We start from the raw sequence: 229,531 nt of genomic DNA, 5'->3' as shown, positions 1-229,531 counted from the left end.
GAGACATGACTTGGAATTAATTTTATCACAGATATAACAACAGCATCAACAACAACAACAAGAGCCCAGGCTAGTCCTCCAAAACTCATTTAAAGAGACAGTACCTTATCTGACGACATTGTAATAATTAGCATGGGGTAGGGAAGAAACATTGATTTGGAAGTCAGAAAGCCTGGTGTTTGTTTTAGTCTGCTGCTACCTTGATGAATTCACATCACTTGACTACATAGGTCTTTGTTCATCATTTATGAAGTGAGATTTTAATGTTAGGTAATACTCCAAGTTCCTGAAACTCTGTAGGTGCATGTATACAGCAAAGGGTGGGAATCCCTCATTCTGAAAAAGTAGAGAGGCGACTCACTGGATCCTCCACTTAATTAACAAGATTTTTTTTTTCTTCCAGTGCTATAGGGCTCAAACCCAGGACCTTGTACATGCTAGGCCGGTGCTCTACCGCTGAGCCACACTCTCAGCCCAAGAATCATTTTTATTATAGCTGCCGTTCCTTACCTTTAATTGTTATTATAATCAGTAAAGAAGCTGAACAAGAGACCGTGAAGTATGAGCCACACAAAGAAACTATGGTCTTACTTGCTCTTCAGTCCAAGAACCAAATGTTTTCTTTTATTTTTTTTGGTGTGTGTGGTACCAGGAATGGAACCCAGTGGCATTTTACCTCCAAGCTACACTCCCAGCCCTATTTTTTATTCTTTATTTGGAAACAGGGTCTCACTGAGTTGCAAAGGGCTTCACTAAGTAGCTGTGGCTGTCCGTGGACTGCAGTCCTCCTGTCTCAGCCTCCTGAATGCTGGGATTACAAGTGTGCGCCACTGTGCCTGGCGAACCAAATGTTAGTGATGACTTTCTAAAGAACTCTGAACAATTAAAGTTCTTCACGTCTAGAACATTTCAGCTAGAATAGAAAAGGTGCCAAAAGAAAGTGGCAAAAACAATGGCCTCCCTACCATACCTCCCTGATGTAAATAAGATTGCGAGGCAATCAAAACAAAGTAGAGACAATAGAATTTCAAAGACAACATAGCTGCTTTTGGAAATTAGAAGATATGCAGTCATAGATATACTAAGATTTTTTATAACATGCATATCCAGAATGAGAATAAAAATTGAAATTATCATGAGAGAGGCAAAGATTTTTTTTTTTTTTTTTGGTACTGGGGGTTGAACTCAGGGGCATCCTACCTCTGAGCTACATACACCCCCAGCCCGATTTTTTTCAGTAATGGAATTGGAACCCAGGGGCATAGAATGCCCTGAGACACCCCAGCCTTATTTTTAATTCTTTATTTTGAAACAGGGTCTCACTGAGTTGCAAAGTGCCTAACTAGCTGAGGCTGGCTGCGAACCACTATCCTCCTGTCTCAGCCTCCCAAATGCTGGGATTACAAATGTGGGCCACCATGCCCAGCTTTGATTTTTTTATACTTTATTTTGAAACAGGGTCTCACGAAGTTGCAGAGGGCCTCACTAAATAGCTGAGGCTGGTTGCGAATCTGTAATCCTTCTGTCTCAGTCTCCCAAATGCTGGGATTACAAATGTGCGCCTTCATGCCTGGCTGAGGATCTTTTTTTAACTGGCATTACTCCCCCCATTTTGCTGTCAGGGAGTTATTAATCTAGATGAAAAATCTGGTGAAATAAAATATATCTGTTTTTTACCTCCTTCTCAGTAGTTTGGCAAAGGAACCCCAATTTTGATGGTGCCCTGAGCCCTGTTTTGAAACCTTAAGGTCATCAGGTTCCAAGGATGTTTGAAACTATACATTATTATTATTATTATTATTATTATTATTATTATTATTAGTGGTGGTACTGGGGTTCCTGGAAGCCCTTCTACCTCTGGGCTACACTCCCAGACCTATATTTACATTTTTATTTGGAAACAGGGTCTCTTAAGCCAGCCCAGCTGGCTTCAAACCTGCGCGATCCTCCTGTCTCTGCCTCCCAAGTGTGGGGATTACAAGCGTGTGCCACCACGCCCGGTAGAAACCATACTTTAATCAGGTCCTCTATCTCATCTTTTTTCTTTCTGTTGTCAGACTTTTATCACATGATGCCACTTCCTGGCATAATTTCCCTACTGCCTACCAGAGTTCCTGGCACCGAGTAGGTCCTCAGTAATGAGTTGTTGAATAAATGGGTTTACATGCCCGACCTCCACTGAATTTTTCCCAATACTCTACTGAAATGGGGTTCCCCCTTTTCCTGGTGCCCATTCCTCTTATCTGTGGAACATTTGCATAGTTGGTTGGTCACATTTTGTGAACTTCTCTTTTGTAGACTATCATGCCTGTTCTTTGTTGCATATAATGTATCCTGGCTTCAAGTCACCTCCTTCAGGATGAATACATTATACTTTTTGTGTCCTCTCCACCTCCAAGCACTTTCCAGCGCAGTGTTTTCCACAGATCTGTGGAGGTTGGTGATGGATGTTGAAGAAACTGTGCGTCCATCTTAATGTAGCATTTACACTGCTTGTTCTCCAATTGCCCGTCATCATTTCATTCAGAAGGAGTGATGATTCATTCACAGAGCATTAACTGAACTTCCACTAGGAGCAAGTCACCGGGCTAGGTGCTTCGGAAGATAATACAAAGATGAATAAGATGCCTCCTTTGATTTCTATAGCAATTACTGCCGTACGATTCATCCTGCAATTAATCTTGTACTGCCTTGTGGTGTCTCTTACATTCTATAGAGCATTCTTTATGCCCTGCCGTGCCATTTGACTTTTCACTTGCTAATGTCTTCACTCATTTATTTAGCTGATATTTGTTGAATATATAGGATATGGCTCACATTGTCCTAGAAGCTGGGAGAAATAACGAAATTAGCTAGGCATGGTAGCACATACCTGTAATCCCAGTTACTCGGGAGGCTGAGGCAGAAGGACCACAAGTTTGAGGGGAGCCTGGGCAATTTAGCAAGACACTGTCTCAAAGTAAAATTGAAAAAAGATCTGATGGTATAGCACAATGACAGAGCCCTTGCCTAGCGCGTGTGAGGCTCTGGGTTCAATCCCCAGTACAGAAAAAGAGAGAAAGAAAGGCTCTGCTATCAAAAAAGGTAAGATGCTAGACGTGGTGGCGCACATTTGTAATCCCAGTGCTTGGGAGGCTGAGACAGGAGGATTGCAGGTTCATGGCCAGCCTCAGCTACTTAGTAAGGCCTTGTTCCAAAATAAAGAATAAAAAATAGGGTTGGGGGTATCTCGGAGGTAGAATGCCTCTGGGTTTCATCCCCAGTACTGGGGGAAAAAAAAGGGCCTGGGGATGTAGCTTGGAGGTGGGCTGTTCCTGGGTTCAAGTACAGTACAAAAACCAAAACAACAACAACAAAACAAACCCAAAGTGAATTAAGGAGCCTCACTACGTAGCTGAGGCTGGCCGCGAACCTGGGATCCTCCTGCCTTAGCTTCCCATGTACTGGGATTACAAGTGTGCAGTGTACCACCATGCCCAACTCCCTGCCAGACTTCTGCATCCCCTCCACAACTGAGACCCTGTTTCAAAATAAAGAATAAAAAATTGCGCTGAGGTACAGCTCAAAGGTAGAATGCTTCTAGGTTTCATCCCCAGTACCGGGGGTGGGGGGGGGGGAGTGAGACTATAGGAGTAAACTGGAATTTCTGAATTCTGATGTAACATCCCAAATGATATTGAAATTCCAAAGACGGAGTGTTCAACTTCCCAAGGGTATCATCCAAGGTCTCACTGCAGAGGTAGTAATTTGACTAAGCCTGGAAAGATAGTATAAGTTGATGATATGAAGCAGGGCATTATAAATAAAGGAAATACCCAGAATAAAGGCACAGAGGTATAGAAGACACGGTGTATTTAGGAAATATATGTGAAGGCAGAGCAAAGAGATTGGTGGGAGTACAGTTATGAGACAAATTGGGATCTGACTGTGCAGGTACATGTTAACAGGCTAATTTGGTCTTTATTCTTCAGCAAGGAATCCCTCCTTATATATGGAGCATATTCTCACTGTAGAAAAACATCCATTTACAGGCATCTAAAAAGTAAAAAGTTAACCACTGGTAATGGTTTGAGTCATAATCTTTCAGATCGTTTCCTGTAGGTAAGCTAACACATTGCCTTTTAAAATGGAATCACACTTTTTTCATTTTATAAGTACCCATTGGATATTAGTCCATGCCCCACATGCATATCTAGTCCACTTTTCAAAATCGCTGTATAGCTGGTAGTCCATTGGCAGTAAAAAAAAAAAAAAAAAAAAAAAGCCTGATTATGGAGTCAGCCTGCATGATTCTTTGAGCAAGCTACTTACCCTGTGTTTCCGTTACATACATCCTCTAATGTGAACATAGGGATGGTACCCATTGCAAAGGGTTGTTGTTTTTTTTAATGAGGATCAAATCAGTTTCTGTATGTAAAGAGTTAAAAATAGTGCCTGGCTAATGAACACCTTAGTAATGATTCCATGATTTTTTTACTCAGTAGTCAAGGAGTGTTTTAAGCCTGAGAGTAATTTTTTTTTTTTTTTTTTTGTACTGGGATGGAACCCAGGGGCTTTCTACTTCCGGGCTACACTCCCAGACCTATTCTATATTTTATTTGGAAGCAGGGTCTCACTAAGTTGCTGAGAGCCTAAGTAGCTGAGGCTGGCTTCGAACCTGTGCGATCCTCCTGTCTCAGCCTCCCAAGGGCGGGGATTACACGCGTGCGCCACCACGCCCGGTGTAATCTGAACTTCTTTTTAGAATGATGATTCTGGCATCTTTGGAGAATGATAGAGGGAAAAAAAATGGTGGCAGGGTTCTTGTTGGGAGACTGCTGTATTGTGATGTGGAAGATTGGCTGTTAGTGGCAGAAGGAAGAGCAAAATAAACTCTTGGGACTTGTGTGCGCGCGCGCATACATGTACTGGGGACTGCACCTAGGGGTGCTCTACTAACTTCATCCCCAGTCCTTTTTATTTTGAGACAGGGCCTAAGTTGCTGAGGCTGGTCTTGAACTGGCAATCCTTCTGTTAGCCTCCGACATATTGGGTCAAATAAGCACCACCACGCCTGGCTTCTTGGGACATTTCTAAGAAGCCAGATACTAGAATTGTAGACCACTGATGGTCGAGAGGAAGAGACCTCAGAGGCCTGTATAGAAAGATGGTGGTGCCACATTCCGGATGTTCATTTGACAGGTATTTATTGAGCCCCTACTATGGGCTCAATAAACTCGGCCAAGAGACCTCTGCTCCGAGGAGCTTGCGTTCCCAGAGACACTTAGGACAGAGAAGGGGAGGCCGACCAATAATAAGAGCAGACAATAAATGAGCAAGAAGTTCAACCTAGCTCCCATTTCATTGAACGTAGGGGGCGTCTAACAAAATATGAAATGACAGCCGGGCGTGGGCGTGGTGGCGCGCTTGGGAGGCTGAGACAGGGGATCGCGCAGGTTCGAAGCCAGCCTCAGCCACTTTGTGAGGCTCTCAGCCACTTAGTGAGGCCCTGTTTCCAAATAAAATATAAAATAGGTCTGGGAGTATAGCCCGGAGGTAGAAAGCCCCTGGGTTCCACCCCCAGCACCACACACAAAAAAGGAACGACTTTAAAACGCGCATCCGACTCCGAACAAGGAGCCACGGATTCTTTGGGGGCAGTTGGCGATGGGCTCGGATCCGGCCGGCGCTGGCGAGGCTGCAGCGCGGAGGCCGCGGGTGGGCAGCGAGGCCGGGCTGAGCCCTGCGGCGGGCCGGGGGCGGCGGGGGAGGGGGCGGCGGGGCGGGCGGGGCGGGCGGCCCTGCGCGGCGGCGGCGGCGGCGGCGGCGGCGGTTGCGGCCGCGTCGCGAGCACTTCCGGCGCGCGCGGGGTGGCGGGATGACGTGGCTGAGTCAGAGGAAGCGGCTCGGAGGCCGGGGGGCGGAGGCGGCTCGGAGCGGGCGACGGCGGCGGCGGCGGCTGGGCCCGGGCCCCTGCGTGTGTCCGCGCCCGGTGGATGCGAGTCGGCCGCGGCGGCGGCGGCGGAGTCGGCGGGCCGGCGCGGGGCCGGTGGGAGCGCGGAGGATGAGGCCGCTGCCGGGCGTCCCCGGCGTGGCGGCGGCCGCCGCGCTGTGGCTGCTGCTGCTGCTGCCGCCCCGGGCCCGGGCGGACGAGCACGAGCACACGGTGAGGCCCGCCGCGGCCCAGGCCCTTCCGGCCGCTCGGCGGCGGCCTCGGCGGCGCCGGCCCCGGGCCCGGCCGAGCTGGAGGCGCGGGCCGCCTTCCTGCGGGAGCGGGGAGCGGGCCGCGGGGCGCGGGCGTGCGGGGCGCGGGGCCGGCAGGGGACTGTCCACCGCGGGCTCCACGCCGCTGCAGAAGATGGATGCATCGCCGTGAGCCGTCGGGAGCTAACCAGGAAATAGCCACCACGTTAGGGTCCTCGCTAGCCTCCCTTCGCGGCCCTTCCTGCTACCCTAACCGGATTAAAGACCCGGGGTGGGGACGGCTTTAATAAACTCGGGGAGAGCGGTTTCGGCGCCCACAGGCTCGCAGCCTGCACTCTCTCTCTCCCTCTCGGTCTCCTAACTTTCTCCTCTCCGCCAAGTCCCCCGTGGAGGCCCCGTCCTGGTGGTCTCCAACTTGGGCAGCGTCTGTCCGCACAGAGTCTTGAGTTTTCTAGTCTGCAGGCCAGGCCCCGGAACAATCTCTTTTGCATTTGATCTAAAGTTGATTGGTGGTTTATTTAATTGCATTTTTACATCAAGGCGTGGATGTTAACGACTCTTTGGAGTGGCTTGCACTTAGGGCTGTAACTCCCTGGTGTTGGGAGTGGTAGACGTGAGCTAGGTAGGAGAGTCGTAAACGGGGAAGGTTGCTTGACGGGTCATTGTGTGTGTGTGTGTGTGTGTGTGTGTGTGTGTGTGTGTGTGTGTGTGTGTGTGTGTGTGTGTGTTAATATACTTTTACCATGAATGATACGATTTTATCGACAAACTCATGTATTTGGGAGAGGGTTCGATCATCGATGGTACTTGAGGAAGTGAAGCAGCTCTTACCTATTAATGGGTCTGAGTTTAGTTGCTATTTACAATTACCACAACGTTTTTCTAGCCTCTGGGCTAGCTGGGCTCTTATTTTAGCCAATGAAAACTCTAAACTTGGCTGTTTTACCTTCAGTCATAGCCAGAGTTGTCTGGCCTGTGAACCAGAGTAGTTCAGGCGCCTGCCTGAGGCTATACTCAGTAGGGGTGGGTACAGGTGGAATGAGACCCTTGGCATTCTAAGTTAATAGTGACATGTTTTTGTGGCATACTTGTGACTTTTCATCTTAAGATAATTTTGTTTGGAGGTTAAAAGGTTAAATTAAAATCTTTTCCTTTATTATTACTGTTACTTTTTCTTGTCAGGTAACTTGTCTCAAATGTAAGAACTTTATTTAAGGATCCATACAGATTGGAGTCATTGATTACTTTCTAATTTCCAGTAGGCATCCTTTTGGTTACTGGTATTGTTACTAATTTATTTCCTTTTTAAAAGAATATTTAAGAACAGTTACCATATAAAATTGGGAACTCTTAACTATAGTTCCACAAATTAAACAAACTTGAGCGTAGTATTCTACTTTTGAATATTTGAGAAAAGTATTCTATTTTTTACCTTGCGTTTTATATTCTATTTTTTTACCTTGCATTTTATACTCCCATAAATAGGGAAAACTATTAATTAAAATTTAATAAATTAAGCTGGACATGGTGGCACATACCAGTAATCCTAGTACTTGGGAGTCTGAGACAGGAAGATTGCAGGTTGGAGGGCCAGCCTCAGCCACCTAGTGAGACCTTGTTTCAAAATAAAAATTAAAAAGAGTTGGGGGTGTAGCTCAGAGATAGAATGCCTCTGGGTTCAATCCCCAGTACCACTACCACCAAAACAAACACAAAAATTAGAGGAGTATGAAGAACTTGGAATAATCTATAAATTAAAATGGAATTTTATTTCTAGAACTATTTTAAATTTTTGTGCCAGGGTTTGAATATAAAATATTTGATAAAAGTCTCTTGTTCACTGCTGTAAAAGGGAATATGGTAAATATAAAGTGGATGCTGGACTAAAATTTAGAATCTTTGTCCCTTCCCTTGCATGTTTACATTATACTGTTGATTACTAAGCACTATTATATATGGAAGAAAGGTATATAGGAAGGATAGCATTAAGATACAAGTATCAAATTCAAATAAGTACCAAATCATATTTTTGCTATATATTTAGCCAAAATATTTACTTTTTCTAAGTTTCTTGACACTAGATGAATACTTTAGCCAGATAACAGTACTGGAAAGGCTATGGTCTGTCCTCTACCAAGAAGGCAGATGTTACTAGTAAAGAAAGAATGATACTGAAGGAGGAGGAGACAAATTGCTAAGGGAAAGTTGGTGAGTGCATGTTTAATAAATATTTGTGAAATTCAGTAGAACAGTAAAACACTTGGTAGTTTTACTGAGCAGTTTTTTATATTGATAGTATTTTTAAAAATTTATTTTTGTGGCACTGGGGATGAAACCCAGGGGCCTGCTATCTCCAGGCTATACTTTCAGACCTATTGTTTTTATATTTTGTTTGGAAACAGGGTCTCACTAAATTGTTGAAAGCCTTACTAAGTAGCTGAGGCTGGCTTCCAACCTGTGCAATCTTCCTGTCTCAGCCTCCCAAGTACTGAGATTACAAGCATGAGCTACAACCCCCAGCTGCTGCTGCTGCTGCTGCTGCTGCTGCTGCTGCTGCTGCTGCTGCTCCTCCTCCTCCTCCTCCTCCTTCTTTTTTTTTTTTTTTTGTGGTACTGGAGGTGGAACCCAGGGGCATTCTACCCCCGAGCTATACCCCGGCTCTTTTTTTATTCTTTATTTTGAAACAGGGTCTCACTGAGTTGCAAAGGGCCTCACTAAGTAGTAGCTGAGGCTGTCCTCAAACCACGATCCTCCTATCAAAGCCTCCCAAATGCTGAGATTACAAAGCGTGTGCCACCATGCCCAGCCTCCTCCTTCAATTTTATTGTACCTACTGAATTAGCGTTCATCTGGCCCTCTGACCCATATAGTATTTTTTAATGTGCTTATTTATCCAAAATTCTTGTAGTATTCTCAGAAGAATGATGAGAAGGAAATGAGCTGTAAACTTTTAGAGTACATACACATCTAGAATATAAAAAGATATGTTCCTTTTAAGTCTTGAAAGTGGAATTGGGGCCGGGGGTGTAGCTCAGTGAAGAGCACTTAGCATGCATGAAGGCCTGAGTTCAATCTTCACCACAAAAATAAAAGTTGAATCATATGTGGATTACAGGATATACTGTTTGAAATTAAAATTAGGCTGGACATGTTGGCACACGCTTGTAATCCCAATTTGTAATCCCAACATTCACTTGTAATCCCAGCATTTAGGAGGCGGAGACCAGAGAATTGCTGTTCAAGGACAGCCTCAGCTACTTAGGCCCTTAGCAACTCAGTGAGACCCTGTTTCAAAAAATAAAGAGCAAGTTGGGCGTGGTGGCGCACACTTGTAATCCCAGCATTTGGGAGGCTGAGACTGGAGGATCGCGGATCGCGGACAGCCTCGGCTACTTAGGCCCTCTACAATTTAGTGAGACCCTGTTTCAAAATAAAGAATAAGAAACAGGGCAGGAGGTGTAGCTCAGAGGTTGATTGCCCCTGGGTTCCATCCCCAGACCCACAAAAAATATTAAAAAAACAAAAAAAGAATAAGCCGGGTGTGGTAGGTGCAGTAGGTATAGCTCAGAGGTCAAATGCTCCTGGGTTTTATCTCTGGTACTTCAAAATTAAAAAAAAAATTAAATAACTTTCTTAAAATGCTGTTTTTCTTTTTTTTCTCTTTCTTTCTTTCTTTCTTTCTTTCTTTCTTTCTTTCTTTCTTTCTTTCTTTTTTTTTTTGCAGTACTAGGTATTGAACCCAGAGGCATTCTACCTCCAAGCTACACCTGCAGTTCTCTTTTTTATTCTTGATTTTGAAACAGGGTCTCACTAAGTTGTGGAAAGCCTCATTAAGTAGCTGAGGCTAGCCACGAACCTGCTATCCACATATCTCAGCCTCCCAAGTACTGGGATTAGAGCTGTGTGCCACCATGCCCAGCTCGGTAAATGATTTAAATGTAATAAAAAGGCCTCTTTAGGGCATCTGAAAGGTAGGTGTGTAGTAAGTGATTTATCCTTAATTTGGCCAAAGCATATATAGTTAAATGACTATGTTTTCTAAGATTCCAAAATCAAGAATCAGTTTTAGAACTGGATAGACTTAAAATGATTCTACCCAAAATTCACTTCCCCAGTGGCCTATAGAGCCCTGTTCTGTGGTCCTTTTTCTACTTGTTTTGTACATAAAATTTCCATAGTGTCAATATGTAAAGATGTCAGCACTAAAAAGCTAGTAATCGAGGACAGAGAACTCTTAGAGCATTTTATGGTTTGCACTGTAGCCTTGGATTTTTTACGGGTTCTATTCACTAAACATGACCACAAAGTCACCCCTACCCCCAAGTCTGTTACATATTCCAAGCACTGTATTGTGCATAATTGGTACTATTTAACCATTGTGGTGATTTAAGTAATTAGAGAGCTACAAAGATGTGCAGTGTGGGAAACATGAAGCACTGTTGCTTAATGCACAGTGAATAAACGCAGACCTTGTTCATTTAGGGTGCATGGCTTTGGGTATGCCTGTATGGTTTAGGGTCCCTCCCCAGGCCCAAGTCCCATTCCTTTGAGGTCCACTGTACTTCTAGTAATCCTGGGACTTATGATGTTGGAAGGACCCCGTCTGTGCCTAGGATAACTTACTTGGTTTCTGCTATAATCAGTTTGTATTTGAACCGAGTGATTTGCAAAGTGTTTTGTTTGCTTTACTTTAGCAAATAACTTTTCACCTTTGTCTCTGTTGGGTATAGGGGAACTCTTGAAACTTATTTGAAGAGTTTTAAAGGGAATAAGCTATTTACTATAAATGAGCATGTGAGTGCTCTAATACAAATGGAGCTTTTAGGAAATGCCATAAAGCGTTGTCCTATTTTCAGCTGTACTCAGACTAAAAGTTTATTTAGGTACAAAGTTATTTTGAGAGAGAACACATATCTCAAGAGACTGTTAGAAATGTATGTCTGATTTATTTATTAAAATTTTGATGTTTTAAATAATGAGGAGTTTGAAATTTGACTTCTAAAACATTTTCAGAACTGGATTTTGATTTCTCTGATACTATCGTACTTTAAACCAAATGTGCTCCATTCACATGAAAATGAAGCAGAACATTTGGGTGCTTATTCTAGCTCTTTGCCTCTCGCTGGTCAGTGAAAATCCTTCTTTATTTAGATTTTGCAAAGACTAAGTCAGCAATAGTATCTCCTAAAATTTCCTCTTGATAAAAATGAATTCATGACTTCTGTCAAGGAGAAAACCTTTAGTATCCCACCCTCTCCCCATATATAAACAAAACATTTAAATAAGCAGCCAGACAGTGGTGACTTCTTGAGAAAAGGTTATTTCTTTCAAGATTAGAATGCAAGTAACCTCTTAAGGTTTTTTTCCTTTAGGGCAGTTAAAAGCTCATATGGAAAAGTTGGTCAGTATTCAGTACAGTCTTGGATTTGCAAAGTTGCTTTATCTTCATACTTGCTTTGTTTAGTTTTTGCTCTGTGGTTAATGAGACTGACAAGGAGTTAGCAAAAGTATAGTGAGCTCAGTATTAATTACATATATATTATTATTTTTGTGTGTGTGCAGGTCTGAGGATGGAACCCAGGGGTATTTGACCTCCAAACTACACCCCCGCCCTAGTTTTTATTATTTACTTTGAAACAGGGTCTCATCAAGTTGCGGAGGCTATCCACAAACTGTGATCCTCAGGTCTTAGCCTCCTGAATACTGGGATTACATGTGTGCACCACTACACCTGGCTAGGTATATATTATTGGATGGATTATTTAACATTTTCTGTTTAGTTCCTAAAATGAGGTAAATAATAAGACGTATGTTTTAGAAGTTGGTTGTTTGTTTTTCCGCTACTGGCGATGGAACCCAGGAGCATTCTACCTCTGAGCTTCACCCCCAGCCCTATTTTTTATTCTCTCTTTTGAAACAGGGTCTCACTGAGTTGCAAAGGGCCTCACTAAGTAGCTGAGGCTGGCTGCGAATGATTCACCTGTCTCAGCCTCCCAAATGCTGGAATTACAAGGGTATGCCATCACACCCAGCCTAGTTTTAGAGTTTTGAGAAGATTAAATGTTCATGTAAAGACTTTAGAACTGCCCAGCTCCTGGGATATACTTGCTAAGGATTAGTCAATGAGATATTTTTGCAGTCTATGTGAGAATTGGTGTGTTAGGAGTTGGTCAGTTAAGGCTAGACATGAGAATTTGAGAAAGGAAGATTTGAACACTTTTGAAGGGCAACTGGAATTTGACTAAGTGGAGAGAAAGACATTATAAATTTGGGGAAATGACAAGCTAACTGAAGCATGAAAGGAAAACATTTTGGCTGGAGTAGACAGTTGGGGGTTGAGTGGAACAGTACCATTCTTCTGAGTGCTGGACAGTGGATAGGTGAGAATGCAGGTAGCTAGTCAATTGGCCACTGAATGGAAGGCGTTACTGTCATGCTCAGCGGTCCTTGATCCATTTCTGTGCTTCCTTGACACCCTCACCCCCACCCACCCTTTCTCCTGGTTACACTTTGCAGCTAAGTTATAAATCCCTATCATTCTCCGTGTCATTGGCCAGTTGAAAGTTTTTCTAGGGAAAGTATTTAAAAGATTGGATTTCTTGGAATGAAAGGAAATTAGACCAGCCAGTCAGCAGGGGTTCCTAGGAAGTAGACTGATAGAAGGAAGAGCTCTCTCCCAGAAAACCAGAGCTCTCTTCCCCCTGGGTAGGGATGTTGTCTTCAACTTTAGGGAAAGATTTTTTTTCCCAAAAAAGTAGTGTGAAGTCTTCAGTTAGGCATTTTGTAATTTTAAGATACATGTTTTCTCTTTTGAGAAAGAACTCTTGACCTTGACTTGGGAGACCCTATTTTTAGGGACAAAGCCTATGATGAAAAGTAAACATTTAAGTTCACTAGATTTGACCACAGTCTGCATAAAAAGGAGCAGTATAAAAGAAAAGAAGCATTTTTTTTTTGCATTAATAGTCACCTTAAACACTGGGTGTAGATTTCTAATCATTTCAGTCCTCTTCCCAAAAAGACTCTTAAAAAGTACAAAATGGTATAAATTTTAGGATAGTACTTGTAAAGTGCCAGCACAACTCTACTGACCTTGTAAGGTTTCATGAGTATTTAAAATGAGTAACTTCCTGCAAAAAGAAAAAAAAGAAAAAAAATGAGCAACTTCAGAATGTGTGGTTTAATATACTGCAACCTGTAAATTACTTTAGTCCTATGTTTCAGTTTGTATAACAAATGAAATCCTTATTTTAATTAATGCCCTATTTTATGTTCAAGTTTTGTTTTGTATTTATTTTTGTGGTGAGCTGTACCCTCAGCTCTATTTTCTTAATTTTGAAACAGCATCTCACTAAGTTGCAGAGGGCCTCACTAAGTAACTGAGGCTGGCCACAAACCTGTGATCCTCCTGTCTCAGCCTCCCGAGTACTAGGATTGCAAGCATGCACCACCATGCCTGGCTAATTTTTTGGTTTATTTTGAAAGGACTCAGTACATTGAGATTTATAGAAAAAGTGTCTGCATTTTCTCTTTCTTTCTTTCTTTCTTTCTTTAATTTTCTTTCTTTCTTTCTTTCTTTCTTTCTTTCTTTCTTTCTTTCTTTCTTTCTTTCTTCTTTCATGGTGCTGGGGGTGGAACCCAGGGGCTTTCTACCTCTGGGCTATACTCCCAGACCTATTTTATATTTTATTTGGAAACAGGGTCTCACTAAATTGCTGAGAGCCTCACTAAGTAGCTGAGGCTGGCTTCAAACCTGTGTGATCCTCCAGTCTTAGCCTCCCAAGCGGGGATTACAAGTGTGTGCCACCATGCCCAGCTTTGCACTTATTTTCTAAGTTATATAACATTTCTGCAGACTCTTAGTAGGATTAATGACAAGGTTCTTAATGGTGCTCTCAGTATTCTAATCTCAAATTCTGTTACCAGTCCTTTCTTTTCTAAATGATTACAAATGCTGTCAATGTGTGTATCAGTGCCTCTACTGCATACTCTTAAGTTGTCAGTGAGTTTACATTTCAGCATTTCTTCAGTGTTTTCTCATCTTATGTATTAAGTTCTTGTATACTTTGTATTATGTGGAGAACTGTTTTGACTTGGTGAACAGATTTTATTTCTAATACCAACTCTGGTCAATTGTAGTGGTTAGTTTAGAACACTGTTTTAAGAATTCTGAGGCTGTGTGTATCTATCAGAAAGGAGTACTTTGATCAGCACTATGTGACCATGAGCACTGGATGGAAGAGTGGTGACTTAAGCACACACATACACACACACACACACACACACACATACACACACACACACACACACACACACACACATATACCCACGCGCGCGTGCGCACACAAAATAAAAAGAATAGTTAAGAATAAGGATGTATAGATGCATTAACATTCAGACCTTTGATTCATTACTTTATACATAAAGATTGTCTGCAGTTATTTTTCCAAACTCTCTTGAAAGAGTTTATAACTTTCTATTTTGCTATTCATTTTGACCCTTCTCTGCCAAGGCAGAGTTAATCATTCCTTTATTGTTGCTACAATAGCCCTTTATTACCTTAATTATAACACTTATTTTTCCATTGATAATCGTTCACTTGTCTGGTTCTTCTGTGGATTGTGAACTTCTTAAAGAAAAGGAGAGTATTTTATTTATTTTTCCATCCTTAATACCTAAAACTATACTTGGTACATGTTTCATGTATTTGAAAAGTGAAATAGTTTATTTCTGTGATGACCTGCTAAGGTGGATGGTGATGTGAACTAAAAGGGAGATGCTTTGAGTAAACATAGACAAGTTAACAGTTTTTGGTTGTCTGGAATGTACAGATCTTAGTGTTTGTGTGTCTGTGTCTGAGAGAATAGGTGTACTGTTGGAAAAGCAAAAGTTGAGGAGGGTGGACTTGAGAGGAATAAGTTTAGTTTGGGAATTATTAGATTTTGATTGAAAATGTTTATTTTTGGATTAGTTTTAGATAGAGGATTGGAGATTTCATAGTGGGCAAGTTAAGTAAGATAGCTTCCTCTCTTACATGTTCCTTGGCAGCCTTCTGTATTATTGCTTGTTCAGTGTCCATCTTTACATTTAGACTGTACTAGGGCAAGGAACACATCTTGTCCAAAGCAGAATCCTATTATACAGTTGTTGGCATATGCTAGACACTCACTAAATATTCAGTGGATTAGTTTCTGTACTGTTAGTTTAGTTAAATCTTACAGTGCCTTCTGTTAATATTGCTAATTTATTTATTTCTTTTGCAGTATTGGGGAATTGAACCCAGGGGCATTCTACCTCCAAGCTACACCACCAACCCTATTTTTATTCTTTATTTTGAAACAGGGTCTCACTAAGTTGCAGAGGGCCTAACTAAGTAGTTGAGGCTGGATTCAAACCTGTGATTCTTTGTAATCCCTGCGCTTGGGAGGCTGACACAGGAGGATTGCACGGGTTCGAAGCCAGCCTCAGCTCCTTAGTGAGGCCTCAGCAACTTAGTGAGACCCTGTTTCCAAATAAAATATTAAAAAGGTCTGGGAGTATAGCCTGGAGGTAGAAAGCCTCTGGGTTCCACCCCCAGTACCACAAAAAAAAAAAAAAAGAAAGAAAGAAAGAAAGAAAGAAAGAAAGAAAGAAATCAAAACGGTGATTCTCCTGTTTCAGCCTCCCAAGTACTTGGATTACAAGTATGTGCCACCATGCCTGGTGCTAATTATCATTAGTAGTTTAAAAATTATCCAGGTAGCCGGGAGTGGTGGTACAGGCTTGTAATCCCAGCATTTGGGAGGCTGAGGCAGGAGAATCAGGTTCCTGGACAGCCTCAGTTACTTAGTGAGGCCTTTTGCAACTCACTGAGACCTGGTTTCAAAATAAAGAATAAAAAATAGGGCAGGGGGTATAGCTCAGAGGTAGAATGCCCCTGGGTTCCATCCCCAGTACTGGGGGGAAAAAAAAAATTCAGGTAACCGGTTTCTATAGAATCACTAGAATTTTAAACTTTTAAAGGTCTTAAAAGTATTTGGCAGATCCCATAGTTAGACCCTGGAAAAGGTGCATTGAGCTCCCCCAAGTCGTTGGACTGCCTGCAGTCAATATTTAACTATATATTTATATGTTCACTGATGAGTAGAGCCATAATTATTCAAAGAAATATGCATAAAATGAATGCCTTTCACACTGATAACAGATGGAATGTTGGCCTGAATGGACTTGTAGGGATTTCACAGTATGGCTTTTCTTCCTCTTTGTAGTCATTTCTCTCCTCTCTATAGTACTTTAACAAGTGGTTACATAAAAGTCTAGAAGGGAGAGGTGGTTTTTATTTATTCTTGCTGGCAACATTCATTCTTTTGGGGGGGATGAAGGAGTACCTAGTGATTAACATGAGGTTCTGTATAAGCTGTTGATTTTATGTCCTCCTTCCTTGTCCTTGTTAGCCTGGTGAATTCTGTTGGTTCTAGGCTTACCATTATTTAATAGTATAAATACCATTTATAAGCATAATCTTATGAGCTATTAGACTTTGTTTAAACACTATTTTCTATAAAATATAGTTTGGAAAGGTTGCTCCTGGATCCACAATCTGGATATAACATTAAATAGACAAAGTTTGATTTTTAAGGTGGACATTGTCAGATTTAATTAAGGCTCAAGTATTTTATTTTGTAACTTGCCAAACACAGACAATACACTATTGTTCAGAACAGATAGCAACATTCACTAATTTGAATTAGATTCAATATGTATATTCTTATTTGCTTTTCTTGTTTCAGTATCAAGATAAAGAGGAAGTTGTCTTATGGATGAATACTGTTGGGCCCTACCATAATCGCCAAGAAACATATAAGTACTTCTCACTTCCATTCTGTGTGGGTTCAAAAAAAAGTATCAGTCATTATCATGAAACTCTAGGAGAAGCACTTCAAGGAGTTGAGTTGGAATTTAGTGGTCTGGATATTAAATTTAAAGGTAAGTAAACCTTAATAGTCCTTGTACTATGAGTTAGACTATATATAGACCAGAGTTTCTTTACACTGGGACTATTAACATTTCCAGAATATATATATGTGTGTGTGTGTGTGTGTGTGTGTGTGTGTGTGTGTGTGTGTGTGTAGCTCTCATGTACATTGTAGAATGTGTAGCAGATTCAATTGTTGATATAAATTATGTTTCCCTGACATTTTTATTTCCGAAACATGTTTCCTAGTAAGCCCTCTAGTGATTAGATGTATTTAGGCAGGGGCGGTTTTCATAGATCACAATTTCTGGAGGTGTGAAACACATGGAGTACGTGGTTGCTTTAAAAAATTGGTATAAATCCTCAAATTCAGATTGTACCATTACTCAGCATGTATTTATCGGTGTTATGTAAGTAAAAAACTTGTTCAACTTGGGGGGAAAAGGTATTGATTAGTTTTTTATTATGCAGTTACCTGTTATCAAGTCATCCTCTGACTGTGTTTATACTTTTGTTTTTCTCTGTGAAGTTTGTCAGAGTGTATTTCCTGCACAGGCCCTTTTAGCACCATGGGCTAAAGCTCGAGTAATTGAATTTTTGCAGGATCTTTGGTTAGGTGTCTTTATAAATAGAGCATGGATTTTGTAATCAGGAGCTTTGAATTGTAATCCCATTTCTCATGTTATATTGATTTTAACAGTTGTTTACTCCAGTTTTTACTTCATTGTTTCCATGTGTAAAATGACTAGTAACTGTCTTCTCATCGTTTTAGTACTTCCAAGGATAAGAAATGAGGTGTTAATTTTGATTTGCTAAATTTTGGAATTGTTTTTTGTTATTGTTATGAAAAATAAGTATATATGCCTACAATCTTTTTTTCCCCTCCATAATATTCCTTGGGACTGAATTAAAAGTTATGTTGCAAATTGAAACCACAGTGGCATGACATATAACTTTATGAATTAGTGTAAACATTCCCTAAGGCTTGTGTTCAATTTAATCAGATAATTTACATATTTAATAAAAATAAGGAGGAAACAAACTAGAACTTGTGATTTTTGAAAGCCTCTATACTATATTTATTTACCTCTTTTCTCCTTTTTCATATCTTGTGGACATATCTAGTTTATTAAAGAGGATCCAGCAAGAGAGAATAGGAAAAACCTGGAGTTCCATCTTGCTTCTGTGATTTCATCAATTTTTTAAAAAATATCACTTACATTTTCTAAAGAAGAGTACAGTTCAGTAAGCTTAACCTTTCCTCTTTTATTAGTTCCTTGAGGCTGAAATGGAGAGATTATTTAAATAGAGGAACATGGTCTTCATGGGCTAGAAAAATACCATTTACTTTCTTTTCAAATGAAACTAAGTACCTTTAGATTGAAAGAAGAGCTAGCCAGGCGTTACTCCCTGAGAGTTGGCCATTCCTTGGGGTTTATTAACTGCACCTTCAGCTTCGATATGCTGCTAAAAAGCTGCTAGATTAAGTGGTCCAAATGAAATAGTAAATGCTGATTACATTTCTCTTTTTTCTTACCGTAAGCTTTTGTGTGCTCTGTGCAAAGATAAAGTTGATTATGCTTTGAAAAGTGTTTCTGGTTGTTACTTATAGTATCATAAAATTTTAAACGTAGAATGTTCCTTGGAGATTGTACTGTCCAATTCCCCTTCACGGAGGCCCAGAGAAGGAGAGATTTGCCTGTGGTATATCATATGTATTAAAGTAATAGAAACTAGAATACCCTGTCTCTGTGAACTATTACTAATTTTTCATCCTGTAAGTATTTGACTTTTGAAGATTCTTGTGAAGGCATATTCAAATACAATAAAACTTTGGAAATACTGTGAAAGTACACATGCATACCTACACACACTCATACTTGTATGTATGCATGCATACATGTGCATACACATACCTCTTTTTTTTAAACCTACCCAATAGATTCTGTTAGGCTAAATAGATTGGTATGATTTTGTAAAAATTGGTATGATTTAGAGACTATTTTAAGGAACTAATGATAGTCTAGGGCTAAAGTAGGATGCTTCTCACTTATGTACAGCTTTTTTTCATATGGTAGCACTAGACAAAAATGCTAATTGGGACTATTTAGAAAAATACATTACATATACAAATGCAGGCTTAAATTAAGCATCTTTGAGCCAGGCCTTAATTTATTGCCCTCTAATTTCAGAAGGTGTCTTTTTGAGCCTTTGCTTTATAGAGTGGAAAGATGTGTGTTTTAGGTCACAGAGACTTGGTGCATCACAGCTCTGCTCCTGCCTACCTGTGTGGTTGTAGGCAAATTATTTAACCTTTTTAAATTTTACAATCCTCATTGGAGATGTGTGAGAAATAATATCTACTTGATAGAATTAGTGTCGTGTTTAAATGAGATAATGTATTTATCAAAGTTTCTGCCACATAGTTTACATTTAAGAAATGGTAACTGCTCTAAATACTAATAGCACATACTTGAATTTTTATTAGCAATTATAAAATGTTAGTTTATTCATTATGGAATTGGATTTATTCCTAAGTTGCTGCTCAAGCCTGTTGGCTCTGCCAGGGTAGGGACATATGGATAGTGTGTTCTTGTTCACCACTATACCCATAGCTATTAAGAGATAGTAGGCTTTTTTTTAGACCAGTACTGGAGATTGAACCCAGGGGCTCTCTGTCATTGAGCTGCATTCCATGCTCATCTTATTTTTTTTATTTTTATTTTTTAATTTTGACACAGGGTCTATTTTAGGTTGCTCAGGCTGGTTTGTATCTTGCAATCTTCCTGCCCCAGCCCCTTGAGTAGCTGGGAGTATAGGCAAGCTCCACCATGCCTAAGCTCTTAATAAATTATCTAAAACCTGAATGGTTTGTGCCTACTTGTTCTCATGATAATTGGTTTATTTTGACTATTAAATGATCTGTAATTCTTAACCAGGGGGTTTCATTTCCTACTTCTAACCCTCTCTTTGAGAATCCCGTAGTACAATAAAGGATGTGAACAGTTGAAATTCAGTGATTCTAGAAGGTTTCTTCCTTTGTATTTTATTGAATTTCCCTTGAATTTTCTCCTTTTTGAATATCCCAGCTTTGTAGAGGGATGGAATTATTTTACAAGAATTTCTTATATAGACTGAACTAGTGGTTGAGAGTACTGTAGATAAGCAGAAATGCTAAGGGTTGCTTAGATCTTTATATACTTCTAGTTCAGTGATTGTCTTGGCTGTTCTGATCTTCACTGTGCAGTATTTCCATTTAGGTATGTACTTGGGTCTATAGGCCTGATGGCCAAATTTGCCGGGGGGGGGGGGTGTTAGGGGTTTGGCAAGCACTTTTATTCATTAGGAAGATTTTTACCTGGAGTCATTTCCCATTCTGTTTTCAGTTCCTAGTTTCCACTGTTTTCTACTTTTCCAGTTTCTGGAGTCTGGGGATAGCATGGATTCCCTATGTGTTCAGCCCTAGGTCTGTCTCCTACCTTTCAAGATCTGTGATGCCTCCAAGTCTTGAGCTTTTCACCACTGACTTCTCTACTTTTTCTACTGTTGTGCTTATGTTTGTTTATATTAATTTACTGTCATTTTAATGGATTTCAGGCAGAGAAGAAACATACCCGTGGTTAAATCTGCCTTAATTGGATTTTTGTTCTATTGGCTCCAACCAAAGTGTTTTAGCCAAATAATTTGAATCTGAAATTTATTTATTTATTTAGTTTTTGCTACTGGAGATTGAACCCAGGAACATTCTACATCTGAGCTACACCATTACTCCTTTTAGTTTAGAATTTATTTTGAGGGTCTTGCTAAGTTGCTGAGGCTGGTCTTGAACTTGTGATTCTCCTGTCTCAGTTTCCCAAGTACTGAGATTTCAGGTGTGCCACTCACTGCACCAGGCTTCAGTTCTTTATATTGGTGATTCTTTAACATCTTGTGCTAACTACAGACTTGTTAAATATGGTCTTTTTATAAGTCCTTATTTGTGTTGTTGATAACATTGTTCTCTAGATTTACATTGCCCCATATAAATATATTTTTTTCAGATTTTTTTTATCTCAACTCATTGTTATTTTTTTTTTATTATTGGTGCACTTTATTCATACATCATAGTGGGATACAAACTTTTGTAGACATACATGCACACATCTCCCAGTCAGCCCCCACCCGATCCCCACCCCATTCTCTCCCCATCCCTCCTTCCCATGGTTTGCTTAGTGGTTGACATCTAGTATTATAGCAATTTATCCAAAGTTAAAAATGATAATTTCACATAACAGTTTCATTTGTCTGATACCAAGCTTTTGATGACTTAAAGATAACATTTCAATATTTCTTTTTGCTTTCTTTCTTACCAGAGAATATTTTTTTTCTATTTTTTTTTTTTTAGGTGAAACTATCATATATTTATATATTTATTTTTCAGAAAAAAAATCTATCCTAATATGGAATATGGACTCTAGATACCCAGAACGATCTTGAAAAAGAACAAAGCTAGAAGATATATATTTTTCTGATTTCAAACCATATAAAGCTACAATAATTGAAACAGTGTAGTACTGTTCTAAAGGCAGATATATAAACCATTGGAGTTAAATACAAGCCTAGAGCTAAATTCTTCCCTATATTGTCAAGTTATTTTTGACAAGGTTTCCACGAACATTTGGTGGTGGAAATAATAATCTTTTAACTAAATATTGTTGAAAAATAATACTTACATGGAAAAGAATAAAATTGGACCCTTACCTAATTCCATATATAAATATTAACTCAAAATAGATAAAAGACCTAAATATAAATCTTAAGACTCTAAACTTTTAGAAGAAAATCTGGGTCATAGAACCTCACAACATTGAAATTGGCAGTGATTTCTTGGATATGATTTCAATGGCACAGGCAACAGAAGAGAATACACACTCCCTAAAAAATAAAAAAATATTGTATATCCAAAGACAATGTAAACAGAGTTAAAAGTTACTAATAGAATTGGATAAAATATATCCAAATGCTATATCTGAAGGTATATTAATATTCCAACTAGACATCCTAAAAATTAACAACAATAAAGGCAAACAATACAATTTAGAGATAGGTAAAAGACTAACATAAATAATGAATCTCCACAGATAACTAATCTTAGTTGTCTGTTGGATGGAAAATCTTGTTTCTCTGGTTCTGGTGTGTGTTACCTATTTCTTCTTTGTAGTTAATCTCTGAGTATTTTCTCTAGCACTGGTTTTGAAGACATAAATTCCTTCAGTTTCTGTTGGTCATGGAAGCTTCTTATTTCTCCATCTAATTTGATAGAAAGTTTTGCTGGATAGGAAATTTTTGGCTGGAAGTTGTTTTCTTTCAGAGTTTGGAATATGTTACTCCAAGCCCTTCTGGCTCTCATGACTTGGTTTGGGAAGTCTGGAGTGATTCTAATTGGTTTGCCTCTGAATGTCACTTGGCCCTTTGCTTTTGTTGCCTTTAAGATTCTCTGCTTGGCTTCCACATTGGTCATTTTGACAATTATGTGGCGTGGGGATTCTTTTCTCCGATCCTGTCTAAAGGGAGTTCTATAAGTCTCCTGTACCTGTGTATCAACCTCTTGCTCTATGTTTGGAAAATTTTCTGCTATTATTTCCTTGAAGAGATTGTTGATCCCTTTGGTTTCACTTTCTTTTCCCTCCTCTATTCCAATGATTCTTAGGTTAGCTCTCTTAAAATGGACCCATATTTCTTCAATGTCAGATTCTTGCTGTCGGATATTTTTTTCTAGATTAGAAACTATGCGTTCATTTTTGGAATGATCATCTTCTAAGAGCGAGATTCTGTTCTCCATGTGGTCTAATCGGTTGTTCATGCTTTGAATTGAGTCCTTTACTTCATTAATTGCATCCTTTATCTCTTTTTGGCTCTCTCTGAATTCTTTTCGAGGCACCTCTATTATTTCTACAGTTATTTTCCTGATTTGATCTTCTAGAAATCTCTGATTTTCTGTTTTATCGGGTTCTGATGTTGTGGGGTTGTGGGCATTCATTGCTCCAGTGTTATTCCTCTTTCCCATGATTTCGGAAGTTTGTGCCTTCTCTGGGTTCTTCCCTTGGGTCACTATGACTTCGCTTAAGGTGCTCTGGATCTCGAGTCTGTAGTATCTCTCACCCCACTACTCCTTTACTGGGTTGTATCACAGAGTCGCCGACCCAGGGAGTCGATAGAGGCTGCTTTAGACTGTGGGGGGTGCCAGGTTGCACGTTCTCCTATGGTGTGATATCTCTGCCACCGCCCCTCCCCCACTGGGTCAAGTCCCAGGGAGTACAGTACTGGGATTTCTCCTCTGTGGTCCGCAATTTGACTCACTGTTCTTGAGTACGCAGATGTAGCTGTACTGGACTCGGTGAATTTGTTGCTGCTGCCGCCGGTGGCAATATGGCGCCGCTGCCATGCCCTCGGCCGTGAGGCTGGCGTATTTTTCTTCTCTGGTTTTGAGTTCCACTCTGAGTCCCTGCAGCGTGTGCTGAGCTCAGCCACTGGGAGCTTTAGATGCTCCTTGCGCAGAAAGATCCCACCTGGCTGTTCTGCAGCGGCTCACCTCGGCTTGCTGTAGCCGTCCGGTGAATTAGCCGCTGCCGCCGGCAGTAAGGCGCTGCTGCCGCGTCCTCGGGCGTGAGGCCGGTGTATATCCTCTGTGGCTCTGAGCTCTGTTCTCAGTCCGTGTTCTCTCTGGAGCCTGGTGATTTTTTTGTTTCTCTGGTGCTGGTGTTTTCTGGCTATGAAAGGCGCTGATTTTGTGGTAATGGAGATTGGTTGTTAGCGGGGCTCTTAAGCCCCGCTTTTCTCGGTCGCCATCTTCCCGGAAGTCTTTTTTCAGATTTTTAATAAAGATGTAGTTTTAGTTATATAACTTAGGATTACAAAAAATATAAAGAAGAAAGTAAAAATCACCTGGATATAATTATCATTACTATTTTGGTAGATTTTCTTCAGCGTTTCTGTCCTTTCCATTTATCCATATTGTCTTAAAATATATAAATGAGTTTATGTTGCATATATATAATTTCTTAAAAGTTTATTTAACAAAACCTTATATAGTGCTTATTGTATACCAGACAATGTTCTAAGTACTTCTAACTCACTTATGTATATATTTTTTTCTTGTGGAACTGAGGATTGAACCCAGGGGTGTTATACCTCTGAGCTATACCCCAAGTCCTATTTTTTTAAATTTTGAAACAAAGTCTTGTTAAATTGCTGAGGTTGGCTGAGAAGTAGTGATCCTCTCATCTCAGCCTCCCAATTACTGAGATTATAGGCATGCACCACTATGCTTAGCTACTTCTAACTCATTTAATAAGCTTAAATATAATTAGTTTTTATGCTGCTCTTTTCTCTAACATTTTATGAGTTTAACCATACGTTGCTAAATACTCTTAGATGTGGCTTCTTAGTATTCTATAACTTAGATGCTATAATTTTCCCTCATTCCCTCGGTAGGAGATACTTCATTTGATCCCTTCCTCCTCCTTTTATGCCTGACTGACTGACAGACTGCCTGTCTTCCTTCCTTCCTTCCTTTTTTTATTCTTTCTTTTTTCATATATATATATATATATATATATATATATATATATATATATGTAGGTGCATTATAGTCATACATCGTAATGGACTAAAATCTTGTAGAGATTTACATGTACACATCACCCGATTAGCCCTTATCAAATCCCTAACCTGTTCCCTCCCCCTCCCTCCTTCCCATGTTTGATTTAGTGATTGACTTTGATATGTTTGTATAAGTACATCATGTACTTTAAAGAGTTTCTGTCTCTTCCCCCTATCCCCTCAGATAGTCACCTTAATTGCAGATACTTGTACCATTGGTTTGGTAGTTTGTTTTTCATTCTTTTAGGTAGATACCCATAAGTGGTATTGCTGGATCTTATGGTAAGTTTGTTTTCATTATTCTGAGGATCTTCCATACTGTTTTACAAAGTGGTTGCATTAATTTGCAATCCCACCAATAATGTGTTAGAGTTTCTACTTCTCCACTTCCGATCAATTATGGATTATCTCTTCCTTGGAAGTACTTCTTTTATTTTCCACACTGATTCCCATTTGCTGAAATCCTGGCCACCAGAAGGTGAGTGACTTTGACGAGATGATCCACTTACACTCAATTTTTTAATAGAGGTCACTTGGATCTGAGAATCTGCTGAGAGACGGGGTGAAGTCAGTGGCAGCTTCAAGTGCTTTCTGACTGTACGATTGCAGGGACCCTTTGCTGTGCAGCAGGCCCTGGCACCGGCCTCGCTGCTCGGCAGGCCTTAGTCCTGGCCTCGCAGACCCTGGGCCTCACCCTGGGCCTCGCAGACCCTGGCCTTGACCTTTCTGCTCGGCAGGCTCCATTCCTGGCCTCGCTGGCCCCGATCCCGGCCTCGCTGTGTGGCAGTCCCCGTCTTTGTGGACAGGGCATCTACAGAGGTTCCCATTTTTTCTTTCCTTTTTGTTTTAGTAGGAGAAAACAGTATGCGGCTTTTACAAAAGCTGGGAGCCCAAATATCTAGCAGCATTGAATTTTGTCTCCTCTCCAAAGGCAGAGGTCCACAGCTTCACCATGGAGAGCAGGATCTGCTGCTCCAAGTGCACCATGGCCCCCAGCGTGGCGGCCATTAGTGCCAAGGCCTCCCAGGACAAGTGGCGCAGTGGGCCCAGCCTGGCCATGTAGGGCTCCCTCCAAAATACCCCAAGCATTTTTCTTACATAGTATGTTGTCCAGAATTCCTGAGCATGTGGGGCAGGAGCAGTTTACTTTCAGGGAGATTTCTTCAAAAGTTCAAGGTAGATTGGATTAGATCTGTCTGCCTCTCCCAAATACTGGCTGCCGCCGCCATCTTGATCCATCTCCCCTTATTTTCTTTTTTTCTTTTTCTTTTTTGCTTTTAAAATAACATAACACTTGGCTGTCCTTCCACATAAATATTTTAATGTATCTTTGAATGTTTTATTAGGATATATCCTTAGAAGTTGAATTACTAAATCAAAGGCTATAAATACAAATTTATAAAACAAATACTGTAAACATTTTTTTGGTGTGGTACAGATAATTAAACCCAAGGACATTCTATCTCTGACCTGCACCATCAGCTCTTTTTATTTTCTATTTTCTTTTAGAAACTGGGTCTCACTAATTGTGGATGGCCTCACTAAGTAGCTGAGGCTGGCTTTGAACCTGTGATCCTCCTGTTTCAGCCTCCCACATACTGAGATTACAAGCATGTGCCACTATCTCTGGCTTTCTGTAAACATTTTTAATGTAGTTCTTGATATATGTTACCAAATAGCTAGCTAAAAAATCTGCACAGTTTATGTCACCAGTCAGGTTGGTCAGTTAATATATATATATATATATATATATATATATATATATATATATTTTTTTTTTTTGGTGGTACTGGGGTTCCTGGAAGCCCTTCTACCTCCGGGCTACGCTCTCAGACCTATTTTTTAATACTTTTTTATTTGGAAACAGGCTCTCTTAAGGCAGTGCAGCTGGCTTCGAACCTATGTGATCCACCTGTCTCCGCCTCCCAAGCATAGGGATTACAAGGGTGCACCACCACGCCCGGCGTTAATCAGTAATCTTTATACATTTTTTAAATTAACTGTGAACATACCAGTTTTTCCAGTCAATATTTTCCTTTAATTCATTTGGCAGTTATGGAATGCCTTATTTTATTCTAGTACTTTGGTAAGCTATGGTTATAGAGAGTTTAACCAGGAACTCTGGTGTGAGGGATCCATGATCTCGGGATCCATGATCTCTCTGTAATTGTATATGTAATTTTGTGTGGATATGCATTTTGGTGGGGGCAAGGGCGATATCACATTCATGAAATTCTCAAAGGAGTATACTGTCTATGAAGAATAATTGGTACTTTGAGGGTTTATTTTTTTTGGGGGGGTGGTGGTGCTGGGGGTGGAATTCAGAGGCTTTCTACCTCTGAGCTATGCTCCCAGACCAATTTTATATTTTATTTGGAAACAGGGTCTAAGTTGCTGAGAGCCTCACTAAGTAGCCGAGGCTGGCTTCAAACCTGTGCCTGCCATACTCCTGTCTCAACCTCTCAAGCGCGGGGATTACAAGTGTGCACCACCACACCTGGCTTGGTACTTTGAGTTTTTAAAATAACTTTTGAAGGAGCTAGTGCAGACATTTTCTCTGTCGCACAGTGGAGGGAACTGAGGTTCACGGAGGTTCAATGACTTGCTTTTATTCACATAGCTTGTAAACAGTGGATTTCAGACTAAAACTTATTTTTGCCCATTTCTCTATAAATGTGGCTAGAGTGTTTTTGTGAGATATTTCACCATGTGCTGCTATAGTTAAGGTTGAGTACTTTTGATTTTCCAGTTCAGCATTGCTACCAAAAGAAAAAGTAAAGCATGATGGCATGACGTCTCACAGGGCTCATAAGTAATTATCACATTCTTTTCTCAAGGCTTTCACTGCCTTTATACAGTTACTAGTCTGTAGTATTTTGGGGAATTGACAGATGTATTGGAGCTTAGTTTCCAGACTCTGCTTAACCTTGCCTTCTGTTTGAAAAATCAATGTTAACATTTGCCACTTTGCAATATATTTTTCTTCTTTATCTCCATAAGAATTCTTTATATTGGCAAAATTTGAATGGTATCTTCTTCAAAATGAAGGTTTTATGGTGGTGCACACTTGTAATCCCAGCATTTGGGAAGCTGAAACAGGAGGATCACAGTTCATGGACAGTCTCAGCTACTTAGTGAGGCCCTTTGCAACTCAGTGAGATCCTATTTCAAAATAAAAATAAAAGATAGGCTGGAGGTGTTGCTCAGAGATAGAATGCCCCTGGGTTCCATCCCCAGTACCACCACCACAACAAAAAAGTACAAGCTATTATGATTTGAAAGCAGTGATTCATGGTGATTTCCCCACCCCCCCCCCCAGGTTTTTCAGTTATGTAGAATGCTGAATAATGGTTTGGCATGTTCATACATGTTGCATTTGTTGTTTTCAAAGCAGCTTTGAAGACACATTTCTTGGGAGAAATGCTATTTCAGTTGGGCATCAAGGCTCTTCAGTTATTTGTTATGTGTATGCCTATATACCTGGTAGAGGAATTTCATTTAAATATGACCATTCAAGCTATGTATGGTGGCGCATGCCTAAAATCCCAGCACTTGGGAGGCTAAGACAGGAGGATTGCTAGTTCACATCCAGCCTTAGCAACATACTGAGACCCTGTTCACAAATAAAAAATATAAAATAGGGCTGGAGGTGTAGCTCAGAGATAGAATGCTCCTGAGTTTAATCTGTAGTACTATTGAAAAACAAATAAAACCATGTCATCCAATTCCTTTTTTTTCTTTCTGTGATACTTGGGGTAGAACCCAGAGGTGTTCTACCTCTGAACTACACCTCCAGCCCTATTTTTATTCTTTATTTTGAAACAGGGTCTCACTAAGTTGCAGAATGTCTCACCTAAATAGTTGAGGCTGGCTGTGAACCTGCAATCCTCCTGTTTCAGCCTCCCAAGTGCTGGGATTACAAGCGCATGCACCAAGACTCCTGGCTCAGTTCCTTTTTTATAGGTGCTGTGATAAGTTTTCTCTTTTACCATATTTAATTTCTAGATTTTTCATCAGTGAAAGATACTTTTTTTTTCTATAGATCTGGGGATTGAACCTATTGGCATTTCACCACTAAGCTACAGGCAGCTCTGTTTTTTTTTTTTTTTTAATTCTGTATTTTGAAACAGGGTCTCACTAGGTTTTGGAGGGTCTCATTTAGGTAGCTGGGGCTGGCTGTGAACCTGGGATCCTCCTGTCTCAGCCTCCCAAGTTCTGGAATTATAAGCTTGCACCACCATGACAGACTTGAAAGATACTCTTGAAGATCTCTTTGCCAATCCTTCTGAGAGACTCTGCTAAAATATTTTGTTTATATTGATGTTTCCTTCTACACACACACACAAACACACACTCACACACTCACACACAGCATTTATACACAGGTCCATAGTATGTGCATACTCTCATATACTTAGTGTTTTCCTTTCCAGATAATTGGAAACCAATGCTCTGAAAATGTGTTAAGCTGGGCATGGTGGTGCACACTTGTGATCCCAGTCCTTGTTAGGCCGAGGCAGGAGGATCATAGGTGCATGGCCAGCCTCAGCTACTTAATGAGGCCTTCTACAACTTAGTGAGATCCTGCTTTCAAAATAAAGAATAAAATATAGGGCTGGGGGTGTCGCTTGGAGATAGAATGGCCCTGGATCAATCCCTAGTACTGCAAGAAAAAACAAAAAACAGTGTTAGCTGGGTGTGGTGGTGCATGCTTCTAATCCCTGCGCTTGGGAGGCTGAGACAGGAGGATTGTGGTGCAGGTTCAAAGCCAGCCTCGCTGGCTTAAAAGACCCTGTTTCGAAATGAATAAAAAATATAAAATTGGTCTGGGAGTGTAGCCCGGAGGTAGAAGGGCTTCCAGGAACCCCAGTACCACCAAAAAGGGGGGGGGGGACTATAGCTCAATGCTAAATTGCCCATGGGTCCAATTTCTAGTACCAAAATCAAAACAAAAAAACCCTCAAAACAGGATTATCTCAGAGATCTTATTGCTTGGCATTTTTCTCTTTGTTTAGGATCTTTTTTCTTAGGGAGAAAGGTACTGGAAATTGAACCTAGGGGCCCTCTACATTGATCTATGTCTCTACTTCTTTCTTACTTACTTACTTACTTACTTGCTTAATTTATTTTTGGTGCCCAAGGGCTTTCTACCTCCGGGCTATACTCCCAGATCTATTTTTCTTTCTTTTTTTTTCTTTTTTTTTTTTTTTGGTGGTACTGGGGTTCCTGGAAACCCTTCTACCTCCAGGCTACACTCCCAGACCTATTTTATATTTTATTTGGAAACAGGGTCTCATAAGCCAGAGAGGCTGGCTTTGAACCTGCGCGATCCTCCTGTCTCCGCCTCCCAAGCACGGGGATTACAAGCGTGCGCCACCACGCCCGGCGCCCAGATCTATTTTATATTTTATTTGGAAGCAGTGTCTCACTATGTTGCTGAGAGCCTGGCTTGGAACCTGTGTGATCCTCCTGTCTCAGCCTCTCAAGTACTGGGATTACAAGTGTGCGCTACCTTGCCCAGCTTGTTCTTACCTTTTGAGACAGGCTTATTATGTTGCCTGGACTGGCCTTGAACTTTGGATCCTTGTGTCTCAGCCTCCCAATTAGCTTGATTTAGGATTATATACTTAAGCTTTCATGTATATAAAAAATCAAAACTTTCTATGGGTCGTAAGCTTTATTGTTTTTTAAATTAGTTTTTTTCATTTAAAGTTTCTTTTTAAAGTGTTCTTATATAATTTTCTTCATAGAGGTATTTTTCACTTAGGCAGTCTTTGAAGTTGATTAAAATTCTTCCATTTTAAGAAATTATTAAAATATACTAAAAATAAAGGATAGTATACTAAACTCTGATGTATTTATCACCCAGATACAAGTATTATGAGTAGAAATTTTAACTCCAGGAAATACTGGGCTTTTTTTTTTTGTGTGTGTGTGTGTGTGTGCTACATTTCCTGCAACTCTTGCAAACTAGGGGCTAATTTGTAGTTTTTATTTTATGCAGATGATGTAATGCCAGCCACTTATTGTGAAATTGACTTAGATAAAGAAAAGAGAGATGCCTTTGTATATGCTATAAAAAATCACTACTGGTACCAGATGTATATAGATGACTTACCAATATGGGGTAAGTATTATATGTTTATTTAAGATTTGTGAATATTTACATAATTGAGATTTATGCAATGATTCTGTTAAAGTGATTTTATACTGGATCATGGAGTAGATGTGTTTTCACTATTTCCACAGAATGATTTTTTTTTTTTATCAATTCTATGGCTGTTACATGAAGGAGTTTTGATATTGCCAAACCTTATAAAGTCCCTCAAATAAAACTTTTATAAAGTACAAAAGAAATTAAAAGGTGCTTGGAACAATCTAAAATATTCTTCTGTTCTATTTTTCTCGTAATTTATTTTAACTTGTTCTTATACGTACAGTTAAGGGGACTACATAGGGCTTTAAAGTTTAACTCTGCCTTTCTCTCATGTTGTATTTAAATAGTATGGTTTGGGGGCATGATAGTTTTTTGTTTTGTTTTTGAGGTACTGGGGATGTAACCCAGGGACATTCTACCTCTGAGCTACACCCTCAACCCTAGTTTTTAGTCTTTTTATTTTTAAACAGGGTCTCATACTTGAGTTGCAAAGGGCCTCACTAAGTAGCTGAGGCTGTCCACGAACTGCAATCCTCCGGTCTCGGCCTCCCAAATGTTGGGATTTCAAGCATGTGCCACCATGCCTGGCACATGATAGTTTCTTGAATGTCTTGTTTTAATAATTCTGTTATTTTCTAAAACTTTGAATATTAAAAATTTTTTAAATGTCTTTTTCATATTCATACTGATGGAGAAGAGCTATGGCATAGTTAATATAAACTTATCTGTAAGCTCAAAGTCATTTGTATTGGACTTGATTAAATTATTTAAAATGCAGAGCATAGCCAGCTATTGTCAACATGTTTGATTACATTTTTCTTAGTGATTTTTCTTTCTCCTCTTCTTCTCTTAAATATTAAGACATCTGCTTTTAAATATTATTAATATTTCTTCTAATTCTTAAAATTGTTAGTGGACTATTAGGCTCTTGAGCAGCAAACTGAATTACTGAACATATCAGATTTAATATTGTGCTAATATGAAATTTATAAGAAAGTCTCAAGAGATAATTTTATGTCTCATCATTATGCTGCATGTTAATTAGGTATGTATAGTAAAAATTTCATATCAAGGATTATAATTAGTGTTATAGTAACACATTTCTGTGATCAGCTTTGAGAAAAGCAGTAATATGTGCTGAAATTCACTGATGATTTCTGAGCCTGTGGTTCAGGAGAACCTAGAACCTATTAGACTAGATTTTACTCATTTCTGGTGAGAGAGTAGGTTCTTCCCTTATTCTTTTCCATCAGTTATGGATTTCTTGTCTGCACACTTAGGTTTAAAATTTATTTTCTTCTAGTTATTGTTGTGGACCGCTAGCAACAGTGATAACTGTGCTTTTTTGTGTAAATCTTTTTAATCTCTAGGATTCAGAGTTTGCCATGTTTGGGGATATACTTTTGTATATCCTGGAGTGTCTGAATTCTTACCAGAAAAAAAAATTCCAGTCTGACTTTTCTTGGGGTAAAGGTTTCAGAATCTTTTAAAAGCCTCTTAGAGAAAAGCTATTTGGTATTATTGTATCTTTTTCCCTAACATCGTCATATTCAGAGTAGATAGGTAAATAAATCTTAATGAAATTATTACAATTTTATTGTCTGTCTACAACCTCAAACAAAACAAACTATACTCCTTGAATTTTTGTTAACTTTTGTTAATAAGTAAATAATCATCTATAAGAAATGATCATTTTTTTCTCTAATACTCCAGTGGAATGCATTGACAATAGGGAGAAGGCCAAAGGAAAGTAACTTATAATAAGGAATAAATAGACAAATAGCTGACAGTGTGAGGGTATAAGAGATGAGTCCCCAGTTGCCACCTATTTCTCACTTGTTTGATCTTCCCTTTCTAATATCCCAAATTATGATCAAAGTGATGATTTTAAATGAATGCCTCATTACCATGTATCTTCAACACTCTTAATTTTGATGAACTTCCAGGGACACATTCAATACTTGAGGCACAAATAAGAGGTATTTTAAGATTTAGTACTTTTTTTACATGCACATACCCACATTCGTGTAATCTTTCTAGGGATGGATAGATTATAGGTTATTAGAGAAAGCACTGGATTGAGCCTCCTAATCTTGCTTTTAATTTTAGTTTGATAACAAGTAGCTAGGTAACCTTGATAGATCATGGCATTTATCACTTACATGTGATACTCCCTAACATCTCATATTTTCAGGGAAAATAGTAATGACATCACATGAACTTTGAGTATCAAATTAGTGATCAGTGAGGCTGAGCTAGTAATTTTTTTGCCATGGTATGACCATAATGTATGGATACCAAGTACAAATCCATCCTGAACTTATGCCTTGTTCTAACCATGAGGAATAATAATAATAGTGGGTTTTCATTTAAAAATTTTAAGAGTTTTTACCTTCTGAGGTGTTTTATTTTGTAGGTATTGTTGGTGAAGCAGATGAAAATGGAGAAGATTACTATCTTTGGACCTACAAAAAACTTGAAATAGGATTTAATGGAAATCGAATCGTTGATGTTAATCTAACTAGTGAAGGAAAGGTGAAACTGGTTCCAAATACTAAAATACAGATGTCATATTCAGTAAGTATTAAAATAACAATATGTAGGAAGGAGTGTGATTGTATTTTTGAGCATTAGTAAATGAAAATGTAGCTTGAAATTTGTTTCATCAAAGTATTATTAAAATTCTACTTCCTCAGTGTATCTAAATAAGACTTCTAAAGCCAGGGAGAAGATGTGCTTAAATTCTATTATTAGATACCAGTACCATTTGCTCTAACAAGGTTTACCATTATAACTAGGCAGAGGGCTAACCCAGCTATGTGTTTTCGTGGTTACATTTTTGGATTGCAGTACTTCAAATTGGTTTTCTTTCCATTTTACGGTTGCAGATAGTGTTGATACTGTTTTGAAAACTTTTGGATAGGTATAATTTACCTTTAGTTATTGGAAAGATATACTTCTGCAGAATAAGAGCCTGTCTGCCATTTAGCAACTGCTAAGGTAATTCTTTTCTGTTAGACTTAAAAATGGTAAAAAGAAGGGAGAAATCCAATATATAGGTAGCCTCTTTGTCAGTTATTTTCTTGGTAATAGGAATGAATGCATTGTTTGTAACAACTTTTGAAAGTTTTTCAAGCTTTTTACCTATGTACTCACTACTGGGAAATAGTATTTACATAACAAAAACATAATTTGATAGTTGCAATAAAAAGGATTGCAATCTAAAATAAAGAGGTATAAATTCTTATTAACTTAAGTACTTGTTAAATGAGCTTGCATTCTGTTCTTAACACATTTATCAGGTCAGAGTATGTGAGTTGATAGTAGTAAGTCATGTTCAAAAACTGAAATGATTTCTCGAGAGAAAATTTTAAGTTTTGTTAATACACAGAGAATAAAGTTGAATAGTTTTGTCATAACTACTTCAACTTATCAGACTGTCAGTAACTCTACCGTGTCTCTAATGAATTTCAAATCTAAGTGTGTAAATATTTCCAAATTCTTATCAAAGTGTTGTCATCAGATTATTTATTATTAGCCATGATTTTCAAATGAAAAACAATCTTTTTCAGGTAAAATGGAAAAAGTCAGATGTAAAATTTGAAGATCGATTTGACAAATATCTTGATCCATCCTTTTTTCAACATAGGGTAGGTAAATAGTTTGTGTATTTCAAGATATTGAAAATGTGCACAAATCATTTTCATGAACAGTGAGCAAATGCCACAAGTAGGGCACTGTGAGAAGAGGTGTGTATTTCAAGATTTAGCTAATGGTGATTTCAGTCATGAGCTAGGAGTCATAAGGATGATAGGGAGTTGTAGAGGAACAGTTAAAAACTCCCTTCTTGCTGGGCACAGTGGAATATCCCTGTAAGTTGGAAGACTGAGGCAAAAGGGTTGTAGGTTCAAGATCAGCCTTGGTAACTTAGCAAGAACTTGTCTCAATAAAATAAAAGGGCCTGGGGTGTACCTCAGTGGTAGAGATGTAGCTCGGTGGTAGGGTGCTCAACTAGCATGTGTGAGGCTCTGGGTGGGTTTGTTTGTTTGTTTGTTTGTTTGTTTGTTTTGAGGCTCTGGGGATGGAACCCAGGGGCATTTGACCTCTGAGCCACATACCCTGCCCTATTTTTATTCTTTATTTTGAAACAGTGTCTCACTGAGTTACAGAGGGCCTCACTAAGTAGCTGAGTCTGTCGGAGAACCACAATCCTCCGGTTTCAGCCTCTCGAATGCTGGGATTACAAGCGTGCGCCACTATGCCCAGCGGAGGCTCTGGGTTTAGTTGTATCATTCACAAGCATACGCGCCCTTTCTTCGTGCTGTGATTTAAACCAGTTTAGAGATACATAAAGAATACAGTATATGGGAAGCTGCAATACCACTTATTACTAATGAGGCTAATATTTGAGAGTGTGGCTTATATCCATGATCAAGTAGACTTCTTAATACTGAATTAGACAGACTTAGCACCCTCAATGCTGGATTATTAGAGGCTTCTCTACATGGGCACCTGTCCTTGTAGAACTTATGATGTGGAGGAATGGAACAGATGGTATGCATTATTTGGAAAGGAATGAATAAGAGAATGTAGCAAGGACTGGGCATTTTTGCTAGTAGAAATCCTTCCACAGAGAAAGAAACATTAATAATAGGAAGAAATGCCTCCATCTTCCTTATCCCCACCACTGAATATAAGCTAGATCTCAGGGTCAGTGAAGGTGCAAACAGACAATTCAGGAGAAAGGAAGGGGAATTAGTGCAACGTTTTCCTGGGCGGGAGAGATGGGTCTGCTGTGAGCGTAGGATTTGCCTCTTGTTGACAAAAGCACAGGCACAGGAACTGGAGCTGAACCACCCCATGGGCTGCCGGTCACCATGGCCTTGGTCAGATGACTCGGTTCGTCAGCGTCTGCCTCCTTCACAGTGGAGCAAGGATCATAATGGCTTGCAAGGTGCTGGGCAGTTCACTTGGAATGTTCTCAGTGTAGTGTTTGGACAGTAGGTGCTCAGTGTGTTGCTGGTGGTGCAGTTTAGTTCCCTGTTCATCTCCAGTTGTGTTCAACATTTGTGACAAAAGGGTGGGAACTGCTTTAGGATTAGTGACACTAGGTGGTGCTGGAGTGCAGTAGTTAGTAGGGTCCGTAACCCCTTTGTCATTCTTTATTATTTTTAAGAAGTATTTTTTCTAGTATAAAAACCTCAGAATCAAGCCACATTTTATAATTTTTGTTATAAATGTCACATTATAAGTAGTGGTTTAAAGTATATATCTTAAATAAACATAGCTATTAATCTTAAATTTTAGCATTTTTTTAAACTTAAATTTATTTTAACTGATAAAGACATAAAAATCATATATATTTTCAGGGTTCCATATGACATTTCAATACATGTATACATGTTAAACATTGTACAATGTTTAAATCAGGTTAAACATTTCTCATTATCATTTCTTTATGGTGAGAACATTCAAAATCTCTTTTTCTAGCTTTTTGAAATGTGCATTACATTATTGTTGTCTGTAACAATAGTGCCATCCTACTCTACAGTAGCATATCAGAACTTCTTATACATACCTTTCTTTCTGGAATTTAGTACCCAGGTATTGATCAAGCACTCCCTGTCCCTTCTTCCTCCAACCTTTCCACCTTCTGATAACCACTCCCTACTCAACTTCTATGAGATTAACCTTTATATATTCCATGTATGAGTAAGATCACGTGGTACTTGTATTTCTGTGCCCAGCTTATTTCATTTAATATAATGATCTCCAATTTTATTCATGTTTGAAACTTTAGCATTTTAGGTATATCTTTCTTAATAATAAATGTGACTATTTAGAAATTCTTTTCTTTTTTTTTTTTTGGGGGGGGGGTGGTACTGGGGATGGAACCCAAGGGCATTGTACCTCTGAGCTACACCCCAGCCCTATTTTTTTATTTTTTATTTTGAAACAGGGTTGCAAAGGGCCTCACTAAGTAGTAGCTGAGGCTGTCCTCGAACTGAGATTCTTCTGTCTCAGCCTCCCAAATACTGGGATTACATGCGTGTATCACCACACCCAGCATAGAAATTATTTTCTCTTTAAAAATTTGATAAACTGACTCAAAGAAGATATGAGTCATATCTTGAAGATATAAGTTCCTCTTGACCTTTTCTTGGTTATTAATTTCTGATAAGTGGGAATGAAATCAAATTTTCATAAAAGCCTGTCTATAGAATACTTTATAAATCTCAAGTTGTACTTTTAGTACAGACTTATATGTTGTTTCTTTTATTATGTCAGTGAGTACTCAATAAACAAATTGTTGGATGAAGGAAGGAATGATCTTATAAAAGAGGCAATTGGCTGCCGCTTGCTGTTCAGGAAGAGCCATAGAATGTGTCCTCTCCCTGAAACTTCAGCGTGGGTAATATCAGGATTTCCCTCTCCTTGGTGCACATCCTCAGCATGTTAGCCCAAGTTCACATCTGTCTAATTGTGTAAGACAGTACATCTTAATGTTCAGTGTGCTATGGCTTTACCTGTAGAAGTATAGAACAGAAGGATTCCTATGAATATGTAGATAGATGGCAGGTTTTATTTTTTAAATTTTATTATTTTTTATTTATTTAGTTATTTTTTCTGGTGGTACTGGGATCGAACCCAGGGGCTTTCTAACTCCGGGATACACTCCCAGACCTATTTTATATTTTATTTGGAAACAGGGTCTCACTAAGTTGTTGAGAGCCTCACTAAGTAGCTGAGGCTGGCTTCGAATCTGCCTGATCCTCCTGTCTCAGCCTCCCAAGTACTGGGATTACAAGCATGCGCCACCATGCCTGACAGATGGCAGGTTATATGAGGAGAGGTTATAGCTTGAGTTGGAATTAAAGACTAGGTAGAATTTACAAAGGAGAATAGAAGTAGATCCCATGTGAGAAGAAATTGTTAGGATTAAAAATGAGGAAGTGAGTATGTGCCCTATGGGTGATTGAACAAGGATAGGCCTATTGGAGTGCAGGGTGTAATAGAAAGGTTAACTAGAGAAGAGGAGTATACAGGGAATGTAGACTATTAGCAAAAAGTTTAGGTTTGATATGGGAGGATAGGGGATAGCACTTTAGATTTTAGAACAAAGGAATGATATATGAATATGGTGTTTCAGGAAGATTTGCTTCTTAAAATTTTACAGGACAGATTGAAAAGAAAAAGAGAGACAAAGAAACTAAAACCAAAAACACACCACCACCAATAAAATAAAGCTTAAAATGAATCCCTATAGCTGGGCGTGGCGCACGCTTGTAATCCCAGCAATTGTGAGGCTGAGACAGGAGAATCGCTGTTCTCAGACAGCCTCAGCTACTTAATGAGGCCCTTTGCAACTCAGTGAGATCCGGTTTTAAAATAAAGAATAAAAAATAGAACTGAGGCTGTATCTCGGAGGTAGAATGCCCCTGGGTTTCATCCCCAGTACCACAAAAGAAAAAAGAAAAAGATTATCTATAAAGGATTAGGGAGAAGACTGAGCAAGAGATAATTCTAAAATTTTAAAACCATATTGTAGTATCATTAGTAGATGTTGGAGAATTAGAAGCAGTGATTAAATGTGAAGGATAATTATGAGTTTAGGGCAGTCTGAATCAGAAATTCAAGTGGAAATCATGGTAGTTAGCAAAATTCTGAAACATAACTAAGAATGAGGGCTAGAAACTTAGGCTTAGGGAGGGTGGAGGATGTCACCACCATCACTGGAATGCTAGTTAAAAGATTCTGAAAGCCCAAGAAGTCATAGACTACCATGACTGGAGCATTTGGAAAAGTTCACAATAGGTGGGAGGAGCAGCAAGAAGATGAAAGAGGGGATGTGGGATGGGAGATTGTCAGGGAAGGCCAGGCTGGCAGGGAGATCAAGGAGAGGGGCAGAAAATTGACTGCTGAGTCTGTTTAGAAGTTCATGGCAAGCTTTGAGAGAGATGGTGAGGGCAGGGGGTGGGAGTTGAGGCAGCATTGTAGTTTTGAGGAAATGAGGGAAGAAATAGGACCTGCAGTCTCATTTGAAAAGTGTTGACATTGAAAGGGAGGTGAGAAGTAGAGCAGAAGGATGAGAGGACAAAGGTCAAGCAAACACTTTAAAGTGATAATAGTAAGAACACTGACTTTTGTTCAGTGTTTATGATGTGCTAGGCATTCTATATGCTTTACAGCTATTGTCTTGTTGAAACCTATGGCAAACCCAAGGGGGGTACATACCATTATGATCACGCCCTTTGTAGATTGCTGATGCTAAAGAAAGTTGGGTACAAAAAATAGAAAGGGGAAAAGCCCTCAGAGTGAATGAGATCTAGAGCCTAGTGCAAGATTAACTTCAGAGTGGAAATAGCTACTAGCGGATTGATGGGAGGAGGAAAAGGCCAGGAGGATAAATACAGAAATGTCATGTTATGCCCAGGTGGTAGAAGACAGGAGAAAGGGTGGTATTCGGGACCTTGAAGAGAGAAGAGAAATTTTGGAACTATTCTTAAGGACCTTTTGAGAATTAAATATACATGAAGGAGTAAGTGGGCAATACCATGGACCTGGTTCAAAAGTCAGAGGTACCAAATTCCGAGATATATAGAGATACAGTACTGCATTATGATTATGGACCAGAATCTGAATATAATCTTGTGCCTATTGTGTGGATAAAATCAGAGCCAAAAGCCAAGGGGTCGTTCAGTGTTCTGTGTACCGTGGTGACTAATGTAGAATAATGAAGAGGAAAGGATGGGAGGATGAGCCAACTGGAAGAGGGTAAAGCACGTGGTTCAGGAAGGCGGCCTCAGTCCAAGTGTGAAGGTTTGGTTTTGATGTTTTTTTTTTTTTTTTTAAACAGAGTCTTGCTAAGTTGCTGAGGCTGGCTTAGAACCTGGGATCCTCCTCTCAATCTCCCAAGTACTGGGATTACAGTTGTTCACCATCATGCCCAGCTTGGTCTTGGTGTTTTAAGGAGGTCTTTAGTGTTTTGCTAGACAGTACTAACATTTATTATCTACTGTTCTATGCCAGATATTATACTATATTTTTATATGTTATTAAACCTTACAAATCACTTGAAAGATAAGTATTATTTTCTCCACTTTTAGATGAGAAAACTGAGGCTACAGAGCTAGAAATTGGCAGACACTGGGTTAAAACCCAAGCCCGTTTGACTCCAAAGCCCATATTCTTTCCATGTAACGCTGAATAGCATATGTTGTATGGCCAGTTGTACTTCATTGGTGATTTGTGAAAATCTGTATATATGATAGCATGCTTTCAAAGTATGGAAGCTTACTTTTAAGAAAGCCAGTCTCTTGGCATAATGAGTACTCAGTGTGTTTGGATTTTTATGTAGAAGATTTTAAGACATTTTAATTTCCATTAACATTTACTTGTCATCAAGAAACCTTTGGCCGGGCATGGTGGCGCAGGCTTGTGATCCCCACTCTCGGGAGGCGGAGACAGGAGGATCACGCAGGTTCGAAGCCAGCCACGCTGGCTTAAGAGACCCTGTTTCCAAATAAAAACATATGGAATGGGTCTGGGAGTGTAGCCCGGAGGTAGAAGGATTTCATCCCCCGTGCCACCAAAAAAGGTTCCATCCCCAGTATCACCAGGGAAAAAAAAGAAAGAAAGAAAGAAAACTTTGAATTTTGTGACTGATGTTTGATGTTTATCACACTTTATTTTGTTATTTTAGATTCATTGGTTTTCAATTTTCAACTCCTTCATGATGGTGATCTTCTTGGTGGGCTTAGTTTCCATGATTTTAATGAGAACCTTAAGAAAAGATTATGCCCGGTACAGTAAAGAAGAAGAAATGGATGACATGGTAAGCAAACATTCTACATCATATTTATAAACACAGTTCATCTCAGTGTTATTTGAATTTTGGAATGGTCACATTTTCTTACCTGAAGTCATGAGACCAAATAAGTTCTCAAAATTTAGAGTTTTTAGGTTTTAGAAAGGTAAGAAAAAAGTGGGGTCCAGGACCCTGCCCAGTAATCAAATATATTGATGTTTTTTCAGCATATAAATGTCTAAGTAAGGGAAGTAAGCAATATAAAGAAATCTCTTATTCAAGCCAAGTTTTGCTACCAAATGACACATCAGATTTAAGAAAAAAAACTTAGTTTTCAGAGCTTTTGATTTCAGAATTGTAGTTAGGAGGTTGTAGACCTGTATGATTATCTTTGTAATACTGTTAAATATTACATAAAATTCAGGAACTAGATGGAAAAATTACAGTTAGTTTAGTCCATTTTCAGATTTGTTTTCCAAATTATTTTATTAAGTTGTAGAATTAAAAATGTGTTCCAAGCCGGGCGTGGTGGCGCATGCTTGTAATCCCCGCACTTGGAAGGCTGAGCCAGGAGGATCGCATGGGTTCAAAGCCAGCCTCAGCTACTTAGTGAGGCTTTCAGCAACTTAGTGAGACCCTGTTTCCAAATAAAATATTAAAAAAAAAAAAAGGTCTGGGAGTATAGCCTGGAGGTAGAAAGCCTCTGGGTTCCACCCCCAGTACCACCAAAAAAAAAATGTATTCCGTAGAACATTAATGGCTATTCTACTAAGTATACTTTATTATTATTAAACAAGTTTGGGAAACAGTTAAAAATATTTAATTTTAATATGCTGAAGTACATTGTGAAGTATTAGGTTAGATAAAATATTTGGTCTTTTTCAAAACGTGTCTAACCAGGATCTTTCTCCCAAAACAGATTACCTAAAGACACTGCTATTCCTTAAGAAATATTGTTTTAGAACTGTTTAAGAAACACTTGCGTACTCAAGATTGAAAAATAAAATTGAATCCATTTTAAAGTCAGTCTATAGACGATTAAATAAAAACATCCATATCTGATATTTTCTTTTTGAATCTTCTTAGATTCTAGGCCATAAAGTACTTGTCTGCATTTTTAGGCAAGTACAAGTTTTGACACCCATTCTCTTTTCTTTCATTCTGCACATGGACCCTGGCCATCTATGAACCACAGTCACAAGCATTGTCTGAAAGTAATGTTAAGAGAGTCAGGATCCGTTCTTCCAATTTGACCATTCCTTTTTGCTCCCAAATATTTTCTTCTTCCCTTCAGATTCTCTGAGCACAATCAGAAGTTACTGTTCAGAACCTCAGTAATTTGTCATATATATTATTAAGGCAGTGAGTTAAATTTGAAATGTCTTTTCTCATGTTTGTTAAGTAGCTATAAATTTCGAGGGAGGGGAGTTAATTATATTTTTAACCTATCTACTGTGCTGTAATTTTATTCTGAATTGTTTTCTTTTGTCTGTACATATATACGTAAATAGGACAGAGACCTAGGAGATGAATATGGATGGAAGCAGGTGCATGGAGATGTCTTTAGACCATCAAGTCACCCATTAATATTTTCCTCTCTCATTGGTTCTGGATGTCAGATATTTGCTGTGTCTCTCATTGTTATTATTGTTGCGATGATAGAAGATTTATATACAGAGTAAGTGCTTATACTTTATTACTTTTTTGTTGTTTGAACAGTTTAACCACTGGAACCTTTTAAGGCAGTCATAATTATTTACTTATTTTCGGTTATCTTAGAATTTACATGCTATAAATGTCATTACTGCAAATAATGAACACTAATTCTAAGTTCTATTTTTCTGTAGATGTTGAAACTTGCTAAAAGCATTACTGAAATTTTTGGGTAGTTGCAAAGGCTATATCCCATTAGAGAGACGAGCAGAGATTACTTTCAATCCAGAGCTGTTTAACAAAGTAATTGGGCATTTTTTTTTTCCTTTTGGAAAGTTGAGGATTCAGTTAGATCTTTAGAAAGTATCAGTATTTCACAGTTACTAACTCCTTACTTCATCTTTGCTTCTAAAACTGTAAGATACTCTACAGAATAAAAAAAGTATTGTAAATAGTAGTTACAAGAGTGATGGAAAAAGTCACAGGAGGTTGGTTTGTATAGTACTGGCCTAACTTCATTGCTATTGGATTGATGTTAATTATGCTCACACAGTTTTGTGAAAGAGTACCCTTTCCTAGAGTCCTAGTGTTTTCTTTGCTAATATGCTTTTCAAAATGGTCATGTTACAATTTGGCAACTCATTTTAATGTAGAAGCTCTTCTACTTTACTTTTTAGAAATAAGAAACTGCTTTCTAATAGTTGATACTAGCTGGCAAATCATACATTTTTTTGCTGTCATTAATGTAAATGCTTTTTCCATGTTGTGTTCATTTGAAGCAAATATAACTAATTACTTAGTACCAACATGGTTATTATGATATAGAAGGGGCTAATATTGAGCACATTTTATGCTTTCTGCACATTAGCTCTAACCTAAACAGTAACCCTACATAGAGCATATTATTATTTCCATTTAACAGACAAGGAAAGTAAGGCTCAGAGAGGTTACACAATTTGAGGTCATAAAGGGTATTAATTACTAAAGGGTATTAATAAACTGGGATTTGAATTTAGGCAGTCTTACTCCAGAATTTTTTTCATAATTTACTATGCTTATGGAAATGAAAAAAGTGATAACAATATAAAACAGTGAGAAAATTAAAAATTTCTATATAACATTGAGGTGACTCACTCCAGAGAAGAAATAATTTTAAAGGATAAAGAGCTGCCCAATGTAACACATGAAAATTACTTTGTCTTGTGATTGCCATAATAGTCAAAGAGGAAAAGGTATTTTGAAGGGGTGGGTAGAGGATCAGTGTCACTGTTGATGCCTGTTAACGTATAAACTCTGGAGAAAGTCTAGTGTTTGAAAAGGTCCAGGTGAGAGCATGGTAGTGCTGCTGCTCTGAAACTTCTGGTGGAGAACAATAGGGCAGCAGCTCATGTAATCGAAGCAGCTCCATAGAGGTTCCTCCCCTCATGGCCCTGAAGGAAGCCTCAGCAGATTTTCAGTGTAGACAAAAATGGTTTATTTGGGATGCTGGATTGAAATATCTATAGAATATTTATGAGCAAAGAGGTGAAGGATATTTCTGATTTCAAAACAGTGACAGATACTTAAATTTTCATTTAGTGGAAATATCTCTGGGAGCTGCAAACTTCTTAAATACCTGGTAGTCATTTTGGACTTCCAGTCACATGGGCAGTGCTTTTTAGAGCCCTTTCTGCTGATATTAGGAACTTCTGACTATTATTAGGCTTGGCTAATCTTACACTAAAGCAGCCTTTCTGTTTTTAGCAGTTAGCCTTAACACACATTAATAACAGAATGGGTTAAACTTGTTAGTGATACTTTGAAAAGAATGAATTAATACTTGAATGTTTAGCGGGGTTCCTAGACAAATAAATTTGGCTTTCTGAATGGATTAACCTTGAGACCCATGGTTTTTTAAGGTTGAGAATGATAAATCTTTATGTTATGCTTGTGGTCATCTTTGTATTGATGAGAATATGTCAGTACACAGCAGTGTTTTCACTTTTATGCATCCACTTTAATAAAGTGAGCATAGAGGTGTTTGAACAGAAAAATGCTTCATATTGCAAGTCAGGGGATTGCGACACATAGGTTACACAATAAGTACATTTCTATATTATAGCAAATGATACTCTCATTTATTATTTTAATATTTCTCATTGCAACTTGCCATTTAAGAAATATTTTTTTCCAGCTTTGTTCAGTAGAAAGTTTGGTCTGAATGGGAGGGGTGGTTTGGATTGTTAATCTGAGTTAATGCTGACTTGTGGACCTATGGATTCTTACAAAATCATCTTCAGCAGCATAAAAGAGGAAACTAGATGGAGAAAATCCAATGCTATACCATTTAAAATAATAACAATATAAGTTGTCTTAATGCCATTTTATTTCTGTTAGCAGGCAGTTGAATCAAGTTAGGAATATTCTAGTCAGTTTTTTAAACAGATGAATTTCCTGCTCCATATGATGGAATTGGTTTACACAGTGGCAAAACAGTTCTAGTGCCATTTTCTAATATTTTTGCCAAGGAAATGTAAAATATTTGTTGAGAATATATTATGAAATTTAAACTGCAGGTTAGAAAGTATTAGGAACAGCCTGGTGTTGTTTAAGTGAAGTTTTAACTAGAAATTCATTCACTAGAGAACATTCTGAGGTCTTTTTCAGTTTAGAATGTGATTTTTTATGTTTCTCTTAAGTTTATCCTTGAAATTAAATTAGTGCTAATGGGATAGATTATGTGATTTTTTTAAAATTGTTTGGTTGTAATTTATTGTACATGTATTTTCACCTTTATAGGAGAGGATCGATGCTGAGTACAGCCATATTTGTCTATGCTGCTACATCTCCAGTGAATGGTTATTTTGGAGGAAGTCTGTATGCTAGACAAGGAGGTAACATAATGAGTTATTACTGTGTTTTTTAAATTATAGATGCTAATATCTTACTATGAGGTATTAGAATTTAAAATGAGTAGTATAGCTATTATAAAATCCTTTGTTATCCCATTTCACATACCTGCTCTAAACCTGTTGCATGTTCTACTTTGTTTTTATGGAATACTTGCATTTTATTTCCTAAAATTATGAATAATCAATAGGTTATCTGCATTGTGAAATTAGCTCAGAGGAACACGTAGGAGAATGCATTAAAGATATTGGAATTAGGTTACTTTGAGGTACCAGCTCCCTGCATGTGCTCCATATGAGGACTTCACATAGAATATAGCTGTACAGAGCAACACAAAGGCAGTTTAATGGTTTCTGGACAGTGGAAGAAGACTAAGAGAACTATTTGCTTCCATCACCTCTTAAATATTTATCAGAGGACCCTTTACAAAGATCCTGTTACTTTGCATCACCGTCCCTTGCTGAGAACATTTCATCTTCATACAGTCTTGCTCCTTTACCACTGTGGCCTGGAGGTGCTGGGATAATACCTACATGGTACGAGGTCCTGCTCCATGATGTTTTTCTGTTTTGTTTTTCATGTAATAGCATTCAAGGGTCTTTGAGTCCCTTTGTTTTCCTTGTATTGGTGTGGGGCCAGAAAAGTGCTGAAAATAGTAGATTTGCATATTTAGTTTATGAGCGAAGGTATTGAAAGACCTTAAAAATATGTTTCCAAATTAGGCTTTTTTTTTTTTTTTGTGTGTGTGTGTGTGTGTGTGTGTGTGTGTGTGTGTGGCATTGAATTGAACCCAGGGCATTCTATCTCTGATCTATACCCCCAGCCAGATTTTATTTCTTATTTGGAAACCCTATATTGTGGAGGGCCTCACTAAGTTGCTGAGTCTGGTTTTGAACCTATGATCCTCCTGAATCAGCTTCCCAAGTACTGAGATTACAAGTGTGCACCACCACACCTTATAGACTTTTTACTTTTTTGTTTTTGTTTTTTGTTGTTGTTGTTTTGTACTGGGGCTCCTGGAAACCCTTCTACCTCCGGGTTACACTTCCAGACCTATTTTATACTTGTAAATTTGGAAACAGGGTCTCTTAAGCCAGCGTGGCTGGCTTCGAACCTGCGCGATCCTCCTGTCTCTGCCTCCCAAGTGCAGGGATTACAAGCGTGCGCCACCACGCCCGCCTCTTAGAGACTTTTTAATGTGGTGTTCATAACCTGGCCTAAACAATGGCAGCATTAGGAGATTCTTCCTTTCTATAGTAGACTAGAGAAACTCACAATTTTTTCTTTTAATGGTGCATTGTAGTCTCCCATCATAATGCAGTTCATACTGGTAGTGACAAACATGCACACAGCACTTGGTGGGTTTCCCTCAACTTCTCCCCATTCTCTACCTTCCCCATACAAGATACAGAGATTGGCATTGGCGAGAAACTCACAGTGCATAGGATCATTTGAAATTCCTTCTGGACATCCTGGATTTATCATCACTTTTTTTTAATAGATCCTGCTAGACCACCTTCAGTATAGGTAGTTCTTTGGATTGCCTGTGGAACTATCATTATGGATTCCTCATTATTTTAGTTAGGTATTCAGTCTCTAAATTCTACTTCTAGATATTTGAGAAACAAGTACAGTCATATAGGACTACATGCTAAGGCAGTAAGGATACCTAAGGTAACTTCTATTTTGAATTTAACCTTAAAACTATTAGACTAAAAAGATTTACAGTTATGACTCCCCAAAATATATCCATAGCAAAAACAAATTTACTTAAAGCAGCTCATTTATTTCATAGTTGCACATAAATTTGCTTTTAGTCCGATTGCAAGTTGGGAGTACCCAGCCACATTTTCCTCTACTACATTTTTTTCTTGAGAGCTGACAAGAGTTCAAGCTGAAGTTCAGGATTATCAGATTATACAAAATATAATCTGAAGGTTATGTTTTGATTGCTATTTCTCTGAGGAGATCTGATTGTGCCTTGATACTTCGTCTAAACAATCCCTAAGAACCAGGCTAATGGAGAGGTCAGTGCAAGAATCAAGAATTTCTAACTGATTTGAACTGCAGCGGGACTCAAGGTCCTCATATTGTCCTCAGTGCACCTAATTATGCTCTAGACCCGGCATGAAGCCAGGGGTAGCCTAGAACTCCACTGGAGTCTCCCAGCAGTGGGGGAGTAGGAAGCCAACCCAGGTGACTGGGTGACTGACTGTGGGTAGTGGAATGTGCTTGGGATTCTTTTGACCATTAGAAGGAAAGGGAGAAATAGAGTTGGATAAGGAGCTTTGTTGATACATGTCTGAGTCTGAGATGATAATGAAAAGTACAGGAAAGGAAAATGCGAGGAAGGAGTTAGAATTAAATAAAAGAAATACTTAGCTTTAATTAGTCACCACCCTTTTTGTGCAGTTGTTCAAATGCTAGATATTAGTTGGAAAAGAGGGGTTCCTGAAACTTACCTGATAAGCAGGAGAAAATTCAGAATTAAGGAGTTTTTCCGGAGGAATGTCTTGGGGTAGTAATTCTGAGAGTCGGATATTTAAAAGGAACTTCATATAGTGGAAAACAAAAGTTAGGGTGTTACTTGTTTTTCCTGTAGCATTTCCTATTGGGACCCCTATTGCTGTGGTTGTGGGGCTAGATTTAACATTGGGCTGACCCAGTGTTAAATCTATATATTCTGTTCCTAGGTTGTAAGAAGGTGTTTCCCATTGGCAGTGTAGTTGCTTATACACTGCTATATTAGAATAATAAGCTCCTGTGTTTTCCTGACTGATAGGAACATGATGTGATTTTTTTTTTTTTTTATGGTACTGGGTTCCTGGAAGCCCTTCTACCTCCGGGCTACACCCCCAGACCTATTTTATATTTTTTAAATTTGGAAACAGGGTCTCTTAAGCCAGCGAGGCTGGCTCCGAACCAGCACGATCCTCCTGTCTCCTCCTCCCAAGCGCAGGGATTACAAGCATGCGCCAACACGCATGGCTCCTGACATGAAATTTTTACTATCTGATTAAATATTTCTTCCCCTGATTATTTGAATAATAGATACTTTAGGGATTTTGGCAATATATAGGATTACAAAGAAATAGTGAAACTTTTGTAGTTCTGGTTGTTGAGAGCAAGCTATGAAATACTTCTATTATATTTTCCTTTTTAAACATAGGAATGAAGCTGGGCGTGGTGGTCCACGCTTGTAATCCCAGCATTTAGGAGGCTGAGACTGGAGAATCATGGTTCAAGGAAAGCCGCAGCTATTTAGTGAGGCCCTCTGCAACTTAGTGAGACCCTGTTTCAAAATAAAGAATAAAAAATAGGGCAGGGGGTGTAGCTTGGAAATCAAATGCCTCTGGGTTCCATCCCCAGACCCGCAAAAAAAACCAAAAAACTAAACAGGAATGCATCTAAATACATTTTTATATATGATTGTAGAACTAAAAGTAAATCTAGAGACCATCTAACTGAGGGGTTTTAAAAAAGTTTTCTTTTAAAGCAGTGTAAACCACCTTTTCAAATAGAAGCTTACATGAAACTCCAATGTGTAAAACTATTGGAAGTGGAATTGTTCTGATTAAAGCAGGGCTAGGGGACTTGGGAAAGCAGTTGTGGTTGCACAAGCCTGTAATCCCAGTACTTCTGAGGCCGAAACAATAGATCACAGGATTGAGGTCAGCCTCAGTAACTTAGTGAGACTGTTTCAAAATTTAAAAAAGTCAGCCGGGTGTGGTGGCACAAGTTTGTAATCCCGGCATTCTGGAGGTTGAGACCAGAGGATCATGGTTCATGGACAGCCTCAGCTACTTAGGCCCCTCAGCAGCATAGTGAGACCCTGTTTCAAAATTAAAAATAAAAAATAGGGCAGGGAGTGTGTCTGGGTTCCATCCCCAGACCCGCAAAAAAAAAAAAAAAAAAGAAAGAAAGAAAGAAAAGAAATTAACAAACACGACGGGCATGGTGGCACACACTTGTAATCCCAGCGCTTGGGAGGCTGAGACAGGAGGATTGTGCAGGTTCAAATCCAGCCTCAGCTACATAGTGAAGCTCTCAGCAACTTAGTGAGACCCAGTTTCCAAATAAAATATAAAATAGGTTTGGGAGTATAGCCTAGATTTAGAAAGCCCCTGGTTCCATCTCCAGTACCATCCAAAAAAAAAAAAAAAAAAAAAAAAAGGCTGGGGGTATAACTCAGGGTTAGAATTCCCTTGAGTTCAACCCCTAGTACCATCCCTCCCCCAAACAAACAAACTCAAGGTAATAGTTTGAAAACCCCTATGTAGGCTAACTAATAGCCCAGAGAGATGTTGAACAGGGTTTTATGGGTTTTGGTGTTTATTTTTTGTTTGGGTATTCAGGATTGAACCTAGGGGCTCTCTACATTTGAGCTACTTTGCCAGCCCTTTTTATTTGAGACAAGATCTCACCAACTGGCTCAGGCTAGCCTCAAATTTGCAATCCTGCCTCAGCCTTCCAAGCACCTAGAATGGCCAGCATGAGCCATTGTGCCTGGCAAATCAAGATATTTTATACCCACTTTCAATGCTGTATTTCTATTACATGTACTTGAAGAGCTGGATTGGTCTTTATTAGTTTAAAAAAGACCAGTTAGTTTGTATTAGTTACTGTTTTGGAACTAAAATTTAGGATGCTAGATTTCATGATCTTTGTATGAAATTTTTAAATAATTTAGTTCTGGATAATTACATTTTAAACACTAAGACACATTTGTCTGTTCACTTCTTTTTTTTTTTTTTTTTTTTTTTTTGGTGATACTGGGGGTGGAACCCAGAGGCTTTCTACCTCTGGGCTATACTCCCAGACCTATTTTTTTTTAAATATATATTTTATTTGGAAATGGTCTCACTAAGTTGCCAAGAGCCTCACTAAGTAGCTGAGGCTGGCTTCGAACCTGTGCGATGCTCCTGTCTCAGCCTCCCAAGCGCTGTGATTACAAGTGTGTGCCACCACGCCCGGCTTTGTCTGTTCACTTTTAATTTTTGTAGTTTTATTCTTTCAGGAAGAAGATGGATAAAACAGATGTTTATTGGGGCATTCCTTATCCCAGCTATGGTGTGTGGCACTGCCTTCTTCATCAATTTTATAGCTATTTATTACCATGCTTCAAGAGCCATTCCTTTTGGAACAATGGTAAGTAGCCTGAATTTTATTTTTAAACTGTTAATAGCTAGGTATAGTGGTATATGCCTATAGTCCCGGTAGTTGAGAGGCTGTGATGGGGGAATGCAGTGGTAGGAAGTAAAGCTTCTTCCTAACACATTTTTATTAACATGCTAATTTTAGAGCCTCATTAAAAGTTTATATCATTAGTTTGTATTGCTGAAGATAGTAAAATTGTTTTATATATCTTAGGTATAATAGCAGACTTTTAAATGTTTGGGATAATCGAAATATGTTACTACTACAGTACAGATATACATACACACATGCAAATTTTATGCATCTGTGTATAAGACTGAATAACTACAACTAATCATACTTAGGATTTCTCTGTTATATGAGAGTTATTAGATGATTTCATAGCAGTCCCAGATGACTTTGCTTTACAGTCTGGATTTTTCTGAGACATATTGAATACATTATTACTAAAGTTTTAGTACTTTTTAGTTAGGAGTTGTATTTTAAAAACTTGCTTCAAAATTGAAAATTTTTCCAACCAAAGTTACTTCCATAGTTGTTTTAAGCTATCAGAAAAGTATGTATAAGGAGGAAAATTGCTTCTTAAAGATTATCTCCTGAATAAAATAGTTTCATAGTGCTTTAAAAATTTGGAGTCTGATTGTGTTATAATTTTTCTCAGAAGTTTAAAGTTGATATTGGCAAAGATTATATACTTACACACATTTTTAATTTTTAAAATATTTTGCGGTACTGGAGATTGAGCCCAGGGACATTCTACCTCTGAACTACACCCCCAGCCCTGTTTTTTATTCTTTATTTTGAAACAGGTCTCATTAAGTTGCAGAGGGCCTCAGTAAGTAGCTGAGGCTGGTTGAGAACCTGCGATTATCCTATCTCAGCCTCCCAGGTACTGGGATTACAGGTGTGAACCACCATGCCCATCTTAAAAGATTATATTTTAATGTTGCTTTGTCTCACTAAAAATGGTAAATTTAACCACTTGGTACATGGAGGGATTTTTTTTCTTTATATGTTTGTTTGTTTGTTTGTTTGTTTGGTGTGTGGGACTGGGTGTGGAACCCAGGGACATTTGACTCTGAGCTATACTCCCTGCCCTATTTTTTATTCTTTATTTTGAAACCAGGTCTCACTGAGTTGCAAAGTGCCTCACTAAGTAGCTGAAGCTGTCCTTGAACCACGATCCTCCAGTCTCAGCCTCCCAAATGCTGGGATTACAAGCATGTGCCATCACGCCCAGCTTTTATTTTATTTTTGAATGAAATAGATTTTGGGTTTTAAATGCTTGTTTATTTTTGTCTTTATTATTATTTTTTGTTTTGTGGTACTGGGGATTGTACCCAGGGGCATTCTACCTCAGAGCTACACCCTAAATTCTATTTTATTTTTTTTATCCTCCTATCTCAGCCTCCCAAGTACTGGGATTACAGTAGCACATCACCATTTTCAGCTTAAATGTTAATAATCAGTTTAATTTTCTTTTATATAATTTAATGACTACTGATTATTAGAATGTAAATATTAAGCTCTATACTGAGTCACAGCAGGTTTATGAAATTGGTCTTTCATGAATAAAAGACTATTGGCACCTAGCAGGTTCCTATAATATCGTGTTCTTAATTTGCATTCTAATGAAGGAATGCTGGGTGAAGGGCATTCTCCTGCCTCAAGTTCTAGTCAAGTGTGTGGTCTAAACATCATCTCCCCGCCCCGTGCAGGAGCATCAAGATTTGTTTAAAACATGAAATTTAAGAATCTGAGGGGAACATTTAACTTAACAGTTCATTAAATGTTTTAACTACTTAAGGTAGTATTTCTAGTTGTTTGAGTTGTTCATATTGTGAAAGAAAGGTTTATATATGCCTATAAACTCACTTGGAGATATAAAAGTTTTTCATGTCTAGGAGTTTATCCCAAGCCACTTCATCTGTCCTACTTTAAAGCCAGTCTCTAGTGTTCACCTGACACCACTTCTCAAGCTCTCGAGATGGGTCTTGTCACTGAAGGCACCATGTGTCTGAGAAGCCAGATGCCCTACTAACTGAATACCATAGCTTGAAAATCTTGTTAACCTTGCTAAGCTACTGAGGCTGGCCTCAGACCTGCCATCCTCAAGTCTGCAGAGCCTCCTGTTTCTTTGATATCTTGGACACTGAAATCTTTCTCTGGGTGATCTTTGCTCAGTAATTCTCTGTCACCTTAGTGACTTCCAGACTTCTCTGCCTTGCCCTCTAGAGGCACCAGAATAACAAGAATTTTTGTCCACTTGGAATCTGGAGTCTGTCAAAATAACACTATTGTTGCCCAGACTAGTCCAAACTGAGATTCAAAGTGGATGAAGTTTTCTTCAGACCCTGACTTTGATGTTCACATGTATTTGATTACACTAAATTCACAACAGATTAAACTTGATGAACAGTTTGGTGGTACATGGAGTTTTGTTTTGAGTAGTACTGGGCATGGAACCCAGGGGCATTCTCCCTCTGAGCTACACCCCAGACCTATTTTTATTCTTTTTTATTTATTTATCTTTTTTTTGGTAGCACTGGGGATGGAACCCTTCTACCTCTGGGCTACAAGAAACAGATCTCTTAAACCAGCAAGGCTGGCTTTAACCTGAGCCATCCTCCTGTCTCTGGCTCCCAAGTGCAGGGATTACAAGCATGTGTCACCACGCCCGGCCTTTATTCTTTATTTTTGAACAGGGTCTCTCTGGGTTACAAAGGGCCTCACTAAGTAGCTGAGGCTGTCCACGAACAGCGATCCGCCTGTCTCAGCCTCACAAATGCTAGAATTACAAGTGTGCACCACCACGCCTGGCCAACAGTAGTCAGTCTTAAAAGACTGTTAAAGATAAATTTTAGTAGAAGTTCATGGTAATATTTTTATTTTTGTAATTTTTAATATGCTTTTATTGGCACGTTATAGTCACATCACTTTGTAAATCTTATTGACAATGACATACATGCACACACCTCATGGTGATATTCTAAACTGGTGTCAAATATCCCAGATTTAGGACATAGCATCTAGAGTCAAGAGAATATTATGAAGTGCAAGAAAGTCTTTAAATCGTATTTGGGGTCAGACAATCCCCAAATGCTTAAACCTTTTTCTGAAATTCTGGTAGAAGTACTACAGAGAATGGGAAAGAGTGCTTGAAGTTAGACTGACTCTGGGATTGTTTGATTTTACAGATTTGTCCAGTGATGATCTTTAGGTGTGATACCCAGAGATTTTGGTCCTATGAGTTACCAGGGATTGAGGAAGGATTAAGGATTTTAGACATGAAGTGTTTTGTAAGCTGTTAAGTCTTAGGTCCTGAATTTGATGTTTTTGTAGGCTTCTAAAGGATAAAGAACCATGTTACAGGGGCAGAAACTCAGAGGCAAGGTAGCATGGAAACATTACTTTTCTACTCTAGATAATTGCTCAGCTCAGCATGCACACATAAATTCTTGACTTACTTACTTCATGGGTTTTTTTCTCAATAAGTGGGATTGTACAGAGGTAGCAGAGGTTATGGGTGAGCCAACTTTTATTTGTCATCCTGAGACATGTTTTAGTTTGGGATTGGGATCTTGTTCAGAATTGGATGTATGTCATAGGCTTTATTTTTATTTATTTTTATTTTATTTTTTATTTTTTGTGGTACTGGGAGTGGAACTCAGAGGCTTTCTACCTCCAGGCTACACTCCCAGACCTATTTTCTATTTTATTTGAAAACAGGGTTTCCATACTGAGTTTCTGAGGTTGGCTTCAAACCTGTGTGATCCTCCTGTCTCAGCCTCCCAAGTGCGGGGATTACCAGCGTGTGCCACCACGCCCTGCTGTCATGGGCTTTAGAAATCAGATTTCACAAGTATTTAGGGTAAGGCTCTCTCATGATCCAAGTCTTGAGCCAAACTGGGAAAATTTGAGAATTTGAGATTCTCAAAAATGAAATTCATATTGAGTTTGGTGGCACATGACTATAATCCCAGTACTTGAGAGGCCAAAATAAAAGGATCACAGGTTCCAGGACTATACATGGTAGCTTAGTCAGATCCTGTTTCAAAATAAAAAATTAAAAGGGCTGGGGGTATAGCTCAGAGGTATAACACCCCTGAGTTCAATCCCCAGTACAAAAAAAAAAAGTGAAATTTATGATAATCAGAAATTACCATTCTGAGGAAAAATTTGAGACCTAGATTAATGGGTAAGTACTATTTTATGGTAAAGACTACAAAGTATTATCTCTCAGAGCTGGTCAGAAGAGTACAAAATATCCAATCATAGAAGAATAATAAGGACTTATCAAAATGGTGTTAGAAAAACTCCATACCTAAACCTCAACTGTTGACAAATACTAAGATAAACAATTTTGTTAAAATGTTTTTCACATCAGCCAGGTGTGGTGGTGCACGCTTGTAATTCCCGTGCTTGGGAGGTGGAGACAGGAGGATCACGCAGGTTCAAAGCCAGCCTCTCTGGCTTAAGAGACCCTGTTTCCAAATAAAAATATAAAATAGGTCTGAGAGTGTAGCCTGGAGGTAGAAGGGTTCCATCCCCAGTACCACCAAAAAGAAAGAAAGAAAGAAAAAAAATTGTATATATGTATAATGAAATAATTTATTAGTTAGACAATTGGGGTATTACCCATACTGTATCACATACTATCCTTTAATAGAGTGTAATAGATATTCTAGACTGACTTATTCAAATTATTATTAGTAGCTTGGGTAAAGATAATGATGAGCTGCTGATTAAGTTGAAAAAGGACCTGAGAGCAGAAGCTTGCTCCTGTGGATGCTGCAGATAGCATCTGAAAAGCCTAAGCGACCTGAAATGATTATCCAGATCTAAAAAGAGAAACAACAAAACAAGAAACCTCAAGGTCTTTACATAGCAATTGACTCAAAACCATGTTTTCTTTTTTTGTGGTGCCAGTGGTGGTGAAAATGGGATTTTGTTTATTAGCTTTCTTTTTGTTAATGTTTGCATTTCTTTTTTTTATCAAAAGAAATTCAAGTTTTGTTCTGAAAGCAGGGAGCAGCCCTGAAGAATGTTTTTAAGATATGTACACAAATACATTTGTGAAACCATCTCAGTGAAGAAAAAGTATAGTCATCATATGCAGAAGTTTCTGCCCACATTTTTGTAATTCATCCCTTATTTTCCCTATCTTTTCCCTCTCTTTCTTTCTCTACCCACCTATTGTTTCTTGTAGTGGCTTAGTTTTCATTACTTAGAATTTTATGTAAGTCAAGTCAGACATTTGTATTTTGTTTGTTTTTTCACTTATAAAAGTTATTTTCAGATTCCTTGATGTTATTGCATGTGTTAGTACTGTCTTCCTTAGTGTTCCATTGTATGGATATACACAATTTTTTATCCATTTCTCTAGCAATGTACATTTAGTGTTTCTAGCTTTTCATGATTACAGATCAAGTTGCTATGAGTATTCATGTAAAAGCCTTTGTGCAGACATATGTTTTTGTTCCCCTTGGATAAGTAACTAGGAATAGAATGGTTGTGTTAAGTTTTTGAGAAATTGTTAAACTTGTCCAGAGTGCTTTTGCCATCTTACATACCCTCTAACATTGTCTGAGAGTTCAGTTGTTTCAAGTCAGTGCTAACACTTGGTATGGTCAATGGTCAATCATTTTTTGTTTTGTTTTGTTTTGTTTTTAGCCATTTTAGTAAGTATGTATGGTATCTCCTGTTTTTCATTTCCCTAATGACTGATCAGTCATGTTGAAGACCTTTTTGTTTATTTCCTGTCTATAGATCTTCTCTACTGAATGTTAAGATAATTTGTTCTTTAATAGGTTGTTTATTAAGTAGAAAGATTATTATATCTTTATATATTGTAGAAACAAGTCATTTGACTTATGTAGTTTTAGCTCTTTAAATTTAGGCCTACAATCTATTCTTGGTTCATTTAGTATATGGTAGAAGGTCAAGGGATTTGTGTTTTAATATTACATATGGCTATTGAATTGTCCAAGCAACATTTATTAAAAAGGCTATCTTTGCCGGGCATGGTGGCACACGTTTGTAATCCCCGCACTTGGGAGGTGGAGACAGGAGGATCGTGCTGGTTCGGAGCCAGCCTTACTGGCTTAAGAGACCCTGTTTCCACATAAAAAGTAAAAAAAAATAGGTCTGGGAGTGTAGCCCATGTGAGTGTATCCCGGAGGTAGAAGGGCTTCCAGGAGCCCCAGTACCACCAAAAAAAAAAAAAAAAAAAAAAGGCTGTCCTTTTTCTATTGAGTTGCCTTAGCACACTTGTTGACAACCAGTTGACCCTACAAATAGATTTATTTCTGAAATTGCTATTGTGTTTTATTAATCAGATTGTCTTATTTTTATGCCAATATCACACTTCATTACTGTAGCTTTCTAAATCTTGAAATCAGCTGTTTTCTTTTTCAAAGTTATTTTGGCTTTTGGTTTTTTATTTTTTATTTTTTTGTGTGTGGCACTGGGGATTGAACTCAGGGCATTTTGCCTCGGAGCTACACCTCCAGCCCTATTTTTATGTTTTATTTTGAAGCGAGGTCTTGCTAAGTTCTAGAGGACCTCACTAAAGTTGCTGAGGCTGGCCACGAAACCGTGATACTCCTATTTCAGCCTCCCAAGTACTGGGATTACATGTGTGTCACCACACCCAGATAAAGTTTGCAATCAGCTTGCCAATTTCTACCAAAAGCCTGCTGGGATTATAACTGTAATTGCATTGAGTCTATAGCTTATTTTGGGAAGAACTGACATCTTAATATATTGAGTCTTTTATTCATGAATATGGTATATGTGTCAGCTTATTTAGGTATCTTTAATTTTTCTCAAAAGCATCTTATACTGTGAGAGTATTCAGGTTTTGCACATCTTTTGCTGAATTTATCTTAAAAAATTTTTATATTTTTATGTTCTTTGTAAATGGTATTTTTAAATTTTCAAATTTTGATCATTTATTGCAGGAATATAGAAAATTTGGGTTTTGGATATTGGCTTTTCATCCTGTAACCTCGATAAATTCACTTACTAGTTTCCGTTGCTTTTATTGTAGATTTTTATATAGATTACCAAAATGTGAAGAGAGATATATTTACCTCTTTGCTCTGGTCAGCAAGCCTTTTCTTCCTCCCTGCCTCTCTTCTTTCCTTCCTCCCTGTTGCACTGGCTAAACCTTCAGCACAGTGTTGAATACTAGCAGTGAGAGCAGATATCATGGGAAGCATGCATTTGGGCGCCTTTAAGTAAAATATAGCTGCAGTTTTTTTTCTAGATGGCTTTCATTAAGTTCTATTTGTAGTTTGCTAAAAGTTTTTATTGGGAATAGATGTTGAATTTTGCAACAGCCTTTTCCGCGTCTTTTGAGATGTGGTGAATAGCATTGATTGATTTTCTAATCCTAAAACAGTTTTGCATTACTTTGATAAAGTTTAGTTTGTCATGAGTTGTTACCCATTTTATATATTTTTAGATTCCATTTGCTCAAATCCATTGTTTTGCATCTATATTTATGATATATTGGTCTGCAGTTTGCTTATAATGTCTTTTTTCTGTTAAAGCTAGATTTTGGGGGATACTAGTGATTGAGCCCAGGGGTGTTTTTATTTTATTATTTATTACTTTATTTGCAGGTCTGGGGATGGAACCCAGGGGCATTCGACCTCCAAGCTACACCCCCTGCCCTATTTTTTATACTTTATTTTGAAACGGGATCTCACAGAGTTGCAGAGGGCCTAAGTAGCTGAGGCTGTCTGCGAATCGCGATCCTCGGGGTTTCATCCTCCCTAATGCTGGGATTACAAGCGTGCGTCACCATGCCCGGCTCAGGGGTGTTTTTATTTTTGAAACAAAGGTCTCGTTAGGTTGCTGAGACTCACTATTGTTGAGGCTAGCCTCAAATTTGAGATCCTCCTATCTCAACCTTCTAAATACTGGGATTATAGGTGTGTGCCCCCGTGCCTAGCTCAGGCTAGCTTTATAGCATAGTTTTCACTTCAAATCTGTTTTTTCCACTAGTGTTCTAAAATAGCCCAAGAAACAGAATGATTAACATGTTGAAAATCTCTTAATAAAGTAGATAGATTTCTTAGATGTGTTCTTATTCAAGCCAGTATACTCTGACTGATGGATCCAGTGGTTGGAATGCTTGAATTGAGGATGGATGATCTTTACATAGACATGGAATCAGAAAACATAGGAGTTAGAAAAACTATGGTAGAAATCATCTATTTCAAGCAGGTGCTGACGACAGACTGGTATAAAGGCTGACAAGAGGGAAATATTTCCTGAGTATCATCTTTCTCATAAACAGTGACTGTGTCTCTACTTTACTGTTCCCAAATAGTTCTTAGGCTTTCTTTTCCCTTTCTAATCCACTTACACTACAAATTTTCTTAAAGGCAACTGGAAGCAAAAATAAAATAAGTAGTAGCCAATTCATGGTTTCTGACTGTTGTTGAGAAGAGCTGACTAATGGTGGCTCTTGGGGTATTAAGTACTGGTAGGCAGTACTTGTTTCTAACTTGGAAGCCTCCCATGTGGAGTCTGTGTTACCTCCGGGCCCTGCCTGTTTTCACTTTGCTAGGTCAGGGCACTAGGAGAGACCTGTATTGGTCTGAGTTACAGGGTTTTCACCAGTGTATTAGACTGATGGTGTCTGAACTCTTAGCTGCTAAATTTCATTTTAAAATAAAATCTTAATGTGGAAATTCAATATAGTAAATAGATAAAACCATTATTCTATTTTTGTAAATATACTTTGCAAATTCAGTGTTTTAATGCTCTTAAGTTTAAAGAGAATAATAAAGTTGTGATAAATACAGCCCTAATAACAAGGGTTATGAATAACAGGTCAGTTGTAGCTTCTTAAGAAACCAGTTTATTTGACCAAATGACAGTAACTTCACAAATCAGCTTGCCTTGCAATCTCAGGGTATTCTTCAAATAAGCTCATCCAGAATTGGAACATAAAGGACTGAATTTGTTTCACAGTTTAACCGCTATAGTTCATAAAAAAAAAACTACTTGCATTTTTTAAATTGTATATAAAAAGTCAGATGTAGTCCTGGGGATTTTTACCTAGGAGTGCTGTGTCACTAAACTACATCCCCAGTCCTTTTCATTTTTAATTTTTTTTTTGTTTTTTTTGTGGTGCTGGGGATTGAACTCAAGGGCATTCTATATCTGAGCTATACCCCCAGTCTGATTTTTTATTCTTTATTTTGAAACAGGGTCTCACTAAGTTGCAGAGGGCCTCACTAAGTAGCTGAGGCTGTCTGCGAACCCGGATCCTCCTGTCTCAACCTCCTGAATGCTGGGATTACAAGCATGTGCCACCACGCCCAGCTCTTTTTATTTTTTTATTTTACTTTATTTATTTTTTTTGCAGTGTTAGGGATGGAACCCAGGGACTTTCTACCTCCGGGCTACACTGCCAGAACTATTTTTATATTTTATTTGGAAACAGGGTCTCACTAGGTTGCTGAGAGCCTCACTAAGTAGCTGAGGTTGGTTTCGAACCTGTGTGATTCTCCTGTCTCAGCCTCCCAGGCGCTGGGATTACAAGCGTGCGCTATTATACCTTGCTGGCTTTTTATTTTTAATTTTGAGACAGGGTTTGTTCAGGTTGGCTTTGAACTTGCAGTCCTCTGCTTCGGCCTCCTGAGGGTTACAAGTGTGTACTGCCTTGCCTGAATAGTTGATAATGTCTTGAGACTTTATAGGTTACTTATTGATTCTTGTCATTTGCACACAAGGCTGGATGTGCCCTCGCTCACCTGCCTCTCAATTATTTGTGACACACATGCTGTAATAGTGCTTTTGCTTAGACTACTTCTAGGGGCAAATATGTGCTGGTGTGAATTATAATGGAGAGGGGAGGTAAAACAGAAGACCTGTATAACATTATAAACTTTTAACTAATGATATTTACCAGAAGTTCAATATATACACAGAGGTAGGAAGAGAAACTATTCTGAGATTTGCATGAAAACAAGTCAGTCTAGATATGGTATCTGTCGTATTAAAAGTTTGATGTAGAACTCATGGGAGCCTCACTAAGTAGCTGAGGCTGGCTTCGAACCTGTGCGATCCTCCTGTCTCAGCCTCCCAAGTATTGGGATTACAAGCGTGCACCACCACGCCAGGCTTTATTTTTTGTGGTACTAGTGATGGAACCCCTGGGCATTGTACTTCTGAGCTATACCCCTTAGCCCAATTTTTTAGTCTTTTAATTTTTTGAAACAGGGTCTTAATGAGTTGCCAAGTGCCTTGCTAAGTAGCTGAGGCTGCCCATGAACCGCAGTCCTCTAGTCTCAGCCTCCCAAATGTGTGTGCCACCACACCCAGCCTCTGAAAATTTATTTTTACGCAATTTCTTCTTGACACTTAGAAATTTCACAAAGTTATAACACTAGCTACAGTGAAGCAGTGAAGCTTTGATAATTTATGTCTTATACTTACCATCACTAAAACTTGTTGTAGCCTTTTTTTTGTGGTTTTTTTTTTTGTGGTACTGGGGGTAGAACCTAGGGACTTTCCACCTCTGGGCTATACTCCCAGACCTATTTTACACTTTATTTGGAAACAGGTTCTCACTAAGTTGCTGAGAGCCTCTCTAAGTAGCTGAGGCTGGCTTTGAACCTGTGTGATCCTCCTGTCTCAGCCTCCCAAGCTCAGGGATTACAAGCATGTGCCACCATGCCCAGCCTTCAGGGATCTTTTTAAAAATTGATGCATTATAAATTACACAGAATTGCAGGTTTCATTGTGGCTTATTGGAACATGCATATGTATGACATAACTTGATCCATTTCACTGCCTAATACTTCCCTTTACTGTCTCCTTCTTCCTCCCTGTACCCATTATTCTACTCTTATTGCTCTAAAAAAACTATTTTCTTTTTCCCTTCCTCCTTCCCTCCCTCCTTCCTTTGTTCCTTCCTGTCTTTCTTTCTCTCTTTTGCAGTACTGGGGATGGAACCCAGGTGCATTCTATCTCCAAGCTACACCCCAGCCCTATTTTTTATTGTTTATTTTGAAGCAGGGTCTCACTGAGTTGCAAAGGGCCTCACTAAATAGCTATGGTTGTCCTCGAACCATGGTCCTCCTGTCTCAGTCTCCCAAATGCTGGGTGTACAAGTGTGCGCCACCACGCCTGGCTAAAAAACCCATTTTCAAATCAAATGTTTATAGAATTCCTGTTTGAAAACTATTCCCTGTTCGTGCTCTGTGTGTGTGCATGGTACTGGAGGTTGAAACCAAGGGCATTCTACCTCTGAGCCATGTCCCTGACCCTTAAAAAAAAAATGATTTTGAGCCTGGTGTGGTGGTACACGCTTGTAATCCCTGCGCTTGGGAGTCAGAGACAGGAAGATTGTGCAGGTTCAAAGCCAGCCTCCGCTGGCTTAAGAGATCCTGTTTCCAAATAAAAAAATATAAAATAGGTCTGGGAGTGTAGCCCGGAGGTAGAAGGCCCCTGTGTTCCATCCCCGGTATCACCAAAAAAAAAAAAAAAAAAAAAATTATTTTGAAATTACTGAAACTGGCCTCAAATCTGCCATTCTGTCTCAGACACTAAGTACTGGGATTATAGGCATGCACTACTTTGCCTGGCTTAAAAACTATTCTTGTAGACTATGTGACTTCCCATAGGAATGTTTCAGTTTTTATTAATTTTTATTTGAAATAAGAGTTTTAATAAATTAAGGGGAAAATATATGTCTTTATTACAATGTGATAAAGTTTATGAGTCTTGTAGTAATTAAAAGTAATTCAGTTCTACTTTTTAAGGCAATCAAAAGCAAGGATTGATAGAGAATTTATCCCCTTATGTATGGGACATATAACTCACAATATATTTTATTTGTTTATTTATTGTGTGTGTGTGTGTGTGTGTGTGTGTGTGCGTGCGTGCGTGCGTGCGTGCGTGCGTGTGTTTTACTGGGGATTGAACTAAGAGATGTTCTACCTCTGAGCTACACCCTCAGCCCAATTTTTTATTTTGAAACAAATTCTCACTAAGTTGCTGAGTCTGATCTTGACCCTGCGATCCTCCTCACTCTGTCTTCTAAGTAATAGGACTACAAGTGTGTGACACCATGCCTGGTTTTCATAATATATTTTAAATAGCTTAAATATACCTGCTTATTTTTCACATGTTGTATATGAATGTATATTGATATTATTTGTAGGACTAAACTGAGACATTTTGTAAATTTTATCTTTAAAATGGAATTATAGCCAGGCGTGGTAGTGCATGCTTGTAATCCCAGCATTCGGGAGGCTCAGACAGGAGGATCGCAGTTCGCAGACAGCCTCAGCTAGTTAATGAGGTCCTCTGTAACTTATACCCTGTTAAAGAATAAAAAAGATAGGGCAGGGGGTGTAGCTCGGAGGTTGAATGCCCCTGGATTTCATCCCCAAACCCACCAAAAAAAAAAAAAAAAGGAATTAGATATCTCTTAACTCACATAAAAATTTATTTACAGTTTATCTAAAAGGAAATGATAATACCCTTTGGCTTGTTTACATTCCTTCACTTCTTTCCTCCTATCTTCTCTCCTCCTTCTGTCTTCCCTCTCCCCACACAGCCACACAGTATGTGATGAAGGGATAAGACTTTTTACTATTGTCGCTTCAGAAGAGAATTTCTCTTGTAATAGCTGGACTTTCTACCCCAAATCTATTCGTTTCTCTCAGTTTCTTCATTTTTATTCAGTTTTTCTTTCACTTTTATTTTCTACTTATTAGAATTCTAAAATATGTAATTGAAAGAGATTTTAGAAATAATTCAATTTTACTCCATTTTATAGAAGTTGATAGTGAAGTGGCTTTAACTAGATACTTGCCAGAAAAGAGTTTATGTATCCTTTGTACTCAAGATTTTATAAAAACCACAAAATAATATTTTTTAATTGTCTACTTCAGTTCATATCTCAGTATTGCCTTCTCCATAATTTTGGGCTTTGAACTACTCATGGGCAGAAAAACATTTGTATTATTTTAGGAATGACAGATACATACATACATACATACATACATACATACATACATACATACTCACTCCTGTTGGGATTCCAGCATAGTATGGAATAGCAAGAACATGGACGTTGAAGCTGGCAGATCTAGGTTGAAATTGTAGTCTGCCTACTTACTAGCTGTGTGAACATGGGCCTCTTGTTTCTTCATCTGCAAATTAGGGAAATTAAATACATACAGCTCCTTGTGCATATTAGGAGCTTGATAAAGCATAGCCAGATAAGTTGGTTATAATGGTGAAAGATTAAGGATAGATATGTTAGAAGCAGACAGCTGACAGGAGGAGAAAAAAGACTATATTAAAGACAGTATGGAAGAATAGGAAAACTGGGGAGCTCAAGGGAGTAAGAAACAGCTTATACTTGGTTCAATTCTAAATTTTGTATTTTTTTCTCTAGTGTTTATCTTGTACACTTTTAGTCCATATTGAATTGCAACATTTTCTTTTGTGATCAAATTGTGAATCAAATTTATAAGTGTCTCTTTTATTTGTTCTTATTAGTGTTATTGTTCTCTGAGTAATCACATTTTTATTTAATTTGCAGGTGGCCGTTTGTTGCATCTGTTTTTTTGTTATTCTTCCTCTAAATCTTGTTGGTACCATACTTGGCCGAAATCTGTCAGGCCAGCCCAACTTCCCTTGTCGTGTCAATGCTGTGCCTCGTCCTATACCGGAGAAAAAATGGTAAAGAGAAGCTAAATCTTATGTGATCGTTTCTTACAGTGTATAAGTTCTTAGGGCTGTTGTGTATATATATATATAACTTTATAATTGGTATGTATTTATGAAAGTGCCTGTCTTAAGTTTGACCTTAAGAATTTGCTCACTTTAATTATTCAGCAATCTATATTGTTAGGAGTAGTGAGAAGTTATATCCTTATTTCACGTTTGGAATATTAATACCATTCACAGATAAGTCATAGGCTAGTCTACAGAGGTTGGTGGGAATGAAAGCTGGATGGTTTTATTAAGTCTGCAGCTCAAATTTGACCTGCTGCCTTTTTTGTAAGTAGGTTTTACTGGAACACAGCTATGCCCAGTTGGTCACATATTGTCTGTGGCTCCTTTTACCTTACAGCATCAGAACTGACAGCAGTAGTTAGATGAGATCATATCACCTTCCAAACCTCAAATACTTACTATCTGAACCTATACAGGAAAAGTCTGCCAATGTCTGGCTTATGAATTTTTTTCTTTTCCAGATATTTTATCATTCTAAACAATACTGACACTATTATAGCCCAACTGAGAGATGAATTAGGATTGACACTAGGTAGTTTTCTGACTTCTTTCTCTTCACTCTGGCATTGTATAGAATCTCTCAAGTACATGTTTGTCACATTTTATGCACAGAATATGTTCTTGAGGACTTCTCATGATTCAAGATTAGTCATGACAAAAGATGGCGAGTAATTTGTTTAACAGCTGAACAGGTGTTTCTCTGGCAATAGTAAAAATATAGTTTACCTTTTATTTGAGCATTAGCTTTGAAATTATGATTCCTGATGTATTCTTAATTTGAGGTGGTTTGCATTTGAGGTGGTTTGCATTTTTCAGATTTTGAGCATAAAATAGCATTTTTACGGGGGGTACTAGCGGTTGAACCCAGAGGCATTCTACCTCCGGGCTACACTCCCAGACCTATTTTTTATATTTTATTTGGAAACAGGGTCTCCTCACTAAGTTGCTGAGAGCCTCACTAAATAGCTCAGGCTGGCTTTGAACCAGCGCCATCCTCCTATCTCAGCCTACTTAGCACGGGGATTAAAAGTGTACGCCACCACGCCCTGCTTAGCATTAACATTTTTATATTTCTAATTTTTATAATGCAAATTTGAATAAAATATGAACTTAGTATATTTATTTTGCCTTTTAAGATTAATACATTGAGAAAAGCCAGGTATGGTAGCACAGGCTTATAATTCCAGTACTTGGGAGGCTGAGACAGCAGGCTCCCAGGTTTGCAGCCAGTCAGCAAATTCAAAGGCCTTCTACAACTTAGTGAGACCCTGTTTCAAAATAAAATAGGGTTAGGGGTAGAATGCCTCTGGATTCAATCCCCAGTACTGCAAAAAGAAAAATTAATACATTGAATATTTTGCTAATTTATGCTAGCCTGCTTTTATTTTCCTAGTTTTTTAGGTACTGGGGATGAAACCCATGGGCATTGTACCTCTGAGTGACACCCCCAGCCCTACTTTTTAGTCTTTTTTAATTTTTTTGAAACAGAATTTCACTGAGTTACAAGGGGTCTGGCTAAGTAACAGAGGTTGTTCACGAACCACAATCCTCCAGTCTCAGGCTCCTGAATGCTGGGATTACAAGCGTATGCCACCACATCCAGCTACCTAGTTCTTAACAGTAGACAAAAATAGAACTATCTTATTGTACATTTATTATATCTCCTAAGAATAGGTAAACAGATTTGTCATTTTCTAAGAATAGCTTAGTGTGTATAGTATAGTCATACATAATTACAATAAAGGACATATATATTAAAAAGCTCTTGTTCTTAGATATTTTACCATTTTGTGGATATAACTTACATTTTGGTACTTATACAAATAAGGGGAAATTATTCTTGTCTTTTCTAGGTATGAAAACATAGATATGTATAGAAATGGAGGGTAAATAAAACAGCTCTTTAGCTAAGAGGAGAGGGATCTCTCCTAGACTTAGGACTTGTTCATGATCTTTTCTTTCCTTGGGTTTGTTCTTATAAGAGACTTTAGCTAGAATAATTTATTAGTGCATTTTAATTATGCATAATAATGGGTTTTATTGTGCCATATTCATAAGTGCAAATAACATAACTTCTCTTTGCCTCTCCCCTTCCCTTTCTCCTTTCCATCTTCTTCCTCTCCTCTTATAGTTAGCTAGAATGTTTGAGTCTTCACTCAACTATTTTTTCTAAATTAATATTAGACTATTAGGGCTCATTAATGTCTTAATTCATCTTTTTACCAGAAGGATAAGGTTAAAAGAAAAGCATTGTCTGAAACCAGCAAAACTCCTCTAGGGCCCTAGGGCTGGTCAGGAGTGAACAACAGGTGGCCTTCCTTATAAGAGGCGTGTCATCTAGGTGGAGGAACATGCAACCCAAATCTCCTGGCTTTCACTGACTGTGTGTATTGGCTTTTTTATAAAATGAGGAGACAAAACTAGGTTGATTTTTAAAAATTTTTTCTAGCTCTCAGTTTCTTAAATTTTTTTTTCTCAGTTTTTTAGTTTATCCTGGTGGCATTAGCTTAGCGACTTTTCTGTGCTAGATGCTATCTAGGCACTGGGAGTACCTGGATGAACAGCATCTCCCACTTAAAGTCTGATGTGCTATTAGACAGTGACTGTAGTGTGGCAAGTGCTGCAGGGGAGCTGGTTGAAGAGGCATGGAAGCATGGGTGGAGGAGCCACCTCTTCCTGGAAGCCTCAGGAGAGGTAAGGGAGAGCACGAGCCCAGCTTGCAGGAGGAGAAGTCGGAGGTGAAGGGCCTTCCAGGCGGAATGTCACTGATTGCAGTCAGTGAATATTAACTGAGTGATGACTGGAGTCTGAATTTTGTTTTTTAGTCATTGTTTGGCCTCATTACATATCAGAACTCCAAATACCTAAATTGCATTTTGGGTGGGAAAGAAATTGCAGAGTCAGAGAGAGAGGAGGTAAATAGATGATAAGGCCATAGGTTAAGAAACTTTATTTCAAGCTGGGCGTGGTGGCGCACGCTTGTAATCCCAGCTCTTGGGAGGCTGAGACAGGAGGATCGCACAGGTTCGAAGCCAGCCTCAGCTACTTAGTGAGGCTCTCAACAACTTAGTGAGACCCTGTTTCCAAACAAATTATAAAATAGGTCTGGGAGTATATCCCGGAGGTAGAAAAGCCCCTGGGTTCCATCCCCAGTACCACCAAAAAAAAAAAAAGAAAAACTTTATTTCTAGTGGAGGTCCGAAGACTCTCTTCTTCCTTTTGGCTTTCTGTAAGTAAATCCTGTAGAGTTTTAGAAATTATTGAGAGGTGGTAAAATAGAAGTAAACGTTTTGTCTTTTATGAGGTCTGCCAGTGACAAAACTGTGTTCTTCAAATACTTAAGGCATTAATGCTGGAAAGAGTGTGATAGTATGATGGCTAATTTGAAGTCTCATGTATGTATTGTTCCTCTTTGAATATTAGGATGATTTTTTAAATATTAAGCATCACCTTTCCATTATCAGGATTTATAATATGGAAATCATATTAGAAGTTGACTATTAATTTTAATATTTTCCAGGTTTATGGAGCCTGCAGTTATTGTTTGCCTGGGTGGAATTTTACCTTTTGGCTCAATCTTTATTGAAATGTAAGTTTTGGCAAAGTATTCATGTATTGAGGATTTAATTATAATAAGAGAATTAGGAGTTAGGGTAGGTATAGAATCATCAGATGAGGTGACATCTGTATTAGCTTTGTATCCCTACTTGAATTTCCTGAGGCAGCTATTTTGGAGGTTCTGAGATCAAGATTGGCTGCGGGGTGGGGGGCGGGCACTGGCTTAGCCTCCAGTAAGGGGATGTGTGTGTGTGTGTGTGTGTGTGTGTGTGTGTGTGTGTAAATAAGAGCTTACATTGCCAAACAGGAAGTCAGAGAGAGAGACTGGTACACCACGATATTTTCCAAGCATACCTCAATCACATAATGGTCTCCCACTAGGCCCCACTTCCCAAGGATTCTACCACCTTCCCACAATATCTCCTGGGGACCAAGACTTTTACTAACAGTGGGATCCTTAGGGGACACTCAGACCACACCCAAACCAGTAGTTAACAGAATTAGTCAGTTAATTCCACTGCTTCCAGAAAGGGATCTACATGGGTTGTCTAAAGGTGGTTACCCTGTTTGCAAATATTCAAGGTAAGTATATACATACTGTATTATATTTTAGACCTCTCTCTTTTTTTGGTGGGGGGCAGGTCTGGGGAATGGAACCCAGGGGAATTCGACCTCCAAGCTACACCCCCTGCCCTATTTTTTGTGTTCTTTATTTTGAAACAGGGTCTCACTAAGTTGCAGAGGGCCTCACTAAGTAGCTGAGGCTGTCCACAAACTGTGATCCTCTGGTCTCAGCCTCCGAATGCTGGGATTACAAGCGTGCGCCACCACGCCCAGCTTTAGACCTCTCTTAACTAACAGGAAATCTAAGAAATCAAAGCATATATGCTAGACAATGGTAGACAGCTTCTGATTACATACATAATATAAAGAATTATGGGTTTATTAAAAATATTTCTTGGGCCAGGCGTGGTGACGCACACTTGTAATCCCCGTACTTGGGAGGCAGAGACAGGAGGATCACGCAGGTTTGGAGCCAGCCTTGCTGGCTTAAAAGACCCTGTTTCCAAATTTAAAAAGTATAAAAATAGGTCTGGGAATGTAGCCCGGAGGTAGAAGGACTTCCAGGAACCCCAGTACCACCAAAAAAAATATATATATATATATTATTTCTTGGGATCCAAGGAACTAGGTACGCCATTACCTACTGGTCAATCTAGACCCTGAGATCTTTTCTTTTCTTTTCTTTTCTTTTCTTTTCTTTTCTTTTCTTTTCTTTTCTTTTCTTTTTATTTTTTTTTTTTTTTGGTACTGGGGTTCCTGGAAGCCCTTCTACCTCTAAGCCATACTCCCAGACCTATTTTATATTTTTATTGGAAACAGGAACTCTTAAGCCAGCACGGCTGGCTTCGAACCTGCACGATCCTTCTGTCTCTGCCTTCCAAGTGCGGGGATTACAAGCGTGAGCCACCACGCCCCGGCTAGACCTTGAGATCTTTTGATGCAGTCTTTTCTAGGTTCTTTGGCCTATAGGGAAGTGTATATGTGTTTGGGGTGAAAGGTATGTCATGTACTTTATATCTACATCCTTCATCACCACTGCAAAATATGTCTTTCTTTTCTCTGCCTGTGGTAGATAGGCATCCTCTATTTGTCTTAGGCAAGGTAGTTTTTTTGTATGGAACTTTCTCTAATACTGCACTTATATGCCCCTGGCTCCTGCTCACTAAATTCCAATCCTTACAACAACTCTAAATACCCTTAAATGTTTCTAGAATCCCTTCTCCCGACTCTCTCCAGTACAGTAGAAGCATTATAACAGGTATGATTGGGGTAAAGTAGCTGGTTTGTGTAAGAGAAATGTAAAAAAATATACATACCATTTCATTAAAAATAACTAAACATCCATCCTTCATTGAGGTTTTTTAGTAGTACAGAGCTAAGATCCTGCTTTGATATGTATCTGTTTTCATGCCTTTTAAAAATAGAACAAGAAGCTAGGCATAGTAATTCCAGTACTTAGGAAGCTGAGACAGAAGGATCACAGGTTTGAGATCCTCAGCAACCTAACAAGACCCTGTTTCAAAACAAAAAATAAAAAGGGTCCAGGGTGTAGCTCAGAAATAGAACGCCCCTGGGTTCAATCTTTAGTATCATCTGTTCCCCCCACTGGCAAAAAAAAAAAAAAATGAGCAAGAACACAAAGATGTTTCTGAAGCAAAATACAGAATCCTAGATTTGTTTATTTCCTCTAGACCTACATGGCTGTCTCACCCACATTTAATTTTATCACCTTTTTTTAGCAACTTACCTTATTGATCTTTCCAAAGCATTCAACGGACTTTTTATAGCAATCACACATTCTTTTTCTCTCATGTTTATTGGTTCATGTTGTATTAGTCAGCTTTCCATTGCTGTGACACATGCCTGAGAGGAATCCACTTATCAGGAGGCTGAATTGGCTGATTCCAGAGGTTTCAGCCCACAGCCTCTTGGTCCCCCTGCCCGCTGAGGCGGCACACCGTGGGGGAGCACGAGGCAGAGGGAACCTCAGAGCAGCCAGCGAGGAAAGAGAAAGGGAGATGGGGGCTCCTCCCGCCGGCCTGGCTTGTTTCCGGGCCCCACCTCCTAAGTGTTGTGTCACCACCCTACCCAGGAGCACCACAGGCTGGACACAAGTCTTTAACACATGGCTTTTGGGGGACTTTTAAAATCCAGTCATGACATTGTTTAATTACACTAACAAGTATAGCTAAATGGAAACAGTTGTCACCTATTGGCTGCCAGGATCCTGGAAGCATCAGGTTGATACCTCACAGGGAGATTGTCCCTCTAATTTGTAGTTCAGTCGGCCCAGTTCAGGAATGTCTGTACTTGCAGTCTGCTGTTGCCTTGTGCCCTCACCAGGACTTGATCGCTGACTATTTTTCCTCCTACTTCTGTCCCCAGTACTTAACGGTCACATCTCGTTTTGCATTCCCAGAAACTCTGTTCCATTAGATAGCTTCTCTGCTCTTTAAAGTCTCCCCTGATTTGGACACCTCCAGCCCATTCTCCCCCTAGTAGCCAGGTGACTTTCTTAACTTGTCAGTCTATGCATGCCACTTTCTTTGCTAAGTGTTTTTCATCTTTATTGAGATGAGGTCCCAGCTCCCTGTCATGGCCTTCACAATACAGGAATTGGTTCTGTGCATTCTCGTAGCTTTTGCCTGGTCGTCTAAAGTCCTAGCTGTACTGATTTCTGAGTTTTTCAAAACACAATGAATCAGTGAATTCTGTAATTTATAGATCCCTGAATGAGTCTCCTGGCTTCCTGGACTCCCCACACAGTTTACAAGCTTCTTCTTTCCTGCTCAGCCCAAACTTGGAGATGCCCTTCTCTGTACAGTGGGATACTGCATATCACAGTGGCATCGTTGCTCTGTCACTGGTGTTTCCCCAGTATCCAGTCATCTTCAAGGTGAAAATGACTGCCTTTCTACTCCTATTCTTACCACTTTCCAATGAATGACAACACACAAAGAGAAAAGAACAAGATTAAAAGGGGTGAAAAAACAGCCTAAAAGGCCCTGTTCTGATTTAATGATGACCCAAGTCATTTGACTTCCAAGCTACACCCCCTGCCCTATTTTTATTCTTTATCTTGAAACAGGGTCTCACTAAGTTGCAGATGGCCTCACTGAGTAGCTGAGGCTGTCCACGAACCGGGATCCTCCGGTCTCAGCCTCCTGAATGCTGGGATTACAAGCGTGACCACCATACCTGGTTTATAGTCTTTTTCTTAATGAAAAATCTTAATGCCATTTCCTTCGCTGTCCTCTGAAGACAGTGTGAATATTCTTTGGACTTTTTTTTTCTAATTACTCAATCAAACTTATTTTTCTATGTAATAGGATGTGTTATAAAATATAAACCACAATGTTTAGTTAGGATATTTATAATTGAAAGAATAAAGGACATACTTTATTTTACAAATAAAGATTTTTAGTTGTTTTCATGTGCTCTTTTTAACATTTTACTCCTTTAAGCTACAAACTTATTCAGTCTGCTCAGAGTCCAGTGTCCTACTGATGAATCTTATAAAATTATAGGAATTAATTTTGAGAAAAATTTCAAGGATTTACTAGATAAGAAAAGTCAAGGAAAAGTGATCCAAGTTACTTGAAAGAAAAATACTGAAATTTAAGTGACATAAAGGTAAGAACTGAGAAGTGAGTGCAGAGTAAGCTTCCAGAATGAAGACTGATGGCCTGTGTCTACCTTGAACTCGTAGGTATTTCATCTTCACGTCATTCTGGGCATATAAGATCTATTACGTCTATGGCTTCATGATGCTGGTGCTGGTCATCCTGTGCATTGTGACCGTTTGTGTGACCATTGTGTGCACATACTTCCTGTTAAATGCAGAGGATTATAGGTGGTAAGTACTTATTTGTGGGTGGAACCTCATGACCACAGTATTTTACAATAAGTCTATCAAGCTGAGGAAAAGATCTAGATAGAAAATGTGCTACTTTAGAATAGTATAAGGCTTTTCTTTCTTAGTTGAGAAATGATAAAGATTTTAGAGGAAAAATGATAGTATCAGTAAGATTTTTTTGTTGTGCTGCTGTTGGAAATATTTTTGCAAAGTTCTTGATGTGGAAAGGGTTTTATGAGGAAGTATCTTTACATTTTAAACACAAAAAGACTTAAAAAGCGAAATGGTTTATTTAAGGTCACTTAGAACAGGGAATATAACAAAATTCAGGATTATTTCTAAGGTTTAGGCTCTCTTGTTTTGAAATATTTAAGCACCATGTGTAAGTATTTGTTTTTAAATATACAGAACTTTTTTTGGGGGGGCAGACCCCCCCAAAAAAATAGGATGGAACCCAGGGGCATTCAACCTCTGAGCTATACCCCCTGCCCTATTTATTATTCTTTATTTTGAAACAGGGTCTCACTAAGTTGCAGAGGGCCTCACTAAGTAGCTGAGGTTGTCCATGAACCATGATCCTCCGGTCTTAGCCTCCTAAATGCTGGGATTACAAGCATGTACCACCATACCCGAACTTTAAATGATTTTTTTTGGGGGGTGGTACTGGGGATGGAACTCTTCTCCAGGCTACACTCTCAAGACCTATTTTATATTTTTATTTGGAAACAGGGTGTCCTAAGCCAGTGAGGCTGGCTTTGAACCTGCGCCATTCTCCTGTCTCCGCCTCCCAAGTGCGGGGATTACAAGGGTGTGCCACTACACCCGGCTAAATGATATTTTTATAGTAATCTTTAATCCTTCTTTTATTTATTTAAAAGAATAATCTTTTTGTCTTCTTTCAGGCAATGGACAAGTTTTCTCTCTGCTGCATCAACTGCAATCTATGTTTACATGTATTCCTTTTACTACTATTTTTTCAAAACAAAGTAAGTAGAGATTTTTTTAATTTAGAACATTAAAATTATCCTTTAAAAACTAAAATTTAAGACTGTGTCAAAAGTAAAAATGAATATATTATCTACAGTTACTTTGTTTTATTACAGGATGTATGGCTTATTTCAAACATCATTTTACTTTGGATATATGGCAGTATTTAGCACAGCCTTGGGGATAATGTGTGGTAAGTTCTAAAATTCTTGGAACATTGTGAGTAAATGTTTGAGTGTCTCAGAATTAAAAAAAAAATAGTAATTAGGAACTAAGAAATTTTATTCTGTTTCTTTGTCAGGAATACCAAAATTGATTGAGGGGCCTGCTCTCAGTTCTTTTGACTCTTCCTTCAGATCTAATTTGTCACCTTACTAATTGTTTGTATAGGAATTTTAATAATTCTGTATAGCACAGGATTAATTTCATACCACAATTCGTTTCATATTCTTATTGAGAACTGGCATTTTTTTAAAAGCTTGGATTCTTTGGAACATTATGATGTAGACAGGTTAAGGTGGTTTCCAAATGATTTCTGTTTGGAAGTTTCTGGGACTGTTGATAGAAGGGAGCCTCCAGTGTGTAGAAGGCAGTGGAGTTTACTGGCTTCAGGTGCATACGTGGCTGTCTGCAGCCTGGGCTTTGGTTCGGATTGTGCCTCATGTATACACTATGCCTCGTTCCAGTCCCCTCAGCTTTCCAAACCTCTGAAATGAGGAATACTACTTAATGGGTTTATCACAGTCTTTACAGAAGGAAGAAGTATTAGTCACTGCATGATGGAGTCCTAACATGTAAAGTAACGTGTGAATACATGTAAACATAAGTACTTAGGAAGTAAAGAACATTCAGAAGGAACATGAAAATGGAAAGGGCATAAACTTAGAACCAAAAGACCTGCCTTTACTCCCCATGCTGCCACCCACTGTTTTTGTGGCCGTGGGAGTTGCATTAACCTAGGTCATAACTCAGGTCTGTAAAATGGTCACACCTCTCAGAGTGATTGAGAGGAATAGCGTCCTGTGGGGAAAACCAGATGTGTAGTGCCTGGACTGCTAGTAGGTGACAAGAGGGAGCCACTCACACATGTGAGGACAGGGAAGAGCTGAGACTTCGGGCATCAGTCAGCTCTGGATATGAATCCTGTTACCCCACTTAACAGCCATGTCACTTAATGTTGTTTTCAGCTTTCCTCATTGACAAAGTAAGAATAACATCTGCCTCCCAGGGTTGTCAGAGGCTTCAGTGATTGAGTGTGGGTGAGCCTCGGATCCATGAGAGGTTCTCAGTGAGTGCTGCTGCTGCTGCTGCTGCTGCTGCTGCTGCTGCTGCTGCTGCTGCTGCTGGTACTGATGAGGCCCAGAGCCCCTCAGGCTTCCTTGTGCAGTGGGAGCCTGTCTGTTTCTGCATGGTCTCTGGGCTTCATGCCTTGTGTTACCCCATTAGAGCAATTTCATGACACCAAGTCCAGGCAAAGTTACCTTAAGGAAAACTCATACAAGTAACTCACTTTTTATCTGGGTCACTGCTTTAGTCCATAAATGAGACTGACATTTTAGTTACATCATAGGATTGATGTTAGGCTTAAAGACTATGGAAACAAATCCAGATATCTGGAGAATGGATCATTCAAACCTCTTTCTTTTTTCTGTAATTTGCCAAGGTTTTCTTTTGCTTTTTTCTTTTTTGGGGGGTATTAAACAGAATTGAACCCAAGGGTGCTTTACCATTGAGCTACATTCCATCTCCTTTTTAGATTTTTTGAGGCAGGGTCTTGCTAAGTTGTCCAGGCTGGCCTTGAACTTTATATCTTTCTGCCTCAGCCTCGAGTTGCTGGGTTGTTGAGATTAACCGATATGTGCCGCCATGCCTCCCCCTCTTTTTTTTCTTTTCTGTTTCTATAGCTCTACCTTTAGCTATAAACAGTGGAATCAGGAAGGTACAATAATCCTGCTAAAAGCTGGCTCCTGGTATGACATTTGTGCATGTTTAGGGAGTACCAAGATTGTTTTATTCAAAACTTTGTCTAAAGAGTGTGTTCAATTCAGAGGTGAACATGTGTACAGAAATCAATTCTTCAAGATATGAGGGAAGATGTTTCTCTATTACAGTCACATATTTCGTCTATAGCACTGTGATAGCCATTTTCTGTGATAATTAAAACTTTGAGGGAGGGATGAATAGAGACTGAAGGATAAAACCAGGCTGTGTCATGTGGAAGCATCTTCATATCCTCAGGTAATCAGGTTGTTTTTAAAATGTTATTGACCATATTTCCTTCAGAATATTTCTCATTGGGCTCTATCTGAAGGCTTTCTTGATGATTGCCAGCATTCAATGAAGTATAGAATTCTGTGATTATGCAGAGTGTAAATTTTTCTGGACTTTGTTTTTTCTATATGTGATCTTAGGAAGAACTAGAGAAGTAGTATCTTGACATTTGCAAAGAAAATGGACTGTAGCTACATTCTTTGAGTGCTTTTTCTATTGTAATTTCATCGTGCTGCCTGGAAATCTTGGCACATTTATAGTTTCCTGCTGTTCTCACAGTATCCCAGCATTTATTTTTTAAAGGGTTTATATGCCTTCAGCATGAACCTACTTGGTGTATATGTGGGGTACTGTCCAGACTAGAACCAGCTCTTGTTGATTGTGTCTAATATTTAAAAAAGAAGTGATTAGCCGGGCGTAGTGGCGCACACTTGTAATCCCAGTGCTTGGGAGGCTGAGAGGGGAGATCACACAGGTTCGTTCAAAACCAGCCTTAGCTACTGAGTGAGGCTCTCAGCAACTTAGTGAGACCCTGTTTCCAAATAAAGTATAAAATAGGTCTGGGAGTATAGCCCAGAGGTGGGAAAGCCCCTGGGTTCCACCCTCAGTACCATGAATGAATGAATGAATGGATGGATGGATGGATGAATGAATGAATGATTGATTGTGTTAGGTGGGAAATATTTTGGTTGTTATAATCTATACAGTATGAGCATATTGCACTTTTTTTGCTTTAAAGAAATTAAGAGTACATCTTAATTATTCCTAAAATACTTGATTTTCTATTTTTATTTGGAAACAGGATCTCTTAAGCCAGCAAAGCTGGCTTCGAACCTGCGCATCCTCCTGTCTCCGCCTCCCAAGCGCGGGGATTACAAGCATGCGCCACCACACGGCGATTACAAGTGTGCGCTACCACGCCCGGTGATACTTGGTTTTCTAAAGAGCATATTGATTATCCTCTTTTTATAAAGTCATACTTTTATAAATTTGTTCTTTAGGTACTCGTAAGATTAGAAATAATGATTCTTTAGGTTGATACTGATTTGATTTTAAGCATATCTCTGCTCAAAGGGGAACAGTGTTTTATGTCTAGAAAAATTGCATTTGTGTTATATTTTGCCAATTAAGTTTTTAATGGTTGTTAAAATTTTATAGATATTTTTGGTTCTAGGAATCCAGGTTTAGTTGGGCCTGGTGGTGCATGCCTGTAATCCCAGTACTTGAGAGGTTGAGACAGCAGGAGGATTTGAAGACAGCCTCAGAAACATAGCAATACTCTCAGCAACCTGGCAAGACCCTGTTTCAAAACAAAAAATAAAAAGGGCTTGGGGTATAGTGTGGAGGTAGAATCCCTGGGTTCAGTCCTAAGTATCCTCTTCCCCAAAACTGGTTTATTTTTATAAGAATGAATAATTTTTTCTTCTACCTTGTAAAGAATTACAACTATTTTAAGTGAATTACCTATATCTTTATTTTTTTCTTGTGGTACTGGGGTGGAAACCAGTGGCTTCTCTACCTCCGGGCTATACACCTAGACTTATTAATAATAATAATAATAATAATAATAATATTATTATTATTATTATTATTATTATTTATTTTTTGGTGGTACTGGGGTTCCTGGAAGCCCTTCTACCTCCGGGCTATACTCCCAGACCTATTATTACATTTTTATTTGGAAACAGGATCTCCTAAGACAACGCGCGAGCTGGCTTTGAACATTCGCGATCCTCCTGTCTCTGCCTCCCAAGCACGGGGATTATAAGCGTGCGCCACCACGCCTGGCTTATTTTTTTGTTTGTTTGTTTTTTTGGTGGTACTGGGGTTCCTGGAAGCCCTTCTACCTCTGGGCTACACTCCCAGACCTATTTTTACTTTTTTTTTTAATTTGGAAACAGGGTCTCCTAAGCCAGCGGCGCGCGGCTGGCTTCGAACCTGCTCAATCCTCCTGTCTCTGCCTCCCAAACGCAGGGATTACAAGCGTGCGACACCACACCCGGCCAGACCTATTTTTTTAATACTTTTTTTTTTATATGACTATGATTTTTTTTTAATTGGTGCACTGTATTCATACATCATAGTGGGATACAAACTTTTGTAGACATACATGCACACATCTCCCAGTCAGTCCCAACCCGATCCCCACCCCATTCCCTCCCCAACCCTCCCTCCCATGCTTGGCTTAGTGGTTGACATCTAGTATTATAGCAATTTATCCAAAATTAAAAATGATAATCTCACATAACAGTTTCATTTGTCTGATACCAAGCTTTTGATGACTTAAAGATAACATTTTAATATTTCTTTTTACTTTCTTTCTTACCAAAGAATATTTTTTTTCTATTTTTTTTAGGTGAAACTATCATATATTTATATATTTATTTTTCAGAAAAAAAATCTATCCTAATATAGAATATGGACTCTAGATACCCACAAGGATCTTGAAAAAGAACAAAGCTAGAAGATATATATTTTGATTTCAAACCATATAAAGCTACAATAATTGAAACAGTGTAGTACTGTTCTAAAGGCAGATATATAAACCAAGCCTAGAGCTAAACACAAGTAAAATACAAGCCTAGAGCTAAACTCTTCCCGATATTGTCAAGTTATTTTTGACAAGGTTTCCACGAACATTTGGTGGTGGAAATAATAATCTTTTAACTAAATATTGTTGAAAAATAATAATTACATGGAAAAGAATAAAATTGGACCCATACCTAATTCCATATACAAATATTAACTCAAAATAGATAAAAGACCTAAATATAAATCTTAAGACTAGAAACTTTTAGAAGAAAATCTGGGTCATAAAACCTCACAACATTGAAATTGGCAGTGATTTCTTGGATATGATTTCAATGGCACAGGCAACAGAAGAGTATACAAACTCCCTAAAAAATAAAAAAAAATATTGTATATCCAAAGACAATGTAAACAGAGTTAAAAGTTACTAATAGAATGGGATAAAATATTTCCAAATGCTATATCTGAAGGTATATTAATATTCCAACTAGACATCCTAAAAATTAACAACAGTAAAGGCAAACAATACAATTTAGAGATAGGTAAAAGACTAACATAAATAATGAATCTCCACAGATAAACAATCTTAGTTGTCTGTTGGAAGGAAAATCTTGTTTCTCTGGTTCTGGTGTGTGTTACCTATTTCTTCTTTGTAGTTAATCTCTTTGAGTATTTTCTCTAGCGCTGGTTTTGAAGACATAAATTCCTTCAGTTTCTGTTTGTCGTGGAAGCTTCTTATTTCCCCATCTAATTTGATAGAAAGTTTTGCTGGGTAGGAAATTTTTGGCTGAAAGTTATTTTCTTTCAGAGTTTGGAATATGTTACTCCAAGCCCTTCTGGCTCTCATGACTTGGTTTGGGAAGTCTGGAGTGATTCTAATTGGCTTGCCTCTGAATGTCACTTGGCCCTTTGTTTTTGTTGCCTTTAAGATTCTCTGCTTGGCTTCCACATTGGTCATTTTGACAATTATGTGGCGTGGGGATCCTCTTCTCCGATCCTGTCTAAAGGGAGTTCTATAAGTTTCCTGGACCTGTGTATCAACCTCTTGCTCTATGTTTGGAAAATTTTCTGCTATTACTTCCTTGAAGAGATTGTTGATCCCTTTGGTTTCACTTTCTTTTCCCTCCTCTCTTCCAATTATTCTTAGGTTAGCTCTCTTAAAATGGGCCTATATTTCTTCAATATCAGATTCCTGCTGTTGGATTTTTTTTTTTAGATTAGAAACTATGCGTTCATTTTTTGAATGATTATCTTCTAAGAGCGAGATTCTGTTCTCCATGTGGTCTAATCGGATGTTTGTGCTTTGAATTGAGTCCTTTACTTCATTAATTGCATCCTTTATCTCTTTTTGGCTCTCTCTGAGTTCTTTTCGAAGCACCTCTATTATTTCTACAGTTATTTTCCTGATTTGATCTTCTAGAAATCTCTGATTTTCTGTTTTATCGGGTTCTGATGTTGTGGGGTTGTGGGCATTCATTGCTCCAGTGTTATTCCTCTTTCCCATGATTTCGGAAGTTTGTGCCTTCTCTGGGTTCTTCCCTTGGGTCACTATGACTTCACTTAAGGTGTTCTGGATCTTGAGTCAGTAGTATCTCAGACCCCACTACTCCTTTACTGGGTTGTATCACAGAGTCTCCGACCCAGAGAGTCGATAGAGGCTGCTTTAGACTGTGGGGGGTGCCAGGTTGCACGTTCTCCTATGTTGTGATATCTCTGCCACCGCCACTCCCCCACTGGGTCAAGTCCCAGGGAGTACAGTACTGGGATTTCTCCTCTGTGGCCCGCAATTTGACTCACTGTTCTTGAGTACGCAGATGTAGCTGTACTGGACTCGGTGGATTCGCTGCTGCTGCTGCCGGTGGCAATATGGCGCTGTTGCTACGCCCTTGGCCGTGAGGCTGGCGTATTTCTTCTTGGTTTTGAGTTCCACTCTGAATCCCTGCAGCGTGTGCTGAGCTCAGCCACTGGGAGCTTTAGATTTTACCTGCGGCGAGAAATCCCGCCTGACTGTTCCGCAGCGGCTCACCTCGGCTTGCTGTAGCCGTCCGGTGAATTCGCCGCTGACGCCGGCAGTAAAGCGCTGCTGCCGCGTCCTCGGGCGTGAAGCCGGTGTATCTCCTCTGTGGCTCTGAGCTCTGTTCTCAGTCCGCTTTCTCTCTGGAGCCTGGTGATTTTTTTTGTTTCTCTGGTGATGGTGTTTTCTGGCTAAGAAAGGCGCTGATTTTGTGGTAATGGAGATTGGTTGTTAGCGGGGCTCTTAAGCCCCGCTTTTCTCGGTCGCCGTCTTCCCGGAAGTCCCCTTTTTAATACTTTTTGGAAACAGGGTCTCACTAAGTTGCAGAGAGTCTCACTAAGTAGCTGAGGCTGGCTTCGAACCTGTGTGATCCTCCTGTCTCAGCCTCCCAAGCGCTGAGATTACAAGTGTGCGCCACCATGCCCGGCTCATGAATTACCTATATCTTAAAACTTAATGTCATTTCATATTATAAAAGAAATGCCATTGCAAAAATAATTTAAAAAAGGTTTACTTTGTCATTTTGGTAGAGACTTTTTATATTTTAATATTTAATTATGGGAAATTTTCAAATATATACAAGAAGAGGGCAATGGTGTATGTGTGGGGTAGTGTGTGGGTGTGTGTTTATGTATGTGTGTGTTGAGACCCTATATATCCAACACACAATATCAGTAATTATTGACTTATGGCCAGTCCTGTTTTATTTATGCTCCTGTTTTACCCCCCTTTTTTATTCTGACCTTAATCTCAGATTTTGTCATTTGAACTGCAAGTATTTCAGTATATATCCTTTCTAAAAGACAAATGTAATTCCTTAATAGGTTAAAATATTCAATGAGTATTCAGACTTACTCTACCTGTCCCTACTTCTTTTAATACTGTTTGTTTGCATAAAAATCCAGTTAAGGCCTATTTATTGCTTGGTTAAATTGTCTCTTAAGGCTTTTCTAATCTGGAGATGTTCTTTTTTCCTTTCTCTTGCTATTTATTTTTAAAACAAAACAAAAAAATTGTATTGAGTTTTTCACACTCTAGTTGTACCTCTAATTATATCCCCAAGGCGTCATTGAATGTTTCCACATATGCTTCCCCCCACCCCGTGCTTCCTGTAAATGAATAGAGCTGCAGCCTTCGTCATACTCAGTGCTCGTCTAATAATACTTATCAGTGGTTTGTAAACTTTCATCAGGAGGCACATATTGTCTGGTTCTTTCTCCTTGTGAGATTAGCAGCCACTGACCATTATTGCCTAGTTGAAATAGTTCATTAGTGGTTATATGTTTTAATTTTATTATTCCTTTTGTATTTATTAACTGGGATATTTCTATAAGGAGTACTTTCCTTTCATCAGCCCATTGATAACTTTGAGGTACCGTTCACTTAGGAAAAGGAGGCTACATGGTTTGTTTCTTTCCTTTCATTCACCAGTTAGATGAATAAAAGTTGATTCAAAAGTGACCAGTAGCCAGGTGTGGTGGCACATGCTTGTAATCCCTGCACTTGGGAGGCGGAGACAGGATGATCACGCGGGTTCGAAGCCAGCCGTACTGGCTTAAGAGACCCTGTTTCTAAATAATAATATAAAAATAGGTCTGGGAGTGTAGCCTGGAGGTAGAAGGGCTTCCAGGAACCCCAGTACCACCAAAAAAAAAAAAAAAAGTGACCAGTAATGCAGGTGTGTGTGTGTGTGTGTGTGTGTGTGTGTGTGTGTGTGTGTGTGTGTGTACACACATGCGCATGCACACCGTAAACTCATGGAAGATTTAGAAATAGTGGGCTAAGTGTTAAATTCCTAAAACCAAAGGAGAATTTTGTCTGACAGTTCAGTGACCAATGATCTTATTCTAGATAGCCCCGGGTATTTGTAGTGAGGAACTATCCTGTCCACTCTTCACTCATGCACCAAATACTTACTGAGTACCTTTTCATGTGCCAGGTACTCTTTTTAGACAGAGGAATAAACAATTCATTAGTGACAGACACATATTGCTGCTTTCTGGAGTTTTGAGCCTTGATTGAGGCTCATAATTCAAAAGTAACATCACAGAGCTCCTAATGTACTTACCTATCCATTCCCTCAAATACATCATCCTTTCTACCAGACACACAACTTTTAATAACTTAAACACATAAAAGATGTCAGAAAGTGCCTCTTCTCTAGCTGCAGTAGCCATTGGGCCCTGGTCCTCTCTCTGAGAGTGCCCCTCATCACTTCTTACTGACTTGCCTGTAAGGTTTTAGGAACGTGTTTTGATATTGCTCAAATGACTTAGAAAATAATATACTTAAATAAGGTATGTTTTTTCATTTAACAAATTTTTTTCATTATAAAGCTTTTGTGTGTGTGGTGGTACTGGGGTTCCTGGAAGCCCTTCTACTTCCGGGCTACACTCCCAGACCTTTTTTTTTAAAAAAAAAAATATATTTTTATTTGGAAACAGGGTCTCTTAGGCCAGCGCCGCTGGCTTCGAGAAACCTGTGCGATCCTCCTGTCTCCGCCTCCCAAGCACAAGCGTGCGCCACCATGCCTATCTCAAACTATTCTTTTTTTAAAGACTGTTTTGTTTTCCTTTTTTTTTTTTTTTTCTTTTTTTCTGCAGTACTGGGGATTTAACCTAGGGGCATCCTACTTCTGAGCTATACCTCTATCCCTATTTTTTTTTTTACTCTTTATTTTGAAACAGGGTCTCACTAAGTTGTGGAAGGCCTCACTAAATAGCTGAGGCTGTCTGTGAACCTGGGATCCTCCTGTCTTAACCTCCCAAGTACTAGAATTACAAGCATGTGCCACCATGTCCTGCTAAGAGACTGCATTTTAATTTCATAGTTACTGATTGTATAAGTTATAATTACTCTTTGATCTGAAGCAGATACTATAGTAGATTGCAAAGCAAATGATACAACTTAATAAGTTAAAAGGAATGAATGCTAACAGAATGACATTATTTTGGAGGGAAAAAACACAACTTTCCAGAACAGACAGCATTTTGTGTTTGTAAATGATGGATACTGAGCTACATGTATTTCAAAACATCATATTTTATTTTTACAGGAGCAATTGGTTACATGGGAACAAGTGCCTTTGTCCGAAAAATCTATACTAATGTGAAAATTGACTAGAGACCCAAGAAAACTTGAACCTTCGGATCAGTTTCTCTTTCATAGGGTGGAACTTGCACAGGAAAAAAAAAAAAAAAGGAAGGAAGAAAAAAGAAGAAGAAAGAAAAAAAGCGCAAGAAGAGATTTGGGCTTAACTCTGGGTACTTTGTGGGTCTCTTTTTCATGGATGGCTTAAAGTAACATCTATTTCCATTGATCCTAGGTTCTTACTGACTGCTTTCTCCAACTGTTCACAGCAAATGCTTGGATTTTATGCAGTAGGCGTTACTACAGTACATGGCTAATCTTCCCAAAAACTAGCTCATTAAAGATGAAATAGACCAGCTCTCTTCAGTGAAGAGGACAAATAGTTTATTTAAAGCATTTGTTCCAATAAAATAAATAGAGAGAAACTTGGATGATAAAATTATACGGATAGAAATCTTCCTGGCACTTAGTGTTTCTACATTACTGAAAAATGATGTTCCAGAAAGATGACTTTTTTTCTCTTATTTTTACTGCCATCGTTGATCTATTGTGGGACATTTTTATATATTAAATCTAGGTTCTTTTTTTTACCTGTTTTAGGTGTTTTCTTTTTTTCCAAGTCAGCTGCATCCTTTTTTTTCTTTAAAGAGAATTTAAAAGATATTAAATTCTGCATGTAATATATCTGTCATCTTAGTTGGACCAGCTTCCCATGTATTTATCTTAAAATTACCCAGTTACATCTTAATTCCATCCAAAGAAGGTACAGTCTGAAGATAGGGGTGTACTCTACAATGCAACTTACTGTACAGTTAGAAAGCAAAGTGTTAAATGGAGAAGATATTTGTTTTTATTAAACATTTTGAGATTTAGATAAACTACATTTTAACTGAATGTGATTATCTTTTTCCCCCCAAATTACTTTTACATCTTTTTTGGGGTTTGAATGAAGGCTTTACATAAGAAATTATTAAAAACAAGGGGGTGGGTAATAAATGTATATAACATTAAATAATGTAATGTAGGTGTAGATTCCCAGATGCATTTGGATGTACAGATTGACTACGGAGTACTTTTTTCTGATGATGATTGGTGTAGAAATGTGTGGATTTGGGTGGCTTTTTACATCTTGCCTACCATTGCATGAAACATTGGGGTTTCTTCAAAATGTGTGTGTCATACTTCTTTGGGGAGGTTTTTTTTTTGTTTTTTGTTTTTTTTTCCTGTTTCTTTTCTGAGACTCCTATAGGAGCTAAATTTGTAATTTAGAAACATTTACTTTTGTTAATCCTGTCTGGGACACTTAAGTAACATCTAAAGTATTACTGCTTTAGAATGTTCAAATAAAATTTCCTGACCAAATTGTTTTGTGGAAATACATGTGTTTGCAATTTGACGATATCTATTCAAAAGGCATTATTACTGAGTGCTGGTTATTTTTTAATATGTTATAAAATATGCCTTTCAGATAGAGGACCCACACTTTAGAGTCCCCACTTTCCTACATCTAGATTATACCATACAATCCTGAAGTGAATGACAAACCCTTTGAATGAAATTGTGGCACAAAATCTGTTCATTTTGTTGTACTTTGTAAAGTGGGATGGGATATAAATGGTTGGCTTACTATTGGGTGAACAGATAAAGGTTACAGTTTTCTAAGAGAAGTGGATTTAGTTTTGAATACATTTTTCTGGAACTATCTATAATGTGGAGTTTTCCTAGAACCATTGAATTTCTAAGTTTGCTATGCAAATGACCACCTAAAATAATACTGTATATTGGTATTTTTAGAGAGACTCAAATCAGCTGCATTAAACTTAAATGTGACACTCATGCCATTAATAATTACATTAGATATTTTCATTACAAACTTTGTATAAAGCGATGGACTCCATATCCTGTATTGTGGCATATTAGGCCTATACTAGTAAAGTTTGATTTCTTACCACTTAAGTGTGGTTGATGTGAACAAACAGAAGTGTGATCAGAAGCTGTAGGTAGATCTTTCCCAAGCCAGAATGTGAGAGGAAGTATGTTCCACTGGCTTCTCTACTTCCTCTTTCTTCTTACCTGCCTTTATGATCTTATAAGAAACAAAAAGTCAATATTTAACTGCTTTTATCCTGGAACTTTTTAACATAAGAGTGTAAATTGGAGAGAAAACTATTTGTCTTAACCAAATGCATTTTATCATAATTTGAATCTTGCAAGTAAGATTTGGGGTCTTTTTGTTTTAGAATTTTTGTTTAAGAATGTGGTTTAGCTGCTTTCTGATGCACTGCCTCTTTCTAGTAAGTTGAGCTGTATTTAAAGCTCTTTGGAATCTGAAAAATAATTTTCTGATTTTCATATACATTAAGAACATTAAAACTAATATAAATCACCTTGAAAATAATTTAGAAAAGGATTTGTATTGGTCTTTGGTTTCACAGAAGGGATAAATAAATATCTTGAAGATGTAGTTCACAATGGTTAAGTTCCCTGGCTCTGGGTTGTAAAAGAGAATATTATTTAAGTTAATTGAAGAGTAAGGTTTTTCTATTCCATATCTTTCAATTGCCAACATTATTTGCTCAACCATCAACTGACTTTGAATGCTATAAAAAATTAAGGATAAACTTTGTGTATCTTTAGCATGCTTCTCTTGAAATTAATGACATAAGTGGTCGACATGGTTATACATATATCCTAGTCCAAAAGTAGGATAAAGTAGAACTGTGATGGCTGGAGGGATGGTCGAGCATTCTTTAGCAAATCATGTTGAGCTACTAGATTATACTGGGCTTACCCATAAATCAAACCCCATAGTCTTAGAATTCATTATATTGTGGTGATCTCAACCTAGTGGATGGTATGCTTGGGTGTTTTCCACTGAGAGTGGTTAGACCTCTTTATAAAGGTGGTTTGCTGCAAATTCCAAAGCCACTTTATTTAGGGTTTATCCACAAATTGTATTCATTTTGATAAAGCTTTTGTTTTTTAAATGTTTACTAACCACCATATGCCAAATGTCTCACAAATAAATGTTATTTTAAAACTTTCTGAGTTTTTACAAATGTTAAAAAGTGAATAATCGTATTTACAATGTAATTTGTTCAGGAAAAGCTATTTGCCGAAGGGCTTTTGTATACGAACCCTAGGTGGGAAAGGCATACTTGTAAAAACCTATACACTGCAGCTCCATCTGGGCTTTATGTTTAGATTTCCGTGTGTCATTGTGCTTCATTCTCTTGACTCACTTGAACATACAACAAGTAGGAGTAGTGATATATGTTTTATATCTTCAGTAAAGTTCTGTAGTTAGGAAGCTATGTTTTAGCAATTAAGATGTTAAAGAAGTAGGGATTTAGGAAGATTGTTTTGAAGTGAATACAGAAAGAGGCTAGAATTACAGATAGGGTAGATCAGAAAGTTAACATATACGTGTAGAAATTTTGGAAGACTTAAATTCTGTATGAGGAATAACTAGTTTCCTATGGCATTTCCCAAAAGGTACATGATTTGATATTCTTATTGGAGCTATAGGTAGAAATACACAAAAACAAAAATAATACCAAGATCTTATTTCACTGTTAGGGAATGGCAGCCGAGAAACTATTGTGAAAGCCACTTATAATGAAGTATTGATGAACTAGGCGTGTAATAGTTGACCAAACATAGTGTGTGTTTATGCCAGTTCATCAATTTAGGTCATTTGAAAGTTATGAACATTACTAAGTAAGAACTTAAGGCAAGGAAGAAAAAAATAAGGAATTTGAAGGACAAGAAAGCATTCTTGGAAAAGCAGTCCCACTTGGGCTTTTCATCTGTATTAAACGTGAGCCTATAAATCCCCACAGAGCACGGACAATCTACAGAATTGGAAAGAAACAGTCAACTGCCCGATGATCACTTCCATTTTGTATGCACCCTTGGTTTGTGTAGGCCATATTCCAACTGGCTTTTTAGTAATAGAAATCCAGTATATAATGTATCAAGTACAACTGAGGTTCTAATCTAGTCTGTTAATTTATCTGAAGTTGGATTTTTAAAAAGTAATAAAAAGTTAAATGTACTTACCTTGGATGCTTTATTTCATTCCTTTTTGAAACAGGTGAACAAAGTGTAAGGGAGATCTGACTTACTGGCATGGGTGTGAAAAGATTACTAGTAGCTTTCTACAGCTAAAAAAGCAATTGTCCAGGGCCAGATTGTATGTAGGTAATTTTGGCACTGAGGGCCATACAGCATCTGTTGTAGCACAAATCAGCCATGGTAGAGTATATAAACTAGTGAATATGGCCATGTTCTAATGAAAGATTCAAAATGTAGGATGTAATTCACCACACACACATGCACCCAGTTTATATTTTGGAGAAAAATATAATGTACAGAAAAGGTGAAAAAATGGTACAGTAAGGTTTGTCCTTTTTTTTTTTTTTGCGGGTTTGGGGATGGAACCCAGGGGCATTTGACCTCCGAGCTACACCTCCTGCCCTACTTTTTATTCTTTATTTTGAAACCGGGTCTCACTGAGTTGCAGGGGGCCTCACTAAGTAGCTGAGGCTGTCCGTGAACCGCGATCCTCTGGGTCTCGGCCTCCCGAATGCTGGGATTACAAGCGTGCGCTACCACGCCCAGCTAGGTTTGTCCTTTTTAAATGATCTTTTATTACCATTCACTTTACTTTAGATACAAGCTTTGAATCCTATATTTGACCCCTCCTCACACGTACACAAACACCTATCCTGTCTCTTTATTGACGTATTACCACTGTCTCCTTACAGTGGTGATGTATTACCGCTGTCTACTACTTATCTATGGGGGGGATGCTGGGGATTGAACCCAAGGGCATTCTACCTCTGAGCCACACCCCCAGCCCTGTTTTTTATTCTTTATTTTGAAACAGAGTCTCACTGAATTACAAATGACCTCACTAAGTGGCTGAGGCTGGCCACAAACCTTGATCCGCCTATCTCAGCCTCCCAGATGCTGGGATTATAAGAGTGCGCCACCATGTCCGGCTTCTTACTACTTTTTTAAAGTAGTTTCACGTGTACCTTCTCAACCATCCTGTGAAGCTGGTAAAAATAGATGAATTAAGGCAGCTGAAGGAGCTCTTGATATTAGTCCAAAAGTTATAAAGAATGGGATCGTGTTGACTTGGTTGCTGTAACTAAAATGGAGGGATCACCTCTTCAGCCGGGGAGCAGATGGTGCTTGTAAAGTCACACTGAATATCAGTGCTCTATACAAATGAAGGGGGTTATTGTGCTACAGTGAAATTTGTGATTTCTTCAGGGCTATTTGTACTTTTTTTTCCATCTCCATTTTTAACTATTTTTGTGTTTCCTTTGTGTGTATAGGGTGGGGGTGGAGGGTACTTGGATTGAACAATGCAGGGTCATTCTACCTCTAGGCAATACCCACACTTTAGAAATAGGGTCTCGCTAAGCTACAGTGTGCTGGCCTTGAACCTGCGATCCCATCTCTAGTCTCAGAAGTACTGGGATTACTTACTGGTGTGTGCCACAGTGCCGTTGTGTGTGTGTGATACTGGAGGTGGAATCCAGAGGCTTTTTACCTCCCAAGCTATACTCCAGACCTATTTTGGTGGTACTGGGGTTCCTGGAAGCCCTTCTACCTCTGGGATATACTCCCACAGGCCACACTCCCAGGCCTATTTTTTTTACCTTTTTATGTGGAAACAGGGTCTCTTAAGCCAGAAAGGCTGGCTCCGAACCAGCGTGATCCTCCTGTCTCTGCCTCCCAAGCGCGGGGATTACAAGCATGTGCCACCACGCCCGGCCCCAGACCTATTTTTTATATTTTTATTTGGAAACAGGGTCTCTTAAACCAGGGCAGCTGGCTTCAAACTGCGTGATCCTCCTATCTCCGCCTCCCAAGCATGGGGATTACAAGCGTGCGCCATCACGCCCGGCTCCAGACCTATTTTATATGGAAACATGTCTCACTAGGTTGCTGAGAGCCTCACTAAGTAGCTAAGCTGGCTTCGAACCTGCACGATCCTCCTGTCTCAACCTCCCAAGCATGGGGATTACAAGCGTGTGCCACCATGCCTGGCATAGTGCTTGGCTTTTAAAAACTGATTCTTAAGATTCTAATCAACCTTTTGGTTCTTTTCTCGTAATTTTACTACCTGCCTCAGTCAACACCTGAGCTGGGCAATTCTTAACTAAGAAGAAGGTTTGTTAGTACACAATTGGATTGGTTCTGATCTCTTCAGTGGATACATTTTGTCTGGTTGGAAAACTAAAGGTTAAAAAAGAGCCTGTTATGTAGTCATCTTTTCCATTTCAGAGAATTATTAAACTGCATTTAAAATTTAACATTAGAAAAAGAGGGAATAGGCCTACATGTAGAAATTTCAATGAGTCTACAAACCATTTAAAGAATTTTGTATAATTCTTTTATTTTTATTTATTTTTATTATTTATTATTGGTGGTGGTGGTGGTGGTGGTGTTTGGTACTGGGGAATGAACCCAGAGGTATTCTGCTTTGGAGCTATACCCCCAGCCCTATTTTATTTTATTCTTTTATTTTGAAACAGTCTCACTAAGTTGCTGAGGCTGGCTATTAGTATAATTCATTGTAACTGGTCAGTTTTACAGTTACTCATGGTGCATTTTGAGCCATTAAGATTACAGGACTTAATCATGAGGGCCAGTGAAGGGAAGAGAGAACTATAGAGAGTAGTGTTCTGGGGTGAAGTTGGTCCCAGAGGTCTGCCACAGTTAGAGGCCAGGGTAGGGCAGATGTGCTGGGGAGGGAAGTGTCCTTGGTGTGGTTGCTGGTGTGAGGATGCAGGATCTATGGCTGTTGGTATCCCAGGCAGACATGGTGGTAGGAAACAGCAAGGCCTGGTGGGATGTCCGTGGGTGTTTACTCCAGCGAGAGTGGAGCATAGGTGGTGGTGGCCAGAGCGAGTGCTGGAGAGATGAAAGGAAGGCCTGGTATGCCCTCTTGGAGAGTCAGGAGAAAGGCTTTAGATCTGTGGAGGGTTTTAAGCAGCTGCTGAAAAGTGTACCAATATTAAATATTTTAATTATCTTCTCCAAAGAAAGCCAAGTACCTTCTCACTGGTCAGCTTTGTAAAGTAAGGGATGAGCCAGTAGAGAAGAGTCCCCTTTATTCTGGAGGTTCTCCCTGAGTGGGAGGAGACTCTGATGATGTGTAGTGGTGTGGATAGGGAAAAGGAGGAGGTGGCCTAGGTGGGAGGGTTAGGATCGCTCAGTAGACTTGAAGGGGTCTGAGCCAGCTGCAAAGAATCTAAGGGTATAAATGGAACAAACTGGACAGGGCACCTCTAGCCAAGGAAAGAAAATCCAAGAATAATTAGGAATGTAAAGTGGAACTAAGTCGAGTAGCTTCAGATCATAGAAGCTTTTATTCTAAATTTCCCAGTTTTTTCATGGATTTAAAAGATATATTTTAAAGATTATTTGAACCTACATTAGTGTTTACTATAAAAGTGGTAAGTGAAATCAGGAGCTACAGAACTGCTGAGAAAAATATTGACCATCTCTGCTCATGTATTCCTGTTTAACCTAATAATCCAAATATTTTGTTGCTATTTGTTGGTTGGTGGGCAGAATAGCATCCCAGCCTTTCTGATATAAAACTGTAAGCTTGTTCACCCAGGAGCACGAGTCTGCCACATTTGGACAAAGGATTTTGATGAAAAGACCTGGCAGCTACTTACCAGGTGGGGTTTAGAGGCAATAAAAGCTCACTGCCTCAACGCATGCACACGAGGTGGCCTCTAATGTCTATTTTTCAGAGGAACTCCCTGTTAATGAGGAGGCCAGTTGGCTGTTTGCCGAGTGCCATCTGGAGAACTGCAAGTGTCACAGAAGTTTGTTAGGCTTTTTAGATGTTGGCTTTGTGGACTTGTCTTACTGACAGGTGGTGACCTTCACGGGGGTGAACGCAGAGCACTATGGCGTTGGGTTTGACTCCTTCCCACATTCAGGCAGAAATGCCATTCGACCTCCTCCTATCCCTATTGCCTGTTGAGTGGCCACTTGGCCTTCCCTGCCATTTGGTGGTGTCCCCCTTCCAGCTGACCAGTTCCCAAGCAGATCTTGTCCAACCTGTCTCTAGCTTACATGTGCCCATGTGAAGAAAACTCAGATACACGAGAGGCAACTGCACATCTCTGTTACGAGCAAGGACCACGTGTCTTGTTTCTCCCTTCCAGCGGTTAACTTAACCTTTCCCAGTCCGAAGGAATGGTTATCCTATTTTAATAGATGAGATGGGTGACCATAAGAAATTCAGAGGCCAGTGTCAAGCCCAGCTCTGGGTCTCCTGTTAACTATTTTGTCACACGTGGCTGTAAAACCATGTGAAACCCTAAAAGTTCAATCCATTTTTCTACTGGAAAAGAAAATTCTGCTGGGTGTGATGCAAAAAATCTGCACACACGCACATTGATGTTCATGATTAGGGCAATTTTGCTTGTGTAAAAAGATCTTTGAATGAATTTCAAATAGCTTTGATTATTCTCCTAAATTATCTGGGCATATGTTTTTCACTGGCAAAAAAAAAAAAAAACACCCTAAGATTTCAGGAATTGGTCATTTTTATTCCATCAAGTTAATGGTGAGGACTTATTCAATAAAACATGCCTATAATTTAACATAAAAAGCTCGTCCAGCTACTCATTTGTCTATCTTTTTGCCCAAGGGAAGCATCTTAGACTGCTTGACTAAAGGTTAGGGGCACATAGAGGGGAACGCTGTCATCTTAAAATGTTCTTCATTGATGCCACCAGCCACTACATTATTTGGGTGGGTGCCGCATCCAGAACCATTCATAGTTAAGAGGAGATGTGGGAAGAAGTCAGAAAATCCTTAATTTTTTCCCCCTGCCCTGAGAGAGATTCGAGAGACATTCTCTGTAGAGAAGCGGTCTGCCCAAAGCTGACAGTCTGCGCAAGTTGACAGGGATGCGGACCACCTGGTCCTGATTCTGCCTCCATCCACGTGTGTGCATCCTGGAGTTGTAAAGTGAGTTTCGAGAATAAAACGAGGTGGGAAGCCCAGGCTCGGGCTTCAGGAGCAGGGGAGGCCGAAGCCCGAGGCGGCGCCTGTCCAGATGCGCCTTCAGCCGGGTGGTCGCTCGCTCGGCGGCCCGGCCTCGCCCTGGGCATCTCACCTCTCTCGCTTCCTCCGAAGTTGCGAGGTGCCGGGAGGAGGAGGGGCCTCGCCGCGGGCGCCCGGCTGATTGGCTGTCCGGGGCCCTGGGCGAGGGCCGCGCGGTCCAGCCCTGGTGGAGAGGGAGGAGCGGCCACTGCTCCCACCGCCGCCGCCGCCGCCGCAGCCCGGGCCGCCGGGCACTCGCTGGAGGGCGGCGGGGTGCACGCTCGGGCTCCGCGCAGCCATGCCCCGCAGCCGCGCGTAGCCGCCCAGCCCGGCCCCCGACCCCCGACCCTCGCCCACCCGAGACACCATGCCCGGGGCGACTGCGCTCGGGGCCCCGGTGCCGCTGCTGCCGCCGCCGCTGCTGCTGCTGCTGCTGTGGCCGCTGCCCCGCGGCGCCCGGGGGCTCGGGGAGCCGGACGTCGCCCCCCACTCTTCGGCTCCGGAGGGCGCGGAGCAGCAGCTGGAGCTTTACCACGACCCGTGCAAAGCCGGTAGGTGCCGCCGCCTCCGGGCAAGTCCGGCAGAAGTTTGCCTTTGAAATGCAAATGAGTGGTGGGCGAGCCGGAGCTGCGGTCCAAGGGGCGGGTCTCCCTCCCCTCCGCGGAGGTGCCCGCGGCTCCCCGGGGAAACAATCCCACCGAGGCACGGCTGACACGCCACCCGGAGCCCGGGGCGCCCGGGTCCCGGCGCGGAGCGTTCCCAGGGTGAGGCGGGGCGGGGACCCGGGGCTCCTGTCAGCCCCGTGGTCAGCCCGGTGGTCAGCACAGTGATCAGCCCGGTGGTCAGCACAGTGGTCAGCCCCGTGGCCAGCCCGGTGGTCAGCTTGGTGGTTAGCCCGCTGGTCAGCACAGTGGTCAGCTCGATGATCAGCCAGGTGTTAAGCACAGTGGCCAGCCCCATGGTCATACCCGTGGTCAGCACGGTGGTCAGCACGGCCGCCGCCGGGCGCGCTGGACCGGAGCGGAGGAGCCGGGCTGGGCGCGGCGCTCCCGGGCTCTGATGGAGTGGCTGGCTCCGATTTCACCGCATTTGTAAGTTTCGCTCAAAGTTTCCCAAGATCTTTTGGGAAGAAAGATTTTAATAAGAAAGACAGAAACGCTTCACAGCAGGCAGAAGGAAAGGGTCGCCCAGGCTGAACGCGCAGGACTCTAGCTGCGGCACACTCCCCTGTCCTCCTCTGCGTCGTCTGGGCCCTGGGGTCGCCCTCCGCGGATGGAGATGGAAGACGGCAGGTGTTCTAATCCGGTCAGGAAAGGGAGACGCACACGGAGACACGCCCAGCTACCAACCCGCCGAGGGCCCCAGTGGAGGGGCTTCCGAGGGGGATCCCTGCGGCGTCAGCCCCAAAGGGACCACGCTCGGGTTCCAGAGAGCTGACCGAGACTTCCCTGCTGGAGCAGAGGGGTGCACTCCTCTCCTGGAGATCTGGACACCAAGGACAGCCGCTCCTGGCTTAGGCCCGGACGGTGGGTGGGGTTTACCTCTGAGCCTGGTCCGGCCTGTGTCTTAGCGGCCAGCAGAGGTGAGCAGAGAGAGGCAGAGCGCGGCCCCCACTCTTAGAGGGGCAGGGTGCTTCTTCCAGGCGCGGTGGCCCGCCAGGTCTGTGCCCCCGTGCCTTGGGGACCGCCACCAGCCTAGGTTTCCTCATCTCCACATTGGGGAGTAAATAGAAGGGCTCAGATGATTTATGCGAACATTCTCTGCCAGAAGAATAAGGATGATGATATTGTAGGTATTTTTAATGTTAGTGTAGTGCCTGAGGTGTAGGCTGGGTCAAAACTGGAGGATGTCAGAAAGAAGTTCCCTAGAGGCTGGAGGACCCAGAGAATTTGTGAGACCCGAGAATCCAATGAAGATTGAAAATCAAACCTGGCATGAGGAGCCTGGTTTTACCACAGGGATGATTCCTGCAAAATGTCCACCTATTGCCATTTCTCTTAGGGCTTTTGAGTTGGAAAGGTGGTAGAAGAGTTGGCTCCTGGGTCATTCAAGAGGATATCAGAGGGTAGCACTCCCCAATGGAGGTTTCCCTGGTGGCCTGGCCCTGGGCAGGGAGGCTGGGAGGAGGGGATGGGAGTGGCCTGGCCACTGGCTGCACCTGTCAGGTCCTGAGCTCTGTCAATAGGAGTTGGTGTCTCTGAGAGGCAGCTGGTGTGGAGAAGAAATCAGTCTGCTCAGGAATGGACTGAGCACCTTCCAGTATATTGGGTGTTGAACTGGGTACTGCACATCCCGGAGTAAAAGAGACCCAGGTCTGGGTCTGCGAGAGCTTCCCAGCCTGGCCTCGACCTTGCAGGATAGCCCCAAGGCAGGCTTGCCTGGTGGAGCCTCCTTTTTTTCCTGTAGTTTTGGAAAGGATCCTGGATAATCAGAGGCTTGCATGCCCCATGACTCTTTGCAGACAAGACAGGGCAGGACGGCAGGGATAAAATGTAGAGGGTCCTGGAGTATGGTTCAGCCAGCTTTGCATCCTCCACAGCTATCCTTGGATCCATTGGCCTCTCCAGGGCTGTGCTGATGCTAAGAGTGGCCAGAAGAGGGCAATGGCAAGGGGGACGGGGCGGGGGGGGGGGGCATTTCTGTCTGTTATGGACCTAGGGAACAGCCATCTGGAAGCCGACAGAGGGACTGAAGGCTAGGGAAGGGACATGCTGGAGAAACTTCACTTCTTGGGTGCATATTTACAGTGAACCTTTAGGGGAAGCCCTATCCTATCCTATCCCTGTCCCCTTCTTTAGCCAGAAGCTCTCCTCCTAGGACCTGTCTTGGAGCTTTCTACCTGTCTCTTCTCCAGTGTGGGTCTCCATTCTGCTCTGGATCACGAGTGCAATCCTCATCTCTGGGTAGCAGTGTTATTTTGGCCAAGTCTCCTAGTCTCTGGGCCTCAGTTCCCTCGCTGTAGAATGCAGATGTTAAATTTGTTAGGAAGAAAAGCCAACAGGTCTGGAAGGCTCTTCTCTTGGTCCACGCCAGGCATCTTGCCTCAGCCCACTTCACAGCTAACAGGCGCTTGTGCTCGAGCCCCTGGCTCCTTCCCAGCCGATGTGCTATGGTGTTGGGGCCTTTGGGTCCAGCCCAGCTTTTCAGAAGCTGAGCTTTACCATCTACAACATTCCCATTTACCATTTCATCACCTTTCAACTTTATTTTCACCATTTGTAATGTTGCCATATGCTCTGTCATTACAAGCTTCATGATCTTGAGCCAGACTTGGTATTTTCCTGTTTTGTTATGTCCTCATTTGTTAGTGGAGATGATTCCTGATAGACTGAGGTGCTTACAACAGGGCCTAACATATCCTCAGGTCCTTTAAAACACATTGTCTAGACACTTATTTAAAGAATACCTTCATGCTGACCTTTTATGCTCCTAAGCTATGAATTTTAAATTTGCAAATTGACAATCTACTTGATGTCATAAAGGGGGATGATTTTTAAGTCATAAGATTGTAGAGTGGGGGTGAACCTGTGGAGCCCTTCTGGCGTGGACTGACAAGGGATATTAAGCTTTGAGGGTACATTCTCTTGTCTTCTGGTCTAGAGTTTGCTATTTTGTTTTTTTTTTTTTTTTCCTTTGATACCATCAGTACAGCTGTGAACTGTACAATAAACCACGGGTCATCCTCCCTACCCCCATGTCTTCGAAAGCAAAGTTTGGGAGGCCTTCTCCTGCTTCCTCTCCTCATCCAGAGTTCTTTGGCTGGATTCTAACCACAAAGTCTGCTTGCTTCTCTGTGGCTCTAAGCAAGTCATTTCACCTTTCTGTGCCTCAGTCTCTCTCTAGCTGCAAAATGAAGTTAGGACCCAAAATGCCTGCCTTGTGGGGTTGATATGAGGCTAGCTCTACTTGGATTCCTCGGAAACCAGGCCTTAAGTAGGACTTAGTGTATAGACAAGTGTGTTTGGAAGGTGATCCCAAGAAGCGAGGGTGAAAGAGCAGGGAGAGGCAGGGAAGAGAGTGGAGTTGAGGTAGCTGCTTCAAGTGAGAGGATTCTAACCCACCGAGACCTTTGAGAAGCTTTCGGAATGCTTCCCATAATTCTCTGCCCAAAGGATAAGAGGCCGCAGCATTATCCAACGGCTCCCACTCTTTTGCTCCAGTTTCTCTTCCTCAATCAGCAGTGTAGAACCACCACCGTGTCATTACACCTGCGATTCTGTGGATTAGGGACTTGGAAAAGGCACAGTGGTGGCGCTTGTGGTTGTCTCACCGTGTTTGAGCCTCAGCCGGGAAGACTCGCAGGCTGGGGTGACTCACCAACCTGGGGCTGGATCTCCTGGAGGCCTATTCACTCTAGTGGCTGGCAGTTGAGGCCGACTGCTGCCTGGGCCCTCTATTGGACTGTTGGAAAGAGCACCTGCACATGGCCTCTCCGGGAGGGCTAGTTGGGCTTCCTCACAGCATGGCAGCTCAATGCCGAGTGGGTCCAAGAGAACCAGGTGCAAGAAGACACTGTGCCTTTGATGGGCTTGCTTCAGGGTCACAAGTTGTCACTTCTACCAAGGTCAAGGGGAGGGAACATAGACCCACGTCCAATGGGAGTGACCTCAAAATCACCTTGTTAGAAGAAAATGTGAGTCTGGGACTGGTGGCACACATCTGCAATCCCAGTTCTTGGGAGGCTGACACTGGAGGATCATAGGTTTGAGGCCAGCCTCGGCAACCTAGAAAGACCATGTTTCAAAATAGGAAATAAGCCGGGCGTGGCGGTGCACACTTGTAATCCCTGCGCTTGGGAGGTGGAGACAGGAGGATCATGCAGGTTTGAAGCCAGCCTTGCTGGCTTAAGAGACCCTGGATTCCCTGGAGGCCTATTCACTCTAGTGGCTGGCAGTTGAGGCCAACTGCTGCCTGGGCAAGTTTCCAAGTAAAAAATATAAAATAGGTCTGGGAGTGTAGCCCAGAGGTAGAAGGGTTCCATCTCCAGTACCACCAAAATAAATAAATAAATAAATAGCCGGGCGTGGTGGTGCACGCATGTAATCCCCATGCTTGGGAGACGGAGACGGGAGAATCACGCAGGTTCGAAGCCAGCCGCACTGGCTTAGGAGACCCCGTTTCCAAAAATTAAAAAAAAAAATAGGTCTGGGAGTGTAGCCCAGATGTAGAAGGGCTTCCAGGAACTCCAGTACTACCAATAAATAAATAAATAAATAAATAAATAAATAAATAAATAAATAAAACAAAATAGGAAATAAAAAGGGCTGAAGATCTGAGATAGAATTCCCCTGGGCTCATCAGGGAGATGCAAATCAAAACTACACTGAGATTCTATCTAACCCCAATCAGAGTGGCAAGCATAAAGAACTCAAATAACAACAAATGCTGGCAAGGATGTGGGGAAAGGAACTCTTTTACACTGTTGGTGGGAGTGCAAACTAGTTGAGCTGCTATGGAGATCAGTGTGGAGATTCCTTAGAAAACTGGGAATGGATCCACCATATGATCTGGCTATACCACTCCTGCGTATCTTTCCAAAGGGGTTGAAAACAGAGAACTACAATAACATATGCATACCTATGTTCATAGCAGAACAATTCATAATAGCCAAAATATGGAACCAACTAGGTCTCCATCCACAGATGAATGGATTGCAAAATTATGGGAAATACACACAATGGAATTCTACTCAGCTATAAAAAAAGAACAAAATCATGTCATTTGCAAGAAGATGGAAAGACCTGGATAACATTATGTTAAGTGAGATCAGCCAAGCACAGAAAGAAAAGGGACTTATGTTTTCTCTAATATGCTCAAACTAGGGAGTATTAGTGATACCAGAGGGACTCCAGATAATGGAGGGGAAACCTCATCAAAGCTAGAATGGAAGGAGAGGAGAGGAAGAAGGCTGAGGTTTATTAATGAAGGAGTTACATCCGAATTGTATACAAATATAAATATAGCATGGTTAACCTGAATACTGATTGTTGGGAGTGGAGGAAGGGGAAGGGGGAGAGGGTACCAAGCATAGTCTGAATATATGCCATTTTCAATATGTTCCACATAAAAATAATAAAAAAAAGAATCCCCCTGGGCTCAATCCCTGGTTACTACCCCCCCAAAAAAAAGAAAGAACGTGGAATGGGAGTTTTGCAGCCAGTTTTGACAAATATGACTGGAAGTATCCCCAGAGTGTTAACCTCCTGGACATTGGGGGGCTCCACAAATTCAGAAAATGTTCCAAGGCAGAAAAGTGAGACACAGAGCACAGGCATGAAAGTGTCAGGGCTGAGCCGAGGGTATGTGACTCAGGTCACCAAAACCGGCTCCTTAAGGCTCAGATGATGGCAAAGCGCTTTCAAGCCTTTGAGGTTTATTCAATCCAATGGAACCAGTGGATAGCTATAAATAGACAAACACCAGGGCTTCCCTCACAGCTGGGAGTCCTGGGTTTGGATAAATTGGTGGCACCTGATGGTTTATGGCTCAGGAGCTGGTGGTGAGGGTTGGGGCCTGGGGATTGGTTCTTTCTCCGTGAGGAAGGCTGGGTTCCCTGCTGCCCTTCCACACCTGACTTCTGCCTGGAATGCGGGGCTCCACCCCACCTTTTCATTCTCCCAGGACGCCCTACTGCTCAGTTGTTTTGTTTTGTTTTTTCCACTCAGAGTGCTCTCCTCCAGCCACCCCCACACTACTGCTGTGAGGCTAGTTTCTTTCTTTGCTTTTCTTTTTGTGGTACTGGGGATGGAACCCAGGAGCATTCTACCTCCGAGCTACACTCCCAGACCTATTTTATACTTCATTTGAAAAACAGGGTCTCACTAAGTTGCTGAGAGCCTCACTCAGTAGCTGAGGCTGGCTTCGAACCTGTGCGATCCTCCTGGCTCAGCCTCCCAAGCGCTGGGATTACAAGCATAATCCCAGAAATCAGTTTTTGTAGTTGTTGTTGTTGTTGTGCCCAGAACCTAGAGCAGCATCCAGAATTCTGCAGGTGCTTGCCATTGTCCCCCGAATGCAGGAGGGATGCTTTCTGCCCTGTGTGAACTGGCTCCGTGGCTGAAGGAGCTCCACACTGTCAGCCTGTACCATGAAGCTGCCCTGGTCAGGGAGCCGCAGACCTCGTAAGGGCACCCAGCGTGCAGCTGGGGACGCGGCAGTCTCCTCTAGCCATTCCAGGTGAGGAGGCTCACCTGGTGCCTCCTGCAAGCTTATCTCCCTGGTATCCCACGAGCTCCTAAGAGATCCCACGGCCATGTCTGGTAAAGGTGACTGGCATTTTAACATCTCTGTTTTCATCCCCAGTGTCCCGAGGTCTTTGCTGATGGTCAAGTGCTGATCGGATAGAATCAAAATATTGTAGGGCCATATTGGGAATAAATGACTGCCTTTCCCCATCCCCAGCAGGAGCAGCACCTTTGTCTCTAGTCGCTCACTCCCTGCGGTGCACTGGGAAAGACTTGAGCTGGTTAAGGGCTCAGTCTCCTCGACACCTGCCTGACCTGGACTCAGACTCTGCCCCTTGAGCCAGGTGTGGCTGTGGCCCCTGTATTCCCAACTGCTCATGAGGCTGAGGCGGGAGGATCACTTAAGCCCATGAGTTGGAGACCAGCTTCGCTAATTAACAAGACCCCACCTCAAACACAAGGGCACAAACATCACTCCCCACAAGACCTGCCCCTTTGCGAGGTTGTGTGACCTTGAGTAAGTGACTTAAGCTCCATAGGCCTCAGTCTCCTCGTTTGAAAAGAACTACTAAAACCCATTGATCAGAGTTGCTCCAAGGCTGAAATCATTCCGTGTGTGTTGGTCACTTCCGAGCACTGTGTCTAGCATCAGGCAAGCCTCCGTGATTGTGTTTACGTCATCAAAGCACAGGATAGGTGGGTGCTCACAAGTGCTTCTTGAGCTCAGCTGTTGAAATGCTTTAGAGGAATTTGAATTTTTGTAATAAGTAATTGATTTCCTATAGTGTAATCAGAGTTATGGGTTCTTAATATTAGTCCTGATCATTGTTGTTAAACAGGATCACAAAAGTAAGTAAAGGGTGAATTTCATGGTTATGTAAGTTAGATCTCAGTCAAGATGCTTTATTTTTATTAATTAATTAATTATTTTATGTTTTTAGTGGTACTGGGGTCCCTGGAAGCCCTTCTACCTCCGGCTACACTCCCATGGGCTACACTCCCAGACCTATTTTTATACTTTTTTATGTGGAAACAGGGTCTCTTAAACCAGTGCGGTTGGCTTCGAACCTGCGCAATCCTCCTGTCTCTGCCTCCCAAGTGCGGGGATTACAAGCGTGCGCACCATGCCTGGCCAGTCAAGATGCTTTAAAGAAATAAAAGTAAATAAAGATAAATGGGAGCTGAACTGAGGGAGGGAACTTGCTGCCTTGGCTCCTGAAGAACACCGAGTTGAGTAGGCAGCGTCCAGCTGAGGAGTCGCCTTGGCCGGCCGTGCCGTGCGGCATGTGTGGCCCTCACATATCAAATGGAATCCAGGGCTCATGCCAGGTGGGCTGTTCCTAGGGAAGGGGAGGCCGGGCCGGGGAACACGGGCCCCTGGGGTGGGGCTGCTGCAATCACAGAATGATGACCGGTGCCACCCCGTTGACTCCAACACTAGCATGCGGCAGCTTTGACGGTTGCTAGTTTGCATATGGGGAAACTGAGCTTCGGGCCTGGACTTTCTGCCTGACATCCATGCTCCTTTGACTTTTGACACTGTCTGTGTGGATGAGCCCATGTTCGGCACTCAGATAAGTCTCCAAGTCTTACATCCATGGAACCCATCTGTCCTTCCTCCTGCCCCGAAGTGCAGCGAGTGGCACGGCTCGCCCCTTCCTGGGGTGGGCTGTGTGTTAGCAGAGTCCTTTCCTCCTCTGTCTGGCACAGCGAGCCAGGGGTGGGGGGTGCTAATGTTACTGCAGAGCCACCCACAACAGCCCCCGATCTGCGGGTCCTGGCACATGCCAGGGTGCACTGGTGCTGAGGGTCCGTGTGCCCGTTGAACAGCAGCACCGGTGCCTCCCACCCAGCAGGAGTCGCGGCCAGATGGAACCGGACTGTAGACAGGTGAGCAGGCCTTCACGCCGCAGCACCTCGATGGTCGGTTCTGGGCCTCCAGCCGACCACTCCTTCTCGGGGCCATGCTAGTGTGGGTCTTTGGCTCTTCCCCAGCCCACAAAGAACAGGACTTTGCTGTGGCTTCACTGTGGCTTCGTACCTACACTTTGGCGTCAAATTTAGGTTTTCTCTCTGGACTCTGTTACTGACTAGCTGTGAGACCCGGAGCAAGTCCTCAGCCTTTAACACTTCAGTTTCTTCAATCTGCGTTGTGTAGCAGGCTGCTGCTGTGTGAAGGGCACTCGGCATTGCACCTAGCAGGTAGAAAGGAGTGCTCAACAAATATGCTAGGTGTTCTAGCACAGATTCACTGCTGGAATCACACGGCCCCTGAAGAACCTGTCATGGCCCCAAAAATGCTTGGACAAATTGGGTTCCGTGAGTGGCACTGTTTTCCATTCACGTGAGACAGAGGATGAAGCAGGCAGGCTCTTTAAGCAAGTGGCCCTGGTTAAAGGCCTGACTCTAACTATCCACTAACTGTCACGGGAACCAGAACAGACCCGCTTAGGCTTGCCGGGGCTCCGTTTCCTCATCTATAAAATGGGGTCACTGCATTGGGTTACCATGAAAATTAAATGAGTTTCTATAGACACTGCATGTAGAATAATACCTGGAATGTGGTAGACATTATTTTTGTTATTATCATCCCATAGAACTCCAAAAAGATTTGCAAATGGCAAGAAACCCAGTATCTGAACAACCACAGCCAGATGATGTTTTAAAGTTACCCCAGAGCCACCCACAACAGCCCCACCTCTGTGGCGTTGTCCTGCGGGGCCCTGTTTTTTAAGGATGCCGACACAATAGCTCCTCTATGTCTGGGGACTTAAAGGCTGAAAGCTGCCATGAATCTTGAGGGCCTCCCGGAGGAGGAGGCTGAGGGTCTCTGCACCACCTTGGAAACCAGCCCCTGGCTGTTTGGTGGAGCTGGGCCTAGCAGCACCTCCCAGCCACTCCCAAAGCTGTGCTCCTTCCTTTGGCTTCCAGGATTCAAAGACCCAAAGCAGCAGCAGGATGTGGGCCCACCCCACATTTAATGGAGGTGCACATTCTCCCAGGAGACTGTGTCAAGCAATCTGTCTCGCACCTGCTAGGCACGCCTTCTACCACCGAGCTACAGCCCCAGCCCTTGTCAAGCCGTCTGAATAGAGGCTGTAACTTCACGGGACCCCAAACCTTTGCCTCTCAGCCCTGTTTTTAAGGAGGAAGAGCAATGATATTAACTCTCCATGGCAGCTTTGCTTTCAAATCTGGGCCCTCCCTGATGGTTTGCAAAACTCCTTGCTTTCCCTCTGCTGGTCTCACACAGACCAGGTTATGGGGTGCTCATGGGATAGGGCCCAGCCCCGTGTGATCTCATGGGCACTACAGGTCATAGTCTGGGGGCTTGCACAGGGGAGAGCCTGTGCTGGGACCTACCTAGGACACTGGACTTCCAAGAGATGGAACAGGCACCATGAATCTCGGCGCTCCCTCCAGCTCTCGCCAGCGGGTAAGCTCCCCCTTTCTGTCTAGCCTGAAGGTCACATTTGGGTATTTGTTCCCCAGAGGACCAGAGCCTACCACTTCTCCCCAGCTTTTTCTTCATCCTCAGCTAAGAATTGAACAAGGACGAGAGAATTCTGGCCTTCAGCTCTCCTCAATCCCAGCTACTGGGAAGAACAAACGAGCAACCCAAGGTGCTGATTCCTTTCCAGAAAGCCCCGGGGCAGGGCACGGGTGTCAGGGCAGCAGAGGGCAATGAGGCCAGCTACTCTTCTCCCCAGAAGGAGAGCGCTGAGACAGGAGCTGAGATGGACGGTCAAGTTCCCCGGGAGGCTCAGGGCCCGAAGAGCAGAAGCAGCAAACATCCTGTTGGAGCCTCTTTGGCAGCCTGTGCCTTGAAGTTCATCTCTGCCCTTACTATCTGTGTGGCTTCGGCCAAGTTTCTTAACCTCTCTGAGCCTCAGGTTTCCTCATTTGGAAAATGGAAATGATATCAAAATCCATCAAATTGGCTTGTTTGGAGGTTAAATGTGGAACAAACACGAGGAACTTAGCAAACTGTCGTTAGCTTCTCTTTGCTATTATTAGTATTCCTATGATGGCTTCCTGCTTACGAACTTCAAGTGACAATCTCAGTGGCCTGTGTGTACTTATCTCTCCCTCTCAGGGCTGCAAAGAGTTCCCTTGGGACCCGCAGTATGTGGTATGTGACAATGTTTCGTTCCACCTCTAGCTCGCTCTCTCCTGTGAAGCGGGGAGAGGAGGACAGATAAACCAAATGGATATAAGCAGGTTTCTCACGGTCCCCCTCAGCCTGCTCATAATCCAGTTCTGCCTGGATGCAAACATAGCAACGGGGAACAGAGCTTTCTTTGCTGATTGGTTACAGCCCTATCTGTGATCACGCCACCCTCCAACCATTTCTGCCAGTTACCAATAAATATTCTCAAGCTGGCCTGCATGAGCACTTGAGTGCTGATGTTCAGCCCCGAGTCTTAGCCTGCTCCGCCAGCGGGGCCACTTATCTCCCGCTTCATCCTGCGATTTGCACCGAGCCTCCTCCCCTTCCTCCCACCTGGGTCACTGGCCGGGAGTCACTATGAGGCCCCAAGCTACCTGCCTCTTAAGTGGAATGATATCCCTAAAATGGGATAGCATTCCCATTTTCCATGTCCACGGGCCGTTGCCCTCCCTGCTTTCCCATCCTGTCCTCCTTGGCTCTCAAAGTGCTGGGCCCCCTTGCCACAGACGCCAGGCTGGTGCCAGAGTCTACCCAGGTGTTTAAACTAAAACACTGGTTGCCAGCCTGGCCACCCGATCCCCCTGCCCCTGTCCTGCAGCCCAACTCGAGGCCTGCTAGTTCTACTTCCAAAATTGAGCCCGTCCACCTCTGTCCATCCTCTGCCAGTGTTTGGTCTAAGCCCCCAGCAGCTCACACACACACGGGCTTCTGTGCTGGGGCCTGGACTGCTCTCCCTGACTCTGCTCTTGCCTCCTGAAACAACTCCATGTTGCAGGCAGAAGGCTCTTTCTGAACTCACATCTGGGCATGTTTGCCAAATAGACCTTCTTAGGACTCTGCGTGAATGAGTTCTGATACTCTCAGGTGGGAGCCTTGGGCAGGCCCTGTGTGCTCAGGACTGGACTCAGCCTCCCTCTCTCTCTCCCCACCACAGTCTCCAGAACGTTCTTCCTCCTACCAGGAATGGTCTCCAGACTGTCCAAGTTCTCACCTCTGCCTCCCCCTCCAGGACTCAGCTTGACTGTCACTTCCCCATGCTGTCTACCAGCCTCTCCTCTCTTCCGTGGCTTGTTGCTTTTGTTTTTCTGCTTAGCCATAGCCATCATTCAAGGGAGGCTTCCTGGTGAAGTAAGCCCTGAACTTGACCTGAAGGGGTGGGTGAAACCTGGAGCAGCTGGAATGCAGGGGAAGGCATTTCAGGTAGAATAAACGGTGTGAGTCTGGGTGAGGCGATGCTCTTAGGATGAGCTTGGAACCAGGGGTTTACTCTGGTTTACTTTGTAGAATGATAGTAAGATTGGATACGTTTGGAGTAATGACTCCAAACTGTTATGCTGAAACATCTTCCTATGGAAGTAGAGAGGTATTGTTGGTTTTCATCCGAGGACTGTTTTAATGAAGACATACGATGCTTAAAATGTAGACTCAGGAAGCAGAAGAATGGGGCCACCAAGATGTCAGGCCCCGAGAGCTGAAAGACTGGCCTTGGGAACAGAAAGGGAGAGAAAATGGAAAGAGATTGGGCTGTGTGTGTGGAAAGGGGTCCTGAGCTGTGCTGTGCCTCAAGGTCATGCTTGAAATATGAATGAAGTCATCCAGATATGTTGGGCAAGTACTGGGGTCTCCTCGAGGTGGACAGGAAAGGGAGATTAATGTTTTAGTGTAAAAAGTTTTTCTGAATTACATGGTCAATACACAACCATTGGAGAACATTTCGAAAACACATACGGCAAGGACCAGAAATGTCCAGTAATCTCATTTTGTTGTATCTCCTTCCAGATTTTTTCTATGCATATTCACAGCAGGTTGTGTTTTTCCCCCCTGAAAACACTGCGCATAACTGCGTCAAGGTGCCTTCAACTTCACTCCCACTCGAGAGCTTTTCTATGCCGAGTCTGCTTATGTAAAAGATGTACTCGCACAGCACTAGTTTAAATTGTTTTCTACATGGCTGCACAGATACACCATCAGATACTAAACCAGTCCCATCTTTTTAGATATACAGATTTTTTTCCCAATCATCTTTTTTTTTTTTTTGCTTTTATAAATAGTGATGCTGGAGTCATTCTTGTAGCTAGATTTTTATGTGCATCTTCAATTATTTCTCTAGGATAAATTCCTAGACGTAAAATCGCTGGAAATATAGCTGCTTTCAGGGCTCCTGATTCTTATTTTCAAAATTAGTCTTTGAGCTCGGGGAATCAGTCAGGGCAGAGCGCTTGCCTAGTGTATGCAAAGCCCTGGGTTCCATCCCCAGTGCTGCAAAAACAAATCATGATTTCCTTTTGAAAATTTTTTATTCTTTTAATTCTCATTAGGGTTATACTTTGTATTCTAATTTTTTAAATGCTGTGTTGATATCAAATGATTTTGAATATTTTAAAATGTATTTAGACCATTTATATTTTTTTGTTATGTATGTATCTGTTCATGGGCCTTTTCCTCTGTTCAAGTCCATTTTTCTAGTTAGAGGTTTATTTTTAACATTGAGTGGGAACTTTTAAATACTAAGAACTCAAGCTTTTATCTGTCACATTTGCCACTGAAATGTTTTGGAGAGAAGATTTTAAAAGAGCAGGGTGCTTACTCTCACGGTATCATTGACCTTTTCCCAGGGAAATCACTGTGTGGCCGTATCAGTGAAGATTAGGCTAAGTCACTAGTCAGAGAGCAAAGTTCATTGGCTGTGTTCATCAGAGTCGAGTTAGGAGAGAAGAACCACACCAGTGATTTGAACAGTAATTCGAAACTTCAACATAAATAATTGTGAACTAATCCAGGTGTGGTGGTACACACCTATAATCCCCGTACTTGAGAGGCTGAGATAGGAGAATTACATGTTTGAGGACAGTGTCAGCAACTTAGCAAGACCCTGTTTCAAAAAAGGGTTAGAGGCACAGGGATATAACTCTGAGATAGAATGCCCATGGGTTAAATTCCCAGACCCCCCTCAAAGAAATAGATTATCAAAAAGGGGTTGACTAGTAAAGAAGATGAAAACAACTCAGGAAAACAAGAATTGCAATTGTAAGGAACACTGCAGGAGAGGAGGAGGCCACCCAACCCCACCCCTCCAGACTAAGAGTCTAACTTTATTGGAGAGAGTGTGGCTGCGGCCCTCTGGAGAGCTGATAAGGGGTCACCTCTTATCTACAGGTGGACACTCTAAGACGGTCAGTAGGTGCCTGAAACCAGAACATGATTTTCCCTTTCTGCCCTACAGCATCATTACACAGTCCCAGAGTTAATCTGCTCTTCCAAGCTATTAATTCTCTGTTTTTGCATCCCTACTCTTGTGCTTTGCGGCCATTGTTACCAAGGTAAGGATTACTTGAACATCAGCGCTGTGATATTGTGATGTCCTGTCTGATAATGGAGACGGCCACTTACTAAATTTCTAATGGGGGGGGCAGCATATACAGCCTGGATATGTGGGACAAAACGATGAGTCGCATACAAAGTAGGACGGTGAAGGATGGCACAAGATTTCTTTAGGCTATGCAGAACAACGGCACACAGTTTAAAACTCACGAATTATCTCTTTCTGGAATATTCCATGTAACATTTTCAGACCCCAGTTGACTGTGGGTCACTAAAGCAAGAGGAAGTGAAACCACTTATGGGGGGTGGTCATGCAGAAAAGGCTTGCCAGCAGGGAATTGCCCAGTGAAGACTGGTAAAACTCAAAAGGACAAGGCCAGTGGTTCACCTGACCACTGCCAGCAGCCATTGCTGTAGGAGTAAGATAGAGGAGACCACGGAACCAGGAGGAGAAGGCCCTTCTTGCGGTCTGCCGCAGTGCCCTCTACTGAGAACGTCTAACGTCGAGTCAGGCGTTGAAGGGGAGAGGTTTGCAGGGTTCCAACTCCAGTAACATGGAGGATGTCAAAGACAGGATATCCATAGCTGGGGCTGGGGTGTAAACAAGATGGAAGCCTGTATCTTTCTAACATTAAACTCTGGAGGACTGCGGTCCAGGGCCAGTGCGGCAGCTCCATCCTGTAGTCCTCCAGGATCTGAGGCCCTCCCCCGCCGCTCACTCTCCCTGGTTCGAGGCCCTGGTCTTCAAGAGTCAAGATGGAGTCCAGAGCTCAAACCGCCTCAAGCATGGTCTGGATGTGGGAGGCGTGGGAAGCAAAGGGGACAAAGAACGGGAGAAAAGAGGATTTCCTGGGCACTTCTACTGGTCACTTCTGTTTCATCATCTCTTAGTCACGTGGCTCTAGGTGGCCATGTTGGAGTCTGGGAGGGCCGGCTGCTGGAGGGCCTGGAACTGAAAACAGAGGTTCTATTAGGGTGAAAATGGAAATTAGGGTACCGGTGGGCAGCAAGCCATCTCTGCCACCATGGGCCACACTCGCTACACCTGTAGGCAGAGAATTCGGTCAAGAGGAGAATAGGCCACTTCCATTACTAAGAGCAGCTGATTAAACAATGGTCGGTCTTTGAGTCAAAACTGATAGAACATTAGAGCTGGAAGGAACCCTTGGCATTATTTATTCTAAGTTTTTCATGTTTTCTATGAGAACTCTGAGGGCCTGGTGGCCAGTACCTTGTCCAAGGTCACATGGATTGCTGTGAGCCCGGCTGCAGGTAGACTCCAGGCCTCCTCAGCTCTCCACGTAGTATATCTTATCAGATCTCCACTTATCTTTCCACCCTCTGCACTACTTAGGGTCTCTCGGCCCTCATCTTTCGGAATGAGTCATGCGTAATTGCACTCGTAATTTATGACTCCACTAAAAATCATTCCACAGTGGAGATATTAGGGTTTATGAGATGTGCCTTGTCTTGGAATCTGTTGCAGAGTATGAAAATTAGAATCCAAGGAGAATTCGGCTTTTAGGACCTCAGCTATGTCCTCCTCTCCGTTACTGAGTGGGGCCCACGTGAGCGTCTGCGCTGTGGGAATGCAGCGGAACGCGAGAGCAGAGTCACATTTTGCTGGAATTGAGCAGCAGCAGAGAGCATCGTTTTAGGCTGAAGTTGTCATCCCCGTTCCCACCTTCCCATTTAGCTACAGAAATAATGGGAGGATTTTCATCGAATAGCTGTATCTATAAGTCTGGGCCCCAGCAGGAAACAGAATTTACCCCACATGTTTCAGATGAAGGGACATTACTGAACAGACAGTTGGAGAGGCGGAGCTGAGGCGAGACACGCAGAGACTCGCCAGCTGCCCCTGTGGCAAAGGGCAGGGGAGAAAGCACTGCTACTGCAGCTGGAAGCAGGTAGGGAGGGGAGTGGCAGAGGGAGGCACCGCGGCCTGCCCCGCAGCACCAGAGCAGGGAAGGGTGCCCAGACCTCCCTCTCCTCTTCCCCTGTCCTGCCAGGGTCTTCTCCTGCTTGGAAGCAACCAGAAGGCAGAGTAGGTGGGAGAACTCGACAATGAAGTTTACAGGCTTCCTGGGCACAAAGCAGAGCAGAAAGGGTGGATAAGATGAATATAAAGAATAACCATAATCATAGCGCAGGTGTTGCTGCGGTTATTCATATAGTGACCGGAAAAGGTTTAGTATCTTCGCAACAATTTTCAAACAGCAGATGCGTGGCACGCACGATGCTGTCTCCCCACCCATGTGCCAGTGGTCAGTTGATAACTGCTAATTGATCATGGGCCCAAGAAGTCACCTCACAGTGCTCACAGAACTCCACGGATGGAGAGGGTCTGGATGTACAATAAAACCTATTTAGACCTACACAATTATTTATTTATTTATTTATTTATTTATTTATTATTCTTGTGGTACTGGAGATGGAACCCAGGGGCATTCTACCTCCGAGTTACACCCCCAACCCTATTTTTTTTTTTTTTTTTTTTTTTTTTTGCTGGTACTGGGGATGGAACCCAGGGACATTCTATCTCCGAGCTACCCTCCCAGCACTATTTTTTATTCTTTATTTTGAAACAGGGTCTCACTGAGCTGCAAAGGGCCTCACTAAGTAGGTGAGGCTGTCCATGAACTGCAATCCTTCTGTCTCGGTCTCCCAAATTCTGGGATTACAAGTGTGGAATCGGGGTCTCACTGAGTTGCAAAGGGCCTCACTAAGTAGCTGAGGCTCTCCGTGAACCTTGATCCTCCTGTCTCAGCCACCCAAATGCTGGGGTTGCAAGTGTGCGCCACCACGCCCGGCTGGACGTAAATATTTAAGCAGCTTTGCAGATATGGCTTGCCTGCCTATGCCAAGGTGGTACATACTTTATGTTGTCTTGTGTTATAGGTTCTTCTTGGAAAGCCAACCAAGAAGATATATTCTTGGCTCTGGAATATATTGGCATGGCTAGACTGACAGATGAAGATGCAAGGGAGGGGCATATCTGCCTTGAACAAGGTGGCCACCAGCCCAGGCACCAGCCAGCTCCCCTTGGCTCATCTGTAGCATAGGATGGGCCAACCATGGCAGAAAGCAGGGCAACCAGCTCTCAGTGCTGCTGTGTGGAGGCAGCTGGGTACGGCGCTCTCCTAGGTCCTGATCGACCTCTAACGCTTATGGACTCTGGTCCAGCGTTATTTCTGATGTGCATACTCAGACCCGAGTTCAAGCTTAAGTGCTTTTGAATAGCTAACCCTTGGCTGGAACAAAGAGGTAATGGGCTATGGACATCGCCTGGATGATGCACGATGCAGATGATGAATAGGTCTCAGCACCATCAGTTTGTGCTTGTCTTCTCGGGCACTGTGTTGAGATGGATTCAGAGGCTGGGTCCAGGTTCAGTGAATAGCAGGCCCGTGATCAGTTGGGATATTTGTCCTGGGTGAGAGTGGACGAGAGAAGGCACGCATGTTAGTCTCATATCACCCGTCCCTGGCCTGGGAAAGAGCGCACAGTTGAGCCCGAGCAGATGTGGCTTCTAGAGGTGATAGTTTCAAGCAAGTCATGTGAGCCTCCTGGGCTCCACTTTCCCCATATGGAAAACAAGGACATTGTTTAGATAACTTTTAAATTTTCACCTTCATTGGCATGCCTTGATTCAAACTAGTCTTTTTTTGTGTGTGTCTTCAATATAAATCTCACAATGAATCTGTTTGATCCAATTAAAATATTTACGACTTCCCACTCCTCTCTGCCATATGCCGGGGTAACTAAGCCATCCGTCCCCTCAGGAAGGCCATTTCCCCAGGAGCAGCTGGGGACCCTGGAGACAGGAGGCTTCCCATATTAAACAGATCCTACCCTTTAATCTCAACCCAAAGATCCAGGAGGCGCGATTCACAATCCCCGCTTCCTCTCCTCTGTCCTCTGGAGCCCAAACTCTCCCCTCCTGCTCTGCTATCGCCTCTGAATGCAGAGTCCTGAAATTTAGGGTCATGGTTTCAAAGTTCATGGTCCTGAGAATAAACAAAAAAACTATTGTGGTTGCATAGAGCTGCGGACCCCATTAACACTATCCCATGAATATTTATAGCAAGGAACTACAAAAGAACATAGAGGCCATATTGTATTTCCTAGAACTTCCCTTCCATGGGGTCCTTTCTCCGTGAGTCACTTTAATGTAAGCTTTGCTTATTTAGTTGCACACTTTAAGCCGATTAACTTTTTGCTAAAAAAAACCCTCCCTGTTTGTTTGTACATACACTCCCTTGACAAAGATTCACAGAAAACTGCTTTAAACCTGTTAAATCCCCCTGCTGGAAACTTGAAGCGAACTAAATGCATCCCTGGGTAGGGTTTCCCTGTACTTCTTTCTCCCCGCCTCTGGCCTCTCCGCCTGTTTCCTGAGAGGAATTCCAATGGGACGCATGCACCGTATCTAGTCTCTCTGATAACCTAGGCGTAGCTCCAGGTGACCATCTGATGGAGGGTCAGCGAGATCCCCCCTCGCTTCCTGAGTGGCTTGCCATTGGGATGGACAAGCAGGCCCCGGGCAGATGCCTGATGCTTCTTTAAAAGAAATCACTGAAAGAATGAAAACCAAAGTACCAAACCAATGCATGAGCAATCATGTTCATAGCTGCACAGTTCACCATTGCCAAACTGTGCAACCAGCCAAGATGTCCTTCAACCAATGAGTGGATTTCAAAACTATGGGATATGTCCACAATGGAATTTTGCCCAGCCATAAGGGAGAACAAAACTATGGCATTTACAGTGAAATGTCACAAAAAAATAAGAAATCAGATGCTTTTCTTAATGTGTAAAATATTAGGAAGAAACAGGTAACAGGAGGAACTCTAGATGAAGAAGGGACCCTACTGAGGAGCAATGAAGGTGACATATCTGAGGGGACGGAAGGGGGGAAGAGGGAAACTCTTTAAAGCACATGATGTACTTAAACATACCAAAGTCAGTCAGGAAGCCAAGCATGGGTAGGTGGGAGGGGAGGGAAGGGGTTAGAGATTGGGTAGGGACTGATTGGGTGATGTGTGCATGTATATGTATATCCACAAGTTTTTTTTTTAATCTCATTTAAATGTATGACAACAATGCACTGATAAAAATTTATTTAAAAAAAAGAAGTCAGTGAGATAAAATTTTGGACTTTGAGGATTGCAGAGACCATGGACCCCAATGGCATCTAAACTTCAGGGTACACTAGAGTCTCCATAGGAGTAAAGCGATGCATAAATTAAAATGCATATCTCTGCTCCCTGTCCCCAGAGATTCTGATTCCATAACTCTGGATTGGCCTGCAGATCTGCGGACTGACTCTCCCTAGGTGCTTTTAATTTTATTTTGTTTATTATTATTTTTTTAGTACTAGGGATTGAACCCAAGGGTGTTCTGCTTCTGAGCTAGACATCTGGCCCTTTTAATTATTTTGAAACAGGGTCTCACTTAGTTGCTGAGGCTGGCTTCAAACCTGAGATCCTCCTGTCTCAGCCTCCCAAGTACTGAGATTACAGGCATGTATTAGTCTCTGCACCCCAAGACTCTTGGAAGCGCTAGCGGAGTGGGGTACGAAGGACCTTCTCGCATCTGCAATTTGTGTCATCTAAGCACCTGCTAGGCCACCCAGTCTCTGCCAGGTCAGTAGCTGGTCTGCATGTACCCAGAGCCCGGCTCCCTGACACTTCTAATGCAGGTGACTCCAGAAACATGGAGCTGGTTCCACTGTCTCATTGTACTGGTGAAGATAGCTCACACACAGCTTCCGGTGTAGACCAGGCCTATTCCACAATGTAGACCATCCTGAGGTGCAGCCTCCTGTAGAATATTTGTGTAGGACCCTAAATAGAGGGCGAGCTGAAAGAGACACTGGCCCATAGTGCAGCCCTGAGTTGTAAGTATAGAGATGAAAATGAGGAATGGCTGGTTGGCACAAGGACAGGAAGGGAGGCACCTGCTGGAGGCCATGCTGTGGGTGAGGCCAGGGCCCAGGTGGTTTTGGAGTGAGCCCAGGGGTAGGGTGGGACATGTAGTCAGGATGCATTAGAAAGACCAGGGGCTGCCCCGGGCCTGCTGCTCCTAGGAGCAAGGAGCCTGGGTCTTGGGGAGGGCATGATTGGTGATGACAGAATTGAAGACCCTTTTGACTGGCCACCCCACACCCTGCTATGCAGGCCCCATCAGGGACCTGGCTGCATCAACACTGCCGAATCCCTGCACCCAAGACTCTGGAATCTCTACTGGGGGAGGGTGTAAGGGACCCTTCAGGCCTCTCCTCTGTGCTCTGTTCCAGCTAAGCACCTGCTGGGCTGGCCAGGTGCTGCCAGTAGCTCATCAGCAACCCCACCTTGCACCCCAGCCCTAGAGATAGAGCCTCTTGGGGCAGTGAACAGAGCTCCGGGTTTGGAGTCAACAGGTCTGAGTTCCAGCCCTGCCCTGTCTCACGGGTTGGCTGCGTGGGCTGGTTGCTCGCTTCTCCCACACAGTCTGCAGAGGGCTCTTGCCTGGCCTTCCCTAGGACCCCTGCAAGGAGCATTCATTCGTTCACTCATTCACTTATGAAAATGTTCTGAGGGCAAGTGCTGGGCCCCGTGCTGGGTACTGCGATCCAGGGAGACGGGGGCGAGGCAGAGTAGGGGTGGGAGGATGTGTGCCTGGGAGGGACTGAAAACTGTGGAGTGCCATACCAAAGTGAGGGAGGCCTCGTGATGATGCGAACAGCCCTGGACTTTGTTCCCTGCTCCCGAGCCTCCCTCCGCGGCCCTGCCCAGCTCAGTCCCTTCAGCCTCACATCCTGCCTAGCCCTCTCCCTCTTCAGCAGTCCACGTGGCTGGGACCCCTCTCTGGCTGGCCCTCCTCACTGGGTCCCTTCAGCTGCTGCCCCGCAGAGCCTGGCCGTTCCTCACCTCAGGGCCTTCGTTCTGTCCCCCGGGCCGGCCTGTACTTTCCTCCTGCTAGCTCCCTGCCGAGCTTCTGCACACTTGCCATCCTCCTGCTCTAGGATCCCCTCAGCGAGGCCTTCGCTGGTTCCAGCCTCCAGGTTGGGCCCGTCACTCTTCCTCATCAGGGAGATGTCATATGCAGGGTGACTGTGGTTAAGAGTTGGAATTGGAGCCGGGCGTGGTGGCACACACTTGTAATCCCCGTGCTTGGGAGGTGGAGACAGGAGGATCGCACAGGTTCGTAGTCAGCCTCACTGGCTCAAGCGACCCTGTTTCCAAATAAATAAAAAATAAATAAATAGGTCTGGGAGGGTAGCCCAGAGGTAGAAGGGCTTCCAGGAACCCCAGTACCACCACCAAAAAAAAAAAAAAAGAGAGAGTTGGAATTGGGGTATATCACTCAGGGATCTTTCCAAAGGAAATGAAGAATACTACAGGGATATCTACGTATTCAGGCTTATGGCCACACAATTCACAATAGCCAGACTATAGATCCAATCTACAAATGAATGGGTTGCACAATTACCGTCTATGCACATAGTGGAATTTTATTCATTCATAAAGAAGAACAAAATTCTGTCATTTGCAGGAAAACAGATGGACGGAACCAGAGAATATTATGCTGAGTGAGATTAGCCAGTCATAGAAAGTGAAGGGTCGTGTGTTTTCACTCATACGTAGAAGCTGGAGAGAAACTGGGAAACCAAGACAAATAAGGGGAGGTTCTTGCAGAACAGTGGAAGGAGTGGGGGGAAGTGGAGAGGTGAGAGGGGGACCGCGATGGTGGAGACAGTTCAAATAATCTTATGATCTATGAAGTTATCAATACCATTGTTGTTATTGTGTATGGGGAGGGGAGGGAGAACGTACAAGTGGTTGTGCCTGTATGTTTCTATCGCTCTGAACCTTACTATGATGTGTACCTGAGGGAGGGAGGGAGGGAGGGAGGGAGGGAGGGAGGGAGAGAGAGAGAGAGAGAGAGAGAGAAAGAGAGAAAGAAAAAAAGAGAAAGAGAGAAAGAAAAAAAGAGAGAAAGAGAGAAAGAAAGAGAAAGTGGCTGGGAGCAAGCTGCCTAAGCTTGCGGAACCTACCCAAACAGCGGGACCGGAGGTGTGCTGTGCAGGCTTGCCACGGCAAAGCTTGGAAGAGGGGAAGAGCCTGCCAGTGGCTAGTGCTTAAGAAGGGTGGCATCCTGCTCTCAGCAACTCAGTGTGATTCTGTTTCCAAATAAAATATAAACTAGGTCTGGGAGTGTAGCCCAGAGGTAGAAAGCCCCTGGGTTCCATTCCTCGTAACACACACACACACACACACACACACACACACACACACACACACACAAAGGGTGGTGTCCCTCTGGTCTTGCTTGCTTCTGAGAGAAGATCCAAATGCTGGATTTGAAGAAACAGCCCTGTTTAACGACCAAGGGGGATGTGGAGGAGGGCAAGAGCTCCCTGTCCCTGGATGCGCCCAAGAAGAGGCTACTCAGATGTCTCAGGGTTGGTAGGACATGATGGGTCCCTGGGCCCCTTCTTTTCCTAGGAGTCTTTAATTCCTGGAGGGCTGCTGAACAGTGTCCCAAATGTGTTTCTTAGGACAGAAAACTCTGAAAAGAGATTTCAGGGGCAGCCCAAGGCGGAGTGCGCCCCACAGAGGTTTGCGTCTCTTATCCCGTGTTCAGCCTGGGTCACGTTGCCTTCTATCTGTGTCCCAGCCTGATGGAGCAGCCTGCTTCTGTTTCCGGGTCATTGTTGGTCCCAGGGCTTTGGGAAAAGACAAACCATGCTCTGGGTCTTAAAGGTGCTGCTTGGGAGAATGCGCATCACTTCTTATCAACCAGAAGAAAATGTTCCCACGGTGCAGCCTGCCATCAGAGATGGGGAAGGATAACTGATCCCCAGGGAAGGAGCAAAACTTGTAAACAACTGTCGCTGTGGCTCTGGGCCTGTGGTGAGCCGGCACATCTTGGTGGGAGTACATGCAAAGCAAAACTGCTCACCTCAGCACCAGAGAAAGAAGACGGAGCCAGGGTCTCACAGTTCCCCTCAAAGGCAGCCCTCCCAGTGACCCAAGGACCTCCCACAGGACCCACCTTTTAAAGACTCCCCCACCTCCCTGGGAGAGATGTAGTGCCACCCTGGGAACAGGCCTCTAACACACGGGCTGACACATCCATCCTGAGGAGCCTGCCTGTGCCTTCTGGATCTGTACTCACAGTCCCAAGTGCTAGAGTTTGCCCTGTCTAGAACACTGCGTGTCTTCTGGGACGGGAACCGAGGACACGGTGAATCATGCGCTAGCTCCTGAGCTTCCTCTTACACCCCATTAGTCACGGCAGGTTGTGTGGCCAATCGTGACATCAATGAGGCAGGGAAATATAATCTCCCCCCAGGGAAGGGCCGCAGATACTGTGCACAGTAGTACAGCTGATGAGGTTATGTGTTTTCTTTTACATCCTGGAGAACCGAAGAAATAGAAACGGCTGGCTTTGCGTGGCGGTTTTGCCCTCAGATGCCTAGAGTTAGGACAAGACAGGAGACTTCCAGATTACTTTATGGGCCGAGGATGTGGAGTGTCATGGTGGTTGGCTCCCAGCCCCATGGCTTTGATGCACATGCTTATCACCTGTCACTCCTTTCTCTGCCAGCCTGTCACTTGAGGCTCAGGAAGATATTTGATTGGAGGGTGTCTTTTCTGGGGCATTGGTGAATCCATTCGCTTGCCTTCAGTTGACCTGCTTTTATGTTTTCTTCCTAGCTGTCTTCTGGGGAGACATTGCCTTGGATGAAGATGACCTGAAGTTATTTCACATTGACAAGGCCCAAGACTGGACCAAGCCGTCAGTGGAGGAAATGGGCCATGGCACTGGTGTGTACTGGTGTCCCTTCTCCTGCCCAAATGGGAGGGATGAGGGAGTCCACAGGGAGAGATGGGGACCACTGAGTCTCTGGTATTCGGCCTATAGGTCTGGAGACCACCTGCCTGTGGACAACCAGGTGGTGTGGAAACTGGGTCTCCAAGTTAGCTGACCCTTTTAAGAAAATCTCCACTTGCCTCTGTATCCAAGGGTTTAGGTGGAGCCCAGTGTTGGTTCTTAGGACTCTGGCCTGGGTTCCTGCTAGGCCACAGACTGGAGAGAATTCCTGGCTGGGCTGGTTTGGGGTGTGTCTAATGATCATGTTAATAATGACTAGCCAGGGGGAGGTGTTCACCCTGGGTATTATGTACCTGTTTGGCTGACAACCCAGGTGAAAGTTGCCTGGACATGACCCCAGCCGCCTGCACACCTTGGCTACTCTCCCCACCCCTCTTCCCATTTGGGCGAATGGCAATGAGGCTGGTCTGAGTTTGCCTCACATCCCCGCCCTGGGGCTCACCGGCCCCAGCGTGTGGAGCTGAGTATGGGAGCTGATGCCCTGAGGGGTAGAGGGGAGCTTGTTATTTGGTATCTGAGCGTCACAGGTACCTACTACCTGTGTTCTTCCTATTTCCCCCGCCCTTCCTCATGAAGCTTTTTGGTGCACCTGCCACAGGCCGAGAGCAGAGCTGTTGAAGGAAAGAAAACAACCAGATCCTTGCCTTTGAGAGGCTTTAGCACCAGGAGTCTGGTTTAGATCTGGCCCAGCTCTCTAACAGCACCAAGGATCCATTTTCCTGTCTGTTAAGTGGGGATGAAACCCACCCTCACTCCACAGAGGGACAGGGGGCTGACTCTGAGGTCAAAGGCTAGCCCAGTGCCTGGCACAGAAGACCTCAGGAACGGCAGGTGTGTCTCCCTAAGACACTCCCATGCCGGTGTGGAATGGGCCAGGAAGAGTGGGGAGAGGGAGGAGAGAGGGGAGACACCTGCCCGGTGCCCCATGGGCGGGCACCCTGGTCGTATATCATGAAGGATAAGTAAAAGTCCTGAGTGGGAGAAAGGACAGTGTGGGTGGTGGAGAAGCTGGGTGCGAGGGCAGGGAACACAAGAAGGGCTTACTATTTGGGGAGCATAGGTAAAGTGTGGGTTGCTGGAGGGTGGGCCATGGTGGGGGATGAGTCTGGAGGGGCCGGCCTGGGCAGCCGGTGAAGGCCTTGCCTGCTGAGCCAATGAGCTTGGGCTTTCCCAGGGGACTGCGGGGGTCCGGGGCAAGGCTTCTGAGTAGGAGCGTGGCCTGCTCTGCCTGGTCTTGGGGTGCCTTGGTGGAGTCCCCTGAAATGCTTTTCATAGCCCACCAGCAGCTCTGAGGGTGCTGAGCTCCTGGCTGGACACTTGGGCTGCCTGCGTGAGCAGGACCCTCCAGTGTGTGTGGTCTGGGTCTGTCTTCTTGCACTCAGCTTTAGGACTAGAAGTCCACCCCCATTGCTGTGTGAAGGAGTGATTTGTCACCTTTCATTCTTGTGCAGTATTCTACTGTGTGAACAGACCCTAGGTTACTCATTCTTGTGTAGACAAATCTTTGGGCAGTTTATGGTCTTCAGCTAAGATAAATGCAGCTGCTATTAGCTGTATTTGTGGTGCACACCTGTAATCCCATTACTTGGGAGGCTGAAACAGGAGGATCACAAGTTTGAGACCAGTATGCAGTAACTTAGTGAGACCTTGCTTCAAAATAAAAAAATAAAAGCCGGGCATGGTGGTGCACACACTTGGAATCCCAGTACTTGGGAGGCTGAGACAGGAGGATCGCATAGGTTCAAAGCCAATCTTAGCTACTTAGTGAGACCCTATTTCCAAACAAAATATAAAATAGGCCTGGGAGTGTAGGTCAGAGGTAGAAAGCCCCTGGGTTCCACCCCCAGTACCACAACATAAATAAAATAAAATAAAATATAAAAAGGGCTGGGGGTGTAGCTCAGTGGTGGAATACTCTGAGATCAATCCCTAGTACCCCTCGCCCTGAAAAGCTGCTACTGACATTCTAGTATGTATCTCTTGGTGACTGGGAGAATCTTTAATTTTCACTGGACATGTATGTGCCCAGGTGTGGAATAGCAGGGTCCCAGGGTAAACAGGAATGTACCATTAGTGGAGACTGTCAAGCCATTTTCCAAACTGGTTGTACCAATTTACACTCCAGGTGGACACATATTTAGAAAGCAGGGGTGATGCTCACTCAGGACCCCACAAGGCCTTTGGTCCCTCCCGACTTGGGCCACCTCTCACCTCTGGGCCTGCACAGCCGTCAGTTGACTCACCATTGTGAATGCCCAGGGCCACCCTGGTCATCTCTCCTGCCGCCACCCTGGGGGACCCACTGCAGCACCATTTGGGGTTGGCAGACATGAGAGACACCAGTGACCAGCCACTGTCCAGCTGGATTCCAGCTGCTGCAGAGACCCCTGCAGGGGAGCTGGCCTGAGTACGCTATGGTGAAGTCTGAAGATACACGTGGATTTGAGCTCCTGTCTCTTTATTCTCTTTTCCCCTGGAAAAGGCCAATAGAGGGCAGAGGTATTTCACATTTGGCTTTGACTCCCCTGGTATGCCAGCGCCTTGAACCTAGAAGGTAGGGGCCAGAATTGGCAGAGAAGAGAAGGCAAGGGGCGGACAGAGACCGCAAGCTTGGAGGCTTTTCCCAGAGCCCAAGAGGAGACCAGGAGCTCTGAGTGTCCCAAGGACGCTTAGAGCCACAGGCTCTAGGGAATTTAGCACTGCCTGTGCCGAATTCCTGAGTGGGGACCTCAGTTTCTTCATCTGTCAAATGGGAATAGGAACAATCCTTACCTCAGAGTGATGTCATGAAGACAGAAGGCAAGGATATGTGTAAATGCGGGGCACATAATAAGTTCCCAACAAATTGCAATCCATGTCAATAACTATCAGCTTGGCCTTCTCATTATTATTAACATTTTCAGAGAGAAGATTGACCTGGGAGGGTTTAGGATGAAAGTAGAGAGTGGGGGAGATTTGCCACTTGGGGAAGGAATTTGGGGGCTGGGACACAAAGCCTTTAAAACATATACCTGGTATTTCCTCCTCCTAGAATTTGATGTTTTTAATTTTTTTTTCAGTGTGTTTTATGGCAAGGTGATTTTTATCCTGATTGCTTTTCTCAGAGGGCCAGTAGTACTTTGCATCTGGAAGAGTTATTTTATTTTCAGAATGGGAATATTTTTATGTTTTTTTTCTGATTAAACTAATGCTGCTTGTAAAAAAAAAATCAATAGCTCATAAATGTATAAAGTGGAAAGGGAAAATGTCCTGTTATTCCAGCTCTGGGGATCTCTGTCATTATCTGTTTGCTGTATTTCTTCTAGTATTAATGTGTTTTGGCCACGTGTGCAAAAAATATATATGTACATATATTTTTATACACACACATACATAAAGGATATTTTGTTGGCCGTTTTCTCATTGGGCTGTTTTGCTTAGCACTACATCATGTACATCTTTTCATGTGGTGCACTGTGGTCTCTTCTTACCTGAAGGGCAGTAGTGGTCCATGTGCAATAGTGCCACACTTAATTTCACTGAGCCCTTACCTGTGGACGTGGAAGATGTTTCCCTTTTTAAAATTTTTCTGTCATTGTTTTTTCTATTAGAAAATGCTTCTGGGGAGAACTTTGTGCATCAATCTTTAAACAATTGCTTAATTTTTTAAAATAGGAACCATACCACCAGGCATGCCACCTATAACTCCACTACTTGAGAGCCTGAGACAGGAGGATCCCAGGTTTGAGGCCATCCTGAGAAACTTAGGGAGACCCTGTTTAAAAACAAAAAATAAAAAACTAAAAAGGGCTGGGGATGTAGCTTGGAGTAGAATGTCTCTGGGTTCAAACCCCAGTACCAAAATAACTAAGTAAGTAAATAAGTAAATAAATAAATGAAAGCACACATTTTCCTGCCCTTCCTATATTCAAATGTGTGAAAGGTATCTTCTTAGGCACAGGTTACCTTGCTTCCAAGCAATGGCAAGCGCCTTCCTTTCTTTGTCTGGAGGCTGGGTAAGGAAGCTCAGGGTTGAGGGCCGAAGGCCCTGCACAGGGATACGGGGAAAGGACCCAGAAACCCGCAGAGCACAGAGGCCTCTGTTCCTGGATAATCCTGTGAACCTGGAGTACCTGTGGGGTGACTTGGTATGAGTTGCCCTAGAGGTAGTCCGGCCACCCTAGTTTCCTAGAGGTGCTCAACACTGCAAGTTCATTCAGGACTTGTGCCCAGGCCCCCAGCTCCTAGGCTGCTGTGTCCACCCGTACCAGCCCATCTGCCATTTTGTGGGCTTGAAGAAACAGAACAACCTGGGAAGGAGGCCAGAATCGTGGTGAGCAAAGACCTAGTGCCTGGCCTGGGTCAGGAGGGGCAGCCGCTCGGGCCCTGCGCTGGCCACTGTGGGCCAAGGCCACTGCGGGCCCGGGGCTCCCAGCAGCGAGCCCCGTTGCTGCTCACGTGGAGGGCGTGGGCTCTGCATGATTTAGTTTTTGTTCAAATCCTTGCCTTTCTTTCCCCCTCCAGTTTTGGATTATTTTCCTGGCAACTTTCTAACAATTGCAGTGAGTGGAATAGTGTCTTCCCCCAAATTTATGTCTACTTGGAGCCTCAAAATGTGACCTTACTTGGAAATAGTGTGTTTTTCGATCTGATTAGTTAAGGATCATTAGATGAAATCATTCTGGGCTTAGGGTAGGCCCTTAACCCTGTGACCAGTGTCCTTATAAGAAGAGGAGCGCACGGGAGGTGCAGAAAGGAGGGCTATGTAATGATGCAGACAGAGATGGGAGGAATGCAGCCACAAGCCAAGACATCAAGGACAGCCAGTGAGGCTAGTAAACAACAAAGAGGGATTCTTCCCCAGCACAGCCAGAGGGAGCGGGTCCCACCAGCACCTCCGTGTCAGAGTCTTCACCTCTAGCATTGGGAGAGAATAGCTCTGTCTGTGCCCCTCAGTTTGTGGTAACTTGTACGGCAGTCCTAGGGACTGAGGCAGCTATGCTCCTGGCAGCCCTTCAGTAACTCTCTGTGCTTATCAGAAGCATCTCTAGCCTGACTCCGGAGGTCCTGTCCGCTCTGTCCACACCCCTCGTATCTAGGCTCCCACCCCTCTCCTGGCCTCCTGGCCAAACTCAATGGCATCGTGTCCACACAGGCCGAGTGTCCTGCCTCCCAGGAACACCCTCTGCTCCTCATTCTACAGGCAAAGCAACGAAGGCCCAGTGAAAGCTGAGGACGCATCGCGGGCCTGCAACTGGGCACATTTGCGGCACTCCCACTAGGCATAGCTGCCCACCAAGAGAGACTGCCTGGCTGGCAGCACTGTTCAAAGAGGCCCTTGTTTGTGCTTGGTTTAGAGAGGACTCCCCCCTCCCATTTTGAGATAGGCCCATTCCGCAGCTGGGGGAGCTGCTGATGGATGTGGGGCAGCATTTTGGATGTGTGTGGGGCAGGGAGGCAAGAGCGTATCCTTCAGGGAGAGAAAGTTCTCCTGTGTGCGTTTTATTTGCAGTGAGAAGAATGGGAGCTCTGGGCAGGCATGGGCCAAGCTGCTCTGTGAATGGGGCCCTTGAATTAACATTGCAGAGTTTCCTAAAGCTGCTAATCGGATTAGCTGTGTAGTGAAGGAAGTACTTAGCGGGAGGCGCACACAGACATGCACACACTCTCTCACTCTCTTGCAGCCTCTTCACTGTGACAGGGGCAGAACCTGGCGGCCCCGTTCCTAAGTCCTTAGACACTTCTCCTCTGAGCCACACAAGATGCGAAGAAGCCTGCGCGGTTTCTGCCTTAAAGACCCAAGGAAGCCAGCGTTGAGCCTGCCCATCTCTGCAACCGTACCTAGACAGGAAACTCGCCTTGCGTTGTCTGTGTCCGGATAGTAGGATCTGATTTCTCGGTCTCTGTAATGAGGACTCTGAAAAGGGAAAGGGTTTTAATTACTTGTTGGCTCCGATGGAAGCCGACGCTTCCCACTCCGTTTATTCTGAACCACTGGGCCATATCCATCTCTATTTAAGAAGCCAACCTTGTTCTAAATCCTTGCTTCCTAGACCCCTGGCATCTGTGTGGAGCATCTGAATAGCCCCAACCATTTGGCAACTGGGATCAAAATAATAAGTGAGCAGGAGACAGTGGAAGAGGCAGCTCTGGGTAGCTTGCGGCTCGGCTCCTCTCTGGGCATCGTTTCTGAAATCATGCCATCTCTTCCCTCTCAGCCTCGTTGGCTACTGTGCTGGTTCCCGCTGCCCACTCCGATCGTGACTTTGAGTGGCACAGGGACCCCGGTGGGTCTCAGTGTTTCCATCTCCCATTCCCATTTCTTTCACCGCAATTTGAGCTCGAAATTAGAGCTCAAGTGATTCAGGGTTCAGAAAAGAAGGGAACCAAGGCTTTTCGGCATCATAAGCCTCTCCGTAGGCATCAAAGGCTAAAGTATACCCATGAGATAGCGAGATGTCCCAAGCCAGAGAACTCCATCCAGAGAGACCCAGCATGCCCCTGTTTCTAATATGTTTTTGGTTTTGAGGCTCTTGGGAGAACTTGAACAGGGTTGTGTTGAGCAGCTCCATGACAGGCTGTGGTTTCTCAGCTTCTAGGCCCATGGAGACGCTCCTCGAGCCTCGTAGACAGAGCTTCACCATTATACTGACTTTCTTTGTTGGGTTGGGAAGGCTGCTTACCAACAAGTGTCCTGGTGAGAATGGCAGTAGGAGGCTCCCTGTGATGCTCTGCGGAAGAAATCATGTTCTGAGTATCTGCACGAATGCCAGGTTGACTTCTTGCAGGAGAGGTTCATTGCATTCACATCTGTCTTTTCAGCTGAGTGTGGTAGCACACAGTAATCCCAGCACCTGGGAGGCTGAGACAGGAGGCTCCCAGGCTTGAGGCCAGCCTCAACTTAGACTCTTAGCAACTTAGTGAGATCCTGTTTCAAAATTAAAAATAAGCTAGGCATATGATTGCACATACCTATAGTCTCAGTACTTGGGAGGCTGAGACAGGAGGATCACAGGTTCAAGGCCAGCCTCAGCAACTTAATGAGGGGCTCAGCAACTTAGACCATGTTTCAAAATAAAATAGGGCTGTGGGTCTAGCTCAGAGGTAGAATGCCATTGGGTGCAAACCTCAGTACCAAAACCAAAACCCCAAACAAACAAAACACCCTGTCTTTTCTCACATGGTACACCCCCAAGTGGCATCCTGGAGAAACCCAGTTGCTTCTGCTGCTGGGGCCTATGGCTTGGGAAGCTGGAGAGGGACACGAGGCTGTCAAGGAGCTCTCCTCCTCCCCAGCCTGATCTACTGTCTCCCCAAGAGCCATGTGAGGAGGAGGCCCATAGAAAAAGGCCTTGGTAACCTCTTTTCTCTAATGGCAGTGCACTTGACATTTTGAGGTTCATAGACTTCTTCAAGAATTGGATGAACACTAGGAGAACTTCTCAGAGAAAACGGCACATGCATACCCACCCACAGTTTTGCTTGCAATTTCAAGAGGTTTAACATCTCCGTGGTTATGAAAGTCTGATCTGTGGCCTCCCTTTTCTGTGTGTCTGCACATGTTGGAGATGCTCACGTGGGCATCTGGGACCTTGGAGAGGCAGTGTGCAGAGATGTGGGTGTTGGAGCCAGGCAGGCCTGGGTTTGTGTCTCTGGCTTTCTACTGGTTAGCTGTGGGACTCAAGCTAACTCGTCCCTTATTTATAAGCTGGGATACAGACACCAGCCTGAAGGAGGGATGTAATAAGTATGGTAGACAGAGCATTATTTCAGGGTCTGGCACCAAGAGCCATGGCACCCGGAATGCTTGCTCCCTTCCTGGTTTCCTTGTCTTCTCTCTGGTCCTCTGGTGTGTCCCAGACCCCGTGCTCCCCAAATGCTTGGGCCCTTTAGCCCTCCTCACTGCAGCACCATGCCAGGACCTTCGGGCAATGCTGGAGCTGGGTCTGCAGCAACATGCTCTGGCCAGATCCTTGGATTTGATCCCAACCAGCGCATGGGAAATTTCTGCAGCACTCCTCCAGTTAGGATTCCTTCATCATCCTGAGTCAAACGAGGGTCACAAAGTTGTCCAAAGAAAGATCTGAAAATCAATTTGATGCCGGTTACTTTCTTAATGATTATAACTACTATTTTTGTGTGCTAATTATGGATTAAATAGCTTATATACGTGATACCATTTGACTTTAACACGGTAGCTTGTTGCAGTAGGTACTGTTAGTACTTGTAACTGTGAGAGCCAGTGTCCAGAGGGGTAACTGTTTGTGATAACACAAATGGTTTTTGGCAGAGTGAAGATTAGAACTTTTATCTCTCCGATGTCAAGCCTTTATATTCTATTGCTCCTGGAAGCAGCCGCTGGCCTCGTCACTAACTTTGCCTCTTGAGCTGCTGAAGGCTTGGCCTCCCCATCACCACCCTCAGAGGCGATGGTAAATGACAAGCATGATCCTCGGGCATGGATGTGACGCCCGCGTCCCATCTCGGTTATTCCCACTTGCATTCAGTGGGCTGACTTTCTCCATCAGCCAGACTTTGGACAGCAACGAGCTGTCTTTGTTTGGTCTTGGCCCTCCTTCTTGAGTTCCCGCATGAGCCTGAGCACATAAATGGGTCCAGACAAACCCTAGTGAACTGTAGATCCCATGTGCTGTTGGGGATCAAATCCAAGGATCTGACCAGGGTCCCAGGTCTGCATGATGGCCTCTCCTCTCTTGCTCCCCCAAGAGGCTGTTAGAAGTAGGACTGTTAGCTCCAATGTGTGATGCCTTAAAACCCCAGCTGGGAGTGAGTACCAGCAACAGAAGAGACTCTCAGACTTACCGTGACTAAGGTGGATGGACCAGTAACAGTGTACAGGGAGGGCCTGAAAGGGCTGTCCCTTAGCCACGAGGCCAGTAGCTTCTTACTGGGTCCTTCCTACAGATTCCCAGATGGAAAACATGGTCCTGAGGACCTCTCTGAGTCAGGGAGGATATACTGGGGTTTCTGTTACTCCTCCAGGGCTCCTATCAGCCTTTCTCTTCCCAGACATGCAGGCCACCCAGCTGACCACCCACGGGCACCCTCCCTACCCATGAGACTTCTCCTGTGCTCCCATGGTGGAGAACTTGGTCTTCAGTGTTGTCCCAGTTTGTTCTCTACCCTTCTCCTGCCTCGCTGACGCCAACTTTATTAGAGTCACTTTTCCCCCTCTTCCCTTCCTTCATGTAACACATGCTGACTGGGCATCTCTTCTGGGCTCAGCACCAAGGGCACAGCTGTACCCCCTCCCCTCCTGCCACTAAAGAGATGTAATCATGAGAATAATTCTTGATGTGCTTTGAGAACACTGGAAGAATGGGGCAGATTAGAGAGGTGGGACTTGCAATCAAAACCCCCTATGATGTGGTGTGGCCACTGGCCTCCTAAGAGCAGGCAGGACCCCTACCTGGAGAGAAGGTTCCAGATGATTGCTGTCATCCAGGCAGAGGGTTGGTGTTGGAGTTCAGACTGGAAGTCCAAAGGCTCAGGCAAATAGTATTTAGTAGGCTTCTCCCAGCATGGAGCTGGGAGCTCCAAAGAAGAGGGCAGGGGTCCTTGATTGTTACGGAAGTGGAGTCTAGGGAGGTCTCAAGGTAGAGAGCTGACCTTGGAGAAAAGGATGGAAATAGAGTCAGAAATAAAGCAGAAGCAGAAACAAATCGGGGATGGGGATGTAGCTCCGTGGTCAAGTGCTTGCTTAGCATGTGCAAGGCCCTGAGTTTGTTCCCCAGTACCACACCCCAAAAATGTGCACAAATCAAAACCCGGGCCAGGTCAGAGTCAGACCAACAGCAAGGGTGATGTGCTGCCAAATCCCTCAAGCGGGGAGTCTCAACTTCTTAAATCCTGCAGCCCAAGGACAGGGCTGGCCCCAGAGCCAAGGCCCGGGCTCAGCTGGCAGAAGACAGCAGTCAGAGACACTGGTCCAGGAACCTGCAAGGCCTGGCAGCTCCTCCACTCGTGAAGTCAATTTACTAAGATGACTGGGGATGATGAAGGCATCTGATGAAGTGCACATCTGCTCTGTGGGGGGAGGATGGAAGGATGCAACATAAGGATGCTATCATCTCGTCCTCTTGGGCCTTCTTTGGGGCTGGCTTACGTCTTGAATCGAAGCCAGAGCTCACTGAGAGCTTCAAGTGCTGGGGAAAGTAAATTCACCTTTGAGCTGATCTTTATTATGACCACATTGATTAGGATTTGAAGGATTGAGAGTCTACCTGGAGCTGCAGGAGGGGGAGGGGGACACGCAGAGCCAGGCTGCGGATGCTCTTGAGTATGTGTCCAGGGAACCACTGGGAGCCAGAATAGAAATTGGGAGATTAGCTTGATAAGTGGGGCAGACGGAGATGGAAGGTTAGTCCCTGACATTCTAGCCAAGGGTCTTTCAGTTGAGAGATATAGAATCCCACTCAAGACAGCTCAAGTGAAAGGTTTATTGTAAGACTGTATTCTCAGGGCCATCTAAGAGGCATAAGGCAGAGTATGGCTGGCCTCTTGGGGACTGGACTAAGAATTGGAAAGAAAGGAACAAGCTGATTTCTCAGAGGCCACAACATGTCCCTCGGCTTTGGCTTTGTTCTCTTCTTGCACTTGCCTCCATGCCTGAATCTGCATCATGATCCCCCGCCTGAAGTGTCGCTCATTGGATGCCTGTGGTACCTCATCAGGCAGGGGTACTGCAGGGAAGTCAAAGTAAGGGCGGGAGTGATAAAGTGAGCCCAGCAGAAGGCCTGCCCGTGGAGACCTGGGGAGGTTGGAGGTGGAAATGAAATGATAATAGAAGCAGGTGGGGGCCCAGGTCTGTGGCTCAGAAGAACGGTTTGGGGAGGGGATATCAAGAGACACCTGCGGTGGCCCAGCTTCCATTGGGGCTAAGCTGGGTATTGGGGCTAATCCTGGTAATCCCACCCTCACTTAGCTATATATAATGTCATTTTTTTTTTCTTTTGTGGTACTGTGAATTGAACCTAGGAGCGTTCTAACTCTGAGCTATACCCACAGCCCTATTTTATCTTTATTTTGAAACAGGGTCTCACTAGGTTGATGAGAATCTTACTACTTGCAGAGGCTTTCCTCGAACCTGTGACCCTCCAGTCTGGCTATCATATCATTTTTATTAGAAAATACTTTATGAATTCTCATCAGCCATCTGTATATATGATTTTGGGAACACAGCCTCTAGAGAGCTGGGGACTGTGTCTATCGGAAGAGAAGCCAAGCTTTGCCTCTAGGCTTTGACCAACAGAAAGATCACACCTCACCTTCTCAAGCATAATTCTTCTAAATCTGATTCTACTCACACTCCCCTTTGGAAATTGAACCCAGTCCTCACACATGCTAGGCAAGCACACTTCCTGAGCTACATCTATTTCCCTAGCCCTCATTTGTTCTTTCTTTAACTGTGTTTCATTGTATTGATTAAATGGGATTTTATGTCTTTATTCAGGGTAGGGGGTACCGAGGTCAGGGCGTTCTACCTCTGACCTGTACCCCCAGCCCTATTTTCTATTTTGAAACAGGGTCTTGCTAAGTTGCTGAGGCTGGCTTGGAACCTGTCATCCTTTTGTCTTAGCCAACAAGTATGAGGATTATAGCCGTGTGCTGCCACCAAGCCTGGCTTCCTGTTCTTTCTTTTCTTTTCTTTATTTTGAAACAGGGTCTCACTGAGTTGCAGAGGACCTCTCTAAGTAGCTGAGGCTGTCCGCAAACCATGATCCTACGGTCTCAGCCTCCCAAATGCTGGGATTACAAGTGTGTGCCACTACACCCAGCTCAGTTTCTTGTTCTTAATTTAAATAGTAATTGATATATAAAGCAGAATAAAATGTAATGAAACTCTATTAAAGGCTTTTTATTTATGTAACCTTTCAATAAATGTCTCTAATATCAGAGACCTAGATATGAGAAGTATTTCTCGCTGGGCATGATGGTACACGCTTGTAATCCCAGTAATTGAGAGGCTGAAATAGGAGGATTGTAGGTTCAAAGCCAGCCTTGGCAATTCAGCGAGGCTCTCAGCAATCTAGTGAGACCCTCTCTCCAAATAAGAAATATAAGTTGGGCTGGGAGTATAACTTAGAGGTAGAATGCCTCTGGGTTCAGTTCCCAGTACCAAAATAAATAAGTAAGTAAGTAAATAAATAAATAAATTAATTAATTAATTAATTTAAAAAATAGTGTTTCTCACCTTGATTTCAAAGAGTACTCTAGCAAGTCCCTTTCTGGGAAAATAAAAGATCTTTTTGTTCAATAACTAATCATCTCCTAAATTTTTAAACTTATCCTTTTTAGTTTATCTGAGGCCAGTCACTCTTGTTCTTGGATATCTTATCCTCTCTTTGATCAGGTGCACTTTGGTACTGCTGGAAGCTGACCTTGTTTGCATACACGCTGACTGCTTAAGAGTTTCCTTACTGACCGTGATAGTGAGCTAAATTGGTTTTGGACAAAATCAGTGCCCCAACCCTAGTGTCACCCACAATAGGGCTGACTTTGGGGACAGCACTTCACCTTGAGGACCTCAGCTTCCTTATCTATAAGGTGGAGGTGTAGCCAGGCGTGGTGGCACACACTTGTCATCCCAGCATTTGGGAGGCAGAGACGGGAGGATGATGGTTAGAGGACAGCCTCAGCTACTACTTAGTGAGGCTCTTCACGACTCAGTGAAACCCTGTTTCAAATATATAAAGGACTAAAAAAATAGGGCTGGGGGTGTAGCTCAGAGGTAGAATGCCCCTAGGTTCCATCCCCAGTACTGCAATAAATAAATAAATAAACAAATAAATAAAATAAAATGGAGATTTGGACCTTCGCTTCTCGTGGACTAGGAATGAAGCTCATTCTCCAGCTCACCGAGAGTGAGCAGGACTGGATGCTAGTGTCTGCCGCACATACTACTGACTGCAGAACCATGACCACCTTGATTTTCCTTCCTTCTCTGGCTCTGTGGTACTGCAGGGCAGCACATAACCTGGGCCCTTCCAGAGACTCTGCAGTGGGCTCCCAGGGCTGTGGGCAGAAATGTGGCCATGGCCTCCCTCTGTCCCTTCTTAGAACACAACAACACCAGTGAGCTGGAGAGAGGAGGTTAAGCAAGGCCAGGCTGCCTCCTGCTGCAGATCCACGGGAGGGGAGAGAAAATGAGGACCCGTTGACAAGTCGGCTGGACGGGAGAAGCTGAGACGCAGCCGGAGGGGTGGCAGGTGGCTTTGCTGGTGTGAGCTTTGGGTGAGGCTCCCTATCTTGCTTGGGCTGATGTGTGAAATGGCCTGGACACAGCCATGTTTTCCTGGGGGCTGTTTTCTGGGTCGTCATTTCTGCGGTTTCCCTAGAGATCTGGAGAGAGAAGGTGATGATGTTGGTGATTTGCCGGTGGAATCTCACTTTGTGTTTGGTCATCTTGTTTCCCGTTAGTTCCCTTTAATGACCCTAGCTTGCCCACAGACGCTGAGGACAGAGCCCCAGATGGCCGTGGTGCTGGCTGAGCCTATGGACTTGTAGAGCTCTTGATGCTTCTGGCTGTCTGCTTCCCAGGTTCTCCAACACTTTTTCCTGCCTGCGTCTTGGTTGCTAAGGACCCTCTCCTGTCTCTGACATTAGCATTGCCCATAGGCATGACTCTTCCATCCATCCTCTAGCCCAGAGGTCCTAGCAGTCATTCCACCAGCCAAATCTGGTCTGCAGATGTGTTTTGTTTGTTTTGTAGTGCTTACATTTTTTGAATTTACTGCCAACATTTAAAAATCAGACTTCTCATAAAACCCCAGAATTCTGGCTTCTCTTGAAAAGTTGGAAGAGCTGGCCACGCTGGTCCAGCGATCCCACATGGCAACAATCAACGGGGTTGCATAATGAGGGGCTGGACCCTGCAGGGGCAGGTGCTCTAAGGGTTGCCATGGTCCCCACCACTCCCTAGTCATCGTTCACACACAGCCTCTTTCACGCTGGAGTGTTACCTGCCTGGCCCCCAACTTCAGGCATTTGAGTTTGCACACTGGGCCAGTGGGAAAACGGTACCACTTTGGGTTCTAATTCAAGTTCCACAACAGTGGTCAAGCTCATTTCTTTCTTCTCCATCAAGGGAGGAAGGTCCTAGAACTTCAACTATTACCTAGAAGGCTGGGAGAAGGTCTTATTTTTTTTCCCCTGGGGTTTCTATTCTTCTTTTCATCAAACATTTTGTCTTTAGTATCTGCTCATCGTACAGCCTTCCGTGCCCTGGGATCCTAGTGGCAGGATGGAGGACACGGAAGAGGTGGACAGAGGGCACATGTGGTGCTTTGCGTGGGAGGGTTTATGGCTCTACATTTTTGGCATCTATTGGCATCTTCCTGCCTTAAGGAATCTGTGGATGGAACCACGAATAGGTATTCACCTCTCTGAAACCAAGGGGTTATCTCATTCTGGTACCTGCCATCACCTGAAAGCATAGTTAGGACATACAGGTGAAGTCCCTGGTCTTCAGTTCTCCTTGACCCAGCTTCCTTCTGTCCCAGCGCAGATAAGGGCAGGGTGGGGCTCCCTGCCGCTCTCCTCCAGGAACCGGAGGGAGGGGTCCCGTAGGTCTCTTTCTTTGATCTTTTCCTTTGATTTCCTGAGCCTTTGCTACTCTTTCTGTGACCCCGTAAATGGGGCTTGCCCTCTGAGACATCTGTGCATCTTTATTGGTCATTTGGTCATCTCTACAGAGACCATGGGATGAAATCCCTCTGAGATTTTTGAGGACAAATGGGTGCTTCTCCTGAAGGACTTCTGATTGGTGTGAAACCTTAGCCCCTGAGTGTGGGCTTCTGCTCCTCAGACCCCTGGTTTATACTGATTTTGTTTTGGCACATATTTATTTGCATTTCTGTGTACATTCAAGCATTTTCTGGTTTTTGTACCAAGTGTTGAACCCAGGGATGTTCTACCTCTGAACTAGACCCCCAGTCCTGTTTTATTCTGTATGTGTATATGTGTGTGTGTGTATGTGTGTGTGTGTGTGTGTGTGTGTGTGTGTGTTTTAGTATTTGGGATTGAGCTCAGGGTTGTTCTTTCTCTGAGCTACACTCCTAGCCCTACTTTATTTTTTATTTTTGAAACAGGGTCTTGCTAAATTGCTAAGAGTCTCACTAAGTTGCTGAAGCTGTAATCCTCCTGTTTCAGCATTCTGAGTACTGGGATAACAAGCATGAGCCACTATGCCTGGCTCAAGCATTCTCTTTACTATAAGCTGGGTATGGTGATGCATGCTTATAATCCCAGTACTTGGGAGGCTGAGACAGGAGGATCGCAGGCTCAAAGCCAGCCTCTGCTACTTAGGTCCTCTGCAATTTAGTGAGACCCTGTTTCAAAATAAAGAATAAAAAATCGGGTTGAGGGTGTAGCTTGGAGGTAGAATGCCCCTGGGTTCAATCCACAGTACCAAACAGAAACAAAACAACAAACAAACAAACAAACAAAAAACTGTACTATGAGTATGTCTTCCCTTGAAAGAATCTGCATACCCATTTGCAAGTAGGTGGTACATACACTGTTGATGTATCAGCAGCTCAGCTGAGCACTGGGCAGGCCCGGGGGACCCACCATCCCTGTTTCAGTTGTTAAATACAACCTACCCACCCTGCTTCCCAGCCATGCCTGCCAGTGCTCAGCGAGCAGCAAGTCTCTGCCTGCACCTGTGGTTCCTCGCCAGGCCAACATGCAGGGTGTGGGGAGCCTGAGCGGCACCCACCCACGGGTTGAATCTTCCCACACTCTATAGTTTCTATAGGTCTCTGTCCAGCAGGCTCCCAGCTCCTGCCACCCAGCCCTGGGCTCCTCCGGTCCCTTGAGAGGGCTCCTGAATTCTCTTCCTTTCTTTGAGGCTTTTTCTTTCTTTGATTTCCTACCTGGCTCTATTTCCTGATAGGTACCCCCTAGTTCAGGTCCACGGGGCCCAGCTCTGCTGGCCTGGCTGGCTCCACTTCTTAGAGGGTGACTGTTTTCTATCCAGTTAGTTTTAGCTCGTGTGGTTAAACGGGCAAGCTCACGAGGCCTGGAGACAGGGACCGGTGGCTATTCTCTATACGCAGATTAGGGGCCTGAGGGAGCTGGTGCCCTGGCAAGCATGGACCACAGCCACTGAGATCACACACAGCGTCCAGCCCAGGGAGCTGGCAAAGGCATCTTGCATTTGGACGGTGCTCAAAGCCTCTTCGCTTCCATGAATGAGTGCTGGGTAGTTTAACCTCACCGTAGGTCTGTGGACCACCAAATGCGGTCCTCCTGACCTTTTACAGTTAGGCGTCTCGGGACCCAGGGAGGCGACGGCTCACCTCGGATCCTTAGTCCATTGTGTGCTGGTGCATCTCGAGCTTCTGATGCTTTCAACTGTGCCCTGAGGATAGGACATGTTGGCCACTTTCCCCAAGGGCTCCACATACTACTTTGGAAATTGGTGTTTGACCTTGAGAGCCAGTTCATTCAATTCCCTCCTTCGATGCAGTGGACACTGCAGGCCGATCATCAGATGGTGCGCTCACCAGAGTCCAGCAGAGTGGACTAGAGGAGCCTCGGGGTGCTGGGGACCTCTAACGTGGGTACCTCTTCTCCCCATCTTCTTCAGTTGTAAATTTCTCAGTTGTGAATTCTCCTCACTAAAATTCCCTGTAGTGCTAAGATCAGTGAGCAGCACACTTCTGTGGTTATTCATGGGCACGGGCAACATGGCGAAAAATTTGAGTCGCCCAGTTGGCGTGTACCCCACTGAGGCTGAGCACTCTGCATTCCTGTTTGAGCTCCTGCCCTGTGAACAAGTATCCATCTTGTGGGATACTTAGGGCCATGTTTTTAGCCTTAATGTGCTGTTTGTTGGTGATTTTGAAGTTTAAAACAGTCTTCAAATAGAGTGTTGAAGCACTGACTCGTGTTCCTAAACGTAAGAGGGCTGTGATGTGCGCTGTGGAGAAAACCCATGTGTTAAATAAGTCCCATTCGGGTGTGAGTTATCTGGCTGTTTGGTGTGAATTCAATGTGAATTAATCAATAATAGATATTAAAGAAGGTGTCTTTAAACAGAAATACACATAAAGCAAGGTTATGTATTGACCACTGATGGAAATGTTGTGAAGGCTCACACAATATCATGTGTTGGGCTCTATGCAGGAGCTCACACTCTTTGTAAACTCTATTGTCTGCCGCCTCCCCAGGAGCAATGGTTCAGTACTCGCTAATTCAATGCGCACAGAAACTTTCTAGAACTAGACTACTGCACGAAATGAGAATTGACCATCTCTCTTCCAAAAGACAAAAGCACCTAACAGAATGTTCTGCACTGTCTTGGGCTCCCCCGCCCTCGGGCAGGGCAGATGTTTTTCGGCCCCTGGCATCGTCTCAGCCTCCCAGTACTAGGATTCCAAGGGTGTACCACCACGCCTGGCTAGAAATTTCTTGGTGTCTTTCATGTTCATTCTTTCTGAATGACTTTCAGAATCACTTTCTACAAAATCAAATAGGAGCTGGGCGTGGTGGCCCACGCTTGTAATCCCCACGCTTGGAGGGCGGAGACAGTAGGATTGCGCAGGTTCGAAGCTAGCCGTGCTGGCTTAAGAGACCCTGTTTCCAAATTAAAAAAAAAAAGTATAGCCCAGAGGTAGTAGGGTTTCCAGAAGCCCCAGTACCACCAAAACAAACAAACAAACAAACAAACAAAAAAAAACAGGATTCCAGCAAAATTCCCTTAGAATTTGGGCCATGATGGTGTCAAGCCCACAACTTCATTTGGAGCAGCCAGCACACAGGAAGCCCCTGTCCATCTGTCCTGGAACGTGGACTGTCTGTCCTTATTACCACTTTTAGAAATTGTAATAAAAATATATAGTGCTTCACTTGCCACTGTATGCATTTCCCGCTCAGTTTAGCCCAAGTTGCTTGTGTTGACTACTCTGTGTGGCCCTCTTACACTTCCTTTCACTTGATCCATTTCAGTGTGTAGAATGGGCAAGTGGGGGCCCCGGGCCAGTGTCTGAGGGTCGACCAAGGCGCTCGCTCCATCTCCCCTCTCTCATCCAGCCGGGCACCCAACCTGGCCTTGTTACCTATCACCTAGCAGCTCTCCGAGGTCTCTGTCCTCTCGCCCTTGACCCTGCTGCCCTTAAGAACATCCCTGCTTCTAGCCTGGAGAGCAGGATCAGGGTCCCATCGGCCTCCCTCCTCCTGTCCCCTCCCCACCAGCAGCCATGTATTTGCTCACCTCCGGTCATCGGCCACCGTCCCAGGGCTGGGGATACGTCAGTGAAGAGAAAGGAGCTTGCCTTTGAGAGGGGATGGGAGAGGCAGCTGTAAACACACAAACAAATAAATGAGATCACTGCTGACCATGCTTAGTGAGCCCCAGAGGGAATAAATGGGGACTGAGAACATTCTTCCAGAATCTTTTCCCTAGGCTTCCAGTTTGTGGTCCAATTTGGCCTGCAGTGTCTCAGGGAAAAATTTAATGGGTGTCCTATGTACTCCGATCCCTGCTACTCCCTTCCTGCTCCCCCACCAGCTGTGAATACTATGAGGCTACCCACCCCAACCACTCCCTGCTCAGAATCATCCCTCTCAGAAGCTTCTAGAAGTCTGCCTCCCCAGGAGGGCCTCTGAGGACCAAAAGCTTCTCTGCAGAGGTTCACAGAACCCAAAATAACCCAGCCCCTGGCTGTTCAGGTGACGCAGGGTGGCGCTTCCCTTTGTCTGCCACCCTTCTGCACTTTGCTCCTTCTCAGAGCCAGTGAGATGTGTCCCCACACCTGCTTAGGTGTTGGCCATGGGTGGGACAGAGGCAAGCTGTCATTCTGCTGGACAATTCAGGCCAACCCTTGGCTTAGGGAGGCTGGGGTGTGGGAGGAGGTTGGGGTGTGGAGGCTCTATTTGGAGGACACAGGAAAGGCCGGTCCAGTCAAAGGGTGGCTAGAGCTTGGGCAGCAGTGCCCTCAGCAAGATCCAAGAGGTGGGGAGGCCTCCTAAGGGGACCTGAAGAATAACCAGTGAGGCCATGGGCCCCCACAGCGTGCCAGACTTTGTATTAGGTTGTGCTGTTCACAACCTATAAAGTTAGATCCTATTTATATTCATTGTATGGATAATATTCATTGTATGGATAATATTCGTTGTATGGATAATATCCATTCATTGTATGGATAATATTCATTATCTTGCCAAAGATCACTAGGGTGAAAACGATTGTGCTACCAAATGGGGCAAGTTGTTTCCCTTCTAGGTCCTATTCTGCCCGATTCCTTGCCATCGCCATTGGTCCAAACCTCTCTTGTCCTTCAGTGCCACCTCCGGGAAGCCCTCCTGGACCTCCGTATTGGGAGTGAGGTGCCTTCAACAGGTGGCTCTTGCAAAGTTCTACAGTGTCTTCCCACGTGGCCCAGGACATCGTGGAATAGACCTAATTCAAAGTACATGGTGAACCGTGGCCAGAGCTGGGCGCCAGGGATGGCTCTGGAGAAACACAGGGGTTCTGACCTCAACTAGAAGTGAAGGGAGCCGGGTGTGGGGGTGCACTCCTCTAACCCTAGTACTTGGGAGGCTGAGTAAGTAGGATCACAGGTTTGCGGTCAGCCTCAGCAACTGAGTGAGAACCTGTTTAAAAATAAAATATAAAACAAAGTAAAATTAAAGAGGCTGGGCATGTAGCTCAGAGGTAGACTGCCCCTGGGTTCAATTCCCTGTACGAAAATAAAAGAAGTGAAGGAAACCTTCCTTTGTGTTGGGAGCTGACCAAGGACATCTGGCTGACCCCTGGTTTGTGGGCTGAGAGCTCTGGCTGTTGATGTCTATGTCTGGGGTGGTCCCTGGCATGTATGGGGGTCCCTGGAGAGGTGGAGAGTGGCTCAGTTTCCTTGGAGGCTCTGCCTTCTTTGAGCTCCCCTCTTCCTCTTCTTTGTAGGCCCCTCCCTCCCCTCTCCCGAGAACCTCACCTCCCTGAGGTGAAGCTGCTATTATTAATACACCCTGAGGCTTCAGCACCTGGCTAAGACGTTCGCTCAGAAAATTTGTCTCCCAACAAATGTGACCTTTTGTCTTCTAGCTATACATGGAGCAAGAACCCCAATTTTCCTGACTTTTTTTTTTGGTGGTACTGGGGTTCCTGGAAGCCCTTCTACCTCCGGGCTACACTCCCAGACCTATTTTATATTTTTTTATTTGGAAACAGGGTCTCTTAGGCCAGTGAGGCTGGCTCCAAACCAGCGCAATCCTCCTGTCTCCGCCTCCCAAGCACGGGGATTACAAGCGTGCACCACCAAGCCCGGAATTCTCCTGAATTTTTGTATTGGGACATTAGCCATGGGTGATGAAGGTTGGGATCTCCGGCTCCATATTGCAAAGGCCGCCAGGGGAGGCAGGTGGACCTGAGACTGTGTCAGATTTTGCCCCTGACTCGTTCTATGACTGTGGATGTGTTATAATTTCCCAAGTCTCAGTTCTCTCATTTGATATATGAAGGAGCAGAATGGCATGAAAAAATAAACCACAGAGACAAGACATGTTATACCCGAAGCATCACAAGTCAAAGAAAAGGTTTGAGTTCTCCTTAAAGCAGACTTAACAAAACCAAGTTCAGGCCGAGAGTCCATTGATGGTCATGGGCTATCGGGAGTCTCTACTCTATAGGATTGTGCTGAGAAGTAATTGAGAAAATCCATACAAGGCGGTAATCACAGTGCTCACATACAGAGTATCCAAAGACCACTGTTAGTTCCATTGGTGAAGCACTAGCTTTCTCTATGGGAGGGAGCCACTACACAGGAATCTGGGCCAATCAAATTCAAATTCATTTTTCCAGAAATAACAGGAATGGCCTCATAGAAAATGGTCACTAGAGGCTTTTCTTTATCTCTCTCTTTGTGTGTGTGTGTGTGTGTGTGTGTGTGTGTGGTGTGGTACTAGGGATGGAACCCAGGGACATTCTACCTTCAAGCTACACCCCTAGGCCTATTTTTTATTCTTTATTTTGAAACAATATCTCACTGAGTTGCAAAGGGCCTCACTAAGTAGTGGAGGCTGTCCTTGAACCCAAATCCTCCTGTCTCAGCCTCCCAAATGCTGGGATTACAAGCTTGCACCACCATGCCTGGCTGAGCCTTTTCTTAAAGTATATCTATAGTTCCTTTTTTAAAAAAATTGTTTTTTTTTTTTTTTCTTTTTGCAGTACTGGGGATGGAACTCAGGGCATTCTACCTCCGAGCTATACCCTCAGCCCTATTTTTTATTCTTTATTTTGAAACAGGATCTCACTGAGTTGCAAAGGGCCTCACTAAGTAGCTGAGGCTGTTGACACAAACTATGATCCTCCTGTCTCAGGCTCCCAAATGCTGGGATTACAAGCGTGTGCCACCATGCCAAGCTTTTTTTGTGTGTGTCTGGGGATGGAACCCAGAGGCGTTCGACCTCTGAGCTACACCCCCTGCCCATTTATTTATTTATTTTGTGTGTGTGTGTGTGTGTGTGTGTGTGTGTGTGTGTGGTACTGGGGCTCCTGGAAGCCCTTCTAACCTCTGGGCTACATTCCCAGACTTATTTTATACTTTTTTATTTTTGGAAACAGGGTCTCTTAAGCCAACGAGGCTGGCTTCGAACCTGCGCGATCCTCCTGTCTCCGCCTCCCAAGCTCAGGGATTACAAGCGTGCACCACCACGCCCAGCTTATTCTTTATTTTGAAACAGGTCTCACTGAGTTGCAAAGGGCCTCACTAAGTAGCTGAGGCTGTCTGCGAACCACAATCCTCCGGTCTCAGCCTCCCATCTTTGCTCCTGAACTTGGCTAGAGAAGGGAGGCCTGGGTCTTTGAAAAGCCACCCAACACAGCAGTTGTGAAGAGACCCGCCTTGTTCTCACCAATGACCTTTCTGCTCTTCCATCTTGCCAAGGTGGGAAAAATGGTTAGGTTACAACTTTCCCATCTGCATAGACACAACCATGTTTCTCTCCCATCAGTGGAAAGTTTCCCTGGCAACTGTGTGTGCATGTGCACGGGCTTGCGCACACTTTAAAGTTCAGTGCATGGGTTCTTAGGCGACGTGTATGCTGTGATCTAGTTCTCTCTTTTAGGAAATGCTTTTGCTTTCTGATAATGAAAGTGATATGTGGAGCAACATTTGGGAATTACAAAAATCTGTACAAGCTAACGGAGTTCACTGAAAAATCACCAATCGGATCGTCACTATGGTCACTATATTCCCATTCAGTATTTTTGCCCATTTTTTTGGTATAGGTTTTTGATGAAAAGATAGAATTATACCAGATGCTTTTGAAATCATACTGAGTACTCTTTCCTAACCTGTTTTCTTTTCTGACTTATAATATGAACATTTTTCCATTTAATAAACTAAAACTACTTATAAAGTTACACAGTGTTCCATTATATCATAATTTATGTTACCACTCCCCTATTGGGGGTAAAATTGTTACAGACTTCTTTTATTATGAAAAAAAAATGTTGTGATAAACATCCCTTGTCTTCATTGCTAGTGAATTCATTCCTTAGTACAGATCCCTAGAAATCAAACTATTGCCCTTTTTAAACGATTTTGATACATCTTGTGAAATTACTTCATAAAGTGTTAAACCAATTTGTAGCGCTCCGGTCACCAGAAGTGTATAAGAATTCTCGTTTTATTACACACTTGCCAATATTAAATCATTTTATTAATGAAATCTGGCAGTGATCTTTTAACTCATGTTTCCTTTCCTTTCTGTAGCATTTGAGATTTGGCGTGGAGATAGAAGTTACTTGGCATTGAACTGCCTCCGATTACACGTTGATTACCATAGTGATCGCCTTGTTTGTTCCTAAATCAACCTCTTAAAGGGGTTTTGCCTTTGTTTTGTTGTGTTTTCCTAATGAGTAAGTAAAACCTCAGCTGAACAGATGTGCCTCTACCGTAGTTTCCCAGCAGAGGTGGGCAGATGTTTTTGCCCATGGGCCGGGCCTGGGATGCTGCTCAGGCTGCACCTGTGCACATCTGGAGTAGAAGGCCGTGCTCGGGGTGTGAGCTCTGCAGTCTGTGGACCCTGCCTGGCTAGCTGGACTGCCTTGGACAGCTTGTTCACTTACTCATCAACCTCAGCTTTCTCTGCTGTAAAGGAGGGCTGGTGTTTATCCACAGGCTTGCTGTGCAAATTACAGGTGGCCAAAGGTCCCAGCAAGTTAAGACAAAGTTGCTTAGGTGACTCCCGAGTGTCCATTCTTATCATGTTGACATTAAGCCCCAGCTTCAGCTACACTGGACACTGGCCTTTTATTTTCCTTCCTTGGGACTTTTAGGGGAGGGAAGTTGTTTCGGTATTGGAGATCAAACCCAAAGGCATTCTACCTCTGAGCTACCCCATCAGCCTTTTTTTTTTTTTTTTTTTTTTTTTTTTTTTTTTTTTGCGCGTCTGGAGATGGAACCAAGAGGCATTTGACCTCCAAGCTATACCCCTTCCCTATTTTTTATTCTTTATTTTGAAACAGGGTCTCACTAAGTTGCAGAGGGCCTCACTAAATAGCTGAGGCTGTCCGTGAACCACAATCCTCTGGTCTCAGCCTCCCGAATGCTGGGATTTCAAGCGTGCGCCACCACGCCCAGCTCCCACCAGCCCTTTTTATTTTTTATTTTGAAACAGGTCCTCACTAAGTTGCTGAGGGACTTGCTAAGTTGCTGAGGCTGGCCTTCCATTAGAGGGCAGACACCATGAAGTCAGATGCTGTCTACAGGAACCCAGCATCTGCTGCCCAGAGCAGGTACTTACTGGAGGGTTTTTTGTTTTGTTTTGTTTTTTGTTTTGGTGTGTGTGTGTGTGTGTGTGTATGGTACTGGGGATGGAACCCAGGGGCATTCTACCTCTGAGCTACACCTCCAGCCCTATTTTTTATTCATTATTTTTATTTTTTACTTTTTTGGTGGTACTGGGGTTCCTGGAAACCTTTCTAACCTCTGGGCTACACTTCCAGACCTATTTTATACTTTTTATTTGGAAACAGGTTCTCTTAAGCCAGCGCGGCTATCTCCAAACCTGCGCGATCCTCCTGTCTCTGCCTCCCAAGCGCGGGGATTACAGGCGTGTGCCACCATGCCCAGCTATTCTCTATTTTTGAAACAGGGTCTCACTGAGTTGCAAAGGGCCTCACTAAGTAGCTGAGGCTGTCTGAGAACCACAATCCTCCAGCCTCAGCCTCCCAAATGTTGGGATTACAAGCATGCACCACCAAGCCCAGCTTTGGAGAGTTTTTTGAATGAATGAACTAGTGGCAACATGTTTTTAGGATTGTGTGCTGGGATTTTCTTTTTCCTTGAAGCAAAAGGATTTGAAGCTTGATTCACCTGTGACAGGTCAAAGCTGTAAATACCCATATTAAACTCATTAAACATGAGAGCTAAGACTGCCCCCGCAGGGGGCCTTGGCAAATGATGTGTATGAAGCTCTTGGACACTAGGATGATGTGGAGAGAATCTCAACTTCTCCACCCAATGTCTGTGTGCTGTAAGTTTAGTTACCCTTTGTATAAAATGGGAATAATTCTCACTGCTGAGGCCTGGCTTAAGGATTAAATAGATAATATGTGTGATGTACCTTCAAGTAATCTTCAATTAATATTGACCTTTAAGAATGAGGGATGGAGCCAGCTGTGGTGGCGCAGACCTGTAATCCTAGGACTTGGGAGGCTGAGACAGGAGGACCAAATTTCTCTCTCTCTTTTTTTTTTTTTGGTGGTACTGGGGTTCCTGGAAGCCCTTCTACCTCTGGGCTACACTCCCAGACCTATTTTTATATATTTTTTATTTGGAAACAGGGTCTCTTAAGTCAGAGAGGCTGGCTCCGAACCAGCGCGATCCTCCTGTCTCCACTTCTCAAGCGCGGGGATTACAAGCGTGCGCCACCACGCCCGGCAGGACCAAATTTTGGAGGACAGCCTCAACAATATAGCAAGGCTCTCAGCAATTTAGCAAGACCCTGCTTCAAAAAATAAATAAAAATAAAAAAGGGCTGGGGAGTATAGCTCAGAGGCAGAAAGTCCCAAGGTTCAATGTCCCTGGTCCCTAGTACAACAAAACAAAACAAAAAAGAATGAGAAACAGGAAGAATAATTAATATAAATTTCGTTTATGAGTTTCCGTATTAATGAATATTCATAGCCACTATTGTTCGAATGGGCAATATTGATCTTTGGCATGAGGGCCTTGGAAAAGCACATCTCTTTCTGCCTAGATGTGTATCATCAACATTTCATTAATTATGGTGGTGGGGTGTTGTGTGTACAGCAGTGTATCTATCATATGATGCATTTAATTAAGGCACTTTTTGTTGGGAGCGGAAGAAAATTGGGCTTTCCCAAAGAAAAGCAGCTTGCTCCCAAAGTTGCTAACAGATTGCTTCTTAATTGAACTTGGGAGGTGAATTATATGGTGAATTAGAAAAAAGAACAACTCTGAATTTAGTGAATTGTTCCATAAAGGAAACTGTGGGATTGAATTGCAAATGCTGGATAGAAACATTTCAGCCGGCCCCAGGCATCACGGGCTGCTGACCTCTGCTGTGTTTCAGCCAGAGCCTGAACAGGCCAGAGCTCTCTTTTCAAGGCCTGTAAGGCATTCTTTCCCAGAGACCAGCTGTAAGCCTGGGTTTCTTATGCAAAGGAGACGTTTGAATAAACCCCTGTGACTAATGAAATATACAAGGCCTTTGCATATTCTCACTGAAGGGGTAATTAAGCAAAGACCAAATATGGGAAGTATGATAGCCATATATATTTCAGATTTTTTTTATCTTGCAGTCACACTCCATCAAAAAAATCTATCTTTATATTTTGAATACTGCCCGCCCCCATTTTCATCTTCTTTGAGCTGTTTCTCTCTTCCTTGGTCTCTGTGCCTACAGCGACAGTCACAAGGTGAGCCTCACCTGTCTTACTCATTAGCTAGCTTTTTTTTTTTAGGTCTATATCTTGCCTTCCTGGTGAGTTTGACAGGAGAGAGGGAAGAAGGGAGGAAAAGATGAGATCTCTGCTCACAGGGTTCTGAGTGGCCAGTCTCAACCTTGCTGCACCTTAGGCTTACCCAGGAAGCATTTGAAGTCTCTGCACCCAGGCCATGTTCCAGACCAGTTAAATAAAAGCCTCTGGGACCAGGGCCTGGACCTCAGGATTTTTTCAAAAGTTTCTCATTCAAAATTGTAGCCAAAATTGAGAGCCACTGTTCCAAGAATAGCTGATAAAAACAATTTTTCCCCCAATAGTTAAGCTGAACTAAAAATGATAGCTTCTGCTCCTAAATACTGTCGACCTGCCTTATTCATTTGCCCACACATAACATTATTGATTACCTGCCATGCGTTTGTTTACTGGCATGAGGAAGAGATATCCCCGAGAAGAGCATCCCAGGAGTTCCCAGACTGAGGGCCGAGGTCCACTCGCCACCAGCAGAGTCCTTGGCATACATGAAGGAAAAGAATTTCAGCATGTGTCAGTAGAGGCACAGATAGTTATTTAGGAAAGCAAGGGAGAATGTGGGGGGGGGAGAGAGAGAGAGGGAGAGGGAGAGAGAGGGAGAGGGAGACGGAGAGGGAGAGGGAAGGAGAGAAAGAGAGAGAGAGGGAAAGAGGGAGAGGGAGAGAGAGAGAGAGGGAAGGAGAGAGAGAGAGAGGGAGAGGGAGGGAGAGGGAGAGGGAGAGAGAGGGAGAGGGAGAGGGAGAGGGAGAGAGAGAGAGAGAAGGAGAGATAGAGAGGGAGAGGGAGAGGGAGAGGGAGAGGGAGAGGGAGAGAGGGAAGGAGAGAGAGGGAGAGGGAGAGGGAGAAGGAGAGAGAGAGAGGGAGAGGGAGAGGGAGAGGGAGAGAGAGAGGGGGAGGGAGAGGGGGAGAGAGAGAGAAGAAGAAGAAGGAGGAGGAGGAGGAGGAGGAGGAAGAGGAGGAGGAAGAAGAGGAAGAGGAGGAGGAGGAGGAGGAGGAGGGAGGCATTGCATATGGGGGATTCCCAGTTCTTCTTTTAAGGGAAATTTGGTAGCAGAGCATGATGGTACACGCCTATAATCCCAGCGTTTAGGAGGCTGAGACAGAAAGATATCAGGCTCAATCAAGATCAGCCTCAGTAATTTAGCAAGACCCTCAGTAACTTAGTGAGACCCCTGTTTCAAATAAAAAATAAATAAAAAGGGCTGGGGTATATCTCAGAGGTAAACTGTCCCTGGGTTCAATCCCCAGTACAAAAAAAAAAAAAAAAAAAAAGGAGAAAGAAAAGAAACTTGGTGAAGAGTGTATATGGGAAGGTATGTGAGGGTGAAACCAGTCCAGTGACCGTAAGACTGTGACGATCTGGTCATCTTCTGGATCCTTGACTATAGTCTCCATTGTCTAATCAATAGATGAAACTGGAAAGTAACCTAAATTATAGGTTTCTCAAGATACCATATCTGTCTTGTTTATGTTATATGCAGGTTTAGCAAGAAATGAGAAACTCGAGAGTCCAAGGGAATGTGCCAGTTGAAGCCTTTAGTAGCTGGCCAGTGGCGATACCCTCAGTCCAGAAATCTGACTGCAGGGGCTCACTGACTGGCCAGGGGTAAGGGTTTATAAGGGAGAAAACCATAAGGGGGTGAGCCATCTATTTAAGCAAGCAGGTTTACAGAAGCAGACATTTGTGGTTAGCTTAAGTGGTATGCAAGGTCCTGCTATTCTGGTCAGGTGCTGGATGAGGCCTAGGCTCCACCCAAGGTCAGACTTTTGGGAGGAATTCTTTATTATTTATTTATTTATTTATTTATTTATTTATTTATTTATTTATTGGTGGTGCTGGGGGTGGAACCCAGGGGATTTCTACCTTCGGGCTATACTCCCAGATTTTATTTGGAAACAGGGTCTCACTAAGTTGCTGAGAGTTTCACTAAGTAGCTGAGGCTGACTTTGAACCTGTGTGATCCTCTTGTCTTGTAGATCCTTAGTGGAGCCACAACCCTGCTGGAGCCATGGCAGGCTCCACAGTTGCAGAAAACATGCTAGGCCCAAGTTTCGGTTTCCCAGAGGTAAATTCCTTTAGGATAAGATTATTCTTTTGAAAACCACAACCCCTGTAAACCAAACTGTATAAAACCGACTTTTGGACCTGGGCTTGGGGTCCTTGTCAAAACTCCATTACATTGGAGGGGACTCGGACCCTAGCTCGAGCAAGTTCCCCAATAAACCCCTTCCTGTTTTTTGCATTATTGTGTGTGGTGGTGGTTTCTGTTACCCTGGGGTCCCGGACTCAGACCCTTACAAGTGTGCGACACCAAATCACAGGAATTTCAAGTGAGGAGATAGGCCATTATGATTACAAGTGTGGCCTATTAAGGGCATTTTATCTAAGAAAGAACAGACCTTGCAGGGTATAGATAATGAAGTTTCCAAATTTTAAAACTATATTTTTTTCTCCTTTCTTTTTAGTTTTCCTCCTTTCTACTTTTGCCATTACATTTAAACTCCTTATAGGGCCAGGTGAGGTGGCTACCACCTGTAAATCCCAGTTGGGAGGCTAAGACAGGCTCAAGACCAGCCCCACAATTTTGCAAGACCCTGATTCCAAATAAAAATAGGGCTGGGAGTGTAGCTTGGAGGTAGAATGCCACATTCACACAAAAATGAATAAAAATAAACTCCCTAAAAGGAGGGTTAATTAACAGTACACAAAGTGATTGTAGTTTTATGTTAACTTTGAGATTTACATATTTCTCAGGAATTTGGGAGGGATAGATCTGGGAGAGCGGCTGGGGATGATTGTATTTATTACAAAGGAAAAGGAGATCCTAGTAGCTGTGGTGGGGCGTGTGAATGAGCTGATGAGGGGTGGCAGGCGAGCCCAGAGGACCATGCTTTCTAGCCCAAGAGGAGCACAGGCAGCTTCCGGGGGAAGTGGTGTCTACCTGAAGACTTGAAGGACCCGTAAGATTTGGCCTGGCGAGGAGGCGGTGTGGCTAAGGAAGCCACATCAGTAGAAATCCAGTCACAGTGTGTGCTTACTGTGGCTAAGCTGGGAGTGGCTGTGGGGGACATGACAGGAGGTGATGCATGTTAACTGTTGCCCTTGAGAGAAAGAAGAGAGAGAGAGAGATAGAGATAGAGATAGAGATAGAGAGAGAGAGAGAGGAAGAAACTGCCATTTCTTGATAATGACAGAGGATGGATTTGTGTGCTTAACTATCATGGCCCCAATCATACTTTCCGATGTCTTTTGTTTTGTTTTGTTTTGTTTTTGCTATTATATTTGGGATTGAATCCAGGGGCTTTTAACTCTCAACTACACCAGCCTTTTTTATTTTTATTTTTTATTAACAGGTTCTCACTAGGTTGCTGAGAGCCTTTCTAAGTTGCTGAGGCTGGCCTTGAATCTACTACTTCTGTCAGCCTCCCAAGTACTGGAGCTATAGATGTGTGCCACCACTCTGGGCTTCAGATGTCCCTTACAGACCTCCTGGACAGTGCTCGACAGCACTGGGGAGTAACTGGTCCCTGCCAGGACCCTCACCTGTGCTTGTCCTCATTCCTGGGTCTGCAGCTGGTCTTTGTGCCCTCAGGACAGGCACACCCCTCACCTCCTGGGGCTGTGTTCCCACAGCTGTAAAATGGGGCCATTCACAGTTCATGTGTCACTGGGTCTTTATGAGGCTGAAATTACAAAAGTCCAGGCAAGGCGCTGTTAGCACTGTTCTTAGCATATGGTCAGCACCACACTGGGCACTTAGTGACCATCGATTCTTCCAGTGGTGCTCATCTACCTAAGGGGTCCTGGTCTCGCCAACTCCAGAGCTTTTGCGCCCATTCTAACCCCAAGCAGGAGAGCGCCAAGGGAATCGGCCCCTCCCCCTGCCTGCTGCAGAACTATCAGTCTCTCTAAGCCCGACTCCCTGGTCACAGCCCACAGCCTGCTTCGAACCAGGACTGTGTCCAGACTCAACCTATAGCTCTCTCTCTCATCTTTTTCATTAGAACCAAGTAGGTCTGAATTTGTCAGCCATTGATTGGATGTTGAGCTTCCACCGATATAAGACATTTTATTTCAAATTTCAATTCCTGTGGCCCCATCTTGTCTTTTTTTTAAGCACTAGTGGGGATCAAACCCAGGGGCTCTTTACCACTAAGCTATACCCCCAGTCTCTCACTGTGTGTGGTACTGAGATTGAACCCAGGGGCATTCTACCTCTGAGCTACACCCCAGCCTTATTTCATTCTTTTATTTTGAAACACGGTACACTAAATTGTGAAGGGCCTCACTCAGGTGCTGAGGCCGGCTGTGAACCTGAGATCCTTCTATCTCTGTCTCACCTTTTTTCTTTTTTTCTTTTTCTGGAAACAGGATCTCATTAAGTTGCCAAGGTTGGCCTCAAACTCGATACTGCTTCAGCTTCTGACTTGCTGGGATTACAGGTGTGGGCCACTGCACCTGGCTTGTCCACCTTTAATAACCCCTGTCACATACAAGGCCATTGTGGTTATAAAGCCCTTTCATTGTCCTCTGGCTTCTGTCTACATCTCTCAGAATAAAAGTCAAAGTCCTGAATGTGGCCAGCAAGTCCCACGTGAGCTGGCCCTGCAGACCCCACTGCCCGCTGCCCTTGTGTTCACCACTCTCTCCCTGGCTTCGTGCATTCAGTCATGCTGACCTCCCTGCCGCCAAACACCACCCCTGGGCCTTTGCACCTGCTAACTCTCAGTTTGGAATGCTCTCCCCCAGATATCCAGAGATTCTCTCTCCTCTCTCTAGACTTCTTTTCTGCCTGCATTCCCTGTTCCCCTCACCCTCACTTACTTTCTTCCTAGCCCGTCCAACTGCCAACTTAAACATTTGGCTGCATATTGGTTAATTGCTTCCTCCTCTACCTTCCATCAGAATATAATTTCCACGAGGTCAGGGTAGAATTTTCTCAGTGTTGTATCCTGAGCATTAGAAACAGCATCTGGCATGTAGCAGGTGCTGAATAAATATTTGTCAGATGAACACACACCTAAACAAACCCATTACCTCATTTGGTCCTCACAACAGCCCATTTGACAGATGAGAAATGCTAACGCCCGCCCGAGCTCTTGTCCACAATTGCGCAGCCCAGCGGAGGCTGAGCAGGGCCCCTGCAGCTCCTTCCCCTCCACAGATGGCACATTCCTCTGCTGGTGAAGGACTTCATACCATCAGGATTTCCCCTGACCTTTAGCCCGAGAGGAAATGATATCGCAACTGGAAGAATACCCCTGGGGCCGGGAGCTGGCAGCCAGGCCCGGCAGCTGCAGGGAGTGTGTGAGCCGATACTGAGTTGGCCAGAAAGGCAGCAGACCGAGCAGGACCAAGCAGGATGCAGCACGGAGCCCCCTGTCCCGCCTGGAGGCCCCGCAGCTGCAGCCCCCACGGAGGTCAGAGTCCCCAGAGGGGAAGGGCAGCCTGCCAGGCAGGAGTTGGTGTGAGGGGCCACAGGGCTGTCTCCAGTGGCCACCTGGGCCAGGGCTCAAGTCCGAGGCTGGGGGCTATAAGGGAGCCTTCTCTGGGCAATGCTGGGAGCCAGTGAGTGGTGACACAGGAAAGATGTGTCCTGAGGCTTTGTCCTGAGCCCCCAGCTCCTCTTCTGGACTGGGCAACACTGAGCAAATCGTCATCCACCTCCTCCTCTGTAAAACAGGGCTGCACTCCGTCCACCATAGTGTGTCCTCATGACATCAGAGGGGACACTCGGAAACTGCTTTATAATCTGCAAGTTTCTGAGCAATTGGTAAAAACCTCTCCCTCTCTCTTTTTTATTTTGTAAATAGATTGTGCTTTGGGGCTTTGATGTGCTGTCCGTGTGCCATTGTCTCTCCTGGACACATCTCTTCCCTGGTGTCTCTACCACTATCATCGGCCCCTCTCACCCCTTACATCAAATGTGCCAGCCCCTGCTGTTAGCTCTGCCTCCAGATACATCCCTGACCTGACTACGGGCACCCAGCAGGCCACGGGCCAGGGCCAGGCCCCTGACTAGTCACCCGCCTTCCTCTTCTGCCTGCCCATACCCCTCAGCAATTTTGCTAAGGCACAAACTCTCCTCCTCTCCTGTTCTAACAAAGAGAATAAGTCTAAGGTCACTGCATGACTGGCCTCCCCCTCCCCTTCCCCCCTGCAGGCTGTCCCTCCCCGGCAGCCTTCCTGGATCCAGGCTCTCTCCCCATCCTTCCTCCTCCTGAGCATGCTCCTGCCAGATCTCCACGTGGCCTGATCCTGCGTGTCTCAGATTTCAGCCCCAGTGCCCCCGCCCCAAGGGCCATCTCCAGCCACCGTCCAGGGGGCTCCTCCAATGGCACGCTACGGCACACTGGAGTCCATCTTCTTCACAGCATTTTAGGAGCATGTAATTATCTTATCCCTTTGTTTTCTCACCTACTGTTTGGGGTCCAGCTTCCCCTTTAGAATGTACCCATCTTAAGGGCAGGAACCCCATCTGTCTTGTCCAAGGCTGGACCTGCGATGCCTGGACACATAGTAGGACTATCAAATGACTGGTGGAGATTAGCATTGACACCATGCACGGCTACCAGCAAACAGGTGGACGGCAGTGTCTGCAGTGTCTAATTTACGAAACAAACACAGAAGTTTCTAAAAGGAGACCATCCCCAAAGGGGAAGCCAGAATGTCCAGGGCGCCAGGGCAACAGAGACTGAGCGCATCACGTGGTCAGCAGTAGCAGTGCCCCATCCCACCTCGGTGGACCTCAGACCAGAGAGTTTCTTCTGGGGGTTTGGTCTAACTCAAGGAGGGAGGGGGGAAAGAATAGTCTTGCCTGTTAGCTTTGTAAATTCAATAATGAGTGCCCTTGAGCTGATCCAGGAGAGTATACTTTTATTAATTTGTGAATGAGGTGTGTGGTTATAAAAAATAATAGGCCCTCTTTTTGCTGGAGGATCCAGAAAGGTGCCCAGCACATGGTGGGTATTCAATAAACTTTCCTGAACAAGTTGTTACTGATGACCGGGTTTTCTTCTTCATTGCTGCTGCTGCTGCTGCTGCAAAGAGAGCTGATGTGTCTTCCCCTTTCTTTTCTTCTCTGTTCCTGCAGGTGGCCTTGGAGAACAGCCACCCGAAAGCTGGCTAAATGCTACCACCTCGAATACTAGCCTGGAAGCTAGAAAGGGTAACGTGTGTGAGGCCCCACCAGGTCTTCAGGCACTTTATATATGTTTTAATGCCAAAATACAGATAATCTAAAATTTACTGTTTTAACTGTTTTAAATTTAATGCCATTATTCATTAAGTACATTCAAAATGCTGTGTGACCACCTCTAGTTCCAGATCTTTTTATCACTGCCAACAGAGAATCCACCAATCCTTCTCCCTAGTCTCTCCCCCATCACTGGTTTTGGGAAGTGCTTACTGAACTGTGTCGTTAGCCACTGAAATGGACACACATGCTTGGTCCGTGGGCATGAGGGACTTTCCTCTCTGGAGCGGGGCTGGCACACTCTCCCACATCAAATGCGCCGGCCCTGCTGTTAGTTCTGCCTCCAAATAAGTCCCTGACCTCACTGCAGGGGCCCAGCAGCTCTACCGCAGGCCACTGGGAGGGCAGCATTGGGTTGCTAGGACTGCACGACCCTCAGGTAAACTGGGCTTTTTCAGCTTGACATTTCTCTCAGGCCTTTGACTTGTGAGTTTTGAAGAACCCAAAGTAGAGAGATAGTAAGACTTGAGGACTTGGGTGTCTCAGAGAATGTAGGGACCTTTGTGTGCACCTTTCCACATTTTTCTCCATGCACCTATGTTCACACACACACACACACACACACACACACACACACACACACACCTAGAAACATATGCACAGATAGAGGTTTTGTCACATTTCATAAAAATGGACCCAAGCATGGGGAGGTATGCCTGTAATCCCAGTATTTGAGAGGCTGAGACAGAAGGATCACAAATTAGAGACCAGCCTTGGCTATTTTAGTGAGACCCACAACGATTTTGTAAAAGTGTTTTTCAAAATAAAAAATAAAATAGGGCTAAGAGTACTTCCCCCCACCAACCAACCAACCAACCAAACAAACAAACAAAAAACAACAACAACAACAACAAACCAAGCTCAAATGCCAGCCCAGGTTCAAGGAGAGTGAAACCGATTCCACTGCATGAGCTGATAAGGGATGAGACACTCGTTGGTGGCCATATCTGGAGACCTTCATTACATCTTATCTGTTCACCAACAATAGAATCCATCAGAGTTTGAGATATTATTCAGCGTTGGGACATAAAATGACCCAACCAAATAAATGGGAACAGTCAGACACACTGGCTTTGAATCCCAGCTCAGTCATTTAATGGCAATGCTTTGGGTAAGTTTTCCAACTCCTCATATGAGACTTGGAGATAATTAGAAATAATATTTTTGTCAAGTGCATGTCCAGGGGCCTGGATCTTCGAAGGTGCCCAATGAGTGTAGCGCTTCCACTGCTTCCTCCCACCTCCACCTCTGAGAGCTGTTTTATCCGGCACTGAATGTGCATCATTTACCTCTAGACTCGGAGTCCACAGCTGTCCCGCAGCTGCACAGAAACGCTGGGACGGAGACAGGAAGGAAGAAGGCTGCTGTGGCCCACTGAAATTCTGCCTCTTGTTGGGTTGCCCGTAGGACTCACACTGCAGTAGGGGTTTGGGCTTTTTAAGGGCTTTTTAAGGAGGATGAAAATAACGCCTCCTCCTCCCCCTGCAACACACACACACACACACACACACACACACACACACACACACACACACCTCTGAAGCTTGCTAGATCTATAGTCTGCGGCCTCTCAAATGACCCTGGTTTGTCTGAAAAGGATAATGAAGGTCAAGGACAGGGAACCCCTCTATTCTGCAAATTATTTCTGCAAGTCTCTAAGCACTCAAGACAACCCAGGGGAGGAAGGAGACCCCGAAGGTGAGATAAGGACAGGCTGTCGTGCCGATGAGATGGGACAGGAAGGCTGGAGGGACATGTCCCTCCATCATCCCTCCAGCCTTCCTTTCCTGTCCCATTCTATTAGGATGCTGTTGGGTGCCAGCCAGGGTTGTCTCTTATTATTGTTTAAATTAGAGATAAGTTGTGCCAATCTCAGATTCCTCTTTAATTGCAATTGACCTCCCCCTCTGCCACCCCAGAACAAAGGACTGCCCAAGCAGGAGAAAGCCTCTGAAGACAGCCCCCAGCCTCTGGTTTTGGAAGCAGGTTTATTTCCTGGCATCACGTGGCTCCCTTCAGCCTTGACGGTGGGGATTTGTGCCTGCAGCTTTGAGAGGGTGAACTGCTGAACTGCTCACTCAGCAGCCCCTCTTCCCACAGAGCCTTTGGTCAAGGAGCCCCCTGCACTGGAAATGAGAGCCCAGCATGCATCTGGCCGCTGATAATGGGATGAATGAAATGACATGCATAACTGCCCCGGCATGAAGCTGGGACTCTTGGGATGTCCAAAACTATATTCATAGGAGAGAAAAGACCTTTCAGTTGTAGTAGCAGGCCCAGGGCCTTTGTGCTGAACCAAAGACCAATTGAAACCTGTTGCACCAGAGATCCAGGGTCCCGCAAACTCAGGTGCAAATGGCATTCAGCGCTGGAATCCCTGCGTGTCACTGTGGCAGTGTACTCCAGGGTAACCGCTGAGGCTGCTAGCTTCAGGCCCACCTCTTAACCTGTCCCCAAGGCAGCCTCCTGGGTGGTCACTGCCCCTCACACTAAGCCCTGCCTCACGCAGGCGTGTGACATCTGTTTGACATCCGCTGCCTGGCTCAGTGCTCACAGGAAGTCAGGCTTAGAGGGGGAAGTGGTTTGTCCAAAGCCACACGGGCAGCACATGGAAGCATTTACCTTGAGCTTGAGCCCCCCAGCCCCTGAACCCTGTGACCATTATCTTCGGGCCCTCTCAGTGGTTCCCCAACTCTACTGAGCCTGATCATCAATGTGGAGCCTTAAAAAAATGCAGTAGATGCTTTGGGAATCAATGTCTATCCTATTTTATTTAAAAATATGCCACGTAGCTAGGTGTGGTAGTGCACGCCTGTAATCCTAGTACTTGGGAGACTCAGACAGGAGGATCAAAGGTTCAAGACCAGCCTCTGCAATTTAGCAACTTAGTGAGACCCTGTTTCAAAATAAAAAATAAAAAGGGCTGGGGGTGTAGCTCAGAGGTAGAACACCTCTGGGTTCAATTCCTCATGCCACTCACACAAACAAACAAACAACTGCAAATGCCTTGATCCATTCTGGACAATGAAGTGTCAGTCTCTGGGCAGAGGGTGACACCAACATTCTTTGAAAACTAGAATCCTAGCCGGGTGTGGTGGTGCACGCTTGTAATCCCAGCATTCAGGAGGCTGAGACTGGAGGATCACGGTTTGTGGACATCCTCAGCTACTTAGTGAGGCCCTCTGCAACTCAGTGAGACCCGGTTTCAAAATAAAGGATAAAAAAATAGGGCAGGAGGTATAGCTCGGAGGTCGAATGCCCCTGGGTTCCTCCCCCAGACCCGCAAAAAAGAAAAGAAAAAAAAAAAAAAGAAAACTAGAATCCTAATGGATTCTACTGTGCAGCCATTTGAGGACCCTTGTGTAGAATGAATACTCTAATCTCCCATTTTTATCACAGGGCTGCTCTTTATTCTTTTAGGGTCTGGGCAGGCAAGGTTCAGATTCACCCATTACTTGTGGATCAGGATTTTGCAGATGGCTGAAATGCCAGAGTGTTTACTTCTGATGTCAGAGTGACCAGCTGCTAATCTAAAGACCACAGCTCCTTGCTTGAGAAGGCTGGGCCAGGCCCGGTTCTGTTTAGGACACGGCTGTGCCTTCAGCCGGAAATGGAACACTGAATAGCAGTGGCCCCTTCACTGTGGCAGAAGGGCCAGCCTTCCCTCCTAGAGCCAGAGAATTTAAATAGGCTTTATCTATCCCCCACCCCACTCCACCCCCAGCGTGTTAAATCCTTTCAGACACTCCTGAGCTCCTCTTCAATTGCAGGACTCTGAAGCCATAATAAATAATTACATCCTTCTATTTAGACTCTGATTCCAGATAGTAGTAATCCAAGAAAATCCAATAATGACAGTTGCATTAAGATCCTTCTTCCAGGCTAGGCAGAACATCTGTTTAGACATATTTTTAATCGGCAAATGCTTCCTGTGTTGAGTCCTCAGCAAATTAAATTTCTCACTGGACCGAAGGGGAAGCTGTCATTCAATAACCCATCTCTGGAAATTACACCCCAGTCTCTTTCCAGGTGCACTTAAGATTTTCCCAGGCTGACTCGGCTGCTTAAAACCGGCCCTGACAACACTTGGTCACATGTAAATACAGCACAGCTTGTCCAAGCACCCTGGGATGTCTTAGTGTTATTCCCTCGAATGGAGAAATATTTTTGCCCGTTCTCCAAAGGAGAATTGGCAGCAGAAGAAAATTAAGAGACTTGTTGAAAACCATATGGGAAATGAATAACAAACTTCCACTTGCTACATCGCTGCCTGTGATTACTTAAGACATGATGATTCTCAGGATGTAAACATTAAGGGCTTCAGCGCTGCCAACATTTTGGAGAGGTTTCCGCCACAGAGTTGTTTGGACTGCCGGGCTGTTTATTTTTAGAATGGTGCGTCCATTCCTTCATTTATGCAAAATTCAAAAATATTGAAGACTTACCACCAGCCAGGCACTGTGCAGGGAATGGAGACTAGAGCGGTGAAGGGGCCGGCCAGTCGCGCTCTCAGGGAGCTTCCAGTCCAGTGGAAAGATTCACATCTGACATCTTGATGCGGTTCAGTTGGCTCTAGGGCTGCAATAAAAAATTAGAATATGCACAGGGGCCGGGCATGTAGATGGGAGGAGTGTGCAGAACAGGACCATGGGCCGTGGAGGAGGTTCTGACACACCGGAGAACGTGTCCCTGCCCCTTGACTGCGGGGACAGGTGCTCTTATGCCCCAGTGGGTCATATGGTGATGGAAGATGGGCCCACTGTTCCAAGATATTTCCGTTTTTAAAGAAAAACTAGAAAATCTAAATTGTTATGTGAAATCCCTTGATTTTTTTTTTAAAAGTTGGCTTCCAAAGTGAGATTTTTAAAAAAACATAATGTGGGCCAAAAGCATCCAGGCCAAACAAAACACATCTGTGGGTTGGGTTGATCCCAAGACTGCAAGTGTATGACTTCTGTTCTAGAAATTCTAGCAGTAAAACAATTAACTTCAGGTTTTAATGTGTATGAAATACCAGCTTTCTGAGCTGGGGAATATGGTCAACTGAACTACTAGGCACCTCCTGTATTTGTGTAGGAATATTAGGAGAAAAGATAAAAAGGCTTTTAACTGCCCTGAATTAAAAAAAAAAAAACAGAGTGAAGTTTAAAGGCTAAAGAGTAAATGGCTATGATGAAAACAGGGAACTTAAACTCATAGAACTAAGCTTCAAATGGTAGCAAAACCATGCAGAGGGCATCGGGATGGGACTGGAGCCCCAGGGCCCAGGGGCTGGTGTTTAAATGCCCAATGAAATGTCCACAAGATACAAGAAATAGGCTTGGATTCCATGTGTGGCAGGAAGTAGCGCCTGAGCTGGTGCATAAACTGAAGACCCATGGAGGGCTCCTCAGGCTACTGGGAAATCCTGCTCTTTCCCAGGCTCTATTTGGGGGCATCATATCTTCTAAAAGAGACTCATTCCCAAAGCTTGTTCCCCATCTAGGTATGAGTTCTTACATTATAATTTCTATAAAGTAAATATTCAAGTGAGAAACTCACATAAAAATTGATCCATAGAAGCCCAAGAGCCCTGAAAAAAAGGCAAAACCAGGCCATACCCATTCTCCAAGGCATTTGGTATTCTTGGAGAAAAGGAATAGCTTTGCTTCAAAATGAACTTCAAATTAGAAACACACACACAAAAAAGTTAATCCACGAACCAGAATCAACAGACAATAAATTGGAGAACTGGTACCTCAAGAAATTCAAAGAATAGGACAATTTGAAGGAATTTTAATAAATGTGACTAAAACGAGAAAAAAGCCAAAGAAAGATTTTGAAGCTATAAACCAAGACAATGTGAAAAAAGAGGGTATATTTGAAAAAGCACCAAATAGGTCTTCAATAAATGATAGCATTATTCATCGAAACTGGAATAAGGTAAGTAGTATGTTGCACATAACTGAAGAAAGAATACATGAAGTCAAAAATAGATCTGAGGAAATAATACAAGTTTCAGCAGAGACAAAGAGACATAAAATATGGAAAAAGGTGAAGAGACATGGAGGCTACACTGGCTATCAATGTCCAACGTGTAGTCAGTAGGAATTCTAGAAGGTGAGAGAGAGAGAGAAAGACTGGGAAAAAGGCAAAATAAAACCCATGATCAATTGGAATTTTCCAGAATTGGTGATGTGAAATTTTAAGAATGGTACTAAGCCCCGAACAGAAAAACAAAACAAATCCATACTTAGACAATCATAGTGATGCTGAGGAACAAAAAAGGACAAAGAACCAAAGAAGGAAGATGGAATAAAAGATGAGACATCATGGAAATGGAATAATCATGAATCTAGAAAAGATGCTTCCTCTGATGAAGGTCACGAGGCATTGGAATACTGTCTCTGAAGTGCTGGAGAGTTATCTGTCAACGGAGAAGTCCACATATTCACAGCCAACCTTTGTTTGAAGAGTGAGAATAGAGATATTTACTGATAAAGACGGAGTCTATTATCATCAGGAAGAGTAGTACAAATTACATTTCTAGATAGGAGAAGTGCAGGAAGCAGCAATCAGCAAGGAAACGAATGGATGTGAAGGTAGATGTCTACCTATGGTGTAAACACATAAGTTATTAATCATAAAAACTAATTTGGGAGTTTAAAATCAAGTAAACAACAATATGAAAATCAAAGTTTTTACTCTTTTGGGGGTACTGAAGATTGAACCCAGGGATATTCTACTTCCAAGCTAAGCCCTACCTCCACTTTATTTATTTATTTATTTTATTTTGAAATAGGGTGTGGCTCCATAGCTGAGACTGACTATGAACCTGCTATCTTCCTGACTCAGCCTCCCAAATACTGGGAATATAGGCATGCACCACTGCACCCTGAGAGTTTTTAGTGTTTTTAAGAGTCTTTAATTTCTGCGTATGAGACTGGAAACTCTTGTTTTTTCATATTCATCTTGTAGTTCACTAATTCTTTATACTTTGTTAAGTCAAGTGGGAATGTTAAAAGTTAAAGGCAATGCTCAAGAGGGAATAATGAAAATGAAAAGTTAAGTATAAAATTTTCTCTAAATCCAATAAAAGTAAGAAAAAAGAAACGAAAAAAAGGCAAAGATGAAAGGAAGAAGATAAGCCCAGGTATATTTATTATAAAATCAATGTAATTCACTTGTAAAAAGAATTTCAGGTTGAACAGCAAGAAAAAAATTAGATATTTGCTACTTATAAAAGACCTGTTTACAACCTAATTAAACTTGAAATCCTAAATATAATATTATCAAATAAGCCAAGTGTAGTGGTACACGCCGTAAGTACATCCCAGTACTTGGGAGGCTGAGACAGGAGGATCACAGGTTCATGGTTAGCCTCAGCTACTTAGTGAGGTCCTCTGCAACTTTGTGAGACCCTGTTTCAAAATACAGAATAAAAAATGGGGCTATCAGCTGGGCGTGGTGGCGCATGCTTGTAATCCCCGAGCTTGGGAGGCTGAGACAGGAGAATCACGCAGGTTCGAAGCCAGCCTCTGCTACTTAGGGAGGCTCTCAGCAACTTAGTGAGACTCTGTTTCCAAATAAAATATAAAATGGGTCTGGGAGTATATCCCAGAAGTAGAAAGCCTCTGGGTTCCACCCCCAGTACCACCAAAAAAAAAAAAAAAATGGGGCTATCTATAAAAAATGGGGGTATATCTTAGAAATAGAATGCCCCTGGGTTTAATACTCAGCACCACACATACACAAAAATAATATTAGCCAACACTGACCGCCTAAGAATCGCACTGTAAGAAGCAACAGCCTCTTCTCTCTCTCCGCCATCTGCTCAGCAGCCACGAAGCAGCAACCATGCGTGAGTGCATCTCCATCCACATTGGCCAGGCTGGTGTCCAGATCGGCAACGCCTGCTGGGAGCTCTACTGCCTGGAACATGGCATCCAGCCTGATGGCCAGATGCCAAGCAGCAAGACGATCGGGGAAGGAGACGACGCCTTCAACACCTTCTTCAGTGAGACGGGCGCTGTCAGGCACGTGCCCAGGGCAGTGTTTGTAGACCTGGAACCCACAGTCATTGATGACGTCCGCACTGGCACCTACCACTAGCTCTTCCACCCTGAGCAGCTCATCACAGGCAAGGAAGATGCTGCCAATAACTATGCCCGGGGTTACTACACCATTGGCAAGGAGATCATTGACCTCGTCCTGGACCGAATTCGCAAGCTGGATGACCAGTGCACAGGTCTTCAGGGATTCCTGGTTTTCCACAGCTTTGGTGGGGGAACTGGTTCTGGGTTCACCTCCCTGCTGATGAAACGGTTCTCTGTTGATTATGGCAAGAAGTCCAAGCTGGAGTTCTCCATCCACCCAGTCCCCCAGGTTTCCACGGCTGTAGTGGAGCCCGACAACTCCATCCTCACCAGCCACACCACCCTGGAGCACTCTGTGCCTTCATGGTAGATAATTAGGCCATTTATGATATCTGTCGCAGAAACCTCAACATTGAGCACCCAACCTACACTAACCTGAATAGGTTGATAGGTCAGATTGTGTCCTCCATCACTGCTTCCCTCAGATTTGATAGAGCCCTGAATGTTGATCTGTCAGAATTCCAGACCAACCTGGTGCCCTATCCCCACATCCACTTCCCTCTGGCCACATATGCTGCTGTCATCTCTGCTGAGAAAGCCTACCACGAGCAGCTTTCTGTAGCAGAGGTCACCAATGCCTGCTTTGAGCCAGCCAACCAGATGGTGAAATGTGACCCTCACCATGGTAAATACATGGCTTGCTGCCTGTTGTACCATGGTGATGTGGTTCCCAAAGTTGTCAATGTTGCCATTGCCACCATCGAGACCAAGTTTGCCATCCAGTTTGTGGATTGGTACCCCACTGGCTTCAAGGTTGGCATTAACTACCACCCTCCCACTGTTGTGGTACCCGGTGGAGACCTGGCCAAGGTGCAGCGAGCTGTGTGCATGCTGAGCAACACCACAGCCATTGCTGAGGCCTGGGCTCGCCTGGACCACAAGTTTGACCTGATATATGCCCTGCGTGCCTTTGTTCACTGGTACGTGGGTGAGGGGATGGAGGAAGGAGAGTTTTCTGAGGCCTGTGAGGACATGGCTGCCCTAGAGAAAGATTATGAGGAGGTTGGCGTGGATTCTGTTGAAGGAGAGGGTGAGGAGGGAGAGGAAAGTTAAAAAGTCAAAAGGTGTTGCTTTTACAGGGAAGCTTATTCCGATTTAAACATTGAAAAGTGGAGGTCTGACCAGTTAATTTGTATGTAGCAGTGTATGCTCACATATACAATTACTGACCTATGCTTTAAAACATAAATGCTTTGTCACAGACCCAAGTTGTCTATATCTCTGATGGGTTTTGAATAAAGTATTCCCTGTCTTAAAAAAATAATATTAGGCCGGGCGTGGTGGTTCACGCTTGTAATCTCCACGCTTGGGAGGCAGAGACAGGAGGATGGCGCAGGTTCAAAGCCAGCTGTGCTGGCTTAAGAGACCCTGTTTCCAAATAAAAATATAAAAATAGGTCTGGGAGTGTAGCCCAGAGGTAGAAGGGCTTCCAGGAAACCCAGTACCACCAAAAAATAAAAAATAAATAAATAATATTAGCAAATAAAATCCAGTAATATATAAGGAGGAATTATACATCATAACCCAGTGGGATTTATTGTAGGTGTACAAGGATACACATACCTGCACATATATATAACTGACTAAATCAACAAGCTAAAGAATAAAAATATAGTAATCACAGATTAATCAGATACAGAAAAAGCATTTAACAAAATCTAACACTTATTCAGAATAAAAAAATCAATTAGGAGTAGAGAGGAATTATATTAACTTGAGACCATCTACAAGAGAACCTACCATTATGTTATAATGGTAAAGACTGAGTGTTTTTCCCCAAAATATCAAGAACAGGGCAAGAATGTCTGCTCTCATACCTTTATTCAACATAGTTCTAGAAGTTCTAGGCACTGCAATAAAGCAAGAAAAACAAAAGGTATACAATTGGAAAAGAAGAATCAAAATGTTGTTCCAATTTGCAAATGACATGTTATCTATGTAAAAGACCCCATAGAATCTATGAGAAAACAAAACCAAACCCGAGTTTAGCAAGACAACAAAATATGACTACTGCACAAAAATTGCTTGCATTTTTATATTCTAACAGCAAATATGCAGACACCAAAATTTAGAACACAATACAATTTACAGTCACTTCAAAGGAAATAAGATACTTACATATATACTTAACAAAACATGCATAGGATTTATATGATGGAAATTAAAAAGGCTGATAAAAGAAATCACAGAAGACCTAAAGAAATGGAGAGACATGTTGCCTCCATGGATTGGAAGACTTGGTAGAGTAAAGGTGCCTCCTTTCCAAGATGATCTATAGGTTTAATGCAATTCTTTAAAAAAAAAAACCCAGTGTTTTTTGTAGGCAAGTTTGTTATTTAATTTGTATAGAAAGGTAAGTTTGTTATTTAATTTGTATAGAAAGGTAACTGAAACAATTAATAATAAGAAGATGGAAGTGGAACTAATCTCTCTACCTCATATTGTTACAGTAATCACAACAGTGTGGTATTGGCAGCGATAAACACAAAAATAAATGGAACAGAAAAGAAAACTCAGAAATAGACCTAATACCACATGACCCACTAATTCTGCTCTTAGGTATTCATCTAGAGAAATGAAAATTTATGTTCACACAAATACCTGTACATATGTGTTGATAGCATCTTTATTTATAATATCAGGAAACAACCTAGATGTCCATCAAGAGGTGAATGGTTAAACAAAAACGTGTTACATATATGGGTTGCTATTCAGAAACAAAGAAACCGGGCGTGGTGGCGCACACTTGTAATCCCAGCATTTGGGAGGCTGAGACGGGAGGATGGCAGTTTGCGGACAGCCTCAGCTACTTAGTGAGGTTCTTTGCAACTCAGTGAGACCCGGTTTCAAAATAAAGAATAAAAAATAGGGCAGGAGGTGTAGCTTGGAGGTCAAATGTCCCTGGGTTCCATCCCCAGACCCGCCCCCCCCAAAAAAAAAGAAAAAAAAAAAGAAAGAAACAAAAAGAAACTTTATATACCCAACTTGGGTGACTCTTCAGTGAAAAATACTGAATATCAGTACTCAAAGATTCCACACTGTACAATTCAATGCATATAATATTCTTCAAATGAGGGAGTTTGAGAAGTGGAGACAGGGTGATGATTCTCAGAATTTAGGAATGGGCAGGTAGAAGGGAAAGGAGGTAGATGTATGTGGTTATAAAATAGCATCATCAAAGATCCTTATGGTGATGGAACTGTTCAGTGTCATGAATGTGGTGGTAGACACATAAACCCATATGTGTGATAAAATTGTGTAGAACTACACACACACACACACACACACACACACAGGAAGAAAAGTACAAGTAATGTTCGGGAAATCTGAATGAAATCAATGAGTCATATCATTGTCCATATTCTAATTGTGGCTGTGGTTTTATAAAATGGTACCTTTAAGTGAAACCAAGTTAAAGATGAACAAAAATCTGTTTTGTTGTAAATTTACTATTGATCTCCATAATATTCTTTTCTTTGTGGTACTGGGGATGGAACCCAGGGGCTCTGAGCTACACCCCCAGCTCTAATTTTTTTTTTATTCTTTATTTTGAAATAGGGTCTCATTGAGTTGTAAAGGGACTAAGTAGCTGAGGCTGGCTTTGAACCTGCACAATATTCCTGTTCAGCCTCCCAAATGCTGGGATTACAAGCGTGTGCCACCATACCTGGCAGTAAAAATATCTTGAACCTCAATATTGTGATCACTGGCAAAGTTCACTTCATTGTTTGTTGTGGGAAGTGTAATTTACTTACAGAATAACACCTGATGAATGACTCACTGAAAAAATACAATTCCACACAAAGATGAAAAATAAATGGATAGAAAAATGCCATATGAAGCCAACAGTAGTGGAAACAAAATGGTAATACCAATAGCATACAAAATAATCTTTTTATGGATAAAAATTATTGTTGTTATAAAGATTTGGTAATGATAAAGGAAACAATTCATCTGGAACATGAAACAATCCTGAGCTTATATTACTTAAAGAACATGGCTTTGAGCAATCTACAGCAAAACTGAAGAATGAAAGAAAAAATTGCAACTCACACTATTAGATCTAGAGGTTATGTAAAACAATTTTCTCAATAGCTGTTATTAGTCCGTTTTTAAGCACTATAATGAAATGTCTGAGGCAGGCTACTTTGAAGAGAGGTTCATCCCAGAGTTCTAGAGATGGAAGAGCGTGATGCCAGCATTAGTTCTGTCTATTGAGGACCTCATGGTATACCACAGTGACAGGGGCCTGTGTGAGAGGGAGGGATCACATCACCAGGCAGAAAGTCACAGAGAGACCCAAAGCACAGGTTGAGTCTTTTATAACAAGTTATTCTTTGGAGAGCTCGGTCCTATGGAAGCCTTAATGCCTCCCAAAGGATTCTCCTAAGGCCCTTCTACTAGACCCCAACTCTTGAAGGTCCCACCATGTCCCAATATTGTCATCAGGGAGACCAACCCTCTGAATCATGAACACGTGGGTGACACACGTCATATCCAAACCACAGTAGTACCTGAGATGCCAAGGAGCCCAAAATATTTGTAAGTAGACTATTTGAACAACATAGGTATTACCCCTTCACTTCTCAGAAAGACCATATACATTATTTCACAACTACATGAAGCATTAAAAAAAATCAATCTTGTACTAGGCTACAAAGGAAGGCTTTAAATACCAAATAAATGATACCTAGGACCATAGGCCAACCATCGCTGGTTGGTAGACCAAACCCAGATTTCCATCTGTTTTTGCAAATAAAGTTTTATTGGAACACAGCCATCACATTCATTCATATATTGTGTTTGGCTGCTTTTATACTACAATTGTATAGTTGAGTATTTGCAACAAAGACTATATATATAGTCCACCAAGCTTAATATTTACTATTTGGCCTTTTGCAGAATTTTTTGTTGTTTTTGTTGGTCCCTGCCTTGGAGAACAGGTCCTTAGAACACAAACCAGTAACACATACACAGAGATGAATGTTTCTACATTAAAAAAATCATACTTCTAAAGAATTCAAGGGTCAAAGAAGAAAGTCTAAATGAAGATTGCAGAATATATCTGTATATAATATTGAAAAAGAATATGTCAAAATAAAGGGTACAGGTAAGAAGAAATCCAGAACCTGGAACTTTAAAAATATCAATATTAAACCAGGTGCAGTGGTGTACACTTGTAATCCCAATACTTGGGAAGCTGAGACAGAAGGATTGCAGGTTTGAGGCCAGCCTCAGTAACTTAGTGAGACCCTCAGTAACTTAATGAAACCCTGTTTCAAAATAAAAAATGGGATTTTATAAAGATGGCGACCGAGAAAAGCGGGGCTTAAGAGTCCCGCTAACAACCAATCTCCATTACCACAAAAAGAGCGCCTTTCATAGCCAGAAAACACCATCACCAGAAAAACAAAAAAAACCACCAGGCTCCAGAGAGAAAGCGGACTGATAACAAAGCTCAGGGCCACAGAGGAGACACACGCGCCCGAGGACGCGGCAGCAGCGCCATACTGCCGGCAGCAGCGGCGAACTCAATGGACGGCTACAGCAAGCCAGGTGAGCCGCTGCGGAACAGCCAGGCGGGATCTTTCGGCGCAGACAGCATTTAAAGCTCCCAGTGGCTGAGCTCAGCACACGCTGCAGGGATTCAGAGTGGAAAACAAAACCAGAGAAGAAAAAATACGCCAGCCTCATGGCCGAGGGCGTGGCAGAGGCGCCATATTGCCACCGGCGGCGGCGGCAGCAGCAGTGAATTCACTGAGTCCAGTACAGCTACATCTGCGTACTCAAGAACAGTGAGTCAAATTGCGGGCCACAGAGGAGAAATCGCAGTATTGTGCCTCCTGGGACTTGACCCAGTGAGGGAGTGGTGGTGGCAGAGATATCACACCATAGGAGAACGTGCAACCTGGCACCCCCCATAGTTTAAAGCAGCCTCTATCGACTCTCTGGGTCGGAGACTCTGTGATACAACACAGTAAAGAAGTAGTGGGGTCTGAGATAATACAGACTCGAGATCCAGAGCACCTTAAGTGAAGCCATAGTGACCCAAGGGAAGAACCCAGAGAAGGCACAAACCTCCGAAATCATGGGAAAGAGGAATAACACTGGAGTAATGAATGTGCACAACCCCACAACATCAGAACCTGATAAAACAGAAAATCAGAGATTTCTAGAAGATCAAATCAGGAAAATAACTGTAGAAATAATAGAGGTGCTTCGAAAAGAACTCAGAGAGAGCCAAAAAGAGATAAAGGATGCAATTAATGAAGTAAAGGCCTCAATTCAAAGCACAAACAACTGATTAGACCACATGGAGAACAGAATCTCGCTCTTAGAAGATGAGCAATCCAAAAATGAATGCATAGTTTCTAATCTAGAAAAAGATATCCAACAGCAGGAATCTGACATTGAAGAAATATGGGCCCATCTTAAGAGAGCTAACCTAAGAATAATTGGAATAGAGGAGGGAAAAGAAAGTGATACCAAAGGGATCAACAATCTCTTCAAGGAAGTAATAGCAGAAAATTTTCCAAATATAGAGCAAGAGGTTGATACACAGATCCAGGAAACTTATAGAACTCCCTTTAGACAGGATCGGAGCAGAGGATCCCCACGCCATATAATTGTCAAAATGACCAATGTGGAAGCCAAGCAGAGAATCTTAAAGGCAACAAAAACAAAGGGCCAAGTGACATTCAGAGGCAAACCAATTAGAATCACTCCAGACTTCCCAAACCAAGTCATGACAGCCAGAAGGGCTTGGAGTAACATATTCCAAACTCTGAAAGAAAACAACTTCCAGCCAAAAATTTCCTATCCAGCAAAACTTTCTATCAAATTAGATGGAGAAATAAGAAGCTTCCATGACAAAGAGAAACTGAAGGAATTTATGTCTTCAAAACCAGCGCTAGAGAAAATACTCAAAGAGATTAACTACAAAGAAGAAATAGGTAACACTCACCAGAACCAGAGAAACAAGAGTTTCCATCCAACAGACAACTAAGATTGGTTATCTGTGGAGATTCATTATTTATGTTAGTCTTTTACCTATCTCTAAGTTGTATTGTTTGCCTTTATTGTTGTTAATTTTTAGGATTTCTAGTTGGAATATTAATATACCTTCAGATATAGCATTTGGAAATATTTTATCCAATTCTATTAGTAACTTTTAACTCTGTTTACATTGTCTTTGGATATACAATTTTTTTTTATTTTTTAGGGAGTTTGTATATTCTTCTGTTGCCTGTGCCATTGAAATCATATCCAAGAAATCACTGCCAATTTCAATGTTGTGAGGTTTTATGACCCAGATTTTCTCCTAAAAGTTTATAGTCTTAAGATTTATATTTAGGTCTTTTATCTATTTTGAGTTAATACTTGTATGTGGGATTAGGTAAAGGTCCAATTTTATTCTTTTCCATGTAATTATTATTTTTCAACAATATTTAGTTAAAAGATTATTATTTCCACCACCAAATGTTCGTGGAAACCTTGTCAAAAATAGCTTGACAATATAGGGAAGAATTTAGCTCTAGGCTTGTATTTAACTCCAATGGTCTATATATCTGCCTTTAGAACAGTACTACACTGTTTCAATTATTGTAGCTTTATATGGTTTGAAATCAGAAAATATATATCTGCTAGCTTTGTTCTTTTTCAAGATCGTTTTGGGTATCTAGAATTCATACTCCATATTAGGATAGATTTTTTTCTGAAAAATAAATATATAAATATATGATAGTTTCACCTAAAAAAACAGAAAAAAATATGCTCTAGTAAGAAAGAAAGCAAAAAGAAATATTGAAATGTTATCTTTAAATCATCAAACACTTGGTATCAGACAAATGAAACTGTTATGTGAGATTATCATTTTTAATTTTGGATAAATTGCTATAATACTAGATGTCAACCACTAAGCCAAGCATGGGAAGGAGGGATGGGGAGAGAATGGGGTGGGGATCGGGTGGGGGCTGACTGGGCGATGTGTGCATGTATGTCTACAAAAGTTTGTATCCCACTATGATGTATGAATACAGTGCACCAATAAAATAAAATTAAAAAAAAATAAATAAAAAATGGAAAGGGCTGGGTATGTGTAGCTTGGAGGTAGAATGCCTAAAGATTGTGTGTGTGTGTGTGTGTGTGTGTGTGTGTGTGTGTGTGTATAAAATAAAAATACTGAAAGTTAAAGTGCTAAGCTAGAAAATAATGGCCAATTTTTTTGTTTGTTTGTTTGCAAGTGTAGGGAAGGAACCCAGGGGCATTCGACCCCCGAGCTACACCTTCTGCCCTATTTTTTATTCTTTATTTTGAAACAGAGTCTCACTGGGTTGCAGAGGGCCTCACTAAGTAGTAGCTGAGACTGTCCGTGAACCGTGATCCTCCGGTCTCAGCGTGTGCCACCATGCCCGGCCAAATTTATTTTTGACAAGGTTGCTAAAACAGTTCCATGGGGAAAAACTAGTCTTTTAAACAAATAGCACCAGGAAAATTGCATATTCACATGCAAAATATTGACAGTGGACCCCTATTTCATACCATATACAAAAATTAACATATATACAGAGATAAAAAAATGGAACAAATATCTATAAGAGCTAAAATCATAGTATAGAACTATTGGAAAAAAGCATAATTATAAGCTGAGTGTGGTGGTGACTTCCTGTAATCCTAGTACTTAGGCTGAGACAAGAGGGTCACAGGTTTGAGGCCAGCTTCAGCAACTTAAGTGAGACCCTCAGTTCAATTCTCACTATCAAAACAAACAAACAAACAAACAAACAAACAAACAAACAAAAATAGGTATAAACCTTTGTGACCTTGGATTAGGCTGTGGCTTCTTAGAGATAACAGCAAAAGCATACTCCTCAAAAGATGAAGTAGGTAAATTGGACTTCATCAAAGTTAAAACCTTCACCTTTTATATTTCAAAGGATACTATCATAAAAGTACAAAGATGCGCCGGGCGTGGTGGCGCACGCTTGTAATCCCCGCGCTTGGGAGGCAGAGACAGGAGGATCACGCAGGTTCAAAGCCAGCCGCGCGCGCTGGCTTAGGAGACCCTGTTTCCAAATAGAAATGTAAAAATAGGTCTGGGAGTGTAGCCCAGAGGTAGAAGGGCTTCCAGGAACCCCAGTACCACCAAATAAATAAATAAATAAATAAATAAATAAATAAATAAATAAATAAATAAATAAATGTACAAAGACCATCTACATATTGAGAGAAAATATTTGGAACTCTTTCAGGTTCTCGGTCAACCTCAGCTACTTAGTGAGGCCCTCCACAACTTAGTGAGATTCTGTTTCAAAATAAAGAATAAGGCCGGGCGTGGTGGCGCACGCTTGTAATCCCCGCGCTTGGGAGGCGGAGACAGGAGGATCGCGCAGGTTCGAAGCCAGCCGTGCTGGCGTAAGAGACCCTGTTTCAAAAATATAAAATAGGTCTGGGAGTGTAGCCCGGAGGAAGAAGGGCTTCCAGGAACCCCAGTACCACCAAAAAAAAAAACAAAACAAAAAACAAAAAACAAAAAACAAAAAAATAAAGAATAAGGATGGATGTGGTGGCGCATGCTCGTAATCCCCTGTGCTTGGGAGGTGGAGACAGGAGGATTGCGCAGGTTTAAAGCCAGCCACACTGGCTTAAGAGACCCTATTTCCAAATAAAAATATATAAAATAAATAGGTCTGGGAGTGTAGCCCAGAGGTAGAAGGGTTTCCAGGAACCCCAGTACCACCAAAAACAAACAAACAAACAAACAAATAAAAAACAAAGAATAAAAATTAGGGCTGGGAGTATAGCTCAGAGGTAGACTATCCCTGGGTTCCACCCCCAGTACAAAAAGAAAGGAATAATCGTAACAGAAGAAAAAAGTGACCGATTAAGGAGTGAACAGAGGATAGATGTCTCCAAAGTCTAAGCATTATTAAGAAGCACATGATGAGATGTCCAGCATCCTTAGTCACTAGGCAAGTGCAATCAAAACTATGAGATGCCACCTCACACCCATATAGGATGCCTGTAATAAAAAAGATTGACAATGAGGTAAGGGCTAATTAAGTGATGTGTATATGTATACCTCTACCATCTTATACACTATTAAGATGCATGACTACAATGCACGAATTAAAAATTTAAAATCATTTTTTAAATTTTTAATTGGTGTATTGTTGCCTGTGCCATTGAAATCATATCCAAGAAATCACTGCCAATTTCAATGTTGTGAGGTTTTATGACCCAGATTTTCTTCTAAAAGTTTCTAGTCTTAAGATTTATATTTAGGTCTTTTATCTATTTTGAGTTAATATTTGTATATGGGATTAGGTAAGAGTCCAATTTTATTCTTTTTCATGTAATTATTATTTTTCAACAATATTTAGTTAAAAGATTATTATTTCCTCCACCAAATGTTCCTGGAAACCTTGTCAAAAATAACTTGACAATATATGGAAGAATGTATCTCTAGGCTTTTATTTAACTCCGATGGTTTATATATCTGCCTTTATAACAGTACTATACTGTTTCAATTATTGTAGCTTTATATGGTTTGAAATCAGAAAATATATATCTTCTAGCTTTGTTCTTTTTCTAGATTGTTTTGGGTATCTAGAGTCCATATTCCATATTAGGATAGAGTTTTTTTCTGAAAAATAAATATATAAATATATGATAGTTTCACCTAAAAAAAAAAAGAAAAAAATATTCTCTGGTAAGAAAGAAAGCAAAAAGAAATATTGAAATGTTATCTTTAAGTTATCAAAAGCTTGGTATCAGACAAATGAAACTGTTATGTGAGATTATCATTTTTAATTTTGGATAAATTGCTATAATACTAGATGTCAACCACTAAGCCAAGCATGGGAAGGAGGGATGGGGAGGGAATGGGGTGGTGATCGGGTGGGGGCTGACTGGGCGATGTGTGCATGTATGTCTACAAAAGTTTGTATCCCACTATGATGTATGAATACAGTGCGCCAATAAAAAATTTAAAAAAATAAGAAAAGCAAAGAGTAATGAAAAAAGTAAAATAAATAAATAAATAAATATCAAGTGTTAGCAAGAAATCCTGGTGCATTGCTGGTGAGAGTATAAAATGGTAGAGCTGCTGTGGAGATAATTCTGATAAAAGGGTAAAAGGAGTTACCATATGGCCCTGCGGGTTCATGCCTAGGTATATTCCCAACAGGATTGAAAAGTCAAGCTCAGGGGCGCATGCCTGTAATCCCAGTACCTGGGAGACGGAGACAGGAGGATCACAGGTTCATCATCAGCCCAGCAACTTAGCAAGCCCCTCTGCAACTTAGACCCTGTTTCTAAATAAATAGATGATAGATATCGATAGATGATAGATAGATAAGGGCTGAGGGTATAGCTCAGAGTAGACTGCCCCTGGGTTCAATCTCCAGTACCCCAAAAAGGAAAAGAAAAAAGCCCCAGGCTGATTTTTAGGGTAGAAATAGAAAAACTGAAGAAAAAATACTCCATGTGACAATAATGAGGGTTTCTAAGCAAGCCCACTAAAAACAAAACCTTAAATTGTCTGAATGATAATGAGGGGTTGAGGTGTGTGGTGGCCCTGGCCGAGGGCCCCGTCCCACCTCTGCGGTTTCCAGGTTCCGAATCCTCAGAGTCAGTACCTTAAATCCAACCACTTGGTCTTTTCCCACAGTCCCCTCTCACGGGTCCAGATGCATCAAGAGACTGGAAAAAGCTGGGACATTTTATAAGGTCCTGCTTTTTCTGGCCTTGATCTTACAGTTTATTTTTCTAGTGTCACACCCTGGCTGTTCTGGCAAATTATTTTAAATTTGTAACTCTGATAGTTTTAAGTCAAGGCAAGGGATTGATTGACTCAGCTTGCTCCTCTGAATGCTCCTGGCTGAGAAGAGAGCTCACTCCAACCTGGCCCCACACAGAGGGTTGAGAATTATCTAGATCCATGTGATTCTCTTTCAAGACCTCAAGTAAGCAGACCCACTCCCTCAAAGGCCAGAACACCTTCTGCACTTTCTCTTCCCCACTGTCTGGAGTACTAAAGCCCAGAAATCCAAAGCCCTGGGGAGGTGAAAGGCCCCTGGTAGTGTGCAGGGTTCCGCGCCTCTTTGTGGATTGGTGGCTGGTGCAATATTAAGCATAATGCATAAGAGGAATTGGGGTAAAGCATATGGTGCCCTGTCTGTCTTGCAGATGGAAAGGAGGATGCCGTGCTTCCATACAGCCCTGGGACCTCTAATGCCACAGTAAAGACCTTCTCTGCCCGGGTCCGAAGAGCCACAACGTCGAGGACTGAGAGGATCTGGCCTGGAGGTGTCATCCCCTACGTCATCGGAGGGAACTTCACTGGTCAGTGGTCCCCAACAAGGCCACTCTAAGGCTGGTGCTTGTGCTCCCAAGGTCAAGAGCATCCTCCTGGGAGGGACTTGGGTGGGACCAAGCGGATGCTGGGATCTCAGCAGTCCTAAGGCTCCTCTGTGCCTACATGGCATGGTCCAACAGGCCTGGGGAGACCAGTCTCTGTGGGGGCTGTGTCCCAAGGCTGAGTGAGGGACACATCTGGTCATAGAGGAAAGATGGGGCTTGCACAGTGAGCTTGCCATCTTCTGCCCTGATGAGCAACCAGATGCAGTGGCCCCTTGCTGCCACCCACATGAGCCGTGCTCCACACTGTAACCAGAGGGTGCTAGAGATGCAGCGGGGTGGTAACCAGAGGATGCCAGTAGATGTGGCATGGTGTAGCATGACTCTCCTGCTTCAATCCTGACTCTACCCTTGGCAAAGTATTTATCCTCTCTGTGCCTGTTTCCCATGGGGATGGCCTTTTCCACCCCACAATTGGCATTGGCTTTTAGCATTATCATCTTTAGAATATGTTAATCATTCTGTGGCTCCCCATTGCCTCTGAAATGACTCACCATGGCTTACCAGCCCTCCCACCTCGCTCCCTCGCCTAGTCTCTTGCTTTCTCTTTCTCTCTCCCCCTCTCTCCTCCTGTAGCTTCACGGGCTCCTGGCCCGGAACATGCACCCACTTAGGTTTTCACTTGCCCTTCCGTTCGCCAGGGGCTTTGCTCAGCTGGCTTCTCCTCATCAGTCAGGTCTCCAGTCAAGCAACACGTCCACAGAAAGTCCCTCTGCTTCCCCACTGCCCCACAAGATATTCTATGTCCTGATTCTAACCTTCGCAGCACTTCCCATGACCTGAAATTACTTCCCTTATTATTTCTTGTTACATTTCACCTCTGCTCAAGCTCTGTGGGGTTTGGGAATCCCCCCCTTGCCTGTTTCAGTCCTCTTATCTCCAGCACCAAGGACAGGGCCTGGCACCACTGAGGCACTCAGTGACCCGCAGGGCAGTGGGGGGGAGCCAGTGGAAAGCCACACCAGCGGGCTTCCCAGCCTCTGAGCGCCCTTCATGGCTCCTTCACCTCCTGGGCTCTGTGACTTCTATTCTAAGAGGTGTTTGGCAAATGCAGGTGTCCTGATGATTTGCCACAACCACTGAAAGCCGCAGACAAGCCAGTTGGTGGAAGAACAGCACACACGTGGTGCGTGGGCCCCTGGAGCCTGGGAGGGGCGTGGAGCACACAGGCCGCCCCTCCCTCTCTCCTTGGTGTGATTACCCACAACTCCCTAGTGCCTGACACCTAATCAGGTGCTGGGATAAAACGATGACTAGGCCCTCACCCTGCCCACCAGGAGCCTTCTCTCCTCATTCCAACAGCAGAGAAATGTGTGCACTCAAAGAACCAAAGTAGAGAATTTCGAACAGCGGCTATTGTTTCTCGGGCTTTTAGCTGTGTTCTTTCAGGTCTGGTGTGCTCTTCTTACCTAAGATTTATTCTGCCTCCATCAGAATGAACTCATCATATATATTAGAATTAAGCAAGGATCCTATGTTTTTCTGCAATTAGTAGGACTGTTGTTTTGATGAGTAATTGCGCTATAAACAGTTTGAACCAAACGTATCAAGATATTCAAAAAAAGTAGACAGCTAAGTTTTGGCTACTCAGAAAAGGTATGTTGTATCTTTCGCAAGGGAAATCCTTATTCCTAGTGTATTTCTATTCTGAGTCATCAGAACCAACTTAGTAAGACCCTGTTTCAAAATAAAAAATAAGCTGGGCGTGGTGGCGCACGCTTGCAATCCCCGCGCTTGGGAGGCGGAGACAGGAGGATCACACTGGTTCGAAGCCAGCCTTGCTGGCTTAAGAGACCCTGTTTCCAAATAAAAATATAAAAAATAGGTCTGGGACTGTAGCCCGGAGGTAGAAGGGCTTTCAGGAACCCCAGTACCACCAATAAAAAATTAAAAAATTAAAAAATTAAAAAATTAAAAATTAAATAGGTGCAGGTCAGAGGTAGAATGCTCCTGGGTTCAATCCCTAGTGTCCCCGCTTGCTTGCGCGCTCTCTCGCTCGCTCTCTCTCTCTCTCTCTCTCTCTCATACAAATGTTTAAAAGAATTTAATAGACAAAATTGTATCTGTTCCAGGCATACAATATAAATTGGTATGCCATTACGCTATGTAATGATCACCACAATCAAATTAATTAACACATCTGGCACCACCCCTGGTTAGTCTTCTGGGTGTATGTGTGGGAATGGTGGTGATAATTAATATGCTCTCTTATTATGCTTCAAATAAACATTACAGTATTATTAGCAAGTTTTTGGTTTTGAGATCCGAGTCAGCTTTGTCTTAAGCCAGAGCTCCATAAGCACCTCAGGAAGGCCTGGCCCCAGGTGAGACGTGGCCAGCACCTGCCCTGTCCTTTCAGGCAGCCAGAGGGCCATTTTTAAGCAGGCCATGAGACACTGGGAGAAGCACACCTGTGTGACCTTCATAGAGAGGACGGACGAGGAAAGCTTCATCGTGTTCAGTTACAGGACCTGTGGGTAAGTACGCAGAAGCAAGAGGCTAGCAGAATCAGAGGCAGCCGACCCAAGGGTGCATGAGTCTTGAATCTTCTCTGTAGTACCAAGTATTTCCAGTAAGCAGTGACTTACAGGAGTCTTGAGTTTCCTGGACACTCTCCTCATCATCAGTGAAATCACAATCCTTGGCAAAGCAGGTGGGTTCAGAAAGTGGCTCCAAGAGGACTCATTCCTAGTGGGTCCTGTCACCAGGAAAGCAATGGCGATTTTGTATTAGGAAAGACTGAGAGATGTGGTTCTTAACCTCTTGGGGTCAGTGACCCCACTGAGAAATGGATAGTTGATGAAGCTATTGCCTGTCCTCCCTCAAGAATGAATGTAAGCCAGGTGTGGTGTGCACGCTTTTAATCTCAGTAATTGGGAGGCAGATTCTTGGCCAGTCTCAGCAACTTAGGTCCTCTGCAACTTAATGAGACCCTGTTTCAAAAAAATAGCTGAGAGTGTAGCTCAAAGGCAGATCTCTCTGTGTTCAATCCTCAGTCACACACACACACACACACACACACACACACACACACACACACAGTGGATGTACATAGATACAAAATTTTGCATGCCATTAGTATCTGTTCAGCTAAAAAATGTGTGATATATCTTCCTACTGAAAGAAAAAGGTTACCATCTTGGGTCAAAATTCAAATCCCAACTGGCATGTTCTATACATTAGCTGATTACTGAAAAAAAAAAATGATCCAGAAAGATTTGAAAGCAAAAGGAAAGGAGAACTACAGGCAAACACTAGTAAAAATGAAGTGGATATCACAATTTCAGTTATAGACAAGGCTTTTGTTATTTTGGTTTTCATTCTTTATATATTTGTGGTGCCAGGGATGAAACTCGGGGGCTTTAGCAAGCTAAGCAAACACTCTGCCACTGAGCTAGAGCCCCAGCCTGGTTTCTGTTTCTAAAGTCAGAAAATATTTATTTTAAAAAGGTGGGACACTGTATAATGAGAAAGAAAGAAGTAAAAGCTTTGGTGAGAATATAAGTGCCACAAATATTTATACACCAAATAGTGTAACAGTAAGAGTTATAAAACAAGTCCAGGGAATCCAAGGGGAAATCGACAGAAACAGCAGCAGAAGAAGATTTATTTCACTTCTAGCAGCCCGAATAGGTTAGCATTAAGATGACCAAAAGTAAGTAGAAGTTCATAGAGGATTTGAGAAACACAGAGTTGATTCTGTAGGTCTGTCCTTGTGACATCCTTTAAAAGTGCATCTGGAAGGCTTATATACCTTGTCTATCAAACATGAAGGACATCTCCGTGGATTCTTTTTTTTGTGTGTGTGTGGGTCTGGGGGTGGAACCCAGGGGCATTCTACCTCCAAGCTACACACCCTGCCCTATTTTTTATTATTTATTTTGAAACTGGGTCTCACTGAGTTGCAGAGGGCCTCACTAAGTAGCTGAGGCTGTCCACGAACCGCGATCTTCTGGTCTCAGCCTCCTGAATGCTGGGATTACAAGCATGCGCCACCATGCCCGGCTTTCAATGGATTCTAAAAGGGAGAAATAACATTAAAATATTCTCAGATAGCAAAGCAATAAAACTGGACATGATAACAAAAATAGAATTAGCACTACCTAGTAAGTTAAAATTTTCTCCACCTACCTTTTATACTTCTTAGGTCAAAAAGATTAAAATTATAGAATGTCTAAAATTGTAGAATGTCTGTAGTTCAAAATGAAAAAGATAAGGCTAAAAGTATGTCCAGAAAATATCCACATCCATACTTAAGAATGACAATGAAATATTTGCCGGGCATGGTGGCACACACCTGTAATTCCAGTACTTGGGAAGTTGAGACAGGAGGATTGAAGGTTCAAGGACAGCCTCAGCAATTTAGCAGGACTCTCAGACACCTAGTGAGACCCTGTTCAAAACAAAAAATAAAAGGACTGGGGTGTAGCTTGAGGGTAGGAAAAAAAAAAAAGAATGATGATGAAATATTCAACTCAAAATTAGTGAAATAAACAAAACAACAACTAAATAAACCTAATTAGAGCACAAGAAAACAGACAAGGTAATATATTACAGGACTAATAAATCCAAGAGTGAGTTCTTTGAGTAAATACAAAATGCAATATATTAACCCCTTGTTAGCCAGGCGTGGTGGCCACGCTTGTAATCCCAGCGTTTGGGAGGCTGAGACAGGAGGATCAAAGTTTGCGGACAGCCTCAGCTACTTAGTGAGGCCCTTTGCAACTCAGTGAGACCCTGTTTCAAAATAAAGAATAAAAAATAGGGCTGGGGGTGTAGCTTGGAGGTAGAATGCCCCTGGGTTCCATCCCCAGTACCATAAAAATAAATAAATAAATAAGTAAATAAATAAATAAATAAAAGATAAAGCACTTGTTAGCCTAACTTACACAAAAAAGTGACAGCACAGACATATCCAAAATCAGAAATGGAAAAGGAGAAATAGCCATTGATATAGCAGAATCATAAAAGAGTGGTTTGAGATATTCTAGGGCAAGAAATGTGAAAGTCTGGATAATGTAAATGACTTCAGGGTAAATACAAAGTATTGGCACAGATTAATATCTCTGAAAGAAATTGAAAAATGGAGTAGAAAATTTATCTCCCCAAAGCACAGAGCTTCACTGGGGAATTCTTTTAGACCTTCAAGAAACAGATTATTCTGATACCACTGAAACTTTTCAGAGCATTGAGAAAGAACATTTCCAGGTTCCTTTCAGAAACCATCATGGCTAACATTGCTACCTTGAAGTGACAGAAGACACCAGTAATAAGTAAATTAGTCTTATTTCACATGTGAATGATCATGCGTAATCCTAAATAAAACACTGGAATCCTGCAATAGAGGAGAAGAATAGGCTGCTATACAGGATAGCTAAGGAACACAAGACCAGTTCACCATCAGGAAATCCTGCTCGCATGACTGATAGGCCAAAGGAGAGAAGTCGTATGCTTATCTTAGTACATGCTAGGCCTCTGTATCACTCAACATGGACTTAATGTTTAAAAAGTAGACAAGATAGCAGAGAAATGGATATCAATTGCAAGAAATCATATATATTCATATATACATATAAAATACATTTATATGTATATAATTTAAACCCCAAAGCCAACATTGATGATAATCCCAGAAGCATATCTGTCAGAAAGAGGAACACGTTAAAGAAGTTTATGGTCACCACCACTATTGAATGTTTTTTAGAAATATTTAGTAATATAACTGGATAAGAGAATGAAGAGCAGTATGAATATTGGCAGGAATGAGGCAAAACTTTTCCCTGAGAGACTCTACTGAGGTGGACTGATCAAAAAATTAATAACCAAAAATTAATTGCTTTTTTACATATGAAATAGCTTGATAGTTTTTTAAATGGGAAATATTATAGCTTTTTTATTATAATCAAAATTTCTAATGCACATATCTTTTACCCATCACTCCCATTGCTAGGGGTTTACTTTCCCACAAACAAGCAAGAGTTCCTCTGTTTCTTTGTTTTGCTTTTGTTTTGTTGTTTTTTTTATTTCTCTCCGATGCAGTTTATAAAGCAAAAATTAAATGAGCATTAATAGGAGACTGATGAGATAAATTTTAGTACTATAAAATATTAGTACCATGAAATAAATGTAGTACTATGTTACTCTGAAAAGAATAAAAGAGGTCTATATGTATAAAAATATCTCTAAATTGAGGGAAAGAGACAGGATAAAGAACAATGTACACAGAATATTGTGTAATTTAAATACGTATTATATGTAAAGATATCTATTTTTATATTATATCTTATCCATCTATCTGTCTATCTTAAAATTGCCTGGGAGGACATCCCAGAGTCTGTCAGCAATGTTTAGCTTTGGATAAAAATAAAAAACTGGATGTGGGGATGAGAGACTTCGATCTTTTATAATATGTTCATTTTTTTCATACTGGAGATTGAGCTCAGGGATATTTTACCTCCAAGTTACACCCCCAGCCCTATTTTACTTTATGTTTTTAAAATCTTGAGACAGAATCTCACTAAGTTGTGGAGAGCCTTGCTAAGTTGTCGATGCTGGCCACAAACTTGCAATCCTCCTGTCTCTACTTCCCAAATACTGAAATTATAGGTGTGTGCCACCATGCTTCTTTTCATGTATTTAAAAAAAATGCTCAGTAGACCTTACCTGGGTGGTACAGTAATGGACCATTTCAATTTCCTTTCATACCTTTATCAAAATAATTTGACAAAACCAGCGTTGGCCAACATATGAGGAATCACGAATACATATTCCTTGAAAAAAGAATCATGTCCAGAAGGGAGTCATCTCTAAGATTCCTCTGACGATGGCACACAAAGCGTGCCTTCCAGATACTCAACGGCTCCTCCTGCTCTCTCTCTCTCTTTTCCCTGTCCTCATCCACGGCCCGCAGACTCGGCACCTGAGGTGGAGGGAAGGGTGTGGTATGTCCTTTATTTCCTGCGGGGGGCCATTTCTCTCTTCAGCTTCTCATGACCATCAAAAAGTCAAGCAGCACTTTGGAGGAAATTTCTGCATTGTGTGGGAGGTGGATGAGAACACTTTTACCTCTGACCTGCTGTTTCTTCTACACACCTACACACACATCTGTGTGGCTGACCTGCATATTTCTATCATTGTCCAGCTGTTGCTCCTACGTTGGGCGCCGAGGAGGGGGTCCGCAGGCCATATCCATTGGGAAAAACTGCGACAAGTTTGGCATTGTGGCTCATGAGCTAGGCCACGTGGTTGGGTTCTGGCATGAACACACCCGGCCGGATAGAGACCAACATGTCACCATCATTAGAGAAAACATCCAGCCAGGTAAGGAGGCCTGGGTGGTGTCTGGAATCCTCCAGCCAGGAAGCTGGCATCCATGGGGTCAGCAGGAAGTTATGCAGTTGCCTTAAACATCCTTTTGAGAATGTAAATTGTGAAGTAGTGGGGATTGAAGGCGAGGACCTGCTGGGAACTGACCAATGCCAACTACGAAATATGGAGGTAGCCACCCAGTTGTCTGTGTTTATCGCCGGAACTTGTCTACCAGTGGCCTTCCTGGGAATTCACCGCTGAAGCTCATAGGTTAGAACAGAAGCAAAATAATGATTTTCCAAAAAAAAATAAAGAACAATGAAATCTAATCCTATTTCCTAAAATGGAAAAGAATCAACCAGAATACTGTTGTAGCATTGGGGCCAATCAACCCAAAATAGAGTTCTCATGGATGCTGTCATGAGGCACTCTTGCTGATTTGGGCAACATATCTTTTTGAAATTGCAAATATAATTAAAATAGGAGCACATGTCAAAACAATGCCTCTGCCTAGAAGCACCCTGCCTCAAGGCAGATAATGTGCCTTGATTTTTTTAAGTAAAATAATATCTACGTGTTAAATAATTTGATATAGGCTTGATACTGAACAGGAGAGTCACTGGTTGAGTTATACAGTTGCCTTAAGCATGCTTTTGAGAGTCTAAATTGTGAAGTATTGGGAACTGAAATTAATGCTCTGTTTTATTTTCTTTTGTTTCTTTAAATTGCAAGTTCAAGATTTTTTTTTGGATTTTAGTTTAAAAATTTTGCGGGGGTGGGAAGGATAAGCAAAATCTAACTTATCTAATTAGCACTAATTTGTCTGCAAGCACAGTTGAAGGTTTTCAAGTGGGATTTGGAGAGGGGCGTGGGGTGGTGGGGCTGGGAGAACACAGGGTTTGCTCTAAGTTTCTAATTTCTAATCTATTAGAAACAGCACCTCGCACCCTGGTATTGGACAGATGGGGCTTCAAGCCATGGGAAGTTGCTATGGGCCCTCCTTCTCCATCCTCTGCCTCCTTCCAGGTGCTGCCTTGGTTTTCAAAGGCCTTAACAGAGTGTTGTATCACAGGTCAGGAGTATAATTTCTTAAAAATGGAAGCTGGGGAAGTGAGCTCTCTGGGAGAGACATACGACTTTGACAGCATCATGCACTACGCCCGGAACACCTTCTCAAGGTCGGAACCATGCTTGTGCTACCTGTGTTTTATTGTGCCTGCCGCAGGCTTGGGTCAGGTTCCTGAGGCCCGCCGAGAGCGAGCAGGTCTCTGCATGCTTCTCGCATGGCCAGCCTGTCTGCCCTTGAAATACTGTGGCCTCTGGCTGCAGTGAAATATAATCTAATCAGGTTCCCGCTAATAAGATTGAATCCCATTGTGAAGCTGGCATTCCATCAGCCCCAATGTCACAAGCAGCAAACTGGAAAGGGGAAATTATCGAGAGGTTGGCTGGGATAATAACTTAGAGGCTCTGTGCTAAATTTCCAGTGGGCGGGGGGATGATTTAGAGCATGTCCTCCTATGAGCATGGTGGTGCTCACCAGTCCTCCTGGAGAAGCTTAGGTTTATTGGGAGCTGGGACGTGTCAGAGATAAGAGGGCTATAAATCACAGGCTCGTTTTAGAGGTAAAGAAGACAATGCTGTGGCCAGTTCACTTGTGCACAGGTCGCTGGGGGTGCAGTGAGAACAGAGATCTGGGTTTCCTGCCTGCAGGTGGTAAATGTTGTAAGCTACCTACCCAAGTAGGGCTGGACCAGTTGTTTGTGGCTGACATCAGCAGGATCTGTTCTGGTGAACTGTACAGATGTTGAGTATTCTCTGTCCTGCTCATGCTCCTAGACCTCATAATGTTTTCCACATAGAACTTTCACTCCCCCCCAGTCTCATTTTTGTAGGTCTTTCCCACTCCCAAGTTAAAGATGTCTAAATATTTTTTTCTCTTAGCGCATCCTTTTCAGTCTCCTCTTAAAACCAGCTCTTTTTTTTTTTTATTCAATCATTCTCCCACAAAAGGTTTGTGATAACTTCCAAAACACACATGGGAGAACTGAGAAAAAATGGGGAGGGGGAGAAAGAAAGGGAACAATAAGAATAGAAAGTTGTGTTGAATTAAACTGAATAAAATTGAATACATGCTGTCAAATCATGTGTACTTCATTGGCATTGGCAGCAAATCCTGCCCTGTGCTTCCTAGAAGACACAGCAAAGAGGGAGACAATCCCATTCTGTGGATCTCCATGCACATAAAGATTAAAGAGAGCCACTGGCTAGGGAAACAGCGTCTGAACTGAAAGAGAAATTAGTCACCAGGGCACTTTGGTTCCTTGGTGACACTGCTGGAGGCACCCTGTTGACAAGGTTATAGGACTGGTAAATGTCAGCATCCCAACTTCTCCAGGACACACTCCCGACTACACAGCTGACTCAGTCCTGACCTCTCTTGCACTTAGGCAGGAGCAGGGTAGTTTGGTCAAACCAGCATCTTTTTTTTTTTTTTTTTTTTTTTTTTTTTTGTGGTACTGGGGATGGAACCCAGAGGCTTTCTACCTCCGGGCTATACTCCCAGACCTTTTTTTTTTTATATTTTATTTGGAAACAGGGTCTCACTAAGTTGCTGAAAGCCTCACTAAGCAGCTGAGACTGGCTTCGAACCCGTGCGATCCTCCTGTCTCAGCCTCCCAAGTGCGGGAATTACAAGCGTGTGCCACCATGCCCGGCTCAGCATCTTTGATAGCACTTTGAGCCACTGGATTCTTTGCTTTCCTCCTGGCCCTTCTTCAAAGACACTATGTTATGACAAAAAAAAAGACCACTGAATTGAGAATAGGGAGACTAGTTCCAGCTAGTTCTCCCATGAACCTTGCTGTTGACAGCAACTGGGCCAGCTCTGTGGTGGGTTGCATCTCCCCTACCCGGGCGGCCGACTCCTGAAATGGGACACAAGGTGTTCTCTGAACCCCTTCCAGCTGAAACCTTCATGTTACAATTTCACATCTGTGTGGCTGGGGGAAGATTGATGGATATGACTCCTCCATTGCTCTATAAGAAATCCGAGGCTGTTGGGGCCTCCTCTCCCAGCGTGGGAGACTGACTTGAGGGGCCTCTCTGGGTCTCTGCATGGAGTCTCAGGAAGCCATCGGCGCAGGCGGGATGAGCGCACACCCCACATATGTCGGGGTGGTGTGTGGGTGTTGGGCTGACTCATCACTTTGGAAAGTGATGCAAGGTATAACTGAGTGTTCCCCATCACCCTAGGGCTGCAGGCTGTTACACAGAAACCAAGTGTTAGAGTGTGGGAACCAACTTCAAGGTGCCCCAGCTGAGAAGCTCACACTTTGGGCCCACCTGTTAATATTCATCGGTTGCATTCCTCACTCCTGTAGACAGATCCTTGAGGCCAGAGTCTATCTCATTCTCTTTTAGTCCCCAGCACCGGTAGGGTGCCTGACACACAGTACTGTCCAATAGATGTTTGTTAAGTGAATAAATTAACAAGTGAATTCAAAGGGGCCTGGAGGTCGGCAGTGCTGGGGAATAAATAAGAAAAGGAAGAAATTTCCATTATTCTCATTGCAATTCTTCCACATATCATAAATGCGTGATCACTTCGGGAAGGAGAATCTGCAGGTCTCCCCTTGTAGGACATGTAATGGGATTTAGGAAGTGCAACGTGGTCTTTGGGCCTGCTCAGTGCCAGCCCTACATAAAGCTCCAGACCCAGGCCAGACATGGGCTCTTCCAGCTCCGCAATTCTTTTTTTTTTTTTTCTTTGCAGTTCTGGGGATAGAACCTAGGGGCATTCTACCTCTGAGCTACACCCCCAGCCCTATTTTTATTCTATATTTTGAAATAGGGTCTCACTAAGTTGCAGAGGGCCTCACTAAGTAACTGAAGCTGGCTGTGAACCTGTGATCCTCCTGTCTCAGCCTCCCAAGTACTGGGATTACAAACCTGTGCCACCAAGCCCAGCTCGTGCTCTCTCTCTCTCTCTCTCTCTCTCTCTCTCTCTCTCTCTCTCTCTCTCTCTCTCCCTCTCCCTCTCTCTCTGCCTCTTTTTTGTTTTCCTTCTTTCTTTTTTTTAAAAAAAACTATATTTTTCTGTGATCTCTAGCTCATAATCCCATCCCTTTTGCCCCTCAGGAGATAAACATCACTGATGCTATTGTCAGTGTAAACCATCTTATCAGCACGAACCAGTGGCCATCCATGGGCCAAGCCCAGGCAGCAATCATTTCTCATCTAAGGTACCTGGAATCCCTAGGAGGGAGACTTTGTTTCTATGACAGCACCTGTTGTAGTGGGCAGCTCCCTCAGAGGCCGATTTTCCGGTCTGCTACTGCTACCTTATCTATTGCTACAGAACAATTTGAGGCCAGACTTAGTGACTTAAAACAGCAGCTTATTGTTTTTTTTTTTCTGAGATGCTGGGTCTGTCTGGCTTCTTCTCTGGGAAGAAAGGCCTGGGATTGCTCACACAGCAACAGTCATTTGACAGCTCCATTAGACCAGGGAGTCCAGGGCAGCCAGTCACAGGTCTGGCAGTTGATGCCACCCCTAGGTTCTTTGCTGCTTGAGGACATAGCTCCTGGAGAGCAGCTGAAAACTGTAAGCCTCATAGGGCTCAGGCTCTTGAACTTGCATGATATTTTCTATGCCACATTCTACTGGTCAGAGCACCCCACAAGGCCAGCTCAGACTTGGAACTGGAGCATTCTGTCTTTGAGCTATACCCTCAGCCCTACTTTATCTTTTATTTTGAAACAGGGTCTCACTAAGTTGCTGAGGATGGACTCAAACCTGTGATCCTCCTATTCCAGCTTCCCAAGTATTGAAATTGCAGGCATGCTTTGACTCAGGTTCCTGACTTAGACTCTACCTCTTAAAGAGGGGTGGTAAGTTCATATTGCAACGAGATACAGATATTAGGAAGTGTGATTCATTGTTTTAACAGTCTGCCACTGATATCTTCTTACCCCTGCCCCAGAATTCAGAATGGTTTTTGTAAATCTATTTTGCTGCAAGTGGATACCTGCATTGCCCTTTCTGCCATTTTTCTGCATGGATTTTCAGAGAATGATCTTGTTCTATGAGCCTTTACTGGAGGGCATTTCTGCCCTTTTTTCCAAAAGTTTCTACACTCCCTAACTCCAGATCCTTACTTCTGGCCCCATATACTCTGGTGCTGGACTGCACCTTGTCTTTGTTTCTATGAAAAGGCAGAAAATAGTCTGCGGAACAGAAGCTCACCTGGGTGCAAAGGCTTTTTCTGCTGATGGGAAACCCAGTCTTTGTTTCTCTTTATGACTGAGCTGTCTCCTTACAAGGCTATCCCCTTCGGTTACTGCCGGTCCCCTCTCCCCTCTCAGTTGGACCCAGGCTGTGGGGGAACAGTGTCGGTGTCATTGGAAGTTATGTTGGGCACAGGTCCAGGAGATGAGGAGGCAGTTCCCCAGTACAGGGCCGTCTTTGTTTGGAGAACTCTGAGCTGATGGTTTTATTCCCTCAGGCATCTGCCAAACCCTGTCTCAGTCTAGCAGAAAGTCAGTGCTAGGAGCTGTCCTCCATGGCAGGGGAAGGAGCCTTGCAGGGGTGCTTTATGTCCTCGACTTTATCCAGAACCCTAGCACCTTTATCTCGCTGGCAGATTGGGGACTTGCAGGGATGTCCCAGCTCCAAAGACAGAGTGTGAGCAATGTTGTGCCTGCTTGAAGTCTCCAGGGCTCAAAGTCTCTGTTTTCTTAACACTATCACTGAATGGATGCACAGTGTGACCTAATGGCTCCTGGGCAGTGGGAAACACTGACGGGAAAGAAGAAAAAGCTTGGGGATAGCTCTCGACCTGCTTGAGTTCCAGGGCTGGCCATCCCCTGGGCAAATCACATAAGCCCCGCACCTGGCTGTCTTACTTTCTGTAGAGTAGGATGCCTAGTGGTAATGGACTTGCCACCCAGGTGTAATGAAGGTTAAAATAGTTGATACAGATAAAGTGCCCAAACCAGGGCCTGGCACAGAGGAACTCCTATGGGTGTGAATGCCAGGCCTGCTCATGACTTTGCCGGTCACCAGCAAGGGCTGTGAGCCCGGACTGCTTAGACGATGTGGGAACCCTTATGTTTGTGCTGCAAATTTTCTTTCTTGGGGGAAATAATTACAAATAAACATCTTTTGTTAGAGCAGAAGTGTCTGTTCTTATGGTAGTTGGTAGTTGAATTTAGAATTTTCATAGAATCACCACGTATGGTTTAAATGGGAAGGCAGTATGGGAGGCCCTGGATTCTGCTGAAGTTTCTCTAGAGGACACAGAAGGGAGGCAGTGGGCATTCAAGAAAGCCAAAGCAGAGAGCTCGATGTTGGGCACAGGGAGCCTGGGAGGAAATCAGCAGGCAGTCTAGACTCTTGCCTGTTAACGTGAGAAAGAAAGTGAGCTGGAAGTCTAGTTTAGAAAAAAGCAAGCATGTGCAAGAACTGAAAAGATAACAAAATGATGAAACCAGGAAAAAAAAAACAGAAAAAAAAAAGAGTTTAGAGAAACAGAGTGTTTGAAAGGGAAAAAAGCCAGCGAATGGCCAGGTTAGGTATACATTTCAGCATTTTCTCTCAAATGTAAATAGCTAGTTTGCAAATAACTTTGACGCTGCCCTATCTTGGCTGCAGGATCTCATCCGAGGAATATTTCTTGCAGTCTGCTTTGCTCTGATCCCTGAGGACAGTTTCTGTGCGGGAGGAGCTTACTCTTAGCAGAGAAGACAAATGCTACCATCCCTCCAAAAAAGACAGTGCAGTATAAGAGCCGACTAGCAGAGGTGGCTCCTGTCTCTGAGCTCAGAGAGCAGTGATCTGGGAACTGAGAGAAGAATGTGAGGAGGGAAGAGGTGACAGGTTGCAGGGCTCCAGAGAGGACAAGGGAAGACTGAGAAATACCCTTCGGTAGGTGTGTGGAGACCATCGTGGTGGGGTCAGGTGGCACTCGGAGTGAGGAGTGAAGGGGAGAGGCCAGTATCAGAGAGAATTCTTTCCAAAAACACAGTTAAGAAAGAAGAAAACAGGATGAGTGAGGAGTGAAGGGGAGAGGCCAGTATCAGAGAGAATTCTTTCCAAAAACACAGTTAAGAAAGAAGAAAACAGGATGAGCATGGTGGCACTTGCCTGTAATCCCAATCCCAGTACTTGGGAGGCTGAGACAGGAGGACTGCAGGTTCGAAGCCAGCCTCAGAAACTTATTGAGGCACTTGGCAACTAAGCGAGACCCTGTTTTGTTTTGTTTAAAAAGCACTATGAAGCCGGGCGTGGCGATGCATGCTTGTAATCCCCGCACTTGGGAGGCAGAGACAGGAGGATCGCGCAGGTTCGAAGCCAACCGTGCTGGCTTAAGAGACCTTGTTTCCAAATTTTAAAAAAAGTATAAAATAGGTCTGGGAGCATAGCCTGGAGGTAAAAGGGCTTCCAGGAACCCCAGTACCATCAAAAAAAAAAAAAAAAAAAAAAGCACTAGGAATCTGGGTGTGGTGGTACATACTTGTAATCCCAGTATTTGGGGGTCTGAGACAGAAGGATCGAAGCCTCAGCTACTTAGTGAGGCTCTCCACAATTTACAGAAACCCTGTTTCAAAATAAAGAATAAAAAAATAGGGCTGGGGGGGGTAGCTCAGAGGTAGAATGCCCTTGGATTCAATCCTCAGTTCCAAAAATTTTTTTAAAAATAAATAGAAAGGGCTATTGGTGTAGTTCAAAGGTAGAAAGCCCCTGGGTTCAATCCCCAGTACAAAATAAATAAATAAGAAAAGAGAAAAAAGAAAAGAAAAAAAAGTAAGGAAAAAAGGAAATGGGTGGTATCTGGAGAAGGGGCCGGTCAAAAGCAAGGCCCAAAGCTCCAGGAGAGGCCCTAGACAGATGGTCTGCAGGTGGAGGAGGAGGCCCCGGCTGGCAGCAGAGCCAGTGGAAGAGTCAGGCCAGCGTGGAGGTGTAAATGGGAGGGCCAGCTCTCAGCTGGGCATCCCGGGTTTCCACTTGTGTTTTGGAAATGCAACTCTTATTTTTAGATATCATCACTTAGGAGAAGAATCAGACATTAATACTGGGTAGGGCCACCACAACCATGTAGGCCAACCCCTTACTGTACAGAGGAGTAACCTGAGGCTCAGAAAGGCTCAGAGAAGGGAAGGGGCTTGTCAAGCTCACCTGGGTTGCTAAGCCAGGCCTGGCCTAGAAATCTCCAGGCCTGGGTTCTTTTGACATCCTCTTGTTCTCTGTATTCGTCTCACTGTCCATCTGATTGCCTGTCTGACTGGCAAGACCCTCAAATCGGATTCACACACCCTCCACCTGCAGGGTGGATGACCAGCCCTCATGCACACTGTGCTGGTTACCGGCTCTCCCTGAAATGGCCCCAAGCCCCATCCACACGTGTGCAGGGCTGCCCCACACATCACCTGCCCCACGGCTGCCCAAAAGCCACTCCCAGCCTCATGCGGCATGGGGCCCCCGGCTCCATGGGATGCTCAGTGCACATCAGTACAGTCGGCTCCTGCCTACAGGGCAGAGCATATTGGCAATCACTTTCCCCCAGGAAAGTGAGTCAGTCAGCTGAGGATACGAAATGCTACGAGGCCAGCGGGGCGAAGGGAGCCACTCCCTCACAGGACGAGGAAGCAGACACTGGAAATCCCAGTGTGCATGACCTGCAGCCCTGACTCTTCTTCCTCCCTCTCTCTCTCTTTCCTTCCTGTAGAGGAGTGTTCCTAGACACCATCCTCCCCCGCCGGGATGACAATGGCGTCAGGCCAACCATTGGCCAGCGTGTGCGCCTCAGTCAGGGCGACATAGCTCAAGCCAGGAAGCTGTACAAATGCCCAGGTAACTGAGCCACGGGGATTCCCAGCGCCTCCCTGCATCTGTGATGTTTGCAAACAGCCTCCTCGCTGGACTGATAGCTTGGGGAATCTAAAAGGACTACATTCCGGCAGCCGGTACTTCTGGTAGCCTTCTCTTAGGAGGTGTGAGACAGTGTAAAAACCAAAAATGGGAAGGAGAATCACGGGTCTCAGAGCCCATGCTGGATGTATGGGGGTCCTCAGACTTCTCTGGCAAAGCCTGGGGACTGGAGGGGAAGAGGCCAAGGCAGTGTGGCCCCATGACAGTAAGAGCAACTCTCCTTCCTGTGGGACTGGAAAGTCGGTGGGGAGACAAAGCGAGGGGGAGCTCTAGGAGGATGGGGGTCACTATCCAAAGCGCTCCGGGTGGAAGAAGTTCAGTGCTGTAAATGAGGCCCTTCCCATGGTGTCCAGTGACCAGCAGTCTGCCTTGAGCCCTGGGCAATACCCTGGGGTTGGATCAAATGCCCGCCCAGCAGTTCCCTGCCGTGGATTGGCCCCTTTGGCTTTGGTACCGCCCCACTGCTCTGGAAGCGTGATAGTGCCCTCCAAACTGCTGGACATCTTCGCAAAGCACTGGTCTCAGCAGCTGATTTTTTCTTTTTTACTACTGGTGGGACAGAACCCACTTTGGTGGTTTGGGGATGATGGAAGGAAGTTCAATTACCAACAAGTTCAGTAAGTTCTTCCAAATGGAGGGCCATTGGAGAAAATCTGGGCTGTTACCGTACCCTACTACGGAGGACTGTGGAGCCTGCAAAGGGCCAAGTGGGGTTACATTGCCACAAAACTAGAAAACACATCCATCCAGCTTGCACTCATCTGGGGGCATGTTAGGGCTGAAATACAGGACACACATATCATATAACTGGCTGAATTTAAAGGGAAACCTTATAGCATTCCCTGGGAAATGCCATCGTATTTATTTAGTTATAATGTATAGCTGCTTATTTCCCCAAAGAGTTTGAGGCAGCTGGTAAATACCATGGAGTCACACAGTAATATATCTGTTCTTGCAGAATGTTGATGGTTATTCTGAAATAATTTCCACGGAACCCTCGGGGGTGTTGACTGCCGGGCATAATCCTCATGATGCCTGGCAGTTGTTCGGTAATGTGATATTGAAGCCCTGATAGCCAGGATTTCCTGAGGCCAGTGACGGGCAGCTCTCCATGTATCCCTTCCTGTAGCTCCCAAAAAATATGGAGCTAAGGCTGTTGCCACGCAAAGGCTGAATCACATGTAGGAGAAATTTTTCAGGGTGCTTGTTCCTCACACTTTGGTGGGGTGGGGGGCAAAGAGGAGGGTCACTCAGCAAGCCAGTGTCTTTGGTCTCTGGGGTTCTGGGAGATCCCAAACAATCTGCAGCTCCCAGGGTACAGATATGCATTTTTAAAAGGACCCCCTAGGGGAAGTAGTTTTCACATACGGGTTTTCCATTTTAGACACATTACCAAGCACCCCACACACCCAAGGGTAGAATAGAACACTAGAGAATATTCTAGCCTCCTGAGCATCTGCATTTTTGTCTGTTTTACTTACTATTTGATAGCTCTTTTAGAGGGGTGTGTGTGGGAGAAAGAGAGAGTGAAAGAGAAAGAGAGGAGGAGGAGGAGGAAGAGAAGGAGGAGGAGAAGAAGAAGGAGAAGGAGGAGGAGAGGAAGAAGAAGAAGAAGAAGAAGAAGAAGAAGAAGAAGAAGAAGAAGAAGAAGAAGAAGAAGAAGAGGAAGAAGGGGGAGAGAGAGAGAGAGAGAGAGAGAGAGAGAGAGAGAGAGAGAGAGAGAAGATTCAAGCTAACAGCTGAAATAAGTTTCAAAGCATTTCTTTTCTCTTTGCTTCCCTGACTTGCACTCCAAGTCCTCCCGCCATGGATGTATCATCAAGCATCATCATGATGCCAATGTAGGGCACACTTACTGGGTGCCAGGCAGTTAGTGTCCCCTGTTATCTAATGCAGATGATTTCATATACACCGAGAGACAACCTGATTGACAGATAATAAAACCAAGGCCCAGCACACAGCCACACAGCTGGCTGGAGAGCTGAGATTCAAAGTCCGGTTCTGGGATGTGCTCAGTCCTGAGAGCCTTAGCAGAAGTCCCTGGGTGTTATTCTTTGCACCGGATGCTACTTTTGCTTTATGAGTCAGAAAAATGGTCGACCTGCCTGACTTGCCACTTGCCAGCCATTCTGAGGGCTTGGGTGGTAAAGCGGGGTCCAGGGGCTCTGGGAAAGGAACTGCTCGGCCGGGGAGCAGATGCGCACGCCAGCCTCAACGTTGTCATTTTCTTGTGCAGCATGTGGGGAGACCCTGCAAGACACAACAGGAAACTTTTCTGCACCTGGCTTTCCCAATGGGTACCCTTCTTACTCTCACTGTGTATGGAGGATCTCAGTCACTCCAGGGGAAAAGGTAGGAACCTTCAGTACCTTCATCTGATCATTGCACATGGTACCAAAATCTCACACTATGCCCCGTAAATGTGTGCCATTATTACAGGTTAATCAAAAAATTAAAAAAAAAACCAAGCTGGGCGTGGTGTCCGTTGCCTATAATCCTAGTACTTGGGAGGCTGAGACAGGAGCATCAAAGTTTCACGGCCAGCCTCAGCAACTTAGTGAGACCCTGCTTCAAAATAAAAACTAAAATAGGAAATAGGACTAGGGTGTAGCACAGAGGTAGAATGCCCCTGGAAATCCACCAAAATTATAATTAAAAATAAATGTTTAAGCCCGGCATAGTGGTGCATACTTGTGATCCCCGCACTTGGAAGGCAGAGACAGGAGGATTGCGCAGGTTCGAAGCCAGCCTTGCTGGCTTAAGAGACCCTGTTTCCAAATAAAAAAATAGAAAAATAGGTCTGAGAGTGTAGCCCGGAGGTAGAAGGGTTTCATCCCCAGTACCACCAAAAATAAATAAATAAATAAATAAATAAATAAATAAATAAATAAATATTTAAGAAGATGGAAATGTTAGCTGCCCTAATTTGATGGTTATACATAGCATATATGTATCAAATCATACTATGCCCCATAATATATATAATTAAAATAACAACAGTTGATATTACTTTAAAAGGTAGGCGGAACACCTTCTTGGAAATGGCATGGCCCCCTGGCTTAGGGGAGGTGGGAGGATACACGCTCATGCCAGGGTGACGCTGCTTGCTTTACGTTTATTGTTTTTGAATTTCTCAGCCAGTCTCACTCATACACAGAGGCCTGGCATGTACTGAGTATCCATGTAAGTTAAACTCAAGCTAATCGTTTGTGAAGTAAAGAGGGCTTTACCTCGGTAAGTGCACCATCGAATACTCTGGAGAGCGAGGTCCCATTTAGAACTTGCTAACAGCTTAGAGTGCTGCTCTGGAAGAGGTCGGCATGGGAGAGCTGGCCCCACCCGCAGCTGGCTTCTCTTCCCCTGCCTTCCATCTCAACATTTGGGGCTTTGGGGCTGCTAGTGTTGACACTGTAGCCCAAGCATCACCTACTCCTGCCTTGTAGACAGCTGCTCTTTGGCTGCCCTCTGCAGGGCGGGCTGGCCAGATATGCACCCACCCTTGGAAGGTGGTTCCATAGAAGAGGGTCATTCTATCTTGGAGCTAGAACCACAGGCCCTTTTTATTTTTTATTTTGAAACAGGGTTTCGCTAAGTTGCTGAGGCTAGTCTCAAACCTGCGATCCTCCTGACTCAGTCTCCCAAGTATTGGGATTATAACCGTGTGCCACTGCGCCCAGCTTCAGGTTGCATATTTCTATATCTATTCTATAGATGAGGAATTTGAGGCTTAGACCTAAGGAAATTACCCAAATCCACAGTAAGATGCAGAACTTGGAATGGAGAACCCAGGCTTTGTACTGCAGAGTTCATCTTTCTACTACGTCTCTATGAATCCAAGTGTTCTTCAGGTTGTCTCAGATTAGCTGCAACTATCTTTGGCAAAGCCTCTCTTTTTCTGGGCTCCAGGTAAAGGGAAACCCTCTGAGTTCAAAGATTTCTCTATAATCATACCTGTCATGGCATGTCCACCGCATCATGACTGCTGATGTATTTGCCCTGCTTCTAAACCTGAAGTTCACTGAGGATGGAGATTGTCCACCCTCGTCTCAGAACCCCACAGGGTCTGTGGTACAATGACAGTCGCTCAGTGAGCATTTGTTGAACAGATATGTGAAGGACCGAGTGAAAACCAGCAGCTGGGGATGGCAGTGGGGTGTGTTGGAATTTTTAAGGTACCTGTAGGCAGCCTTCGAGTATTTCCATATCATAGCTTTAAAAAGTTTCCGTTCTCCGGGCGTGGTGGCACACGCTTGTAATCTCTGCGCTTGGGAGGCGAAGACAGGAGGATTGCGCAGGTTCAAAGCCAGCCACCCTGGCTTAAGAGACCCTGGTTCCAAATAAAAATATTAAAAAATAGGTCTGGGAGTGTATCCCGGAGGTACAAGGGTTTCCAGGAACCCCAGTACCACACACACACACACACACACAAAGTGTCCATTTAAAAAGCAAGGCATAAGCTGGGCATGGTGGCTCACGCTTGTAATCCCAACATTTGGGAGGCTGAGACAGGAGGATCACGGTTCAAGGACGGTCTCAGCTACTTAGTGAGGCCCTTTGCAACTCAGTGAGACCCTGTTTAAAAAAATAAAGAATAAAAGATAGGGCTGGGGGTGTAGCTCAGAGGTAGAATGCCCCTAGGTTCCATCCCAGTACTGCTAAAATATAAAAAATAAAAAAATAAAAAGCCAGGCATGGTGGTGTATGCTTGTAATCCCAGCATTGGGGAGGCTTGGATGTAGAAAGCCCCTGGGTTCCATCCCTAGTACGGCAAAAAATAAAAAGTCCATTTAAATTTCAAATAAAGCATAGTGCTATCTTTAAGAGAGAAATGGCTAGGAAACATGAGCATTTTCTATGGCCTGGATTTTAGCTTCAGTCTGTAAAGTGCATAACTTCCTTAATTCCTCACATCAGCCTCCTGTGCTGGGCTGTACCTTGCACTTTTTACGGGCAAGGAAGTCAATTGCCTAAGCCTACTAAGTCTGTTGCAAAGTCAGGCTTTGAACCTGGGTGACTGAACTGAGAGCTGCATGCTTGACCATCATTTTACATTATCACCCAAAGAGGACAGGCTAGTACACAGACTTGAGTGTGCATTCATACATACACATTTGCACACATGCATGTGCCGGCACACATGCACACATCCCTTCTTTGACTCTAAGCATGTAAGACAGTGTGTTTACCACCTTGTATCCCAGACTCCAGACTTTCTTCCTTGGGTAGATGTGCCGTCCCAGTGTCTGCTGGAGATGCTAAAAGGAGGGAGGCAGGGACAAGGAGAAGGAAGAGGAAGGGAGCTGGCAATCTCCAAATTGCTGAATTGCCCTGCATAGCCAAGCCCTGTCATACATTTGAACTGTGTAAGCATCTCCAAGCTTCAATTACTTGTGCTAACTGGGGGCAGGGAGAATATGCATCATTGAAATTCCTGCACCAATTATTCCAATTTCTGCTTCACCCAGCCTTCCCCAGAGCTGCTAGTAATTAGCAAACTTGATTGATTCAAGTATCGCCTCTCGTTCATCACCTCTTCCCCTATGGTCTTTATGGTTCACTAACATACTTAAAATAATTAGCCTGCATAATTATCCTGTTCATTCAGATCATGAATGTGTTACCAAGGAAGTTGTGCTAACATTTCCTTTCTGTAATTTTAAAAAAACAAAGGCTAAAGAATGATTGTGCAACCAGCTCATGAGTATTGTTGAGCTCGATCACCTGTGCACAAGCACCAGGGGCCCTTGAGAGAAACCCAAGGTGCGCCCTATCTGTAAGAGGCTTAATATTTAGCTTGGGTTCCCCTCACTCCCTGAGGGTCCGGCTTCATGGAAGGAGGGGCCTTTTCTTGATACCAGTTTTTTTTTTTTTTTTTGGTGGTACTGGGGTTCCTGGAAGCCCTTCTACCTCCGGGCTACACTCCCAGACCTCTTTTTACATTTTTTATATTTGGAAACAGGGTCTCCTAAGCCAGCGCGCGCGGCTGGCTTCGAACCTGCGCGCGCGCGGCTGGCTTCGAACCTGCGCGATCCTCCTGTCTCTGCCTCCCAAGCGCGGGGATTACAAGCGTGCGCCACCAAGCCCGGCGTTGATACCAGTTTTTTTCCTACAGTATCCAAGGGAATTCTAATGTGCAAATACAGCTGAAGACATTAGTTTGAAAGGAGAGTGACCACACACACACACACACACACACACACACACACACACACACATCAGCTGGCCCATTATTTTCTGGTATTCTTCATTTCCTAGGAGCCCATAGGGCTTTTCAGAAGAAGATGCTACTTATCCTCACACCTGACCCCTGGGTGGGATTGGCCTGAGGGACCTAGGTGGGCACCCCCGACACCCATCAAGATAGGCAGCCTGTGAAGAGCGGTTGGTGTCCCTCATGGCAAGCTAGGTGCACACTCTGTGTGGCCTGTGCTTTATTTTTTATTTTATTTTATTTATTTTTTTGTGGTACTAGGGATGGAACCCAGGGGCATTCTACCTCCGAGGTACACCCCCAGCCCAATTTTTTATTCTTTATTTGGAAGCAGGGTCTCATTGAGTTGCTGAGAGCCTCACTAAGTAGCTGAGGCTGGCTTCAAACCTATACAGTCCTCCTGTCTCAGCCCCCCAGGCCGGGGATTACAAGTGTGTGCCACCACGCCCGGTGTGTTCTGTGATTTAAATGACCATTTGTGCAGTATCTGTGTGCCAGTAGGCAACACATAGGGTTTCCTGTGAAGCCTCCTTAAGGACCCACTTGTGCACATACTGTTTTACAGTTGAAGAAACTAGAGGCCCAAGAAGTCAAGTGTTCCTCCACGATTCCAGAGCTAGTAAGGGGTGGAGTTTGGAAGTGAATCTAGATCTTCCTGATTCAAAAAGACACCATGATCGAGGGTGAGGAGGTCAAAAGAGGTAAAAGTCAGATCAGGTTGGGCAGGGCAGTCAGGGAGGGCCTGGGGAGGAGGAGTGGGCACTTTTCTGGACCCAGGAAGGGTTTCATTAATAGTGATATATCGGGGAGCACTAAGAAAGGGGAAAGAGGCAGGCTCTGGAGGCGCTGGGCGGTAAGCAGAGCTCAGGTGTGAGATGGGCACCCAAGGAGCCACAGAGGCTTCCTAACGGTAGAGGGATCTTCTGATAAACAGGAGTTGGAAGCTATGGAAGACTGACCTAGGAGCCCTCGTGACAGAGCAGATGGGGCTCGGCAGGGGGAGTGGGGAGATCAGTCAGGACAGGCTGCTGAAGAAGGAGCAAGACCGGGTTGCAGGGGAGGGGCACAGGCATCTACAAAGAAACGAGCCCTTGGCATTGGAGTGGGGCAGGTTCTGTGGACCACAGAGGTAAAGAGGGAGACACCTTTCCCTGGCACCTGGGTGACAGGTCTCCGACAGTCTGGCAGGTGGGATGGGGATGCTTGGCTTTGAGCTGCTCTCACAGGTAGTGAGGAGCAGGGAGGGAAGGCACCAGCTAAAGAGAGAGCACAGAGGCCAGCGGATTGACCGGGTGGGACAGGTTCAGAACAGAGGGGCCAGTGACCTGAGGACATTCCTTAGATAGGGGCTGGAGGGATCGGACCTCTAACCACAGCCCCTCCAGACAGAGAAGGTTTACTTTGAGACAGAGGGTCCCCGGGTTGTTTGAATATCAAAGGAATGGTTGGTTGGCAGAGGGGCAGAGAGTGACGTGCTGGAGACAGATGAGCTGCTGAGAGCAAGGTCTGGGAGTTGGAAAAGAAGTAGGGTCTGGGGTGTGGAGCCGGTGGGTTGGGGCCGGAGAGCAAAAGAGCCGAGAAATGGTGGGGCAGGGACCTGTCAGCGCCAGTAGAGAGCCAGCTGGAGGGCTCGGACCAGGCAGGCTGCTGCTTCTCGGTGCAGGTGGGGCATGGCACCACGCCTGGCGGGGCTCAAGATGAGGGGAGGGTGAAGGGAAACCTGGGCTCTGTTTTGGGCCATTTGCTAGGGACTCCTGAGCTGGAGGTGGCAGGGGATCAAGGCCAGTCCATGGGCACCACACCTGTGTCTTGAGGCCCAGCCTGCAGGGTTCCTGCCCCTTCCACAGTGGAGCCCCAGCCTCTGCTCCGTCTCCGCCCCTCCAGCCTCCTCAACACACACACACACACACACACACACACACACACACACACACACACACTCGCGGTGGCCTATGCTCACCAGTACACAGGCTCTCCAGCAGCTCCTCGCCTGAGCTCATGTTATGTTCTTTTACCCTCCTGCTCCGCCCATGGATACCCTAGGTTCTTTAGGTTAAATGTCACCTCCTCTGGGAAATCTTCCCCAGCACCACTGGGCAGAATTTATTTCACCCTTTTCAGGACCATCGCCCTTCTCTTTTCTGTTTTTACATAATAATGTCCTTGTCAGGTCAACACGCTTGCCTTTTCCTTGTTTTCTGACCCTCCTAAAGGCAGGCACTGTCTTACCCATCTTTCTTGTTGCCTAATGTAGACTAGCACACAGTAGGTGGTCAAGAAGCCGTGGTGGGCCTGGGCATGATATTGCATGCCTGTCATCTCAATACTTGGGAAACTGAGATAGGAGGAACACAAGTTCAAGGCCAGCCGCAATCATTTAATGAGATCTTGTTTCCAAAAAAGAAAAAAAAATTTGGTTGAGCATGTAGCTCAGATGCAGAACACCTCTGAGTTCAATCCCCAGAAAAAAAAAGAAAGAAGAAGCAGCAGCAGCAATGTCAGAATGAATGAATGAATGATAGACTACCTGTAGGAAGGCTCTGCGACACCTACACTCAGAAGAGATCATGGCCGAGGGGATGTTGATCATGGAGGTGCACAGATGCACTCGGGCTAACCCCAGCCCACTGGAATGATTAATGATGTTATAAGATCTTTCTGTATCTCTGAACTTTACTGACCTCTTCCCTCCTTCCAAATCCCAGTCTCAGCGCACACTGGCCTGTCTCCTTAATGCATCTTGCTCTCTGTAAGCCACCTAGTGACTTCAAAAGCTCAAGTGATTCCCCAAACAGAGCCAAAGGACCCATCTCCTTCTGTTTACTCCCCATCCCGCCCAAGGTTTATTATTTAATGTCACGAGGTTTCCTGTGCCTGTATTCTTGAGAAGATGTTCCTACTGCGGTCTAGGGGCTCTGTATGCTAAGGGGTAACATGAGAACACCACTATGCAACTTTCGGAACTGCTCAGGCTTTGTTGTCCAAACTCATTTTATGATAATTCTTTACAGATCATCCTAAACTTCACATCCATGGATTTGTTTAAGAGCCGCCTGTGCTGGTATGATTATGTGGAGGTCCGGGATGGTTACTGGAGAAAAGCCCCCCTGCTGGGTAAGTGGACTTTAGACAGCCCTGGGAGAAGAGTGATTGGTGGCCTCTGGGACACTGTTACTGTCTAGAAGGGTCCATCGTGACAGTAGTCACAGGAAGCTCTCAAGGACCCGTGTCATTGTAAAACTCTGAACACTCCATTTGGCCACACATGTTAAAAGCTTTTAAAACTGCTTGTACCCTTTGACCCAGCAATTGCACTTCTCAGAATTTATCTTGGGAGGCTAATTAAGGAAGTGTGCAAAACTCTAGCTACAGAGATGTTCGCTGAAGCAAGGAAAATTGAAAGCAATTTACATGTTCAATAGTAGGGGTAGCTGAATAAATTATGATGCATTTTTTTCAATGGAAAACTTATCAGCCATTACAAATAAAATCAGAGGTGACTAAGTATTGATACAGGAAGGTGTTCATGGTACACTGTGACACAGAAAATAATGATGTTACAGAATGGAATACGCAGTATCATTAGTTTAAAATATGTGTGTACACGCACATATATACACAATGCAGACTTGGAAAACTTTTTGACAGGGTGCCCTAGAAGGCGCCAATGAATTAGTTGGGATTGGTGTCCTAGAGTAAGAAGTGGTGGGGAACTGAATAGCAAGTATCCTGTCCCAGATCACTCAAAACAAAATACCTTAAAAAATAATGTGGTGAATTGAATAGCAAACATCTTGCCCAAATCATTCAAAATAAAATGATTTAAAACATAGGATAGGTTGAATGCAACCAGAAGAAACTATTTTGTGATCTACAATATAAATATCAAGTGAAATTATAAATGTAAATAAGTAACACATCATAGATATTTTAGGATGGTAGGGTATTTTTAATTTTTTTAATTCTGCTCCTAGAACTTTTCAAATTTTCTATGACGGGCATGTATTATTTTTGTGAGATGACAGGGTATGAGCTTATCCATCAAGAGGCATCTCGGACCATTCCATGAGGGCGGTGGGCAGGTAGTGTAAAGAGAAAGCTTACTTAACTCAAGGCATCATGAGAAGAGAGATCGTTCGTGGAATACCAGGGAAGGCTAGCACTGTAAAAAGGGCCTGTAGTTCTGTGTCTTTGGAGCTGACATCAGGACTCATGTAGTTCAGAAATTGCGGCATGGTGGGGCTGGAGAGAGAAGCAGCCTAACAGGAGCCAGCTGGGTGGTCTCAGCTGAGTGGGTTGTTCTTGTTGCTGGAGCAGTCTGTAGGGTGGACTCCTGGACTGGACAAGTCTAGGGTCTCAGTGAGGACTTGGTTCCTGGCTTAGCTTCACATGAGCAGCCTGTATGATCTGTTGCTGGGGTAGTTGGCTAAAGATGTGATGGAAAAAAAGGGAGGGCTTGGCATGGAAGTTTCAAAGCTGGACTGAGTCTTGATGTCATGCTGAGTCTGGGGAGCCAAGCATGGAGCAGGTTAGAAGAGACTGGGACAGAAGATCTAGCTGGACTCAGCAGGGCCTGGCATATATTAATGTATTATGATTAAGGGGTCCCCACCTGGTCACTTACCATTGGAAATAGCACACAAGTTATGCTGTGTCCAGAGGGCCACAGGTTTTAATTCATAGAGGTAAAACAGATAGTGATTTGTATTTTAGGGGCTCCAGAAAGCTGGGGAGCAGCTAGGACAGGATGTCAGTGGGGGCACCAGGTTACCACCAGGAAGAGGAATCCATCAGGTAGTTAACAGTCTGGGTGACTCTCAGCCAAGAAAATGACTCCCGTCTAATCCTGCACAGGAGCATGCACACTAAAGGACATGGGGGTCCTGCTACCTGATGGCACAACAGAGGCTGCCTCTTCCAAATTTTTATTCCCTACGATGAACAGACCTGAATTCAGGTCCGATCAGATTCAGACCTAAGGGACACCAGGCACCAGCAGGAGGGTAGCTTTATGGCACTGATTGAGCCTGGTAAAATGACAGAGGGCTGGATCCCTGGGAGCACAGGACCCCCACACTTGGTGCTGCCCCAGCTTAGAAGATTCCATGAGTACCTATTCTGAGGACAATGCTGAGCTGAACTCCCAGAGGTGGGTCAGAGAATGCTCCTCCTGGACCTACAAATCTATGTGCATGTGCCTGTGTCTACCACCAAGGATGTGCCTGAGAAAGGAAGCGTGGATGCTGTGGGCACCTTCACTTTGCGTTTCTTACCTCTCTGACGTTTCAATCTTTTAGAGAGCTGTGTGGGAGGGGCTTGATGAGAACAGGGGACCCCAGGCCCCTCAGCCTGGCAGGGGCTTGTCATTGAATCTCACATCTTCACGGGAAAACCAAATCCTCCAACTATGCACTAACTTTCTAAGGCCACACAGCCAAGTGGTGGCTGAAATCCAACCAGAATTCAGATGTCCTGATCAGGCGGAGAGGCGACTGCTGGATACACTTAGGGTTGTCAGATAAAATATATTATGCCTTGTTTATCTGAAATTCAAATTTAGCTGGGCTTCCTGGCTTTTTGTTTGCTAGACCTGGCAGCACTATACTGCCCTTGTCCCTGGTGGGATAGGCTTAATGACTTAGGAGGAGGAAGCTCTCTGTTTCCGAAGTCCCCCAGAGAAGGCCAAGGCACGTTCCTGTGAATGGGCATGGGCACCAGGCGCTCTCTCTGCCTGAACTTGAGCCCGAGTTTCCCCCCAATAGATCCTGGTATCTCTGGCTACATTTTCATTAGTGGGATAGAGTTTTTGCAGTCTGTTGGTGGCGGTGACTGATTGGATGTTTTTTAGGTTTTGTCTTGGGGGATCAGGGGGAATGCATTTCGCCCACTCTTACAATGTGAATGTGTGTGTGTGTGTGTGTGTGTGTGTGTGTGTGTGTGTGTGTGTCAGCAGAAGGCAAGGCTTGGCGCCTGTGACCGTCATTCTTCATTTGCAGTAGTTCTCCTTTGCCAACTATTTGGCCTGCTCTGATGTTTCCAAATGCAGTTGTTAGTGAACTTTTGTGTCGGAACAAGTGCATTGTGTCAGCGGCGCTGGTCCCTGGGAGGGGTCAGTGCCATGAAATCTGCTGAGAGGAGGCAGGTCAATGCCCCTTTGGCAGGAGGGAGAGCGGATTAGGGCGGATTGTGAAAGTATGCCTCCTGCTCTGAAAAACCATGCACTGCATTTTTCCCCCCCAGGGCAGTGTGTGAAAATCCAGGCATAATGCACACATAACTTTTTATGAATGAACCCTTTATGACTCCCCACGGAGCCCACTTGTAGTACCCTCATCTGCATTTCCTCTTCTTGATATCCTTATTAAGCTCCTCCTCTAAACCCAGGGACCAGATTCCAGTTTAGGAATTTGACACCTTTTCTCTATGCCAATTCCTCTTCCTGGCCTGTTTATCCTCCCTGCAAGGAGGCTGTTTGAGACCCAGATTTTCACACAGCAGATTTCAGGGGAGAATTAAGTTGATGGAGGACATTTCATGGCTGGTGAAAGATCTCAGATGGGTTTTTCAGTTTCAGGGGCCACTTAGGAGATAGTACCTAGAGGCAGAAGACAAGGGCTGTGTGTTCAAACTCCTCCACTCAAACACTGTCCTGGAAACTGGATTCCTCTCCCCTTGTTTGTGTTAGAGGAATTATTCTACACAATGTACTTTTGTATGCAGAACTTTCTCTAGGCATCCCAGATCACCACCATGCACACAAAAGCCCCTTTTCCCCCTTTCCCTGAAATGGAGGCTTCAGAAAGCCCAGGCTGGCCCTCAGTGTCTCGCCCTACTACTTTGACTTTGACCCACATTCATACTTCACTGCTTCTAAACTGGGAAATGGGCATGACACTAACGACCCCAGAAAGCAGAGCTGATAGCCGAGCATGGTGGCGTATGCCTGTAATCCCAGCATTTGGGAGGCTGAGACCGGAGGATTGCAGTTTGCAGAGAGCCTCAGCTACTTAGTGAGGCTCTCTGCAACTCAGTGAGACCCTGTTTCAAAATAAAGAATAAAATAGTAAGGCAGGGGGTGTAGCTCGGAGGTCGAATGCCCCTGGATTCCATCCCAAGACCCGCATAAAAAGAAAAAAAGAAAAGAAAAGATGAAAGAAAGAAAGAAAGAAAGAAAGAGAGAAAGAAAGAAAGAAAGGAAGGAAGGAAAAGAGCTGATGTCTATTTATCCCAAATTGGGCAACATTCAGAATTCGACCCACGTTTCTTTTGATGATGTTGGTGGTGATGGCAATATTTGTGGAGAAAAGCCCGAACTCGGATGGATGACATTCAAATTCTGCTGTCACTTCCAGCTTTGAGACAATTCTCTCCAGTCTTCAATCTTCTTATCTGTAAAATGGGATTAATAATGAGACTTACGTCACAGAGTATTGGGGATGAAATGAGATAAGCGGTGGAAAGTGTTTAGGACAGGGTCTGGCATAGACCTGGCCAGAGACCCAAGGCTTTTCCTAGAACCCTCATGATGAAGATGGCTGCTGAATTGTTGCCCAGGGTACAAAGAAACTGGTTCTAGTTAAGGATGGCAGAGGGATTCAGGGGGAGTGCTCACATGTGTTATTTATTCTACCAAGTCTGGCACGGCCGAGGCAATGGCCTTGTACCCTCCGGGGTGCTGAGCAGAGGCGGTGGTCTTCCCTCCTCAGGGTGGTGGGTGCTCCTTTCATCCAGTTAGGTCCTCAGGAGCAAGGCTGGCAATGGCCCTCTCTCCCGGGCAGGGGCAGGGGAGGCCTCAGTGGCTGTGGCAGCTGTGTGTTTTTGTTTTTTTTTTTTTTTTTTGGTGGTACTGGGGTTCCTGGAAGTCCTTCTACCTCCGGGCTACACTCCCAGACCTGTTTTTACATTTTTATTTGGAAACAGGGTCTCCTAAGCCAGTGCGCGCCGCTGGCTTCGAACCTGCACGATCCTCCTGTCTCTGCCTCCCAAGCGCGGGGATTACAAGCGTGTGCCACCACGCCCGGCTGGCAGCTGTGGTTTTAAAAGGAAACTTGCACTTGAAATCTGGGCTGGGCTGAGGAGGAGTTCTTTTTGTGGACTAGCATTAGGTAACTGCCGTCCAGTCTCCCTCTGGTGGGCAAGGCCTGCCGGTGCGTATGTGGCACTAATTGGCCATGCCAGAGGAACCATTACTGGACATTTATAGGCTTCCAATGGATTTTTCCTTGCCAAAGTCTTGGCAGCAGTTCCAGCTCTCTGATTAGTAAGCTCACCAAATTCAAATGGCTACCTGTGGCCAGGAGAGAAGAAAGCAAGATAAGCATCCCACCACCCTGGTTGTCCCCGAGGGTGTACACCACAGTGGGCTGTTAGGAATGTCCCCCACGCCGCACCTGATCCTCCCCAGCCCCTCTGATCTCCCTTTCTCAGAAGAGTAAAGCAGAATTATGCTTTCAAGTGGCTTGTCCAGTGCCTGACACGGTGCTGACAGTAAAAGTGTCCACTACGCCAGGCACAGTGGTGCACACCTGTAACCCAGGACACAGGAGGCTGAGACAAAAGGATCGCAGGTCAGCTAAGTGAGACTGCAACTTAGTGAGACCCTGTTTCAAAATAAAATATAGAAAGGACTGGGGATGTAGCTCAGAGGTAGAATGCTCTTAGGTTCAACTCCCATAACTACCCTCACGCTCCCAAAAAACGTATCTACTAAATATCGGTTAAATGGACTTAAAAAATTGAGACATCATTTATATACTGTGCAGTTCATCATTTAAAGTCAATGGTTTTTTAGCATCTTCACAGAGGTGTACAATTAATTTTTGAAATTCTTCACTATCCTCCAAAGAAAACCCATCCCCATTGGCATCTGCTCCCAATACCCTCTCCAAAGCTCAAGAAATTCTGAGTGATGTACACAGAGGGTATTTGGCAGAACTGTGAGCTTCCAGTCCAAATAGACCCTGGCTACTCCGTGTTCTGAGCTGATGAGTGGGACGCAACCCATCTCCCAGCCCATCCATCCCTGCCCCTACCGTGGGCTACCAGCCCTAAGTGGCATTAGGATTTAGATGGCTAAGGATGGTCTGCCCTGCCCCTTTTCTCTGCAGAGGCTCTAATTGTGTGTGTGTGTGTGTGTGTGTGTGTGTGTGTGTGTGTGTGTGTGGTGTAGTACTGAAGATTGTACCCAGGGACATTCTACCTCCAAGCCACACCCCCAGCCTCTTATTCTTTTTATTTTGCAACAGGATCTCACTCAGTGGCAGAGGGCCTCACTAAGTTTCTGAGGCTGGCTGAGAACCTGTGATCCTCCCGTCCCAGCCAAGTACTGGGATTACAGGTGTGTGTCACCATGCCCGGCTTGAGGGTCTAGTTTCAGACTACAAACACAAATATCTAATAAATCTTGTTTTTATTGTTTTAATAAAGTGCATCTTTATTACACACCCCTTTCCATCAGCTAGTAAGGACTTTATTTCAGTTCCTTTGTGCTCCCTTCCCCCAGGTTGGGGGTGCTGGTGGGGGCACGCTTTGTGTCTGAGCTGGCAACATGGAGGTATGCTATTGCAGAGATGTCCTCATCCCAACTAGCCGGTCCTCCGGCCATAGGAATGGCTAACCAGGCTCCCACTTTGCCTCAGCACTATGCCAGCTCAGAATGGTACAAGTCCACTCCTCTGTCCAGGCTCGGGAGGCATCCTCTGGCTCGCAGCCTCTGAGGAGTCTGCAGCCTGGTTACTGCTGTCCTCCCGGGTGCCTGAGGGGCCCTGCCTGCCGGCCTCATGGCCAGATGTCGTGACAGACCATGTAGAAGACACTACCATTCTGATCCACAGGGGGCAGGGAAATTTAGAGTCTCATCACCTCTCAAGGCTCTGCCCAAGGACTGGGGACACAGTTTTCCATTTCTCCCAGATCTTTCAATTTACTGAGATTTCTATCATCTTTTTCCATCCAGGGTCTCCACTGAGGATGGGATGGGATTCAGGTCCTTTTAGAGGCTGCATGGCGCTCTCTCTAGTTCTCTCTCTCCCGGTCCTGCCCCCCCTTCCCTCCTGGGAATCTTTCTAAGACTACACGAATGGGGACACGTGTTTTTATTCATTGTGTGGTCCCCCCACGTCTTGTGAAATTCAGAAGTCACGAAGGCTTGGTTGCCTTGTGCGTTCTCTGGTCTCCTCTTCTGAGGCAAGGGAGCAGAATGTCCATAGCCCCAAAGGAAGGGCATGCCTAGCACAGGGAACAGAGGAGAAGCATGCCTGCTCGGAGGCCACCATTCCACCACACCCACTAGGCCGCCCCAGGACCCACGCAGCAGAGAGGCCCGGCAGCACCCTGGGTACTTCGACTAGCACCCTGGGTACTTCTCCAGCATGAGGCCCATGGATCATAGGTCCATTTCGGTCCCGTATTTCAGTCCTACGTGTGAGTAGCATCAGCCATCACAGGTAGGGGGACTGCTCAGTTCCGAGCACATTTGAAGAAGAAGCAGGACTTCAGTCTGCGCTGAGCACCTTGCTGGCCTCAGACACCCTAACCATGTCTTCTCCACTCTCCAGGGAGGTTCTGTGGCGACCAAGTCCCGGAGCCCCTGGTCTCCACCGACAGCCGGCTCTGGGTGGAATTCCGCAGCAGCAGCAACATCTTGGGCAAAGGTTTCTTCGCGGTATACGAAGGTTTGTTGCTGCTAAGAAAAGCTGCTTGGGTGGCTGGCGACGTGCCTCTGGCCTTCCCGCTGCCGTGGGGGGAGGGGGGCACGTGCTGGGGCCGTGGGGGGGCACCACCACAGGGGGCAAGAGCAGGCTGGGGATGGCAGGGCCACCTCTGCTATGGGAGAGCAGAGGCCAGCTGTGCTCAACTCAGAGCGTGTCACGTGCCTGTCACCAGGTAACTGAACCCTCTGTCCATTCCAGGTGGGGAGTTGGCTTCCCCACACGGGAGGTGTCCAGGGTCTAGAACCCCAGGGACGTGGCGATGGCCTCTGAATAGCTGTGTGGGTCTGAGCAAAGAGCCTGATGTCTCTGGGTCTCTGTTCATTTCTCTTGTGACAAGAAGACTTTAGACCACATCAGAGAAGACACAGCAATGTTTCTGAGCCAGGTTACTACTCCTGAGCTTAGATAGACTGCGCTGCTGCCCCAGGCAAAGCTGCTGCTGTCGGCTTCCCCTGCCCAGCTCTCCAGCTCAGTCCCTACCTCATCTGGGGACACTGCCAGAAAAGCACCAAGACCTCTGTTGGCCTCAAAGCATAGTGATTTCACAGAGGCCAGAGCTTTGCTTTTGTAAGAGAAATAATGTATATGTCTGTGTGCGTGTGCATGTGGTGTGTGTGTGTGTGTGCGTGTGTGCGTGCGTGCGTGTGTGTGTGTGTGTGTGTGTGTGTGTGTGTGTGTTTGGTCCTCCACCCTGTATATCACAATCATTTGGGGAACTTTCCTGCTGCTCGGTGCTTGCGGGCCCTTTTGAATCAGAACCTCTGGGGATGTCGCCCCGGATTCTGCATCTGGAATAATCTCCAGGTGATTCTGATGCCCTGGGGAAGCACTTACATGGTTATTTTCTTTATATGAAAAAATTCAGAGTTGAAAATAGACACGTGCCTTTCGAGGCCCTCTTTGTGGGATGGCCTTGAAAACGTTGGCGAGTGGAGCCACCTAGCGGCAATGAGTGGCCCCTGCCTCCCCTGACCCCCACTCTTTCTGGGCTGTTCCTTTAAAGCTACCTGTGGGGGAGACATTCAGAAAGACGCTGGTCAGATTCAGTCTCCCAACTACCCAGATGACTACAGGCCTTCCAAGGAATGTGTTTGGAGGATTACAGTTTCAGAGGGGTTCCACGTGGGATTGACCTTCCAAGCTTTTGAGGTGAGCGTCACTCAGATGGTCTCCCTGAGGATAAAGTACAGAGCAGCCTTTCCGCCACACCCTCCAGAGGCTCTGGAAAGATGGGTTTCCAGTTTAGGGTTAAAAACAGGAACATAACCACAGGTAGTAGTGTGTGCCTGTAATTCTAACTGTCTTGGAGGTCAAGGCAAGAGAATCTCAAGTTTGAGGCCAGCCTGGGCAACTTAGTGAGATCCTGTCTCAAAATAAAACATACAAAGGGCTGGGGACAGAGTTCAGCGGTGGAGTATCCCTGGGTTCTATCCCCAGTATTGCAAAACACACACACACACACACACACACACACACACACACACACACACACACAGAAATGTAAGAGGTCATTCCATACCCCTGGTTCATTGTGTTCGACTGACACCAAGTCTTTGCCAACTTCCTAGAGGCTGCTAGGAAGGGACCCAAGGCAGGTCTGCAGAATTGCCCCTTCTCTTGGTCTCATCTCAGATTGATTCATCCTTGACTTCAGGATGCACGTGGCTGGGTTAGGTTTGGAAAGGTTCCATTTTTTTTTTTTTTTTTTTTTCGGTACTGGGTATGGAACCCAGGGGAATTCTACCTCTAAGCTATACCCCAGCCCTATTTTTAGTCTTTTTAATTTTTTTTTTTTTGGTGCTACTTGGGGTGGAACCCAGGGCCTTTCTATCTCTGGGCTATACTCCCAGATCTATTTTATATTTTATTTGGAAACAGGGTCTCACTAAGTTGCTGAGAGCCTCGCTAAGTAGCTGAGGCTGTCCGTGAACCACGATCCTCCAGTCTCTGCCTCCTGACTGCTGGGATTATAAGCGTGCTCCACCAGCCCGGCTGAGAGGTTCCATTCTTAAATCAGAAGCCATCCGTGTTGCCTCTGCCTGTTCTTTAGATCGAAAGGCATGACAGCTGTGCCTATGATTACCTGGAGATCCGCGATGGCCCCACAGAAGAGAGCGCCCTGATTGGCCACTTCTGCGGCTATGAGAAGCCGGAGAATGTGAAATCGAGCTCCAACAGACTGTGGATGAAGTTTGTGTCCGATGGATCCATCAACAAAGCGGGCTTTGCAGCCAACTTTTTCAAGGGTACGAATTAGCAGTTTGTTTCTACTTTTAGTCACAGGAGGAAATATTGCTCCCCGAGTCTGAGAATCACAAAACCCATATGGAGCCTTCACACCAAGCAAGGCTCCTTGCAGGGAGGAGGCAGCGACCCATTTCAGGGCTTCATGCCCCAAGAAAGGCCCCCGTGGAGTTCCCAACTGATCCGGAACAGGCTCGGCCTTGGCAGCCAAAGAGCAAATCCTTCCATACTGGGAAATTTGATGTAGTAAGTTTCAAGGTCAAACTACACTGGAGTGAAGCCAAACAACAGATATTTGTGTAGCAGCTATCATTAACTGAGCACCTACTGTGTGCCGGATCCTGCATAAGGTACTTGATCTACTCTTTCATTTAGTTCCTCGATTCCCCCTTTGAGTTAGGTTTGTCACGCGTGTCAGTGCTGAGAAGGGCAGCTCAGGACCGCTCTGACAGGTTAAGTGGCAGATGGAAGAACCCAAACCCAGCCTGACTCCAGCTCCAAGTCTCTCTACAGCATTATCTTGCATTCCTTAATGTGGGCCAGAGGCAAGCCAGGGCTTTGGCTCCTGAGCCCCCAGTCGCTAGCATCCACGCTTACCCCAGGGGAATGGGGTGGGGAAGAGAGTGAGGCTAGCTCCCTGAGAACAAAACTCCTCATTGCCCCCCAGGGACCTGCTGCTCTGTAGGGCCTTAATAAAACTGGACCCAGAAAGCAGGACCAAGCCCAGAATTTTTAGTCCCCAAAGAGTGGGCCTCCTTTGAGACTGCAGGTTTTCTGTCTGCTCCCAGGGCTGCAGAGGTCCTGCAAACCACACCCTAAGAGGGAACATGGCATTGACCAGGCAGGCACCCAGCAGCTCACTAGCAGGACTTGGTGAAGATACCAGTCCTCTGCTGCAGAGCCCCTTAGTGACAGCCCTTCCCAGCCACTCATACCAGGAGAGCGGTTCCCTGCCTCCTGCCTCTCCTGGGACTCCTGGAGATGCCAGCCCAGAGCTCCTGGCCCCTTCTCTTTTCCCATCTCTCTTTCTGCCTCTTTCTTAGGCCCTTTTACCTGGTTGTATATGAAGGGTCTGGGTGTGAGAAGATCTCACTTCAAGCTACACCACCCAGGCAGTGTTCCCATTAAAGCTTTAGGTTTCTCTGTGTAGAACAGAGAGAAGGAAATCTGCCCCTCCTCTCTAACTGGTCCCATGAGGCCCCAGTGGGATGACAGCTAGGGGAGGACTTTGTAAGCTGCAGGTGCCACTGGAGGTGTGAGGTCATTGTTTTCCCCTCTTTGAGGCATCTGGAGAGAGCAGGACATATTGCTGAGACTTTCCCAACAAGACCAGCAGGCGGTTGTCCTGAGAGCCCAAAGCACCCAGCTCGTGTGCCAGGAATTAACCAGCGAAAGAACCTGGAAATGTAACCACAGGCTTGCAGAAGAGTTGAAGTGAACCAGAGAACCTCTTGCCTGGGTGCCAGCTGGCCCATGACGCTGGCCAGGGTGCCAGCTGGCCTCAGCACCCCTCTTCTGTGCCAGATGGCAGCCCCTCTCAGAGCCTATTGACTGGGTGGCAAGCGGAACACCTTGTGTTTCTGTTTCCTTGGGGATGGCAGCAGCATTCAAGGGTTGGCTGGGCCATGTGGGCTCCACACCTGCTACATAAAGAATGTAAGGATTCCATCTTGGTCCTGCATCCCCCTGTCCAGTGCAGACGGGCCACCACACAGTGTTTAGTGGTGGGGACAGGCTTCCTGCAAGGGATTTCCTCAAAATCCTAGGATGTGTCCTGTCACCCCTTGCCATAACACTCTCTGAATCCATTCTTGGGATCCTGCCTAAGCCAGCTCATGATTTAGCCACAGAGTGGCTCTTTCTCTTACCGCTATCACCTGGAGGATGGAAAGAAGCCAGAGCTTCCACTGTAACAAGCTGAGCCCTGGCTCAGGCCTCTGGTCCTACCCCCACCCACAAGCTCCTCAAGACCTCTCCTGGGAGTTTCAGCCTCGGCAACAGCAGCTGGAAGCAAACACCAGCCAGGGCCTGGAGCAGACACTGCTTCCCAGCAGCAGGAGGCGACCACAGGCAGGCTCCCACCTGGAGCAGGGTCCTGGGTCTGTGTGCATGCCACCCGTCCACGCTGCAGCAGGGCTGCCAGTGGCCAAACATCCTGCCGCTCTTGAAAAGTCTACCTTTTATCCATCTTGCTGGGTCAACACCTTACCCTAAAAGTCTCTAGAATTTTTTTTTCTTTAGGCCCAATTGGATTCTGCTGGCCTCCCTCCCTCCATCTGGTTAAGATGCCACCAGGGATCTTGCTCATCTGCAATCCTCTTTCTTGCCCAGGCCCTCCTGCTCCCAGCTGCCATATCTTCTAGCGTCAGAGTCTCCTCTGCCTTCCTCTGTCTTGCATCTTCGTTCGTCTTTGTGTGTTCTGACGGGCTCTCTCCTTGGTTCTCCCTGGCTGGCCCACTGCTGGTTTCCCTCTGTGTATCCCTCCTCCACCTGCTCCTCCTCCGCGGCCTATCCTTGAAGTGTTCTCCATCTTTCTTTTCTTGCCTTGGCTCTCTGTGCTCCTCACCTGATTCATGCGCGTCCAGGTAACTTTCTCCCCCCAGTCCCATCTCTGGAGTTCCAGAAGCCACCCCACTGCTGTCTGTGGGGATCACCATCCATTCTTAATCACCACACAGAGCAAGAACGGCCCTCATTTTATGACAGACAGAGGCTCAGGGAGGTTGAACCCCAGTGCTCACCCAGTCTGCTGGGGAACAGTCTCCTCCTGGGTCCAACCTGGACTGGACTCATGTTAAGACCTGAACTCTCTGCTCCTTCTTTTCTATTCTCCTCTTTCTATCCTCTTCTAGTAGATGTCTAAAGCGAGTGCATTGCGTGCTGTAAGGTGACAAATAACTGCATGCTTGTCACTACTTGCGCATTCTTAATACTACATTTATTTGAGGCCATGGGCAACTTCAGCTTGTCTAGAGCATCTCCAAGCCCACTGGCTCCTGACAGTTAATTTGCTTAAGCCTCTGTTGAACCCAAGAACACCCCACTTGCAGTTACCTTGGTTTCCTATCCACCGTGTGCGATGAAGGGGTACTCACGAGTCATCCTTTTCCCAGCGAGGAGCAACCATGGGCGAGGGGTGGGTTGATAGGAGTTGGAACTGCACAGTGGAGAGGGAGGAGCGAGGGTGGGGGGGCTTGTATTCTTGCAGGGGTGATAGGCTGAAAGTGGCAAGGAGTCACACAACCTTGCAACTTTGAGAACGGAGAGAAGCAGCCAGAGGCCTCTCCTGGGACTTTCAAGAAGGGCCTGAAAAGCCATCCATTGGGGATGTTGTTAGCAGAACCCCTCCATCCCCTGGGATACTGGGCATCTGCTCTGGTCTCCACCCGCTCTTAGATGTCCTGGTTGCTTTCATTTGCTGTGTGGTGTGTTTTTAGGACACAGGGACAAACCCAGGTTTGCTCTATTTCCACCTTTCAAGATACTGCGGGCCAAGCCCCTCCTTCCTGCCTCACCCCGCCTGCCCTGTCTTCTTCCTAGACTAGACTGTTTGAAAAAGAGGCCTCAGTGCTTACTTGTCCCTTCATTCGACTCCAGCTCTGCGGCCGCAGCCTGTGTGCTTCCAGGGGAGCCTGGCTGCAGAGAATGTTTTCCCCTCGATTTCTAAGATTCCTCCTGGAGAGGCCCAATGCGAGGGCTGCTCTTTTCTGCAGGAGCCCATGGCTGATGTGTCGGGGATTCTCCAGCGACTCCTTCGTTCTTCCTCTGGACAGCACCCTACTTGTTATTCAGCACCCCGAGGTGCTGTTCATCCATGATGTCAGAATACCTATAGGAATTCTGACCAATAGGCTCCATTCTCACATATAAAGGACCCTACACGTCTTCATCTGGAGATGGGTCCTCTCGTCATTACCCTTTACTGAATGTCTCTGAGAAGTTCTGTATTTAGAGGAACCCCCAATTCCATGGCATTAGAATAGATGACAGCTCTGACATGGAACTTTGTGAGGTTTTTGAAATCGCACGCACAATCTCCTGGTGGAATTCGGTTCTGCAGGCCTGGGCTCCCCTGGGAGGAGCCCCCTGGCTGTCCTGATGCCTGTGTTAACCACAGCCACCAGTTTTTCCCAATGTGGCAATGGAACACCTTAGGAAACGTCCCCAGGAGAGGACTCTAGTGTGCCCTGGGGAGGTGGAAGGGCAGGGGCAGGCCAGGAGCTGTGTGATGATCTAGGGGGGCCACCTTTCCTCCCCAGCAGAAGTGGACGAGTGCTCCTGGCCAGACCATGGCGGGTGCCAGCAGCGCTGTGTGAATACACTGGGCAGCTTCAAGTGCGCCTGTGACCCGGGCTTCGAGCTGGCTGCTGACAAGAAGACGTGCGAAGGTTGGTGCTGGGTGCTGGGTGCTGGGTGCTGGGTGCTGGGTGCTGGGCACTGGGCAGGCCGAGCTGAATTAGCAGGGCTTAGGGGAAGTGTTAGGAGGTATTAGCATGGCAGGGCTAGGTGGGTGCCTGGCTGCTGGGGAACTCGGACAGACACGGTGGAAGACTCACCTACTTCCTGGAGAGAGAAACAAGTCAGTAACAGCCCCGAGCTGGGCATGGTGGCACACGGCTGTAATCCCAGTACTTGGGAGGCTGAGACGGGGGGATCAAAGGTTTGAAGCCAGTGTCAGAAACATAGCAAGACCCAGTTTCAAAATAAGAAAATAAGCCGGCATAGTGGCTCATGCTTGTAATCTCAGCATTTGGGAGGCTGAGATGGGAGGATCATGGATCGAGGACTGTCTGAGCTACTACTCAGTGAGGCTCTTTGCAACTTGGTGAGACTCTGTTTCAAAATAAAGAATAAAAAATAGGGTTGGGGGTGTAGCTCAGAGGTAGAATGCCCCTGGGTTTCATCCCCAGTATCACAAAAAAAAAAAAAGGAAAGAAAAGAAAAAAGAAAGTAAGAAAGAAAGAAAGAAAAGAAAAAGGGCTAGGAGTGTAGCAGCTCAGAAATGGAATGCCCCTGGAATCAATCCTCAGTAACACTCACACACACACACACACACACACACACACACACACACTCACACTCACACACACTCATACACACAATGACAGAATCACTAAAATGACAGACTTCCTCGTAGAACCTGGGGCAGTTTGTTTTCTTCTGTGGTCATTTAAAATGCATGTGATTATTAATGTAGAGAATCGAAATGATGAGCATTTTGATGTGAGTCTACTAAGGGCCTTTTTCTTCTGTCCTCTGTCCACCTGCATGAAGCCACTTGCTCATGCAGGCCAGGCACGGTGAACGCTTGGTGCAAACATTTCCAACTCTCCTTTGGTCCAAGTCACGGGGAGGGCCCCACCTCTGCCACGCAGCAACAGGCCAGATGCATCACTGTCATTTTTAAAAGCAGGAGAGACTTGTCTCCAGTTCAGTCCCTCCAAATCCTCCATTGAAACAACTGGGCTAGAAAGCAGGCTGCTACACTGAACAGTCCCAATTATCTAAGTTTTTTCTTTCTTTTCTTTTTTCTTTTTTTTTTTTTTTTTTTTTTTTGCGGTACTAGGGATGGAACCCAGGGATACTCTACCTCTGAGCAACACCCCCAGCCCTATTTTATTTTTTATTCTTTATTTTGAAACACGGTCTCACTGAGTTGCAAAGGGCTTCACTAAGTAGCTGAGGCTGTCTGTAAACTGCGATCCTCCTGTCTCAGTCTCCCAATGCTGGGATTACAGGCGTGTACCTCTATGCCCGACTTAACTGTTTTCCTTATTATGAAAGGGCCACAGGGCTCCCTGGTGCTCAGAGAATGGCCACGGCTCAGAACTAAAGCAGCAGGAGTCTCATTTCTCTTTCTCTCACACAGTGGCCTGTGGCGGCTTCATTACCAAGCTGAACGGAACCATCAGCAGCCCTGGGTGGCCGAAGGAGTACCCCACCAACAAGAACTGTGTCTGGCAGGTGGTGGCCCCCGCTCAGTACCGCATCTCTCTGCAGTTCGAAGTGTTTGAACTGGAAGGCAATGACGTATGTCTCTGTGCTTTGACCGATTGGGGGCTGTGTTGAGAACTGACTTGGAGCTGGGGCCCGGGGAGGGCCCGGCAGGCAGGGAGGAAGCCGTGTCAGAACCTCTGCTTTGGAAGCCTACAATCTTGGCTGGGCAGACTCTCAAGGAGTGTCACCCAGCAGCGCTGGCTGCGTATCCTCTGCAGAGGGAGAGTCTGGGGCCCTCCTGTCACTGAGAAATGCAAGGTGAATGGAGACAGGAGTATTGGGGCAGAGGCTGGCCAGGCCAGGTCTAAAGCCTTGGTATGTGAATCTGGGGTTGGTGTCCAGCTGAGAAGAGCAGAGAGCTGAGGACCAGCTAGAGACAAGGATGCTATGGGCGGCCTTGGCCCTCTCTGGGATAGGCTGTGGATGGCCAGGTCTGGTGAGACCCAGGCAGTGCCCAGTTATGAAACTACAGTGCTGGCCAGACACACCCCCTACCTGCACCTGAGCTGAAGCCCCTCCCCAAGCCCTTTGGTACAGAGGACCTTCTCCACGCTCCCCCTGCCCCAACCAAAGTGGAGCTCTCACCTTAAGAACAACACCAGCTTGGCTGTCAACTGACCGGTCAGACCTTCAGGTACAGAGACCTCAATGCCAATGCCCCCGATAGAGGGAGGCTCAGGTGTGTCAATGAGGGGCTCATCCCAAAGTAAATATCGCACAGAGAAAAACAGCCCTTGAGAGTAATTGATCAGTCCACACAATAGTTGAGTTCTCTGGGGAAAATCACTGCTATGGCAGATTCTAGTCCTCCTGCTATGCTGTGTGACCTCAGACTCTTGGCTCTCCCCTTCTGAGCTTTCATTTCCCTGCATGATATTATAATGGAGTTGGGTTGTGCCCATGGGTTGAAAGCATTTTCTCCCTCCTCCTCTTCTTCTTCAAGCAAAATCTTGTGTGGAAACCCAATGTTACAAAATAAGTAGAAGCCAGGCTACAGGGCCAGGGGACGCAGACATTGGTGCCCTAAGCTGCGCTGCCGAGGGGTTCCCGCGGCCTTCTGGAACTCATTCCAGTGACCGGCACAGGAAGTGTCCGGGGGACCCGACCCCCAGGCCTGGCTGGGTCCAGCCCTCAGCCAGGGACCCGGGTGGGGCCGGGGGCCAACCAGCTGCCCCCCCCCGCCTTGTTCCGCACAGGTCTGTAAGTACGACTTCGTGGAGGTGCGCAGTGGCCTGTCCCCCGACGCCCGGCTGCACGGCAAGTTCTGCGGCTCCGACACGCCCGAGGTCATCACCTCACTCAGCAACTACATGCTCGTGGAGTTCAAGTCCGACAACACGGTCTCCAAGCGCGGCTTCCGGGCCCACTTCTTCTCGGGTACGAGGTCTGAGGTGTGGCCATGCCCTTGGGCTGAGACAGCTTGGCAGGTTTTGGTTTCTACTGTCCCTGGCCACCCCTCTTTGCCTCGGCCTGCACCCAGGGGTTTTATATCAGTGGCTGTACATTCGCTAGGGCTGCCATTGCAAATGGCCACATGCTGGGTAGCTTAAAACAAAACAATCTTAAATTCTGGAGGCCAGAAATCACGGTGCTGGCTCCAGGGACAGTCTTCCTGGTCTCTTCCCAGCTGTGCTGGCTCCCAGCTCAGCATGTGTCTGTGCCCCTCCAACAAGTGCCAAGCAACACCCACCAGACCCGCACAGAGACCTCCTCCTCTACTCCTGCCCCACCAGGGACCCAAGGGGGCTGTCCGGAGGGCTCCGCACCACAGAGGAGGCCACCTGAGCTGTGCCGAGCCCTGACGGGCCTTCCCAGGTGGCAGCCCCTCTTAGGAGAGACTCTTGACCTCCCCAGACAAGGACGAGTGTGCCAAGGACAATGGTGGCTGCCAGCAGGAGTGTGTCAACACATTTGGGAGCTACCTGTGCAGGTGCAGGAGCGGCTACCACCTGCACGAGAACGGGCACGACTGCAAAGAGGGTGAGCTGGGGCCCGGCCATGCTGACCCCCTGGAAGTCCCACGCCCGCCCCTGAGAGCTGGACACCCCGCTGGCGCTCAGCACCTGCCCTCCCTGCTTCAGTGATTCCTCAGGCCCTTCTACTGCACAGGAGCACACCCGCTCTCACCCCAGGCCCCAGCAATGCCCTCCACAGGCCCTGGGGGCCGCAGGTGCTCAGAGATGAGTTATTATAAACTCCAAAATCAGACTGTCTGGATCTAAATCTTAGCTGTGCCTCTTAGGAACTGTGTGACCTTAAGCAAATTACTTGCCCTCTCAGAGTCTGTTTCCTCTTGTTAAGGGCTAAACATACCTCCTTTCCAAGGTTTCTGTAAGGATCAAAAGAATGCCTAGACAGTATTGCAGCTATTCTGATACGTACCATGCAATCAGATGTCAATAACTACCAGTCATTTATACCTGGCATGGTATTATTGACCATATAGCAAAAGAGAATTGGACTAATAGTGAAATAGAATTTGGGGAAACCCTTGCTCTCCGCCCCATCACTACTGGGAGTTCTCCAGGGATAGTCGGCTTTGAAAGACCCGTGGCTCTGGAAAAAGCTCTTAGCCTTTTGTGGTGAAAGGCGTTTGCTCACCCATAATCGGCACAGGCTCTGGCCTTGGCTCCAAGCCCACAGAGGACGTGGTGGAGGGGGTGGTGTGGCGACCACAGGCCCCCTGTGTTTTCTTATTTGAAATGGGAAGGACTGAACCAGAAGATGCCCAGGGCTAAGAACAGAGGGAGAAAATTCTAGCTATCAGTCAAGATGCTAGTCATTGAGCAAGCCACAGGATAAATTGCCAAGAGCACTGTACCGAGGGCAAGTGGACCCCGGGTGGGACTGTTTGGGAAAACTGAACCTAGGCTCAGCGCTGAATGCTGGGCCCCAGGTAGCACTTGCTAGGCCGCTGCCCTGCGTCTTCTCAATCAACCCACACATCTGAGGTCAGCACAGCATTGACAAAAAAGACATAAGTACCTAGTATTAGTCCCGAAGACTGTGGGTGGTAGAACCAGGACTTGAACCAAGTTCTACCTGACCCCAGGGCCCGAGCCCTTCACCTAGCACCAATACCCGATTCACCAGGATGACCTCGGTGCAAATAGTTACAGGACAATGACCTGGCTTCTGAGCACTGCCGGAAAGGCAGCAAAGCCAGTAGCTCTGTGTCCCAGGCTGGCCACCCCACATGTGATGAGCCAGGAATGGGGAGGACATGCCCTAGAAAGAACACCTCTGCTGCTACCCACAAATGGATGGCTTCTCATCTCTCTGTTTCTCCCCTCTCCCACACCTGCCCCCCACCGGCCCCAGCTGGCTGTGCACACAAGATCAGCAGTGCCGAGGGGACCCTGGCGAGCCCCAACTGGCCTGACAAATACCCCAGCCGGAGGGAGTGCACCTGGAACATCTCCTCAACCGCCGGCCACAGGGTGAAGCTCGTGAGTCTCTTTGCAGCTTAAAACCGTGGGCCTTGGTGTCAGGCAGGCGAGAATCTGTGTCTCTGCTTTGAGACCTGGGGGAGTTCCTTGACATTCCCAGGTCTCAGTTTCTCTGTCTGAGAGACAGGATGCTGGTGGAGCCTGCATCCTGGGGTTGTGGTACAGATTAGAAGACAGACCTGCAGTGCTGTATGATTCAAGGGTTTCCAGTTTTGATTTTTATTTTTAAGTGAAACATTACATACACTCTCAGGATTTAGAGCCACGTATGATGGTGTATGCCTATAATCCCATTACTTTAGAGGTTGAGATGGGAGGATTGCAGGTTCGAGACCAACCCGGGTAACTTGGCAATACTCTCAGCAACCTATCGAGACCCTGTTTCAAAATAAAAAATAAAATAGGGTTGAGGGTATAGCTTGGAGGAAGAATGGCCCTGGGTTTAATCTCCAGTGCCGCCCACAAATGTACTAAGTACAGGAGGTTGGAAAGGAAAAATAACAGTTCCTTGGATCCCCATACTCCCATTCTCAACATTTTTTGTGAATCTCTACAGAAATTTTCCAAGCACGCACAATGCATATGCTTTATTCTTTACTCAAACTCAAGTGGAATCTTACTAATCGTCATCTTCTACAACTTTTTTTTTTTCATTTTGCAATGGGAGGATTATGCTAATTCTTGAACTAAAATAAACAACCATGCCACCTTGCATATAAAGTCTCTCCCATGCCTCTGGTGAGTGGTCATAATCAGATATTTCAAAGAAGAATGAGCCTCTCCTACAAGGCCCATTCCTCAAACTCTGGAGAACAAAGAAAACTCTCTTGCCAGCAGAGAATGTGTTGTACTCCTGACAGACCTTTTTTCTTTTTTCTTTTTGTTTTGGTACTAAGGATTGAACCCAAGAGCAGCATTCTACCTCTGAGCTACACCCTCAGACCTTTTTATTTTGTACTTTGAGACAGGGTCTCACCGAGTTGCCGAGGGTCGTACGTTGCTGCAGCTGTCCTTGAACCTGTGCTCTTCCTGTCTTACCTTACAGGGTTTTTTTTTTGGGGGGGGGCGGGGGGAGTACTCAGGATTGAACCTGGGGCATTATATCTCTGAACCAATCCCCCAGCCAACCCTTTAAAAACATTTTTTTTTTTTTAAATGAAACAGGGTGTCCCTAAGTTGCTGAGGCTGGTCTCAAACCTGGATTCTCCTGTCTCAGCCTCCCAAGTACTGGAATTACAGGCCAGTGCCACCATGCCCCGCTTGACAGACAGTTTTTAAAGGCATCTGACCGGAGATGGTCAGGCTGGCTCTTTGAGTGACAGATCAGCAATTCAGGGAAAACAGTCGAGAACAAAGGAAGAGAAGTGATGCGGGCGGAGGATGGGGGACTTGAGGGTGTGTATGACGGGAGCCAGCCCCGAGTGAACTGCAGGGGCAGGCGTGGGGGCTCCCAGGGCATGAAGCGGCACAGAAGCCTCAGTGCAGAGGCGGCCCACGTGGGGACTGCCTTCTTCTGTTGCTCTTCAGAGAGCTGCTGCCCTGGGTTAGTCAGAACAGCTTTAAAATGGGGCGAGGGTGCATCAGTGTCTTGGAGAAAGGCACTCCTTCCCGGCGACTGCCATCTGCTGGAAAAGGTTCTCCATGGCAACGTTCACTCTTGACGACTGTGGGGGGATGGCGCCCCCTGGTGGTCAGATCACAAACCTGCACAACGGGCAGCCTTTATCCCAGGTTGCAGTGCACACCTGTTAGTTTTAAATTGGTTTCCTTGGGAAGTGGATGATGGGTAATTGATTGTACTCTATCTTCTACTACCATAGACGTGAGTTGAATATTTCTTAAAAAACCGAGTTTCACTGCATGGGGACAGTGACAGGGTGTCCTGTGGAATCTGGGGGAGCTCCCCACTTCCCTGACCTGCCATCTCCTCATTGCATGACCTACCCAGGTGCCCCATGCCCCTCCTTTTCTGCCTGTGTCTCTACCCACCACTCTCTTGATCAAAAGCTCCTTTTTCCCAAAAGGTGTGAGAGCTCGCATACTTGTAGTGTTGGCATTTCTGTGAAATGACAGAGGGACTCCTGTTCTCTCCCTACCTCCAACTTCGCCCTGCCGCCCAGCCCCTTGTCTGAATTTAGATTCCCCTGACATCCTCTCACCCTCTGCCCTTTAGTCCATGTCTTCATCTATCACCGTCCCTACTTACCTCGTCCTGTCTCCTTGACTCCAGGGGTCGCCATCATTTGGTCATTTGCCCAGAACCCGGGAAGACTATGGCAGAGCTGAAAAGCCTGTACACATCCTGGAGTTACAGGACTCCCCTGGCCAGTGTCAGGACATATTTGCGGGGGGGGGTGATATAACCTGATGATGTTTAAGAGTGTAGACTGGAGGGGCCTGGCCGGGGTCAGTTCAGCCCACCTCTCTCTAGTTTCATGACCTTGAAACTAACTAACTTCCCGAAGTTAACTTCCCGAAGCTAACTTCCCGAAGACTCAGTCTTTCCTTCTGACAACTAAGTGAGCAAATTCCCATAAAATCTCAGCATGGAAACATATCCATAAGTGCCGGCCACTCCCAGGATGCCGGCATGGAGCGTCATGTCCTGCCGACCTCATCCGCAGAGCACAGAGGTTCAGATTGCCATCTCTGAAGCCCTGGCTTCTGAGTCCCAACCAAGCTCTACCAGTGGGTGACCTGGGACAAACTAACGTCTCCTTGCCTCAATTTTCTCTTCTGTCAAAATGGACATTGGACATGTGGCTGACTTGTGAGGACACATTAAGTCCCAGGTTTTTATTTCTGTGAATGTTTCGGTGAAATCAATACCAGTGAATTAAAAGATGGAAATAATAATAAAAAACATATATACTTTATGTCAGTTAATGTTGCTATATTATATTCTTATATCATTATAGATTATATAACTATGACATATGTCAAACTGTATTTAAGTTTTTAATATATGTCTCACATATGGGACAGAATGGGTTTAAGTAAGGCCGTACTTTTAAACACTCAGCACAGCTGCTGCCAGGGGAGCCCTCAGCCGGTGCCAGCTCTTAGTAGTAAGTGAGGGTGGAGGAAAGACAGACCTGGGGCTCGGCAGCCAGGCTCTGCTGCTTAGCCGCTATCGCAGTGACAACAGGCATTTAAACTCTCTGACCATCTCCTCTGAGAGTGGCCATGGTAGCAGTAGCTCATGTAACTCACAGCTTACTTTAGGGACCAAAGGGCTGCCACGTGGAGCCCCTCTCTACAGAGCTCCAGGCCTCGTCGTGGCCACAATGTGGCCACAAGCCCCCTGGACAGCCGCCCTTGGGCACCCCTTCCTCAGTCCACGCCAGGCCTTTCATTACTTTCCGCTTTTCTGTCTGCAGACATTCAATGAGTTTGAGATCGAGCAGCACCAGGAATGTGCCTACGACCACCTGGAAATATATGATGGGCCAGATGCTCTGGCTCCCATCCTTGGACGGTTCTGTGGCAGCAAGAAGCCGGACCCTGTGGTGGCTTCGGGCAGCAGCCTGTTCCTCAGGTTTTATGCGGATGCCTCGGTGCAGAGGAAGGGCTTCCAGGCGGTGCACGGTACAGGTATGGGCGGGGACATGAGCACCTGGAAGGGGTAGAGCGCAGGGGTGTGGCAGAGGGTGAGAGAGGACGGTGTGCGATAAGATGTCCCTGTTACAATGAAACCTCAGCAGCCTCGGGTGCAAGGTCTTGCTTTTGATGCCCGCAGTATGCCAGATTCTGAGGCAGCTCTTTGTTGGTGCCCCATTTCTTCCTTCCCTTATTCCTCTTTAGAAAATGCTGCTATGATTTTGCTCGTCTGTGAAATCCAAGCCTGGGGTCTGAATGGTAGAAAGAAGCCCCTTTTACCTTCTAAGGACCAGTCCCAGAAAACAACTGAGGCTGGCCCCCAAACCTGCAATCCTCCTGTCTCAGCCTCCCATGTACCAGAATTATAGCGCACACCAGCATGCCTGGCTCGGCACTGGCTCTTTGATCCTGGAGTTGGCTTGTAGCAGAGCTGGTGGCTACTTGAGAGCTTCCGAGTCACCTGAGCTTAATGCCGGGTCTGAGATCATGGTTAGGAGATCCGATGACTCCTGAAAAAGCCCCCTTTTTTTGTTTTTCCCGGCAGACAGAGCGCGGAACATTGGTGTTCAAGGTGGGTTAGGGTCCCAGCAGGAAACAGGGACACACTCAGGGTCGTTATTTATGGAGAATTTAAATATAAAGGGACTGCTGACAGCGGGGTGGGCAGGGTGTGGGGATATTACAAGGACAGGACAGTCACCGGGGCTATAGAACCCAAGTGTTATCATCCCAGCCCAGGGGGCAAGAGGCAGCTGGAGACATGAAGCGAGGCCCCTGACTTGCGGAGGAGCAGGGCCTCTGGGCTCTCTGCTCCCTCCCCTGGGCATGCTGGCCTGCCGGCAGCTGAGCCCAGTGAACACAGAGAGGGCCAGGGCCCGTGCAGCCCACTAGCGGTCAGCCCCTGGGGCCGGAGCAGGCAGGAAGGAGGCCTCCACCAGCTTTTGCTTATCTGCATCCCAGGAGCTTGAGATTTCCCAGGACGGTTCAGACCTGGAAGAAATTCTAGGCTGGCGCTTGGGAGTAAGGGCTGGAGCCAGGCTGGCTGGACCGGTCCCCCTGGGCCTGGGAAAGTTAAGAACCAGACCTCACTGAGTCCACACCAGGGGACACTCCAGGCTGTGGAGGAATTTGCCTCCAGAGTTTCTGGTGCTTCCTCATCTGGTCCAGTCTCATTATCTGGACACCACCGAGGGGCCAATGTCCCGGTAAAACCTGGAAGCCAAAGCTACAGAATACAAGCCCCAAGTCCGCGGTGCCGCTCTCCTGTGACACCCACAGGGACTCACCCTCAGCCACCGTCAGCTCTCTCAAACACAAGGGCAAGTCCTGGGGTGGGGTGGGGGGAGTCTAGGCTTCTAGTCAGGCCGCTCACCCGGGCCCGATGTGCTTCTACCGCCCTCTGTCGGCAGAAAGAGCAAGTTGCAGTCAGTTGGCGGGGCTGGTGTGAGCCCATTCCTGCTCCTAGAACTTCCAAGGCTCCTAGCAACCAGCAACCTGTTAGGCAAATGGTCCACCTACACCATGTGTCTGTCTGTCTCTCTTTCTGTTGGTGGTACTAGGGGTGGGACCCAGAGGCTTTCTACCTCTAGGCTATACTCCCAGACCTATTTTATACTTTATTTGGAAACAGTGTCTCACTAAGTTGCTGAGAGCCTCATTAAGTAGCTGAGGCTGGCTTCGAACCTATGCAATCATCCTGTCTCAGCCTCCCAAGTGCTGGGATTATAAGTGTACACCACCGGCTCACATCTCTTTAATTGGGAGGAGGAAAACCAAAACTAGCCAGCTTTTTTCAGTAGCATGATCCACGAAACCCAGAGGCCGTATGTGGCCCAGCATGGGAACAAGGAACCCTGGCTTGTAAGTGCTAGTTTAGGGCCCTCGGGCAGTCCTGACCCAGAGCCATGGGCCTTTGTTTACTCCTCTGTGAAGTGGGAGATGGGACAGCCTGGTCTCCCCTGCAGGGCGGCACTGGGCTCTGCAGAGGAGCCCTGGGGAACAGGCGGGTGTCGTGTGGGTTCTGGGTGCCGGGGGACCATATTGGTTCTCTCTCTCCTCCAGAGTGCGGGGGCCGGCTGAAGGCTGAGGTGCAGACCAAAGAGCTCTATTCCCATGCCCAGTTTGGGGACAACAACTACCCAAGCCAGGCCCGCTGTGATTGGGTGATCGTGGCAGAGGACGGCTACGGCGTGGAGTTGGTATTCCGGACCTTCGAGGTGGAGGAGGAGGCTGACTGTGGCTACGACTACATGGAGGCCTATGATGGCTATGACAGCTCAGCGCCCAGGCTCGGCCGCTTCTGTGGCTCGGGGGTGAGGCGCAGGGGCCCTGAGCCAGGGCAGAGTGTGGGGCGCACCTGGCTTTGAGTCTGAGCTCCTGCTGCCGCTGACTAGCAACAGGCAGGAGGCCCATTTTTCTGGAGCCGAGTAGGAAATGAGAATCCTGAGAGGTTGGGCGGAAGCCAGAGACCAGGGTATGAAACCTCAGACTGAGGCCAGCTGAGGGAGAGTGCTTGGCCTTTTAGGACCAGCCCCTGTTTTTGCAACTCCTCGCTCTCATTTTCATTTGGCAGGCAGGCTTTAAAAAAAAAAAAATTAGCATTTGATTACGTGTTTTTTTATCCCCCATACTGACAATTCCCTTCCCAAGCAAAACCAAATTCTTAAGAAATCAGAATACTCTTACTATAAATAAGACTTTTCATTGTCACTTTCATCATTATTGCCTCTTTCCTGGGCCACCAAGGCGGGCCTGCTTTGTTCAATGCTTCCCTAGTCCCTGACTTGGGGGTGTGACGCATAGCTGGTGCTCAGTGGATGTCTGTGAACCAACCAGTACAATGTCCTGGTCACTCCGGGCCCTGCCTACTCAGATACCGGCCCTTTTCTTAGCCTCCAGGGCCGGTCACACAAGCTTCTTTGCTATTGGTTGGACTTAGGCCAAATCATGTTGGATTCCTCAGTGTTCTTTGTGCTAAGCAGAAACTTGACCTAGTGCTTATGTCTTGGAATAATTCCCTCCGTCTTCCCTCACCCTCCAAATAGATAAGTAAATAATGAAAGACAAAGTGTAGCTTATTCAAAGAACTGCCTCTGATAAAGTCTTTCAAACTGTGGGATCCATGGAGAGGAGCCCCTAGCAGGTCCTGAGCAGCACCACGTGGGACGCCCTTTTGCCTGTACCAGGATCTGGCAGGGAGCAGCCTTGGGACCTGGCTCCTGTCTGCAGACCACTTGGCAGAACCTTTCTGACAAATGTAGTAGCTCCGATTCCCTGATCCCTCCTGCTTCTTTTGTCCGTGGACAGGACATAAGCCTGAACAATGGCCCTCGCTTAGTTCTCCCAGGAGGCACATCACAGTGGTGAAATGACAGAGAGCTAGATGATTCATGGTACACACGTCACAGCCAGAAAGCCCCACTGCCCACCCATATAAACTTGAGTCTTGGCCTCCTCACGTGTAAAATGGCACTACTACCTGCTTCTTGAAGTTCTTGTAAAGTTCCCATGAGATCAGATCTGGATGTGCTGAGCACAGTGCCTGGCCCACCTGTGTACATAATAGACAATAGGTTCTATAGGCGCTACGGGTCCAGGATCATCTCTGGAAAGGCAGGACTCACAGAGCTTCCTAGAGCAGAGTGCACGATGCTTTCCTTTGGAAAGGAGCTTGTCTGGATGTCCTTCAGAGTCTCTGCTGCCAGGGACAGCTCGTGGCAGCTTTGGCCAGCCTCTGTTCTTGGGTCCAGTCTGCTCATGCTAGTGTAAACTCCAGTCACAGCCAACTGACCCCTGCTTTTCCTTTTTTCTTTCTGCAGCCATTAGAAGAAATCTACTCTGCAGGGGATTCCCTGATGATCCGATTCCACACAGACGACACCATCAACAAGAAAGGCTTTCACGCCCGATATACCAGCACCAAGTTCCAGGACGCCCTGCACATGAAGAAATAACACTGAAGTTCTTGAAAGACAGGGACTCAGAATGTTTTTACAACAACAGCACCTTGCAAATCAACCCTGAAACAGTGTACAGTATTTTTCTCAAAAAAACAAAACAAAACAAAAAACAAAACAAACCCCTCAAAATCCAGTCTTGAAGGTACATATTTGGATGAAAGCACAGATAGGCTTAGTCAGCAGGGAGGAGGGCGAAGTTTCCTTTGATTTGGCCGCAGCGTTGTCAGATGTGGGCTTCTGGAGGACAAGGGTTGCAGTCACTGGCATCCAAGCTCTGCTCCTACTTCTCCGTCCCTCACTCCTGGGGGGCAAGGACCCACCCTGGGGCCGGCTGCTCCTCTATTCCTCATATTTTCATAGGTGCCAGGCAATGTGACCGTGTCCTGGAGACTCAGGCTTTCTCCTGCCCACACTGGGCAGTAAGGATAAAAGCTTGGCTGTGACTGATTTGTTAATGGCTTTGGCTGGAAACTTCTGATTTCTCCCCGCCAGACACGTGCCAACCTGCAAAGTGAGAATATGGGCGTCAGGACTAAAAGACGCATCCCAGGAAGCAGCACACAGAGGGAGCTTTGAGCACAAGAATCATTGTCAACTCGAAAGACCTCAAGCCTTTCCTCTGTGTCCTGGTTTTCTTTGCCTACGTTGGGGTTTCTCATCCCTAACTTCATTAAGGGGCATCCACTCTGAGTTCTAGCACAGCGTTTGCTGGCAAGAATCCAAAGTTTGCCAAGCAGAAAGCATTCTGGTTCCTCCTGATATTCCTTTGCTCACTGACTGAGAAGTCGGCGCCTGGGCTTAGGGTTCTCCAGGCCTCCCCAGACCTCCAGGTGTGGCGGCACCTGCCACCGACTCCCTGACAGCCCGTTCAAAGCACGTCTGCAAGATGTGCAAAGACATCTCCGGAGGGACCAGCTCAGGTCCTTCGAGAGACAAACACTACAAAACTGGCTATTTCTAAGTGATATAAGAACCATCTCCTTGTGGAACAAGCCAGTCTGTGACCAACTTCCTGTAACCAAGCGGGTTAAAGAATGTGCTGGCAATTTTGCTCAGACGAACCGGTGGTGTGTAATCACCAGCTTTCAATCAGAATCTGCAACGTTTGGCACTTGCTCAAGAGACCTGCAGAGGGTGTGTTTACATGCTTTTAGCACCTCAAGGTCTCACTCAAGCAGCGAGGTAGTTTTGAATGGCATTTCATTAAGGCATCCTATGAGCATCATGAGCTCAAAGCTGTGGTATATTAGCTTTAAAAGAGTATTTATGTTGGAATAATCTTAAAATAATGTTTACATGACAGTAGGTTCTGTTTGGTTGGCACTGAACATGGGGCGGCACGTGAGAGTCTCCAGGTGGAGCTGGGATAGATCTGAAGTGCCGGGATTCCTCTGGGATGGGAATCACCATTGTAAACAAAGTATTCGCAAAAGGCTGAAGGTTATAGATTTTGAAGATCAGAATGTGCCGCCAGAGGATGCTTAGAAGGAGGACAGTTAAAATGATTGCTGGGAGTAAAAACTAGGATAATACAAAGAAGAGTTAAAAATGCATGGGGAATATTTTTTTCCTGAAAACACACAAAAATATCAAATTATTCTTATTAATAATATATGTCTGTATATATGTATGTATGTAAAGGACAGCTGTCAAAGCCTTAATCGATGCAGTGTGAAAAATACCCACCCACTTGGCTGTGGCTTTCCGGAGGAGGCCCTGCGTCGGATGCCAGTCCTGTCACCAAGCTCCCTCTGGCCCTTCTTGGCCCCGGCCTGAGGTCGGGCCTCCATCCTCACATCTTGATAAGTGGCAGATCCTGCCCAGGGTGGACTTTGATGGGACCCACGGAGCAGCTCATCTCACGTTTCAGCCCCCACAGCCCTCGCCTGTCACGGTGAATTCCACAGCCCACATCCGTGTATCCTCTGAGGTCTTGTTTTGCCTCTTCTCCTCTCTCAATGTTGAAACTGAATCAGGAGACAGACGGTGGCTGTTAAGGGTCTGTCTCCAAGGAAATAAAAATTCTGTACCTTTACCCTTTAAAAGTACAAAAAAGATGAACAAATTCCACGAGAAGTGGGAGAGAGGGAGGGAGAGAGGGAGGGAGAAACAATTGGTTTTAGCATTCACTGTCCTTATGACACAACAACTAGGCGTCTCTTTCTCTCTTTAGCATGAAAATCTCCAAAAGCACACAGCTCGGACAGTTGTCACCATGTGGCCAATTTGCAACAATGGGACTCTTATGAAAACCTTTATTTAGGCTGTGGGTGATGTATTCCCAGAAGACAAGCCCTGATTCAGCCGGAGCTGGAAGCCTGCACCCCTGGGTGTCTATGCACATGACACTGGTTCTGCAAAGAACTGCAGAAAGACCAGGCCCCACCATGGGTCTTGAGTTGTTCAGCAACCTGCCTGCAGACATCTCTGGAGATGGACAAAGTAGATCAAGGATCATCTATCTTCCCATTTGCTTTGGTTGCCAGGCCTTGGGGATGTCACAGAGCCCCAAGGCTGGAGGATTACCTTCAGATGACCTAATGAAGTGTTTGGGATCTGGGACTCTAGCAGAGTTGTATCCCAGTGTAATCTGAGCTAGAGAAGCTATAACCTGCGCTCTAGGGCAGGGGAAGGGCCTGGAATTGACCTTGGGTGGTATATATAATCTCTCCACATATAATCTTTGCACAGGCAAAGCCGTGCATTGATTTACTATTTTCTCTCTTTTCCTCTAAAGTTTCTATTTGTTTCCCGATTCCCTCTGAAGTGTCATGGTATTCACAAATTGCTCAGCCTGTTTAAGTCATGTGTTAAGTATGGTTAACTAGCAAATTTATTTGGGGGTTTACCATCTGCCTGCTCCCTCTAATAACCCACAGATATTTCCTGGTATTGTTAGTATGCAGTTGAGAACAAATGTTCCTTGGCTTCAGCAGATGTTTCTAAGGTTTCCTTTATTGACTGAACTTCTGAACAGTAATCCCAGATGCCTAAAAGGTTTCTTGAAAAAAATATCATTTAGAGTGTTATCTATAAACATATGGGTATTTTTTACTTTGTGTAATTTTACATTTCATGAAATGATGTCAAAGAGAATGTGGGGAGGAGCTAACATGTGTCTGTCTAGAAAGAATGGTTTCATTAAAGAATGTGCATTTATTGATGTGTCTTTGGTTTACATTGCTAGTTCAGATAAGACAGGTCCTCTTTATGGTAATTTTCTCCACAACCACAAGAACATGGGCAGGATATTAAAGGGGGATCTTCTGTATGGCCTTCTACTGTCCTGTGAGTACTCAAGTGCCTGGCTCCAGAAGGGCTCCCTATTGGGCTTGGTCCTCCCATGGTTCAGCCACCTGCCTGCAGGCATCCCTGGAGGTGGCAGAAGAAGCTTAAGGACCATCCAGCTCTCTTTGTCCTTAAGTGGGTACCAGGCCTTGGGGATGTCCTAATGCTCCAAGACTACAGAATCAGCTTCAAACAGATGACCAGAGGAAGTATTTGAGATCTGAGTTGTATTGGAATCCAAAAGGCAGAGTGAACATGGCTTTTACAGGTGCCCCTTGGCCTTGTGCATCCACAGCCTAGCCCGAGGGTGCTGGCCACAGATGGCAGTTCTTTGGTTTAGTTCTCTGGTCCAGGTACAATTCTATGTCTTTTAAGCAAGCCTAGAATCATAATTTGCACTGGTTGTGCTGATTTAAAAAGTCATATCATTATAAACCATAACATTGTAGATTAAAAACCTCAGGCTGGGCCGGGCGTGGTGGCACACGCTTGTAATCCCCGCGCTTGGGAGGTGGAGACAGGAGGATCGCGCTGGTTCGGAGCCAGCCACGCTGGCTTAAGAGACCCTGTTTCCAAATAAAAAGTTAAAAAATAGGTCTGGGAGTGTAGCCCGTGGGAGTGTAGCCCGGAGGTAGAAGGGCTTCCGGGAACCCCAGTACCACCAAAATAAAAAATAAAAACCTGAGGCTGGAAGAAATGACTCTCTTTTTTAAGACCATGCAGCTTCTGGGAAAGCAGCTGTGGCTTTGAGTACAGGTGTTCCTCCTATGTTTTCTCTGTGACTTCCAGACATCAGTAGATTCAGCCTAGACCTTCCTTGTGGTCTGAGGATCTGGAAGCCCCCTAAGGCAGAGGTCACGTTGATCTTGATAAGTACGGTATCCCAGCGCCTGGAGTATTTCAGTGGCTGATTCCAACAGTGGTTGTAGCCCCTGGCTATTCATAATCATCCCCACTCAGAGCATTTCAATCAGAGCCTCTGAGGGTGGGGTCCAGGCCTCAGGAGTTTCTATGAGCCCCCCAAGCGATACAGGTATGCAACTGGGATCACCTACTTAATGGCAACCTGGTCCCCTCTGCTGTGCCACTGAGCTGTTCTCTGTCATCAGTGAGTCACATGGCTGCCCTGACTTTTTCCCAGGTTCATCTCAGCAGTAACTCATACATTCAACTGACACCTGCTTCCTGAAATGTTTCTGTGACCCCAGCTTTCCCAACTGTCCTCTCTCACTCAGCCTTCCTTGCTGACTCTGCCTTCTCAACCAGGCCCCCAAATGTTCCTGAGCCCCAGGTCTCTGTCCTGGCCCTCTGCTCTGCCCAGCCGCTCAGGGACACCTGCGTCTTTTAACCTATCCCCACTCTGCCCCTCCCAGCTGGACATCTTCAGTCCCAGACCACCTTTATCCAGTCACCCAGGTGGTACTTGACCTGGACAGCTCACAGGCTACTTAAACTCACAGCAGCCGGGACAGAGCTCTGGACCCCCATGCCCATGTCTGTCTCCCCAGTGCTTCCTCCTACACGAATGGGCTCTCCACCCCCCGTGAGGCCCCAAGCCCGGGAGAAGCCTTTCCTCTGCTCTTTCCCTAACCTTCTCTCCCCTTCCCAGCCCCATTTATTTATTTATTTATTTATTTATTTATTTATTTATTTATTTTACTATTGAATCTCACTGCCTTATCCTACAAAACAGGCCACAGGCCCATCCAAGCCATCTCCTCCTCCTACCCTCATCCCCTGAAATCCACGCTCCATGGAAAAGCTGGGGTGAGCTTCGTCCACATCAATTAGATGGTGTCTCTCTTCTTGCAAACACTCCCAAAGACTTCCCATTGCTCCAAGAGGGGCAATCTCGCCAGGCCCTGCCACACCTCAGCACCGGGCCTCGGGCTCACTCTGTCCCTGACCTCCTCTGGGGTCACGCCCTGGTTCTCACTGGTCCAGCAGCACCGGCCCCTTTCCCGCTCCGTGAGCACGCTCAGCTTGTGGGCTTTTCATGGACCTCAGAGTGTACTGTTCACCATGACAGTACTTCCCTGCCTCAAAGGGCACAGGGCCCCGTGTGGACTCCTCCGGCACCCTCCACGCCGGTGCCGGTCGCGCCTCGACTCCAGTGTGGCTGGGACCTCGGTTGGTGAATGCAGGCGCCCGCCAGCTGGGGACGGAGCAGCCAGCCTCGGATCCTGTGGCCCCATTGTTTCTAAAGAGCTGCTGGCCGAGGGAGCCGCTAAGCTCGCTAAGCTCGGAAGCCAACTGTGGCTTCTTTGCTGAGATGGAAGAAGCTGCCTAAAAGGTACAAAGCTCAGAAATAAGGGGAAAGAGGATGGAGGACCTGAGCCGCCTTCGGTGGCCAGGGAACAGGAGCCCCTCTTTCCTAGGGACAGGCTGGGGCGTGGCTACTCCCCTGACCATAAATGGCGTGGCCAGGGCTCCCTGGGAACCCCTCCCACCCTGCCTCCCCAGTTCTCCCAGCTGGATGCTCCTACAAATGGGAGACATGAGCCACCCACAGAGAGACAGGAGCTCTGTAAGGACAGCGTCTGCAGGAGGTTCTTGGGAGGCTGTTGGAAATGGTGAGTGAGAGCCGGCATCTTTCTTAGACTAACCTTCCTTTCTCACTCTGAAAACCAATTGCCAGGCCTTAACACTCAGCTCTCCTAATTCAGTCAGATACAACTATACTCTCAGGACGATGAAATCAAGGAGCTTGGGTTTTTCTGTGTGCTGATAGTTTTTTTTTTTTTAATTCTCATTTCATCCCATACTTTGATGTTAGGTTTTTGTTTTTAAGCGCTTTTGTATAATGAGAATGCAGAACAGATGTTTCAGCGGTGTTCATTTTCTGGCGGAAGCCATGGGTCCGTCAGTGATTTTTACCTTTCTTGGTTGTTGATCTGCCTTCTGCTCCATTAGCAGCAACAAGGATGTTCAAGAGTTGCATTAGGAACCTCCCGCCTTTCTTACTGGTTTGTGACTCAATCGGATGGAGCTTTCTACTAACTTGGGAGGGAAAACAGTAGACCTCTGTGTTTTCTTTATTGAAGGATTATGGAAACAATCAAAATGTCTGTCAACAGATGAATGGCTAAAGAAATTGCTCTATCATCTATTTATCTATCTATCTATCATCTATCTAATCTATCTACACACACACACACACACACACACACACACACACACACACACAGAGTGGAATATCATTCAGCCTTTAAAAAGGAGACTATCCTGTCATCTGCCGCACTCTGGATGTCCCTGGACGTTGAGCTCAAGGAAATATGCTAGACACAAAAGGAAAAAACATCACATAATCTCTCTTTATATGTGGAATCTAAAAC

The 229,531-nt window shown here is 44.3% G+C and overlaps 2 protein-coding genes and 1 pseudogene across 3 annotated transcripts; all 3 read left to right on the top strand.

Moving 5' to 3' along the window:
• Positions 1–6,043: 6,043 nt before the first annotated feature.
• On the top strand, positions 6,044–83,120 carry TM9SF3 (transmembrane 9 superfamily member 3; the record flags this gene model as incomplete). Its single annotated transcript, XM_080693597.1, has 15 exons — positions 6,044–6,145; positions 16,953–17,148; positions 30,783–30,905; positions 33,352–33,512; positions 34,508–34,585; positions 40,639–40,770; positions 42,255–42,421; positions 45,175–45,269; positions 50,303–50,433; positions 64,022–64,161; positions 67,739–67,807; positions 72,050–72,196; positions 73,099–73,182; positions 73,300–73,376; positions 83,053–83,120. The coding sequence occupies 15 exons, from the start codon at positions 6,044–6,046 to the stop codon at positions 83,118–83,120; spliced, it is 1,770 nt and encodes a 589-aa protein (XP_080549723.1).
• Positions 83,121–92,544: 9,424 nt separating this feature from the next.
• Positions 92,545–223,022, top strand: TLL2 (tolloid like 2; the record flags this gene model as incomplete). Its single annotated transcript, XM_080693686.1, has 21 exons — positions 92,545–92,728; positions 116,561–116,671; positions 149,781–149,855; positions 170,267–170,426; positions 172,861–172,974; positions 177,639–177,817; positions 178,878–178,983; positions 186,534–186,658; positions 188,973–189,088; positions 195,959–196,061; positions 203,504–203,620; positions 204,663–204,808; positions 205,710–205,905; positions 210,166–210,291; positions 211,773–211,933; positions 213,097–213,277; positions 213,755–213,880; positions 215,222–215,349; positions 218,730–218,943; positions 221,011–221,261; positions 222,768–223,022. The coding sequence occupies 21 exons, from the start codon at positions 92,545–92,547 to the stop codon at positions 222,900–222,902; spliced, it is 3,054 nt and encodes a 1,017-aa protein (XP_080549812.1). The 3' UTR covers positions 222,903–223,022.
• LOC308261939 (tubulin alpha-1A chain-like) lies at positions 157,776–159,130 on the top strand (annotated as a pseudogene). Its single transcript has one exon. The product of its transcript is annotated as a tubulin alpha-1A chain-like (transcript).
• Positions 223,023–229,531: the final 6,509 nt, after the last annotated feature.

Source organism: Muscardinus avellanarius (genome assembly GCF_963383645.1).
Source record: "Muscardinus avellanarius genome assembly, chromosome: 4".
Taxonomy (NCBI): Eukaryota; Metazoa; Chordata; class Mammalia; order Rodentia; family Gliridae; genus Muscardinus; species Muscardinus avellanarius.
The sequence above is the reverse complement of the archived record's forward strand: the minus strand, read 5'-3'. Positions and strand labels throughout refer to the sequence as shown.